Source organism: Microcaecilia unicolor, chromosome 1 (genome assembly GCF_901765095.1).
Source record: "Microcaecilia unicolor chromosome 1, aMicUni1.1, whole genome shotgun sequence".
NCBI lineage: Eukaryota > Metazoa > Chordata > Amphibia > Gymnophiona > Siphonopidae > Microcaecilia > Microcaecilia unicolor.
In genome coordinates, this window is record NC_044031.1 from 667,603,118 (window position 1) to 667,891,475 (window position 288,358).

The following is a 288,358-nucleotide window of genomic DNA, read 5'->3' on the forward strand; positions in this document are numbered from 1 at the left end:
TTGAATCAAATATCTGCCTTTTTAATTCGACTAGTTCAGCCTTTTTTTTAATGAATAACTATGAGAGGTAAGGTCACTTATGGGTTGTATAAATAGTTTGTATCAGCTGCATATTTTATTATTAATGCACCCTGATTATTTGTCCTAAGTGCCACAGGTACACATTTTTGATTGTACTAGCACTTCCTTCATATTTTGTTGCTCATTTAGCTGTGGCTGTCAGTCATAGGCACACCAGTCCCTGAGGTTTTAATGGGATGATTGTGGTTCAGGGCTTGCTGCCAGAAAAAGAAGCAGATGGTGGTAGAGATACAGCCTGTCATTTTCTATTTATACCAATTATCCCCCCCCCCCTTTCAAATTCCCTCAGTTTTACAATGCTATTGTTCCTTTTTAACCAAATTTCTCCTCTTTTCCAAGAGTGTCAGCAGTAGGTAGAATCTGACATAGCTGATAAGTAGCATAGGCAAACAGATGAAGATAGCAACCAAGAACATTTAAATATATCCACTGTTTATGTATGTATGTGCTCTGGACATTTGCCAGAAAGGGTTAGATTTAAAGAGTAAGGTAGAAGTCCCACTTGCACAAATTTTCTTTTGGACAATATTTTTACCTACAAGAAATTAAATCCTTGGACAAGAACTGCATGATTTCAAAATCATACAAGCCCACTTACAAGCTGTCCCTGCATTTTTTTGGTCTTATTCTTAAATCTGGTGCTAAATGTTCTATTGTAAATATTGCATGAATGGTAGCCACATTACTATAGTACATAAATAGAATAATGAATGAGAATCAGAAATGTATGTATTAGGAAGAAGGTTTAGGGGGATGGGAACTGTCTTGAGCCAGAAAGTTGATTGTATTTGTTAAAATGTTAATAAAAACTCAATTAAAAAAAAAAGGATTTAGCTCAATCCAAAACAGGGGAAGGCAGTTCTCAGTATGTATGAGAGGTATCCCATGAAGCCATTTGTTCCAGCACACAAGTGATTTTGCAAAAGAGATGCTGTGGAAATCAGCCAGTCTCAAATATCTACTTTCTGGGTTCCATTTTCATACCTGAAGCCAAACAGATGCTTATTCAAATGGCCAAGCTTCACACTTACTGCAGTCATTTGCATGCAAATTTCCTGAAACATGTACATTCTCTCTTACTATTCAACTGTCCGCAAACAATAATAGAATAGCACAGTAAGCAAAAGAAAGAGAAAAAGGAATGCAAGCATGGCTGAGATAAATGCATAATGCAGCTAATTGCTCCAGTTCTTGTTTTTTCCCTGTTGGAATCTAAAGCTCTTCCTGTCTCTCACTTGTGTTAAGGTGTCTTTTGCGATGGCACAATCAGCATTTTTGTCATGGCTGGAAAAGTGTTACTATATCTTACAGGTACCAATGGCATATAGGGATGTGGCAATGTGAACAATTAAAAAAAAACAAACTAGGCCAAGGAAAAAGACAACGAGGCACAAGGGAGACATCTTTCAAAGGTGGACGTGACAATTGGTAGATGGGTAAATGAACAGATAGGCAACTAATCCCCTTAGAATTATTATGGATGAGTGTAATTGAAATGCACAGAAATAATAATCAGATTTTGGTTCTGTTTCTTTGAGTCATGCATTGTAAGACTGGGGGTTGCAGTCACTTCAAACACTCTGGTAATGCATGGATGCAGTGGCATCATAAAGAAAGTTTGGGGGGATAGAATCACTGGGATCAGCTTCACGACTGAGTTTTCACTGTTAACACTATTAGCCTATTTCTGAATGTGAGACACATAGATAATATGCTATTTTGTGTGTAAATTGCAGACTTTCCATGGGCACATTGAAATCTTGTGTAAATAACTGATTTAAGAAAGCCACATGTAGAGATCCACACCATGCACGGGTTTCAAGGGGCATAATTTGGAAGGGTCTAAAGTCTACACATGTGTTGCCTATTTTACAAAGGGAATAGACATGTATGTGGAAAAATATCCATGTCAAGTTTTACACCAGCTCAAAGACATGCATAGGTTTTTAAAAAGTGCTTATTTCAGCTTTACACGAGTGATTAAGGGAGTCATCTTCCTTAATCCCATGTACTCTTTGTCCACCTTGAAAATTAAGCCAAGTGAAAATTTCAGTCTTACCTTAATTGGCAGCACTTACAGAGGTACCTTTTGCAAAATGGGGCAGCTACACATGGAAGCAGTGCCACTTCCACATCTCTATGTGGAAGCTTCCGGGTTCGTGCCATTCACTGTTTCAAAAAATCTCTATGTTGGCAGATATTTGGCTGAAATGATACTGGAAATGAGCATGTCCCGACCTGGATATCTCAGGCCTGATCCATCTCTGCATTCCATGCAAAATGGCAGGCTAAGCGGTCCTCTTACCAAGTTGCGGTAACAAATTTTTACTATATGGGTAAAATGGTCACTTTTCCCATTTTCCCTATTAATGGCCAGGTGCTAATTTTCCCATTAGCTGTAGCCATTAGTGTGTGAACCCCACTGCAACCTATCTTGTAGACAATAAGGCTCATGTGCTAATCATGTGTTAATTGGTTAGTGCACGGTAATGGAGCTGTTGTTAACCAATTAGGGCAGAACACACCTACTCTCCATCCCTAGATCCGCCCCCAGTGCTTTAAAAAATAAGATCTATTTTTAATGTATGGGAAGCGTGTGCTGAGCACAAAATTAGTGGGGAATGCCTGAGCACACGCTGCGGTAAGATTGTATTAGTGCTTACCGCAGCTTGGTAAAAGGACCCCTAAGTGTCTTTTTATGCCTAATGGATATCCATTATTGATGCAATCTCTCTCTCTCATTCTCTTTTTCTCTCTCTCTTTTCTGGTGCCATTGCATTTGCTCTCTCCCAGCACCATTTTCAAAATGTCAGTCATGCTATTCATGTATCTTACTGAACTTAGCATGATATACAGCATCAATGGCTTTTCTAGCATGACAAGATTAGATAAACTAAGAAAGGATGGCACTCCCTATTGACAATGGCAGCCATAGTAGCACAGTAAATACTGTTGCATGCGCGAGTGTAAAATATTGATACAGGATCTGCTAAATGTTCTTAAACAAGGAACTTCAGCATAGAGAGTTGCACAGGACAGAAATTTCATCTATCCACCCATCCCCACAAGTAATCTCCTCCATTTCCGCCCGTCCCCTGTACTAAAATAACCCGACTTGTGGTAAAATAAGCCAGCTTAACAGTAGCCATATTGATAACTTGCCCTCTTAGTGCTTATGGGCAATTCATTGCTATCAACCATATCCATTAATTTTTTTAGTGCTATTATAATTGCCTTGGCACAAGGAAAGGATAGGTAGGCTGGCCTGGAACTACCCTTCTGGGGGAACCTCGCAGGACCTGCATCCATCCCCATAGGAGGCTGATGGACCTGGAGGAGATTCCTGCTAACTCCGTTCCCATGCAGCTCTCTACTTCTGTAGCAGTACAGCTCAATTGACAATTTAACATGATATGCACACAGTTTTCAGTGACACATCATATCAAACTAAGTTAACTAGAAGTCATTGTTCTCATAGGAAACAATTACTTCTGGTGTACTGAATCACGTTTATATACCACAGCAGCTCTGTCCTGTTACAAAATATTGTGACAAGCTTGCCATTAGCACACATCTCTACAACAATTTGTAGGTGGAAACCTGATGCAACTTTAAAAGGATGTTCTTTTCAGCACAGTGTTCTTACAAAATCAATTATGTCCATCAGAACTAACAAGCCAGGATAGTGTAAATATGATCTTATGTGTGACTTTTCCTAAGACATGAGTTCATATACCTCAGGGCTGCACAAGTTCCATCCCTGAGGGCCTCAATCACATCAGGATTTCTGGATATCCTTAATGAATGTATATGAGATAGATATATAAGTAATGGATTAACTATTCATGTACATCTTCTCACACATTTTCATCCCTTCTTGGATGCTGATTCAGGGCGTTATACTTCTGTTTCTTGTCTGTTCATTAGGTAAATGAACAGGAAAATCCTATTTGTGGCCCTTAAGGACTGACCTTGTGCACCTCTGATATGCATGGACCTTACTATATATATTGCCCTTTGCAACACTGTCTGGTAGCCCTACAGCTCAAGAATGTGCTGAGCCATTGATAAGGGAGTTTGAAGATGCCTATTTATTTACTGCACATGCAAAAGATAGGCAACAGCAATGCATACATCACCTGAATGTTCTACCAGCATGCCCTAATCTTTCTCTGGGGGGATCATCTTTAAGAATAAGAAGGGAAATTCAGTCCCCTTTCAGTCCTTGGTTTATCTGTTAGCCTTCTTGATTGATAGAACCATAGTTTTCCAGTAAATGTTACAATCATTTTTGTTTTGTGTTGACAGGATATGACTGGTCTTTTTGACCAAAAAACACACAAAAGAAGAAAAAGAAGCAATACATCCTACAGAGAAACACAATGCTAAGCAGCCTCACATGGAACTGATATCTAGCTTCTGAAGTGGAGCCAAATGGTTTGCAAATTTCCAATACTTCAAAAATAACTGGGTTACTACAGTCTTGCAAACACTAATGAATCATTTGGGCACCAAATTTTCATTGGAAAAAAGCTACAGCCCACATCTACAGTGCAGAGGGCAGTAGCATCTCTTCCTGTTGGGGATGGTGGGCATCCAAATTCATTCATCTATGGAAACTGCACGTGGAGAAATTCCTTTTTGAGAATACCTCCTCCAGTTTAAACAAAAATGCTTTCTCTTGCATACATCAAGCATGGCACAGATTTCAAAGGCCTGAGATGTCTTGTAAACCAACCTTTGACTCAGATTTGAAGGAGAAGGTACTTTCTTGAAGGAGGTGAAGTATTTACACAACACAATACAATACAATATAATAACTTATATACTGCAAAATGTCAGAACAAGTTGTTCAATGTGGTTTACAATAAGACCAACCAAGCAGATTCCTGGGAAATACATTACAGTAGTTAAACCAAGTAAGATAAAATTAAGTTAAAAACAAGATTTATAACACTACTCATATAGAATTTCTCTTCCCACCTTCTGCTTCCTTTGAGCGATTCAACGGTTTGCTGGTTTCCTACTTCAAACACTAATAAAGTATCATTCTGTCAATGTACTTCCAAGGTCCATTTCGTAACCCAATTTTTGAGATATTTTTATTATTCCTGCACATTTTGCACATTCCTTATTTTTTTAAAAGAAAAGATTGCTGCCCTAATCTTGAGAGAAGTTGGGAATTAGTGGGACAGTGAAGTGGAAGGAGGGAGTGAAACGTTAAGATGAGGAGCTCTCCCCACGTGAGAAGGGCTCCATGGAGGCACAGCAAGTCTAAGGGAGGATGGTATGGCCAGCACAGCTCTGCCCAGGTTCCCAGGCTTGTGAAGAATGTCCACCCGGGGCTCACAGGACAGGGAGCCAACTGACATCCCCAGCAACAACAACGAGAGAGAGCGCATCAGGAATCAGATGAAAATGGTGATTGGACAGCTGGAAGGCATTCTGCAGGAGCTGAAGCAAGTAGCCAAGGAACTCAGAGAGGTGAGAAAAACAAATAGGAGTCAGTCTTTGCTGAGCTTAAGCATATGCCTTTCTCGTAACTTGGGTTGATTTGGTAAATTTAACTAGGAAAAGATTTTAAAAATGAAAGTGCAATTTTATGCACCATTTTTAAATGGGTACGGTACATAAAACTGAATTAAAACAAGATGAACTGGTATGAACTGGTATGTTTTAAGAAACATGTTTGGCCATTGCCCTGAGTACTAATGAATATTTGATATTACAGTCAAACTGTTAGAGAAAATATTTCCCTTCTGAAGATGACTCTCTTATGCAGACTGGTCTGGTGTCATTACACACAGTTGAAATAATGTATATTCTCCTGAGATTTGCTCAGATATCTAATTTCTCTCATTAAATTTCCACACTAGTGACCTTAAAAATGTATAATATTTATCTGATTTCTTTAGTCATACATAAAAGATTTGTATCTGATTGTACCAAGGGGATTTTTCCCCAAAGTATCGGTATCATAGATTTTGTTGTCAAATGACCCATGAAGCAATACTTGAAACTATAGAGGGCATCTATCTAAGCCATCTCTGGTAATATGCATGAGCTACAATCTCAACACTGTCATTCTTTGTTACTTAAAAATCACTTCTCCATTTCAACAATATCCCTCTAATATAGAGACGATGATTATAAGTGGGGTTACTATCCCTGTTTTAATTTCTCCAGTGGAGAAGGGGAAGACTTCAAAGTTACTATAACTAATAAAAACAAACAACACCATTTCACTATTTCACATGAGGGGTATTTTTGCCAATTTATCTACTTAAAACAAAGCATGACTTCAGAATGGTGACATGGTGAAACTGGTAAGAGGGACTTTGGAGTAACTTAGTTTGAGGTTGGAGATGTGGTGAATAGAGGTGATTGAATTAGCAGGCTGAACATGGAGAGCATCATGGCCAAGGCTGAATGTTTTCTGGAAGTGCTGGAAGGGGTAGCAGGAGGAACATGTAAGACACTATGGACTGAAGGTTAAAGGAAACTGGTGAAAGAGAATGGAAGGAAACTGGAAGGAGCCATTAGGTCTCTGATTTTAGGAAACTTATGAAGACAAATGAAAAGGAGGTGATAGCTCAAGTTTGGCCATTTTTGGAGAATTATGATTTGTTGGTTTTAGAACTGGCTGTGGAATAGAATTATTGCTAGTTGCTATTATGAACTTGGTGTATGGTTATTTAGATAAAAATGAACTGATACTGCTAAATCTTTCTTCATATTTTGATTTGATGAACACTAATATTCCCTCTAAGCTGAGCAGAAGTTCTTTAAACAGGTTTCTGCCAGTGGAGGGTGGTGTTTCAATATTGTGTTTTCAATCACTAGGGACAGGCAGGTCCCCATTTCCTGCAGAGATTACCTGTTGTTCCTCACTATTAAAAATGTGGTAGTGAAACAGCATCCCCCCACTGGCAGGGCTATTTGTGGAGGACTCCAGCTCAACTTAGAGAGAACATTAGTAGATATTTCCCTTTTATTTATTATTTATTGTATTTATTTTTATGTATATATTGTCTCCCTAACACAACTCTAAGCAATTTACAATGAGGATGATTTTCAGACTGCGGGAGTTAGACCAACCACCACTACTACTACTTATCATTTCTATAGCGCTACCAGACGTACGCAGCGGTCAGTGCTGAGCCCAGATATTCAATGCCAGGCCATTTCCGGTGACTGGTGTTGAATATCTGGTTTATTTTTGGCCAGTGTCAAGAAAACTGACTAAGTTGATATTGAAATTTAGCCAGTTATCTTGAGACCAGCCAAATATGGCCACTAAACTCACTTTAAAAATTGGTGGACAGCCGGTTATATCATTCAATATAAATGGCTAGCTGCTAACCAGGGAAATTCAGCAGCAGATAGCTGTTTATGCCTTGCTAAATATCAGAAGATAGGCGATTAAGCGCTATTTAACTGGTCAGCAGCTGTTTTGGCCAGCTGAATAGCGCTGAATATCAGGGAGATTATCTTCATCTCCCAGCCCCTTAAAACCCTCATAATTATAACCTTCACTTCACTTGTTAGCAATAAATGCCTATCTCTCCAACTTTCCACCATCATATACCCCACCATCACAATCACATAAAGCATTTCAAAAGCCTGAGAGATCTTCTATTATCTAACTAATCACCTCCTCCATTTCTCCTTTATTCCTAACCTGATATGGTACTACAGCCTGTTTAAACAGCCAGGTTTTTACCAGCTGGAAGAATTATATGTATTTCATCAGAGAAGGCATTCTAAGTCCCAAAACTGAAAATTCCTTCTCTCGTGTTCTTTTCAAACATACCTCTGCCATTACTGGAATCACCAATAATTCCCTGACTTCCAACTGTTCAAGTAGCACATACTTCTTTATTGATCAAGTACATTAGTCAAAACCCATGGAGCAATCACTAGTAATTTAAAACGGGTATGAAAGGCCATACAGAGCCAATGAAGAACAGGTGACACAAGAGCTCTTCCTTATAGCCCTCTTACAATCATTTCTAACATATTTTGTAAACTTTGTAGGCACCTTAAAGATCTCTGTATAAGACCCACATGTATAGAATTACAATAATCAAGTTTTGTTAGTACCATAGCTTGATTTACTGTCTCCAAATCCTGATATCACACATAAGGTTCCAACTACCTCAAAATTTGCAATTCATGCACACTGCCTGACTTACTGCTAAGATCTGGAAACTCAGTCTTAGCATAGAGTCATTCCAAATCCCGAAACCCTTCACTTCACTAATCCAAAGGATCTACTTTCCCTGCAACTTAACCATCTTGTGTCTTCCTAGCTCCTTTCTTCCAATCCATGTCACCTCTGTTTTCAATATATTCACTTTCAATCTGTTGTTCGGCACATCTAGTAAAGTATTAAACTGGATTGCTTCTTTTTTAAAGGACTAGAAATGTCAGGTGGTATTTGAGAGTAAAGAAGTAGAATGCACAAGGTTCTCCACTGTCATCCTTGCAAATTAATATATTTTTTCAACCCATAGGGCATATTGTTTGTACATTTGTCATTTTGCGTTTTGTGTATGCAGATGACAAACAGTTGTTTGTGCAGGGTTTGTGCCATAAAATGTATGAGAAAAGACTGGAGGACTTGAATTTGCTTTTGCTACAGAAAAAGAGAGAGAGGGGTGATATGATAGACATTTAAGTACTTGAAAGGTGTTAATATTCAAACAAACCTCTTCCAGAAACATAGGCATGTAGATCTAGAGGACATGAATGAAGGTTACAAGGAGGTAGACTTAGGAGTAACATTAGGAAATACTTTTTTCAGAGAGAGGATAGTAGACACTTGGCACTCCCTTCCAGGAGAGGTGGTAGAGTCAAAAATGGTGAGCAAATTAAAAAATAAATTGGATAGACACAGGGGATGCCTAATCACAATATGGCTGTTGAAGTGATGTCTGGAGCAAAGAGTAATGGGAACTGAGGGTGCCTCCCAACTGTAGCACCCAAGGTCTCAAAAGCAAAAATTATCTTCATCTGTTCTGACTGGCCCTAGATACATCCAGGTACATACATATTTTATAGAACATAAACAGATCTTCCTTGTGCTTAAAAAACAATTTAAGCAATCAGTCTCTGCCTGAGTCCAAAGCCTGGAATGCTCATTGTACCCTGATGTATGAATTCCACCCCCCCTCGTCAAGCCAGGAGGTGCCAGAGGATATAGCTCAGAGAGTCAAAGAGTAGAACCAAGAAGCATCACTCAGATTGGACTCCATTGTAGTGAATAACCTGCCAGTTTTGGTGGCCTCTCTAGATGGTTCCAGCAGCGGAGCAAGTGGTATGAGCAGGGAGGTGATAACTGCAAGTCTGGGGCAGAGCTTAGGGATGGAGTCAGCAACCCTGGAGTTGATCTTCTTAGTCCGATCTTCTAGTACTTCAGTACCAAAAGGGAAAGTTTCTGACCCAATGATTAAACCAGCAATGGTTATACTTGATTTCTTCTGGTCAGCATTAGTGTGACTAGATGCTTCAGTGGTCAAAACTCTGGAAGAACTTGCTGGAATATCAAACAAATTGGAAATGGATAAGGTAGATCAAGAGGAGAAAACTGGTTTGATATCTGGGAGAGTTGAAAAATTGAAGTAAACCTTGGAACATCAAGGTACTATGATTAATACGTTTGCACAGGATAGATTGTCTTCATATCAGAGACTGGAATTGATAAAGAATAAATAAAATCTTTGAATTTGAGATTTGTAAACTTTCCCCAGGTGCCTTTTGAAATACCTAGAGACACCTTGAAGATGTATTTTGTAGATTTTGTGAAGATGTCTCCTAAATTACATCCTTTTTTTTGTGAAATGTTATTTTTTTGTTAGTTAAATCAAGGCAACGAGTTAATAGATCTGACATTTCCAGTGATTGTCTCAATGTATCAGCCATCTTAGAAAGATCAGTGGAAGAAACAAATAGGGCTACAGTGTTAGTAGCCTTTGTATGTGAGAAAGATAAAGAGAGACCGGATGATTTGTTTAAACCATTTAACCAGCCAAGAATGGTTCCTGGCCAGTTAAACAATACATGACTGGCTATCCAGAAATATTCAGTGGAAGATAGTTGGCTATCTCCCATTGAATATTGCCAGTTAGCACTTAGTTATATCGTGCAATATAATCGGCTATCCACCAATATTCAGCACATTGCCAACTAAGTTTGATGGTCAAATTAGTCCACCAAAACAGCTGGAATATCTTTGGCCAGTTTAAACTTAACTGGCCAGTGTTGAATATTAGCTTGGCCGATTAAATTTAAACCAGCCAAAATATACCTGGATATTCAATGCCAATCACTGGAAACAGAATGGCACTGAATATCCAGACTCAATGCTGATTGCAGAAGGCAACCTGGCTACTTCCCAAAGTCTGAATATTGGCCCCAGAATATTTACTATGCATTGTCATTATCATACTGCTTTATTTCTTGGTCAGAAATTGTGGGTATTTCCTGATCTGTATAAAGTGACACAAGAAAGAAGAAGAAAGAAATTTCTTTCTGCCGTCCAGGAAGCATGTAATCTTGGGATGCAGGTGTTTATTAGGTTTCCTTGTAAATATAGTGTGCCTTGTTTAAACCTGCACAATTTCAAAGTTTCCTTGATAATAAGAAAAGATCTAGTTTTGCTGGGACAGGGCCGGGGGTATCCTAGAAAGTCAGCAAAGTGGTTTTTCAGAAAGAGTTGTTTGTATCTTGGACTTTAAATGTAAAGGGGAGAGTTAGGCCTTTTCTTTACTCTTTATGTTTGTTTAATTTCTCCTCATTTTTTTTATTGGATCTCCTCAAGATTTCAGTTTTGTAATGGTATCCTGAGTTAATTATTTTTGGGTTAACCTTTTGATTGATAATATTGCTTGGATACCTACTGCTACTCAAATTGTTGATTTGATATAATATTGAAAACTTTTCACAAAAACAAAAAACAAAACATGGGTTATTTTACTCTTAATCATTGCATAAATAGTGCTAAAATAGTATGAGTTAGTGATAAAATAGCCCATCTTAATGTTAGCCCGTATTGAAAACTTCCCCCATGAATGTCTAAATATGAGTATTGTACTAAATGACATCCAGTGGAATAGTTCATAATGTGCAGAAACAAAATGCCTTTGCTTTGTGTCACTGGACTGAACCAAGGTTAGGTCAAAGCCATTGATTGACAATTATGTTATTCCAGTAAAAGAGTCTCTTAAATATCAAGAAATGTTATGTTATGTCACACAACTACTACTACTACTACTATTTAGCATTTCTATAGCGCTACAAGGCATACGCAGCGCTGCACAAACATAGAAGAAAGACAGTCCCTTCTCAAAGAGCTTACAATCTAATAGACAAAAAATAAATAAAGTAAGCAAATCAAATCAATTAATGTGAACGGGAAGGAAGAGAGGAGGGTATTCCACAAATACCTGTACAGTTCTATGCAGATTACAGTGTTCAAAATGAGACCTGATAAACCAACAATCCAGGAATTACAATCTCAATACACGGCACAATCTAATTTATTAGTGATACATATTTGTTAAATAACAATGTTTTTAAAGCCTTTCTAAATACTAAATAATTTTTAAGCACATGAATCTGAAAAGGCAATGTGTTCCATATTAAAACTACTTGATAATGAAGTGAAGAATTAAACATTTTCCACAATTTAATCTGTTTTACTGATGGAAAGCATAATAACATCTGGTTACAAGTCATATAAAGAGGGCCATTATAAAGAAATGTAATCCAATCATGTAGGTAAAATGGAGCTTCACCATTCATAATTTTAAAAATAACGGTGCAAAGTTTAAATTGTATCCTGGCCTCTACAGGGAGCCAATGCAACGTCGTAAGATATGGAGTGACCGACTCAAACTTACGAACTGAATATATCAGCAGTGCCACTGTGGTCTGTATGAATGGCACCCTGATTAAGACTATGATTAGTAGATTATGGGGCCCTTTTACTGAAGCTTAGCATGCACTAAGTGCCACATGGCCCACAGGTATAAAATAGGACATACAGGATTTAGCATATGCTAATGTCCATTGGCGCTTGCTAAGCTTTAGTAAAAGGGCCCCTATATTACGTAAAATGGTATAAACAATTTATGGAAGGTTGAGCCCTATCTATAATTATGCAGGCTATAGTGTCAGAGTTTGGATTTCTACAATGCTCTGCATGTGATTTTGCTAGCTAAATGTTAGCAGCAACTGCAGATAGTCTAGTACAGATTTAACAGGTGTTGGGAAGATCTATTTGTGACCAAACTTCACTAGTTGGCAGTAAAAGACAGAGTTAACCTTAAATAGCTTAGGCTGACATTTAAAGCTATGAACTTTTAGAAGCCAAAGTTTCTGCCACAGCATTTACAACAGGGCATTAGACGTAGAGAAGTACACTTCTTCCATGGTTTTTATTAGCTGTACCATCCTTGTGAACGATACAAAAGGTGATATGGAGACCTAGAGCCTCCTCGGTAGCAGCACCTAAGCTTTGGAACAAGCTACAATAGAAATTACAGGTAAAGGTAAATCTCTCTTTTTCATAGCAGCTAAAAACCCTGTTCTATCCTTGGTAATTATGATTATGAAGCATTATGTACCTTAAGTTACTACGGGCATAACTGAGGATAATTGTGGAGAATGGTAAGCTTGGAATAGTCTCAATGAGCCTCTTCTGTGATTGTGTTTTGTTTGAGCGTGTGGGTCATGCTTACCTTAGGAGTTCCTTATCAGCTGGTATGAGTGTTGTTATATTTTTAGGCTATCAGATACTAGTGCTGCTCTCACCATATGAACAAAGTTCAATGTTCTTTTATCCATCCTGGAAAATGGTTGAGGCGCAAATCTTCATAGATCAACCCACATTCACCTAACATTTATATCAGAATTCCTACTACTTCTTTTAACATTTTTCTTAAAAGTTCATATCTAGCACTTATCTTTCTCAACGGCACCACTTTATTCACAGGAGAACCTCTGCCAACATGGCCAAGTTTTGTTTTCTTCCTCAGGGAAGAGATTCCAGCTACAGAACACACATGCTCCTGCATAAGTTTGAACAAAATGGCCGCCAGTGCCTGCTAGATTCTGTTAATGCTGTGATACAAAGTTTTTAAAACTAAGTGGAAAAGACTATGGAGATTAGTTAATAAAATTTGCTTTTTATATTTTTATTTTGCCTATCACTAACCTACAATTCCTCCTTTAAACCCCAATCTTTAAGTTCCCAAAGCACAAAGCAAAATAGTGTTCACTTACCAGAGAAATGTCCTCTTCTCTCGGAACTTCTCAGAAAGAAAATTCAGTGGGACCATTCCTCTTTATATAGTTTTGAATGTAAGGGGCCTTTTTTAAACAGGCTCTTTGAAGCTGACCCAGAAACTTATACAAGTATTCTACTTCCCCACACCTTAATTAACACTTAATTGAGGTCGCTGAATGTGCTACCTCTCCAGCAGCCAAGGAACAGAAAATAACTGCATTTTAGAACAAGAGTTTTTGGCTGTTTAGTTTCTACCTGTAGAAAAGGTTTCAGTTTAAAACTATGGGAAAATGCCTATTTCTAGAGAAAATTTCAGTTTAAAACTATGGGGAAAGGGTTTGTACACCATGGTAACTAGTTAATGATGCTTGCTTTTCTCTCTCTCTCTCTCTTTTTATTCCCCCCTCCCTAATACTAAACTAGGTCCTGCTTGCTTTCCCCCTCTATCTCTCTCTCTTTTTATTCCCCCTTAATATTAAACTAGATCCTGCAGTGTCTGCTAGATTCTATCTGTTAATGCTGTGGTACAAAGTTTTTTAAACTAAGTGGAAAAGACTATGGAGATTAGTTGATAAAATTTGCTTTTTATATTTTTATTTTGCCTATCACTAACCTAGAATTCCTCCTTTAAACCCCAATCTTTAAGTTCCCAAAGCATAAAGCAAAATAGTGTTCACTTACCAGAGAAATGTCCTCTTCTCTCGGAACATCTCAAAAATGTAAATATCTGTAGCTTTCTTAAAAGTTTTCTCTATAGATATTTCAATAAGTATAATTAATTAATAAATAGATTAATGAGAACCAATTAACCAAGCCAATATGCCCATTTTTTTTACCATCTTGCATGCTTATCTGTCTTCTTTGCAGAACTGCTCTAGTTACTGATATATCCTAGCTGACAGATGTACAAACTTGAGTACCTGCAGGATTTCTCTTCTTATCTAAGCCAGACTTAGAGAGTAGATATTCAGCTGGCAGCAGTAAGCATTTTTTAAACTGCCGGTGTTATTCCTGGATATTCAATGCTGGGCTATATCCAGACACCAGTACTGTATATCCGGGTTTATGTGATTGGATATCTCATGCAGTTAAATTCAATATTCAGCATTTAACAATCTGAGAAATACCTCATAAAGATAGGATTGAGTTTAATGCGGTCTGATTTGGCTGCTTAAGTTAGGCAGTTAATTGCTGAATATCAGCACTTAACCGCATAAGTGCTGACTCTGCCCATGGACTGTCCACATAATAGCCACCTTTCAGTTTAGTGGTCTATGGTGATATTCAGTAGTATTAACCAATTAAATGTCACTGAATATTAGTGCAGAGCCCCACACAGGCAATTTAAGCAGCCAGAAGCCTCTCATAGCCACCTATATTGCTTTGAATATCAACCCCCATAGTCTGCTGTCTCTGGCTGTCTCATTTCAAGTAGATAAGCATATTTCCAGCTGAATGAAGTACTAAGTTTAAAGCAATACTAATGCTTTTTATTATAAAGCAATACATTTTTTGCTGATTTGCAATTCATGTAAGAACCTCCTTTCCCAAGAGCAATGCTTTTGAGTTATTCCTACTCTAAGAATTGCCCAGAAAGCGTATATAAGGGCTCATGCTTTTACTGCTGCTAGTGTTCAGTTCTGAAATGTATTGAATTCTCATCTTAAATGCAGTCATGACTTGAGTTTTCATAAGAAAGTGAAAGCAGCTTTAGTTGAGCAGGCATCTAGGTTACAATTTTGAGATATGGGAGGCTGCAGGAGTTATTTTTGTTAGAGCTAGTAAATCTTCTAGTTTTAGGTTTTCAATCTGAAATATTTATTTTAATGTGTTTATTTGACTGTCATTGTTTATTTACTATGTTATTTTAAGATGTCTACACTCATTGTAGTCCACCTAGATCTTTTTTTTTTGTACAAAATAATTAAGCTTACATATAGCCAACACCTGGGCCCCCAATTCTTCCAAATATATTTTTACTCCACTTCCATATCCCTTTTCTTCCTGAATGCAAGTCCCTTGGAATGCAGAGCACCATGCACCATGGAATACCAGGCCAATAGGAAATAAGGTATTACTCTCCTGCTTGTTATGCATAAAATATCTTTTAGAGGTTCTGAAAAGTGGAATGGTAGGTCTGGGAAGACGAGGTTGCTTGTTTTTTATATGGTTATTGATAGAGGGAGGGTCAAGGGATTGGGTGGTGAGGCATCATTTGTTTTAGAATGCTTGGGAAAATACTCATATGTTGTATTGGCTGGATTGGAGGGTGGTGTTCAAGCAGGGACCTGTCCATGGTCCTTAGAGCACAGAGGCAGGATACTGTTCATGGTGATTAAAGCACACAGAGATGCTGTCCATGGTCCTTACAGCACAGTATCCTACATATTAATGTTAGCACTAAACATATTAATGTTGAATATTTGAAAGCACTTATGTGGCCAGCATTGCCCTGGGCTACATCACTGATCATTTTAGTTTCATCAGAATGAAACTCAGTCCGTTGATATCCATTCTCCAACACTATTGCTCAACTAGTTTCTGACTCAATAACTGCTTTCCATAAAGGCTTGCTGTACATCTAGCTTCTGTCTCACATGGTTGATTTAGGACTTGCCTGGTTTACCTCTGTAGCCTCAGAGGTCATAAACAAGCGAAGTTTATTAGTGGTGATTAGTGATTTAAGTACAGAGAAAAAGGAAATGTGGCCAACAACTGCACCAAATAAAGGAAAGAAAATCAGTATAAGCATGTACTTATTTTACTGGGACACAAGGGATGCACCTAGCAGACAGTTTCCCTCAATTCAACACTGGGTATTCACAAAGGCAAAGTACAGAGGCACCTAGGTCACAGTTAGGGCTGCTATTTATGCTTTCCTACTTGCCCAGTTAGCTATGAGTGCACTGGCACTGAATATGGTTGGTGCCTGCATACCTCAAGCACTTCCCTGACTCTGACACTGCTAGTTTCACTTTCTGCCATTAGAGGCAATATTTAATAGCACTTGCCAGTTAAGTGTCACTGAATATCAGTGGATGATCAACTTAGAATGGTTCAAGCAGGCAGAAGCCCCAGGACCTGAAAAATACCTACCGTACCTGAATGTTCACCACTTCAATAGCCTTCAGGCTTGCAGATATCTTATATATTTAGGCCAGTTATTGGATTGCCTGGCTCATATTCCCACCTTTTTGTTTACATTTGACGCTTCGTGGGATCTATTGAGTTCTCCACGCTCGTGGATTCTCTTTAGACTTATATAATTAGGTACAGTAGGTACTTTTATGTTTCTAGAAAGCTCAGGATTATTTAAAAAAAAGTTATATATTTAAAACCATTTTATCTCACAATATCTGGCAATTCTAGCCAGGAATTGAACCTTGGTGCCTTGGAACACATTCCATTGCACTAACCACCAGGTTGGCCCTCTGACCTGCTTGCTGTTTCCTCCGAATGGCCATAATACCTGCAACTGATAGTCTGGCTTTTCTTTTCAGTTTCATTTTCGTGAGGCAGCAACCAATGGGGGATTAAGGAACTGTCATGCCTCAACCACTCTAGTGGTCAGCTGCTCAATTAGAGCAATGTTTTGTAACTTGGATGTGACTAAAACAGGTATAGATAAAAGCATCCTTCTTTTTAGAAGTGGAAGTTTCCTCCCATTCAAAAATCGCTGTTGGATGTTTTACTTTTGGGCCCTCCCTAGTCCTGCCCACAACACGCCCCTTGCTATTTGAACAAATTGCAGTGTGAAACGTCCAAATTCTGACTTTACAAAATCAGGATTTGGATGTTTTAAGCAGATAGTCTTTTTTTTGGGGGGGGGGGGGCATTTTAAGACATCTGCCTGCTTTGAAAATTTGCACCTTAATAACATATTTATAGCCTGAACTTTTCAGACAAGTCTGGACAAAACACATTACAGCATTAAACTATAACAATTTAAGCTTAATAACATTAAAAGAAAAATAATATTAATAGTTGTAATTATCATAATATACAAATTCAAACAATAAAATGTCATATGTCCCTCTGCCTCTCAGCACAATCTGCATACTCTAGTTCGTATCTCAGGAGGGCTTTGCTGGATCAAGTCCTAAATTTATAATTTATAGGTAGAAAGAAGGAAGTTTAATCTCAGTGGGGATCCAGGAACCTGAAAGTTAATTGAAGGATTGCCAGGCTGAACAATCGCCTAAGGCAGCTAATATCCTTGCACCGGCCCTCCCTGCATCCCTTTGGAAAGTAGACTAAAAAGTGAAAATGAGCAAAAACTGTGTTCATGCAATTGAGTTTCCACAGAATGCTGGAGAACTAAGAAGGTAAAATCTCATAAAACAAATGTAGCATTGCATAATGTTTATATACCTCCTACCTTGAAGTAAATTTTAGAATAGAAGTGGAATATGAAATTTGCAAATGCTTGCAAAAATATAACACAAAATCATGAATAGGATGCTTATGGAGCAATTTTCAAAAAGGCCATATATTTGTAAAGTGTGGGGGTGTTTTTTTACCTATAGACATTACATCAGTTTTCAAAAGAGAATTTTTTTTTTTGTAAACTGTATCGGGTAAAGTATACACACAAATGTGCACCTGCTATTTATACAAGTACTTTTCCACTATAAACTTGCCAGTATAGTTTTGGAAAACAGGATATAAAAGGATATAAATAGGAATCAGTACAGAGGACCCGCTTGTTCTATCTACATAGCTTGTGTTTGCATGTTTTGTGTTATATGGACAGCCTGTGACCCGTGCAGTCCTAATAACTCAGCTATTTGCAAGGGTCATGCAATCTTTACTCATCTAGACTGAATGCTGCATGTGACTCTGCGCCTCTTGTTCCATTTTCTTAGTTCTATCTGTCCTTCCCTTATCCTTTTTGGTCCTGTCTGTTTGTCCTGATTTAGATTGTAAGCTCTTTTGAGCAGGGACTGTCTTTCTTGTTCATGTTCAATTGTAAAGCACTGCGTACGACTGGTAGTGCTATAGAAGTGATTTATAGTAGTAGTAGTTCTCTTGCCTCTAGCTCAGGATGAAACTTTTTACCTTATTGGTCATCTGTGGTAAACTCCAGTTCATTTTGGGTAATCCATTGTTCCCATCCCTCTGGGTCAGTGGTCTCAGTTTTAGACATAGAAATTGCAAGCTGGCTTACTGTTTTCTTTTCCCTCTGCCCCTATAAGCAGCATTGCCTTTCTACTCTCTGAGGGATCCTTTTTCTGAGCCATGGTAAAAAGTGGCCTGCGATAGTGTACGTACAACTTTTTGGAGCGTGCCTGGTAGTTTTTACTGCATCTGGGGAAAAGGGCTTTTTTTTCAATGAGCATGGAAAAGGGCCTGTGGTAGAATCGAAACCTGTGCGTGCCTTTTTATGGCCTGAGCCCTTAACGCCACCCATTGATCTAGTGATAAGGACTCATGTGCTATACACAAGGTGACTGGCCGGGTCATGTCAACTGCCAATTAATGCCGGAAACGCCACGTGTGGCAGGAAATTTAAATATAATTTGTCCCGGTGATATGGGTGCATGCCAAATCTGAAATTACCACAAGGGGGTGCAGTAGCCTAGCGGTAGTCTCATTTTGGCACATGCTACACACGCATAGAGCCTACCGTGTCTTTGTAAAAGGGCCCCTATATGACTGAAATATCTACAGAAACACTCACCAAGACCCAGAATCAGTATAGCACTCTTGAGTTCAACTATTTACAGTACGATCCTTGTTTGTTTATTGTTAATAAATACTATTAGAAATTAAGCAAGCCAGTCTTCTCATATCAATATTGTTTGAGTTTAACTTGCTATCCAGTACTACAGCCAATATATATTTTAGGGGAAATACATAATGAATAAAATAATCTGTAGTCATTGTAATAAATCATATGACAATCCTGGGGGAATTCTGCACAACTGTACAATGCAAAATTTACACAGAATTCCCCACTCCTGCAGGATGTGCAAAATTCTGCACTTGCAGTTCTGCCCATTCTCTTTCCCTGCTCTGCTGAGCTCATGCGGCAACAAGAGGATGAAGTGAATTTATTTATTTATTTATTTAGGCTTGATATGCCACCTTTGCTAACAAGCAATTCAAAGTGGTGCACAAGTAAGCAGAGTAAAGAAAGGAACTACAATGGTGGATAGGAAAGAGCAGTTGAAGCCATGCATACTAGCAACATGTGGAGACACATCATCATAACAATGGGGGTGGGGAGAGAGAAGGATAGGGGAAGGGAGAAGGGTTAAGGATCAAGATAGGGGCCACTCAGGCAGCAAGAGACAAAACTGCACCTAACTAGATGGAGTTGGAAATGCTTGTTGGAAAAGCCAGGTCTTGACCATGGACTTAAAGATTTCCAAAGAAAGTTCAGAACAAATAGTGAGGGGCAAGGAGTTCCATAGGGCTGGAGTGGCAAAGAAGAAAGCTTGATACCTGGTAGATTCAAGAGATGCATGTTTTGGACCAGGTAGAATAAATCGTTCAAGGATCGAAGGGTGTGACAAGGTGACTAAGGGATTATGAGATGATGTTTAATGTGAGCAAGTGCAAGGTGATGCATGTGGGAAAAAATAACCCGAATTATAGCTATGTCATGCAAGGTTCCACGTTAGGAGTTATGGACCAAGAAAGGGATCTGGGTGTTGTCGTTGATAATACACTGAAACCTTCTGCTCAGTGTGCTGCTGCGGCTAGGAAAGTGAATAGAATGTTGGGTATTATTAGGAAAGGTATAGAAAACAGGTGTGAGGATGTTATAATGCCGTTGTATTGCTCCATGGTGCGACCGCACCTTGAGTATTGTGTCCAATTCTGGTCGCCGCATCTCAAGAAAGATATAGTGGAATTGGAAAAGGTGCAGCGAAGGGCGCCCAAAATGATAGCGGGGATGGGATGACTTCCCTATGAAGAAAGACTAAGGAGGCTAGGGCTTTTCAGTTTGGAGAAGAGACGGCTGAGGGGAGACATAATAGAGGTATATAAAATAATGAGTGGAGTGGAACGGGTGGATGTGAAGCATCTGTTCACGCTTTCCAAAAATACTAGGACTAGGAGGCATGCGATGAAACTACAGTGCAGTACATTTAAAACAAATAGGAGAACATTTTTCTTCACCCAAGGCGTAATTAAACTCTGGAATTTGTTGCTGGAGAGCGTGGTGAAGGCGGTTAGCTTGGCAGAGTTTTAAAAAGGGTTTGGACAGTTTCCTAAAGGACAAGTCCATAAACCACTACTAAATGGACTTGGGAAAAATCCACAATTTTGGGAATAACATATATAGAATGTTTGTGCATTTGGGAAGCTTGCCAGGTGCCCTTGACCTGGATTGGCCGCTGTCAGGTACAGGATGCTGGGCTCGATGGGCCTTTGCTCTTTTCCCAGTATGGCATTACTTATGTACTTATATAAGTAAGGTGGGAGACCAGTCCTGAATGCCTTAAAGGTAATCATAAGCAATTTAAAGAGAATGCCTTGTTGAATCAGGAACCAGTGATGAGACCTTAATAATGGGAAAATGTGATCAATTCAGCGAGCATGGCGGAAGAGTATCAAAGCAGTGTTTTGAAGAGATTGTAATTTTTTTAACAAGTGAGTGACTGCAACCAAGGTAGAGGATGTTAGAGTAGTCAAGTCTAGCAGTGAGTAAAGAAAGAATAAGAGCATGGAAGGAGTCTTGGTCAAAGCATCATCAGATTGATCGAAGCTGTCTAAGAAGTAAACTGCTTGCACATTGGGTCACTTCCTTCTCCTGTACCAGCTTAGATCTGACTCTGCTTATTGCCAGTTTATGTCCTGTTGTAAGTAGATATGCCTAACTTTTGATGTATCAATGTGGCTTTGCACTAATGTTCAATCATGGCTTAGGCACACCCTTAAGCCATTATAGAATTGGCAGTAAGTACGCCCCCTTATGACATCTAAAATGAGGTGGCAATTGCCATCTAAGTTTGTACCCAAGGCCATGGACGGTTAATCGACCTGCCCCCAAATCACAAAGAATGCCAGTGGAATTTGAGTCCTGGCTCTCCTGATTCTTAGCCTAATACTCTAACCTATGAAACCAGGGTTCAAATCCAAATTCTCCCAGTTCTACTTCTTGTACCCTTAGACAAGCCACTTCACCCTCTATTGTCTCAGATACAAATGTAGGAACTAATTTACTAAGCTTTATTCCCATTAGTCACAGAATGGGGAAAGAAGCCTTAATAAATCAGGCTGTATCTGTGGTTCATGAAATACGTATGGATCTGAATCTCAGCTTGGGTTTCAAAAAGCGAGTAGTTCAATCCAAACCATGGATCCTATCAATGTTAAAGCCTTTATGTTTTATTCAGAATTTCATTGAAGTAAACGCCTCTTCTTATTTTAATTACATTGTGTCTGAACAGTCAGATTTTTCACAGTATTGTAATAAAGAATTAGAAAAACTCATTACACATGCTGATACAGATGAGTAATAAATGGTGAAATGTAATTTAGATGGCAAAAACAGTTTTTCAGCTGAATTTAAGGTAGTATCACTGTATTATTAATGTGGTTTTTTTTGTTTTGCCTTAGAGTTTAAGAGCTTGCTGTGAAAATGAGGGCAGCATTATAAGGAAAAATGTCTTGCCCATCAATATTGTTAGTGCATTTGAGCTGTTTCCATCAAGGTGTTTAGAAAGATTAAATATATATAATACAAATGACTAGCTGTGAATAAAAATGCTGTAATTCCATTGGGGATTTTAGTGACATTAGAAACCACAAGACTACCAAGAAATATATATCTCATTAATCTTTCAAGAACTGCAATACTGGGTCAGCTCAAAGGTCCACAAGCCCAGTGTACTGTCTCTGATAGTGGCCAGACTTGATTACAAGTGCCCAGCAAGATCCCAAAAGGAGTCACTATGACTCAAGTACTTATTTAGCTATCTTTTAACTGACTTGATGATATATTGGGGGGGGGGGGGGGGGGGGGGAAGCAAGAAAGCAGTGTAGCCTGCTAATAGGATGAATGAAACAGGGAAATTTGATTTCAGTTCCCAAGACTGATTTCTGTTCCTTGGGCAGGTCAAAGCTAGAGATGATGCAGTGGACTTTTAGAGTGTCTCAGCCATGAATAGCAATACCTAGTGGCTGGGCTCAGGATGGAGATATATTGGCTCCTATCAGTGCAGGCAACCTCTGAGTAGATCCGTATAAAGAAGTGGGGGGTGCTCACAGGCATCTTGGGATTGCTTCAAACAAATCAGCAGATATTTTACCACCGGCACTGTACTTTGCTAAAGAGCATCACTGCAATCTATTATTGCCCTCTTAATAGGCTTCGAATGATCACCAGCTTTCAGTAAAGCTACAGTGAATATTATTTTGCACTGGCTGCTTTGTATGTAATCGTGATCATGTATTAACAACTCACAATCAGTTCATTGGCAGCTCACACATTCTGCAGATCTACGTCTACCAAATCAGCTGAAAATGAATGGACCTTTTCCAAGTTACTATCACTTAGAGGGAATGGAGGAGTAGCCTAATAGTTAGAGCATGGATGGGAAAATGAAAAAACCTAAGTTCAAATCCCACAGTAGCTCCTTGTGACTTTGAGTAAGTCACTTAGAGGCATATTTTCAAAGCACTTAGCCTTCCAAAGTTCCATAGGTTTCTATGGAACTTTGGAAGGCTAAGTGCTTTGAAAATATGCCTCTTAGGGACCCTTTTAATAAAGTTTAGCCCATGTAAATGCTAAATGATGCATTGTGCTATTTTATACCTATGTGTGTGATGTCTGTTAGTACACGCTAGGCTTTAGTAAAAGGGCCCTTTAACCCTCTATGCTATGGGAGAAGGCAACTGCAAACAGGTCCTGTGCTGGGTCCCTCACTGTGGAATCACCAGGAATCAGATTTGACTGAAGGGCATATCCAGATCTGGATCAGCTGGGGGTGGCTCCTGGCTTGCCAGTTCTTAGCCGGGGTGTTAGAGGCTATAGCAGCTTCACTTTGAAGGTACATAGGTTAGCCCTTTCCCTGCCTTACCCATGCCCCCGTGGATGTGGACATATTAGCTTGCTTTTCCCTGTCCTTTCCCACTCAGTGGATGCAGGCACATTGGTTCACCTTTCCCTGCCTTTCCCACTCATCTGAGCCTCCGGAGTTCTTATTACCACTGCTTTCCTCACAGCGTTAAAAAAAAAAAAAATGGAACAGAGGTTTTCCTTTGATTCTTCTATGGGACCGGAGCTGTGATACTCGGTCCATTGAGGTAAGAGTGTTTTCTAACTCCTCCGGGGTGGGCCCGCGATAGGGGCGTTTCTGGCACAAAACCGCCATTTTGAATTTTCCCGCCATTTTCGGCAATGGCTGCAGAGAATGTAAAGCGCTGTTCCCAGTGTAGCAAGCGCAAATCAGCAGCGGGGCTCTGTAAATCATGCTGTACAGGTGTAAGAGCCGGCCTGAGCATGGCGAGCGATGATTCTTCCCGCTCAGAGCTGGCAGCGGACGCCATTTTGAATTCTCCGCATGGCACGGCCTCCGGAGAGACGGAGAGCCCTGAGCCCAGGGGAACCTCGAATTGAGGCTATTCAGGGAGCGGCTAGCCCCGGACGGGATCTGGGTGCCCAGGGTGAGTTTTTCTCCCCTGATTTTGTGTTATTATTGCATAAAGCATACATGCTGAAAAGAGCTCTCTCTCAAGGGTCGTCTGAGGCCCCTTCTATTGTCACAAGGAGCTGCCTGTGCCGGGAATCAAACTCAGTTCCTCAGGACCAAAGTCCACCACCCTAACCACTAGGCCACTGATGCCCTTTATGATATTGTCAGAGCTTCGGCTAAACAAATGGCAGTAGCAGTGGTGGCGCGCCGTCTTATTTGGCTACGACATTGGGCAGCGGACATGGCCTCTAAGCAAAGGTTGGTGAAGTTGCCCTTTCAAGGCCTTCTGCTATTTGGTGAGGAGTTGGAAAAAAACATTATTAAAGGCCTGGGAGATCCTAAATCCCAGCGCTTGCCCGAAGATAGGCCGAGGCCTTCCTCCAAGGGCCAGGCGGTCCACTCCTCTCATAGACTTCGCTTCCGTGAAGCTAGAAGGTACCACCCGGGGCGTTCTGCTGGGTTCACTTCTCGTGCCCGTTTTTCAGCAGAGGAACTACTACTACTACTACTTATCATTTCTATAGCGCTACAAGACATAAGCAGCGCTCCTTTCGCTCGGACAAGCATTCCGCAGCCACTGGCTCTAGGTCTGGAGTTCAGGGGCGACCCTCTCAATGATGGTGCGCCGGCCTCCTCCTCGCTTCCTGTCATTGGAGGACGTCTTTCCCTCTTTGCCGAGGAGTGGGCCAATATTTCCTCAGATCAGTGGGCTCTGGACCTGATCAGAGAGGGCTACAGAATAGAATTCAACGCCCCAGTAAGAGACGTGTTTGTGGAGTCCCGATGCGGTTCTGCCGCCAAACGGGCGGCGGTAAAGGAGACTTTGCAAGGTCTGATTCAGTTAGGGGCCGTGTCCCCGGTACCTCCCGCTGAACACGGCTACGGCCGATACTCCATCTACTTTGTGGTGCCGCGAAAAGGTGGGTCTTTTCGCCCTATTCTGGACTTAAAAGAATTAAACAAGTCCCTGAGAGTGCGGAATTTCCACATGGAAACCCTGCACATACCAATTTGGCCCCCGCACCAGACGTTTCTGAGGTTTGCGGTGTTGGGAAAACATTTCCAGTTCCGGGCCTTGCCTTTTGGCCTCGCCACAGCTCACCGAACATTTTCGAAGGTAATGGTGGTAGTAGCTGCTTTGCTCAGGCGAGAAGGTATCAGGGTTCACCCGTACCTAGACGACTGGCTCATCAGAGCAGACTCTGTAACAGAGAGCTATCAAGCTACAGCCAGAGTGGTCTCAGTACTTCAATCTCTAGGCTGGGTCGTCAATATGGCCAAAAGTCACCTGACCCCCTCACAATCTCTAGAATATTTGGGGGCCAGGTTCGACACAGACTCGGGCTATGTATACCTACCCGAGCTAAGGCTGTGCAAGCTTCAGAATCAGGTCCGTCTGCTCCTGAGGATGCCCCGCCCGTGAGCTTGGGACATTGTCCAGCTGCTGGGATCGATGACAGCCACATTGGAAGTGGTGCCCTGGGTGAGAGCGCACCTGAGACCTCTACAGTATTCCCTACTTCAAAGATGGTCTCCAGTTTCTCAGGATTATCAATGCAGACTTTCTTGGCTCCCTGCGGCCCGACTCAGCATGGAGTGGTGGCTCTCAGACAGCATGCTGCGGCGAGGAATGCCGCTGGTGCTCCCCAATTGGTGTCTAGTAGTGACAGATGCCAGCCTGAAGGGCTGGGGCGCACATTGCAAGGGGAAGCATGCCCAGGGTCTATGGACACCCGAGGAGTCGGAGTGGTCCATCAACCGCCTGGAGTTGAAAGCGGTGTTTCAGACGCTTCTGGACTTTTGAGTGACCTTGGAAGGATTGGCTGTCAGAGTGATGTCGGACAACACGACAGCAGTGGCCTACATAAATCGACAAGGCGGCACTCAGTGCAGAGCACTGGCCGCACAGGCCGAACAGATTTGCCACTGGGCCGAGCTGCATCTTCAGTTTCTGTCGGCAGCTCACATTGCAGGTCAGAGCAACGTGCAAGCCGATTATCTAAGCAGGCATCAGATCGATCCAACAGAATGGGAACTAGCAGACGAAGTATTCCTGCAGATATGTGCCAAATGGGGCAAGCCCGTGATGGATCTTATGGCAACAAGTTCAAATGCCAAAGTCCCGTGCTTCTTCAGCAGACGGAGAGATCCTCGCTCGGCAGGGTTGGATGCCTTGACTCAGCCCTGGCCTCTGGGCCTACTATATGTGTTCACTCCGTGGCCCTTGATAGGGCGCGTGCTCCTGCGGATTCAGCTGCACCCAGGAGAAGTGGTCCTCATTGCCCCGGATCGGCCCAGGAGGCCTTGGTATGTGGACCTCCGACAGATGCTAGTGGAGGCTCCCCTTCCTTTACCTCTGGTACCGAACCTGTTGTCACAGGGCCCGGTAGCCATGGAGGACGCCTGCCGCTTTGGTCTTATGGCATGGCGATTGAGAGGGCGCAATTGAGGGACAAAGGCTATTCAATGTTGCGTTCTCGAGGGCCTTGGCATTCTGTCAGGTCCTTGAGACAGGACTGGAGTTCGTGAGCCCTTGGGCCACTGCCGCAGAGCGGCAGCGGCAGGCAAGACCACCTCGGGACTGGAAACACAGAATAGAAGTACTGGAACTCTGGACTGGAGTAGTACAAGGCAGGCAGCTAGAACAGACGAAACAGGAACAGCTTCACCTGCACTTAGCCACCGTTCCTCCGGAGTTGAGCTCCGAAGTGCAGGTGGCCGGCAGGACTTGCAGGATAAGGCAGGAACTGAAGATCCAGAGGACCCACCCTGGGTCTGGGATACACAAGGGCGACAGGGCACGGAACTAGACTCAGACAGGGTGCTGCTGCACAGCCACTAGCAAGACCCAGAAGACAGACCAAGGAACACAAGGCGTCCAGAAGCTAGCAGGAGCAAGGACTAGGGCATCAACACACTAGGCAGAACGGGGATCTGGGAATACCCACAGGGTAAACCCTCTAGCTAGGTGGAGACAGGATACAGGAATAATCACCCAGGAAAACACACTAGCCAGACAGATACAGGATACAGGATATACACTCAGGATATACAAGCAGGGTAGGCACACAGGCAAGGCAAGGCAGGACTTAGGGTAAAGAGAGCAAACCAGGAAGAACAGGCCAGGGGTCCTGGGCTGGCAGCAGAGCAAACAGAGTAACCAGGAATAACAGGCCAAGGGTCTTTGGGGCAGACAGGAGAACAGGCAGAGTAAACCAGGACAAAGGCTTCACCCCAACCCAGGGTAAGCCAGGGACAGAGGCTTCACCCCAACACAGGGTAAGCCAGGAACAGAGGCTTTACCCCAAACCCAGGGTAAGCCAGGAAGGACCCGCAGTCCACAGACAGAGGCTTCACCCCAACTCAGGGTAAGCCAGGAAGGACCGCAGTCCACAGACAGACAGTGGCAGGGAAGGCCCCCCACGGAAGGACAACAGAGACACAGACACAGAAAGAAACTGGGCTGGAACCCAGAGAGAGGCTAAGCAGTAGTGCAGCAGATACTTACTAACCTGACCTGGCCTAAGAGCATAACACTTATGCAAAGGCCCTGACTGCAAGCAGAGCATTTCCTTATGAAGGCTCTCACTGATGAGTCACCAGCAGTAGGGCAGAAGCAGGAAGTACACAGATCCCAAAGAGAGGCTTGACACACATAGGAAGTGAGCCCACAGGAAAGACAAGCAGGAGCCATCTTGGAAGCTGGCACAGAGCCGGTGGCAGCCATCTTAGATGCTGGCTCCCTAGAGAGGCATAGCCCACACAGGTGAAGTCTAGTGAAGCAATCAGCCCAGAGACTACAGACAAGACAAACACAAACACAGACAGAAGCCAGCAGAGCTGCTGACCCCCAGAAAGAAGGTAAGGCTGAGGGTGGTCACGGCCACAAACGTGACATTCAAACACAGTCATTTCCACTCTCCTGCAGGCCCGCAAGCATTCCACTTCCGTGATTTATGCCAGGATTTGGCGCCAGTTTGAGTCTTGGTGTGCTTCAAAAGCGATCACACCCATGCGGGCTTCTGTCTCGCCGATTCTGGACGTTTTGCAGGATGGTGTACAAATAGGCTTGGCCTATAATTCCCTGCGGGTGCAAGTGGCAGTGTCGGCCTCCCTTTGTGGTAAGGTTGAAGGCATGTCTTTAGCTGCTCATCCAGATGTGGCACGGTTTCTTAGTGGGGTGCTTCGGCTCCGGCCTTCCGTGCAAGCACCCTGTCCAGCTTGGAACCTGGGGCTAGTTTTGAAGGCCCTGCAGGCTTCTCCTTTTCAGCCACTTCGGCGAGCATCGGAGAAAGATTTGACACTAAAGGCCGTTTTTCTTATGGCCATTACTTCGGCAAGACGTGTGTCAGAGCTCCAGGTGCTGTCCTGTAGAGACCCATTTCTGCAATTCTCAGAGTCCGGGGTCACGGTTCAGACCATGCCTTCCTTCATGCCTAAGGTGGTTTCAGCATTTCACCTAAACCAGCCTATTTTCTTGCCCTCCTTTGATAAGGAGGAGTTTCCAGAATCTTTTCGGTAGTTGCACCTGTTGGATGTGCGCAGGACTCTGCTGCAGTATCTGCAAGTTACTATCTCTTTCAGGATCTATGATCATCTGTTTGTTTTGCTATCAGGTCCTCGCAGAGAGTCTCCAGTGTCTAAAGCCACTATTGCCCGCTGGTGCAAAGAAACTATCTTTTCAGCTTATCTGCTTGCCGGCCGGTCTCCGCCTGTAGCCTTTAAGGCGCATTCTACCAGAGCGATTTCTTCCTCTTGGGCTGAAACTGGAGCACTCTCTCGTCAAGTGATATGCAGTGCAGCAACATGGGCTTCTAAGCTCTCTTTTGCCCGACATTACAGGCTGGATGTGGCTGCTAGGAGGGATGCGCATTTTGGAGCACAAGTGCTAGCGCGTGGTGTGACCTGTTCCCACCCTATATAGGGATTGCTTTCTTACATCCCATACGTAATGGCTTCATCTGCTTGATGACAAGGAAGGGAAAATTAGGTTCTTACCTTGGTAATTTTCTTTCCTTTAGTCATAGCAGATGAAGCCATGAGCCCTCCCTGTATGATTGTCTGTATGCTGTGAATCTGTTTCAGGTTCTGTTCTTGTTTCCTGAAGTTTCTTCCTTGGGAGAAAGTTAGAAAACAGTCTTCAGGATTCATGTTCACTTATAGGAGGATGAGTCCATTCCCTCCAGTTTATGTTTTGGAGGATGAGTTTATTCCCTCCAGGAGGTTACGCGTATCCCCTCCAGTTATACAATAAGGAGGACGAGTTTATTCCCTCCAGGAGGATGTGTTAATTCCCTCCTTTTGAGTTGATGCCCTTGTTAAGGGGCCATCGTTCGCTGTGAGGAAAGTTCATGTTATTCCCATTGCGGTTTGCCATACTGCTTTGGAAGCTTCAAATACTGAAGAGGCAGTGGAGCTAGCTGGCCATGAGGCACTGTGAAAAGTTGAGTGCTCTCTATCTCCCCCTGCTGGTTGATGGACACAACCCATACGTAATGGCTTCATCTGCTATGAATAAAGGAAAGAAAGGTAAGAACCTAATTTTCCCATATTGTTTCCTTCAAAAGGTGGCATATATACAAACAGACCTTGTGATGAATGAAGGGCCCTTGAAGAAATACATTGTACCAAACAATCAGAGAAATAGTGGACACATTAAGTGTAAGGCTAAGATCTTAAATTAGATTCAGAATGAAATAAGCAACTAATACAACTCCTCTCTGCATCCGAGAAACATGATTCCAGCCCCATAATATATGGGCAGCCGTGTTCTGGACAAGTTGCAGCCAGCTGAGCTTTACAGAGTAGTTAGTGATATGCACAGGCAAAAAAATGTTTGGTTTGTTTTCTGGACTTGTCTGACTTTTTCCTGCTTTTTGGATGTTTTTTTTTTTTTTTTTGCAGTTTATATCAGAAATGTGTCCTGAAAGAAAAATGTTAATACACACTAGAATGTTGTAACGTGTGCAAATCAATTGTACACATGTTAATTTGTAGGTTAACATGTTAAATCGATTTTGCAAGCACTACATTTTTAAAGTCATGCTAATGAGCAGAATGGACAGATAACAAATGTGCATCCCTAGTGCACAGTGTTACAGTAATCTATACTAGAGTCTATCATGGCTTGTATAACTGTATAGGAGTGTCTCTGCTCTAAGTATAGGTGTGGGGTACAAGCAATGCATAGCTGGTGAAATCAGAATATTGACTATTTATTTCTACAGAGCAAAACCAAGGAGGACTCACTTCACACGACACTGGGACACAAGCAAGAAACAACAAAGTAGACAATGGGTGGCAGAAGATTCTTTATTCAAAACCCAAACAATTTTGAATAAAAAATCTTCTGCCACCAATCATCCACTTCACTGTTTCTTGCTATTTATTTCTGCACCATTAATTCCTGAGCAACGTTCACACCGAACTGAGTTTGGACAGAATATCATTTCATCAAGATAAAGCTGAGGAAGCAAGTCATACATCCAGGGCTTTCTTACCCAAATAATTTTTGTCTTTTGGTGCATTTTCACTAGTAGCTTGCTAACAGCGGCCAAACACTATTGCAGTCTCCTCAGATTTGCCTCTTTTCCCTTCTCTGACCATAGCAATTTTGGATGTCAGGGGTAGGGGGAGAGCAGAATCGCTGGGTGGCTGAAGGGGGGGGGGAAGGGGAGAGAGCAGAATCGCTGCATGGCTCGAGGGGGGCAGGGGATACAGGAGAATCGCAGGGTGGCTGGAGGGGGGCAAGGGACACAGGACAATCGCTGGGTGGCTGGAGGGGGGCAGGGGAGAGAGCAGAATCGCTGGGTGGCTGGAGGGAAGGCCAGGAGAATAGCTGGGTGGCTGGAGGGGGGGCAGGGGAGACAAGAATTGCTGGGTGGCTGGAGGGGGGCCAGGGGAGAGAGCAGAATTGCTGGGTGGCTGAAGGGGGGCAGGGGAGAAAGGACAATCACACACACTCTCTCTCACACAGACACACTCGCACCCAGTCTCACTCTGTCACACACACACACTCATACGGTGCTGCCAACCAAGCAGAGGGGGGGGGGAGAGGCAGGGAGTCCTGAGACCACAGGGGGGGAGGAGGAGTGTGTCCTCAGACCACAGGAGGGGGAGGGGGTCCTCAGAACTCAGAGGGAGGAGGGGATCCTGAGACCAGAGGGCGGGGAGGGGATCCTGACAGCAGAGGGGAGGGAAGGGGTCCTGAGACCACAGAAGGAGGGGGAGGTATCTCTGTCACACACACACACTGTCTCTCTCTCTCTCTCTCTCACACACACATACTCTCACAGTCAGTGTCTTTCTCTCTCTCACACAGTCTCTCACACTGTGTCTCACACTGTATCACATTCACTATGTGTCACACACTCGGTCTCATACACTCTCTCGGGCTCACAGAGAGTCTGTGTATCGCACACATACTCTCTCACACTGTCTCACACACACTTTCTCTCTCACACACACACTCTCACACACACAGTGTTTCTGTGTGAAACACACTCTCTCTCACAGTCACTGTGTCTCACATACGCACTCGCACACACTCTCATTCTCACACACACACTCTCATTCTCACACACACACTCACACCCAGACTCACTCTTTCTCTGTCACACATACGCACTCGCACATTCACTCTCTCTCTCTCTCTCACACAATCACTCTCACACATACTCTCTCAAACATACACACTCCCAGGAAAACCATGCTAGTGCCCATTTCATTTGTGTCAGAAACGGGCATTATTTACTAGTACAAAATATTACAATAATCAAAATGGGCTAAAGCAATAGCTTGGGCCAGAATAGTGAACTGCATGCTATCAAAATAATGATGAATTCTTTTTAACTGTTGAAGTATGAAAAATATAACCTATGTAATATGATTGATTTGAGGTTCAAAAGAGAGGGTGGTATCAAGAATGAACCCAAGAATCTTAGATGCTAGTTTTACCTTTAAGAATAGATCTTTAGAGACAACAAATGAATCTGGAACAGAATTAAGATTCCAGTCCAACCAGAGAAGTTTAGTCTTGTCAGCATTCAATTTGAAGCCGTGGATAGAACTATAATATTTAATTTTAGAAATACAAGAAGCAACCTTGGAGAGAAAGCACTCAATTCGTCACTGACGGGATCAATAATAGCATATCATTTGCATATGAATAATATTTCATACCCAACGATGAAAAACCAAAATCCATCTGTGCCATATAGATGTAAACAATAAATAAAATAGACCAACGGAGACCCTTGTGGAACTCCACAGAGTGGACACCAGGACTCCAAGAGCACTTTTTCAATTTTAACCTTATAATGTCTGTTACCCCAAAACTAAGCCATTACAAAGTGCTGTTTGAGATGCTGATGGAATTCAATTTAAAGATGAAAATATCATGATCCACTGTGTCGAATGCAGCAGTGAGATCAAATTGAAGTTAGATAATTACTATTCCTTAGCTAAAAAGGACCTAGCATCTGAGGCAAGTGCCAGCAAGGCCAATTCCATACTGTGGAAAGATCAAAACCCAAATTGCAGTGAACTTAAGACATCCATGTTTGTCTAGATAAGAAGTCAATTGGGAAGCAACAATAGTCTCTGAAAGTTTAGATAAAAGAGGAATACTGGCCAACGGTCTACAATTAGCAGGTCAAGTGGAATCTAGATTATTTGTTAAGAATAGGAGTAAGAATAATCCTACCCAACCTGGAAGGATAATGACTCTGTTGTAATAGAGTTCACTAAAGATGTGAGCCAGTCAGTAATTAAAGGTGGTAAAGATTTCATAAGGTAAGAGTGCAGCTGCCCAATAAAAGGATACAGCAGAGAGTTTGGGCAAAAATTGCTTAATTTCATCTTTGCTAACCAATGGAAAAAGTATTCCAAAATGTATCAGCAGAAATAACTGGGTCAGTCACAGAAACAGAGATAGAAAGATCAACAGCTGTTGGAGATCAGACAGCTATTGAAAAGCAGTGTGGACAGTACTGAATCTAGGGTCTGATTTTACTATCTTCCTCATGTATCTACTAGATTTAATTACTAAGAAAAGAATCATTGCATCATAGTATCTCTGAGAACCTGTAGGTGATCTCAAGTAATGTCATGGTCCACAGATCAAAGGCCACCAAATGATGGAGAACAACCATGGAATTGCAGACCCTGTCCACGTTCTTTCTGCAATCATGCATCTGGAACAATAGTGCTTCCACTGTGCTGTGACCACTGTGAAACTCAGGTTAATTGTTATCTAAATAGTGCACATCATCAAACTTTGGGTCGATTGTGACTTCACAGTATCATTGAACACTTTCTCAACTGGTTAATGTCTGTCCAGTACATCAGGATCAAGATGTGTGTGTTTGTGTGTGTGTGTGTGTGTGTGTGTGGTTTCTTTTCAGTAAGGTACAAATTAATGTCTCCTAGAGGCCATTAGGGAACAGGCTTTCCAAAAGGAACTATAAAAAATATTCCACAAGGTCACAAGCTTCACTGTATTGCATTCCTTTAACTGCCAAATGGGCAGTAGTTTGGCTCATATATCATATGACCAATTCCCAATTAAATGAAGGAGTATGCAGAATCCCTACCAGTGCTCTCTGTATTAAATCAAGATTCTTCTGGATTTATTCCAGATTTTTTTGTCTACAGTAATCTGTAAATTCCTTACATATGGGAAAAGAAGAACAGGAACTTGCAGTGGTAACTTATTTTTGACACAATCTTAAATAGGGTCTGCCGTTGATTTTCTGCCTGGACTATCCAAAACACTAACTCCTTTCTGCTTCTCGAATCTGTAATTTATAGGTCCCAAGATTTTAATGATATGAAGACTAATCTGCCTAAGAGAAGGATTTCCTCTGTTTTCTCTTCAGTTGCCCCTCTCTCTCTCTCTTCAAAGGTCTTTCCTCTTTCCCTATGTCTTGATTAGTCAACAGCATGGAACTCCTATTGTCAGACAATGGGCCCGATGCAAAAACTTACTGGGTCAGCAATGTGCATTTTTGACCGGTTCCATCCGGTTTTGCAATCACGGTATTCAATGAGAAATACACAAAGGGGATCTGCGGGCTCTTTTCCATCCATGATAGCTCATTGCACGTAGCTGACTACTATGTAAATATGCTTTCCGAGGGATGCACAGCTATTGGCGAGGAATGCACAGAAAGTAACACTTACCATGTATGCGGTAATTTTAATGGGAGGTCAGCAGGTCTTTTGCAGTTACTGGCAGGTAATCCAGCTTGCCCAGGCTGGCCAGGGTCAACTCCAGCTGCCCCCCGGGTCCTCTGCTGCTCCTGTCCACTTCACCCTTCTGCCTCCCTCATGGCTTCCTCTTCTCAAGGGCTGGAGGTAGCTTTGTGCGTGTATGAAAGCCATGTGTGGAAAAAAAGCTACATAGGGCTTTCATACACACACAATAAATGATGCAAGAAACAGTTGTGGGCACACCTCTGAAAAATCTCCTGCAAAGTCTCACAGGTGAAAGCGCTTTCATCCTGAAGACATTGTTGAGTGTGCACAAAGCTCACAGCATTGTTTCTCATGGTAAATCTGAAGGGGTGCCTGAAACTCTAATTCCAATTTCAATTTATCACCTTTCTATAGCATACAACTCATTTTTGAGCCCACAGAATCATTTCTGTAATCTCCTAAAGTTGCAAAAGCACAAATCCCAGTAATCCCGATTTGTTTACACAGCAGCTTTCCTTCAGCAAACCTTCTGCTTTGGCTGTTCAGGGCATGTGCAGAGAAGCTATGCTTACCGATTGACTGTTATGTGCATTCCCTGGCGCTTTCCCTACCGAGCTGCATGGTAAAAGTCAGTGCAGCTCATATGTATGCGACTTGTTTTGAGACTCGCTCACTATATTTTTACCAAGGTGAAAATTGCGAGTGGTTCTTTCCACGGACTTTTGTGCATCAGGACCTATGGGGTATCTCTGCTAAAGGGCATTAAGCTTTAATGCACATTAAAGCATTTTGCAATAAGTAACCTTTTAGTGCACACTAAGCTCACATTATCTATATTTTTGTATTTATTTTTTGGAAGCAGTGTGTCAAGGGTGGAGAATGGGCATGCATGTGGCATTCAGCTGGTGTATCAACATTTGCGTGCAATCTATAATGTAGGAGCCTTTACTGCCTCCTCAGTAAGTGCTCTGGCATCAATTTTTTCAAGTTATGTATGCTAATGTGAACAATAGTGCATGTCCTGAAAAGGAAATACCTGAAAATGCCCTATTTCTTGGGCATGCTGATAATAGGCTTAGCGTGTGATAAAGTCCTGCGTTAGCATGCACTAAGCTCAATTCCTGGTGCCCTTTTTCAGTAGACATACTCTTAAATCTGTACAGGTAGAAATTGATTAATGATGTCAGGTGCTTCCTTTCCCAGACAATGGTGGGTATGAAGTTAGCAGAAATTTGAATAGTTCCCTAAGGAATGCATTGATAGATGATAAGGAACTGCATTATCACTCAATCTATAAAATATGTTTGATGCTATTGAACGGTACAGGACTTAAATGGAGAGACTATTTGACCTGGTTCTGATCCAGGTATGCATTGTCATTACAGGAGAATGTTATCATAGCAAAGTTGCATGTGCAGAGAGGTTAAAATGGGAAATAAAAAAAAGCTTGATCAGCCCATCTTCTTTGCTAACCCCAGCGGATAATACACCAAGCGCAGCAGATTCTACAGCTGTGCCTTGTACACAATGTTCCACCCTCCTCCCTAGAGAGGATGAGATCTTCAAAGTATCTCTTATACCTGCAAAAGTCACTTTGTGAAAAATACAAGACCTTTAGTGAGGTCTCTATCTGTACTTGTTCCAGGGCAGAGATACATAACTCATGTCTTCAAGAATTGTAAACTGGTCTAATTTTCAAGGCAGCCAAGATATACAAGCTATACTGGACGGGAGGAGTAGACTAAAGGCTAGAGCAGCAGGCTGAGAGACAGGAAAATTAAGATTCAAATCCTGCTCCTTGTACCTTTGAGAAAGTCACTTGACCCTTCATTACCTCTGGTACAAACTTAGACAGTGTTCTGGGGACAAGGAAATACTTAACGGTATGTGAATGCAACTTACTTTGAATTACTATTGAAAAGGCATGAGCTACATCCAAATATCTAGCTAGATTCCATTATTATTCATTGTAAGTCATACATTTTCACACTATTTGCAACCACTGAACTGTGTATCTGTAACCCACCATCTAGTATGCCTCTGTTTGCTTTGAATGCCATTTTAGAAAGGACGTCCAGCTCAGAATGTGGACTTCCAAGTTGACACATCACAAATGGATGTTCATTTCTCATGTATTTTAGAACAGGATCTGCCAACATACATGAAAAATGGATGTCTGTGTAATAGTGATGTCCAGCGTGAACATCCATTTTATAAACAGAAATATCCAAATTATGAACAGAACAGGGCAAAACTAGGGACATTGATTCTATTGTGGCAGCATTGTGGCCACATAGGCAGCCATGTAGAATGGAGGAGCAGACTAGTTGTTAAAGCAGTGGGCGGAGAACCAAGGAACCCTGGTACAAATCCTGCTTCAGTCTTTATGATTTTTTTTTTTAATTGTGAGTTCTCAAGAGAAGTAAAAAATAAGTACTGCTTCAGGGATTGGAATTTGATATACTTTCTGTGTTAAAATCAAAGTGGTTTACATATAAGCACTTTCTCTGTCCCTACTGGGTTCACAACCTAAGCTTTTGTATCTGGGACAATTGAGGGTTAAGTGACTTGCCCAGGTTCACAAGCGGCCCGATGCTCAGAACTGCCACAGTGTGCCAGCAGCGCAGAAATCATATTGCTGGATCAGCACCGAAAATTAGCTCACCAGTGCTCAATGGAAATGGTATGCAAATTTTATGCATGCAGTTAAAGTGAAAGCAAGGAGGGGGGGGGGGGGGGGATGTGCTTGGCACATGCACAGGAGAGTTTTGTGATAAGCCCAACTCCTGGGCGCATGCATCACACAAACCTGAACATGAAGCATACATTGGCGTCTGTTTCCTGTACCTTTAAATATAAGCTTTTCTTTTTCTTTTTTACTTGGAAGGCTTATATTTAAATGCAGGAAACAGGCACCAATCTGTGCTTTCACTTTTGGGTTTGCTCAGACTCACACACATTTGTTTCTCACTACTGGCAGTAATTGCAGCTGCACTATTGCCGATTGGGACAGCTAGTGCATAGTAATAACCTGCATGCTAGAAGAGGCCACTCCCCTTTCTGTCCTTAACACCCTTTTTGCTGCATTAAGCAATTATCATGGCATATTTACCATGCAGTATATCTTACCATACAGTAAATGTAAGCGATGGTTGGCGCTAACCTTTACTGCGTGTTAAAACCTGCACTAGCTGCTTAACATAGCTAGTAAATTACAGTAAAATGCCCTAACTCTTAATATAAATTGCAGTAAAATGCCACATTTTACTGCAGATTGCTAATCCCCCTTAGTTTTTAGTCTATGATCTTGCCCTCCTTGATTATCCCTTTTCCCCTCGATCATCTAAGATCTAATTGACTCCCTCACAAGCTTTTTGCTTCAAATATACTAAAAAATATATTTTATTATGAATTTTTCTTCCACCACAATTTTTTTCCCAAATTCTCTTTTTGCATTTAACCTGCCAGTGCTTTTCATTTAGATCCATTTTCCATTTTTTGAAAAAAAAACATAAACACTTTGCAAAATTATGTTTTTTTTTCCAGCTGTCTTTCAAGGACATATATATTTTCAGGATTTCCTTCCCACCTTCCTTATTGAGTGCTACTCACTCTCTCCTTTTAATTACAAATGATTTAATACCAACTCACTCTGAAAAGGAATAAGGAACTATATTTTGCCGTAGAGAGGATGAAAAGTTACTTAATCACCATATTCTGCTCTCAGTCTCCTAAATGTTCTAAACTGTACATGTCTTTTTCCTTTATCTCTGTTTTCTGAGGGAAGGTAGTGGAAGCATTGCCTTCCCTACTCCTACAGATACCCATTAAAGCGTTATCATCTTTAGTACAGTAGGTCATTGTCATGCCTAGATATTCCTGTGATTTCACAAATGTGACATTGGGCTTCCCTTCCAATGTGAATTAAATTTACAGCTGCTAGACTGTGCTATCACTAGAGGAAAGAAGCAAATAGATGACTAATGTATTTGCTTACTAGGTTTTCTGTCTCACAGCCATGAACACATATGCACAAAGATCCCTACGAGTAACAATGCATACTTTTTTCATTCAGTTTGGTCTCACAGTTTCTTTTGCATCTGTAGAGCTATTTTTGGAAAAGGAGCAAGAAATAGTTATAGGTCCTTTACACAACTCTTCTAGAACTAACTATAATTCAGGTGTAGATCTTTCCAGGCTGAATTATTTCAACCCACAGGTGGGCAGTAGGCCTTGGAATTCCCTCAGTGGAGCCTCTCTCTGAAGCTGGTTCCCCCCTACCTTTGCTGTGACTTGATGGAGGGGTGTTTTTACTGAGCTGTAGTAGAAAGTGGCCGTAACATGTCCTTACACAAGTTTTTCCCACATTTTAAGGCCATTTTTACCACAGCCAGAAAAGGGCTGATATTCCATTTTCCCTATTAATGGCCATGCGCTAATGTTGCCATTAGTATGCAGCAACCACACCTCGAATATTGTGTTCAATTCTGGTTGCCACATCTCAAAAAAGATATAGTGGAATTAGAAAAGGTGCAGAAAAGGGCAACAAAAATGATAAAGGGGATGGGATGACTTCCCTATGAGGAAAGGCTAAAGTGGCTAGGGCTCTTCAGCTTGGAGAAAAGGCGGCTGAGGGGAGATATAATAGAGGTCTATAAAATAATGAGTTGGAGTTCAACGTATAGTCGTGAAGCGTCTGTTTACGCTTTCCAAAAATACTAGGACTAGGAGGCATGCAATGAACCTACAAAGTAGTAAATTTAAAACAAATTGTAGAAAATGTTTCTCCACTCAATGTGTAATTAAACGCTGGAATTCGTTGCCAGAGAATGTGGTAAAGGCAGTTAGCTTAGCAGAGTTTAAAAAAGTTTTGGACATCTTCCTAAAGGAAAAGTCCATAGACCATTATTAAATTGGACTTGAGGAAAATCCACTATTTCTGGGGATAAAGTTAAACAGTATAAAATATATTGTACTTTTTGGGGATCTTGCCAAGTATTTGTGACCTGGATTGGCTACGATTGGAAACAGGATGCTGGGCTTGATGGACCTTTGGTCTGTCCCAGTATGGCAATACTTATGTATGTACTTATCAGCACCTAATTTGTAGGCAATAATGATGCTAATCCTTTACTAACCAATCAGCTCAGAAATGCCTACTCTCCACCCCCAGACACAACCCCTTCGTGGAAAAAAAATATCTTGTGCTCAGAGTACGCTGATTTCAAACTTACCACAGGATGCCTGTGCATGTCCCACAGTAAGCCATTTTAAGCTGTGGTAAGTGTGTACTAATGCTTACTGCAGCTTACTAACAGGAACCCCAACGATTCCGTCCAGAGTGAAACCTTGGATTGCTCACTACAAAAAACAAAACAAAAAAACTTATTTTGCTTGACTCTCTCTTTTTTTTTTCACCATATCTTTTATTTCTAAAACAAACATCAAAAGTCACTAGACCCCTTCTTGCTCTCCAAAGGCTTTTCAAAATATGAAATACTGAGCATTTTTAATTTTTCCTGAGTGCTGCTGATTCATGTGTAATTTGATGGAGTCATAGCTATAGGAATTCTAGACTAAGTCCTTGTAAAGTCTGTGAGATGCACTCAGATTTTAAAGTGGCACTTATGTAACAGGAGTGGAATGAAAAGTATGGGCTGATTCTTTCATTTGTCAATATTTGAAAGTGTTAGTGAAGGAAAGCACCAACCTGGTTTAATTTCAATGTACAGTAACTGCATGAATAAACAAACCTTGATTTTCTTTTTCATCAGGAAACAAAGCCAGTATTACTTGAAAGTCCTACAGATCTATTGACAGCCTGAGGTTCTCATTTTCAGTGGAAGTTCCTTGCTTTGACTCACACAGCTCACTGCCCCCTTGAAGATCTGCCAAAATGAGAAACTCTTTGTCGTTAGCACTCAGTTATAGGCATGCAAACACGCACACACATCAATGCAGCATGTACTATGCATCCCTTGCAAATCCTACATGTGACAGTGTCTTTCTAGATGAGATGTGTCATTCACCTGTCCAATCTCAGGTAGTTCATTGCTTTCCTAAATGTACCTGCACAATTACACCTGCCCGAAGACGGACATGACTTTTCCACCTCAGCTCTGCCCAACCTTTTACTCCAGGGATGCTTACATATATAGGAGGTAGCTCTCTATAGATCGCCTAAAGTTAGGCAGAAGGATGATGTACACTAACTGCACATTTTATAATGCCTGTTGCATGCACAATTGCCATTATTGAATACTAGTATAAGTCCACAGTTAAGTGACTAATTTTAGGTGCAAGCATCTTTGCCAGTTTATTGGCTGCTGCAAATATAAGCACCTAAATGTAGGCAGTTAGGTGCATAACACTATTTTATAACATGTGTGCACAAGTGCTAGGCACACCTTGACCCATCCATGCCCCTCCCAGGTCCACATCCCCCTTGTAGTTGTGCACCATGGATTTTGTGAATCCCAACTAAACACAGTTGCACTTATAACTGATAATTAGTGGCAATTAACACCAATTATAACCAATAACTGGTTGTTAATGCCAATTAGTGGCTAATTATCATATTAAGTTATGCACATAATGCTGAACACCAGCAATGACTACATAAGGTGAAGGAGGTGCCCTCACCCCATCTGATTCCCTCATGCATCCCTCAATTCTGATACCCCTCCTTCCCTCCCTCCCACAATGAGAGCCCCCAACCAAGCCCCCACACCTCACTTCCCATAGGCCTTCCAGGCTTACCTTTTCTATCTAAGGTGGTCTAGGGGGTGCTATACACAGCAGTGATGCCCACTTGCTCCTGCCTGTCACAGCTCTGGCCTCAAAATGGCCACTGGGACCCTTAGCAACAGTCTCACAAAACTTGCAAGTACTTTGAGACTGCTGCTAGAGGCCAGGGAAGAAATTTTGAGGCTGAAGCCATGATGAGCAGAGTGAATGGCCATTGCTTCTGTCACTGAATCTTCTATATCACCATTTTTTAAATGTTATTTGTTACATTTGTATCCCACATTTTCCCACCTTTTGCAGGTTCAATGTGGCTTACATATAACCGTTAACGACGTTACCGATTATACATGGTATGAATGAATACAAAGTGATATTGTAGTAGAATGAGGTAAATGTATGGTAGGTACAGTTGTGGGAACTTAGAGAGGAAAAGGGGGAAGAAGAGTCAGGTAATGGATAGAAAAGGTAGGCCCTGAGGGGCCTATGGGGTGGGGAGGTGGGGTCTTGGTCAAGGACTCCCATTGGTTTCAGGGGGGAAAGAGAGAGGGGGATGGGGATCAGGGAGGAGGAAGGAGCACCAGACACCTAGATAACGCTACCTGGAAGTTAACTGGGCACTAGCCAATATTAAGTCCAGTGCCTGGTTAGCTCGGCTGTCCTAATTTTAGCTGATTACTTAATCAATTAGCAGTCTGAATATCACTGGTAACCATTTAAGAACTGGCTTCTCTCAGGATTTGCCCAGAGACCCCCCCCCCCCCCCCCACTGACTGGACACTGCAGGGACGGTTTGTGCTGATATTCAGTGGCACTGTCCAGTTAAGTGCTGCTGAATACCAGTGGTCAGGCAGGCACAAGTGATTTAAAAAGGCAGGAGGTTCTCCTGACCAGCTAAACTGCTTTAAATATTGACCCCTTTATTTTTTATTTTTTTTGTCTGGGTTGGAAATAGTGTAAACTCTGCAAAAGAGCATGCAGTCTTTCCAACACCGCCCAGGAAATGAAAAATAATATGTACATGGGAATCCAAACACCCCTACCAGGCACTGACAATCAAACAGCTTTGACAATGAGAGATAAAATATAAACTAGCTGGAGACTTAGAGCTAATTGTATTGAAAGGCTAACAAATCCCATAATGCATTGTAAGTGAGGAGCCAGGGCAGGTCAAATCTAGCTGACCCTCGTGACATGACAGCACCGATTGCTTTTCCTTGCACTGAATATGATGGCATTCAGAATGATATGTTGCTCTGTATGAGCGAGATATGGTCAGCTCTTTAGCTCAGTGTCAGAGGAAAAGCTTGACTCAGCACTTCACTGACACATTGAAACAACCTTAGGAAAGCTGATGCATAATTCAGCGTCTGTGCTATTGAATATATGCTTTCGTATTTCTTCATGTCTCATTTATAACCAAACAGATTTATACTAAATGACCTGTTAGTAGAAGTAATATAATTGTCCTTGTATTAAAAATGTGTATCCAAGTGCATATGTATTATTGGGTAAATTAAGGTGTAGGAGGGTTGTACAACTTATCTAAGCCCCTGTGTGACAGGTATAGCCTGTGCTCTGTCACGAAAGCATAGTAGATGAGAGCTACAGAACCCTGTTTGTCTGTGTAAGAAAAGGAAATACAAGAAATGGTGCTTCCTTTTTTTCAGAAAAAGGAGAGACAACAATACCCATAAAGCCCTGGGGCTAGAGCAGAGACTCCCGGAGCTCAAGGAAGGAGAGGGCAATCTAGGAAGGTTCTAGCCCAAGCTAGAAGGACAAATGGGAGGTTTGCACCTGAAAGATGGGGGTAAGGAAGCCTGCAACACAGAAGGAGTTGTGATCTTATTAAGAAGAGCATAGAGGGAAGAGTCACCACCTCAGGGAGAAATGAAGCCAGAATCCTAATTTGTGAAGAATGAAGGAAGCCCACGGATAGGTGGGGGATCTAATGAGAGGGGAGGGGTTTATACCCTAAAGACCTTTAAAAGGTGGGCCAGAAAGCAGTGACGGCAGAAGGAGATGGGGGGAGGGAAGAAGGAAATGGGGGAAGGAGAAGAGTGGAAGAACCCACAGCTCTGTTACCCAAGGAGAATCTATGGCCTGAGATGCTCCCATGTAGAAAGCTCATTTTCATATTTTCCTTTTGAATGAAAAGCAGCTGGGAATGGAAGATAGAACTTTAAAACTGTGGCAAGTATGGCCCTATCCAAGGGGAGGTGGTGTTTAGGCTGACTGTTCCTAGGCATGGTTGAAAGAAGCCAGCCTTTTTGTATTTTTTAAAGTAAGATTGAGCAGAAAAAACCCCAGACCTTGTTAAAAGGGGAAAATTGTAGTCTGTGAAGGAGACTGAAGTTAATTTGCATAAAAGGCTGAGAGGTCTGTGAGAGAGAGACTGAAAGCTAATTTGTATTCCCAAGGACATCAGAACCAACTTTTCAAAATGATTGGGGGTACTACACTCAATGAAAATTACTTCTCCCTGTACACAGTCAAGGAGTTTGTTCAATATTGGGGGGTGCTCAAGCACCTACAGAGCTAGCTCCTATGCTCATAGTACTCTAACAAGATGTCTGTTTCTTCTTCCTCCTCTACAAGATTAAGGCATCACAGAAGATTCAGAATAATAAAGGTGTTCTTATAGCTCAAAGTAGTAAGACTGCTCAGCTTGTTGGACCAACAGTTTACTTGGTGGGGGTAATTCTCCCTGAATGTGTTGGAGGCTGAAGAAATAGATACTGTTGCTGGAAAAGGTGCAGATGTGGATTTTCTCTGAACCCCTTTTATTAAAGACAAGTCCTGAGTTGCATATCCTGAAGAGCTGTTGATCAGTGTTTTCCCCACAAGCCAGTGGAGGTAAATATTCCACTCTCAGCTCAGAAGGGCTGGTGATGATGGACTTCTCACACATGCCACGGGGATGCAATACTAAGAACTATGCAAAAATCTAGGGGCCCAATATCGTTTTGCTGACTGCTGCTGGTGTTAAATCTGGAAGGTCAATGTTGGGCCATATCCAAACACTGACATTGAATTTCTGGGTTTGCGGAGGTGGCTAATACATAGCTGGTTAAGTGCGATATTTAACACAACCAGCTATGGGTTACCATATCAAAATAGGAGTGACTTTTATTTGGCCCTATTCATTCAGCTAACCTGATCGGTTAAGTTCTGAATATCAACACTTAACCAGCCAAGTGCTGACTCTGTCCCCAGAAAGTCCCCAAAATAGATGTTTTTGAGTTTGGTGCTAACCGGTGTGTGGTGCTGTTAAAATGACAGGTTAGCCCCTAACAGGTGATTTAACCATACAGGAGCTGCTTCTGGCCTGTTAAACCACATTGAATATCGACCCCTAAGTGTTCTAAACTTTATTCCAATCACTTGCAGGTCTAAATTCAAGGGGTTTTTTTACCAACCTGGGCAGATCAAAATATTGCCTGCTCCCCTTTATCTCCGGCATCTTCCCTCACAATTCTTCTTACTGCTACTACTGCTCAAGTAGTGCAATAGCCATGGGGAAGGGCCCTGGAGACCTGGGCCCCCCACCTTTGGGCTCAGGCCCCCTCCAAACATACAGCTCCTGTTAAATGGCTGGAGGGGATGCCAAAGCTCTGCAAGCCAAAGAAATTTGCTGCTGAGCTGCTCCCCTCCATATTGCAGCAGCACAAGGAAGAGGTTTGGCTGGTGGGGCTTCGGCATCCCTGCCAGGAAAGGTATTATTTTTGGCGTGCCAGGGAGAAGGGAAGGGAGGGGAAATGCATTGCGCCCCCCCCCCCAGTCCACCTCTGCCCCCCTCCCAAATCAGAGGGCTGGCTAGCAGCAGAGAAAGCAGGACTAAGGGGAAAAGGTATCAACGTGGGCTATTGTTAAGATGAGTTATTTTAATACAGGTCATGCTATTTTAGCAGAGGGTCCCATTTGAGTCCCCTTAGTCTCTAAGTGCAGGGACTGCAAACCAGTGTACATGTTTGCAGTCTCTGTGGCTTCCTTTTCACTCCTTTCACAGATTTGCCATTTGCACAGAAAATCACCAGAGGAAGAGCAAGAAGCCCTCCATTGGGATTTTAAACACACATTATCCTCTATAAATCCCTTTGGTCAGGGAGAGAATGCTGCTTCCCCTACAACCAGCATTCCAGTGCAGGGCTGCCTGATGCAGTGATGTCCTCATATAAGAACTCCTGGGTAAGTAGAGAGACATGGTGAGGAAGTAAAGTATGGTGAGAGAGAGGGCACACTGGGAAAGAGAGGTGGAGATGCAAGGTTGACTGAGGGCAGAGAGATTTTTCCATACTAAGCTGACCTTATCATAATGTAAGCCTTAATCTGTACATCATGCATCTTTACTAGTAGGGTCAACATTTAGGGTATGCAATTTGTAGGACGTCACCAGAGTACCATGTATTGAGACAGCATTGCTGACCCATTTGCAGCTTCCTCTGTGCTCTGTCCCACTCTCTTCCTCAGGCATGAGTCTTCCAACTCTTATTGCCTGCTGCCTTCTATGCAATTCCCTCCTGTAACAGGGGCTGATATTTAGTGGGCATAACCAGTTCAAGTTAACCATGTAACTTTATCGGCTTAACTTTAACCTTGCCAGGATATCTCAAAAGCCAGTTACAGTAAGTCATCAGATTTGAATTTGCTTGGTTAAAGTTAACCGGTGCCAGTTATCCAGTTAACCTTACCCAGTTATTTGCCCCAACCAGATGTGAATGCACTATTTTCAACCAAATAGCCCTGAATATCGATGATATCTAGTTAAATCATGTTCACACCCCCAGCACGTCTTTTGGTGCCTTCCTGTTACCCAGTTTACATCATGCTATAAGTTAACCCATCTGCAGGCCTGAATTTTGAAAATGTATAACTTTTTTTGATTAACTTCTAAAGTTAACTGGACAATGCATTGGAATATCAGCCCCACTGATGAGGCAGCTGGACCTGATAGCACCAACAGTAGGGGTATAAATTCTGTCCAGACAGCTCCCACTGAAACTGTGATTTTTGCCACTCTTAACATGTATTTTGGGCCCTGCAGTAGAAGGTATTCGTCAGTGCTTCTCCAGCTGCAAGGCAGATTGAATGATTTAATTTAAAGAAAGATGGTGGGAGGTAACATGGCAACACTGTTAAAGTGTGGTATAGAAACTGTGTAATAAATAATAAATACTCTGCCCTCATAGAAACTTAGGGGTCCTTTTACAAAGGCAAGCTGAAAAATGGTTTGCAGTAGCATAGGCGTGGGCTTTGGGTGCACACCAATCCATTTTTTAGCATGCCTGTAAAAAAAGGCCTATCTTTTTTTTGCCGAAAATGGACATGCGGCAAAATCAAAATTGCTATGCGTCCATTTTGGGTCTGAGACCTTACTGCCAGCCATTGACCTAGCGGTAAAGAATCTGGGCGGTAATGACCTATGCACGTCAAATGCCACTTGGCACGCGTCCATTAAGCACACCAGAAACGAAAAAATATTTTTCAGACACATGCAGCGGACGTGCACCAAAATTGAAATTACCGCAAGGGCAATGCGGTAACTGGGAGGTAACTCCAATCTGGCACATGTTTGGCGTGTGTAGGTGCCTACGTGGCTTAGTAAAAGGGCCCCTTAACTCTTTTATGCCCATAGGTCCCTGGATTCTGTATAGGTCTCCCAAAGTTGGGTGCACAATTTTGGGTGCAGAACACAGATCACCGCGTAAATGCTAAAAACATATCTGGTAAAATCCACTGTTGATGATGGAAGAAACCAGTCTAATTTCTAATATATCACACATTCATGATCTTACTGTTTCCATTACTTGTTGCCCAAATTTTTCTCAAATATATTGTCTGTAACCAATCTAGCAATCGTACAACTAATACCTTTGTTTTAATGTAAGCCATGTAGAATCTGAACCAGTTTTGGGATAATGTGGGATATAAATGTCATAAATAAATGAACTAATTGGCTAAATAGGTGATAACAATTGATTAGTGCTCTTAATAGGTGCTAATTGGAAGCCATTAGTGGTAACGCACAAATCAGTCCTATGCCCCTATTCTACAAACTGTGCATCCAACTTGTGTGCAATTCTAAAGGGGACATGGCCAGGGGAGAGGCAAGGGTGAATCAGGGGAGTTCTCAGGATTTTAGTTGCTCAGTTATATAATACTTGCATTTCGTGGCTGACAGTACTTGGACACAAGCATATATTTATTCAACGCACAGTTCTAGGCAGCATAAGTGCTCACACCCAAAATCAGGCATGAAATTGCATACTAAGATAGCATTCTATCAAAACAGTTCTATGCAGAGCTGCCTGTTTAGAATTCGCACTTAGCGAGCATCATCCCGGTGTCTAGCTTTGGGTGACCTTTACTGAACTGCCCCCAATATTTTTTAAAATTGGTTGCCATATAGTAAAGTCAGTTGTCATAAGGCCATATAGACATGAAAGGGTAAGTTTTGGGGAAAAGGGGGGCTCTATTCAAAATTTTGCTTGGGGGTCTTTCATTTGAATTTACACCCTTGCACAAAAGTAATGGTCATACAGCATTTTTCAAGGACTCCCATGGGGGGGGGGGGGGGGGGGGGGGGGGGGGAGGGGAATGGGACTTGATATACTGTCTTTCTGAGGTTTTTGCAACTACATTCAAAGTGGTTTACATATATTCAGGTACTTATTTTGTACCAGAGGCAATGGAGGGTTAAGTGACTTGCCCAGAGTCACAAGGAGCTGCAGTGGGAATTGAACTCAGTTCCCCAGGATCAAAGTCCACTGCACTAATCATTAGGCTACTAGGTATAAGTAGTATGCCTGCTTATTTTTTCATGGGGAGTGGTGAGTGGGTGGGCATAGGGTAAGAAAGTCATGCTGGCAGCAGAGGAAGGGGGACCACTTCAGCATTAGCATCCTCAAAATTTGGGAGGACAATGTTCACCCCAAATTATGCCTATGTGGCTACTAACCAGTAGATGACTTACACCTGGACTCTGAGGTATATTTGCTGGCACACTTGCAAATGGGGCTAGAGCTGATGAAATTCACCACTGCCATCTCAGATGTTCTGAGTTACATAAAGGTTGCAAATGGGGTCATAGTAGCTGTGCCTGGATTAGGTGCCACCAAGCAGCACATCCAGAAAAGCAACTCCAGAAGGAAGGCATCACTGTTACTGTAGCAGTTGGCTCAGTTTCCAGGATCCACCTTCCCTGCCCTGATGGTTCCCACCCCTCCCCCTCCAATGGGCTATAAGGAACAACTGTGAGCACTGGGCAGATGTCCTACAGAAGCTAAGGATAACATAGAGGTTTGAAGCAGACCAGTGCCATCAAAGGAACAGCAGAACATACATGATTTAGATCCCTTTCATGCACAGGTGCTCTGAAGAACTTGTGCCAGGTCATTAGGGTTACTTAAGATGTATTGTTGGAGCACTGAATCACCCTTCATACCTCCTGGGGACATGCACAGTACCTGTAAAAAATTCAGATCTCTTAGTAGTAAAATATTGGTGAAAATGTCTTTCTCTCTCATTGATGCACTGAAGAAAAGGAACTTTATAGGAGGGGAAAATTGCAGATATGAGACTGACAAGATGCCTTACAAAATCTTATTGGAAAAATATTCTTCCTTTGTACAGTAAATGGAAAGTGACTTTTGTGTTACCTAACCAAAAATCAAAGATTTCCAACCAAGTACTTAGACCACGGTGATACCATTAGGCTAATGAATGTTAAAAGATGTGAGCTTTTCAGACATCTGAAATCCCCTCCTCAGGCAATGTTGCATTCCCTACAAAAGTAATTCCTGTTTAAAAAACATTCTATTAAAGTCCTTTCCTAATTACCATGAAAGTAATAGCAGTTTTAGGACCATTTTATTTAATGTGTCAATATTTTCCTATCCACGGAATTAACTTCTTTTGACTGCACTTTAACTTTGCTTTAAAAATCATTTTCATTTGATCCCAGGAATGTTCTTACAGAACCTTGTGCTGCCCTCAGTTACAGGGTCATTCACTGCAGCATTAGCTGATTTCTATGTTGTATACCAAGGTGAATATATTTCATTCAAGAGCAGATGATAAGGAAAGAGGACAGAGAGATCTTGTATTTTGCCTTTCTGAGCTGACTTGATTCAACTTCTTTCTGCATGTTCACCATAGATCAGAGCACCAGGGCCGCTGAGAAACTGAGCTGGGCCCGGGGCAGGGCCACTGCTGCCCCCCCCCCCCCCCCAGAACATTGCATAGCCAGATTTCAGATGGGGGGGGGGGGTCAGAGCCCAAAGTGTGTGTGTGAGTGGGAGGGCACATTTTGCCCCACCTCCCTGCCCCCTGCCACAACTCCACTTTGGCTGGTGGGGGTCCCCAAGACCCGCCAGCAGAGGCGTTCCTCCAGCGCTGTTCTCCACTGCATTGCCTGCTCTGCAGCTGCTTCCCCTCACGTCGTGCATGCTCAATTTCATCAAAGCCGAGCATGCGCGATGTGAGGGGAAGCAGGAAGGGCAAGCAATACAGTGGAGAACAGCACTGGAGGAAGGCTTCTGCTGGCGGGGCTTGGGGACCCCAACCAGCCAAACCAGGGCTCCATTTTAGAATCCTGTGTCTGCTCCTCTTTGGCCTCTAAGGGGAGCCCGGTGTTAAGCAAATCACTCGTGTCCCGACAGAAGCAGGAGAGAGACAGACCCAAGCACCAGGCCTCCCCTTGGAGGCTAGGCCCACGGGAATCTTGCCCCCCCACCCCACTTGGCAGCCCTGCAGAGCACATATTGCCTACTACACGCAGCGTGATCTGCGTAACACGTTGTGGACAAGTCGATGATGAAGATGATGCCCCCAGAAGACAGAGGTCAAGCTATGAGCATATTGCTATAAAAATAAGGGGTGCAGAGTTGAGGCTTCTTTTCCCTCTGAAAATCTCTCCTTGGTTGTGTAAGATAATAGAGAGGTAAAAGTCTAATATTGTCTGTGATAAACCACCATAAGTTAAAAGAGGATTGTTATCTATAGCATAAAGTTGAACACACAGGGCAATTCTATAACCTGGCACCTAGAGGTATATGCCACTTACACACATCAAAAGCACCATTAATTGACAGTTAGGTGCTGCTAGGGATGGCATTTTGAAGATGGCGTCAGGCAAGGCGGAGCAATTTGGGATGGGATTGCTCATGCCCAATCACCTCTGAACCAAGGAATCTCTTGGTAGATCCTTTAAGGGGGTGGAGAACTTGGATCTGGGGTGGGGCTTGGATCAGTGGGCTGGGGCATGGATTGAGGGGTTTGTGAGCTTGAATAATGGGGGTACGGGGAAGGTCTGATGGCCTTGTCAAATGCTGCCCGGGAGCATCAGGCTTCAGCTTTGAGGCCTGAAGCTCCTGTGCCATTAGAATAATATTTTGCCTTTTACTGCACCTTGATAATGTGCCCCCTACGTGTTTTATGCGTGTCCCGTCTAGGACCAGCATAAGAGCCAATGGGCAGCATATGGCCGGATAGCTACAGATATTCAATGCTGGTGTCCATACACGGCCCAGCATTGACTATTTATTTCTAAACTAGCCACTGATGATCTGCATTAAAAAAAAAAAAACACTGTTCACTGCCGCTTGAATATAAGGGGGGTCCAGAATGCCAACCTTTATGCAACATATATATAGCCATCTCTAGGTCTAGGAGCAACACTTCTGCGTGTACTTAGCAAGATATACAGGTGTGCACTGATTCTTAACAGTGCACATGTACAGAAAGTTACTGTCACTTTGCAACAGGTGTAATTCTGAGAGCTTTTGAGAGAATAACTTTATAAAGACACATGCATGCATTTTTTTTGTCACATTTGTACCCCGCGCTTTCCCACTCATGGCAGGCTCAATGCGGCTTACATGGGGCAATGGAGGGTTAAGTGACTTGCCCAGAGTCACAAGGAATTGAACTCAGTTCCTCAGCACCAAAGTCCACCACCCTAACCACTAGGCCACTCCTCCACTCCATACAATTGGCATAGCCTGTATACCTCTGTGCCTCTCCAGCCTAGTTGCCCCATTATAAAATTATCCTCCTGATCATAGTCAGAGCTATAGGAAGCTTAGACACGGTGAATACAGAACTGATCACAGATATATACTTTATGGCACGGAAGTGTTTACAGTATGCAGTGGTAATCGGATTTTTCTCGGCAGCATTGGCAGCACTGGGGTTTTATGGTCCTCTGCTCAGGGAGAGCGGAGTTTTTCTCTTTTCACACAAGCTGCACAAACTTATCTTTCCTTATAATAACCTCATCAGGGACATCTCATTCCATAGCTTTAGCCCATCGATTCTGCTTTTATTTGTGAAATGAGTTTCTTGTCACAAGCCCCCGTGCTCTTTAATGGAGCAGAAATAAGGAAAGCCCTGAGACCTCTAAATCACAGACAAGCCCCGAGGCCACCAGGCAATGTATAATGAAAACAACTCTGGGACACTGCAGGACTAACCTTGGATTATATATAGTACAATGTTCCTCTGATATAAGCTATTTTTTGTGCCCTGGGCTGTCAATTATCTTGAAAACAGCAGGAGATATTCGGAGTTTCTCCTTTTTATATATGTAAGAACCTCCTCTTCAGGTAGCTAAGCCAGTTACAGAGGGATGTTATCAAAGAAAGTAAATGTTTCATTGTTATTTCTATATCACTGATAGTAACACAGGTTCTTTTGATGGAAGGGGGTGGGAGATATAATTTAGAATTCCCAGGTCCTGTGTTCTAAATGATTATATCTGAAGCAACAATTTGATTTTGCAAAACCATAGGGATATAATTGTGCAATATTGCTCCTTGGTTTTCCTTCAGCTTCTTCTGTTGCTCTGCCTCCTCCACCACAAAGGTAAGAAAATGCCCAGCGTGTAGCTCAACACAGCTATACTCAAATGAAGATAGCGCGATTAAACAAGAAACATGTGCATTCTACACACAGTAAACCAGAAACTAAAATTGTCAGGCATTTTTAGGTTAAACTAAGTAGTCACTGTGATGAGTGTGCAAAAGGAATTAAGACAATTCTGAGACTTATTAGCCAGTCTTGGTTTTTAACTCGCATCCCCAAACCTTGGTATTTATAGTCGATGATTCTTCCCATTGAAATCGGTGCTGCAGGGTCTCATAAAACAGTAGGACGGGACGACCAAAAATCCAGAACTGGCTATACATTGCCTTCTGCTCAGTGTGCTGCTGTGGCTAGGAAAGCGAATAGAATGTTGGGTATTATTAGCAAAGGTATGGAAAACAGGTGTGAGGATGTTATAATGCCGTTGTATCGCTCCATGGTGCGACCGCACCTTGAGTATTGTGTTCAATTCTGGTCGCCGCATCTCAAGAAAGATATAGTAGAATTGGAAAAGGTGCAGCGAAGGGTGACTAAAATGATAGCGGGGATGGGACGACTTCCCTATGAAGAAAGACTAAGGAGGCTTGGGCTATTCAGCTTGGAGAAGAGACGGCTGAGGGGAGACATGATAGAGGTATATAAAATAATGAGTGGAGTGGAACAGGTGGATGTGAAGTGTCTGTTCGCGCTTTCCAAAAATACTAGGACTAGGGGGCATGCGATTAAACTACAGTGTAGTAAATTTAAAACAAATCGGAGAAAATTTTTCTTCACCCAACGTGTAATTAAACTCTGGAATTCATTGCCGGAAAATGTGGTGAAAGCGGTTAGCTTAGCAGAGTTTAAAAAGGGGTTGGACGGTTTCCTAAAGGACAAGACCATAAACCACTACTAAACGGACTTGGAAAAATCCAAAATCCCAGGAATAACATGTATAGAATGTTTGTACGTTTGGGAAGCTTGCCAGGTGCCCTTGGCCTGGATTGGCCGCTGTCGTGGACAAGATGCTGGGCTCGATGGACCCTTGGTCTTTTCCCAGTATGGCATTACTTATGTACTTATGTACTTATGAGTGGAGGAGTAGCCTAGTGGTTAGTGCAGTGGACTTTGATCTTGGGGAGTTGAGTTCAATTCCCACTGCAGCTCCTTGTGACTCTGGGCAAGTCACTTAACCCTCCATTGCCCCTGGTACAAAATAAGTACCTGAATATATGTAAACCGCTTTGAATGTAGTTGCAAAAACCTCAGGAAGGCAGTATATCAAGTCCCATTTCCCTTTATACAATAGACAGAATCCCCCAAATTCTATAATGGTCACCTAAATAGACGTGACAACATTTAGTCAGGATCCTGAGATGCGTGCAAGACTTAATTGGTTAATGAGCCAATTAATGGCAATAATTGGGCACCAGCAATCAATTATTGATGCTAATTGGCACTAATTAGGATTTGTATGTGCATCTGGCTTTGCACTATTCTATAACACTGGGTGCTCAAATGCGGAAGTGAGCAGCTGAAGTGGGGGTGGGGCATGGATGGGTTAGGGGCCTTCTGAAAATCTGTGCAGTGTTATTGAATACCCAGGATGTGTTCCCAGATTGGGTGCTAGATATTACACCTAGTTTTAGCAGGTGTAATTCCTGGCACCCAAATTTGGGCGTGGGCTCAACCCAGAACAACCTTTATAGAATAGCACTGAGTGCTGATATTTTCTGGCGCTTATTTTTGAAGACCATTTACTAAATTCAGTGCTACATGTGCGCCTCTGTGTCTCTCCAGTCTAGATGCCCTTCAGTTCTGCATTCTAAGTAAAAGTCTGCAATGCAGGGGTGTAGCCACCTGACAATTTTGACACCCTTATGGCTGGTGGGGATCTCCAAGCCCTGCCAGATGTCCTTCGGCAGCTAGAACAAGTGATTTTCCTACCTGCTTGGAATGCCCCCCCCCCCCCCCCGAGGGAGGTGGTGGAGATGAAAACGGTAACGGAATTCAAAAATGCGTGGGATAAACATAAAGGAATCCTGTTCAGAAGAAATGGCTTCTCAGAAGCTTAGCAGAAATTGGGTGGCAGCACCGGTGGTTAGGAGGTGGGCTAGTGGTTGGGAGGCGGGGCTAGTGGTAGGCAGACTTCTACGGTCTGTGCCCCGAAAATGGCAGATACATATCAAGGTCAGGTATACAAATAAAGTAGCATATATGAGTTTATCTTGTTGAGCAGACTCGATGGACCGTACAGATCTTTTTCTGCCGTCACCTACTATGTTACTATCAGGCTTATTGTCGAAAGAGGACGCCCATTTTTTGACACAAATTGCAAGATGGGCGTCCTTCTTACAGGGTCGCCCAAATCGGTATAATGGAAAGCCAATTTTGGGTGTCCCCAACTGCTTTCTGTCACTGGGATGACCAAAGTTCCCAGGGGCGTGTCAGATGCGTAGCGAAGGCGGGACTTCGGCGTACCTAACACATGGGCGTCCTTGACCCATAATGGAAAAAAAGGTGTCCCTGACGAACACTTGGACGACTTTACCTGGTCCTTTTTCTCTTACGACCAAGCCACAAAAAGGTGCCCGAACTGACCAGATGACCACCGGAGGGAATCGAGGATGACCTCTCCTTACTCCCCCAGTGGTCACTAACCCCCTCCCACCCTCAAAAACATTTTTTAAATATTTTTTGCCAGCCTCTATGCCAGCCTGAAATATCATACCCAGCTCCATGACAGCAGTATCCAGGTTCGTGGAGCAGTTTTAGTGGGTGCAGTGCACTTCAGGCAGGCAGACCGAGGGTCATCCCCCCCTACCTGTTACACTTGTGGTGGTAAATGTGAGCCCTTCAAAACCCACCAGAAACCCACTGTACCCACATCTATGTGCCCCCCTTCACCCATAAGAGCTATGGTAGTGGTGTACAGTTGTGGGGAGTGGGTTTTGGGGGCTCAGCACACAAGTAAGCGAACTATGTACCTGGGAGCTTTTTCTGAAGTCCACTGCAGTGCCCCCTAGGGTGTCCGGTTGGTGTCCTGGCATGTCAGGGGGACCAGTGCACTACGAATGCTGGCTCCTCCCATGACCAAAGGGCTTGCATTTGGTCGTTTCTGAGATGGGCATCCTTAGTTTCCATTATCGCCAAAAATCAGAAACGACCCAGTCTTAGGACAACCATCTCTAGGGACGACCTAAATTTCAAGATTTGGGCGTCCCTGACCATATTATCGAAACAAAAGATGGACGCCCATCTTGTTTCAATAATATGGGTTTCCCCGCCCCTTTGCCGGGACGTCCTGCGAGGGCGACTTCAGGAAAACTTGGGCACCCCTTTCGATTATGCCCTTCCACATTATGCTTCAGTTGGTGGCACTTTTCACCCATTGCCACAGCACCAAACCTTCCCCCACCTCGTGCGCATGCATGGTTTCTGGGCATGCATGAAAACCAAACCTGTGCAGGAGGGGAGAGGTCAGCATGGCAGCAATGTACCTTTCCTACCAGCTGTAGCAGGTAGGAAAATCACTTGTTCTGGCAGTCGAAGGACATCTTCAGCTGGTGGGGCTTGGGGATCAGCTCAGGTATTTATATTATTCTTTGTGGGGCAAAAAATGTGCAGGGGGGAATTGTATGCCCACCCAGTTTGGGCTCAGGCCCACCCAGAATACTATGTATGGCTATGCTACTGCTGCAATGAGAGCATTTTGTTGATTCAGTTTTTATTCCTGCTAAATTTCAGGCCATGGGAAATGCTATTTTCCCTTTCCAGTTAACAAATTAAACCCAGTGCTTTCCAAACTTTTAGCCAATATGCCCCCATTTTAGCATTTAAAAATTCACTTGTCTCCCCTCCCCCAAATTATAACAACAACCTCAGCAGATCTCCTCTTCCCTCCTCTCTCTCAATTTCCACCTCCCCAATTATCTGAAGCTTGAAGATAGTGATGGCTTCCTGGAGTTCTTGCAATTCCCCTTCCCCCATGGATCACAGCAAGGCTTTCCCTTAAGATCTGACTGCTATTTCTGCAAGCATCTTGACCCAATTGTGGTTTTATGGATCTCTATTTCTGACTGCATAGTTTTTTTTAGTATTTTGTAGACTCCTGATGCAGGCTTCCTTGCCAAAACACAGCTGTCAAGCAGGGCCGCCGAGAGACTGGGCCAGGCCCGGGGCAAGGCTGCCCCTGCCGCCCTCGCCTCCTTGCCCCCCCCCCCCCCCGAGATCACCGCCGCCACCGCTCCCCCTCCACCCCCCCGAGGTCACCACCGCTCCCCCCCCCCGAGATCGTCGCAGCCACTGCTCCCCTTCCCCCACAAGGTCACTGCCGCCGCTCCCCCTCCACCCCCCCCGAGGTTGCCACCACTCCCCCCTCCGTCCGCCACCGGGCCAAGCCCCCTGCATTGAAATCGCAGTCTCACCTCCGTGAAAGCAGTGCTGCAGGCAGCAGAATGCCTCCCTTCGGCCCTCCTTCCCTCCTTGTGTCCCGCCCTCGCTGAAGTTACGTCAGATGAAGGCGGAACACAGGGAGGGAAGGAGGGCCAAAGGGAGGCGTTCTGCTGCCTGCAGCCCTGCTTTCACGGAGGTGAGACTGCGATTTCAATGCAGGGGGCAGACGGTCGATGACGGAGGGCGAGTGGGACTGTGGCGCCGGGCCCCCCCTGGAGGCCCGGGCCCGGGGAATTTTGTCCCCCCTGCCCCCCCTCTCGGCGGCTATGCTGTCAAGTCACATTTATATACTGGCTTTCTGTGTGAATGCTGCAATTTATACATAAGTAGACTTCCTTTTATATATTGGACTCTATTATTATTATTTGTAACGCTTATACCCCGCACTTTCCCACTCATTAGCAGGTTCAATGCGGCTTACATAGTACAACATGTTAGCAAAATAATATAGAATGGATGTAGCTGTAATATAGTAAATAAAGAGGTGGTCGTTTAGATATGGATAGGTAAGATGGGCAAGGAAGGAGGATGGTAGAGGTAGGGGAATGAGAGGAGGGTGTGTATTGGGATTAGCGTATTGTTTATTTATTTGGACTTCACTCTTTTCTTTGCCCTCATTGTCATTGTTGTTTGTTTTTGTGTTTGGCAACTCTTGTGTGCCAGTGTACACTCACAAACTCCAGTGCTCTTTATGAGTTTCCAGACTCATAAGATGCTCACACAAAAGGAGGTGGTTCACTGACTTGCAGTCCCATTGTCAGTTCTGTGCATAGATCGCAATGGAAACCAGAGAGAGATTTTTTTTTTTTTTTTTTGGGGGGGGGGGGGGGGAGAGAGAAAAGCTCTTGTTTCAGTGACCCATATTTTAATGATGTCACTCAATTTTTGGGGACCATTCCAAAGTTTGGTAACTGCTCAACCAAATATTGGCTTCAGAGAGACATCAACAACTCACAGTTTCCTTCCACTCTTCTGAAAGCAGGGATTTTTGTTGGGTTGCCAACCAGCTGATATGTGGCCCGATTGCCTAGTTTTATGTAGTGGAGTAGAGAAGAGAGGGTTCCAAGTACAGTAAGAAACCAAAGCTAAACAAAAAGCACAAGTGGACCTTCAGGAACAGGGACCTGATACAGGCCATGTTTCGGCGACCAAGCACCTGCATCAGGGGTCTAATAAAAATACACAGATAAAAACGAAGTAAACACACAATGATAAAATGTAAAAATATATGTAAAATTACATGTAATAACATAATTAAGATGAAAATATAATGATATAATAGAACAACATAAACATCTAATACATTCCCAAATGACCTAAAATAAAAGTCACAGCAACAGTAATAAAAATAGATGCAAGAAAAAAACAAATAAATATTATACAGCTTAGACCATAGATTGCTAAAAGAATGCCATTACCAAAATGTTATTATAAGTGCTTCTCTGCTTACCACAATTAAATTAAATGTCCATATATGTATAGATAAAAAAAGATCTCTTCAATATAAAAAGCTAAAAATGGGATAAGAGGAAATATGTATAATACCTACGCTAAGCTGCAGATCTCGTCTAATAAAATCTAAGCCGTGGAGCTTGTCTGATAGAATCTCTTGCTGAATTTACCCACGGGGCCTGTATGATCAAATCTATTGCTACTTTAAGTGAAAAACATACCAGAAAAATATGGTTTAAAAAATATGTTGAAATAGTGACTTGCATGTAAAATGTGACAGGGGTCTTACCACAGTTATAGCAATCCTATTTAACATCAGGAAATAAAAACACTATAAAAAATGAGAAAACTGTTAAGTAAAACTAAAACGAGTTTCAGGATTTTACCACAATTATAGCAATGTCGCTTTACATCAGGAAATAAAAGCATTATAAAAATGAAAAAGAAAACAACAACCCTATTAAGTGAAACCAAAATCAAAATCCACGTTATTCTGACTTCCTCATAGGAATAAAAATTGTAAATTACCTTGTGTAGAAAATAAGAACTACAGTTCTGCAACAAGAGATCCGTTAGACAAATTTCTGCCAAAACCAAAGAAACAATGCATGTGCAGTAAAGCAAAGTTATACTGAATATGACATCAGAACATGATGCAGCTCCTCCAGTCGTGTAACAATGAATGTAACAGAGTGTGCATAATGAATAGATACTAATGATATGTGAATAGTGACGTTACTCCATGTTGAAAGTAAAACCTTGTCATTTTAAAACAATACTTAAGCAGAAACCAAACTATCTAAAATAATATGTCCATTAATCTGATGGAAGTGGGAAGAAAGGGAAAGGCAAAAGGTAAAAACATATATGGTGGAGAATGCTCATAATAATCCTTAAGGTGGCAGTATTGGTAAAATATACTTAAAGGCGCAGCATGCACTAAAAGATAAAGATACAGATTTAGCAACACAGTGTGCGGTATAGAGTTAAAATATACAGCATTTTCAAACCTAATACACAATGATTGTAGATTAACACAGCTTTATTGACATATAGCATATATCAGGCTTAATTCTATGAATATGCAAATATTCCAACATATATAATGCATAACTCGGGAATGAAAAAAACACAGCTTACACCTCAACCCTTAGGACTGTTTTTAATGGTCCTAAAAGGTAGATGCACTAAGCACAAAAACATCTGGCAAATAGCCATTTTCAAAACAGAATATCAGACATTTTTCCGGTTTGAAAATGGCCATGTTCACTACTGGATTTTTAAAATTGGATTTAGATGTAATATAGAAAATGCCCCTCCACATATAAGATCTTTATTTTATAACAAAAATTTTGATTCATTTAGGGTGTCTGAAAAATACCAAGCCTTTCCATTTATCCACAGAGTAGGACATCACATACTGCTCTCCCAAACAAGGCCAGTGTTAGTCATGATGGGAGGACAGAAATTTGGAAGGGGCCACAACTTCCAGCAGGCTGTGCTATCTTTAGTTTGAAGTGGGCATTAGTGGGGCCCAAGGCAGTTGTCCTACTTGTACCCCACTAATGCCAGCCCTGCTACCAGGTCTCAGTTGACCTCTTCAGGGTTAATAAATGACAGGGTGATTCCAGAACTGTCAGGTTACCCAGTTTCAGAATGAAGATTTTAGGCCAGTCCTGGATTTCTGACAATCCCATTGTAATACATATTAGTTCACAGCATGCTCATTATAATGGATGGGGTCAGGAGATATGTATGTAGGTATGTAGGTATATGTATGGATTTATTTAATAATTTGTATTCTACCTAATTCCTAGGTGCATTCCAACCACATATACATAAATATCAAAGGTAAACAGTAATCAAAATAAATTGACATCAAACATACATAAATCAAATTAAAATAAAATCATCAAACATGAAATCCAATTTAAATAAAACTTAACAAGGGAAAGGTCATGTAAATATAAAAAACCACCCAAACTCACTAAGCATATGGCAAGCTATGTGCACAAATGCTCATAGTCTAAGTAAAAAGGAGATGTGGTTCAACTATTCCCATGAATGGGATGTGATCGTACCAGGCTATAATCTTTTTAGGAAGGACAGAGAGAGCCAAAGAGGTGGAGGAGTGGCTCTGTATGTGAGAGAGAATATCAGAGCGGCTGAAATGCGGGGAACCTAGGGAAAAGAAGAAGCTTTATGGATCGTCTTGGAAAGAGAAGACAGAACCTGTATCCACATGGGGGTTATCTATAGACCTCCTGCACAAACTGAGAAGTTAGACAAGGATCTGATAGAAGATATTCAAAAGATTGGTGTGAAAGGGGAGGTGCTACAGTTGGGAGATTTCAATTTGTCTGACGTGGATTGGAACACCCCATCTGCGGAATCGGAAAGACGTATGGAGATTGAAGATGCCTGTCAAAGTGGCTTGCTCAGACAAATGGTGACAGAACCCACGAGGGAAGGGTCAATGCTGAATCTAGTGCTCACTAATGGAGGTAGTGTTTCCAATATCCGGGTGGGTGCCCACCTATGTAAGTGCAGATGCACAAAACTCAAAGTACTGGATTTCAGACGTACTGATTTTGATAAAATGGAGGAATCCCTGAAGAAGGAGCTGTTGGTGTGGGAAGGCATAGGAGATGTGGAAAAACAGTGGTCCAAGCTAAAGGCTGCTATAAATATGCCAACTGATCTTTTTGTGAGGAAAGTAAACAAAAACAAGAGAAGCAGGAAGCCCGTTCCAGCCAATCCTGTTTGAGAATCCTGAATCCTGTTCTAGCCAAGGCTGTTCGAGAATCCTGAATCCTGTTTGAGAATCCTGAATCCTGTTCCTGCCAAGCCTGCTCTAGAATCCTGAATCCTGTTTGAGAATCCTAAATCCTGTTCCAGTCAAGCCTGTTTGAGAATCCTGAATCCTGTTCCAGCCAAGCCTGTTTGAGAATCCTGAATCCTGTTTGAGAATCCTGAAACCTGTTCCAGCCAAGCCTGTTCGAGAATCCTGAATCCTGTTTGAGAATCCTAAATCCTGTTCCAGCCAAGCCTGTTTGAGAATCCTGTTTGAGAATCCTGAATCCTGTTCCAGCCAAGGCTGTTCGAGAATCCTGAATCCTGTTTGAGAATCCTGAATCCTGTTCCTGCCTTGTGTATTGTCTTGCATCTGTTATTCTGTTGCCTAGCTCCTGCCCTGTCTTGCCTGTCTAGTTGTGCTTTGTCTTGTCTTTTGGTCTAGTCCTGTCCAGATCTAGTTCTTGCCTTGTCCTTTTCTGTACTCAGTTTTAATCTACTTCCGTGTGTTGCCTTGTCTTGCATTTCTGGGTCCCAGTCCCAGTTTTAATCCAGTTCCAAGTTTTGCATTGCCCTGTCTGGGTTCCAGTTCTGGCCCTTCGCCTTCTTTTCCTTGCCTCATCTGGATCTGGTTCTTGTGTTGTCCATTGTGTTGAGTCTGTTAGTTTATCTAGTCCAGTCTGTTCTGATTCCTGCCTGTGCCAGCCCCAGTGATTTGGCTGCCAAAGCTCCAGCTTTGGTCCAATGGCTCACCATTCCTGACAGTTGTGACATCCGGAGACGGGAAGGCGGTAGAACTAGAGGACATGAATTGAGGTTGAAGGGGGGCAGACTCAGGACTAATGTCAGGAAGTATTTTTTCACGGAGAGGGTGATGGATATGTGGAATGCCCTCCCGCGGGAGGTGGTGGAGATGAAAATGGTAATGGAATTCAAACATGCGTGGGATAAACACAAAGGAATCCTGTTTAGAAGGAATGGTTCCGTGGAATCTTAGAAGAGATTGGGTGGCGACACCGGTAATTGGGAAACAAAACGGGAGCTGGGCAGACTTCTACAGTCTATGCCCTGATCGTGACTGAATAGGGATGGGCTGGAGTGTAAATTTTAAGGGGCTTCGATGTTAGCTTCAGAACTTAGTACAAGAACAGTACTGGGAAGACTTCTACAGTCTGTGCCCTGAGAAAGGCAAGGACAACTCAAACTCAGGTATACATAAGTGAGTTTGATTCCCACTTCAGGCACAGGCAGCTCCTTGTGACTCTGGGCAAGTCAATTAACCCTCTATTGCCCCATGCAAGCCGCATTGAGCCTGCCATGAGTGGGAAAGCGCGGGGTACAAATGTAACAAAAATAAAAAATATATAAATATAAAGTATCACATACTATGTAAAATGAGTTTATCTTGTTGGGCAGACTGGATGGACCATACAGGTCTTTATCTGCTGTCATTTACTATGTTACTATGTAATATAAAGTTGACATTAAAAAATCATCCATAAATTTTGATGGTAGTTTGATGCCTCATTGAGGTGTAAGTTCAAAATGAGGACTGGCCAAAAAATCTCCCTCCTGGAAATGGGTAACTTGGCAGCTCTGCTGAACTCATTCTCTGCTGTCATTCCATCGTTGGCTGTTGCTGAAACTGCTGAGTGTACTAGTGTTGCCACTTGATTCCATGTCAAAAGGAACAAACTAATCCAGTCCTGGTTTTACCCTATTCACATGCATGGACTTATTGTTTTAATTTATTGGAAAACTCAAAAGCACTAGGGACAGGTTGCAGGTGCTTCTTTCTCACTGCAGTCAGCAGTACAGGAGCTGGCCAGGGGGAAAATATCTGTTTTCTCTTGGGTTTCGTTATGGAGTGTCAGAGTGAGGAAGGACAATGCTACTGTTGCTGCTGCTACTGGTCACCTTCCACCCCACCTCCTCTGTGATCCAGCATCTCCCTTCCTGCTGCAACTCAACTTGACTAGAATGAGACAGTGATAGCAGTAATACATGGAATGTGTACAGCCTGTGGCAGAACCTCTTCTGAGTCTGAGATGTTGAATTCTCTTCCGTGTCCAGCTCCCTCTGACATACACTTCTGTTGGAAGGCAGAACACAACCCTAGTCAGGTTTGGGGTCCTCTCTGGCCTGGGAGCATAGGGCAATTCCCCTGGTTGCCTCCCCTCACCTCTAGCACCAGCCTTGACATCTACTGACTTTGCATTTTGCACAGTACAGGGAGAAATTCATCTTTTTATTTCTTTGATATTGCAGTATAAAATCTATTTTACTCTTTTGGGATCCTGCCAGGTACTTGTGACCTGGATTGGCCACTGTTGGAAACAAGATACTGAGCTTGACGTATCTATTTTCATTTTGTTGTCACTTAGGGATAAATATTCAGCTGCTGGTGGTCAGCATTTTTTGGCCAGCACCGGCATTATGCCCAGATACTCAATGTCAGGCAATATCCAGACACCAGCATTGAATATCCGGGTTTGTGCAGTGGGCTATCCCTTTTCCAGTTAAGTTTATATGTAAGAATTTGACTTGTTCTGTTTTCCTAAGAAGTGGACTCACTGCAGTGTTTGCAATGCTGCCTTTGCTAGGTAGGGTCATTATTGTGTAAGTTCTAGAATTTAGTACTGCAATGGTAGATTTGCTGTAGGTCTGGAATGCCTTTTTTTTTTTTGTAGGGTTTTGTATTATTTCACAATATTCCCAAAACTAAGAGGATTTATGTTGTTGTTATTGGGATGACAATAGAATCAACATTTTTTTATATAGTATGTTCTGTGGGGAAATGTTCTAGCTCTGTTCTGCATTTAGGCGTCTGTAATGTATTGTATTCAACTTTATAAATTTACAAATTTACATTGTGGTATTCAAAGGACTTGCTCCAACATCTCCTGACTATCTTTCAAATTTGCTGATTCCTGAGAACTCCACACAAACTTTACTTTCTTCTCAACAGGCCTTGCCATCTCTTATACCTCTATCATCTTCAAGGTTGGATATCACATGTCATGCTGCTGACAGCTATATTGGTTCTCATTTATGGAATGCACCTCCATTGGACATCAGGCTTGAACCATCCTTCTAAAGGCAACTTAAAACCTGGTTCTTTTAGAATACCTACCATGATACTAAATGCATCCCCACATCATTGCCCCTGTACTCTTGATTTACACCAAATGACCTGCCCTCTTCTTCTGTTTCCCTATGTTCTTCCTGTGTTTCGCTTTCGGAAGTGTCATCAGGGGTCACCACCTACAACATTACAATCAAACAACAAAACCCCATAACCATTACATTCTCATACATTACATACCACAAATAGCTCAAACTATACAACCCCCCACACCTTACCGGTCACTCTGGATCGCCTGGGATACCACGCACACCATACAAGATGGTGGGGTTCCGAAACGGACTAATGCCAACACATGCACATGGGGTGCCTCGAGATATCACTCCTTATATACGTCGCTTGCTAAACTCTGACCCACTCAATTTCCCTGTTGAGCCCCATTGGGGCCACCGTATCCCAATTGAAAATCATGCGCTACATGCATGCGATAGTGAAACACAGGCTGTGTAGGGTCTGATGATCCAAACACATGCAGTGAATTGTGATTACTATCTAAAGGAAGATGAAACTTAAATAGTCTCGGGATAGGACACTAAGCAACTACGGTAGAGAATTACACTGATGTGAATACATTTGTTGTGGACACCGGTGGAGGATTAGCAGAGTTGAGGAATTGTTACAACCAGGAAGGATGGTATCACTACATGAGAATGCATGATCACCACAGTAACGATTGACATACCAACAAAGGTGTATGTGATTAAATTTTCGGGACAGTTTGATCTAAGGACTTGGTTCATAGATATGTTAACTCTGTTATAAGAAGTATTCAGCTTGCCGATGTCTTGATAGGTCCTGATTAGAGATGTGTGACCCCCCTTGTTCTTGTAATGGGTGCCATGTAACAGTTTAACAGTTCAAATTGAGGGGATATTTATTTGTTATAATATATACGGGTATTTGTGGATTGCATGCATGTGATGCTGGGGGAGAATGAGATGTGGTGTGTATGAATGAGTGAGTTTATGGGTATAAGGGAATTTTTGTCAAAGAATCATTTATAACAAATCAGAGACTGAGCAATAGTCAGAGATTTTGTAGTGTAAATCTCTGTAAATAATACATAAATGCATTGATAAACACACATTTATAGGAGAGAAGTCTGGGATTTTGTAGAGGCAGAATAAATGTTAGGATTTAGCATTGTACAAGGGATCATTTGTGTATTGGGGAACTGAGGAAGGAACTGTAGTTCAGTATGGACTTGTTCCCCTTCATAATGATGTAGCCTGCTGTCTGTCTGTATTATTTAGTTTGTAAGTTCGTTGAGCAGGGACTGTCTCTTTGTGTCAGGTGTTCAGTGCTGCGTGCGTCTGGTAGTGCTATACAAATGCTAATAATCTCTCTAAATAAAACGCACCTCCAACATTCTAATGAAGCCTCAAGTTTCCCAACATTCTAAATGTGTCATGGTGTAGATCACTTTTTCTCCATGAGTGTCTGTCCCGCCCTCGCGTCAAAACGTGACACCTTGGGATCTCCTGCTTCTTTTCCAAAACACCTTGACAGAGGGGGTTCCCCTGCCGCACACTCTCATTCTTTCTCTCACACACACACTCTCATACAGACAGCCTAAAACTATGTCACACACACACACACTCGCACATTCACTCCGTCTCTCTCTCTCACACAGTCACTCCCACACATACTCTCTCAAACATACACACTCCGCTGAAAACCTTGCTAGCGCCCATTTCATTGGTCTCAGAAACGGGCCTTTTTTACTAGTAATAATAATAATAATAATTAAAGCCTGCACTGCTGCTGTCACTGCAGTTGTTTTTAGGTGGGGCATGGTCAGCATAAGTTGACAGATTTTCCTCTATCAAAAAAGTTAGCAACCCTATGCATGCAAGAGGATAAAACAGGACTGGATTAGCTTCTTCCTTATGACATGGCATCAAGTGGCAACCCTAGTAACATTAGAGGCTTCTTTTGTTGTTTATGTTTTGTTTCATTATTATTATTTTTTTTTCCAATTTGTCTTGTTTTGATTGTTGAGACTCCTCTGTTTAGATGGAGGGACTACACCCTGAATCAACAGTCATGACACTAGGAGGCAGATGCACTAAAGCTAAATGAGCGTTTAATGACCCTCCAACGAGGAAAATTTGATCCGTTGCATGCATCAAAGGGCTTTTACTGAGGAAGCCAGCAGCTAACGAAAACGGAATGGAGATGAGCAATTAGTGTGAAAACCCCATTGAAACGACATGCACTAACCTTTTCCGATTGCCTTTACGCAGGAAAAAGGCAGGAAATCTAACGAGAGGTCTGGACCTCTCGTTAGGACAGCTCTGTGCCAGGAAAAATCATTAAGTGAAAAAATAAACAAACTTTGAGCCAATCCCAGCGCATTAGCAGAGCTAAAAGCGCTGTGATTGGTCCAAAGGACGTCAGAAAACACATAAAAAAATAAAAATAAAAAAAGGATCGGGAGGGGGCAAGGGCGCTTATCAGGAGCGTCCTGTACGGACGGCCTTGCCCCCCCCCCCCCCGCTGCTCCCCACTTTCCGCCGCTCCCCCCCTCCCCCCGAAAAAGCAAAATGCAGAAGGAGGCGGGGCCTGGGCCAGGGAAGAAGAGACGTCATGGAGACTCTACAACCAACACAATAGATCTTCCTGCCCGTGCAGCGCTTCTGAAAGAGGTGAGAGGCGCTGCTCGGGTCGTTAATAGGGAGGGGGGTCTCGGTGGAGGGGGGGAGCGGCGTAGTCGACCTCAGGGGGGGCAGCGGGGGCGGGGCACGGGGCGAAAGAATGACGGGAGGCGGAGTTAGCTCTGCAGAACACAGGAACAGGAAGGGAGGGGGACCGGGGCAGCCAGCTAGCATTTTGCTTTTTCGGGGGGGGGGGGGGGGGAGCGGCGGAAAGTGGGGAACAGCGGGGGGGGGGGGCAAGGCCGTCCATACAGGACGCTCCTGATGAGCGCCCTTGCCCCCTCCCGATCCTTTGTTTTTGGATTTTGCTGACCGGGTAGCCACGTGTATGTGTTGTGGCTTTTTTTTTTGCTTGTTTTTACGTTTGCAGCATGCGCAGAGCAGCCAGCAAAACGCTTGGCTGCTCTGCGCATGATTTAGGGGCCGATTACCGATGTGTATTGTGATTCTTTGATACATTGTACGTTTGAATACCGATCTGAGCATGTGTGACTTTTTTTTTTGGTGCATTCTTCGTTTTTTAAAAATTGTTAGGGACGAGTTCAAAATGGCTGCCGAGAGGGAAAGACGTACTTTTCTAGCTCCTGAGGAACTTACTTTTTGAACTTGGGAAAAACTTTAGTTTCTCCCTAAAATTACCTCATAATGCCGAAAAGAAGGGGGAAAGCCGCGGCTATCGCCCCCCAACGACTTGGAACCCCGATTCGAAGCAATACGATCGAACCGTTCCTTTTGCGGGCCCAAACCGCTAGTACGCCGACGGGCGGCTCGCTGTTGTCTCCCGCAGCAGTTGAAGATCTGCGAGAGACACATGAGCTGGAAGTTTCTTTGAGCCCGGACGCCCGAACACCTCCTCCTCCTCCTATGTTCCGCGAGCAATCTCCTTTGATGGCGGCGCTACCGAATCGAACTCCGGAAGGAGATGTAGTAGTAGGAGCGCCGGGGACGATTAAAGATCAGGAGAAAGCTGTGCTGAACGGAACACCAACGGAAGAGAGTTTCTTCTCAAACCGACCAGAAAACGTACAGACGGAGGTAGGAGCCTTTTCATTTGATTTAACACAAATTAAACCCCCTGAAGTGACTCTTGAATCCCTTTGGAAACTTATTATGGATTTGGGCAAAGCTCTAGTACCCCAAATGCAGATGGTTAAGCAAGATGTTGAAAAGTTGGAAGAAAAAGTACAATCTTTAAATTCACAGGTGGGACAACAAGCTAAAGATATTCAATTACTACAGGAAGTGCAAAATGTAGTTATTAAGGATTTGAGTAATTTAAGACGAAAAGCAGAAATAATGGAAAATTTTTCTAGAAGCAATAATCTTCGCTTTTTAAATTTTCCTTATTTAAATACTATGGCTCCTAAAGAGATGTTAAAATTATACTTTAAAGAAATTCTTCAAATAAAAGAAGAGGATATCCCCCCTTTGGCACAAGTATTTTATATTCCATCAAAAAATTTACAACAATTAGATAATCAACCTTTGGATGTATCAGCTATATTAGAACTTTCGGACATTGAACAAGTAATACCTGCTACTTTGATAGTAACGGTAGTTTTATCTCCGGATAAAGCTTGGATACTAAGACTATTCTATAAAAATTCAGCAAAACTTTTCAAAGGCTTAAAGATCAGCATCTTTCCGGATGTATCAAGGGAAACACAGCTACGCCGGAAGAAATTTCTACAGAAGAAAGGAGAAGTGCTTACTTTGGGGGCATCTTTTTTCCTCAAATTCCCTTGCAAATGTTTAGTCACCTACCAAACCGAGAAATTTACGTTTTTTGATCCTGTTCAACTTGAGAATTTCATAACATCTAGAAGGACAGTCGGAATTAATTTTCCTACTAGTATCAATGTTCAATAGTATTATAAATAGCGGTTAGAGTCGTCTTTTCACTCTTTTTCTTATGATAATTGCTTGTTTATTTTAATTCATTAATATCCATTTTGAACTCCCTTAATGTGGACTTGTATTGATTAGAGGAATAATTATGGTGAAAATAATTTTTCTTGAAAAATTTGTAACCTCTAAAATCATTTTTCTTTTAACAAGTTTTATGCTTGTAAAATGTGAAACTTATAAATAAAAGAAATAAAAAAATAAAAATTGTTAGGGACTTTAACGATTTTCATTTTTTTACGTTTGGTTGCTGCATCTGCCTCTAGCTGCGGAAGCCTAAGAGAACATTGGGACCGATATTCAAAAAGGTTTAACAGCGCAAGAGTGTTTTGCCCAGTTAAACCCCACTGAGCTGGCCATCTGGCAATATGCAGTTACACTTAAGTGGTTAGTGCCACTGAATATTGCCTGTGACTGCCTAAGTGTTATGATATGAATGATTGAAATATGTAGCATGATGTTTTGCTTTAAACACTCATTGAGATCAGCTAGCCTGGCTTTCATTTCCCCCTCCCTTTCCCTGGGAAACTTCTGATAGCAAGACTATCTATTCAATTACAAACACTTAATAAAGACAAAAAGGTACTGGCTTCAAAGAGATATAAACTTCTTCTCCCCCTCCCACTTAAAGGACTGATCTGAAGATCCTGGCTGAGTGTGAATCAACATAATAAAAACTCAAAGAGGGACAGCAGACACAGAGTCTGAAACTCAGAATGAAGCCATAAACCATTTGCCACAGAGGACTCACCCCCTTCAGACATGACTTCAGCACATGTGAAGACAAAGGGCTGATGGCATGTGGCCATGTTTCTCTGCAGACTACATTACCCAAGATCCAATGCACCCACTATGTTTCTCTGCTAACTAACATTATAAAAAGCCTGAAAACAGCCCAGCTCGCTACTCTTGGGAATCTGCTGCTTCTCTCTGCTGAACTCCACACACACATCCAGACGAGATTTCTCTCCAGGCTCCAGCAACCAACTTTAAAGAAAAGACTTCTACAGCAGAGAGGATTTTCCCCTGCATCACTTCAACCAGCTACCAACTTCTATCAAAGACTGTTGTAAGTTAACTTATAACCTGATTTAAAGCTGTTACCTTGCTTTATTTTAAGCACAAATTTTCTGTAAAAATCCTTAAGACTACCTCTTGCTTACTTTGATTATATTAACCGTATTATAAATAAACCCCTTTTTGAAGCTAAATGTATGGTCTTTATGTTCTGGGCATGTGCTTTTAAAACTTGCAGTGCAGGTTAATGTAAGGTCGTTTTTAAAATTTAGTGCCATGCTTTGAGCACAAGTTCCTAAATCTTATGCATTGCAGGTTAATGTGATTCAACAAACTATAATATTCAATTCATCTTTATTCTTGCAATTGTGAATCTTATTACTGTAACAGGTAATTGGTGGAGAATTAACCAAACTATATCCTAAAACGTATAAATACAGCGCATGTTCTTAAAATATGAATATTAGTGAATGCTCTGAGCAATTTCCCCAAATTAGATATTAATTCCTGTAACATAAGCACTGTTCATTTAGTACCAGACCAGTCCAATGGTGCAGCTTAGACTGAGCCAGAATGCAACCAGTTAGTGGCAATATTCAGTCCATGGATAAAGTTAGGAGAACAATAAAGCCATTCTAATTTTATTTGCAAAGCTAACTGAGTAACAGTTTGAATATCGACAGTTGTCTGGTTAACTTCTGGATGACCCCACACAGGGGCAGCCCGACCATTAGGCCACCTGAGGCGGGGGCTTCAGGTGAAACTCTTTCGGGCTTGGCATTTCCCCCCTTCCTACCTTCACCTTGTTCCCTGATTTTACCTTCTTTTTATGTTTTTTTTAAAGCTGGCGGTGGCAGCGATTCCCATATGCTGCCCTGTCACCAACACCTGCCTCTTCCCTTTACTGTGGCCACCTCTTTTATGTAATTTCCTGTTTCCACAGAGGCAGCTGCAGTAGAGAAGAGGCCTGTACCAGTGGCAGGACAGTGTATGGGAATCATTGCAACTGCCAGCTTTTTAAAAACTTAAAAAGAAAGAAAAATCGAGGAACAGGGTGGAGGAAGGAAGGGAGGAGATGCCAGAACTTGGTCCGGGGGGAGGGGGTGGCATCTCAGCCCTGCCTCAGGCAGCATTTTGTCTTGGGCCGCCCCTGACCCCAAATGACCCATTATTGAATGTACAGGATCAATTCAGCCCACAGCTATCAATGGCTTAACAATTGCTAACCAATATGGGCTGAATATCTACTTCAATGTCATGTTTTATTTGTAAGTGAATCCCTTGATCTGCCTTAATAATAATAGTTTTTCTCCCTTCTGAGAGTACTGGAAATTATCATATCAGAGGTATGAGTAAAAGGAAAGTGGTTTCAAAGTGAGCAATGGGTGCATTCTCATTGGAGACTTGTTTGAGAACTAAGAACTAGGAACACAGGGGATTTAAGTCAGTTGGAAGTTGTGTAAGTGAGAGGAAATGGAGCATAACAATAAAAATAAGAACATAAGAATAGCCATACTGGGTCAGACCAATGGTCCATCTAGCCCAGTATCCTGTTTCCAACAGAGGCCAAGCCAGGTCACAAGTACTTGGCAGAAACCTTCAGCTCCCATTTCCTGGATCATGGAAGACATGAGCAACTTCACTCTTCTTTTCAGATGAGGCATCCTCCTTCCTGATCCTAACTCTTTATTTCTGGCTCCCTGTGCCCTGGGGGGGGGGGGGGGGGGGGGGGGGGGGGGGGGGGGGGGGGGGGGGGGGAGGGGGGGTTAAACTAGATTTTGGTTTAAGCCAGTTGATTCCTCACGTTCCTCTTTCAGCTAGATTTTGGCTTGTACCAATTGACTCCTCACTCTCCTCCCCTTGGCCTTTGATAGTGGAAGACCAAAATCCTCACTCTGCCCCTGGTGGACAGCCCACTTCCAGCACCTCTTACATCTTTGGGATTATTGGGTGGAATGTTTTTTGCTCCTCCCTATACTCATTTTTTATACTTCCCTCCAAATTTGGAGAACATACACTGCCAAGGTCTACAGGATTAACATACCGCCTTTGAGTGGCATTACTCTGGAGCAGGGAGCCAGAACGTTCCTCCTATTACTGCAGGAGGGGTGAAGGACAAGAGAGAAAGAAAAGTTGGACCTGGGAGGGAGGGCATAGAGAGAGGGAGAGATGCTGCACAGAGGAGAGAGAGGGATGAGGAAGAAATCTTGGACATGGTGATGTAGTGGAGGGGGAGAGATGCTGCATGGGGAGGATAAAGATGTTAGATGGGATGCAAGAGAGAGAGAGAGATGGTGAACAATAGGAGAGAGGCAAGAGGAAAAAGATAGGGAATGAAGTTGACATAAAGGTGGAAGAGAGGGAAGGAGAGATGCTGTACAGGAAGGGGAAGAAGGAGGGAGATGTTGAATACAGGGGTAGAAGGGAGTGAGGGAGAGATGCTGGACTATGGGTGAGAGGGAAGAGAGAGGGAGAAATGCTGGACCATGGACAAGGAGGAAAGAGGAAAGGAGAAGGGGACAGGAAGATTCTGGGAAGAGGTAGAAGGTGGGAAAGGAGAAAGAGAGAGTAGATGCTGGGCTGGGGAAAAAGAGGGAGAAGATGCTGGGCTACAAGGGTGGAGGGAGGGAGACATTGGGAATGGTGGAACCATGTGGGAGAGGCCAAGAAGGGTGACAAGGAAATGAATGAGGAGGATAGTGATTACAGGGTGTAGGTTGAAGATGGAAGGGAATGGAAGGCTGGGGAAGAAGTGAGATGGGGAATAGGAGAGATAATGGGTGAAAGAAGGAGATGGGAATCTGATAGGTATCTGAAAAGTTTTTTTAAAAAGGAAATGAGTTAGAAAGAGGGTGAAATTTGAGTGGACAGAGAGCAAAAACAAATGGGAGGAAAGAGTTAAAATGGAAAGATTAATATGTCAGAGGCAGGTGTAGTGAGAGAATGGAACGAGAGAGGAAAAAAGACAAATGGTCAGCAGTTGATTGAAGGAAAATTAGCAGAAAGACAGGACAGTGGAAAAGAGAAACTAGAACCAACATGGAAAAAATAAAATGACCAGACAACAAAGGTAGATAAGGTATTTTATTTTAATTTATTAATTGAAATATGCTAGCCTGGGAAATATGCATAGCAGATATGTTATTACTGTGTTCAGTAGAAAAGGAAATACATTTCTATTTTATTTCTCCACAGTACATTCCAAGGTTCTAATTTGTGATCCCTTGTCCTGTATTTGGTTAGGGTCTATTGGTGTGATTGTAATGGCAGGTGGGGAGAAAAAAGGCAGGGAGGAGAGGAAATAGAGGAGGGCCTTCTTTATTTTCTGCCCTGAACCCTAACATGTCTAACACCAGTCCTGACCCTTGCTGTAGCTAGTGGGGATCCCCAAGCCTCGTCAGCTGAGGACCTCCTCCAAAGGCAGCCAAAACTCCCTTCTACTAAGCTTGGCAGATGGCACAAACATCCTTGAGCCACTGAAGCATGCGTTGGGTGCCATCATTGGTGGATAAAGGAGTTGCTGCTGCTGCCTGCCAAACTTGGTAAAAGCGAGTTCTGGCCATCTTTGGAGGAAGCCTTCAGCTGACAGAGCTTGGGGATCCTCATGAGGTAAAATATTTACATTTTGAGTTGGAAGGTGTCGGGTAGGGGTAGAGAATGGGGGGAGGAAGGGGGTGGGAGCAGAGAGAAAATTTTGTGTTCACCTGCTTTGGGCTCAGGTCCACCCGAAATTGGCTGACTAGCCACACCTCTGGAGCCCACAAACTTCTTATGTGTCCCTGTATGGAATGCCTTCCCCCTTTCTTTTTGGCTAGAAAGATCCTTTGCAAAATTTAAGGCTGGCCTAAAAACATTCTTTTAGCTGCCTTTGTTCAATAAGCCATGTCTCTCCCGTTCGCTGCCTGTTTAGGAGGCTCTAGGGTGCAGAGCAGGCACGCAGATGTCGACTCTGGCTGTCCCCTGCCCCGAAACAGGAAGTTGACAGAGGGGGCAGGAGAACGTCAGAGCCAATAGCCAAACACCTGCTCCACGCATCCCCCCTGCTGCCGGCTTCCGGGGCAGACTGCTCCCATGACCCCACCCTAGGTATGCTAGAGGTGTGTATGCACTAACCCAGAACTTACCGTAGCAGGCTTGAGTGTGCCCTGTGGTAAGCCCTTTTAAGCTGCGGTCAGCATGCAGTAGTACTGAAGCTTAGTAAAAGAACCCCTAGGGATGGGCACCGAGAAAATGTCTGTATTATTTCACTTGGATTTTTTTTCCAATGATTGTTGTTAATAGTGCACCCTCTTCTTACAGAGTGCATGCTATGTACAGGTACAAATTAAAGTGGAAATAAAACAAATGGGAGTGATACTTGATTCTGCTCTGACTATGGAAATGCAAATCAATAATTAAGTTAAAAAATGTTTCTTTAAAATGAAAATGTTTTGAAGGCGTAGAAAATATTTAGAAACTAAGCAGTTTCAAATGATTATTCAAACAGTGGTGATTATTACGGTATTAGATTATTGTAATGCTGTATTTCTTGGTTTACTGGGCAAACAATTGAATAAATTACAAGCTGAAAAAAAATGCAGCTGCTAAGTTGATCCTTGGTGGGAACAATCATGATCATGTATATCCATATTTGATTCAGTTACACTGGTTACCCTTAAACGAAAGAACTGAATGTAAAATTTTAACATTTGTTTTTTAAGATTACTACTACTACTACTACTACTACTTCTACTACTATTTAGCATTTCTATAGCGCTACAAAGCATACGCAGCACTGCACAAACCTAGAAGAAAGACAGTCCCTGCTCAAAGAGCTTACAATCTAGTAGACAAAAAATAAAGTAAGCAAATCAATTAATGTGTAGAGGAAAGAGGAAAGAGGAGAGGAGGGTAGGTGGAGGCGAGTGGATACAAGTGGTTACGAGTCAAAAGCAATGTTAAAGAGGTGGGCTTTCAATCTAGATTTAAAGATGGTCAAGGATGGGGCAAGACATAGGGGCTTAGGAAGTCTATTCCAGGCATAGGGCACAGCAAGACAGAAGGAGCGAAGTCTGGAGTTGGCAGTAGCGGAGAAGGGAACAGATAAGAAGGATTTATCCAGGGAATGGAGTGCACGGAAAGGGATGTAGGGAAGGACGAGTGTGGAGAGATACTGGGGAGCAGCAGATTGAGTACATTTATAGGTTAGTAGAAGAAGTTTGAACAGGATAGGGAGCCAGTGAAGCGACTTGAGGAGAGGGATAGTATGAGTAAAGCAACCTGGCGGAAGACGAGACGGGCAGCAGAGTTTTGAACTGACTGGAGAGGGGAGAGGTGACTAAGTGGGAGGCCAGCAAGAAGCAGATTGCAGTAGTCCAAACGAGAGGTGACAAGGGTGTGGATGAGGGTTTTGGTAGAGTGCTCGGAAAGAAAGGGGCTGATTTTACGGATGTTGTAAAGAAAGAAACGACAGGTCTTGGCAATCTGCTGGATATGAGCAGAGAAGGAGAGAGAAGAGTCAAAGATAACCCCAAGGTTTTGAGCTGAGGAGACAGGGAGAATGAGAGAGCCATCAACAGAAATAGAAAACGGGGGGAGCGGGGAGGTGGGTTTGGGGGGGGAAAATGAGAAGCTCGGTTTTGGTCATATTTAATTTCAGGTGGCATTGAGACATCCAGACAGCAATGTCAGACAAGCACGCTGAAACTTTGGTTTGGATGCAAGGTGAGATATCAGAGGTAGAAAGGTAGATTTGGGAGTCATGAACATAGATATGGTAGGAAAAGCCATGGGATGAGATTAATGAACCAAGGGAAGAAGTGTAGATAGAAAAGAGGAGGGGACCAAGAACAGAACCCTGAGGTACGCCGACAGGCAGAGGGATAGAAGTAGAAGAGGATCCACCAGAGTGACCACTAAAGGTGCGGAGGGTGAGGTAGGAAGAGAACCAGGAAAGGACAGAGCCCTGGAATCCAAGTGAGGACAGGGTATCGAGAAGTATGCTGTGATCGACAGTGTCAAAAGCAGCGGAAAGATCAAGAAGAATGAGGATGGAATATTGACCTCTGGATTTAGCCAGTAATAGGTCATTGGAGACTTTAGTAAGCGCAGTTTCGATTGAGTGGAGAGGGCGAAAACCAGATTGTAGTGGGTCAAGAACAGCATGTGAGGAGAGAAAATCAAGGCAGCGGCGGTGAACAGCACGCTCAAGTAATTTGGAGAGAAAGGGAAGGAGGGAGATAGGTCGGTAATTAGAGGGACAAGTAGGGTCGAGTGAAGGCTTCTTAAGGAGAGGTGTGACCACAGCATGTTTAAAGGCAGCAGGGACAGTCACAGTGGAAAGTGAGAGGTTGAGAATGTGACAGATAAAAGGAATAAGAGCAGGAAAGATGGCATTAAGAAGGTGGGTGGGAATGGGATCAGAGGAACATGTGTTACATTTTGAGGAAGAAAGGAGAAGTGTAGTTTCCTCGATAGTAACTTCAGAAAAGGAGGAAAGGGAATGAGGGGAAGGAGAGAGAGGGGAACGGACTAGTGGAAGGAGAGGTGGCGAGGTAAAGAATGCAAGGTTTATCTTTTGAACCTTGTTGTGAAAGAATTCAGCAAGGGTCTGGGGAGATAATGAAGGGGGAGTTGGGGGAGGGGGCACCTTGAGCAGAGAGTTCAATGTGGTGAAGAGAAGTCGAGGATTAGAGCCAAGAGAGTTGGTCAGTTGGATATAATAATCCTGTTTGGCAGTAAAAGAGCAGATTGGAAGGAGGTCAGCATGAACTTAAAGTGTAAGAAATCAGCAAGGGCCCGAGATTTCCGCCAGAGGCGTTCAGCGGAGTGGGTACAGGAATGTAGGTAGCGGATATTAGAAGTCAGCCAAGTTGGGGTTTTGTACGCCTTATAGGGCGGGTCATCAAAAGTGCAAGAGTGTCTAAGGCAGATGATAGAATATTGTTGTAAGAAGAAACAGCCTCGTTGACAGATGTGGATGGTGCCACAGTCGAGAGGAGGTTTGAAACATGGGAGGATAGAGATGAAGGGTCAATACCATGAAGATTCCTAGATAAATTAGATAAGATAGGACAAGACTGGGAGGGAGGAGATTTAAGTGTGAAAGTTATAAGATGGTGTTCAGAGAGGGGAAAATCAGAGGCAAGGAAACTAGAGGGTGAACAGTTGGAAGAGAAGATAAGATCAAGACAGTGACCATTTTGATGAGTGGGGCAGGTGGAGCATAGTTGGAGATTAAAGGAGGATGTTAAAGCGAGTAACTTGGAAATATAAGAGTTAGAAGGATCATTAGCAGGAATATTAAAGTCACCAAGGATAAGAGAGGGGGAGGAAGGATCATGGAAGAATGCAAGCCAGGCATCAAAGTCACTGAGAAAGGATGAAAGGGACTTATCAGGGGGACCACTATTCGAAGAGGCAGAGGAGAGAAAAGGCAGATAGAGTGGACTTCAAAGGAGGAAAAACAGTGAGATTGAGGTGGAAGAAGAGGTTGAAATCTGGAGGAGGGAGAGAGAAGTAATCCAACACCGCCCCCACGGCCAGCAGGGCGAGGAGTATGTGAAAAAAGATAACCGCCATGGCAGAGGGCTGCGACTGAAGCAGAGTCATCAGGGCAGAGCCAGGTTTCTGTTATGACGAGCAGATGGAGGTGACGTGAGATAAAGAGGTCATGAACATATGGGAGTTTGTTGCAGATAAAGCGGGCATTCCAAAGGGCGCAAGAGAAGGGCAGAGAAGAGGAGGGGAGTAGAGCAATAGTGATGAGGTTAGAGAGGTCATGGTGAGATCTGTAGAGTTGGGATAATAGTTGGTGAGGAGGGCCAGGATTGGGATTGATGTCACCAGCTGAGAGTAAGAGAAGGAGTAAAAGAGAGCGGAGGAGAGTAGGAGAGGTGTGGCCATGAAGGTGTCGAAGGCAAGAGGTATTTAGGTGGAATGGGGAAGGCAAAATGGAAGGTAGAAAGAGATGAAGATTAAAAGCTAAGAGGGAGGAAGAGGGTAGGAGAGAAGGTGAGGTGATTAAGTTGATGGATGGGCAGTGAGTTCCTGTAGTGGAGAGAAGTAGGGGGTGAGGGAAAAGATTAGGAAGGGACATGACAAGGAAGAGAATGTGTATAGGGGCCATAGCATGATTCAGAATTAGGTATAATTGGGTGAGGTCAGTAGTGACTGGGAGAAAATAGATGTAAAGAAAAAATTGCGCCTAACGGCACGCGGCACCAAGAGCAGAGGCCCTGAGTGGATCGGAGTGGACCTGGGAGTCACCCCAGAGAAGGCTGTAAAGGATATGCAGATGAGCTGCAAGTCCTCCACAGCACCTGAAAGGCAGCCGGTGGTAGAGCTGGGCACCTCTCAGCTGAGGAAGGCTTACCAGGGGTTAGGCCAAAGCCAGCATTCCTTCCCCTGAGGGTCGCCTGATCCTTTCAGGCTTATTTTCGAAAGAGAAGGACGCCTATCTTTCGACACAAATCGGAAGATGGGCGTCTTTCTCACAGGGTCGCCCAAATTAGCATAATCAAAAGCCGATTTTGGACATCCCCAACTGCTTTCCGTTGCGGGGACGACCAAAGTTCACCGGGGGCGTGTCGGAGGCGTAACGAAGGTGGGACTTCGACGTGCCTAACACATGGGTGTCCTCGACCCATAATGGAAAAAAAAAGGGCGTCCCTGATGAGCATTTGGACGACTAACCTGGTCCTGTTTTTCTTATGAACAAGCCACAAAAAGGTGCCCAAACTGACCAGATGACCACCGGAGATAATTGGAGATGACTTCCCCTTACTCCCCCAGTGGTCCCTAACCCCCTCCCATCCTCAAAAAATATATTTCAAAATATTGATTGCCAGCCTCAAATGTCATACTCAGGTCCATCACAGCAGTATGCTTGTCCCTGGAGCAGTTTTAGTAGGTGCAGTGCACTTCAGGCAGGCGGACCCAGGCCCATCTCCCCTACCTGTTACACTTGTGGTGGTAAATGTGAGCCCTCCAAAACCCACCACAAACCCACTTTACCCACATCTAGGTGCCCCTCCTTCACCCATAAGGGCTATGGTAGTTGTGTACAGTGGTGGTGGTGGTGGTGGGGGGGGGTTGGTGGGCTCAGCACACAAGGTAAGGGAGCTATGTTCCTGGGAGCAATTTCTGAAGTCCACTGCAGTGCCCCCTAGGGTGCCCGGTTGGTGTCCTGGCATGTCAGGGAGACCAGTGCACTACGAATGCTGGCTCCTTCCATGACCAAAGGGCTTGCATTTTGTCGTTTCTGAGATGGGCGTCCTTAGTTTCCATTATCACCGAAAATCAGAAACGACCAAGTCTAGGGATTACTATCTCTAAGGACGAGCTAAATGTCAACATTTGGGCATCCCCGACCGCATTATCGAAACGAAAGATGGACATCCATCTTGTTTCGAAAATACGGGTTTACCCGCCCCTCCACCGGGACGTTTTGCGAGGACGTTCCCTTCGATTATGCCCCTCTTTATGGGTTATGTCCAGTTTACCTTAAAGATTTACGCTCCTGTTTACTAAGCTGCACTAGCGGCTGTCCTGGCGCTAATGCCGACAGAGCCCATTCAAAGTGAATGAGCTGTGCCGGCATTAGTGCCGGGTCAGCCGCTAGCATGGCTTAATAAACAGACCCCTTTGTCACCGTCTACACCCCAAACAGATACCTTTGATCTATTCGAGAACTGAAATAGTGAGATCGTCAAAAATTCTCTAAAGTTGAGTGAACAAAGAATATTAATTGGTAAGGGTGCTGAACTCTGGAATTTATTTCCTATGGATAAGTCACCAGCTGTGTAGAATTTTAATGGCATTTAAAAACATAGGAGTCAATATTCAGCCAGTGGCACTCAGCATTTTGCTGACTGCTGCCAGTGTTATGCCTGAAAATTCAATACCAGGCCATGTCCAGGCTCCGGCATTGACTTTTCAGATTTTCAAAGCTGGCTAATGCATAACCAGTTAAATGCAATATTTAGCACTGCATAAACATTGGACTGACTAATTTTTATGTGGTCCTATTTATGTGGTTACCCTGACCAGTTAAGTGCTCATCCTGCCCCCAAAATAGCTGGTTTCAAGATAGGTGCTAACCAGGCATATCAGCGATACTACTGAAAGTGACTGGTTAGCCCTGAACAAGTGATTTAACTGGCCAGAAGCTGTTTCTGGCCAGTTAAATCACTTTGAAAATTGACCTGCCAGCTTTTTGTGAAATATTTAACTGAGGAATTATGATGAGGATTATTGGTTTTGGACTAAATTTGGGGGAATTTAGCAATTTTTTTATTGCAATGTTGTATAGAAGGGGATCTTATTTTCTCATATTGTATTATGATTTAAAATTGATATTAATATTGTTCTTCTTTTCAGCAGTTTTTCCCTTATTTTTTGCATTTTTATGTAGTTAATGCTATATAGTTGGAGGCAACGTTCTTAATTGGTTTAGAGGCTTCTTGACCACAAGATCATATCAAGTTATAGCTAACTCGAATACATCAACCCCATGAATACCTGAATGTGGAGTCCCTCAAGGATCTCCCCTCTCGCCGACCCTTTTCAACCCAATGATGACACCCTTGGCCAGGCTACTATCCAATCAAAACCTCAATCCACACATATACACAGATGACGTCACGATCTACATCCCATTCAAACATGATTTAAAGAAAATCGCCAACGACATCAGCCAAAGCTTCCAAATCATGCATTCATGGGCGGATGCATTTCAGTTGAAACTTAATGCCGAAAAAACACAATGTCTCATACTTACTTCACAACACAACACAAGCAAATTCACCACCTTAACCATACCAAACTTCTCCCTTCCCGTTTCAGACACCCTGAAAATTCTTGGAGTTACTATTGATCGAAATCTTACACTTGAAAGTCATGTGAAGAATACAACTAAGAAGATGTTCCATTCAATATGGAAACTTAAAGAGTAAGACCTTTCTTCCCAAGGATCATCTTTCGCAATCTGATACAGTCAATGGTGCTGAGTCACCTAGATTATTGCAATGCACTCTACACTGGTTGTAAAGAACAAATTATCAAGAAACTTCAAACAGCTCAGAACACTGCAGCCAGACTCATATTTGGAAAAACAAAATACGAAAGTGCAAAACCCCTAAGAGAAAAATTACACTGGCTTCCACTTAAAGAACGTATCGCGTTCAAGGTATGCACTCTGGTTCATAAAATCATTCACGGAGATGCCCCGACCTACATGCTAGACCTGGTTCACGTGCCACTCAAGAACGCTAAAAGATCATCCCGCACATTCCTTAATCTTCACTTCCCTAGCTTTAAAGGTCTAAAATACAGACTAACACATGCATCCAGCTTTTCCTACATATGTCCGCAATTGTGGAATGCATTACTGCTTAACCTAAAAACAATTTATGAACTAATTAACTTTCGTAAATCTCTGAAGATCTATCTCTTCAACAAGGCATACCACAATGATCAAGAAATGTAAATGTAACACATCATCACTTTACCTGATATTCTGAACTGTTTTCTTCCTATATCTGTTTGCTTAACTCCACTATGCCATCCATAATCTCTATGCAACACCAATTGTTATCCTCTACTCTGGAATGGGAAATGCCATAACGGAGCATTGTAAGCCACATTGAGCCTGCAAATAGGTGGGAAAATGTGGGATACAAATGCAACAAATAAATATAGAAAAGGAGACATTCTATTCTATTATCAGGATGTTGTTTCCCTGCTTTTTATACTTATGATCTGCTTAGACCTTAAGGTATAGTGTCATATAAATGCTTACAATAAATTAAATTAAGCATGTGCACATGGTATGCACTTTTTCTGATACGGTGTGCATGCACAATGGTTCGTACATACACCCTAGGGGTAAAGAAAGTGCACGTTGTATACATTCTTTGAAAGCTTTAAAAAGAGAATGCACCATTACTGGCGGATGACATTTGTTTCAAACGACAGCCCATCTCTATTATTTAACAATTTTATGCAATAAAGCCTCTTTACTAATAGAATGAAAAACGAAGGCAGATAAAGACCTCATGGCCTATCCAGTCTGCTCCATCCATGCCATCTACTCTCCCTTTCATTCCCTTACAGATCCTATGTACTTGTCCCAATCTTTTCTTGAATTCAGATACCGTTTTCGTCTCTACCACCTCTACTAGGTATTTGCTCAGATTATTTCTGAGTCTATCCCCTTTCACCTTCATCCCATGCCCCCTCACTCCAGAGCTTCCTTTCAATTTGCATGCATTAATGGCACTAGTACCCGTAACCTGATAGTTCACTTCTGTAAAGGTAGCCCTTGGTCTGCTGTTTGTAACAGCATTGGTGAGTCTATGAAAGTTTTCAAAATGCTGTGTCTGACTTAAAAACCAACACAAAAACAGAACACCAAAGTCCCACAAAGAAACTGCACAATGAACAGGAAAGTGGGAAGTGAAAGAAGGCTCAGCAAACAAATGGAATCAGACCTCAGATGTTGGTGTATCTCCATTAGACTTTTTCTTGCTACCAGGCCTTTTGTCAAAGTATTATCAAGTGGTGGCTGTTAAACTGGTTATACAGTGCACCCGGACTTTATGCACAGACTTTTTCAAGACCTACATATATTGTTTGTTGTGGTTGTTCAGTTCAACTCGCAGGATTTATATCAACAGACTCCTGAAACAGGAACCCTGCGGCCGAAACACGTAGTCATTTATACTACAGCTGCACATGAACTGTTTTTCTATGTAATAAAAGTTTTTGTTGATCCCTTTTGTTTGCTGACCCTTCTTCCACTTCCCACTTTCTTGTTCACTGTGTCTGACTTAAGGCCTTGAAGAGGTAGAAGGCTTTCTTACATTCAAAGAATCCATACAACGTTTTCCTGAAGAATGAAGGTGAATGAAACCAGAACCAGCAAATCCCCTGCAGGGGCTACATATTATTATTTTTGTGGTTTGGTTTGTGTTTGGTGCATACTAAAACAAAACAAAAAAAAAAACATAACATTTTCAAAAATGGCTGCGCTCCCCCTGGGCTTTACCACCATTTTATTTCCCCAGGCCCCTAGACCCTCCCCCCGTCACATTTTCTCCCCTTCGTTGATCTGCAGAGGATGTATCAGCAATCCTGTTGCTCCTCCCCTTCCTGTGCTGTACTACAAATTGCTGTTGACTGAACCAAGGCCAGGATCATTTTGAGACTGTACTTCAAAATAGCACACACAAAAAACATGGAAAATGGTAAAAATAAACAATGAAACAAAACAAAAGTAACTCCTCCTCCCCCCCCCCAAGGAAATGAAATAATCCCCATCTCATCTTCCCACACCAATACATACACTTACATTTTATCACATAACTATAGTGAGTCACTTGTGATAGCTAATCAAAATATAATGACATCAATATTCAAAGTGATTTAACTGGTTAGAAATGGCTCCTGGCCAGTACATTTGCCTGTTTGGGGCTAACCGCTATTTTCAGTGGCACTTAACCAATTTATGTTGATGAAAATAACCAGTAGGCACTCAATTAAAAATCAGCTATTTTGGGGACATTCAAAGGGTGGAGTTGGCACGTGGCTGGTAAATGCCACTGAAAATAACTGCTTAGTACCAAAATTAAAAAAAAAACGGCTGTTTGGGGGACATTCCAGGGTTGGAGTTGGCACTTGGCCAGTTAAGTACCAATATTCAGCATTTAACCAGTTAGTGCCACTGAAAATAATCAGTTAGCATCAAACTAAAAGAATGACTATTTTGGGGATATTCTTGGGGCAGAGTTGGCATTTGGCCGGTCAAGTGCCGATATTTACCTCTTAACCACCAGATTAATCACATAAATAGGATCTCATAAAAGGCACTCCTATTTTTATGCAGTACTACTTATCATTTCTATAGCGCTACTAGACATACGCAGTGCTGTACACTTGAACATGAAGAGACAGTCCCTGCTCAACGGAGCTTACAATCTAATTAGGACAGACAAAGAGGACAAACAAGAGATAAGGGAATATTAAAGTGAGGATGATAAAATAAGGGTTCTGAACAAATGAATAAGGGTTAGGAGTTAAAAGCTGCATCAAAAAGTTGGGCTTTTAGCTTTGATTTGAAGACTGCCAGAGATGGAGCTTGACGTACCGGCTCAGGAAGTCTATTCCAAGCATATGGTGCAGCAAGATAAAATGAACGAAGTCTGGAGTTAGCAGTGGAGGAGAAGGGTGCAGATAAGAGAGATTTATCCAGTGAACGGAGTTCCCGGGGAGGAATGTAGGGAGAGATGAGAATGGAGAGGTACTGAGGAGCTGCAGAGTGAATGCACTTATAGGTCAATAAGAAGAGTTTGAACTGTATGCGGAAATGGATAGGAAGCCAGTGAAGTGACTTGAGGAGAGGGCTAATATGAGCATAACGACAGTGGGCGAATATTAGTCGTGCAGCAGAATTTTGAACAGATTGAAGAGGAGAGAGATGGCTAAGTGGGAAGCAAGTTGCAATAGTCTAAGCGAGAGGTGATAAGAGCGAGGATGAGAGTTCTGGTAGTGTGCTCAGAAAGGAAAGGGCAAATTTTGATGATATTATAGAGAAAGAAACGACAGGTTTTAGCAGTCTGCTGAATATGTGAAGAGAAGGAGAGGGAGGAGTCGAAGATGACGAGCTGATGAGACAGGAAGGATGAGAGTGTCATCCACAGAAATAGATAATGGGGGAGTTGGAGAGGTTGGTTTAGGGGGAAAGATAAGAAGCTCAGTCTTGGTCATGTTTAGTTTCAGATGGCGCTGAGACATCCAGGCAGCAATGTCAGACAGGCAGGCTGATACTTTGTCCTGGATTTCGGCTGGGATTTCTGGTGTGGAGAGATAGATCTGGGAGTCATCAGCATAAAGATGATACTGAAAACCATGGGATGAGATCAGAGTACCAAGGGAAGAAGTATAGATGGAGAAAAGAAGAGATCCCCGGACAGTAATCCATAGCTATCACACTTAAACCAGCTATTCATTAGCCGGGTCCGAAAGCCCAGAAATTCAATGCCACTTTCCAGACATGGCCCAACATTGAATTCCCAGGTTTAACACTGGCTGAATATCACACCCTTTGAGACTGTACTCCAAAACAGTGTACACTCAAAGCATGCACAATGACAAAGCAATCTCTTACTTGAATATTCATTGTGGGTATTCTGAAAACCTGACTAGCTGGGGTGCCTCTAGGACCAGGTTTGGGATCTAGTCCATCCTGGGGCACACAGGTGCTTATAGTCTGCAAGGATACATTAGCGAAGGAGCTGGAAAAACAGAACTGAATCATAGTAATCTCAGAAAAACACTAAGTTTATGCAGGCAAAACCAATACCTTGTTTCTTCTTAACAAAACTGCCTGATTAGCTTTTTATGGTGCCAAAAGATAGAGGTGTCAGCGGCAGGCAATCAATGCTGTTCAGCTTGTGTAAGAAATGTTTATATGCTAGTGATGAATCAGTCCGCGGGGGTCTGTTACTGTTATTAGTTCTATGGTTTATTCCTATTCTCAGTAATGCTTGGCGCTGGTAACAAGGCCAGCCTTGCACATATCACTTTTGCAAGAGGTGTTCCGCTATGCAACTCCCCTCTGTGCAAAACAAAGGCAAAGAGGGGAGAAACTCAGCTGCAGACATGGTTTCCATGGAAATGGCAAGCTGTATTTGCAAGATCAAAGAGTCTTCCTCTGATCACAAGTTTGGAAAACAAAATACTGCTAAAAAAATGTGCATCAGATCTGTGCCTCTTCTCAAAGATTCATGATTGGGATTTATTTCCTGGCTTTGATGTGAATCAGAATGACTTTCGTGTTATTCCCAGGTATGGAAATCCCAAAGCTGACCTGAGCTTGCTGATTTCAAATCATAGGCTAATGTCAGGTCCAGGGAGAGAACACTGGCAGAACTTGCACGGCATAGAGGTAAATGTGGCATAGAAGTGGGAGCAGCAAGTCAGCACTGAGGTGCATTGCCATAGTTGTGTGTGTGGTGGGGTCACTGCTAGAATATGAAAGGGTGTCACCAGGCAGGTTTGAGGTATAATAGTATACAGGGTGAGGCAAAAAAAAAAAAAGTAACCCCCTAGAGATTTTTGCCATTTTCTCAGTAATCATTTGGAATTTCAATGAGAAATTTTACATACTTATTTAGTCATCATACTTACAACATTTAGGGCTCATTTTACTAAGGTGCACTAAAAAATGGCTGGCGGTAATGTAGGCATGGATTTTGAGTATGCGCCGATCCATTTTTCAGCACACCTGTAAAAAATCCCTTTTCTATTTTTGCCAAAAAATGGATGTGCAGCAAATGGATGTGCATCCATTTTGGGTCTGCGACCTTACTGCCAGCCATTGACCTAGTGGCAGGGCTTTTTTTGAGGGGGAACTTGAGGGTACTCAGTACCGGCACCTTTTCCATTGTCTGCTAAAATTGACCCATGGACCCCAAGTTTTAATGAAAGAGCTCAGACTCTACACACCAATTCAGTCTTGTCATAGATTCTGTGACTGGTTGCAGGGGGCCTGGCTATTATGGGGTGGGTCCCTCATTTAGCACACCACTCTTGAAGGGTGGCCTAGCATTTGAGTACCAGCACCTTTTTTGCTAGGAAAAATGCACTGCCTAGTGGTAAAGTCTCAAGCAGTAACCGGGTATTAATGACCTATGCACACCAAATGTCACTTGGCGCACGGCCAAAAACAGAAATTATTTTTCGGCCGCGTATATCAGACGCTTGTCAAAAATGAAATTATCACGAGTCATGCGGTAGTCGGGCAGTAACTCCATTTTGGTGGGCGTTGGGCACTTGTACAGCCTTACGCTGCTTAGTAAAAGGGCCCCTTAATTATCAAGCTATGTTAATGGCATTTTAGCGTTACTACTTAGTGATTTGTGCTTGTTAAAAATGTTTGAGCTAAAACACAGTAAAATAATGTCATTCAACAGATACAATTGACAATAGTGTCAGAATTTTGCAGTCACTGTGATTGTTCAGTGTTCACCCCCAGCTTTAACACAGGCCTTTCAGTCAATTTGGGAAGTTCTTAACAGCCTTGTCGTTCGGTCACTGTGGCAGGCTATCCCAGACCCTATGCAGCACATCCTTGAGTTGGGTGATTGTTTGCGGCTTTGGATGGAGCTTTTGATAGGCCTCCAACTTTGCTGCTCAGACAAAAGTCTACATCACTATAATGCCATTATCTGTAAATTTGTAGCTTTAAAAAAATAATAATGGTAGTTTTACAGGGCAAACATTTTTGAGTGTGCGAAAATCGCTTGGTGGTCATGCTAAAAAATCTGTAATATCAACATAGTTTAAGATAATTAAATGTTGTTTAATGTAATATATAAGTATGATGACTAAATAAGAATGTAAAATTTCTTGCTGAAATTCCAAGCGATTGCTGAGAAAATGGTAAAAAACTCTAGGTTGTTACTTTTTTTTGTCTCACCCTCTGTACTATTATACCCCAAACTTGCCTGGAGACACCCCTTCATATTCCAGTTGTATTTAAAGATAATCTCATGCTACTGGGCACATAAACACAGATGGTAACTACCAGGGGTGTGCTGGTACATTTTTAAAAACAGGCTCTTTCTCCGGATGTAGCCAGCTCTGCAGTTGGAAGGGCCAGGGTTGGCCAGGGGGGTGGGGGGAAGCGACACTTTCCTCTCTCTCCTCCCTCCCTTCATGCGGGCATGCTAGGCATACCTTTGCTGGCAGCCAATAAATGGACTGCCACCACTCCCTACGTCTTGCTCTGAGCAGCATGCTGGAACTTCTCTCACATGCTCGAGAAGTCCCAGCCTGCTGCCCAGAGATGGAAACAAGGAGCGGGGAGCAGCAGTAGTCTATTTACTTGGCTGGAAGGGCTCAGCATCCCCACCAGCAAAGTAAAAGATAATTCAGCAGGGGCCCAAGCCCACATTTTGGGAGCCAGTTGTTAAAGTAGCCATGGAGGGCCCTACTTTAACAACCGACTCCCAAAATTCTTAAAAACTTAACAACCGGCTCTTGCGATCCTGTGAGAGCCTGCTCCAGCACACCACTGGTAACTACAGAGTTGTAAAATTTCATGCTGAAATTCCAAGTGATTGTTGAGAAAACAGCAAAAAAATTTAGGTTACTTTTTTTGCCTCATTCTGTAGATATGGGAATAAGAAATATAATTCTGATGTCGTAGAAAAATATTGGGCTTCCTTGGCCAAGTGACATATTTGGGTCTCAGTACTGGAATAGAATAGAATAGTACAAGTGAAAGACTGTCACATTATGTACCTGTAAACAAACTACGAAAATAGTCTCACTCCTCAGTTTTGCACCTAGTCCTTGAGCACCATGTAACCAGTCAAGTTTTCAGGATACCCTAACAAATATGCATGACAGCATTTATTTTAAAATGTATAGCCTGCCTTTTCTCACAGCTCAAAGTAAGTTACAGCATAATGTACATAATCATATAAGTACATAAGTAATGCCACACTGGGAAAAGACCAAGGGTCCATCGAGCCCAGCATCCTATCCATGACAGTGGCCAATCCAGGCCAAGGGCACCTGGCGAGCTTCCCAAACGTACAAACATTCTATACATGTTATTCCTGGAATTGTGGATTTTTCCCCAAGTCCATTTAGTAGCGGTTTATGGACTTGTCCTTTAGGAAACCGTCTAACCCCTTTTTGAACTCTGCCAAGCAGTGGCGTAGGAAGGGGGGGGGGCGGTGGGGCGGTTACTTCCTGTTCCGGGGCAGAGAGAGCAAGGAACCAGCGAGGCGCCGACACCCTCCCAGCGGCGTGTTCTCGGCGGATTGGCCCACCCACCTGCCCCTCTACCGCCTTCCAGGTATGTTCCCGCGGGCGGGGGGGGTGTTGCGCTACGGAGGGGGGAGGGTGCGTCGTGCTGCACCCGGGGGGGGGTGCGCAGCGGCGACCCGCCCCGGGTGTCAGTTGCCCTCGCGACGCCACTGCTGCCAAGCTAACCGCCTTCACCACGTTCTCCGGCAATGAATTTCAGAGTTTAATTACATGTTGGGTGAAGAAAAATTTTCTCCGATTTGTTTTAAATTTGCTACACTATAGTTTCATCGCATGCCCTCTAGTCCTAGTATTTTTGGAAACCGTGAACAGACGCTTCACATCCACCTGTTCCACTCCACTCATTATTTTATATACCTCTATCATGTCTCCCCTCAGCCGTCTCTTCTCCAAGCTGAGAAGCCCTAGCCTCCTTAGTCTTTCTTCATAGGGAAGTCGTCCCATCCCCGCTATCATTTTAGTCGCCCTTCGCTGCACCTTTTCCAGTTCCACTATATCTTTCTTGAGATGCGGCGACCAGAATTGAACACAATACTCAAGGTGCGGTCGCACCATGGAGCGATATAACGGCATTATAATATCCTCACACCTGTTTTCCATACCTTTCCTAATAATACCCAACATTCTATTCGCTTTCCGAGCCGCAGCAGCGCACTGAGCAGAAGGTTTCAGTGTATTATCGACGATGACACCCAGATCCCTTTCTTGGTCCGTAACTCCTAATGTGGAACCTTGCATGATGTAGCTATAATTTGGGTTCTTTTTTCCCACATGCATCACCTTGCACTTGCTCACATTAAACGGCATCTGCCATCTAGCTGCCCAGTCTCCCAGTCTCGTAAGGTCCTTCTGTAATTTTTCACAATCCTGTCGCGAGTTAACGACTTTGAATAACTTTGTGTCAACAGCAAATTTAATTACCTCGCTAGTTACTCCCATCTCTAAATCATCAAACATATAAACGGCGAGTGACCGTACTCACTGCAAATGCGCAGTAGAGACTTCCCTCTCTGTCCCGCCCCCGCGTCAATACGTGATGACGGGGGGGGGGCGGGACAGAGAGGGAAACTGCGCGCCGACGTTGCTACAGCTCCCCCCCCCCCACTCGGAGTCGCCGCTGCCACCCCTCCACCCGGCCCGGGCCCTCTCTTCCCTTCTGAACTTACAGATCCATTCGCCGAACGCAGCAACGCACATCAGCTGAGCTGCAGTGAGCCCTTCCTTCTTTGCCTGTGGCCCCGCCCTCCTGTGACGTAACGTCAGCGAGGGCGGGACACACACACGCAGAGAAGGAAGGGGCAGCTCAGCTGATGTGCGTTGCTGCGTTCGGCGAATGGATCTGTAAGTTCAGAAGTGAAGAGAGGGCCCGGACCAGGTGGAGGGGTGGCGGCGGCGGCGACGACTTCGAGGGGGGGGGAGCGGTGGCGACTTCGCGGGGGGGAGGGGAGCGGTGGTGACTGCGGGGGGAGGAAAACCTCTATACCAGCCCGTTTTTACGGGCTCAACGGCTAGTTTTAAAATATATTAAAAAGCAGCGGTCCTAGCACAGACCCCTGAGGAACCTCACTAACTACCCTTCTCCATTGTGAATACTGCCCATTTAACCCCACTCTCTGTTTCCTATCCTTCAACCAGTTTTTAATCTACAATAGGACTTTTCCTTCTATCCCATGACCCTCCAATTTCCTCTGTAGCTTTTCATGAGGTACCTTGTCAAACACCTTTTGAAAATCCAGATACACAATATCAACCGGCTCCCCTTTGTCCACATGTTTGTTTACTCCTTCAAAGAATTGAAGTAAATTGGTCATGCAACATTTCCCCACACAAAAGCCGTCCTGACTCAGTCTCAGTAATCCATGTCCTTGGATATGGCCTTTAATTTTGTTTTTAATAATAGCCTCTACCATTTTCCCCAGCACCAACATCAGACTCACCGGTCTATAATTTCCCGGATCTCCCCTGGAACCTTTTTTAAAAATGGGTGTTGCATCTTAAGTTCTGCCTTGAGCAGTGCTAGAACTTGCAGTGGCTCTATCAGAATAAAGGGGGTTTGACCTTTCTTTCATCCCACAGATTCTAGAACAGTGGCTGTGTCTTCCTTCCTTCCTGACAGAGTAGGACGATACTTGCCTTACAGGGAAAAACTGAGCCGATATAAATACCCAGCTCAGTGGAACATTTCTCCTGAGTCCCTGGTCTATTCCTTACCATTAATGCAAGGAGACATAATCCCCCCAATGTTATATGTGGCACTCAAAATTGCACATGCAAATTTGGGCATTCCCAATTTGCATGCATAATTTAATTGGCTAATGAGCCAATTAGCACCAATAATTGGGCACTAATATTCAATTATCAGAACTAATTGGCAATAATTGTAACTTATGTGCACATCTTTCTAGTTGGTATTCTATAAAGATGCAAAATATTTAAATGCAGATCCTATAAGGGAGCATGGCCATTGGTGGGGCAAGGGTGGGTTAGGAGCATTCCTAGAATTTGCGTGCAGTGTTATAGAATTTGGGGGACCTGAGCCTAATTTAGATGTGAGGATTTACACCAGCTTTCAGTTGGCGTAAAAACTTGCACCCAAAGTTGGAAGCAGATTCCAGTGCTAAGCATAATTCTATAAATGATGCCTAGGTTTGAGCACTTTTTATAGAATAGCGCTCAGTGCTCATTTTTTTTCAGTGCCCAAATTTGAGCGTCATTTACTGAATTTAGCCCAATATGGCTTTCAATGTCCAGACTGCACCGTCTTCTTCCCTACTGAAAATAAAGATCTCTAACACCATCATTGACTCTGAAGGATCAGGAGTGGGAACTGGCCTCAGAGTCAGGAAAGTTGCTGGTTTGTGTCGAGGGAATACAGGTCCAGGAGAACTGACAACCACCACTGCCTGCTGTAGAACAGAAAGAACAAAGAATAAAGGAGAAAAGGTGCCACTAAAGGAGAAGATCGACTAAGGTAAAGCCTTCAAACAACACCTATGTGATGCAAGGTACCACAATAGGAGTCACCGCTCAGGAAAAAGATCTAGGTGTCATCATTGATAATATGTTGAAACCCTCTCCTCAATGTGCAGCAGCAGCTAAGAAAGCACATAGAATTTTAGGAATTAAGAGGAAAGGAATGGAAAACAAAACTGAGAATGTTATAATGCCTTTGTATCGCTCAATGGTGTGACTGCACCTTCAATACTGTGTGCAATTCTGGTCACGACATCTAAAAAAAGATAAAGTGGAATCAGGAAAAGTACAGAGAAGGGTGATGAAAATGATAAAAGGGATGGGACGACTTTCATATGAGGAAAGGCTAAAGTGGCTAGGGCTCTTCAACTTGGAGAAGAGACGGCTGAGGGGAGATATGAGAGAGGTCTATAAAATATTGAGTGGAGTGGAACAGGTAGATGTGAATCACTTGTTTACTCTTTCCACAAATACTAGGACTAGGGGCATGCAAAGAAGCTACTAAGTAGTAAATTTCAAATGAATCAGAGAAAATATTTCTTCACTCAATGAGTAATTCTCTGGAATTCGTTGCCAGAGAATGTGGTAAAAGCAGTTAGATTAGGAGGGTTTAAAATGGTTTGGATAATTTCTTAAAAGAAAGGTCCACTGCTTATTCTAGGATAAGCAGCATAAAATACAGTTCTGGGATCTTGCAAGGTAATTGTGACCTGGATTGGTAGCTCTTGAAAAAGGATAGTGGGCTTGATGGACCTTCGGTCTGTCCCAGTATGGCAATGCTTATGTTCTTATGTTCTCTCTGGGAGAGAAACAGCTTTATCTGAGAACATAAGAATAGCCATAATGGGTCAGACCAATGGATCTAGCCCAGTATCCTGCTTCCAGCAGTGGTCAATCTAGGTCACAAGTACCTGGCAGAAACCCAGTTAATAGCACAATTCCATGCTACCAAACCCAGAGCAAACAGTATCTTCCCCATGTCCATCTCAATAACAGACTATAGACTTTTCCTCCAGGAACTTGTGTAAACCTTTTTAAAGCCCAGATACGCTAACCGCCATTACCATCCTCCAGCAATGAGTTCCAGAGCTTAACTATTCTCTGAGTGAAAAAAAAAATCCTCCTATTTTATTTTAAAAGTATTTCCATGCAATCTTATTGAGTGTCCCCTGGTCTTTGTACTTTTTGAAAAATCAATTCACCTCCACCCACTGCACTATACCTAATAGTGAAGGATAGAAAATAACTTAAAAGACTGTAAGTGTTTCTGTTTACTGGTATCTACCTAAATAATTACTCTGAAGCAACTGAAGTCCAAGTTAAAGCAAACCCTTCACAGTTTAGAATATCACTCACTTAGGGGCCCTTTTACAAAGGTGTGCTGAAAAATGGCCTGCGGTAGTGTAGACGTGTGTTTGGGCGTGCGCAGAATCATTTTTCAGCGCAGCTGTAAAAAAAATGCCTTTTTAAAATTTTTGCCAAAAATGGACGTGCAGCAAAATGAAAATTGCCACGTGTCCATTTTGTCTGAGACCTTACTGCCAGCCATTGACCTGGCGGTAAAGTCTCATGCGGTAACCAGCCGGTAATGACCTACATGTGTCAAATGCCACTTGGCGTGCGCCCAATACACACGTCTGAAAATACATTTTTCAGACGAAAGCATCGGGCACGCGCCAACAATGAAATTACCACAAGAGCCATGCGGTAGCCGAGCAGTAACTCCATTTTGGCGTGTGTTGGGCATGCGTAGACACTTATGCGGCTGAATAAAAGGGCCCCTGTGTGGACTGCTTTATTTACTATGAGATGTGTGCTGAGAGTAAAGGTGGACTGACAGTGATCTGGGCCCCCAGGCAATAAGGATCATGGGCCCCTACCTACCTATCAAAAGGGATTAAACTAGATGGAGGCTAGGAGAGAGTAGTCTCCCCTACTGCTGTAGGCCCTCAGGCTCTGCTCTGTTGCCCCAATGGTCAGTCTGCCCCTGGATGAGAGTGTGGATTAAAGTGCCAGCCACTCTGCTAGCTCTGCTAGTCCCAGCCCTTACCCTAAACTAGTCTAGAAAAACTCTATATAGTAACCCATCTGATGCTCATTCAGGCAAACATGGGTTATCATAGTTATAAATGAACTAAAATAAATTCAATACAAAATAATAAAATACAATTTAATTATTATATTCTGCAATTAGCCAATAGTTTGGTTCAATGCAGGGGTACATAATTAAACAAAGACTAGTACAATACTAGGAAGAACATTTAAAAGTAAAATATTTCAGCAAATTAAACCTTCCCAAAACCTCATATAATCAGTTTCAAGTCTCACAGCCAAAGAGAGAGAGAGAGAGTTCCAGCTCAAAGCAGCTTGATAAGCGATGCTGGAGGAAAATATCTTCTTACGTCTTGAGTACTAAATTCCCCTGACTGCGCAAATTCTTTTCAATGTGGAGAAAGTTAAGTTCTGTTCACATAATACACAATCACACTTTAAAAACACAATTCATGTCATAGTTGTAAACAAACTAAAGCAAATCCATATAAAACATAAGCAAACAAAATCAAAAAAACAAACAAACAAAAAAAAAACCAATTCACTTCACAGTTACAACTGTACAAAAAAATCTGTGACCAACGGCTGGCTACTAATTCAAAATTGTGGCAAATGCTTGCTGGAAGAAATACGCTTTCAGTTGTTTATGGACTATGGATATATTTGTTATCATATGTAATGCAGCATCAGTATTAAAACAGGTCCTGCAACTGAAAACACCTGAGAGCGAGATTCCATTAGGTGGACTTGGCAGAAAGTAGGCAAATTCAATAAACAGTGGTCCTCAGATCTGCAGCAGCTCCATTTTACCCAGCCCAATGCATGTGTGTCAGCATGGGAGACTTAGAATGCAACTGTGAGGTAGCATTTTGTGATGGGGTTATGACATTGTCCTCTTATGAGTCAAACACAGTGAGGGTGACAAAGGAAAGAGCAGCAGACGAGGTCCAAACAAATGTCTTTATTGTAACATCCGAGACTTGACACAAGTTGTGCTTCAGCCTAAAAAGGCCTTCCTCAGGAGTCTTCTATTGGATGTATATTGAAATCTTGGCTAGTCTTAATGGAATATGCGTAATGTCTAATACCTTGCTGCTTTCTTCCAAACAAAAAAATGTGAACGCTCGGATTAGCTAAGAATCATCATTCATCCAATGGAAGAAGGCCTTTTTAGGCCGAAACATGACTCGTGTCGAGTCTCGGATGTTACAATAAAGACATTTGTTTGAACATCATCTGCTACTCTTTCCTTTGTCACCCTCACTGTGTTTGACTCATTTGCATGTTTGCAAGGGTTACTGTTCTTCTGTTTTTTTTTGCATTGTCCTCTTGAGCTGTACTACCATGATCAATTTCTTTCTCTTAGGATAACAAGGAACATGTGGCAAGAAAATCTATAGAAGTTAGAGGTGCAGATAGTACATGCAGTTGGCAAGGTAAATAGGTGAAAGACTAATGAGGACTTCTAGAGCAGAATTTCCTAAACTGTGGGTTGGGACTCCAAATGGGGTCACAAAACTTGTGTTTGGGTCATGACCTGGATGGCGTCTTCATAGGTGCATATTCCACATGAAAGCTACCCATCCTCACTATCAGTGGTTCCCCAATCAGTTTGGTCTCTGAATTTAGACATTTAGGCGTTATCCTGGATAAAGATCTGTCCTTCAACCAACAGGTTTCTGCACTGGTAAAATCATTTTTCAGTGTACATGCCTTCATAGATGAGAACTCTCATATGACCCTTCTCTACGATCTTTTTGTCTTAAAAATAGACTATTGCAATACAAATTATACTGGACTTCCACAATTCATTCTAAACTGCATTCAGTCTCTACCAAGTACAGCACTACGGATCATTTCTCATGCTTCAAAGTTTGACCATGTTACCCCTGTTATTCATCTGTTACTATTGGTTACCTGTTGAATACTCTATACGCTACAAGATCTTTGTTCTGACTCATAAGGTTCTAAGTTTAGGCATCCCCCTCCTATCTTGCCACTCTGTTCCATGTGCTCCACCTCAGTTACTTTGTTTATTGTCAGATCATCAATTACACATCTCTTCAATTTATCAAGCTAGACTGGACTCCACCAGACACTTTGGAATGCACTGCATTTAAAATCCATCTTGAAGATTCCATCTTAAAATTCAAAACTGCTCCAAAGACCCTTCGGGGATTGACTAGGGGGTCTAAGGATACTCGAAAGTATTAGATTCTCACTTCTGTGCGACTGTAGGAATGTATGCTTACTTGTTCCTTAACAAATTTTCTATGTGATTATGTTTTTATTCTCTATTCTGAACTCACTATCCTATAGAAAATGGTGTTCTTTTCCAAATCCTATTTCTGTATTATTATAAAGCACCTTGTTATATAACAAGGTAGGGAGGGCAGTATCTATATATATAAAACTCACCCTCAATGTTCTATTGTCGGATGACGTCACTGAAGCCAAGGTTCGTAAATTCGAAGCTCTGAAGCCAAGAAACTCACAGCCTCGGGGCCCCGCCCTCGCGTCAAACGTTATGACGTTGAAGGTGGAGGCGGAGCAATTCACTCACATCGACGACGGCCAGGGCGCCGCAATAGGCCACCCACTAACAACAAAGGTGCGTTGGGTGGGGGGCCACAGTCACACATCGACAGCGGCAACGGCGGCGCAATGCCGTCACTAACAAACAAAGTGCGTTCGGTGGGGGGGGGGGGGCACAGGAAAGCCTTGCTAGCGCCCGTTTCATTGGCTCCAGAAAAGGGCATTTTTTTACTAGTATTAAATAAAGATAAACCATGAACTGTAAACCATCATTCTTGAACCTTCAGGGAGGTCACACAATTTTATTTGGCTGTGGTCATAGGGCCACGGCCACAAAAGGACTGAGAAGCAATGCCCTAGAGTATCAGGCCATCTGCTTTATCCCCCTAACCCGTCTTTGCTCAGAATTTTAATTTTATTCCTAGGTTAGCAAAAACAAGCTAATTTTATAGTTGGCAGCCTGCATTTAAGTGCCACTTTTTTGTACATGGGTAATTGTACACTTTTGTGCACAAGTGGCAGCAAATCTTGTAAACACGATTCTGTAAGGGTAGCTGTAAATGACATAACATATTTACAAGGGGAGCATGGGTGGTGCTGCCACTTGCACACCCAACTTAAAGAATACAGTTAGGTGCCTGCATATCAGTGGTGTATTTATACAAGCAGTGTGTGTTGTGTACACTCCCCCCCCCCCCCCGTCTGTCCCAGCCCCCTCTGCCCATGCCTTAAAATCACCTCTGTTCCAGTTTTTGCCCAGGCAGTGGCAGTCATACCTGCTTATAATCGAAATAGAAAAACGCCTATATTGTGACCCAAATCGGGAGATAGACGTTTATCTCACAAAAACGAATAAAGCGGTATAATCGAAAGCCGAATTTGGACGTTTTCAACTGCATTCCATCGCGGATGCGGACAAAGTTGATGGGGGGGTGTCGAAGGCGTGGTGAAGGCGGAACTGGGGCGTGGTTATCGGGCGATCAGAGATGGGCGCCTTTCGCCGATAATGGGAAAAAATATGCGTTTTTAGCGAGAATCTAGGGCACTTTTCCTGGACCCTGTTTTTCCACGAATAAGGCCCCAAAAAGTGCCCTAAATGACCAGATGACCACTGGAGGGAATCGGGGATGACCTCCCCTGACTCCCCCAGTGGTCACAAACCCCCTCCCACCACAAAATATGCCGTTTCACAACTTTTTATTTTCACCCTCAAATGTCATACCCACCTCCCTGGCAGCAGTATGCAGGTCCCTGGAGCAGTTATTAGGGGGTGTAGTGGACTTCAGGCAGGTGGACCCAGGCCCATCCCCCCCCCACCTGTTACACTTGTGCTGGTAAATGGGAGCCCTCCAAACCGCCCCCCAAACCCACTGTACCCACATGTAGGTGCCCCCCTTCACCCCTTAGGGCTATAGTAATGGTGTAGACTTGTGGGCCGTGGGTTTTGAGGGGGATTTGGGGGGCTCAGCACACAAGGGAAGGGTGCTATGCACCTGGGAGCTCTTTTACCTTGTTTTTTTTTTTTTTTTGTAAAAGTGCCCCCTAGGGTGCCCGGTTGGTGTCCTGGCATGTGAGGGGGACCAGTGCACTACGAATCCTGGCCCCTCCCACGAATAAATGTCTTGGAGTTATTCGTTTTTGAGCTGGGCGCTTTCGGTTTCCATTATCACTGAAAAACAAAAACGCCCAGCTCAAAAAAAGATAAACGTCCATGTTTTTCGAAAATACGCTTCGGTCCGCCCCTTCACGGACCCGTTCTCGGAGATAAACGCCCATGGAGATAGACGTTTCCATTCGATTATGCCCCTTATAGACTCCCTGCGGCCTGCACCAGGACTTTCTCTCTGATTCATCCCACCCCTTCTGACGCAACTTCCTGTTTTGTGGAGGGTGGAACGGTTCAGAGAGAAAGTCCAGGTGCAGGCCACAGGGAGTCTATGAGTGCTGCTGCCAGGGCGAAGACTAGAGTGGGGGTAATTTTAAGATACTAGGAGGGTGCAGAAGATGCACCACCTGTTACAAATTCCAGGCTATTCCACTGTAGCACATACACCAGATCTATGGCTGGTGTTAACTGCAGGTGCCTAAATGTTATGCACATCAATGCTGGGTTATGCTTGTATTCTATAACAGAATACAGGCGCTAGTTACAGAATAGGCTTTCGCCATGTGGCACCAGGTTGCCTCAATGGAGGTACCTAGTTGTAGAATTGCCTCCCTTTCTGTACATCCTAATAGGAAAAAGCACTTGAATTTTAAAAATGAAATACAGTAGGGAAGCAGGAGCAGTAAGCAGAGATTCTCCAACTCTCCTGTCATACTGAATAAGATCCCCTATTGTTTTAAAGCTAATTGAACCATAATGAAGCTAAGCAGTGCACTGTTTTCAGAGAATATGCTGTGAGGGAGTTTGCAATTGGACCTGCAGTGATGTAACCTCAGAGCACAGCGTCAAACCTATTAATGTTATTATGGCCACAGCTGCAATCACCCTAGTAATAAAAGAGACACTGACTGTCAATAAAGAATTCAGAACCACTTTCCAGAACTTGGTCCAGCTGCAAACTGTGAAGAGCGGCTTTTCCATCCTGACTTTTTGAGAGGATAATAGGATATTAAATGTATATGGTGACATAATGAAATTGAAAATGCATACCTAGAACTGGTTCGACATCTCTGCATCCTGAATTGCACAGCCCTTCATATCTTGAGCTAAACAAGTTTAAAGAATGAGTGGCAGGTGTACATAGGCAACCCTGAAGGTGGGAAGGGGAGAAGGTTCCTCCCTAATGCCCCCTTCCCTCCATCAGTTCTTCCTCTCTTCTGGTGTCCTGCTTTACCTCACCACTGTCCTATAGAGCAGTGCTTCTGAACCCAGTCCTCAGGGAACACCCAGCCAATCAGATTTCCAAGAAATCCACAATGAATAATCATGAAAAGGATTTCCATACTCTGCTTCTTGGTGTGGAAATCTCTCTGATACATATTCATTGTGGATATCCTGAAAACCTGACTGGCTGGGTGTGCCTTGAGGACTGGGTTGAGAAGCACTGCTATAAAATAAGATTAGGGGCACTGTCAGCCCTCACATGGCATTGTGACACCTGAACCCATCCCTTTCAGCACTTCCTGTCACTACTCACTATGGAAACTCATGCAAGAGGCGAGGACTGGAGCCACAGACCTTGTCAGTGCACAAGGGCTGGCAGGCTCCTCGCTAAATTTTGTTTGTGCCTATGCTGCCCACTACAGGATGTGCATTGCAATGGCAGGTCCAGACACTGAGGTGGAGGCAACACTCCAACATGTTAAAATCAGTGGCGTAGCTACAGGTGGGCCTGGATGGGCCGGGGCCCACCCACTTAGGGCTCAGGCCCACCTAACAGTAGCACACATTTAGCCGTAGCTGGTGGGGATCCCAATCTCTGCCAGCTGAAAACTTCCCCCTGATGGTAATGAAAACGCTACTATCCATGTTACCAGTACCTGCACATGCTCATGCCTGCTGCAGATTGCCAAGGTGAAAAGAAGCGTTTTTCCACCAGCTGAGATGATTTGTTTGGTGGGGGGAGGGGGGGAGAGAACACTTAGTGCCCACCCACTTCTTGCCTAGGCCCACCCAAAATTTGTTGTCTGGCTACGCCCCTGGTTAAATTTTGGTCCAGAAGCAGTTACCTATTCCGAAATACTGTCCTGTGCAGCAGGCGAGTGCAGTGCTCGCGGGTGATGAGGTTCACTCAGTTTCCTTTAGGCAAAGGCCTGGGAACCTTCTGCGGGCTAACATTGCTTCCACTGTACAGTCAAACATTTTGTACTGCAAAATTGAAGACCAATAACTAGTGCTCATCATAGTAGCATGAGTGCAAGCATTTTTGGTTCCAGTGCCCTCTAGTATAAAGAAATGAGGCAATTCCAGAGGGCTGCACTTATTGAGATGGGCCTTTGAATAGTGCTTCAATTGCTAAGGTGCAGTATGCTGCTAGTAGGAACAGCAGTTGCATTTGCATTCTATGAGAATTCAATTCAAGCAGAACTTCAATACACACTGTATAAATGTACCAGGCTTATTAATGGAACTACTTAACTATTGGTAAGGTTATCAGAAATCCCTGATTTTCGAGGATTGTCCTTGATTTCAGACACCTGTTCCCAATTCCTCCCTGTTTGGCACCTTCTGTCCCTAATTTTAGTAATAGTTACAGAGGTGCTGTATTGTAATTTGCCATTGCCTCGCCTGCTTCCTCTTACATGGTCTAGCATCTCCCCGTTTTGCCACCAACTCCCTGAGGATAGTCCTCCCGTGCCCCACAACGTCCCTCTGTGGCTCTTGGCTTCTTCCCTCTGGTGTCAGCATTACAAAGTACTGCACCCACATTGTCGTTCTTTATTGTTCGTAGCTTTTTTATTTAATCTCACTTATATTTTCAAACATGCCAGCTTGTGCAGCATGCGGATGTACATAGAGGAAGTTTAAAAATGGAATAACTTTTCATAGGTAGAGTAGTAATTTATTATAAATTGTAATCAGTGTGTCATTTGGAGGGGCTGGTTATAGGGACACCCTAGCATGTGTTATATTTGTGCAGAGATTTATTTTTTCCACTAAAACAGACAACATGTTATGAGAATCAGGTGCTCAACATTCAGAATTTCTATCCATTTATTTATTTACTTATTTATGGCAGTTATATCCCACATTTAACATGAATTAGGTTGAAATGTACTTAATATTGTTTATTACTATTATTTAAAAGAAAGATATTAAATAATGAAGGCAGAGCTACCTTTACGCAGAAGTCCCGAGTCAGTCTAAATGTGTCAACATTGTCCAGTTCAGCACAATATTAGCAGCCAAGTTCATACAAAGTTAATTATATTCAGTGGAAAATAAATCTGTTGCCTCAGGCTGCTTGTTATATGAATATTCCATCATTGTTTCATATTGTTACCATATATTACATATCATGGGCATTTGTTTTCAGCTTTGATTGTTTTAATTTGTTTATCTAGACCTTAGTTTTGCTCTTTAAACCCAAAGGTGAATCCTAAGGGTGGTTGACCAATTAGGTATAAACTGGGTTGTTTCTGACTTTACTTGTTTTGAAGTTTTTTGGGTCCTGCTGATCTGTACATCTGCTGTCTGAAATTTTGGAAGATGGAAATAAGGAAATAAGAATTACATTTTGGATGTACACTGTAGAAGTTGTTGTTTACATTTGCAATCTGATGGATGCCTGTTCTGGTGTATGCATGTGATAATTGTTGAATAACAAAGTTGCAATGTCTATGTTCCATTATTACATTCCCTAACGACACCTCAATTGTTTCGCATAACTCTGCACAATGTAATCCATAACTATCTGTAACAAATTGTATTTCCAACATTCAACTCATATTGTAAGCCACACTGAACCCGCAAAAAGGTGGGAAAATGTGGGATACAAATGCAATAAATAAATAAATAAATAACTGCCTATGCTTATGGCTATGATTTCTGAACATGTGGCATCATTAAAGGACAGACTTTTAAAGCCCAGTTGGGTATATATGTTAATCTCAACTTTGTTAAATGTTTCAGACATATCCATCTATTTGCTCCCATGATATAACTGAATTCTATTATTCTGTCTCACTGTATTTTCAAATGTAAGCTACATTGAACCTGACTTTGCTTGGGATAATGTGTGATTTAAAAGTAAAAACAAAAAATCCTTTATCCTCCACCTTTTAAGACACTGCCTAACCGCTGGATAGTGATGGCACAAGGAAAGCAAGTTTGGTCCAATGAAAACTAACTCAAAAAAACCTGTTCCTTAGCTGGACCCTAGTATTACCATATTGAAAATGCGGCCATACTATGCCTCTGTTCCACTAATAAATTAAACGATTAACTGGCTTTCTTGAAAAGATTATATAAACTTTGGATGCATATCTAGGGACACAAACACGCACTTATTTATTCAATACCACAATTCCTCATGTACAGCCACAAAACAACATTTTAGGATGGATAGTGTTCACAATGAAAGTTTTAGTTTTGGCACAGTATAAGTCATCACAAGAACATAAGTACATAAGTATTGCCATATCGGGAAAGACCAAAGGTCCATCAAGCCCAGCATTCTGTTTCCAACAGTGGCCAATCCAGGTCACAAATACCTGGCAAGATCCCAAAAAAGTACAAAACATTTTATACTGCTTATCCCAGAAATAGTAGATTTTCCCCCAAGTCCATTTAATAACGGTCTATGGACTTTTCCTTTAGGAAGCCGTCCAAACCTTTTTTTAAACTCTGCTAAGCTAACCACCTTTACCACATTCTCTGGCAACGAATTCCAGAGTTTGTTTATTTATTTATTTGTTGCATTTGCATCCCACATTTTTCCACCTATTTGCAGACTCAATGTGGCTTACAATAATACATCATGACAAGTGCCAATCAAGAGTAGGTAAACAATTGGTTACCTAGAGAACAAGTATAACAAAATGGATATAATCAATTCAATAAAGCATACAGATGATCAAGTAATTAGTAAATCTTGTTAAAAAGGAAAGTCTTTAAAGATTTTCAAAAGTTAATAAGGTCGTGAATATTTTTCAGATCCAGTGGTAATGCGTTCCATAGCTGCGTGCCAATGTGCCAATATAAGAAAAACAAGACGCATGTAATAGTTTGTACTTTAGACCTTTGCAGCTAGGGAAGTGAAGTCCCAAGAATGTGTGTGCTCATCTTTTAGCATTCCTGGGTGGTAAATCAATAATTACACGTTGAGTGAAGAAACATTTTCTCCAATTCATTTTAAATTTACTACATTGTAGCTTCATCGCATGCCCCCTAGTCCTAGTATTTTTGGAAAGCGTAAACAGACGCTTCACATCTACCCGTTCAACTAAACTCATCATTTTATAGACCACTATCATATCTTCCCTCAGCCGCCTTTTCTCCAAGCTGAAGAGCCCTAGCCGCTTTAGCCTTTCCTCATAGGGAAGTCGTCCCATCTCCTTTATCCTTTTTGTCGCCCTTCTCTGCACCTTTTCTAATTCCACTATATCATTTTTGAGAACAAAATATAAGAAAACCAATGGACTGCTTTAGGGGCTTATAGCGCATCTAGTTGTGTTTAAATAAAAGAGATCTGCATGAAACAAAATATTTATTTTTATTTTGACTTATAAAACCACTTCCTCCTGAAACATGTTTAAAACAGAATAATCTATTTGTGTATCTAAAAGGTAAACTTCTACAAAATAGATGAAGGTGTGATTCCATGTGCCCCAATGAAATATATTCCAGCATCTTTATAACACCAGGCTTCCCAAGGCAGATTACAACAGCAGTTAAGAGGAACCCATCAGGAAATAGGATATCCTCACTGAAATTTGGCCATCTGTATTGTATACAGTGCATGTATTTAGATTTTAATGTAGAAAAATGAACACAAAATACAGTTTAAAATTGCTGTTTCTATCAGCTATGATACGTTTAAGCTGTTTTAGTGATATTCAATTGCTATTTCATGATATTTATATCTACATATGAGAAGCTCTCAAATAAATTAAAAAGATGTCCAATAAGTTTTTAAAAAATCTTTTTTTTCCTCCACCTTTTAAAGCACTGCCTATCCAATTGAAACAGCTTTAGACTTGTTACAGATGGACCAACAATAAAGAACGACAATGTGGTTGCAGGAACTCATAGGTTTGCTTGCTTTGTTTTGAGTGTACTACAGATGACGGCTGTGTGGGGGAGTGGACACCGAGATTAACCTAATTAGCTTCCTTGCTTACAGAGGACTAGATAGGCTCACTTCCACTCCTGTCTATTAAACCTCCTTAGCGGAGCCTCTTCCTCTCTGGCAGATCCCAACACCTCTGACATACACTTCTTGTTGCCATGTGGGTGGGACTTATCAGAGATGTAAATTTGCTTGTGAGGCTCTGCTTTGCAACACTATACTTCATAATGCTGACACAAAAGGGAGGTTTGAGGGATGGGGAAAGGGAAAAAATTATATAAATTAGATGTTGGACTGGATCGGAGAAGAGAGAGATATGCAACTGCTGGACTGGGTCAGGAAGTGGCTAGACTTGAAGGTTGGGGGGGGGGGAGAGAGAGAGGTGTAGATAACTAGGCTGGAAGGAAGAGAAGAGAAAGAGGTGGAGATGGATGTACTGAAAGGGGAAAAGAGAGAGAAAGAGCTCTACTCATTTAGTTAATTCTTATTTAAGCAAAGAGCTCCCTGATATACTTTGCCTGACAGAAACTTGGTTTTCATTGGGTGATAAGGTTTATCTTCACCTCTCTTGTCCTCCAGGCTATATTTCCTTTTTCAACATCATCCTGGTAGATGGGGCAGGCGGGGGCTTAGCTATCTTAATCTCTGCCTCCCCCCCCCCCCCAAAAAAAAGTGGAATTGTCTTGTGGTTCCTCTCCTGGTGTTCTGTGAGGATCAGAATCTAGCAATTGGACTCATTTATTTCTCTCTGTTATGTTAATTTCTTCTACATTGTCTAACTCAGAGATTGGGTCAGCTTCTTCTACAGATGAGGTGACTTTAAAAGCCGTTTTAGCTGTTGTGACTAGAATGGAGAATATGTTTCAAGGAAGTTTATCTCAACTATGTAGATTTTCAGAAGAAGCCTCAGTTAAAATCTTGAAGCATGAAAAGAAGATACTGGATGCTGAATCGCATCTTGTAAAAACCGAAACTCAGATAACTATGTTGCAGTCAGTGAGTGCATCTGCTGCAAAGGATAGTTTGGCCATTCAGTTGCAGATGGAAGCACTTGAAAATGTCTCCAGGGCTCGGAACTTGAGAATATTAAATATTCCTGTTACCCACTATCGAGCAACATTTAGACTATTTAAGATATATTTAAGGGATATATTGCAGTTCTCCCAGCCAGAGTCTATGGCTGTGGAGAATATTTATTATTTACCTAGGGGTACCAGAGCAATATATGAAGAGGGAGCTTGGATGCAATTAGCTCTCTTGATAGTTTAGATGTTTCTACATTTTTATAGTCTTCATAGGATCCAATTATAAAGAGAGCTACACTGATTGTAATTTTAAGTCTGAGGAGAAGAAGCTGACTGTAAGAATAGACAGTCAGAAAAATTTTGTGTCACGTCATTTCTTGGGTTGTTTATGGAAATGTTAATTTTGCTTGGTTTTATTTCTTTCTGGAACAAATGCCATCAAGAATGTGCAAACTTTGCACAAAGTGTATGTAAATCGGGAAAATAGAGCACCCTCTTTCCAAATAATGCATACTCTGTGCAAAAAGTGCACACTATTTCAGTGAACAAAAAACACAAAATGATGGATTTAGTAAATGGCAGCAAGAAAATATGAGTGCCCGGCGCTATTCTATGAAGGATGTTCTGGGATGAGTGACGAATTCCATGCCCAACTTTGGGTGTGAGGACTTGCACCAGCTGAAACCTGTTGTAAATCATGGCACGCAAGTCGGGTTCATATCCACAGTATTCTATCAAACTGCATGTAATTTTCTGGAATGTCCCTGACCTGCCCATTTCCCTCCCAGGACACGCCCTCTTTGCTGTTCCACATGAAAACACGTAGACACTATCATATAACTGGACACTTAAGTATATTTATGTGTTGATCTGCCATTTAAGTCCTGTTTCAGTGCCTTGCATCCGTTAGAACACATTTCTGCTCTAAAAGTTGGGTGCCTAACTTTAGGCATCATTTACAAAATTCCCCAGAAAATGTCATAGTTTTTCTGTGCATTTTTTTTGTTAACAACATGCAACAACATAGCATATGCTGTTGATATTTCCTATGCTATTGCAATTGACAGTCCATCCCTACTGGTTGTATTAAAGCCTTATTTTTACACAAAACAAATACAGATACTTTTTGGAGGACAGGCTTTTATGATGTTCCCTGATGTGACCAGACCTATGCAATTAAGAAGAAAAGTCATTTTAGAGCTGAAGCCCAGGTATTAGCTGTGGGGGTTTCTTTTTTCCGTAAATCTTCCAGTACATGTCTGGTCACTCAAGGTAACAATCATTATGTATTTTCAGATCCTACTCATCTTGAAGCTTTCGTTTTGGATAAACCTATTGTACAGAGTGTTCAAGATCAGGAAAGTGGTGCTTAAAGATTTCTTGCAGTTTGGGGATATTTAAGAGGGTTCTTATTATTAGTTATTTTATGCCTGGGCTCTATTTCTTTTATTGAATGTGATCTTTGGTTTCTCAGAATGCAGTGTTTGTTTCTCCTTAATATGAAAATAGTTCCCTTTTTTTGGTAAATATTTACATTTGCCTGATATGTTCTTATTGTAAGACAATGAAAAACTTCAATTAAAAAATAAAGATAAAAGAATAGCCATGCTGAGCCAGGCCAAGGTCCTTTGAGCCCAGCATCCTTTCTCCGACAGTGTCCAGTCTCAGTCACAAATACCAAGCAGATCCCAAAAAGCTGATCTATTTCTCAAGCTCATTTCCAGAGATGAACAATGGCTCTCATAAGTTGTCTGTTAATGTCACCTAGAGGCTGACCAAATTTCAGTTTTGGTGTTGGATTCAGCACTAAATCCAACCTGAAATCCAAGTTTAGGCTTTGGCTGAAAATGTTGGTGGGGCCAGGAGGAGCGTGGGATCCTGCTGAAGGGACAGAAAGGAGAGGAGTTCAACCACATCTTTTGCTGCTACTCGGAAGCTATGCAGGTTCCATCCAATATTCAGTGCCAGCACCAGCATAGTTAACTGGGCAGAGTTAGGACTGCTACTTATGTGGGTACCAGCATTAAATATTGCTGGCACCCACATAACATTTCAGAGGAAGCCTCAGTTAAAATCTTGGAGCATGAAAAGAAGATACTGGATGCTGAGTCGCATCTTGTAAAAACCGAAACTCAGATAACTGTGTTGCAATCAGTGAGTTCAAGCAAAGGATAGCTTGGCCATTCATTTGCAGATGGAAGCACGTGAGAATGTCTCCAGGGCTCGGAACTTGAGAATATTTTCCAGTTACCTACTATCGAGCAACCTTTGGACTATTTAAGATGTATTTAAGGGATACACTGCAGTTCTCCCAGCCAGAGTCTGTGGCTGTGGAGAATATTTATTACTTACCTAAGGATACCAAAGCAATAAATGAAGAGGGAGCTTGGATGCAATTAGCTCTCTTGATAGTTTAGATGTTTCTACATTTTTATAGTATTCATAGGATCCAATTATAAAGAGAGCTACACTAATTGTAATTTTCAATCTGAGGAGAAGAAGCTGGTATAGCCGTGAATTATGCTAATAACTTCTGGCTCCTCCCTGACTTCGCCACTGGAAGACCCTTCTCCTGCCCACTTTAAAAATGGTCAGTTAGTGCCGATATTCAGTTTTATTGACTGGTTAATTACCACTGAATATCAGCAGTTGGCCCAGTGTGTGTGATTTAAGCAGGCAGGAACCTCTCTTGCCTGCTTTAAACACTTTGAGGTCGATATTCAGACTATGGGAGGGATCTCGGCTAACTCCTGTGGTCGGCGGTCAGCCCAGATATTCAGTGCCTGGCCATTTTTGGTGACCAGCATTGATTATCCAGTTTATTTTTGGCTGGTGTAAACTTAACTGGCTAAGTTGCTATTCGGAGATAGCCAGTTAAGTTTAAACCGACCAAAGATATTCCAGCTATTTACACGGCCCAATGTGGTAACTTATAATAGCTAGCTGTGCGCTGAATATTCGGGGATAGTGGTTATATCATGCTACATAGCCAGTTATCTGCTAGCTGTTAACCGGGAATATTCAGTGGGGGATAGCCGGTTATTTCCCACTGAATATCAGCAAATAGCCGGTTAAGTGCCATTTAACCAGCCAGGTGCAGTTCCTGACCAGTTACATGGTTTTGAATATTGGGAAGGAGGTTGAATATTGGGCTATCAATGCATTTCCACAGCAATACAACATCACTTTGTTAGGTGTTGACTCTAATTCAGAACCCAGCATTTTGTTGCTGTAATTGAGATTATTTTTCCCTATGTGCATCATACACACTTGTCCACATTAAATTTCATCTGCCATTTAGATGCCCACTCTCCTAGTCTCTCAAGATCCTTCTGCAAATTCTCACAATCTTCTCTCATTTTAATGACTTAGAATACTTTGTGACATGCACAAACTTGATCATCTCATCACTCCTATCTCCAGATCATTTATGTGTATGTTACTACTACTATTACTACTACTATTTAACATTTCTAAAGCGCTACTAGGGTTACGCAGCGCTGTACAATTTAACATAGAAGGACAGTCCCTGCTCAAAGAGCTTACAATCTAAAGGACAAATGCACAGTCAGTCAAGTAGGGGCAGTCAAATTGTGGCAGTCTAGATTTCATGAAAAGTATAAAGGTTTGGTGCCGAAAGCAACATTGAAGAGGTGGGCTTTGAGCAAGGATTTGAAGATGGGTAGAGAGGGGGCTTGGTATAAGGGCTCAGGAAGTTTATTCCAAGCATAGGGTGAGGCGAGGCAGAATGGGCGGAGCCTGGAGTTGGCGATAGTGGAGAAGGGTACTGAGAGGAGGGATTTGTCCTGTGAGCGGAGGTTTCGGGCAGGAATGTAAGGGGAGATGAGGGTAGAGAGGTAATGAGGGGCTGCAGACTGAGTGCATTTGTAGGTAAGAAGGAGAAGCTTGAACTGTATGCGGTATCTGACCGGAAGTCAGTGAAGTGACCTGAGGAGAGGGGTGATATGAGTGTATCGGTTCAGGCAGAATATAAGACGTGCAGCAGAGTTCTGAATGGATTGAAGGGGGGATAGATGGTTAAGTGGGAGACCAGTGAGGAGTAGGTTGCAGTAGTCAAGGCGAGAGGTAATGAGAGTGTGGATGAAAGTTCGGGTGGTGTGCTCAGAGAGGAAAGGGTGAATTTTGCTGATGTTAAAGAGGAAGAAGCGACAGGTCTTGGCTGTCTGCTGGATATGCGCAGAGAAGTAGAGGGAGGAGTTGAAGATGACTCCGAGGTTGCGGGCAGATGAGACGGGGAGGATGAGGGTGTTATCAACTGAGATCGAGAGCGGAGAAAGAGGAGAAGTGGGTTTTGATGGAAAGACGATAAGCTCGGTCTTGGCCATGTTCAGTTTCAGGTGGCGGTTGGACATCCATGCAGAAATGTCAGATAAGCAGGCCGATACTTTGGCCTGGGTCTCCGCGGTGATGTCTGGTGTGGAGAGATACAGCTGGGTGTCATCAGCATAAAGATGATGTTAAACAGCAGACCCTTGGGGCACTCCAGTACTGACCTTTTTTCTGTTCAGATGCTGCCCATTTACACCTATTCACTCTTTCCTGTCCATAAAAGGGCATTATCTCCTACACCATGACTCAAATGTCTTCTAAAAATCAACTACACTATCTAATTCTAGTACTACTACTACTACTACTACTACAACTACTACCTATCATTTCTATATCGCTACTAGACGTACGCAGTGCTGTACACTGAACATGTAAGAGACAGTTCCTGCTTGACAAGAGCTTACAGTTTAATCAAGACAGACAAACAGGGGGCCAGAGCTCCCGCCTACCCAGGAGTGACATCAGGATCACCCAGGCTGCTTGCTGTCTCCTGCTCCTGCAGCCTCTGTGAACGTGGTGGCCAGAGCTCCTGCCCACCCATAAGTGATGTCAGGGTACAGGTTTCTTTAACTTTGTTCTCTAAGCGGTACATGCCACTCAGGCGTGCACTGAAGGCGCACACATAAGGAGCAGGTAGCGCTCCTTTGTACGCTCCTTCGTACGCACCCTGACGGAGCACCTGACCCGATTATGGCTTCTTTCTTCTTGACTTGGTTATCATACTGGCTAACCTCCTACATTTGGATTCTATTATCTATGATGTGCTCCTCCTATTCTATCCCAGTTCATTGGAAACATCAACCTTTATTACCATACTTCCCTCGTCCAAACCTTAGGTAAGAATTCCTCCCCCTTTCCTCACTGTCAATTGTCTATCTATATACCGTCTTGCTATACTCTACTCTTAACACTGATTATATTGTAAGCCACCTAGCTGGTATTCCTGATTGGCAGATTAGTAAATCTAAATAAAACTTGAAACTAGATGCTGACCATTTAGACCTATTTGCTCTTTCCTGTCTTTTAGCCAATTTGCAATCCATAAAAGGGCATTATCTCCTACACCATGACTCAAACACCTTCTACAAATCAAATACACTATCTAATACTAGTACTACTACTACTTATCATTTCTATAGCGCTGCTAGACATATGCAGTGCTGTACAATGAACATGTGAGAGACAGTCCCTGTTCGACAGAGCTTACAATCTAATCAAGACAGACAAACAGCACAAATGAGGGATAAGGGAATTATATAAGGTGGGAATGATAAACCAAACATAGGTATTGAACAAATGAATAGGGGTTAGGATTTAAAATCAGCCTCAAAAAGGTGGGCTTTTAGCCAAGATTTGAAGATGGTCAGAAATAGAGCTTGACATACTGACTCAGGAAGTCTATTCCAGGCATACGGTGCAGCAAGATTAAAGGAACAGAGTCTGGAGTTGGCAGTGGAGGAGAAAGGTACAGATTTACCTGATAAACAGAGTTCCTGGGGAAGAGTATAGGGAGAGATAAGATACTGAGGAGCTGCAGAGTGAATGCACTTGTAAGTAAATAAGAGGAGTTTGAACTGTAGGCAGAAACAGAGAATCAATACTTATATTCAGAATTATCTCATCAGTTCAATGTGGATCACATAATAAGATATTACAAATACCTGGGAATTATACAAATGACATTTTTCTTTATACATAAAAAATAATCAGTATCAATCATATATAGAGACTCCATAAAATGTTGTTCACTGAAGCAGACATCTCTTAAACAACCAAATTTTCAAAACTTTCCGAAACAAAAGGTAACTATTAAAATGTCTAAAATCCACAGGAAGATCATTCCACATTTTATTTACCATAAAGAAAAAAGAAGACTGAAACATCTCTTTATACCTAACTTCTTTGAATGATGGTAAATGTAGGACAAAGTAATCTCTTGGCCTAAAAAAACAGCACAATTATCAAGGAAAGCATGTATTGAGGAGCCATACAATGAAGTATCTTAAAACTCATAACACAGGCTTTAAAATAAATTCTGGCCTAAATAGACAACGAACGAGCCTTAATCAACAGTGGTGTTACTCTGTCAAACTTAACAGCAGTGTAGACCAGTTTGATTACTACATTTTGCAGTGTCTGCAACCTCTTAAAAAAATGTTTGTATAACCCACAAATAACAAGTTACAATAATCCAGTTGATTTAAGACTAATTCTTACACAATCACTTTGAATTGGATATGCTCGAAACAATGCCTAGTTCTTCTCAATCATCTCAACTGACTCTCTGTTATCCAGTCATTTGTTTACTCCTTCAAAAAAAAATCAATTTGGTAAGGCAATATGTATCTTTGCTGAACCCATGCACAGATCTGAAAATGCAATTCATTCACATCACTTTCCTCCCCTGACCTATGCCTGCACCCAAGAATGCCTCTTTTAAGTGCAGTTAAAGACCCTTGTATTACAGAGCATCACCTGAACTTTTAGCTCTGTTGAGGAAGAACAACTTCCAAACAACTAATTTACTAGTTCAAGTGGCTTTGAAAAAAGGCCACCAAATGTTGTCACCCTTTATTGAATAGAGTCCAAATAGTAACTTTGAAGTAGCTTGCTAATTTACTGGAATGATGCTGCCTGGGAACTGCCTCTTCTTATTGTGTATTCAATACATGAAAGTGCCTTTCTGACTGTGACTGAGTTACGTACTTCCTACGATATTGATTTGGGAGCAAGATTGTAAAGAAAAAAAACGTGAAAAGGTAGAAACATATTAAAAAAAGCTGATTTGCTAAAATAAAATATTGTTGGACCAATGAAGAACTGGACGATACAAGAGTAAAGCTATTTTTTGTTACTTTAGCTGCTATTACTGCGGTCTCATATTTAAAAATGAAGTTGAGAGATCATTAATGCTGTTTGATCCAATTAAGTGAAAACATCTTTTTTGACTGCTGGGCATTAATTCCTCCCCCCCCCCTTTTTTTGTCACCTTAGGACTAGACAGGTCAAGATTCACCCAGGACCTGGGTCCTACCTGTTGTCTCCTCCCAAGTAAAAAAAAAAAAAAAAATCCTGTCCCCTGAGTCTCAGAAGCAATTGTGGGCCTTCCCTCCCTGTGTCCCACCATCGTCTGACGTAACTTGCGCAAGGGCGGGACACAGGGAGGAAAGGCCCGAAGGGAGGCGACCTGCAGACTGCCGCTGCTGTGCTTTTTTCACACGGAGTGAGGTCGAGGTGATGCACTATGATTTGAATTCAGGGGGGCCCAGCCTGGTGGTGGACGGAGGGGGGCGGGTGGAGGGGGGACGGCGATGACGACCTCGGGGGTTGGGGGGGGGGGGGCGGCCTTGCCCCGGGCCTGGCCCAGTCTCTCTGCAGCCCTGCACCAAGGGATAGTGCAGTGAGCATGCAAATGCATGCTGATGATCTGATTCCCTATTCTTCTACAATGCTCAGTGGACAGCGTGACAAACAAGGACACTCTTGCCGCTGAAAACCCAATGCCAACTTGGAACTGGTGTTAGGGTATCTAGAGGAAGGAGAAGCAAGTTTACAACAGGGACACAACTTCTGAGCATCAGGGCAACAGCTCTGCACCACTGCCCTACCTCTTGTCCAGGAATACAACTATTTAAGGAATGATGGGTTGCTAACTCACAACTTGGAAAGAGAGTGCATAAGGCTGTTGGATTCAGCAGATATAAATACAAACCATTTTTCAAATGTGCATAGGCTGAAGACAGCTGTCCGAGTAGGCAAAGAATATAATATAAGAACATAAGCATTGCCATACTGGGACAATCTGAAGGTCCATCAAGCCCAGTATCCTGTTTCCAACAGTGGACAATCCAGATCACAAGTATCTGGCAAGATACCAAAACAGTAAAACAGATTTTATGCTGCTTATTGTAGAAATAAACAGTGGATTTTCCCAAGTCCATCTTAATAATACATGGAGGGGTATTTTTGAAAGAAATGTCTAAGTTGGAATTTGGATGTCTTTGTAAAACATCCAAATTCGGAGGCGGGGAAAAAGTAATTTTTGAAAAAAGATGGACGTCCATCTTTGTTTTCGAAAATACCATGGACGTCCTTGGATTTGGATGTCCTTGGATTTGGACATCTTTGATTTTCGGCGATTTTCGAACGCAAAGATGTCCAAGTCTAAAACGTCCAAAGTCAAGCCATTTAGATGTGGGAGGAGCCAGGATTTGTAGTACACTGGTCCCCCTGACATGCCAGGACAGCAATAGGGCACCCTAGGGGGCACTGCAGTGGACTTCATAAAATGCTCCCAGGTACATATTTCCCTTACCTTGTGTGTTGAGCCCCCCCAAAAACCACTATTCCCAACTGTACACCACTACCATAGCCCTTACAGGTAAAGGGGTCACCTATAAATGGGTACAGAGGGTTTCTGGTGGGATTTGGAGGGCTCGCTGTTTCCTCCACAAATGTAACAGGGAGGGAGGGTATGGGCCTGGGTCCACCTGTCTGAAGTGCACTGCACCTACTACTAAACTACTCCAGGGACCTGAATGCGCTGTCATGGACCAGAGTATGACATCTGAGGCTAGCATAGAGGCTGGCAAGTAATATTTTTAATGATGTTTTTTGAGGGTGGGAGGGGGTTAGTGACCACTGAGGGAGTAACGGAAGGTCATCCCCTATTCACTCCAGTGGTCAGCTGGTCATTTGGGGCACCTTTTTGTGCCTTATTCATAATAAAAACAGGTCCAGGTGAAAATGTCCAAGTTTTAGTCATGGACGTCTTTGCTTTTTTCTATTATGGCTCAAAGACGTCCAAGTCTTAGAAACGCCCAAGTCCCGCCTCAAACACACGTCCGATACGCCCCCTTGAGATTTGGACATCCTTGCGACGGACTTCTGACAAAGACATCCAAAATCGGGTTTCGATTATACCGATTTGGATGTCTCTGTGAGGACATCCAAGTGCCAATTTATGTCACTTTTTGGATGTCCATGTCTTTCGAAAATGAGCCTGATAGTAACATAGTAATATAGTAGATGATGGTCCATCCAGTCTGCCCAAAAAGATAAAGTCATAGCATAAGGTACAAAGTAACATTTCATATGCATACCTGATCTTGATTTGTTCTTGATCAGCCCCCCCATCGCACTCTAGCAAGGAGACCACTGCATGTAGGATGACAAACACTCAACAGCCATCTGTGTGGAGGGTGCTGCAGGTTCAGTCCCAGGGTGAAAGTGAGTAGCTGTCATTAAGTCGGCACCTCTTCTTCCTCCTTCCCTCCTCCCCTGCCCCCCCTCATGCTTAACACACAACTCTTGAGCATATGCGGCAGGCACCATCCTCCCAAAAAGTCCCTAATGCTCAATACTATAAGCATGCCTAAATTTGCATATCATTAGCGTTGAGCTTTAAGGAATTCCTTTGCTGCGCTGACCTGGCGTATTTTCCTGGCACTGTCTGGAACAGTGCTGGAGTTTTGAGCATCTGGGCACTGGTGTTTAGAGGCATCCTTCCCTCCCTTGCCCCCAGTCAACATGCTCTCCTTTCTTAAATAACGTACCTATATTTGTTTTGTTTCACAATACCCTTTCTTTTCTAAGTGACACACAGGGCTAAATGAGTGGATGCTGCATACAAAGGGAAGGAAAATTGAGGAAGGAGATGACAAAAGCAATTGAAGGCCTGCGGCAGAGCAGAAATTGGATTAGCTGAAGAAAATTCATTCAAAGAGTAGCAGAGAAGAGATGCCCTTTTTTTTTTTTTTACCTCTTTTTATATCAGTGGAAATGAGGGACCGGTAAAAAAAGGAAATTGTTTCTAATTCTACCTGTGGATAGTGAGGCTGGAAAGGCAGCACTATTTTTTTTTTTTTTTGTTACATTTGTACCCCACACTTTCCCACTCATGGCAGGCTCAATGCAGCTTACATGGGGCAATGGAGGATTAAGTGACTTGCCCAGAGTCACAAGGAGCTGCCTGTGCCTGAAGTGGGAATCGAACTCAGTTCCTCAGGACCAAAGTCCACCACCCTAACCACTAGGCCACTCCTCCACTATTGTCTCTGAAGTGGTTCCAGGTACAGTTTGGACCCTTAAATAACTTTCCCTTTATATGGATGCCAAGAATAATATCTTGGCATCTCATTCTAGCATATTCCATATTTCAGGTAGGACCTTATATAATAACACATTTAGCTACAGGATTCAAATGAGCTTCTGGCTCACCTGCATTACAAAGTAAATTTTCTAAGAAATTTTTCATAGGATTGGAGGCAATGTTCTTTTGTGGATAAGGAATTGGTTATTGGACAGAAAACAGAGGGTAGGTTTAAATGGCAATTTATCTTAATAGAAGAGGGTGAATAGTGGAGTGCCACAGCGATCTGTACTGGGACTGGTGCTATTTAACATATTTATTATAAATGATATGAAAATTGGAATGATGAGGTGATAAAATTTGCAGATGAAACAAAGCTATTCAAGGTTATTAAAACACATGTGGACTGGGAAAAATTGCAGGAAGACCTTAGAAAATTGGAAGACTGAACATCTAAATGGTAGATGAAATTTAATATGGACAAATGCAAAGTGATGCACATTGGGAAAAACAATCTAAATCATCCACCTTGAAGGTTGGTACCCAAGAAAAAAAAATCTAGGTGTCATTTAAGATAATATGCTGAACTCTTCTGCCCAGCAACCAGAAAAGCAAGCAGATTTGTCACGGAACCCAAATTGGTGAGCCCTTGGACTGCAGCCAGGCTGCAGCAGACTAGTTCTTTGGGGAGGTGCAGAGCAGAGGTGAACCAAGCACTGAATACAAACAGGATACCAGACATGACAAATAGAGCACACTCAAAGACAAGCAACAAGCAAGACAATACACAAGGCAGGAACAGGATTCTCAAACAGGATTCTCAAACAGGATTCTGGAACGGGCTTGGCTTGGCCGGAACAGGATTCTGAAACGGGCTTAGCTTGGCTGGAACAGGATTCTGAAATGGGCTTAGCTTGATTTGACTGGAACAGGATTCTGAAACAGGCTTAGCTTGACTTGACCGGAACAGGGACAGAACTAGCTCCAACACAGAGCAGGGGCAGAACCTGGTTGAAACATACAACAGGAACAGAACTTGGCTATGCCATATAAAACTCAAGAATAAGGGAAGCCACTCACTATGCCACTCAGCACTCAAGGGTAAGGGGAAGCCAACTATAGGAATACACTCTAAGCTGTACCAAACAGCACTCAGGGAAAAAGGGAAGCTACTCATAGGAACACTCTAGGTTATACCTTATAGCACTCAGGGAAAAGGGAAGCCACTCAAACGGATACTCTAGGCTGTACCATACAGCACACAGGGAAAGGGGAAGCCACTCAAAGAAATACTCTAGGCTGTACCATACAGCACTCAAGGGAAAAGGGAGCCAACTATAGGAACACACTCTAGGCTGAATCATTCAGCACTCATGGAAAGGAAAAGCCATTCAAAGGAATACTGTAGGCTGTACCATTCAGCACTCAGGGAAAGAGGAAGCCATTCAAAGGAATACTCTAGGCTGTACCATACAGCACTCAGGAAAAGGGGAAGCCATTCAAAAGAAATACACAAGGCTGTGCCACAGAATCAAATAACAGACACTAGAGACAAAGAGAACATCAAGCAAACAGGGAAAGCTGCCTTTACATACACAAGGAGCAAAGCTCACAAGAATCAGGAGACAAAAACAAAAGACAAAGAGTTAAAGCAGGCTAGAGGGAAAGGCTGCTTCTAAAACACAAATCAGCAAGAAGCAGGGCTTACACTGCAGTCAAAGGTTTAAAGCAAACAAAGGAAAAAACAACAAAGTTCTTACCAGAACTCAGCCAGGAAAGGAAGGGGAATGCAGGCAGAGACAGAGTATACCCAGCTGCATGGGAGCAAGCTAATCAGGGAAGCAGCTAGGCTGTGGAAGCAAAGAAAAGCAGCTGGGCTGGCAACAGCCAGCTCTCTGAACAGTGAAAGGTAACAAGGGAAAACACACAAGAAAACAAAACAGAACAGGACTTTGCTTGAGGAGCAAAGTTAACAGGCAAGTAATCCATACAGGTTTAAACCAGAACAACACACACAGAGAAACAGAAGAGGGCTTTGTTTGAGGACAAACCTAACAGGAAGGTAACCCATACAATTTCAAAGCAAAACCACTCACACAGGGCTCAGGGCTGTGCCCAAAGACACAGATTAACAAGAAGACCAGTTCCCTCGGAATCAAACAACCGTGCAACAAGAAAAAAAGGAAAATAGACCTGTTGCAAAGGCAACACAGGAAAGCTCCCTGGGTCCTTATAAAGGAGTAGGCTGATGATGTCACAAGTAGGAAATGAAGTAGAACCAGGGAGACCAAAACAAGGCTTGGCTTCAGGGACACCAAAGCGAGGCCTGGCTAACAGGAAGAACAAGAACAGGAAATGAAGCAGAAGCAGGGAGACCAAAGTGAGCCTTGGCTTACAAGAACAACAGGAAAAAAGGCAGACTGGAGAGGTCACAGAGCTAGATACAGAGAAACAGTAGGTCTGAACGTAAGGGCACGGTCACAACCGTGACAAGATTGCTATGAATTATTAGGAAAGATATGGTAAATAAGACTGAGAATACTATAATGCCTCTGTATCACTCCATGGTGCGACCTCACCTAGCGTTCAGTTCTGGTCACTGTATTAAAAAAAATGATATAGCGGAATTAGAAAAGGTTCAAAGAAGAGCGACCAAAATGAAAAGGGATGGAACTTCTCTCATATGAGGAAAGGTTAAAGAGGTTAGGGGCTCTTCAGCTTGGAAAAGAGATGGCTGAGGGGAGATATGATTGAGGTCTACAAAATCCTGAGTGGTATAGAACGAGTAGAAGTGAATCGATTTTTTTACTGTTTCAAAAAGTACAAAGACTAGGGGACACTCAAGGAAGTTACATTGAAATAGTTTTAAAACAAATAGGAGCAAGTTAAGCTCTGGAACCCATCGTTGGAGGATGTGGTAACAGTGGTTAGCGAATCTAGGTTTTAAAAAGGTTTGGACATTTGGAAGCTGCTGCTTACCCTGGGATTGGTAGCATAGAATGTTGCTGCTATTTGGGTTTCTGCCAGGTACTTGTGACATGGATTGACCACTGTAGAAAAGAGGATAATGGGCTAGATGTTCTTACGTTCTTATTTTTCCATGGGTAGAAACTTTGAATATTCCCATGTCTAAATTCTCTTTAAAGGTCAAGTCTTGCAGAGCAGTGATGGAAGATTTTAAAAAGCTATCATGGCTGGATTTCCCCGGTGAGCCAGAGGACTCTGAATTACCCAACATATGAGGTGGGGTATAAATGTTTAAAAGAGGTCTGAATATCAGCCGATGCCCTGTTAACCTCCGAGTGAACCCTGAGACCTGGATATTCAGTGTCAGGAACTGCACATGACCCAGCATTGAATATCTGGGCTCAATTTAACCCACAGCTATGAGTCGCCCAAACTGCTTACCACCGCAGACTGAATATCGGGTGGCTTTTTTTGCTTTGAGTATTTTCAGTAGCACGGGACACAAAATGAAATAAATTTTAAAAATGGTAGAGAACCAAAGAGAATAAAATTGGGTAGGTCAATTGGTGTTATCTGTCATCCTCTTGTAGAGCTCTCTATTATTCTGCACTGCGTGGCCTAAACCTCTAATGGCTCTACAAGAGTAGAGAATTGTGACCTTTTCGTGCCACTTACAAATTTCAGAATGTTTTATTTATTTTTATTTTATTTTATTTATTACATTTGTACCTCGTGCTTTCCCACACATGGCAGGCTCAATACGTCTTACATAGTAACAATATAAAGAATTACAAAGTCGTAAGAAGAATATACAATTTGTAGTAAATGTAATATTAATGGGGTTAACAGATAAGTAAATTGAACATAGGAGGAATTGGGTGCAGAAGGAAAAGAGCGTTAGGAGGTAGACGTAGGAAGATGGAAAGGAATAGATATGTGATAGCAATAAGGATAATGGGAAGCATGGTCAATGTATAACAATCGTCGGTAAGAATCATGTGGGCAGGCTTTAGTTAAGTTGAATCGTTAGGGTAAGCTTTCTTGAAGAGATGTGTCTTCAATGCTTTTCTGAAGGGCAAAAGGCCGTTGATTGTTCGGATGGATCTTGGTAGAGCGTTCCAAAGCTGGCTACCCAAAAAGGAAAAATTGGATGTGTAGGAGGATTTGTACTTAATACCTTTGCTGTTGGGAAGGTGTAGAATCTCTACACCAGTGACGTAATGGTGCAAGGAGAACTCACTTGGAGGGAAATTTGAATTGGAATAAATACTTCGGCACAAAGGTAGTTTTCTGGTTTTGGCTAAAGCATTCACTGTACCACAAGGCAATAGCAGGGATCTCTGGCCAATCCAGCCTTTGAAGCAGCACAGCGGGAAATAAATAGGGGCAGTTTAGGCCACTATAAACATGCTTGGAGTGTCAGGTACAACTCTAACCTCTTTATTGGTCAGACTAGGTGGAATGTACTGTTCTTTATCTACCATCATTTAGTATATTAACTACAGAACTGCTTAGGAGAACCTAAGAAGTTCCTCGACAGAATAAAGTTTCTGAATATCAAGAAGGAAATGGTACCACTGTTGCTGGATAGAGACAAAGAGGACACAGGAGAGGGCCCTTGGTGCCAAGACAACGTGAGCCAGGTTCTGCAGGAGTGCAGTGCCTTTGCTCAAATCGGAGTCCAGACTCCAGCTCCTTAAGGTGTTTGTGGGGAACAGAAGGAAAAAGGTGTTCTCCAAATATAAAGGAGAGCCCCAGAAGAATAGATGTGCTTGTTCTTGTACTATTTTTACACTCTGTTAATTAATTTAATGTTTCTTCTGTTATCCTGCCATTTGCAGTACAAAGTTTAAATGAATTCCTGGTTCAGAACACACCCTGGACTCGACATGTGGTTTGTGAATGGCTTCAAAGAAAGAGTCAACAATCTCCCAATTAACCTGGTCCTGTCCTAAGACCCAGAACCAGCTGAAGGAATTATGGTTCCCTAAGCCAACTTGTTTCAGTGCCCCCGATCCAGCATCCCCCCCCCCCCCCCAGTTCCAGTCTGATCCCTATTTCCCTCCCTGTCTTGGCTGCCAGCAACAGCATCATGAACAGCAGGCGGCTTTTGCTGCACCACTGAGTCTTCCCTCTGCCGCATCCTACCTCCTCTGATACAATTTTCTGTAGGCAGCACGTGGCAGAGGGAATATGCAGAGGCAGGCCGAAAACCATATGCTGTTCATACTGCTGATTTCGCTGGGGATTTTGGCACCCTTTCCACCTTATTTTTGAAAGAGAAAGACACCCATTTTTAGACCCAAATCGGGAGGTGGGCGTCTTTCGCCCGCGGGCGCCCAAATTGGTATAATCGAAAGCTGATTTTGGGCTTCTTCAACTGCAATCTGTCGCGGAAACGGCCAAAGTTGACGGGGGCGTGTCAGAGGCGTGGTAAAGGCGGGACTGGGGCGTGTTTATCGGCCGAGGAGAGATGGGCGTCCTCGGCTGATAATCGAAAAAAGAAAGGCGTTTTAGCGCAAATTTGGGTCTCTTTTTTGGACCCTTTTTTTCATGAACAAGTCCCAAAAAAGTGCCCTAAATGACCAGATGACCACCGGAGGGAATCGGGGATGACCACCCCTCACTCCCCCAGTGGTCACAAACTTCCTCCCACGAAAAAAAAACAACAACTTTAAAAACTTTTTTCCAGCCTCAAATGTCATACCCAGCTCCATCACAGCAGTATGCAAGTCCCTGGAGCAGTTGTTAGTGGGTGCAGTGGACTTCAGGCAGGCGGACCCAGGCCCATCCCCCCTACCTGTTACACTTGTGGTGGTAAATGGGAGCCCTCCAAACCGCCCCCAAAACCCACTGTACCCACATGTAGGTGCCCCCCTTCAGCCATAAGTGCATAAGTGCTATGGTAATGGTGTAGAGTTGTGGGGAGTGGGTTTTTTTTTTTGGGGGGGGGGATTTGGGAGGCTCAGCACCCAAGGGAAGGGAGCTATGGACTTCAGGGGTAGTTAACTTTTAATTGTTACAAGTGCCCCCTAGGGTGCCCGGTTGGTGTCCTAGCATGTGAGGGGGACCACTGCAGTACGAATCCTGGCCCCTCCCATGACCCAATGCCTTGGATTTCTTTTGTTTTTGAGCTGGGCGCCTTCGGTTTCCATTATCGCTTAAAAACGAAACCGCCCTGCTCAAATCCGCACAAATCCGATGCATTTGGCTAGCACAAACCGTATTAATGGAAAAAAGATGGACGCCCATTTTTTTTCAAAAATACGGTTTGTCCCGCCCCTTCACGTACCCGTTCTCGGAGATAGACGCCCATGGAGATGGGCGTTCGCGTTCGATTAAGGCCTTTCACATCACCTAGTGCCTTGAGCCAGTGTACCATGTAGAAGCCTTTGAAACATACCCCTCCAACACACTTCCCCTCCAATGGTTAAGCCAGCTCTGCTAAAACCCATGATCCTAGAGAGGTAAACTTGGAAAAACACACCATTGTCACCCTGAAGATGTACCACATCCCTACTTTCTTGCACACAAAAGATAAGAGACAGTAAGGAACCCCAGACCAATAACGTTTACACTCTACTATAGTGTTATTCAAACTCTGGGTGGGAGTTGTGATCCAGCACTGGATCTCAGCACACCAGTCATAGACTTGTTCCTGCTTCTGTCCCTGTTCTGGCTCTTCTGTGAAATTTGAATTGTGTTGCAGAATCTGGACTCCATACAGCTGTGAGGATGTTTGAGCCATTCTGAATCTGTATTCCTGTGTTGCTCTCATGGTAAATGATGTGCAGTGTGGGAGTGCAGGCACCATGCAACTCAAAATGACTGAGAGCCATGCAGAGCCAGCACAGAAGCAGCAGCAGCAGTATTCAAGATGGAGAGATGGTAAACAATGAGGGTTTGGGGGAGAGGGAAGCCTGTATGAGTAATGGCTCTGATAGGTAGTCTGTGTGAGTAATGAGACCTGGGTGAGTGGGAAGTGGGGACTGATAAGGGGTGTGGGTGAGTCATGAGAGCTGGGAAGGGTGGGAATGAACAGTGGAGGCAGGGTGAGTAAGCATTTGAGTCTGGGGGAGGGGAGCTGAGTGAATGAATCATGGGTGCTGGGGACGAAAATAAAGGCTATTAGGCGAAATAATTTTCTTGAGGCTCAGCAGAATTTTAAAAACAGGCTTTCCCTACCCTTCCCCAGTCTCCACCACTTGCTCTCTGGTCTTCCCCAGTCCCTACTGCTCACTCACAAGCCCTTTCTTCAGTCCAGAGAGTAAGCGGTGGAGACTGGGGAAGGGTGGGAAAAGCATGTTTTGAAAATTCTGCTGAGCCTCAAGAAAATTATTTCTCCTACTAGATCCCTAGAAATGAATTTAAAAACCACTGATCTTCTAAGTTACCATGTTTTAACATGCATCATCCAGCATAAGGACTCAACCATAACACAGGAAGCAGTGCATGAGGAACAGAGCAGCAGAAGAGAGCTGAATACATTATCGCCTGCCTTCGGATAGCTCAGCCCAGCATTATTATGCACTGCAATTAACTTTACAGCTGTTTTTTAATTAAAGAAATAAACTAGCAGCATGGGATCCAGTGTTCAGTAATGGGACGGTGCGTTGATTGTGTTTTCGTTCCTTGTTTATGCTTTCCAGCATATAGAATGAGGGAAGGAATTATGTAAAAGGGATCTGTGCCCACCCTTGATATACTGCATTTCATAAACTATCAAAGCAGTTTACAATACTATCGTAAATAAAAGCAACAGAAAATGAAACCGAAAACTGCACAAAAGAACTTCACAGAGCCCAGGACTACAATCAACCCTACTTAAACACCTCCTGGAAAAAAAATAGGTGTTAAGGCAGAGGTGGGCAAACACAGTCCTAGAGAGCCACAACCCAGTCAGGATTTCAAGATTTCCACAATAAATATGCATGGATCTATGTGCATGCAATGGAAGCAGTACATGTGTCTGCCTATGGAGCTCACTTATGACAAGCAACAAACCCCAATTCTTGTCCCCCAGCTGGGAGGTCAAAAGAGTAATCATAAAAGGCAAAATACCAACAACTGTAGTTAGTATATTCAGATGCCTCCAGGAGAGAGTTTGGGATCACACCTAATGCCAGGTTCATCCAAAACTGTCTCAGCTCCTTACGGCTCTCTGTTTCATTTTATTGGCATAAAGGATTAAGTCATGGTTCACAGGTCAGCAGATCATCATCACAAATCACAGGATAAAAACATAGATGCTTATTGGTTGAGATTATATTCAGCTTCTATCAGCATTCTGAAAGAGTTCAAGGGCAAAGGTTATTATTCCAGTAAAGATCATTAACATACTGGGAACACAGAGCTCTTGAGCAAAAAGCATATATATATATTTTTTTTTCGGCGTACATCTGCGTTCTCAAAATATGCGAGCTATAAGGGTACACCATTTTGGTTCCCCTGTTTTTTTCCTATCTTGCAACATCTGGACAGAACATTCATTGCTTAAGCAAGCTTAAATTGTCAACTCAGCACTGTCAGCAAACTGTAACTAGGTTAAATGTATCTGTTCTGCTCTTTATTTTCACATTTTAATGCTTAACACTTGATATTCCCTTCTGAGCTGGGTGAGGGGAATCCTATCATTTTCATATAGGTTCTGACTATCATCACATGCAGATCAATGGCATGCATATTCATTGTGAAAACCTTGAAAACTCAACTGGGTTGTGACCCTCGAGGACCATGGTTCTCCACCTCTATATTAAGGGAACCCTTGATCCTCTTCAAAAAAGATTCGAGGTGAATGGCTTTGGGAAGAGAGTTCCACAATAGTAGTACTAAAATATAAAAAGCTGAATTTTTGGTAGATTCCCTGAGCCTGGGATGGTGGTGGAGTCCTCAACAATTTATCATTATCAGAATGCAAGAAATGGGGAGGAATCAGTGGAATTAGAGAGTCAAAGAGGTGTGGGTAGTCCTGTCTTCGGAGCTTTAAAAGCAAGTACAGTAATTATAAATTGAATGCTATAACTCACTCATAACTAATTATATTTTTTTAAAAGTGATGTGATATCATTATACTAGGCAACATGCAAATGTCCTCTGACTTTATTTTGAACTATTTTTAGTCGTCTGCTGAGGAACTGCATTAAACAATGAGCTACAGTATTCAATCTGGCTCATGACTAAAGCATGAAAATTGATATAAATAGCATCCATATTTAATAGTGATCGTAGAAAAACAAACAATTCCTTGTAAGTATAGCTATATGCTCTTCAAATGGAAGTTCTGAATCAAGAATAACACCAAGGGTCTTAAGGACAGTAGTTAATGTAAATGAAGGGTCTAATAACATAGGGGACAGTAGAATAGCCAGGTTGAGGGTATGGGGAGAGTGGAGAGCAAACTGGCGCCGGTACGTATTTTAAACGTGACAGATCATGTGAAAAATAGGTGCTGGCACCAATGGAAGTTTGGGGGAGCAGCCAATCTCCTGGTGACACACCTAGCTACACCTCTGATAGAGGATATTGAGGGAATGGGAAATATTGTAGACATTTCATATTGTCTAAAAAATGAAAGCATAATCCTAATTCATGGGATAGGAGGCAATGTCATTTTGAGGTTTAGGAAATGGTCATTGGACAGAGAACAGAGTAGGGTTAAATGGTTATTTTTTTCTCAGTGGAGGAGTGGCGTGCCACAGGGATCTGTATTAGGATCAGTGTTATTTAACATATTTATAAATGATCTGGAAATTAGAAAGATAAGTGAGGTAATTAGATTTGTAGATGACACAAAACTATTCAAAGTTCTCAGAAGACATACGGACTGTGAAAAATTGCAGAAAGACCTTAGGAAACTGGAAGGCTGGGCATCCAAATAGCAGATGTAATTTATTGTGGACAAATGCAAAGTAATGCAAATTGGGAAGCAAAATCAAAATTATAGTTACCTGATGCTAGGGTCCAACTTAGGAGTCAGCACTCAAGAAAAAGATCTAGATGTCATTGCAGACAATAAACTGAAATCTTTTGCCCAGTGTGTGGCAGCAGCCAAAAAAGCAAACAGGATGCTAGGAATTATTAGGAAAGGGATGGTGAAAAAAATCAAGAATATCATAATGTCTTTATATCGCTGCATAGTGTGACCTCACCTCGAGTACTGTGTTCAATATTAGTCACTGTATATCAAAAAATATGTAGAAGAGTTAGAAAAGGTTCAAGAGGAGTGACTGGGTTTCTGCAATTCTGCCAGGTACTTGTGACCTGGATTGGCCACAGTTGGAAGCAGGATACTGGGCTAGATGGACCACTGGTCTAATCCAGTATGGCTATTTCTATGTTCTTAATGTCTTCAAATGGGTTATTTGTGCACATACCATGACAGTAATCAGGGCCAGTCTTAGCAATTGTGGGGCCCTGTACAGACCAGTTCAGTGCCCCCCCCCCCCCCAATCACACCTAGCCCCATCCCCACCTAGCCTCATCCCACTACCGGCGCTGACCCTCTAGCTGGCGCTTCTTCTTTAAAATGGCTGCTGAGACTTCCACCAGTCTCGCGAGGCCACTGGTGGAAGTCTCAGCAGCCGTTTTTAAAGAGCGAAGCGGCAACAAAGGGGTCAGCGCTAGCAGCAGGCAGGAAAGACTGTAGATCTTTCCTGCCCCAAAGACTCTACTAGAACACCAGGGTGGCTTCAGGTAGGTGCCAGGAGGGAACCCTGTGGCTCAGGGGAGGGGAGGCAAGGAGTCAGATCTCGGAAATGGTAGGGAGGGAGAGCCACGGGGCGCCCAGGAGGCGCCGGGCCCTGTGTGATCGCTCCTGTTGCCACTGCCTAAGACTAGTCCTGACAGTAATGAACCTCACTCTTAAGCCAGGGTATATGGAATTTGATCTCAGTTTCTTATATTTTTGCTCACCGTAATACCAGGGGTGTAGCTACGTGGGGTCACGGGGGCCTGGCCCCCTCAGATTTGGCCCTGGCCCCCCGCCGCCGATTACCCTTTCGACCCCCCCCTTCCTGCCGTCGCAGCCGTTGGGTACCTGTGCTGGCGGGGGTCCTCAACCTCCATCAGCTGAAGTCCTCTACAGCCAGTCTCCAGGCCGGCGCGTTGCTGCAGCTGATGTGGAAGCCTAGAATTCTGTTTCTGTTTGAGTTGTCCTGACGTCCTGCACGTTGAACGTGCAGAACATCAAGACGACTCACACAGAAGAGCCCTGACTCAGCAGTAAAATGATTGACGGCCAGATGCACTAAACTTAACGAGCCATTAATGAGCCATTAACGAGCAAGTAGTAAACCCTGGCATGCACTAAAGGCTTCTCCAAGCCATTTTCCGATGATGGTAGCAGCTAACAAAAACGGAATGCAGAGGAGCAAATTGTGTAGAAACTCTATTGTAATGAGATGCACTACTGTTTTCCGATTGCCTTAACGCTGGAAAATCTAACAAGAGGTCTGTACCTCTCGTTGGGGCTGCGCGGAATTGAAAAACTTCTATAAAAGTAACAAAAACAAATAGGGGAAAAAAAGTCCAAGTGCTCGTCAGGGACGTCCTTCACTCGAAACAACGCCCAAGTGCTCGTCAAAAAACAAACAAACAAAAAATAGCGCTCCGCTTCAAAAAAGACATCCCTTTTGGCCGTCATTCCCCGCACCCCCACCCCCCGCAATAATAAAAACGTCCTTGTTGGACGTGCTTCACTCAGCTGAGAGACCCGGAAGTCTCTAAGCCAATCACAGCATGTTTAGCTCAGCTAAACACTTTGTAATTGGCTCAGAGACTTCCGGGTCTCTCAGCTGGGTGAAGCACGTCCAAAAAGGACGTTTTTATTATTGCGGGGGAATGACAGCCAAAAAGGACGTCTTTATGGATGGGCATCCTCAACTGCCCTGCATCGAGGTGAAGTGCGGTGTGAACAAGGCGCTGCTCTACAACCACAAGTTGTGCCAGGGTGGCCAAAGTAAGCGCAGCATCCGGCACAAAGGTGAGCAGCAGCCGGGAGGGAGAGCAGCGCACGGCCTCTCAGCCAATCACAGCGCATTTAGCTGACACCAGTGACAGCTTTGCCTTCTTCTTGGATCCCGACTGGATCACACACGGAGGGAGGGAGAGAGCGAGCCAGGACACCAGGGGGCAGGAGGAAGGAGATAAAGAGACTGTCACAGACGGGGAGGGAGTGGCAGGAAACCATAGACGGTGCTGGGGGGCAGCTAAGCCCTTGTGCAGCGGGATCGGACGTGCTGCTAACTTTTTTTTTTGAGTGAAGGATCGGCATGCGCAGAGCAGCCAGCATAACGCTTGGCTGCTCTGCGCATACTCGACCGGCCGACTGGCCGACTGTTTACCGATGGAATAGAGAATGCAAGTGAGCTACAACGAGCAGCTCATTTGCATTCCCTTTCCTTAATGGATGCCTGTTCCTTACCGATTTGCTAAGGGAATCGGTAAGGGAAGGGTTCTAACAATTTTTAGTGCATCTAGCTGCCATTTTCCTTTTTTTTTTTTTTTGCATTTATGACCATGTGCTAATGTCATCATTAGCGCATGGCCATTAAAACAATTACTGCATTAACACTTACTGACACCTATTTTGTAGGCAGTGAGGGCTCATTTGGTAATCCTGGTGAAGCTGCGCTAACTGATTAACACAGAAACATCTACTTTCTAGCCCAGACACATCCTTTCCGTGCAAAAATGAAAAATATTTTTTTAGCACATGGGTAATGTGCACAGATTGAGAACTTACTGCAGGATGCTTGCGGGCATCCTGCAGGAAGCCCTTTTAAGCTGCAGTAATTGGTCTTGTATGTTTGAGCTCTCCTGTTTACTTAGTAGTTCTTTTCTGGTATATATTATATTTTCTTTTGTGCACCACTGTGATCTTGAACAAAGCCATGCTGTATAGTAAATTCAGGGTCCTTTTTACCAAGCTGCATCAAAAGGGGGCCTGCGCTGGCATTGGTGTGTGTTTTTCATGTGCACCAAGGCCCCCCCTTTTACCGCAGTGGGTAAAAGGAAAGTCTCTCTTTCCTGCAGGAAATGGCCATGCAGCAAGTAAAGCGTTTGCCACACGGCCATTTCAGGGGCGGGAGCCCTTACCACCACACATTGAGGTGGCAGTAAGGGCTCCCGCGCTAACCCGGTGGTAACCGGGCAGCGCATGGCACTGTCCGATTACCGTCGATACACTCCGTTGCTACAAAAATAATGTTATGTAAACATTACAAAAAGTAATGTTGGATATGATGGCGTGCTAGGGGTGGGAAGTACCGCCGGGCTGCTGCAGTAGCCAGGCAGTACTTCGTTTACTGAGTGGTAAGCCTGCATTGGGCTTACAGCTGCTTAGTAAAAATGGCCATCAGTAAGCTATAATCTATAAACTATGCCCCTTACATGTGTCCTTATAGAATAGCACTTATGCACCCTGCTGGCAGTATGTATACACTTATGTGCATAAGTGCAGGTATTTTGCACCTTTCCCTGTGTGAGAGGTACATAAATGCTAGCAGCCAGTTATAGTATCAGGGGTATGGGCATAGCATGAAAAGGGTAGTGACTGGGCATGAATGATGCCTTGCATTTAGCACATGGTACCTTACCATGCAAGGCCTTATCCACCCAAGGCCTTAACCCATTTATCTACGCCGTTGATGTTACACTATCCGCCTTATTTTCGAAAGAGAAAGATGCCCATATTTCGATTATACCGATTTGGGCGTCTTCAACTGCAATCTGTCGCGCAAATGGCCAAAGTTGACAGGGGCGTGTTGGAGGCATGGTGAAGGCGGGACTGGGGCGTGTTTATCGGCCGAGGAGAGATGGGTATCCTCGGCCGATAATAAAAAAAAGAAAGGCGTTTTTAGCGTGAATTTGGGTCACTTTTTTGGACCCTTTTTTTCATGAACAAGTCCCAAAAACGTGCCCTAAATGACCAAATGACCACCAGAGGGAATCGGGGATGACCACCCCTGACTCCTCCAGTGGTCACTAACCCCCTCCCACCAAAAAAAAAAACAACTTTAACAACTTTTATTCCAGCCTGTATGCCAGCCTCAAATGCCACCACAGCAGTATGCAGGTCCCTGGAACAGTTGTTAGTGGGTGCAGTGGACTTCAGCCTGGTGGACCCAGGCCCATCCCCCCTACCTGTTACACTTGTGGTGGTAAGTGGGAGCCCTCCAAACTGCCCCCAAAACCCACTGTACCCACATCTAGGTGCCCTCCTTCAGCCATAAGGGCTATGGTAATGGTGTAGAGTTGTGGGGAGTGGGTTTTGGGGAGGATTTGGGGGGTTCAGCACCCAAGGGAAGGGAGCTATGGACTTCAGAGGTATTTTACTTTTTTTTGTAATTGTTACAACTGCCCCCTAGGGTGCCCGGTTGGTGTCCTGGCATTTGATGGGGACCAGTGCACTATGAATCCTGGCTCCTCCCATGACCAAATGCCTTGGAGTTGTTCGTTTTTGAGCTGGGCGGCTTCGGTTTCCATTATCGCTGAAAAACGATACCGCCCAGCTCAAATCCGCACAAATCCGATGCATTTGGCTAGCACAAACCGTATTATCAGAAAAAAGATGGACGCCCATTTTTTTTGAAAATACGGTTTGTCAAGCCCCTTCACGTACCCATTATCAGAGATAGACGCCCATGGAGATGGGCGTTCGCGTTCGATTATGCCCCTCTATGCATCCCCTGCAAGCATGATCTGGCAGAAATCACCAATGAAATCAAGCTCAGCTTAAACATCATGAACTCATGGACAAATGCATTCCAACTAAAACTCAACACAGAAAAAACACACTGCCTCATCATCTCATCCCAATACAATACATACAAACAAACATTAACACCCCAAGATACACCCTCCCTATCTCAGACAGCCTGAAAATTCTCAGAGTAACAATTGACCAAAACCTCTCACTAGAGACCCAAGCAAAATCCACCATAAAAAATATTTTTCTCAATGTGGAAACTCAAACGCGTGCAACCATTCTTCCCGAGGGAAATATTTCGCAGCCTGATACAGTCAACGGTACTAAGCCATGCAGACTACTGCAATGGAATTTATGCGGGATGCAAAGAACAAATCATAAAGAAACTTCAAACCGCCCAAAACACAGCAGCTAGGCTCATAATTTGGAAAAATGCATTTTGACGCCAAACCACTACGAGAAAAACTGCACTGGCTTCCAATTAAAGAACGTATCGCTTTCAAAATCTGCACGACAGTTCATAAAATTATTTATGGCGAGGCACTGGGATACATGACAGACCTCATCGACCTGCCAACCAGAAACACTAGGAAATCAGCACGATCATACCTAAACCTCCACTACCCAAGCAGCAAAGGACTCAAGTACAAATCCACTTATGCATCCAGCTTTTCCTACTTAAGCGCAAAACTATGGAACGCACTACCAAAAGTAATAAAAACTACGCACCTAAACTTCCGGAAAGCACTAAAAACAGACTGTTCAGAAAAGCATATCCCACCGACCCAACATAAAAAAACCTGTATACCAGCGACATAATGAAACCAAAGACCGTAATGGACATATCCTAACTCTTCCTCTCCCTCTCTAATGTTGCCCCAATTGTATTTACCACACATGTACATCACTCTACCACAATATCACCTTGTAATTGTATTAGTTCATACCGGACTCGGCTAACGCCGTTTACGGTACTATGTAAGCCACATTGAGCCTGCAAATACAGTGGTGGAAATAAGTATTTGATCCCTTGCTGATTTTGTAAGTTTGCCCACTGACAAAGACATAAATTCATATACTTTCCACAATGTGATTTTCCGGATTTAATTTGTGATGTGCTATCTCTCACTGTTACCAATAACCTACCCTTCAATTATGGGCTGCTCATGTCTTTGTCAGTGGGCAAACTTACAAAATCAGCAAGGGATCAAATACTTATTTCCACCACTGTAGGTGGGAAAATGTGGGATACAATGTACCAAATAAATAAGTAATTTAATTTGGCATTTATAACCCACTTTACTGACATGTTCTAAGTGGTTTACATTTAACAGTATGTTATCAATAGATTAGCTAACATTAATTAGTAATAACTTACAATGGAACTGTTCAGCATGCAGTAAACAATATTGCATTGCATCTTATTAACTAGCTAGACAGGGTTGAACATAATTGTATATGTAAGATCATATTTAACATGAAACTTGATAGTCTTTGGAACTCATAGTCTATAATGTAGATCCTTCGCCACTTTTATCGTTATTTTTATTTTAAGTTTATGTTCTGTGTGAGTGTTCTGCTAGATTTAGCAGATGGTTTCGTGTTTCATCTTCCATGTTTTGTGTAGGTGTGGGGCTAGTTTTCCTGAGGCTGAGCCAAAGTGTTAACAGTTCCCATGGCAGATAAGCAGTAGAATCCACATTATCTGTAATGCACTTAAGGGGAATTCTCTAAATGGTGCCCAGAGATAGGTGCTGGGAAGATCTGAGCTAATCTACTATTCTGCAAAGGGTGCCAAGTTTTGCGTCCTTTCTTAGTATAGCAGTCCAGGAATTATACGTATATGCTTCATATCAGCTGGTAACTAATGGCAATTGGGTGTGTAAATCACCCTATTCTATAACATTACGCCTAATTTCTGTGGAAAAACAGTAAGGAAATAGAACAAAAGGAATAGGGTGAAAGGTGAGGGTAAAAACAAACAAAAAAAGTAGTCAGAAAACTCAATCACAATCGTTGACATTGAAAGCCTGCTTAAAAAGTCGTCTTAATAACTGTTTTAAATTTAGGAAGGGACACTTCAAAATGAATTTCTAGAGCTACAGCAACAACAACAACAACAACAACAACAACAACAACAACAAAAAACCACTCTGGTATGCTGGTTGTTAGCTATTCTGGGGTCAGGGGTGACTATTCATTGGTCATTGAAGGAGCAAAGCAAACCACAAGGGGGCTGTTTGAGAGACCTTAAGATGCCATTTGGTTTATAGACGTTTTTCAAACTTAGGGTATGTATGGAATGATGATTTGTTTTATTATCTAATTACAGTACACCACAATGAACCCTCTTAGAGAAATTACTGGTTTATAAATACTCTATTGATATTGAATAAGGTATAGCTAGAGAAGAAAGAAAGAATGGAAGACCTGGATGAAAAGCTTTAAAAGCAAGCAAAAGAACTTTATATTTCATAAGAAAAGGTACTGACAGACAATGATGTTTGTTAAGAAGGGGTGAAACAGAGTAATATTTTTTTGGCATGACAAAAATAGGCAAGAGCTTTTTCTCTAATCCACCACAGTGGTGTAATTCGCTGCCTGGGAGGAATAATATTTTACATGACTTTTTGATGAGTAGTTAAGGCTCATTTGTTTTCAACTGCTTTTTGGAAACAGACTGAAGGTTTTTGTTTCATGAGACTAGGTGATGGTTAAATAAATGTTTAAAAATAATGGGCTCGATATTCACCCAGCGGCAATAAGCGTTTTGCTGACTGCATTACCCTGGAAATGCATTGCCGGGCCATGTCCAGGATCCAGCATTGAATTTCCAGATATATGGAGCTCGTAAAAAAAATTGCTGGTTAAATGTGATATTCAGTCCGATATTCAGCACGTAACTGGTTATGGCTAATGGCATAAAGACAGGACTGACTTTTATGTGGTTCTATTTATGTAGTTAACATGGCTGGTTAAATGCTACATATCAGCACTTAACTGGTTAAGTGCTGACTTGCCCTCGAAAGCCCCTCAAATAACCAGTTTCACATTGAGTGCTAACTAGTGATTTTCAGTGACTCTAACCGTTTAAGTGCCACTGAAAAATAGTGGTTAGCACCGAACAGGTGATTTAACTGGCCAGAAGCCATTTCTGGCCAGTTAAATTGCATTGAATATCGAACTAATAATCATAATAACTAATTCTCACCAACCGGCTATGGGTTACCACATAAAAATAGGACAGACTCTTATGCTGTCCTACTTAGGTGATTACCTTGGCTGGTTAAGGGCTGACTCTAACTCTACCCTGAGATTACAGCAGTTTTTAATCTATTTATCCTTTGGGATCCTGCTAGATACTTGTGACCTGGATTGTCCACTGTTGGAAACAGGATACTAGGCTTGATGGACCTTCAGTCTGTCCCAGTATGGCGATGCTTATGTTCTTATGTTAACTAAGGATTTACGGAAAGTCCTTAAGGGGTTGTTGACAAAATCAATATAATAAGAAAAAAAGTTAAACAGTTTCAATGACTTAGGGATGGATCAAGGACTACTCAGTTGTGCTCAATTCCCTCTATGTTATCTATATAGCATTAACTCTACTTTCCATTCTCTATAATTTATACTGACACATCTTATCTTTGCTCTAGACACTGTATCTACAGAGCGTAATTGGTCCTTCCTCTGTAAGTAGCAATTACAGGTCCTGTGGAGAATGGATTTGCATTATTCCCCAGATTTTACAAAGGTTGCCCAAAGTTAGGCACAATCCCAAGATGTACGTATATCTTAATTAGTTAATGAACCAGTTTGTCAATAATTAGATGCTAAAAATAAATTATTGACCCTAAGTGGCACTAATTAGGATATGCACGCGCATCTGCCTGCACGCTAGTCTATAACCCCGGGTGACTAACCAGCTTATTTTCAAAGGAAATCGCCGGCCATCTTCCGACACAAATTGGGAGATGGTCGGCGATCTCCTGAACCTGGCCAAATCAGTATAATCAAAAGCCGATTTTGGCCGGTGCCAACTGCTTTCTGTTGTGGAGCCGGCCAAACTTCAAGGGGGCGTGTCGGTAGGGTAGCGAAGGCGGGATGGGGGTGGGATGGGGCGTGGTCACGAGATGGCTGGCTTTGCCTGATAATGGAAAAAAGAAAGCCGGCCTTGATGAGCATTTCGCTGGCTTCACTTGGTCCCTTTTCTTTCAGGACCAAGCTTCAAAAAGGTGCCCCCAACTGACCAAATGACCACCGGAGGGAATCGGGGATGACCTCCCCTTATTCCCCCAGTGATCACCAACCCCCTGCCACCCAAAAAAAAAACTTTTTTTGGCAGCCTCTATGCCAGCCTGAAATGTCATACCCAGCTCCCTGACAGCAGTATGCAGGTCCATGGAGCAGTTTTTTGTGGGTGCAGTGCAGCGCTGCGTACGCTTTGTAGCGCTATAGAAATGCTAAATAGTAGTAGTAGTAGTTCAGGCAGGTGGACCCAGGCCCATCCCCCCCTACCTGTTACACTTGTGGTGGTAAATGGGAGCCCTCCAAACCCCCCCAAACCCACTGTACCCACATGTAGGTGCCCCCCTTCACCCATAAGGGCTATGGTAATGGTGTAGAGTTGTGAGCAGTGGGTTTTGGGGGGGATTTGGGGGGATCAGCACACAAGGTAAGGGAGCTATGCACCTGGGAGCAATTTTTGAAGTCCACTGCAGTGCCCTCTAGGGTATCCGAAAGGTGTCCTGGATTGTAAGGGGACCAGTGCACTACAAATGCTGGCCCCTCCCACGACCATATGCCTTGGATTTGGCCGTATTTGAGTTGGCCGGCATCGGTTTCCATTATCGGCGAAAACCGATGCCGGCCATCTCAAACCCAGCCATCTCTGACATTTGGCCGACTCCAACCGTATTATCGAAACAAAAGGTGGCCGGCCATCTTTTTCAATAATACGGTTCGGGACTGCTCTTTGCGACGCCGGCCATATAGATGGCCACCCATATAGATGGCCAGCACCGTTCGATTATGCCCCTCCACATCTCATAGTGTGCAACAGGGGCGTATCTGGACTCTGGCGGTAGGGGGGGCCAGAGCCAGAGGGAGGGGGCACATTTTAGCCCCCCCGGCGCCACCAATCCCCCCCCGCCATTTCCGGACCCCCTCACCACTGCCAGACCCCCCCCTCGCCACCAATGACACTCTCTACCCCCTCCCGCTGCCGCCAAACTTCCCCCGCTGCTGTCACTTACCTTTGCTGGCGGGGGACCCCAACCCCCCGCCAGCCGAGGTCCTCTCTTCCATGCAAGTTGCAATGCTTCCTGTTCTTCTGAGTCTGACGTCCTGCACGTACAACGCGCAGGACGTCAGACTGAGTTCCAAATTCTGAGTCTGACGACATCAGACTCAGAAGAACAGGAAGCGTTGCAACTTGCATCCTGCACGGAAGAGAGGACTTCGGCTGGCGGGGGCTTGGGGTCCCCCGCCAGCAAAGATTGGTGACGGGTTGGTGACGGGCGGGCGGGAGGTGGAGAGGGTCGGTGGGAGGGGGGTCCAGGGCGAAATCTGCGGGGGCCCAGGTCCCTGTGGCCCCACGCAGATACGCCCCTGGTGTGCAACCCAAAGTGGGTATGGCCATAGGAAGGGCATGGTGGTCAGTGGCGTTTCTAAAATTGGGTGCAGTTGTATAGAATAGCGTCATTTATGCACCCAAATGCCATGAGTTTGGAGCTAGCATTACACCAGGTTTCAGCTGGCATAAATGTTAGCATCCATATTAGGGGGTGGGAATTGGCATTACGCGCTATTCTATAAAGGACCCTCAGCAAGGAGCACCCTTTATAGAATAGTTCTTGGCATCTTTTTTTTGGTGTGTGTGCCAGTTTTTGAGCACTATTTACTGATTCTAGCCCTATGGCTTTATAGGGGCAATGTTATAAAGGGTTTCTTATGTGTAAACTCTGTTTAATGTATGTAAAAGGCTTCTTTTAAAATTACCATATGGAGTGTGCATAATAAAAGGGAAGTGCATAGAAGTGACTGACATGAAGTGTTTAGGAGTGGAGTATTAGCAGAGTGCATGCAACATCACAAAGTATGCACAAAAATTATAAAATATGAAGCTACACATGTCTCCTGAGCTGTTGTTGTACATGTATGTGGACGCATTTTAGTCACAATTTTGACAGCTTCTGTGAAGCCATTTTATAAAGACATGTGGAGGGGCATTTTCAATATGGCATCTAAGTCAGACTTTGTACATTTTACAGTAAATGTGCCAAATATGACTAGGAAAATTCGTGGTTAGTGGCTATCCATTTATATCGTGTGATGTAACTGTCTATCTGTCAATTTTCAAGCCATTGCCAGTTAAGTTTGGCAGCTATATTTGGGCATGTGAACACCAGGCCTGTCTTTGGCCAGTTCAAACTTAACTGGCCAGCACTGAATATCCAGGTATTCAATACCAGTCACCGGAAATGGCCCAACATTGAATATCCAGACTAGCACTGACAGTGGGAGTTAGCCAGGCTAATTCCTGAATATCAGGCATCTGGTGTTACAGAATAGAGCGCAGGCAGACACTTATGCACATCCAAATTATTGCTAATGAACTTCAGTAATTGATCGTTAAAGCCAATTACTTGATAGTTAACGGCTCATCAACCTATTTAGTTGCATGTGCATCTTGGATCTGTGCTGAAATTTTGGCAATATATATAGAATCTGGGGGTTACATGCAATGCCAGATGGAGCGGGAGAATCAGTGCTATCAGGCACTGAATATATTGTGGCCTCTTACCAAAGAAAATGTAATAAATCAATCATTGCTGTGACAATGTCTCCCCCCACATCCGATCCCTGCCCCAACACCCATACAATCCAATCTCCCACCCACTAAACGTAAGAATCGGGCTAAAGTCCCAGTGCGTGCCCTATTCACATCTGTATTTGCACAAATGTTCCTGCAAAGTTATTTCTGGTTTGGAAAATGCAGGAATAATAAACTTGAGGAAAAAAAGTGTACCATTCTACCATTGTGCCAACAAGCAATCAATCTTTATTTCTTGAATTTCTTGTGTGCTTTTTTTCAACGCTTTAGTTCACATTAGTCTGATGCTTGCTTACAGATGAGCTCACACTGTTTTCCACAAGAGTGCACCAGAATATATTAACAAGAGCAGCTAAGCATTTGAGCATGGATAAGTCCGTACATGAAATGCCATGAAACCAGGATTGGCTTAGCCTGTTCCTTCTGACATGGATAACTAGTAGAAAACAAAAATGTTAATTGATTCATCATGAAAAAACATATTTATATGCTGAGAATCACAAGAAAGTCACAAGCACTTCTGAGACTGCTAAAGAATTGAAAACGTTAATAAGGAGCCTGGGGTATTCATTAGCACAGCAATAAAAAATTAGAGTTCAAGATTTTGCCCTTATACTGCTACCATATAATCACAACTACTTGTCTTTCAGGTCTCCAAAAAGTAGCAACGAAAAATGTTTGTAAATATTTATTTTCTGCACACTGTCCCTGATTATATAACATTGTGTGCCAATTTACACACACTGAATGTGAAATTGTGCACACATATTATGGAATACAAGCAGCTTTGGATGCAACTTAATTACTTAATTAATCCTTAATTGATGCTAAGGGACCATAATTGGCATTACGTGGAATTAATTGGCACTAATTGCCTTCAGTTTACACTTATGTACACAACTGTGGTGTGCTATAGAATTTAGGCACAAAATTAGTGCCTAAATTCTATAGCACACAATGCAAAGGAGGAATACATGTAGTGGGGCCTGGGTGGGGCATAGCCGGGTCCTGCATGTATGTACATAACTTATAGAATGCTATATAGGTTAAAATGAAACATGTAGGCCTGTGCATTTACAGACCAGGCATAAATACTGATATACACTTTTTTCCATAATGGCTTCTGGGCATCTAGATGCTGTTACAGAATAACTTGACTGCTGGCTGCATGCTCAGTAGTATTCTGTAACTTATATACATAAGGGGGTGTACACAGGGGGAGGAGTGGGGTATGGGCGTGTCCACCATTTACACACAGAACTTACAGAATACTATAAGTTATGTACTAAAGTGCTGCATTTATGGATGTGCTATTTGACATAAGCAGGTGTGCCTAAATGTAGACATATATCCCCCAATATTCAAAGCTATTTAACAGGCCAGACATGGCTGCTGACTGGTTAAATAGCATATCGGCGCCTGACTGCAGATATTCATTGGGAGATAACCAAGTCGTACCCAGTTAGGAGCAGATATTAAGCGCTTACCCAGCTATGTTCAACAGCATTTGACACACAAAGGTCATGACAGTTTATCGCGTGAGACTTTACAGCTAGGTCAATGGCTGGCGGTGAGGTCACAGACCCAAAATGGACATGCAGCAATTTTGATTTTGCCGCATGTCCATTTTTGGCAAAAAAATTTTTAAAAAGGCCTTTTTTATAGGCGCACTGAAAAATGGATCGTTGTGTGCCCAAAACCCATGCCTACATTACCACAAGCCATTTTTCAGCACACCTTAGTAAAAGGACTCCTAAGGTAGTTATAGAATATCACTCAGCACATAGCTATATCTCGTGTAACCATAACAATTACGCATGTAAACACTAGTATTCTGTAACTTATGCGCCCAATTGGCACCTATCTTTTGACGACCTGCTAAAGAATGAGGAGGATAGAGTACATACACACATTTAAGTAATCATTGGAGCAGGGATAAATTTTCATATTTAAATTTACATGCCAAGAAGTGCAGAGTGATGCACTTGGGGTGCAGAAAGCCAAAGGAGATGTACCAGATAGGAAGAGAGAGATTGATAAGCACAGTTCAGGAAAGGGACCTTGGGATGATGGTGTCTGAGGATCTCAAGGTGACAAAACAATGCAACAATTTGGTGACTATGGCCAGAAGGATGCTAGGCTTCATTGAGAGGGGTATAACCAGTAGAAGAAAGGAGGTGTTAATTCCACTGCACAGGTTGTTGGTGATGTCCCACTTGGAGTATTGTGTTCAGTTTTGGAGGCCATATCTTGCTAAGGACATAAAAAGACTTGAAGTGGTTCACAGAAAAAAAATGGTATGAGGGTTTGTGTCACAAGACATATGAGGAAATACTTGAGGAGTCAGGACCTGAACATATACACCCTAGAGGAAAGGAGAGACAGGGGTGATATGATACAGACATTCAAATATTTGAAAAGTATTAATTTACAAACAAACCTTTTCCAGAGACGGAAAGGTGGTAGAACTAGAGGACATGAATTGAGGTTGCAGGGAGGCCTACTCAGGAATAATGTCAGGAAGTACTTTTTCATAGAGAGGGTGATAGATTCCTGAAATGCTCTCCCACAGGAGGTGGTGGAGATGAAAACGGTGATGGAATTCAAAGATTCATAAACACAAAGTAATCCTGTATAAAAGGCATGGATCCAAACAAGCTTAGTGGTAGTTAGATGGCAACACCAGTAATTCAGAAGCAAAGCCAGTGCTGGGCAGAATTCTACGATCTGTGCCCTGATCGTGGCTGGACAGATTCAGCTTCAGTAATTGGATAAAAAGGCCAGTGCTGGGCAGACATCTATGGTCTGTGCTAACTCGTGCGGTTGGCACTGACCCCAAATATTCAATACCAGGCCATTCCTGCTGGCTGGTTAAGTTTGAACCAGCCAAAGATAGACCTGGTTTTCACATGGCCAAATATGGCCACCAGACTTGTGCTAAAAATTTGCCGATAGCCATGTCCCGCTGAAAATTCACAGATAGCCGGTTATGGGGCATTTAACTGGCCAGGTGCCAATCCTGGGTGGTTAAATGCTTATGAATATAGGACGGTATGAGTTTATCTTGTTGGGCAGCCTGGACCATACAGGTCTTTATCTGCCATCATCTACTATGTTACTATGTTATATGTTACTATTGGGACTGGATAAAAGAGGCACATTCTTGGATGTCCTGTTATACAGTCACTTCCGAAATATTGTATAAACGAAATATGTGGTTCCAGCACTTAGTAAACATAGCAGACAATAATACACTAATCTCAGGACACTGTCAGATATGAGACAGTGGTTTGGAAATACTGTTGGCAATTCCGTTTCCATGCGAGTATATGTGCAGACCCTCAAGAAACACAGAAATTGGAATTCTGACATCCAGGTCAGGATATGTGCAATTCTGGTAATATTTTGGGGGTGTAGTTATCAACATGACTACTGCTACGATATGTTATTTTACCACTAACTTCTGCTATTTTAGCACAGGTCCCATTTTACACAATGAGATCTAGTTACTGATAACTGGGGGTTAATAGTAAAATAACACATCTTAACTATAGGCCTCACTGATACCTCCTCCCCTTAAATAAAAATAGAAATGTCTCTAGAAATCAAAATCACTGCTACATGTAATAAAAGTGAATCAAGTATACAACAACCAATCCATTGTGACATCACTGATGAGGTTAGTTTTTAGACATTGGTGGAATGAGGCACTATAACATCACAATATCAGTCTGGTCACCACAGACTGAAACTCTTTACACTAAGGGGAAACGCTATCAATGTGGGCTACTGTAAGACATGCTATTTTACCACAGATCCCATTTTATGCAATGAGACCTAGTTACTAATAACTGGGGTTAACAGTAAAATAGCACGTCTTAACAGTAGCCCATGTTGATAACTCCCCCCCCCCCCCCCCCTTAGAAAAGGATCTGCTTACACAGAGCCTTTTCTAAAATCCATTCAGGAATGCATATATGTCAATGTCTAAAATATCAGCTGAGGCAACCTGGCAATGTACTTGTCTATGTGACAGCATTTACATGTATAATAGGGTATATCAGAACCTGGATGTGTAAGTGTGGATACTTAGATAAGTGTGTATGCCATTTTGGACACCTATTCGTCTAAATGCTCCCAACTAAGTACAGAGGCCACAATCATTCAGCACTACAGATTTGTTTTTTTGGGAGAGGGAGAAAATAAACCCAGATGAATTAAGGGGTTCCCCCTAATCTCTCTTGTAGAGCATAGCCCTTAGCAGGCACTTTTACAAAACCTGTACATACCCAGGAGCAGCTGGGTAAATCCCAACATTGATCCCTAAATTACAGTGACTCTAATCCATGTTCTCACCACCTGCTCCTATGACTGCTGAATAGGAGGAGGCCAAACCAATTAGGGAGGCCGGACACAACTGGGCTGTAGGCCAGCGGGAAGGAAAGGGTTAAGGAAAATAGGGAAAGGGGGGGCAGGACGGGACGGAGAGGGAAGACATAAAAGGGGTCAGCAGGTAAGGAAAGGTCCTATGACTGCGGAATTTGGAACTCACAATTTCTCAGTAATTCAGGAGAAATAGGAGGGAAAGGGAAATAGAGCAAAAAGGTCTAAAGCAGAGGTGTCAAGCCATAAGCCTGTAGGCCTGCGAACCAGCCAAATGTTTATGATATCCCTAATGAAAGATCAGACAATACATTGATAAGCATGGCCTCCATTACGTGCAAATACAACTCATACATACTCATGATTGATCCAAAGATCCAGCCTTGCAGTTTGATACCTCTGGCTAATCTGTTTTATTAAAAATAGAAAGAGAGGACCACAACCCCCTGGCTCTCCCCCAGTTGCAGCATCACTGGATAGGATATTAGCTGGTTTTCAATAACCTCCATTCTTACCAGTCTTTTGGATTATTTGCAAAATCATTATTAATCTAACATTCTTTTTTATTCATTGTCCCTAGACGTCCTTCTCAAACTGTTACCCATTCTTTTCCTATCTTTCTCTTTTTCTCCAATCTCTTTCTGTGTCTTGGAATATTTTTTCCCTTCTGTCTTTCTGTTTTTATAGAATATTTTAATATTTGTTTCTCTCCCTCGCTTTCCTTCTGAATGTTTACAGTTTGATAATCTGACTTAGGAAGTAAAAAAACAAGACAAAACAAAAACCTAATTTCTATGTAAATTGTGTACTCATTGCTTTAAGTGCCATGTAAGAATGCAAACATGAAAGAAGGAATGTCTATGAATATCCATTGTTAACTGGATTAAATTAAATTATGCTGTCAGCCGCAGTAAAGATTTAGACTAAACTGCTGGCAGTCCATTAGAATTTTAATATGCAATATACACGTCTGGGCTTCAAAACTTAATATCTGGTTTATGTGGAGCCAGCTGATGCATAGCTGGTTAAGTCGATATTCAGAACTTAGGTTAGCACATAAAGATAAGACTGTGATTTATTTGGTCCCATTTATGCGGTTACCCTGGCCAGTTAAGTGCTGAATATCAGCACTTAACTGTCCAACTGCTGACTCTGTCCCCAAAATAGCAGGTTTTCACTTAGGTGCTAACATCCTCTCACATCCTCCCTGTCTCCTCCGCTCCTAACCTTGGAGTCATCTTTGATTCCTCTCTCTTCTTCTCTGCACATATTCAACAGATCGCCAGAACCTGTCGTTTCTTTATCTACAACATTAGCAAAATCCGTCCCTTCCTTTCTGAATACGCTACCAGAACCCTTGTCTAAACCCTTGTCACCTCTCGTTCGGATTATTGCAATTTACTTCTCACTGGTCTTCCTCCCAGCCATCTCTCTCCTCTCCAGTCTGTCCAAAATTCTGCAGCTCGACTTATTTTCCGCCAAAATCACTATACCCACACTAGCCCACTACTCAAGTCACTTCACTGGCTCCCTGTCCGCTTCCGCATACAGTTCAAGCTTCTCTTACTGACCTTTAAATGCATCCATTCTGCAGCCCCCCATTACCTCTCCACTCTCATCTCTCCCTACATTCCTCCCCGTGAACTCCGCTCACTGGACAAATCTCTCTTGTTGTCCCCCTTCTCCTCCACTGCTAACTCCAGACTTCGTTCCTTTTCCCTCGCGGCACCTTATGCCTGGAATAAACTTCCCGAGCCTGTACGTCTAGCTCCATCTCTACCTGTTTTCAAATCTATGCTGTAAACCCACCTTTTCACCACTGCTTTTGGCTCCTAGCTACTACTCAATTGCCTCCCCTTGTTCCTTCTCACCCAGTACTTCCCCTCGCCCTTAATTGTCTTGTCTGTCTGTATTATTTTGAGATTGCAAGCTCTATTGAGCAGGGACTGTCTCTCTATGTCAGGTGCTCAGCGCTGCGTTCATCTGGTAGCGCTATACAAATCTTAATAATAATAATAATAACCACTAATTTTCAGTAGCGATAACCTGTTAAATGCCACTGAAAATTATAGGATAGCCCTGAATAAGTGATTTAACTGGTCAGCAACCAGTTAATTCTTTTTGAATATCAATCAGATATTGTATAATTTGCAGTGACTTCCAAATTTATAGTAGTAAACTATTTGTCCAAGCTATAACAACATAAAAAGAGACGGCTGATGGGAGATATGATAAAGATCTATAAAATACTACTCCCTCCTCCATCACTCAACAGGTACAAGGGGGCGGGGAAGGGGGCCGCTAAACCACCAGGTTGGGGGTTTGTGTTTGCAGCCCACTGGGCCACCAGGGCTTTTATTTGGGGTGTGACCCGAATCACTTGTTTACTCTTTCCAAAATTACTAGGACTAGGGGGCACATAATGAAGCTACTAAGTTGTATGTGTAAAACAAATAGGAGAAAATATTTCTTCACTCACAGACAGATGGTCAAAACCCCGTGCTGTTCCAAACAGTGCTCCAAAAATAGCACTGGAACAGCACGGGGCGTTATTAGACTTATGATCAGAGATATTGCATGCAAATTTAAGCGCGCAATTATCTCTGATCATGGGGTAGAAGTGCGGGAGAATTGTGCTTGAGCATGCGCTCAGCACAGTCCTCCCGCATTTGTTTGACAGGTCTGGGCTGTCAAAAGCCCAAACCTGTCAAACACAGGGGCTGGAGGGCCATGGGACCATCAGGCCCCAAGTACCCCTGCCCTGAGCAACGGGCGCTAGAGGTTCGCCAGACCTCCGGTCCCTCCGACGATCCCCCCCCCCCCAGGTTCAGGGAGGGCTGGAGATCCGGTGGGTCTCCAGCCCCCCCTAATTCCCCTCAACAAACAGTCCCTGGTGGCCTAGTGGGTGACCAACCAACCCCCCCCCCCCGCGACAGGGGAGCTGGAGGTCCATTGAATCGCCGGTCTCCCCCCCCGACGATCCCCCCCTAGTACCCCAGCTAAGGGTCCCTGGTGGTCCAGTCCCCCCCTACCCCCCTACCTTGTGAGTTGGAGGAAAGAGGGTAACCTGCCTCCCTCCTCTTCCTGCAATGCCGCAAAATGGCGGCGCCCAGTCCTGCCCAGTGTATCCTGGGATGCGCTGGACGGGGCTTTACACCATATAAGGGTGTATAGCCCCTCCCTGAACCTGGGGAGGGTCGTCGGGGGGACCGGAGCTCGGAGCTGGCGTAGGGTTTGCCGCGCCCAGCGACCCAATCTTTGGCGCGCTGGCCGCTGATCATTGGGGATGAATATGTTTAGCCCTGTTTAGCATGCATTTGCATGCTAGTTGCGTTCAGAGTCCTCGAGCGTGTTGTTTCACGCACTCGAGGGCTCTGATCATGGGACGGTAGCAAACGCCGGCGCTAGTATGGTGCTAACAGCCTCTAGCACCGACGTTTGCTTCTGATCATCCCCCTGTTAGCCAGTTAAGTGTCAATATTCAGCCCTTAACTGGCTAGGATAACCGCATAAAACATAGTCCTATCTTTATGCGGTTCATCATAGCCAGTCAAGTGGTATGTTTAGCTTCCTACATATGCCCAGATTTTCAATGCCGCTGCACAGATATCGCCCAGCATTGAATATCCAGGAATAAAGGCAGTGGTGATCAGCCTAATTTTAGGCTCCAGACTTACGCCTGCAGAAATCTGGTGCAAATGCTGGTGCCCAAGTTAGGTGTGCTGAGACAGTATTATATAACTACATATGCAAATTTTCAGAACATTTCTGATATGCCCATGGCCAGTTTCACACTAGTAGAGTTAAGCGCCATGCCTTATAGAATAGCGAGCAGCCAGATATGCATGCAGATTTTAATGGGTGCTCATTAACTGTAATAATTGGCTGTTTGCATCCAATTATTGATCATTAAGGGCTCATTACTCAATTAAATCATGTGTTCATCTTGGGCACGCAAATGTGGATGCCATATATAGAATCCAGGTTATACACAAGCACCCACTTGCATGTACTCCCACCAATTATTCAAGAAATAACTTCACTCAGATTAGTACAAAACAAGTGGACAGCAATTGAAGAAAATATTTTTTTCATATGTAGAAAAGAAGGGTGCTAAATTTCTGGTGCTTCTGGGAGGGTGGGATTGAGGGTTTTCTTCCTTCTGCAGCTTCCAGGTAAGACACAGAAAAATAGTCCTTCCTCACTGATGGGCAGCTGATCAAAATCCATGCACTGTTCCAAACAGCACTTAAAAATAGCACTGGAACAGAACGAAGCTTTACCATCCCTATGATCAGAGATAATTGCATGCAAATTTAAGCATGCTATTATCTCTGATCATAGGGCAAAAGTGCGGGAGGAATGTGCCTGTGCATGCGCTCAGGCACAATCCTCCCACACTTGTTTGACAGGTTCGGGCTGTCAAAAGCCCAGAAACATAGGGGCTGAAGGTCTGTGGGACCCCCCCCCCCCCACACACACACACACACACACACACTCCCCCTGCAATGCAATACCCTGGTGGCTTAGTGTTTCCTCGAACACCCCCACCCCAAGGTAGCGACACGAGGGCTGGAGATCCAGCAGACCTCCAGTCTCCTCGACCCCCCAAACACAAGTTCATGGGGGGGCTGGAGATCTGATAGATCTCCAGCCTCCCTTACCCCTTCACACCCCAAAATAAAAGCCCTGGTGGCCCAGGCCGCAAACACAAACCCCCCAACCTGGTGGTCTAGTCCCCATGTATCTGTTGAGTGACGGAGGAGGGAGTAGTATACTCCCTCCTCTTCCAGAGCTGCCTTGAAAATGGAGACGCCCAGCCCTGCTCAGTCCATCTTTCTAGCTCCTGTGAACTTGTGTTGGGGGGGGGGGGGGGGTCAGGGAACTAGAGATCTGCCAGACCTCCAGCCCCCATGTTGCTGGCTTGAGGTGGGAGGGTTCTATTGGGGGGAATGGGGGCCTGCTAGTATGCAAATGCATGCTGGACAGGGCTTACCATTCCTCCCCAATGGTCTTCAAAGCCTAATGCCAGCTCCAAGCTGGATTAGGGTTTACTGCAGGTAGCACGCCAATGTTTGGCGTGCTGCCCGCCGATCATTGGAGAGGAATAATAAAATACTTGTTTAGCATGCATTTGCATGCTACTTGCAGTCAGAGTCTGCAAGTGCTTTGTTTTGTGCACTCGGGGGCTCTGATCACGGGGTATTAGCACTAGTGGGCACTAGTGGGCACTAGTTTGGCACTAATAGCCTCTAGTACCCATATTTGTTTCTGATCATCTGCCCATGACAACACAGAATGCAGCAGGTAGCGCGTACAATTACAGGGGTCACCTGTTCAAGTCCAGAACACGCCACATGCATACACAGAATCCCATGATCGACAACAGACATGTATGGAGAAACACTCATGTGGGGCATCTCTTCTACCAGCAACAGCTGAACCTTTGTATCCTTAACTTCTGATGGTCTTCTACCAACAAAAGAAGTACCCCTGGCCTTTCCACCCTTGCTGAATTCTCTACTCCAAGTTCTGGACCATAATGCTCAGAAAAGCATCCAGTGAAAGAAGACACTCACCGGTGGACTGAGTCTAGCAAGCACAAAAAAAGTAGACAAATGATTTGGTAACACTCCACTGATACAAACTGGATCCATCAGTCTAATTCAGGGGTTCTCAACCCAGTCCTCGGGACACACCTGGCCAGTCAGGTTTTCAGGATACTTATAATGAATATGCATGAGACAGATTTACATGGAATTGAAGAAGCAGATTTTATCTCATGCATAATTGTGGGTATTCTGAACACCTGACTGGCTAAGTGTATCCCGAGGACTGGGTTGAGAACCTCTGATCTAATTTAATCTAATCGGGCATTTATTATCTATTCTAGCCCATTTGGGGTCTGAGGTGGTTTACAATAAACGTAAATCATAAAAATAACAGTACTTCACAAATATTTATCTTACTAATACAGAGACATTAGGTGTTAGATTAATCCCATATAAAAGTGCCACCTGCAGTGAGTTAAAAGGTTATTTTTAAGTATTTATGCAAATTAATATGGCAACTGAATTACTTTTTTTCCCAAACCTTTCTTTAGTAAATTAATTTAATCATAAACAATGTGATTTACTTCTATTAAGTTGAAATAAGATAAATCATTTACTGCTGCAGATCATTAAGAAAAATATTGGATTAGACCAGTGTGTTTCCCAAGTCCAGTCCTGGAGTATGCCTTGTCAGTCAGGTTTTCAGGCTATCCACAATGAATATACATGAACTTGATTTGCATACACTGCGTCCTTTATATGTAAATCCATTTCATGCATATTCACTGTGGACATCCTGAAAACATGACTGGGTAGGGGTACTCAAATACTGGACTAGACAATAGTTAGCAAAGAATGGGGAGGAAGTGAGAAAAAGATGGTGGTGATCGAGGACTTGGCAGGTAGTGTAGAATTGCACAGCCAAAGTGAGCAGTGAGTGAGTGGACATCACGTCAGGGCACCTTTGTAGTTCTCTCTGGCACAGTGCCAGGAGGTCTGAAACATAGAACCAAATATTCCTTTTTCATCAGCAGTTCTACAAAAGAGCTCTGCATTTATAGCAAATATGGAAAATGCAGATAGGTTTTGCACTGGATACAGAGAACACTTACAATTTTAAATGTCCCCGGACACTATTAACACAGTCTCTCCCCTGCTTTAAGTCATGGTGATGGCATCTTATCACCAAGGCTGCACTGCTGCCAGTTCTCTTTCAGACTGCTACTCCTGGCTATTCATTTTCTGAGCAGTTATTTAATCTACCACCACACAAAAGCCAGCAGTAGTTACACCTGTGTCCAAGGGCATGGAAGGGTGAATACATTTGTGCCCCGAACCCTCCCTCTAATACAGTAGGTCCCAAACCTGTCCTGGGGGAACCTCATTCAGTCAGGTTTTCAGGATATCCACAATGAATATTCATAAGAGAGATTTGCATACATTGTCTCCACTGTATGCGAATCTAACTCACAAATACTCATTGTGGATATCCTGAAAACCTGACTGACTGGGGTCTCCCCAGGATACAAATAGGCATTGTTTTAAGCTCACAGGGTATTAAAGAGCACATGTTCCCATATATCAAGACATGTTCTTTATTGGCAGGGGGAAAGGATCATGGATTTGATATACCGTCTTTCTGTGGTACAGCCAAAGCAGTTTATACTGCATATAGTATATGTAAACCACTTTGGTTGTACCACACAAAGGCAGTATATCAAATCTAGGACCTAACCCCATTATGGACTCAATTCTATAAACACAGTCCTTTGAATGGTACATCCCACTGTTCTCTCATCTCACAACTGAGTGTCCAAGGGACACTGATATAACTAGTAAGAGTCACTTTTATGGGACCCTTCAGCTTCATGTTAAAAACAAACAAGCACATGAAACTAGCTAATATGCATTAATTTCTATGCTTGAATTAAAAAAAAAAATCATTCCTCCCCAGCACTATCTGGGAGTAGAAAGAAAGGACGAATGATCTATCATGTTTTGCAATAGTCATTACATCAGCAAATGTTTACGAATAAACTCAGAGATTTGTATTATTTGATAGAACATTTATTATTGTGAAACTGAATATACTATTCACAGCCACAATACATTCTCTTCTGTAAGAAGATTAAGCTCAGCTAGAGAAAAACAGGTTTTGCATTTAAAGCTACAAGCCCCCTTTCTTTTCATCTGCTCCTCTAAGGGCTGCTAAATACTAAGCCAGCAATGGGTACTAGTTCTTTGTCATCTTTGGCATGTGTTCCCGCTGAATTTGCAAGGTGACACCTGTGCTGAATGGTCCCATCTGGTTTGGGTGGCTGAATATCCCATTTTCTATCTTATATAAAAATCCATTTGTAAAACCATTGAGTGGGTCTGAACATTCTTAGAGCATTCATTGCAGCAGGATAATAAGGAAACATTTGTAAGGGTCTAGCAGTGGAGATGTGAAAAACAAATTTGCAGTGAAAGTGAAAAAAAACAGTTAAAACCTAGGCATTTCAATGTTATGTAAAAATTAGCAAAATAACTATGAAGTCTTTTTGCTAAGTCACGCTAAAAAGGAGCTGGCGGTTGTTTTAGTGCATGGGTTTCCCCTGCACTCCAGCCACTTTTTAGCGTGGCTCAAAAATGGCTGAATTTGTATTTCTATTTACGCCATTAATGGCCACACGCTAATTCCCAAATTAGTGTGCGGCTATTGCTGCCTGAGCCCTTACTGCCTCCTATTTAGAACGTGGTAAGGGCTCATCCGCTACTCATGCGATAATCAGTCAGCGGGTAGAAGTGTGCCCACGTTGCCCGATTACCATCGGGGATGCCTACACCCCGCCCCCTATGCTAGAAAATAAAAATGATTTTCTAGCGTGTGAAATGGCGCACGGCAGAAGAACTACTGCTGGTGCCTGGGCACACCCAGAGGTAGTGCTGTTTGCTACCTATGAGGTAGCGCTACTGTGTCAGGATAAAAGGACCCCTATCTTTTTCTTGCTAAAAACTTTTCAAGCAAATGTGTAAAAAACAGGGGAGAAATTAGGAATTTAATTTAAAATAATTGAAAAATGCTGCAGAATTAGCAACAATTGTCAGAGACATTTCAGCTGAAAATAATTTAGTTTTGCAGGGTGATATGATGCAGACATTCAAATATTTGAAATGTATTAATCCACAAACAAACGTTTTCCAGAGATGGCAAGGTAATAGAAATAGAGAACATGAATTGAGGTTGAAGGGTCCCAATAAACTTATTTTGACGCTCTTACTTACTGTTTGTGCTGGTCACTTGGAACCCATTCACTTCCACCCTTGTGTGTTGTGCTTTGAGGATGAAGGGGACCAGACTCAGGAATAATGTCAGGAAGTATTTTTTCACAGAGAGGGTAGTAGATACCTGGAATATCCTCCAGTAGGAGGTGGTGGAGATGAAAACTGTAATGGAATTCAAAAGTGCATGGGATAAACACAAAGGAATCCTGTTTGGAAGGAATAGATCCATAGAAGGTTAGCGGAGACTGGGTGGCAATACTCATAATTGGGAAGAACCGCCAGTGCTGGGCAGACTTCTATGGTCTGTGCCCTGAAAATGGCAAGGACAAATCAAGGTCAAGTATACATATGAAGCATCACATACCGTGTGTAATGAGTTTATTTTGTTTGGCAGACTGGAGAATTCCTTTATTAAATGAAAGCGGAAAATCAAATTTCAATACATTACACTGTGCAGTTATAAAGCCAGCCCCTCTATACTTTTATACAAAAATGCAAATTTTACACAAAAAACCGTCCCCCCCAACCCCCCCCCAAACATTCAACTCAACTTCAAGCGTACATGCTTCCACCAAACCCCAAAGGTCTTTACCCCCACCTCCACCCGTTCCCATCGGGCCACTTCCTGGACAGCTCGGACAACGTCCCAGGAGACCTGCTCAGCAGACCTGCACTCCTGGCCCAGGGACACCCCGCAGCGAGCCATCCATAGGCAGTATCTGATGATAACTGAGATTAGAAAGGCGGTACCTGGCTCTAGCCGCCCCGTCTCCCCCTGCCTCCCATACACCCAGTCCGCATAGGTGTAGGACGTGAAGCTGGGGATGGCCAGCAAGGCAGCCACTCTCCGGCAAACCGCTATGGAGAATGGACACTCCTTCAGGAAGTGGTCCATGGTCTCCAGCCGGCCAGCACACTCCCCCCTCGGGCAGTCTCGGTCCTGCTGGTTCCTACACCGAAGGTTTGCCCTAACATACAACCTGCCATGTAGGGACAGCCAAGCAATGTCCCTGTACTTGTGTGGGATGCGTTTGGATGAAATAAACCGCAGGCCCTGCCTCAGCACGGGCTCCGGAGCATCCCTAAGAGCCAGGGGAGAGGAGAAGCGTTGGGAGCGAACCCGCTCCACCCAGATCTCCCTCTGTCCTGCCCTAACTTCCTCCCATGTAATGTCCCACAGCCGAACCAGCTTTACCAAAGATTTATAGTAGCCTACCCCCTCCGGGAACCCTTTCCGCAACCGTCCCACCCTACCTCCCCCCAACCAAGGACCCCAAAATCCCTCCCACCACTGGACAACACTGTGTACCCATCCTGGGGCATTCAGACCCCCCGCCCGCCCCAGGTTAAACTGGATGAAGAGGGAGGAGAATAGCAAGACTGGGTTTACCATTCCCACCCCCCCTTCCTCCCGCGACCGGTAAGTGAAATTACGTCGAACTGGGTTCATCCTGTTCCCCCACAGGAGTTGAAAGAACACGCTGTAAATTGCCGTGAAACAGCGTTCCGGCAGGAGACAGATGTAGCTCAGGAACAGGAACATGGGGACCACCTGGCTCTTCAGCAACCGGACCCGGTCCTCCATGGGCATCCGCCACCCCTTCCAGCGGTCCACCTTCTCCCTCGCCTCCGCTATCCTTTGTTCCCAATTTTCCCACCCGTAATCCCCTCCCCCAAAATACACTCCCAAAACCCTCATTTTCTCTATCCCATCCGGGAACCCTCCACCTAAATTAAACCGCCGTCCCTCTGGCCCCACCCACAAGCTGGTGCTCTTGCCCAGGTTTACCCGAGACCCCGAAGCCTGGGAGTATGCTGCAAGGGTCTCCTGCAGCCTCCTCCCCTCCCTGCGATCCGCCACCCAGACGGTGATATCGTCCGCATAGGCGATGACTCGCAACACATTCCCTTTGCCTACTTCCACTCCTCTGAGCCCGTCCTCCCCCCCCCTTCCAGCCTCCTCACCAGGGGATCAATGGCGAAAGCGTACAGCAGGGGGCTCAACGGGCACCCCTGCCGCACCCCCGCCGAGATCCCCACCTCCGCCCCCCTCCATCCATTCACCAGGGGAAAGAATCGCGCCCCCGCATACAATAACTGAAGTTGCGCGATCCATTCCCCCGGGAATCCATAGTGGTCTAGGACCTTCCATAAAAAACCCCACTGCACTCGGTCGAAAGCCTTGTCCTGGTCCAAGGCCACGACCAGCCTGCCCTCTCCCACCCGACTACGTTCCAGGCCCTCCCTCACCCAGGCCACTGCCTCTAGCACCCCCCTTCCCGGGACCCCACACCCCTGCGGGGCTGCCAGCACTTCCCCGGAGATCTTCCTCATGCGGGCAAGGAGCATGTGAGCGAAGATCTTCCGGTCGGTGTTCAGAAGTGCAATCGGCCGCCAATTTGCCACATCCTGGGGGTCCTTGCCTTTGCTAAGAAGGACCAAAGCTGATGCCCCCATCGACTCAGGCAAGGATCCCCCTGTTCGTGCCGCCTCCCAGATTGCCAACAAGACTGGCGCCAACTGATCCCTAAACTGCTGGTAGAACTCTGCCGGGAGTCCGTCTGGCCCCGGCGCTGTCCTGCGCCGCAAGGCCCCAATGGCCTCCTGTACCTCCCGCAGCGTCCACGGCCGCAGCAAGGCCCGAAGATGAGGCCCCCCCTTACCCACCCCTGGGGTTTCCTCAATGTACCTCGCCATGGCCTCCTCCCCCAACCGTTGGTCCAAAAAGGCCCGCCCAAAGTGGGTCCCCACCACCTGCAAGATACCTTCCCTAGACTGCTGGAGCGTCCCCCCCTCATCCCTTAACCCCTCTACCACCCTCCTCTCCCTTCTTTCCTTACAGCAGTCATAAGGGTTCGGGCTGAGCAGCTTCCCAAAGTCCCGCTCATAGACGAGGGAAGAGTACCGATTGTATTGTACCCATTCCACCTCCTGCTGCAAGGCCTCAATGTCCTCCCTCTTCCCTCCCCTGGAAATCAAATTGTCCCTTCGCTTCCTCAGAGCAGTTCCTAGCCGGGTGACCTCCCTCCCCTGCCTCCTCGCCTGACGGAGAAAGAACCCCCTGGTGCGGTGTTTCAAAACTTCCCACCAGTCCCCTAGGGAAGGGAAGACACCCTGAATGGATACCTGGTCTGCCAGAAACTCCAGATACTCCTGGTACAACACCCCCTCCCTCAACCATTTCTGATTTAAACGCCACAATCCTTTCCCCAATCCGTGAATCCCCCCTCCCCCCAGCTCGACCAGCACCATCTTGTGGTCTGAGAAATCAACCTCTACCACCCTTGGTGCCTTCCCACACGCCCCTCCCCGAACTAAAAACCGGTCGATTCTACTTCTACAAGTGCCCCGGGCAAAAGTGAAACCCTGCGTCCCACCACCAAACTCTATGTGCGCGTCCACCAATCCCGCTCCCTTCATGATCCCTGCTAGCCGTACCCCATCGTAACCTACTTGCGCCGCCCTCCTCCCCCTATCCTCCTTCCTCAGGACTGTGTTAAAATCCCCCCCCCAAACTAGCTGCCGTGAGGTGTAAAGGTACGGCCGAATTTTCCCAAACAGTGCTGCCCTTCCCCGTTTGCTTTGCGGCCCGTAGATGTTAATCACCCGCAAAGCCACCCCCCGCAATCTCACATCTAACACCAGACACCTCCCAATTCCCAGCTCCACCACCCTCTGGATCTCTACTTTAAATGTTTTGAAGAGGATGCCTATCCCCCCATACCGTTCCCCTGCCAGACCCCAAATAGAGGGCCCCCATCTCCAGGCCTGCTTTGCCCGCCGAACCTCCTCCAGCGTTCGCAGCCTGGTCTCCTGCAGAAGAAAACAGTCCACCGCCACGGCAGAGAGGCCATCGAACGCCAAGCATCTCGCCCTCTGGGAGGCGACACTAGCCACATTAAGTGTGGCGAATGTTAACAGCAGTCCAGCCATCATTGTGCCGTTCCATACCCCCCGCCCTCCTGGCTACCTTCCCTCTGCTCCATACTACCTCCAGGGATCCCTTCCCCTTCACCCTCCCCTTCCTCGTCCGCCCAGTCCCGGACCCCTAGCTCAAAAAGCCCCCCCCCTTTCCTTACTTTCTTCCTCCCCTTCTTCCTCTTTTCTTCGCCCACCTCCCTCCCTTCTTGGGAGTCGTCCACTGACCCTCCCCCCCCTGCCTCCTCTCCCGCCCCTTCTGCCCCTTCTTCGACCCCCTCCATCAATCCTGCCTCCAGCCCATCCTCCCTCTCCTCTCTTGCCTTCATCCCTGCCTCCTGTCCTACCCTCCTTTTCTCCCCCACCCTCCCTTCAGCCCCCCCCAATCTGCCCCCCACCTCCCCGACCTCCTCCACTACCATTTCCTCCTCTTCGTCCCTCAAAACCTTCTCCCTCTTCTTCTTCTTCCTTTTACCCGCTGTTCCCTTTCCAGCGTCTGCCATGCTTTCCAACCCATCTTGCCGGCTCATCCCATCCTCTCCTTCCTCTCCTGCCAGTTCGTCACCCCCTCCCTCATCTTCCAATCCCCTAAATCTGTTCTCTACTTCTATCCCCATTCCTGCCTCCCCTCCCCCTTCCTCCCGTACCCCCGTCACCTTCCGTTGTTTTTTTGACACCCGCGTCCAACCCTCATCTGCCCCGTCCTGCCGCTTCCGCCCTTCCCCCAACCCTTCCCCACCTCCCACTCCCTGTCCCTCCGCAGCTCCTTTCCCCCCCACCCCGGGAACCTGATCTCGCCCTACATTCACTCCCCCCCTCTCCCTCTGAACTGGACCGCCCCCTCCCATGTCCTCCTCTCCCCCGTTATGGGAGGCCCAAGGGCAAGCTCTGAATGCATGCCCCAGACCCCCACACAAATTACACCGGATAGATGCACAAGACTCCGTAGGATGCTCCTTAGACCCGCACTTCCCACACTGCCGTACTGGGCACGACATACTAAAATGTCTGAATGACCCGCACTTGTGACATTGCCGCGGCTGCCCCTTGTAAAAGCAGAGGATCCGATCCCTGCCAATGAACGCCGCGGAGGGAATGTGCTGGGTCACGTGTCCTGCCTGCTTCAGCCTAACCTGCGCACACCATCCTCCTGCCCACACCCTACTGGGGTCAGGGAGTTTGGACAAGGGGGTACGCAATTCTGCGTACCGCTGTAGCCAGAAGGCCAGGTCCGCCCCTGAAATGGATTCATTTCGGACCAGCAGGGTTACCTGCACCAGGTCAGGTCTGCTGATCGGTACGGCCCTAAAGTTTCTCCAATCCCCTTTCCCCCTTACCCCCTCGTATTTCTCCCAGAAGACCTCCATGCCTCGCTGGGTCAGAAAACTAACATCATACTCTGGGATATTCACCGGGTGGATACAGGCATAGAGGTCCTCTGGGAGAAATCCTAAACCCAAGACCAACTTCAGGGCCTCATCCCTACTTGGCATCCCCCCCTCCCCCACCCACCTTAACTGAATCACATTCCTCCTTTTGGGAACCTGGCCCCCCCACCCTCCCCCCATCCTTCCCCAATGCTTCCTGCCCCCCCATTCCCCCTGCGCCCGCCCCTCCCACCTACTACCGCCGCAAAGGATGGAGCACCCCCCCACCGTCCCCCTCCTCCATCTCCTGCACTGAGACCCCCCTGCTCCTGCTGCGCCGTACCCCCCCTCTCTCTCTTGCCTCCCCTCTCAGCCTCCCTCCCTTCTCTCCCTTCTGTCAGCAGACTTTGCACATCCCCTGCCTTCACAGTGTGCTTCTGTACCATTTCCCCTGCAGCAAAAAACCTGCCATTGTCCCCTTCAAAACGTTCGCTAGAGACAGTGAGAGCAGGTTCCCCTAAATACTTGTTCCCCTCCCAATGCCCCTGACCCCCTCCCCCGCCCACCGAGCCAACCCTCCCCTCCCGGCCCGAACACTCCCCCCTGGCTCGCACCCCTGCAGCCTGGCCAACTGCAAAGTCAAAGGTACCAGTCAAGTTTCCTTCTGGCGCACACTGCAAGGCAAACACCTCCCGCTCCTCCCCCCCTCCTTCCCCCCCGGAACCTGCTCTCTGTGCTGGGTCCCTCCTTGCAACGTGCTGCTCCAGCTTTCCCTGTGCGGGCCCGCTGTTTTCCTGGGAACTGGTCTCCCCTCTGGCGTCCTGCTTCGTTGGGACTTCCTGCTCTGCCGTTTTGCAAAGTAAGAGTGGCTTCCCGCACTCCAGCACCACTCGCTCTCCCAAACATGGGGAATCCTCCTGCGCTGTAGCATTCTCCTCTGCGGCCATCCCTGCTCCTCCAGCCCGATTGGCTGGCGCCTCCTGCTCCAATGTGCTGGGCGGGCATGGCATCCCGCCACCCGGCAGCGCAGTTCCTTGCCATTCTGAACCTTTATGTGGGGAACACTGTGTGGCCTCCTGTGCTTTCTCTATGGAAAACCACTCCTTGTCTTCACCTGCCTTTCTTCCTGCATTCTCCTTTAAGAGGCAGCTCCCTGCAGGAACATCTCCACTTTCAGTCCTTAGCCCTGCTGCAGGCTGATTGGCTGGAACATCCTGCTCCTCAGAGCTTTGTGGGTGAGGCCTCCCAGGCATTTTTTCCTTGCCGTCTGCTTTTACTACAGGCAATGGGAACAGGACAACCTCCTCTTCTCCAGGTAAGTTCTCTGTTTCAACTTCCACCACCACTTCTGTGGAAAAAGGTTTCTCTCCTGAAATTGCAGCCTCTGTTTCAACAATGTGAAAAGTCTTAGTGTTAAAGTTTTTTTCCTGTTCTGCTCTCCCACACTCAGGTGCTCTCAATGAGGCTTCCACAGCCCCACCTTCAGTCCTGCTTACTCCAGAAGCTGCCTGCAGAGGCCCTGACTGACTAGCAAGGTATTGCATGAATTTCAATGTATTTTGGGTGCTAGTTCCTGGCAGCTCCCCTGATGCTTCAATGTTCTGGGGTCCAAAGCCTGGGCTGATTCCTTCCTGCTCTGTTTGTTGCTTCCACTGTACCGAGGCTGACGGGGCCTGTCCCCCCGAGGCCATCCTGTCTCTGTTGATATAGAGTTCTCTCAGAGGATTTCCAGGGCCTTTCCTCAGGGCCCTCAGCAGCTGTTCTTTTCTCTGGAGAAGCCTAAGCAGCCTGGTTTCCTCTTTCATATAGGTTTTGCGATGCTCTGCTGGGGCCAGCTTGCTCAGGGCTTTTGCCATTTTGACTCGCTTCCCCAGGTCCACCACCTCCTTCTCCGTACTTTTAATTCTCTTCACCACTTTAATTATGCCACTGGCCGGGTCCTCTGGATCCTGGCAGTAGTCCACAAGCTCTTCCTCCTCTAGATCGTCACTATCCTCACTGCTTTCCTCCTCCACCTCCGGCAGGGCCTCTTGACAGATCTCCATTACCACTCTTTCCTTCTCAGACCAGCTCTTCTCTAGGGTCTCCGCCAGCTCTCTCTCCCCCTCACCTGCTGGACGTCGTGCGGCCGCGAGGGGGGTACCAGTCCGGCTTCCTCCCTTGGAGTCTGGCCCTCTTCTATCCACAGGGCTCCTTTCCCTCCTCCCTGCGGCACTGCAAGGGAGGAGACCGCTTTTCCTGACCCTCTGGTCCCTGAGCCCAAGAGGCCCCATGGCCTGGGCCTGTCCTGGGGAACGCTCCCCAGAGGCCCTCCACATCCTTGGGGAGGGAGTTAGGCCTCACTCTCCTCCCACTGGAAGTCTGCAGAGCTCTCTGAAACACCTCCTTCCACCTCAGCAGACTGGATGGACCGTGCATGTCTTTATCTGTGGTCATCTAGTATGATACTATATGTGTTACTATGTCACAAAAAGGCTTATTTTCGAAAGAGATCGCCGGCGATCTTCTGACACAAATTGGAAGATAGCCGGCGATCTCTCAAAAGCGGCCAAATCGATATAATCGAAACCCCCTTTTTTGACACCATTGCCGCTTTCCCGTCGCTGAGCCGGCGAAAGTTCAAGGGGGCGTGCCAGCGGTGTAGCGAAGGCGGGACATGTGCGGGCATGGGAGTGGCTACCAGATGGCCAGCTTCAGTGCATAATGGAAAAAACAAAAGCGGCGTTAATCAGTATTTCACCAGTTTTACATGGTCCTTTTATTTTCACGACCAAGCCTCAAAAAGGTGCCCCAACTCACCAGATGACCACCGGAGGAAATGGGGGATGACCTCCCTGTACTCCCCCAGTGGTCACCAACCCCTTCCCACACTAAAAAAATAAAAATAAAAAACTTTTTTGTCAGCCTGTATGCCAGCCTCAAATGTCATACCCAGCTCCCTGACAGCAGTATGCAGGTCCCTGGAACAGTTTTTGTTGGTTGCAGTGGACTTCAGGCAGGCGGACCCAGGCCCATCCCCCCCCCCCTACCTGTTACATTTGTGGTGGTAAGTGTTGAGCCCTCCAACCCCCCCCCCCAAACCCACTGTATCACATGTAGGTACCCCCTTCACCCATAATGGCTATGGTAGTGGTGTAAAGTTGTGGGGAGTGGGATTTGGGGGGGGTGGATTTGGGGGGCTCAGCACCCAAGGTAAGGGAGCTATGCACCTGGGAGCTATTTGTATATATATTTTTTAATTTTTATGTGCCCCCTAGGGTGCCCGGTTGGTGTCCTGGCATGTTAGGGGGACCAGTGCAGTACAAATGCTGGCTCCTCTCATGACCAGATGCCTTGGATTTCGCCGGGTTTGAGATCGCCGGCATTTTTTTCCATTATCGCTGAAAAACAAAACCGGCCATCTCAAACCCGGTGAACTCTGGCATTTGGCCGGGCCAATCTGTATTATCGAAAGAAAAGATGGCTGGCCATCTTTTTCGATAATACGGTTCGGCCAGCTGTTTGCGGCGCCGCCAAAATAGATCGCCGGCAATCTATTTCGCCGGCGCCGTTCGATTATTCCCCTCAAAGGCATCATCCCCTGGATTCTATAAATTGTGCCCAAATTTGGGTATCCCACATTGTGTGTATAAATAAATAAGGGGCCCTTTCACAAAGCTGCGAGAGGCTAACGCATGGATAGCACATATCAAATCAACACTACCACTGGGGTAGCTCATGAACCCGGTGGTAATTCCTGGTGGTAATTGGCAGCAGGACCATGTAGGCGTGCGCACGTGGGTAGCACATGAGCCCTTACCGCTAGGTCAGTGGCTGGCAGTAAGGACTCAGTAGGGACGTGATAGTTTTAATTTTTGCGCTTGCCTATTTCCTGGCCCATTAAGAAATGCTCTTTTTCCTAGCCGCGGTAAAAAGTGGCCCAGCACACACCAAAAAGATGTGCCCACACTACTGCAGGCCACTTTTTACCAAGGCTTTGTAAAAGGACCCCTAGGTTGTAAGGTGCGATGGGCCTAATGCTGGCCTACCACATGGTAAAAGGGCACTACTGCGGGACGCATTGAGGCATCCAAGGTAGTTTGGTCATCAGCGCATGCTACTCCAATGGTAATAAAATATTTTATAATATTATGCAGTGGGAGACATGTCTGGGGACAGAGAGAAAGCATGCTTGCTCTAATTGGGTAGAACAGGGACATTACCATGCGCTACCCGATTACTACAGGAACACTTACCAGCTCCTAAATAGGTGGTGGTAAAGGCTCCCAGTGGTAATGGCCATACGCTTATGGGGACAACAGCATGACAATTAAAAAAACCAAATGTGGCCATTTTACTGCCACGCAGTGGCCGCAGCATGCAGGAACCTTTTAGCACAACTTAGTTAAAGGATCCCTTAATAAGCTGTCAGCAATCAATAATTGGCTGCTAGCAATCAATTATTGACATTAATTAGCTCTAATTTGGTTTTGTGCGTGGATCTGGCAATGTGCAACTCTATAAAGATCCACGCCCAAATCCTCTCGTTTGCAACTGAAAAGGGGCATGGCTATGAGAAGTGCATGGGTGGCTCAGGGGTATTCCAATGAATTATGCGCAGTATTATAGAATTTGGTGGCGGCGTACCCAAGTTGTGTGCCAAGATTTATACCAGGTTTCAGTTGGGGTAAGTCCTCACATCCAAAACTGGGCACTGGAATATGCACTTAGGAGGAGATTCTATATATGGCACCTAAGAAATTGGCATGGAAATCAAAACTGACGTGAGCTTACTATATAAGCGGCATGGTATATAGAATATGCTTAGTTGATATCTCAGTGCCTAAATCTACGCGCCTCCATTTACAGTAACGAAAATGTGGGGTAAATCTCAGTACATAGATTTAGGCGCACTGGGCCATATTCTATATCCCTGCACGTAAATTTTGGAACGCCCATGAAACAGCTATTTCCCCACCCGTAACCAGACCACTTTTTGCCTGCGCTTGTTAGAAGTTAGACGCACTGCATTACAGAATGTGTGTAAATTCTAATTATTGCCAATTAGAGCTCATTAGTGTTTGTTAAAAGCTGTTATCAATGCTGATTAACTTGTTAAGCCAATTAGTTACACGTGTTGTTATAGAAAATGTTTGGATTTCAGCACAGAACGCTAGGTACGATATATAGAGTCCGGGGGTTAGTGATGTTCTATAAAGACTGCTCAGCCTGGTGTGCCCTTTGTAGAATAACACTGAGCGTGAATTTTTCCCGGTTCCTACTTTGAACATCATTTACTTAATTTGGCCCCATGTTAATACAGGTGTTAACACTCAGGTAATAATGCTATTTAACATATGGAATTTGCATATATTGGCATTAATGCTGGATTATTTAATGGTTATATTAACATGCATCCAAATGTATATAAATATGAGGTTAATTTTCAGCAGGACATTGAGTGCTACTGTGTATAAGGAGGGCTGCTGAATATACAGGTATTTGTAGAGGTTCAGCTACATGTATAGCATATCTGCCTCACTTGGTCGCTCATTTATACCTGTTTTTTGGGGCAGACAAGTGAGAGGTATTAACTATGGAGCTTATTTTAGAAGCTCACTATGCAGAACTGGCAAGTAACATTAACCCCCTGTTTACTAAAGCATAGCTTGAGTTATCTGCAGCAGGGTCCATTTTGGTCCTTTGGGCCCTGCTGCAGATAACTCGAGCTAAGATTTAATAAACAACCCCCTTAATTTGCTAAACCTAAAAAATATGAGGAGAAAAAAGGACTTCAGTGGTTCAGGTCTTGTCTGAAATGAAACTTGGACTAGTGACCCGCCTTACTTTATTGTGTACTTAATTGCACAATTTTTTAAATAAATATTTTTTAACTTTTTTCAATAGAGTACAATTATAATCAAATTCTCCCAGGTATCTTCTACAGCACGGCTGTTTCACCCAGCTTCATCAGGAGCATTTTTGTCATGCAGCACTTTCAGTACCCTAATTTATTTTTATTTATTTTTGTTACATTTGTACCAGTGGCGTAGCCAGAAGTCAATTTTTGGGTGGGCCAACAGGTTGGATGGGTGGGCACTAGACAGTGGTGTGCTGGTAAATGTTTAACAACAGGGATCTCTCCCCAGTCCACCTCTGCGCCCCCCCCCCCCCCCCCCCCCCCGTCCACCTGTGCACCTCCCCTCAAAATTGCAGAGCTGGCTATAGCCGGGGAGAGAGCCTGGGGGGTGGGGGAGGCAATGCATTACTCTTTCCAGGAAAAAAAACATTAAATGATCCCAGGTTCCAATCTCATTCATGTTTAATGTGGGATAAAATGCCATAAATAAGTAAATAAATAAATATAAACTTTTAATGTTGAGCACCTGATTCTCAAAGTGGACATGTTCCAATCATTATAATGAAAATAAAATGATTTTTTTTCTACCTTTGCTGTCTGGTGACTTTGTTTTTCTGATCATACTGGCCCAGTATCTGATTCTGCTGCTATCTGTCCTCTTTACTCCGTTTCCAGGGCTTCCTTTCCATTTATTTCTTTACTTTCCGCCTTTCTTCTTCATTTCTTACTCTGGGTCCTCCGCAGACTTGACTGTCCAGTGGATCCAGCTTCTGCCTATTTTCTTCATCCATGTGCAATTTTCTCCTCTCTTCCTTTTCCCTCATCTCATCTCCTTCCTCACTCTTCCCTCCCCTCCATCCATGTCCAGCATTCCTTCTCTCTCCCTTCCCTCTCCTCCATCCATATCCAGCAGCCTCCTCTCTCCTGCCCTCCCCTCCATCCACCCATGTCCAGCAACTCTCCTCTCCCCTCCATCCATCCCCAGCAATTCTCTTCTCTCCCCTGCCCCTATCCATCCATCCCCAGCAATTCTGTTCTTGCCCCTGTTCCCTCCATCCATCCCCAGCAATTCTCCTCTCTCCCCTGCCCCCCACTCCATCCATCCATCCCCAGCAATTCTCCTCTCTCCCCTGACCCCCACCTCCATCCATCCATCCATCGCCAGCAATTCTCCTCTCTCCCCTGACTCCCACCTCCATCCATCCATCCATCATCCCCAGCAATTCTCCTCTCACCCCTGACCCCACCTCCATCCATCCATCCATCCTCAGAAATTCTCCTCTCTCCCTTGCCCCCCACCTCCATCCATCATCCCCAGCAATTCTCCTCTCTCCCTTGCCCCCCCACCTCCATCCATCATCCCCAGCAACTCTCCTCTCTCCCCTGCCCCCCACCTCCATCCATCCATCTATCATCCCCAGCAATTCTCCTCTCTCCCCTGACCCCCACCTCCATCCCGTGACTCTCCTCTCTCCCATCCATGTGTCCAGCGATTCTCCTTCACCCCCATGCATCCTTCCCTCCCATTCCATCTGCCCGCCCTCTCTCTGATGGCAGTGCTTCCCAGACGCTGCCTACTGCCGCCACGATCTACCTCCGAGTCCTCCCTCTGTCTCACTCTCAACAGCAGCGGTAGCGATTCAATCACGCTGCCTCCTGCTTCTAACCCAGAAGCGTCTCCTCTGCAGAGGAGACAATTCTGGGTTAGAAGCAGGAGGCAGCGTGTTTGAATCGCTACCGCTGCTGTTGAGAGTGAGACAGAGGGAGGACTCGGAGGTAGATCATGGCGGCGGTAGGCAGCGTCTGGAAAGCGCTGCCGTCAGAGAGGAGGCAGTTGCAGGATCAGTGCTGCCTGCTCCCTCCGCTCCGCTGCTGGGTGGGCCTGAACCCAAACTGGGTAGGCCTAGGCCCATCAGGCCCACTCGTGGCTACGCCCCTGATTTGTACCCCACGCTTTCCCACTCATGGCAGGCTCAATGCGGCTTACATGGGTCAATGGAGGGTTAAGTGACTTGCCCAGAGTCACGAGGAGCTGCCTGTGCCTGAAGTGGGAATCAAACTCAGTTCCTCAGTACCAAAGTCCAGCACCCTAACCACTAGGCCACTCTTCCACTCTAGCATTTTTATCAAATTATGCAATATAATGGCTACTTGACTACAGGCTTAAGATTATAATATGAATCATAACATCAAAAGAATATAGATAGTTCTTGGTGGAATTTTCTTACCCCACATTCGGTCTAGAAAGTATGCACTTTCAAAATGGTGCCTAAATTTTAAAAGGATGCCTAAAGTCCTTGACCAATCAGGAGGGACTTTCCCCTATTGGTTCAAGGGAATTAAACACAGAAAAGATCCATGTGAGATCTGTTTTTAACCCTTGGATCTTCCAGTTTGCAGCCTTCACATCAATAAATCACAGCTTAAAAAATGACAACGGTCATCTTCAAAAAAGACTTTCCACTCAATGGTTATATTTAAACCCTGCAGTTGAAGAGTGTTTAATCTATTTGTCCAATGCTGTTCTTTTTGAATTAGCACAGTTTGGGTTTTCAGATGTGTACAAAGTGGCATAAACATCTAAATCCCAGTTTAACAAAACTTAGACATACATGTCTAAAACTCTAAACTGTGCATCTGGCAAGGGCCATGGTCTGGGAGCGGTTTGAGTTTATGGCAAGACTACACACGACCACTTACACTTCAGAAAAACACTTAAGACCCACCTGTTCAAAAAGGCATACCCTGACCCAACGTAAATGCCTAATCTCTGCGACACAACTACACTAAAGTTCATAATGGTCATCACACAACTCTCCCGTTGTACAATTCCTTCACGTAGTCCTACCACATGAACCTTATCCTACCACAACATCACCTTGTATTTGTTTACTCTGGAGTCTGTAAACAGCTCTCTGGCACTATGTAAGCCACATTGAGCCTACAAATAGGTGGGGAAATGTGGGATACAAATGTAACAAATAAATAAAATAAAAAATGTGTGTTCTCTTTCAGAAGGGGTGTGTACGTCTATGTTCAAATAGATCAACGTCAGGATTTCCACCTGCTAACTGGGATATCTAGGTTTCAGAAAAGTGCTCACATCGGGAATCACTCCGCTAGAGGGATTAGGAGAAGTTGACCACTTAGGGCTAGATTCAGTAAATGGTGCCTAATAAATCAGCGCCAAAAAAAGACCCAATTAAGTGTTATTCCATAAGCCGTGCCTAAAGTTTGGCATGGTTTATAGAATAGTACTTGAGCGTTATGGTCATGCGTAAATTTAGACATGACCATTTGAACCAAGGAAAATATACTGACCACACCCCCCCATTCTGCCCCAAAACATCCATGACCATCCCATTTTCATGCCCCCTTTTTTCAGGCCATGCATAAACTTTAGGTGCACACCCTGCACCTAATTTTATGCATGTAAAACCCAATTAAATTTAATTAGTGGCAATAATTGCTTTAAAAAAAAGCCTATTATTGGCACTAATTGGCTAGTTATTCAATTAAATTGTGTATGAAAATTGGGACCACACTTACATTTGCATGCACAATTTTTGGACAACCTTTATAGAATCAGGGGGTTAATCCCCCAGTGGCTGATACCCCCCCTCCAAAAAAAATAAAATTGGCAAAGGATCCTGGGCTATGTGACAGCTTCAGGAAAAAAAATCATGTATTTTTCTAAAAATGGCTGACACGTGTGTAATATTCACGCACATACAGATTTATCTTGCTATTTCAAAACCTGCATGTGTATGGGCTGGCACAAGTACATTTATGTGCCTTTCACCCCGTCGATATTTTAAACATTTATCGGGTTGAAAGCAATTTAACCAGACAGAAATGGGTTCTGGATGGCTAAATCACTTGTTTGGGGCTAACTGCTAATTATCAGTGACCCTTAATTGTTTAGTCCGGCTGAAAATAACTGGTTAGCGCCAAACTGAAAACCAGCTATTTTGGGAGCGTTCTAGGGTAGAACTGATATTCAGCACTAAACTTGCCAGGTTAACCACGTTAACAACGTAAATAATCTCTCCTAACTACACCCTTCTCCTCTACCGCTAACTCCAGACTCCTTTCCTTTTATCTTGCCACACCCTATGCCTGGAATAGACTTCCTGAGCCGCTACGTCAAGCTCCATCTCTGCCTGCCTTCAAATCCGGGCTTAAGGCCCACCTGTTTAATGCTGCTTTTGACTCCTAACTTTTTCACTTGTTCGTAACCTTTATCTTATCTTTCTCTTCAATAGCCCCTTATCTCTATGTGTCTGTCGGTCATAGTAACATAGTAGATGATGGCAGAAAAAGACCTGCACGGTCCATCCAGTCTGCCCAACAAGATAGCTCATATTTGCTGCTTTTTGTGTATACCCTACTTTGATTTGTACCTGTGCTCTTCAGGGCACAGACCGTATAAGTCTGCCCAGCACTATCCTCACCTCCCAACCACCAGCCCTGCCTCCCAACCACCGGCTCTGGCACAGACCACACAAGTCTGTCCAGCACTATCCCTGCCTCCCAACCACCAGTCCCGCTGCCCACCACCGGCTCTGGCACAGACCGTACAAGTCTGTCCAGCACTATCCCCGCCTCCCAACCACCAGCCCCGCCTCCCGATCTTGACTAAGCTCCTGAGGATCCATTCCTTCGGCACAGGATTCCTTTATGCTTATCCCACGCATGTTTGAATTCCGTTACCGTTTTCATTTCCACCACCTCCCGCGGGAGGGCATTCCAAGCATCCACCACTCTCTCCGTGAAAAAATACTTCCTGACATTTTTCTTGAGTTTGCCCCCCTTCAATCTCATTTCATGTCCTCTCGTTCTACCACCTTCCTATCTCCGGAAAAGGTTCGTTTGCGGATTAATACCTTTCAAATATTTGAACGTCTGTATCATACCACCCCTGTTTCTCCTTTCCTCCAGAGTATACATGTTTAGTTCAGCAAGTCTCTCCTCATATGTCTTGTAACGCAAATCCCATACCATTCTCGTAGCTTTTCTTTGCACCGCTTCAATTCTTTTTACATCCTTAACAAGATACGGCCTCCAAAACTGAACACAATACTCCAGGTGTGGCCTCACCAACGACTTATACAGGGGCATCAACACCCCCTTTCTTCTGCTGGTCACACCTCTCTCTATACAGCCTAACAACCTTCTAGCTACGGCCACCGCCTTGTCACACTGTTTCGTCACCTTCCTACCCTTGTCCCTTATTTGTCCTGTCTGTCTGTCCTGATTTAGATTTTAAGCTCTCTTGAGCAGGGACTGTCTCTTCTTCATGTTGATTTGTGAAGCGCTACGTCCAACTGGTAGCACTATAGAAATGATTTGTTGTAGTAGTAAATAAGACCGCATAAAAGTCAGTCATTGCTGCGTGCCAATCCAGAACTACCGTCGGGCTACCACTATACTGTAGGAGCCTGGTGATAGTTCGATTTGCACCAATGAAAATGTTGCATAAATCCTTATGCATAGATTTACGCAGACTGGGCTATGTTCTATAACAGCGTGTGTAAATTTGAGAACACCCATTGAGAAATGCCCATTTCCCTGCTCATTCCATGGTCATGGCCATGCCCCTTTTGAACTGCACGATTTAGAATTTAGGTGCAGTTCATTACAAAATACGCTTAGTGAGTTGTGTGTGTAAATTCTAATTATTACCAATTAGTGCTAATTATTGCTTGTTAAGTGCTGTTAACAATGCTGATTGGCTTGTTAAGCCAATTAAGTTACACGTGTTATTATGGAGTACACATATATTTCAGTGTGGCTCTCTAGGCATGCTATATAGAATATGGTGATTAGCGTGCTCTGCATGTAAATCCTAATTAGTGCCAATTATTTCTGGTAATTACTTGCTAACACCCAATTATCATTGCTGATTGGCTTGTTAACCAATTAAGTTCTACGTGCAAATCAGCTACTTAAGCTAATTTGCATGCAGAATTATAGTCACCATTTATAGAATCTGGGGGGTAATGCACTTAGCATTATGTGCTATTTCTGACCAATTTTTCAGTGTAGAAAAGCGTTATAATGGAAGCAAGGCATCAAAACAGCCCAAAAGTGGCAGATCGGCATGGCACTACACTTACGCGCTTAAGTGTTTCTGCATGGATCTGAAAAGGGGTTGTAATGATGGGAGGAAAATGGGCATTCCCTTAAAATGCACACAATGTTATAGAATTTGAGGGATCAATGCCCAACTTGGTTTCTGTTGGTGTAAATGATCGCGCCCAAAGTTGGGCATGGATTCTGGCACTATGCGCTATTCAATAAAGGGTACCCATCTTGGAGTGCCCTTTATAGAATATCAGTCTGTGCCGATTTTTCTGTGCCACATCCTGAATACAGCCCATAACACGCACAGATTGAGAGCCTGTGTAAAAATTAGTTGGTAGGACGTGCCCGCACATGTAACATGAGTTATATCAGTAAATCTTTCTAAGGTGCGCTAATCACTAATTGCCAAATTAACACATTTGTTTTAGGTTTTTGCAGGCATTATTACTTCTGCACCTTATAATTTTCATACAGAGCAACTTACATCTCACTTTAAGATTCATGTTAAAAACAGAAGACAGCCTACTGGGCCTGATATTCAAAGCACTTATGCTCCTAACTTGAGAATTATGCTCCTAAATTGGCCTCTTTTTTTTTTTCTCTGGTAGATTGCCGAAAGCCATCATTGTGCATGGACGCTTTTTGTATAACCTGCTGCTCAACTTGATGTGTTTTTAAGAGGATCGCTTTGGACTTTACTTTCTATCAAAGGGCAAACTATTTTGACCCCTGAGGCAGATGCTTTTCTGTGCCGAAACACAGCCCGTGTCAGGTCTTTAGCATTAAAGATCTCTTGAGGGCTCCTTTGTGCTTTTTTTGCTGTCTTGACTTGTATATTTTTGAACCCTCTCTTCTGCTGTTAGGTCATACTGTTCAGTATGGCATGGAGATTTCAGGGCTGTGAAGAAAGGAGAATTGTGCTGTGTATTGAAAGGAATAGTCCTTGATATATAATGGTGGTCAGAAATAGAGATGTATGAACTTAAAAAAATATATTTGTGAAATAGGTTGAAACACCTGCAGGAATGTTGTAGATTCATCTAATTAGTTCACATTAAAAAAAATCAATGCAGATTCCTCGAAAAGGTGAATGTGCACTGGAGTTCTGAACAGGCTTATTTAATTTGCAGGGCCTTCAGTGGTGCAATTCAATTATGTATGGAAAAGAGCAGCACCATTTCAAAGGCATTGCTTGAAGACACACTGGATGCCACCAATATTCACAGTATCTGGTTAAGCATGGTTTAAAGAAATACATATCCTAAAGTTAATTGCACAAAGATATCTGGTTAATTTTAGATTAATATTTAAAAAAAAAAAAAAACTCTGACAACTAGATCTCTTTTGAAATACAAGTTTATATTAAGTCTGGTGGGATTTCTCTGCGGTTTACTCACAAACCTGGGAAAACTCCAAACTTTCCATTGAGTTCAGCAGCCTCAAAGAGTCTGCACATCTCCATCTGTAAACAGGGTGAAGGAAATCAAAAGTATGTTACAAGTAACATAGTAGGTGACGGCAGAAAAAGACATGTACGGTCCATCCAGTCTACATAGTAACATAGTAGATGACGGCAGAAAAAGACCTGCACGGTCCATCCAGTCTGCCCAAGAAGATAAATTCATATGTGCTACTTTTTTTTATTTGTACTGTCCTCTTCAGTGCACAGACCGTATAAGTCTGGCCAGCCCTATGCCCGCCACCCAACCACCAACCCCGCCTCCCAACCACCAGCTCTGGCACAGACCGTATAAGTCTGCCCAGCACTATCCCTGCCACCCACCACCAGCTCTGGCACAGACCGTATAAGTCTGCCCACACTAGCCCCGCCTCCCAACCACCAGCTCTGCCACCCATTCTAGGCTAAGCTCCTGAGGATCCCTTTCTTCTGCACAGGATTCCTTTATTTTTATCCCACGCATGTTTGAATTACGTTACCGTTTTCATCTCCACCACCTCCCGCGGGAGGGCATTCTTCTTGAGTCTGACATTCTTCTTGAGTCTGCCCCCCTTCAATCTCATTTCATGCCCTCTCGTTCTACTGCCTTCCCATCTCCGGAAAAGGTTTGTTTGCGGATTAATACCTTTCAAATATTTGAACGTCTGTATCATATCACCCCTGTTCCTCCTTTCCTCCAGGGTATACATGCTCAGGTCCGCAAGTCTTTCCTCATACGTCTTGTAACGCAAATCCCATACCATCCTCGTAGCTTTTCTTTGCACCGCTTCAATTCTTTTTACATCTTTAGCAAGATACGGCCTCCAAAACTGAACACAATACTCCAGGTGGGGCCTCACCAACGACTTGTACAGGGGCATCAACACCTCTTTTCTTCTGCTGGTCACACCTCTCTCTATACAGCCTAGTAACCTTCTAGCTACGGCCACCGCCTTGTCACACTGTTTCATCGCCTTCAGATCCTCAGATACTATCACCCCAAGATCCCTCTCCCCATCCGTACCTAGCAGACTCTCACCGCCTAACACATACGCCTCTCTTGGATTTCTACTCCCTAAGTGCATCACTTTGCATTTCTTCACATTGAATTTTAATTGCCAAACCTTAGACCATTCTTCTAGCTTTTTCAGGTCCTTTTTCATGTTTTCCACTCCCTCCGGGGTGTCCACTGTGTTACAAATCTTAGTATCATCCGCAAATAGGCAAACTTTACCTTCTAACCCTTCGGCAATGTCACTCACAAATATATTGAACAGAATCGGCCCCAGCACCGATCCCTGAGGCACTCCACTACTCACCTTTCCCTCCTCCGAACGAACTCCATTCACCACCACCCTCTGGCGCCTGTCCGTCAACCAGTTCCTAATCCAGTTCACCACTTTGGGTCTTATCTTCAGCCCATCCAGTTTATTTAAGAGCCTCCTGTGGGGAACCATGTCAAAAGCCTTGCTGAAATCTAAGTAGATTACGTCTATAGCACATCCACGGTTCAATTCTCCGGTCACCCAATCAAAGAATTCAATGAGATTCATTTGGCACGATTTCCCTTTGGTAAAACCATGTTGTCTCGGATCTTGCAACTCATTTTCTTCCAGGAAATTCACTGCCCAACAAGATAAACTCATATGTGCTACTTTATATGTATACCTGACCTTGATTTCTATCTGTCATTTTCAGGGCACAGACCATAGAAGTCTGCCCAGCACTAGCCCCACCTCCCAACCACTAGCCCCACCTCCTAACCACCGGTGCTGCCACCCAATCTCTGCTAAGCTTCTGAGGAGCCATTTCTTCTGAACAGGATTCCTTTATGTTTATCCCACGCATTTTTGAATTCTGTTACCGTTTTCATCTCCACCATGACCCACTCTATCTGACCTCTGACTGTTTGTGCCCTACAGGAGACAGGTCCAACACACCTTCAGGTTTCTAGAGTTTGGGTTTTGGATGAGTCCTCCAATACCTGGAATCAGGGTTCTGGTGTGCCTTACAAAGTGTAGATGACTAGTATCAAAAAGACAGTGACTCCATGAGTCATGTGATAAACCCACTTGCCAAGAACATTCAGAGTTCAACAACAATCAACTTTACTTATGTAAACCCGTATACTGTAGTAGACACAGTAGCAGGTAATGGTACTTAGTTAAAAACAGAGTGAAGCTAAATTGCAACTGCATGGGCGGCACTAAAGATAAGTGTTCATCAAATGTGATGTGATTAAAGTTATGAGGAGGTTTTTTTAGCCTATGAAGATTCCATCCTGGTTTAACAGACACAAGTATGTACTGAAACGGGAATACAGAGGCTTTTTTCCTCCTCACATAAGATGAATAGCAACTGTTAAATGATTGAGCCACTTTGGTTGGTAAAACTTAGTTAAAAACAAACAATAAGGTTAAACACTAAGCAGACATTAACAAAAAATGTTCAAAATACTTTCAAACACAAGAACCTTGTTTTGTAGTGCTTTTAAAGGCCAAATTCCCCAACAACAAATATCAGACATCCAAAAGGGGTGAACTGCAAGGGACCCCCCCCCCCCCCCCCCGCAAGGAAAACACTTTGTAGGATGTGCACACTGTCCAGTTGGTGGCTACAGTGAGATTTTTGGAAATTTTAACTCTTATGTTGTTCCTTGAGTGCACTGATGCTGAATTAATCTTTATATAGGGGGCATAATCTCTCAACCACATGGTCTTAGTGTGCTATGATGGCATCAACTTTCTCAAAGCCCTAAATGAACTGTGTCCCTTTCTGGGTTGACTGGTCCCAAACTCAGCACTGAATGACATTTGTAAAAGTTGCCTCTGGTTAGTGGTGGGTATTTATTATTTTTTTTTTTATTTAGAAGTTCCTCTATGTTCATTCTGACTTCCAGGCAAGGTTAGGCTCAAATCTGAACCCAGAAGAGCCTTTTGTCTGCAAGTGCAGGTAGATATCTTTCCTTTCTGTTGAACTCTATGGCAGTTAAACTTTATTTTCTGTTTTGGAAATCTTGTCTTGCTTGAGTCTCTGGAAATCAAGGGCTCCTGCTGTGATTTGTAAAAGCCCAGCTTCCTATCTCCAATGTCTTCTTTGACTTCCTCTCAACACCCATCTGACACACTCCAGTTGCATCATCAGCATCCCAGAGTGCTAACAGCCCCTGGAAATCAATCCTATTACTGCTGGTAGAGACAAAGTGAGTTCAACAGATCCACTGGCATGTTCTGCATAAATCCAATCCAGGTTTTCTTAATAAGAACAAAACCTAGATTGAATTTACTACCTACAGACTATGCTTGAGGTCTTCTGTTTCTGATTTTATTTATTTATTGCACTTGTATCCCACATTTTCCCACCTATTTGCAGGCTCAATGTGGCTTACAAAGACCTGTTATGGCATCACCATTTCAGGGTACAAAAGATACAGTTGGTGTTACAAAGATATCGAGGTTAACAAGTTGATCTAATCAGCAATTATGGAGATAAAACAATCAGAATATGAGAGGACGTAGTGATGTATTGTGGATTAGTTATGGCTTCTCGTGGTAGACTTTGTTGAAGAAATAAGTTTTCAATGATTTGCGAAAGTTAGTTATTACGTTAATCGTTTTCAAGTGAGTTGGTAGTGCATTCCACAACTGTGTGCTCATGTAGGAAAAGCTGGACGCATGTGTTAGTCTGTATTTTAATCCTTTGCAATTGGGGAAATGTAGATTAAGAAAGGTGCGGGAAGATCTTTCAGCATTTCTGGGTGGAAGGTCCACGAGGTCAAGCATGTATTTTACACACCATACAGGGAAAGAGAACTCTAGAACTTGGTAAGATTAATATTCAGTTCTTTGTAAGCTCATGGGGACTGGATATGTGGTTCCCATAACACATATTCATGCATTACTAAACAGCTAGTTAAACATCTAAAGTAAGACTCACTTTTCTTCATTCCCAGCTGTTTATTGCAAATAAGTAAAATGAATAACTTACTGCATGCAGATAGCTGAAAAACACAAATTCTACCCAGGCAGGATGAGCCCTGGCTGATAATCAACTGACTGAAAGACTGTCAGGCTGAAGGGATTGATGTTGAGTGACTGGAGAGAAGGATTCTGAATAATTGCAGAGGAGGAAGTTAAACTTTAGTGGGAAAAGGTTGTTTGATAACTTTGATAGATGCAATGATCGCTGAAAGAAGGATGTTGAGGATTGAAAGGATGATGTTGGGTCTTGGGCAAAAAAAAAAAAAGAAAATGCTGCTTTCATCAGAGGGGAGAAAGGGACAGAGGCTTAGGACAGCTTGCTCTTGAGCCCAAGATGGAGGATTCTGCTCTGAAGGGAGAGGTGCAGATAATACCTTCACAACTAGGAGCTGAGAAAAAGACCAGTAGGGTCAAAACATGTACTTTGGGCTGAAGCCTAAACCTGGCTGATTTCTCAATGATTGCAGGAAATGGGTCACATGCAAGGGATGACCTATAAAAATAGATGGGACAATATTCAAAGTGATTTAACATGCAAGAAATGGCTGGTTAATTCACTTGTTCTGGGCTAACTAGTCATTTTCTGTAGACATAACCGGTTAGCATCTAAAGCAAAACTGGCTATTTTGAGGACATTCTGGGGGTGAAGTCATCACTTGGCCAGTTAAGAGCCAATATTCTGCACTTGATCAGCCAGGGTCACTGCATAAATAGGACCTCATAAAAGTCAGTCCTATAGCTGGTTGTCCTGAATATCACTTAACTATATTTCAGGTGGCAACGTAAACCTGGAAGTTCAATCCTGGAGCCTGAACATGGCCCAGCATTGAATTTCCAGGTATAACACTGGCAGAGGTGAGCAAAACTCTGAGAGCCATCTGCTGAATATGCACCCCAGAACTTACAATTGCTACCAGGAAGTTATTGCTAGCTTGAATGACATAATACAAATACAACGGGGGCAAGAAGACACTCACAACTGTGGGGGCAGAAGACTGATACTTCTTTTTATTTTATTGTTTATTATAGATATCAAAATACTACTACTACTACTACTATAAATCATTTCTATAGCACTACCAGTCGTACGCAGCGCTTCACAATTGAAGAACATGAAGAAAAGACAGTCCCTGCTCAAAAGAGCTTGCAATCTAAATCAGGACAGACAGACAGGACCAATAAGGATAAGGGTAGGACAGACAGAAGGAAGGACACATAGGGAAAGGCAGTGGCGTAAGAAGGGGGGGGCGGTCCGCCCTGGGTGCACGCCACTGGGGGGGGGGGGGTGTTGGCTCCGCTGGATCCCTGCTCTCTCTGCCCCGGAACAGGTTACTTTCTCTTCTGGGGCAGAGAGAGCAGGGAACCAGTGGAGCCGACGCAGCTCCCAGCGATGTGCGCTCAGGGGGGTGAGTGCATGCGCCGAGGTAGGGTGCGCCGTGCTGCACCTGGGGGGGTGCGCAGTGGCGAACCACCCCGGGTGTCAGCCACCCTCGCTACGGCACTGGGGAAAGAGACTATTGAAGAGAGGAAGACAAGATAAAGGTTACGAGCAAGTGACAAGTTAGGAGTCAAAAGCAGCATCAAACAGGTAGGCCTTTAGCCCAGATTTGAAGGCAGCCAGGGATGGAGCTAGATGTAATGGCTCAGGAAGCCTATTCCAATACTTTACTATTACAAAATTGAAGGAAATTCACTTAGAAATTTCCATATTCATTCCTACCAAGCAAAGAAACAGGAATAGCAAAGGAAAATGAGAAAAATAAATGAAAAAGAAAAAGAAAGCTGGGTTTAACCCACACCAATTGGGGAAAGGAAAGACATTTTAAGAAAGATATTACAATCTGGGAATTACAAGAGGATCTTATGAGACTGGAAGACTGGGCATTTAAATGGCAGATGACATTTGATGTGAGCAAGTGCAAAGTGATGCATATGGGAAAAAGGAACCCAAACTATAGCTACTTAATGCAAGGTTCCACATTAGGAATCAACGACCAAGAAAGGGATCTCGGCATCGTTGTTGATGATACGTTGAAATCCTCTGCTCAGTGTGCTGCAGTGGCTAAGAAAGCAAATAGCATGTTAGGTATTATTAGGAAAGGCATGGAAAGCAAAAATGAGGACATTATAATGTCTTTGCATTGCTCCATGGTGCAACCACACCTCGAATATTGTGTTCAATTTTGGTCACCGCATCTCAAAAAAGATATAGTGGAATTAGAAAAGGTACAGAGAAGGGCGATGAAAATGATAAAGGGGATGGGACGACTTCCTTATGAGGAAAGGCTGAAGCATCTAGGACTCTTCAGCTTGGAGAAGAGATGGCTGAAGGGAGATATGATATAGGTCTATAAAATAATGAGTGGAGTGGAATGGGTAGACGTGAATCACTTGTTTACTCTTTCCAAAAATACTAGGACTAGGGGGCATGCAATGAAGCTATAAAGTAGTAAATTTAATATGAATCAGAGAAAATGTTTCTTCACTCTATGTGTAATTAAACTCTGGAATTTGTTGCCAGAGAATGTGGTAAAGGTGGTTAGCTTAGCAGGGTTTAAAAAGGGTCTGGACAGCTTTCTAAAGGAAAAGTCCATAGACCATTATTAAATTGACTTGGGGAAAATCCACTGCTTATTTCTGGGATAAGTTGATGTAGCATAAAATGTATTGAGTTTTCTGGGATCTTGCCAGGTGTTTGTGACCTGGATTGGCCACTGTTGGAAACAGAATGCTGGTCTTGATGGACCTTTGGTATGTCCCAGTGTGACAATATTTATGTACTTATTGATACTGTATAGTACCTACTATTGCTGTAAAAACATCAGTTGCAATTTTTCCCACAAACACTTCCTCCACCAGACAAGTCAGAACTTAACTATTCAAGAAACAATTAAGGAAAAGCAGTTGTACTCCCTTTACTAATCAAAAAGCTTTTAAGTTGGAATGAGTCAAAAAATACAAAACAACCCTCCTTAAAGGTTACCAAACATTTACAAGGAAATTTTAGGTTGTGCCAACATTGTTTTTTCTAACTGAAGATATGTCCTACTCCTTAACTGCGGGGGTTCAGCATGTCAGAGAACATGTGAAGACAAGTGAAACCAAATGGATCCATTTATGATCTGTAGTATTGAGTTGTTTTGAGGAATGATGCAATTTGAACTGGCATCATTAGGCATATTCTGCCTGCTTTGTTTGGAGGATGGGGAGGCAAAGGGAAGGAGCTCATATTTGTAGTAGCAGAGGGGAAGGAACTTCTAGTAGCCTAGTTGATAAAGGTGAGCCAGTTGATGTGGAGGGGCATAATCGAATGCAAACGCCTATCTCCATGGGCGTTTATCTCCGAGAACGTGTCCGTGAAGGGGCGGGCCGAACCATATTTTTGAAAAAATGGACGTTTTTGAGCTGGGCGTTTGTTTTTTTTAGCGATAATGGAAACTAAAAACGCCCAGCTCAAAAACGTCCTAATCCGAGCCATTTGGTCGTGGGAGGGGCCAGGATTGGTAGTACACTGGCCCCCCTGATATGCCAGGACACCAACTGGGCATCCTAGGTCAGTGCGGTGGACTTCAGAAAAAGCTCCCACATGCATAGCTCCCTTAACACGGGTGCTGAGCTCCCAGCCCCCCTCCCCCAAAACCCACTACCCACAAATGTACAACACTACCATAGCTCTTAGGGGTGAAGGGGGCACCTACATGTGGGTACAGTGGGTTTTGGAGGCCTCCCATTTACCAGCACAATTGTTACAGATGGGGGGGATGGGCCTGGGTCCACCTGGCTGAAGTGCACTGCAGTACCCACTAAAAGTGCTCCGGGGACCTGCATACATGCAGGCCTCTAGGACTTGTTGCTGCTGTATAACATTGGCACACCAGTTGACACCTGAAGACTAATCTCTCCGAAAACGTCCTTTATTGGAATAAGCACGTTTACTCACAGTTAACTGCAGAGGTTGTGCCCCACTGGCAACGAGTCTCCCTGGTACTGAGATTAGCAGTAGGTCAGAGCTGGCAGAATGCTGTACAATGCCCTCTTTCAGCCACATTCAAGGTAAGAACTAAGTTGTCTAACGTGGCTAACACAGGAAAGGGAACTAAAACTGGCTTACAAAAATGGCCACTACCGCATGGACTACAACAGGAAACACAACAGGGCACACTCTGACCCAGTAGGCAGGGGGAAAAGCACCATGGGAGAAGAGCCTACCAACTACCAACATCGTGAGACTGTAACACAAGCTAATGAAATCACGGAGCCCAATACCCTACACCCACCACAATGCAATGCTGATGTGACCCTGTAGTGCACCCGAGAGCCACATCTGACCCAGGGAAAGGCTGTGAGAGGATGGAACACATTCTGCTGTCATGGAGGTGGGTACGGCATTTAAAGCTGGCATACAGGCTGGGAAAAAAGTTTTTAAAGTGGGTTTTTTTTTGGTGGGAGGGAGTTAGTGACCACTGGGGGAGTCCAGGGACGTCATCCCCAATTCCCTCCAGTGGTCATCTGGGCACTTGGGGCACTTTTTTGGGACTTGTTCGTGAAAAAAAAGGGTAAAAAAAAGTGACCCAAAATTGCGGTAAAAAGGCCTTTTTTTTTATTATCAGCTACAGACGCCCATCTCTCCTCGGCTGATAACCACGCCCCAGTCCCGCCTCCGACACGCCTCCAACACGCCCCTGTCAACTTTATTCGTTTCCACGACGGAGTGCAGTTGGAAACGCCCAAAATCAGCTTTCGATTATACCGATTTGGGCGCCTTTGCGAGAAAAACGCCCATCTCCCGATTTGGGTCGAAATATAGGTGTTTTTCTCTTTCGATTATAAGCTGGATAGTGTATCTAGATTTTCAGAAAGCTTTTGACAAAGTCCCTCATGAGAGACTCCTGACAAAATTAAAAAGTCATGGGATAGGAGGCAATGTTCTGTTGTGGATTTGGAACTGGTTAATAGGTTAAATTTGCAGGTAGTACAAAACTATTCCAAACTCTTTAAACACATGCAAACGTGCATGCATGCATGCATGGAGAATTGCAGGAAGGCCTTAGGAAATTGGAACACTGGGTATCCAAATGGCAGATGAAATTTAATGTGGACAAATGCAAAGTGATGCACATTGGAAAGAATAATCCAAATCATAGTTACCTGATGCTAGGCTCCACCTTAGGAGTTAGCATTCAAGGAAAAGATCTAGGTGTCATTGTAGACAATAATCTGAAATCTTCTGCCCAGTGTGTGGTGTTGGTCAAAGAAAGCAAACAGGGTGCTAGGAAATATTAGGAAAGGGATGGAAAATAAGATGAAGAATATTATAATGCTTCTGTATTGCTCTATTGTGCGACCTTACCTTGAGTATTGCATGCAATTCTGGTTGCCGTATCTCAAAAAAGATGTAGTGGAATTAGAAAAGGTTGATTAAAATGATAAAAGAGATGGAACTCTTCTCATATGAGGAAAGGCTAAAGAGGTTAGGGCTCTTCAGCTTGGAAATGAGAAGGCTGGGGGAGGGGAATACAAAATCATAAGTGGAGTAGAATGGGTAAAAGTAAATCTATTTTTTACTCTTTCAAAAAGTACTGACTAGAGGACACTCAAAAGTTACATGATAATACCTTAAAAAATGAAAAAGAAGACATATTTATTTCACAGAACAAATAGTTAAGCTCTGGAACTTGTTTCCAGAGGATGTGGTTATAGCGGTTAGCATATCTGGTTTTAAAAAAGGTTTAGACAAGTTCCTAGCGGAAAAGTCTATAGTCTGCTATTGGGGGAAGGAACTGCTTGCCCTGGGATTGATAGCATGGAATGTTACTACTGTTTGGGATTCTGTCAGGTACTTTTGACCTGGATTGGTCACTTTTGGAAACAGGATATGTGGATAGATGGACCACAGGTGTGACCCAGTATTGCTATTCTTATGTTCTTATGTTTTTAGAGCACCAGGCTGATAACTGTGGAATCCCAGTTTATATCTTTCTGCTGCTCCTTGTAATCTTGGGCAAGTCACTTAACCTTCCATTACGTCTAGTGCAAAACAAGGATTGTATGCCCTCCAAGAACAGAGAAATACCTAGTGTACATGAATGTATGCTGTAATAGGACTGGCTGTAACATTTGAGGCTGTCATACAGGCTGGTATGTACTGTTTCTTTTCCATCTTTGGGGGTAGGAGGGGATCAGTGATCACTGGGGGGTTAAGGGGAGGTCATTCCTTTATTCCTCCAGTGGTCATCTGGTCATTTAGGGTGCTTTTTTTAGTCATTATTAAACAGGTCTAGCTCAAGACGTCTTAGTTTTAGACCTGGATGTTTTTGTTTTGTTCCATTGTGGCTGAAAAACATCCAGGTCTTAGGAATGCTCAAACTTCACCATTACCCCCCCCCCCCCCCCCCCCCCAAACACGCTCCCAACATGTCTCCTTGAGATTTGGACGCACTGCAGATGAACAAGATAAAAAAACAGCTGTAAAATAGGTTTTGAAAATACCGATTTAAAAGTTTTAGAGAGATAAAGGTCCAAATGCTGCTTTATGCCACTTTTTTGATGTTTTTCTCTTTTGCAAATGAGCCTCATTGTGTTGTGGAACTTCCTTTTAGTGAGTCCCTCATATGCTGTTTTATTTTTTTTTTTCACCAATACAATCTTGCTATCTTTTGCATCCTTCAACAGAATATCCTCTTTAACTTCTGTGTAGATTTACAACTGCCTTTTCAGTTTAAATATTATAGCTGACCATTGTCCCCACTGAGTCATATTGGACTAGCCCATAAGTTTTAAAGCCATGTGAAAATATATTGATTCAAGTGTGTCAAACGGTTTGTAGCAATGAAGAGAACAAGACCAGGTTTTATGAGATAATATATGTTTGAAGAACCAGCTGTAAGAAAATAGAGTTTTGAATATTTTGGAATCTGTGGAAGAATATACGATAGGAAAATACGATCACCACCAATGCTTTTATGCTTCCATTTGGGAGCCATTAGGTGATCTTAGGAAAGTCACTTAACCCTCCGTTGCCTCAGGTACTAACTTAAGGGCCCTTTTACAGAGCCATTAGGTTTATAGTAGGGAGTAGGAATGGGCATTCATTTGCAATAATATTGTATTGTATAGTGCATCCCATATAGGGGGTGGAGGAGTTGCCTACTGGTTAGAGCACCAGTCTTGACATCCAGAGGTGGCCAGCCCAAATCCCACAACTGCCCCCTGTGATCATGAGCAAGTCACCTAACCCTTCGTTGCCTCAGGTACAAACTAAGGGACCCTTTTACAGAACAGCAGCAAGCCCAACACAGGCTTACCACTCCAGGACCACCACCAGTCAAACATAGCCGCTGGCAGCAGACCCACCCCAAGCACACACCACCTCTAGAGGAAAAATGGCCTGCACAGCAATAATGCAGCCGCAACCAGGCATCGCCACACGCTGCCCAGCTACCACTGGGTTAGCACAGGAGCCCTTATCTCATGGTCATGTGTGTCTGGGGGCTTTTTTACTCACTGCATTAAAAAGGACCCTGGGTGCATGGTGAAAACAGCCCCCCCCCCCCCTGCCACTAGTGCAGGTCCCTTTTTTTCCCACAACTTGGTAAAAGTATCCCTTAGATTGTGAGCCCTCCTGGGACAGAGAATCACCCAGTGTACCTGAATGTAACTCACCTTGAGCTTCTACTGAAAAAGGTATGAGAAAAATAAATAAATACAAATATTACACCATTAGCCCTTAAGATGCAAGCCCTCAAGATCACAAATAAAGAAAACTTCACATAAAAGGGAATTAACAACTGCTTCCTTAATTACCTTGAAACTAAATAAATTTATAATTGTTGATCTAAAATGTTAAAAAACCCTGTTTACTAAGCAGGGCCAGTCTTAGCAATTGCGGGGCCCTGTGCAGACCAGTTCAGTGGGCCCCCTGCCCATACCCGCCTGCCCTCTTCCCAGTGGTGTGCTGGTAAATTTTTAACAACAGGCTCTCACCCCGGTCCACCTCGGCGCCCCCCCGTCCACCACTGCGCCCCCCCCCCCCACACCTCTGCGCCCCCCTCCAAAAAAAATTGCAGAGCTGGCTATACCCGGGGGGGGGGGGGGCGGTGGCCAACACATTACTCTCTCCAGGAAAAAAAAATTAAATGATCCCAGGTTCCAATCTAATTCATGTTTAATATGGGATAAAATGCCATAAATGAGTAAATAAACATAAACTTTTAACGTTCAGCACCTGATTCTCAAAGTGGACATATTCCAAACACTATAATGAAAATAAAATTATTTTTTTTCTACCTTTGTTGTCTGGTGACTTTGTTTCTCTGATCATGCTGGTCCAGTATCTGATTCTGCTGCTCTCTATCTGTTCCCTTGACTCCGTTTCCAGGGCTTCCTTTCCATTTATTTCTTTTCTTTCCTCCTTTCTTCTTCATTTCTGGTCCTCCGCATACTTGACTGTACAGTGGATCCAGCTTCTGCCTATTTTCTCCATCCATGTGCAGTTTCTCTCCTCACTTCCTTTTCCCTCATCTAATCTCCTTCCTCTATCTTCCCTCCATGTCCAGCATTTCTTCTCTCTCCCTTCCCTCCCCTCCATCCATGTCCAGAATTTCTCTTGCTCTCCCCGCCATCCATGTCCTGAAACTCTCCTCTCTCCCCTGCCCCTCTCTATCCATCCATACCCAGCAATTCTCTTCTCTCCCCTGCCCCCTCTGCCCATCCATGCCCAGCAATTCTCTCCCATGCCCATCCATGCCCAGCAATTCTCTCCCCTGCCCCCCTCTGCCCAACCATGCCCGGCAGTTCTCCTCCCTCCTCTGCCCTCCCACTCCCATCCAGGTCTAGCAATGTCCTTTGCCCCCCACCCTCCCCAGCAATTCTCCTCCCTCCCGCTCCCATCCATGTGTAGCGATGTCCTTCGCCCCCCCATCCTCCCCTGCTGCTCCCATCCGTTAGTTTCAAATACCTGCCTTGAAGCGTCGCATTATCTAAGGCCTGCCTGCTGCCCGTCTCCAGCTGCCTTCCCTGCTTGCTTCTCAGGAGTTTGGTTCTTCGCACCCTTAGTCCCGCCACGGGAAAAGGAAATGACGTCAGAATGACGTCAGAAGGCGGGACTAAGGGCGCGAACCGAACATGGGTAGGACATAAGTGGAACTCCTACTTACACAGAGTGGAGTGGAGGAGTGGCCTAGTGGTTAGGGTGGTGGACTTTGGTCCTGGGGAACTAAGGAACTGAGTTCAATTCCCACCTCAGGCAGCTCCTTGTGACTCTGGGCAAGTCACTTAACCCTCCATTGCCCCATGTAAGCCGTATTGAGCCTGCCATGAGTGGGAAAGCACGGGGTACAAATGTAACACACATTAGTTACAGAATACTGTAAGTTACTCACATCCCTGTCGCTTTTAGTTGTTTACATTTACACCAGCTTAATGGCTGACATATGTGAGCACATCTTAATGTTAGGTGCATCGATACCAGGTTACGTTAGTACAGTACTCAATAACAGAACCAAGGTGCCTAGATTGCTTTATAGAACAGTATCCTTCCGCACATCATTGGGGTCCCTAAATGAAGGTGCCCAGTTATAGAATTGCCCTCAATATGTGAGAGAAAAGTTCTGGGAGATCTAGAGTCCTGTGTATGCTTCAAGAAAAGAAATACAAGTGAAATGAGATGTTCTGAAGGACATTCTGCAAAAGAGGAGAAAGCTGCACATTCATGCTCTCTTATTAAGCATATAATTTAAGTGGCAGAAAGCAGCACGGTTCTCAGCGGGTGAAATAGATGCCCTTGTCAGGCATACTGTACAGAGCATAGTTGAAGGTGAAGAGCTGTGGCAGAAGGAATATGATTAAGTATGAAATTGCGAGGTGAAAAGTGTCTTCCTGCTAAGAGGTACAGTCTGCACCAGTCAAGGTTAGAAACACTGCAAGATGGGAAAAGCCTATTTCCTGCATCAGATGGGGACTGGGTAACAATATCCTGGGGACCAACTGCAGATGTACAGGAATCGCAGATGGAAGCAGAACTCATTCATTCAGATGGGAATAAAGCAGGGAGAATTCAGTACTAATTTTCTGAAAAGAAAGGAGGAGAAATGAATTGCAAAATTTTCATTTTTGTTGTTGTTAATTTTTGTTATTATTCTAAATTGATTTGAATATTTTGCATGCCAAGAAACAAAGTATTAAAGCACTTTACGGTATTTATTTATTGGGATTTATTACCTGCCTTTATGAAGAGATTCACTCAAAGCAGTATACAGCAGGTACAGTTTAACATACAATGTACATTTCTTATAGCAGCATAACAATAGTAAAATGACAAAATATAAACATAAATACAATCAATGAGGTACACTTGGAAATGGCAATTTGAAACCTAGTAATAGGACTAACATAAAACAGTATCAGAAATATACACAATTAACAGCACTGTAGAACAAACATATAACAGAAATATGATAAACTAGTAAAAAAAGCCCCGTTTCTGATGCAAATGAAACGGAGGCTAGCAAGGTTTTCTTCTGTGTGCATGTGGGAGTGTGTGTGTCCCTGCCCTCTGCCCTCTCTCCCTTCCCCTGTGCTGTCTGTCCTCTGTCCCCTCCCCCCTCGGAGTCGAGTCCTTCAGTGTTAAGTTTCCTGCTGTGCTGTGTTTGTGTTACAGAGAGAGCGAGGGCGGGGCAGACACTCATGGGGAAACCGGATATCTCTCCCCCTTCACACTTCCAGCTGGAGGCTTCATTTAGAACGTTGGTGGTGCCTTTTATATATAGAGATATCAGTACAATACAAATAGTACAATAGTAGACAGCATGGACGAGCATTCAAATAACGTAGATATAATCTGATGTCAGCATGCTAGCAATGGAACACTGTGGTGTCCTTTTGCAAAGCTGCAGAAAAAGTGGCCATAGTGTGCCCTTACATGGGTCTTTCCTGCTCGCTAAGGCTACGTTTTACCATGGCCAAAGTTCTGTTTTTCCAACTCAAAACTGTGCTCAATTATTTTTATACTCATAGTGCATCCACAGTGAATTTAAAAGCTTTTTTGGGAGGAAAAGACCTCAGAAGCCCTCGGTGCTCAGTGCAAAAGCACAGACAATTCTAGCACTCGTTGGACAGCTTGCCTAATCACAGGTCAGAAAAACCTCCATATTTCTATTATCTTGCATGAATTTTACTGAAATTTTTCAAATGTTTAAATTAATTTTGCATTTAAAATACAACCTAAGACTTCTCATTTCAGGCACATAACATCCAACACTTAGCTTAATACAGCGCTCCCAACAGGGACCCATTTCACCCTCTGGAGCTTTCAAGGGAACCGCACCGCTTCCTTCTTGTGTCTGTGTGTCATCTGAAAAACAAAATACATTGTGTATTCACAAAAGTAAAAAATTATGGCCAGAACCTGGCGTGTATCGTACCTGTCATATTAGACTGGCATTATCTCGGCATTACAGTTTCAAAATGGCACCCGGAATTTACCAGGACGTGAATTCTGCAACAGCCAATCAAAATCAGCTACAGCTCATTAAAGCAATTTAAAGAAACGTTATTAAGACAAAAAGACACAAAAAGAAAAAAGAAAAAGACAAGTGACATTTCACAAAAATACTTTCCATTCAAAAGAGGTGTTTAAACCCGTTGGTTCAATAACTTGTAACCAATGAATCCACCATTGTTCTTTCTGTGTTAATAACCGTTCCAAATTGCCACCCCACAAAGAAGACTGTACTTGCTCCAAAACGAAACACCGCAATTCTCTAAAAACATGTCCAGCTTTCATACAATGTGATACTAATGGAGCTCCTGTTATTTTGTTTTGTAATACAGGACTTATGCTCGAACATCCCGATATGAAACATGCCTTGTGGTCTTCCCCACATAAAGTTTATTACAGGGACATCTTACCACATAAACTACATTACTTGTCTCACAAGAAGTAGTAGATGTCAAAAAATTTTTTTGAATCAATATGATTAATGAATTCTGTACATTCTAAAGTGATATTACAGGTGTTACAATGCCCACACTTAAAATGTCCTTTCATTTCAGATGGTCCAATATCTATAGAAGGTAAATTCGCTAGACATACCGTATTTTTCGGACTATAAGACGCACCGGACCATAAGACGCACCTAGATTTTAGAGGAGGGAAATAGGAAAAAAAAAATTTCGGACTATAAGAAGCACTTTTTCCCTCCTCAAAAGCCTAGGTGTGTTTTATGGTCTGGTGCGTCTTGTCCGAATGCAGGGCCCCTGAGCTCTCCGTTTTCCAGGGCCCCCCCTCCGTCCCTCCCGCCCTCCGTTTTCCAAGGTCCCCCCTCCCTCAGTTTTGCAAGGTTCCCCCCTCCCTCGGTTTTGCAAGGTCCCCCTCCCTCTCTCCCTCCCTCGCTCCATTTTGCAAGTTCCCCCCTCGCTCCCTCCAAATTTTAAAAGTTTTACCTGGTCGTGGTTGGGGCAGCAAAAAGCATGCATGCTGGGCGTGTCAGTCTTCTCTGCTCTGGTCTCTCTGATGTCTCTCTCTGCTCTGGTCCCACCCCTTGAGGGAGGGACCAGAGCTGAGAGAGACGTCAGAACGGAAGACTGATGTGCCCAGCGTGCATCTTTTTGCTGTTGCTGCCGCAACCACGACCGGGTAAAACTTTTAAAATTTGGAGGGAGCGAGGGGGGACCTTGCAAAATGGAGCGAGGGAGGGAGGGAGGGAGGGAGGGGGGACCTTGCAAAACGAAGCGAGGGAGCGAGGGAGGGACCTTGCAAAACGGAATTACGGTGCTTTTAAAACTACATTCGGACTATAAGACGCACCCCCCATTTTCCTCCCAAATTTGGGGGGGGGGGGAAGTGCATCTTATAGTCCGAAAAATACGGTAATAAATCTTTTAAATTATGCCCCCTTGAAAGGCTATCCATAACCGGTGTTTTTGGAGCAAGGGGTGTGTTTGATAATATCCCAGTCCGTTAAAAATTATTAAACGGAACTGGGATATTATGCAAACATACCCATAGTTCAAAAAACACTGGTTACGGATAGCCTTTTCAATGCGGCTGTGCTAACCAATCAGCATAGACATGCTCCTTCTCCACCACAAGGATATGCTCCCTTGGCTAAAAAATAAAATTTATTTATTTTTTAGCGCATGGGTAGCGCGTGTACATCAAGATTTTAACTCTGAGATGCTTCAATGCACCCTGTGGTAAACCCTGTTAAGCTACAATAAGCACATGTTAGTGCTTACCACAGCTTGGAAAAAGGACCCCTTAACATTGACACATTAGAACATTTGAATAACACATACGATGCTAATGCTGTTCCACAATACAATGAGATATATAGATGGGAACAAGTACAATGCAAAAAAGCTTAATAATTACAATGAAATAGAATAAAATCACTATCCCCAGATTCTATATATTGTGCCAAGATTTCTGCTCTTAACAAGCAATTATTGACACTAATTGGCATTAATTAGAATTTGCATGCAGAACTGTCTAGGCATAGTCTATAATATGCTGCACGTAAATTCTAAGTTGCATGGTTGAAAAGGGGGCAGGTCATGGGCGCTTCTAGAATCTAGGCGTATTGTTATAGAATACACCTGGTCCTCACCTAATTTAGGTTTTACTTGACATGACTGCCCACAATTAAATTTAGTCACATGGTCCAGCGCTCTGTTTATCCTATAAACCACATAGAAATGTATGCTTATTCTATAAAGCACACCTAAATTAAGGCATATTTTACGGAGTGCACTTAGGCAAATTTCATTTCAGAGCTGAATTTTTAGGTGTGATATATAGACTCTAGTTCTATATCTATATATCTATATCTATCTATTTATATATATGGTAATAATAAAAGTATTCTCTGCACGTAAATCGTGTTTACACAGTCTTATTTCTCTTTTAATTATTTAATCTTTTAGACTTCAGATTTCACCGGTGTGTTTATTACATATCGTAAACTACACCTCACCGCTGTGTTTAAATATAAACTGCGGGAATCCTCATTAGTCTTAAATGTTCTTAATTTTTTACTTCTTTTTTTATTTATATGTTTGATAACCCTTAAACATAGCACTTATCTTGTTTTCCGGTTTTTATATATATATATATATATATATATATATATATATATAGAAAGGGGATGGGATGACTTCCTTATGAGGAAAGGATAAAGTGGGTAGGGCTTTTCAGATTGGAGAAGAGATGGCTGAGCAGAGATATGATAGAGGTCTATAAAATACTGAGTGGAGTGGAACAGGTAAAGGTGAATCACTTGCTTACTGTTTCCAAAAATACTAGGACTAGGCAGCATGCAATGAAGCTACTAAGTAGTACATTTAAATCAAACTGAAGAAGCAATTTCTTCACTCAACATGCAATTAAACTCTGAAATTCATTGCCAGAGAATGTGGTAAAAACAGTTAGCATATCAGGGTTTTAAAAAGGTTTGGATACTTGAGAAATCCACTGCTTATTTCTAGGATAAGCAGCATAAAATCTGTTTTACTGTTGTGGGATCTTGCCAGGTACTTGTGACCTGGATTGACCATTGTTGGAAACAGGATACTGGGTTTGATGGACCTTTGGTCTGTCCTAGTATGGCAATGCTTATGTTCATATGAGAGAGAGAGAGATATAGATAGGTTAGGTATAACATAGATAAAAGATAAAATACAAACAAATTTAAGCTATCTACTGCTTTCAGTCCACCGTCATATCAATCAATACCAAAAGTTTGCTTAAAATGCTTTATGAAAGGCCAAATACTTAGAAATTCTTTGCAAATCACTAGGCAGTGCATTCTACACAGAGTCCTATTTTACAAATCCCTCTTTCTCGTTTTTAGCTTAACAGCACTCAATGATTGTAGTTGAAACAATGATTTTTGTGACGATCACAAAATTTGTTGAGGAATATATTCCTCCAGTTTCTCAGGAAACTTTCATATGAACAGCCTTATCTAACAGATAAAACAATTTAAAAGAAATTCATACTTTGACTGATAACCATTTTGAAAATGATAGAAAATAACATAGGAGAAGCCATCGATCCCTATCACGGAAGTGGAAGTTCTTGCAATGTGCTATGACACATGCTATGACTTGTAGAGTTAGTGGAAAAAGCCTGTCCATTCTGTGGGATGCAATGTGGGAAACAAAAGAGCTAACTATTAGTCTTCTTAAGAATATTTTTATAAACTTTATCTCCACGTTTGTGAATAGGAGTGGACAAGTGCTTTGACTTTTCAAGGCACCTAGGAGTTGATGCAGAAAGCTACCATGGGCAGAAGTGTGCAGTTAAGCAGGCATTTGTGCTCACATTCCCAGAGTCCTGATATAGAAAGGGATTTAGCGAATACATTAGCTTGTGCAGGTGATATCAGTATATAGCATATTAAAATGCTAACCTATTAGCTATTCTGACCCAATGCAGAAAATACAGAGCCGATGTTAATCTAAGCCCAGCATGAGAAATTTACTGCCAGGTCTGAGATGGCATAGAAGTGTTAGCATCAGAACAGATAAGAGCCCCTCCCTTGGACACCCCAGAACCCTGATCCCTTCCCCACCCCGAAATTACCTCCCCCAATCCACCAACCCCTGATTGCTCCTGATTTACTACCCCCCCCCCCCAAAAAAAATTTAGAAAAAATAGCCCTAGCATCTAGTAGAATCCTCCACCCCTTATACCCCTCAATTCCCCCCAAAATATCCCTGGTGCATAGCAGCACCTACCTAATCCCTCCAAACTAATAGTCCTAGAGGCCAATTTCAGACCAGCTAACTCCCTTGGTCTGAATTGAGATATGAGATTCAATGCTGGGCCATTTACAGTGACTGGCATTGAATATCTGGTTTATCTTTGGGCAGTCAGAATTAAACCGGCCAAGCTGATACTCAGCCCTGGCCAGTTAAATTTAGACCAGCCAAAGATATTCTAGGGTTGCAAGCAGCCAAGTATGGCCGATTTTAAAAATCGGCAGCCAGCCATGTACTACTGAATATCAGTGGATGGCTGGTTTTCCAGCATTTGCAGATCAAATGCCACTGAATATCAGAGGGCTAGTGTCTAGAAGTACTCTTTACCCCCCCCCCCCCCCAAACCATCTCTTCCCCCAAAATAGCTTCTGGTGTCTAGTGGCACACTCTCCACCCCACAACTGACAAACCAATAGCCCTAGTGTCTAGCAGCATCTCCCACCCTCAAAGCCTCTCAAAAATAGCATTGGTCTCTATCTATGAGCTCCTGGGTCCCCCAAACTCCTTCCCTCCCAACATATCTCGAAGAAGCAGGAATGAGGACCCTCTAAGAACACGGATGAATTCTTTGGGTGCAGGCACATCTTTGGTCAGCTGCTACTGTTGGTGACATCACTGACAGGCTTTCCAGCTCCCCACTTCATTGCCAGCTCAGTTATGGAATGTGGCTGCAGAGTGCATGGCCAAAGGGGTGTGACCAAAGGTGCAGGTCCTGTGCTTTCGGAGTAACTGAGCAGCGAAGAGGAGGACACTCTGTTTTTTCTGTTCCCCTGTTTTCCCGATGGGAAACAAAAAGGAGGTAAATAAAGCTAAACAAAACCAATTGTGGTCAAAGGCCCGATGGATCATAGTTTGCATCTGGTGGCAGGTTTAACTCATTAGCAACAGTGAGTACCATCTCTCCTGAAGCTTCTCTATCATCAGGTGAGCGAACCCCATCCCTCCAACCTGCTGAACTGAGGGAGTTGACTGTTTTTTTTAGTTCAAGAAGTAACCGATTCTTTCATTGGGGGTAAATACCAGAGCAGGAACTTCTTCCAATTCTACTTTATTTTTGAATAACTTGATATTTGTTCTTGCTCCAATTAAGCTGTATGTAGATACTGCTGATCCTCAAGCTATATTGAAAGACTTTGTTTCTTCTATTGCCTCTACTGAAAGTTCTATGAAAGATGTATGGTCTGTTGTCTTGAGGTTAGATAAGACTCTACAGAGTAATTTGCTACAAATTTCTAAATGTATTGAGGACTCTTCTGCAAAAACGTTGGATCATGAAAACAGGATACCAAGGAGCCCTTTTAATAAGCCACAGTACAGTAAAAAGTGGCTTACGGTAGTGTGGGAGCATGTTTTGGGTGCCTGCTGGCCATTTTATATCATGCCTGTGATAAAAGAGCTTTGTTTAATGGGCCGGGAAATGGGCATGCATTGAAATTAAAACTAGCACATGCCTATTTACGGCACCCATTGACTTAGCAGTAGGGCATATATACCACCCACACAGTAACCATGCAGCACGCACCAACCGATGGGAACGCCTTCATGGTAAAAAAATAGAAAATTATTTTCTACTGCGTGATTTGGCATGCACCAAACTCAGAATTACCAAAAGGCACATGCACTAGCCCTCCAGTAGTACCGATTTGGTGCATGCTACGTGCACATTAGCCCTCCTGCATTTTAGTAAAAGGGCCTCTTAATGAGGAGCAACATTTGGATAAAATAGATTCTCAAGTTGTTACTTTACAATCAGCAATTACTTCTATCACCAAGGACAGTTTATCTTTACATCTTCAAACAGAGGCAGTTGACAATATGTCTAGGGCTGAAAATCTTAACACTTTCCTGCTATGCATTATTTATCTCCTCTTGAGTTGTTTACAATTTATTTTATCAATGTTTTGCAAATTGATCCTGAATCAATACTAATAGTGAATATTTACTATTTACCAATTGGTAAGGGTGTTGTAAATTAAGAGGGTGAAATGGAGTTACTTAATTTTCCTGACAGTTTAAATGCGACTAATTTTTTGAAGTCTTCTTAAGATATAATTACTAGGAGATCTACACTTTTGGTTGTTTTTCAGTCAGAGGAACAGAAAATTATGGTTTTAAAAGCTTATTAAAAAAAATACCTGTTTTTGCCAATCAATAATAATGTTTCCAGATGTTGCAGAATCTACACCATTGAGAAGGAAGGCCTATCTTCAACTGAAGTCCAAAGTTCTAGCAGTTGGGTCAACTTTTTCTTGAAGTTCCCCTGTAAACGTGCCTCTAATTCTTATATTTTCCTTGAACCTATTTATCTAGAGAAATTTTTGGAAGATAAGTCTTTGATTAAATCATATAATGTGGTAGTTAGTTAAGGAAGTGGGAATATTTTCATTTAGGGTTCTAATTTAGATTAGTGTCTGCACTTTTGGTGTGTAAATATTTCACTCTTCCTATTTGTTTTAATGGTTCTCCTTGAAGTGGGCTATTGTACTTTAAGACTTTTTGGTGTTAGATGTGTATATCTTTTCCTTTTCTTGTTTTGTATTTTTCTTTGATATAGAGATCTTAAATGCAAAATAATAAAAATAATTAAAAAAGCAGGAGTGATGCCCACTTGTTCTTGCCTCTCCACTACCTGACCCTTGGAATGCATCACATGGGGTCAGTCTGCCAAATAAGAATTATCCCCTTATTATGTAATTACCATCCAGAGTCCATTATTTGACAGACTAGATCTGCACTGTACATCCCAGGATACATCACATGGAGTCAGACACTGCCATTTTCCAAAATGGTGGCACGGATGCAGGAGCAACTGGGTGTTATTGCTGCCTTTCCACATTTTGAAATGCAAGAGGTGGGTCTGGGGGATTCAGGGAGAGAAGGAGGTTTGGTGTTTTTAATGTCAGGGGCAAGAGATTTGAGTTGAAAGGACAAGGGGGGTGATCATGGCTCCCAGGGAATTTTTTTAATGGTGGGAGTGGGGGGCAGGTCAGGTGGTTGGATCAGAGGGTGGCCTCTAGACAATCAGGGAAAAATGGTGTTGGGAGGGAGGATGCAGACCTGACTTTTTAATTTAAATGTCACACTTCCTGTCAGCGTATGAGCCAATCACTACTCATGCACTGATTGGAAGGCGGACATTTTTGCCATGATCTGGGAATTACTACCACAGTTTTAATCTAATATAATCTGGACATTTATATTTATATTCCACTTATAAAGGCTCAAGGCGGATCCCAAAACTAAGGAATAGGTAAACAAATCCCAATCAGAAAAAATCTAATTCAGCCAACAAAGCCATTAAATATTGGTTAAACAAAAGAGTTTTTATTGCCTTTCTAGTGCTATAATAAAAAGTGATCTCTCTTATCTTCTTGGGTAATTTGTTCCAAAGCTCAGGGCCTTGGTCAATTATAGTTCTATTTATAGTAGTCATCTTGCGGCATTTCAGCACAGAAGGCACTGCCAATCTAATCTCCTGCAACGAATGAAGACGTCTAGAAGCAGAGTACATAGAAACCACATCAGAAAGATAATCTGGTACATGGCTGTATAAAATTTTAAACACAAACAATAATCATTTGAAATGAATTCTAGCTTATACCAGAAGCCAATGAAATTTAATTAGGCAAGGAGTTGCACGATTAGTGGATCTGCCATCAAGAATAAGTTCAGCAGTCGAGTTCTGAACATGATGCAGATGACGAATTTGAGCATTAGGCAAACCCAAGAAGACTGTGTTGCGATAGTCCATTTGGCTAATGATGGCAGCCTGCAATATTGTTCTGGATTGAGACAACTCCAAAAATGGTTTTAATCTACGAAGGAGCTTTAACTTAAAGAAGACTTACCGAATAACTTCATTTATTTGCAGCCCCATGCTCAAATTGGAGTCTAAGGTCACCCAGAGGATTACTCACTGATCACTGCATCACCATAGTCTGGTATATTTTTGAGAGAATTTCACTGTAGAAGCCGCTTGCTCAGCCATCAGCACATGGCTGTACCACAAGGCTTTCTTCATCAGCCTCCTAATCTTAGAGAGGGCAATTTACAAATAGCTGACATAATTGAACTTTCAGAGGGTAATTTTATAATGGGGCATCTACTGGCCCCCTATAACATACCAGCAAGTGTGGCATCTAAATCCCAATTTTAGAAAGCTGGGATATACAATGAGGGCCCAATGTTCAGCCAACAGCGGGCAGCACTTTTGCTGTCCGCTGGTGTTAAACCCAGATATTCAATATCAGACCATTTCCAGTGACCAGCATTGAATATCCAGGATTTTTTAAACCACTTAAAAGTTAACCGGTTAAGCCCACATTCAGCGTTAACAACTGATTAACTTTTTAACGGTTAAAGAAAGGTCTGCTACTTATGCGGTCTATTTTACTGCTGAACATAGCTGGTTAAGAGCTGAATATTCACATCTACCTGGCTACTTGGAGGGGCATAATCGAATGGGGCTGGCCATCTCTAAGGCTGGCCCCGGAAAGCAGCATACCCGACCGTATTATCGAAAGAAGACGGCCGGCTATCTTTCATTTCGATAATACGGTCGGGGCCAGCCAAATCTCAACATTTGGGCCGGCGTTAGAGATCGCCGCCATTGGTTTTTGCCGATAATGGAAACTAATGGCGGCCATCTCAAACCCGGCCAAATCCAATGCATTTGTTCGTGGGAGGAGCCAGCATTTATAGTGCAGTGGCCCTCCTCACATGCCAGGACACCAACCGGGCACCCTAGGGGGCACTGTAGTGGACTTCACAAATTGCTCCCAGGTGCATAGCTCCCTTACCTTGGGTGCTGAGCCCCCCCCCAAACCCCCAAACCCACAACTGTACAACACTACCATAGCCCTTATGGGTGAAGGGGGCACCTACATGTGGGTACAGTGGGTTTTGGATGGGTTTTGGAGGGCTCCCATTTACCACCACAAGTGTAACAGGTAGGGGGAATGGGCCTGGGTCCGCCTGCCTAAGGTCCACTGCAGCACCCACTAAAACTGTTCCAGGGACCTGCATACTGCTGTCTTGAAGCTGGGTATGACATTTGAGGCTGGCATAGAGGCTGGCACAAAAATGTTTTAATTTTTTTTTTTTGGGGGGGTGGGAGGGGGTTGGTGACCACGGGGGGAGTAAGGGGAGGTGATCCCTGATTCCCTTCAGTGGTCATCTGGTCAGTTGGGGCACTTTTTTGAGGATTGGTCCTAAAAATAAACGGATCAAGTGAAGCTGGCCAAGTGCTCATCAGAGCCGGCCCTCTTTTTTCCATTATTGGCCGAAGCCGGCCATCTCATAACCACGCCCCCGTCCCGCCTTCCGTACCCTGCCAAAACACCCCCTTTAACTTTGGCTGGCTCTGCGATGGAAAGCAGTTGAAGCCGGCCAAAATCGGCTTCGGATTATACCGATTTGGCCGGCTTTCTCCTAAAGCTGGCCATCTCCCGATTCGTGTCGGAAGATGGCTGACCTTCTCGTTCGAAAATAAGCAGGATAGTCAGTTAGCGGCTATTTAGCAGGAGATAACCAGTTATTTCCTGCTGAACAGCCGCGATTAGGTGCCAATATACTATTTAACTGGTCAAAGACCGTGTCTAGCCAGTTAAATAGCTTTGAATATCAGGAGATACATGTTCAGATTTTCAATATTTATTTATTTGTTTGTTTGTTACATTTGTATCCCACATTTTCCCACCTATTTGCAGGCTCAATGTGGCTTACATAGTACCGGAGAGGTGTTTGCCGACACCGGTGTGAACAAATAGAAAGTGATATTGTGGTAGGTAAAGTTTGTGTGGCACAGCCACATTAGAGAATCGTACAGCGGGAGAGTTGTGTGATGTCGATTACGTACTTTAGTTGTGTTGTGTATCTAGCAATGGGGAATGGTCTGGGTGAATTTTGAGTGGGACTAGGGTGGGGCAAACTCACACAGTATTTTAGAAGAGGCTCTATATCAGCAGACCTAAAATATTAACCAAACTTTACACATCCTGGCCTGGACATCTTAATTCCAGTTTGTACGTCCCTTCCAAACTCTACCTTTAAGAGGCCCTTTTACTAAGCTGTGTTAAGCAGCTAATGTGGGTTTTACCCCATGGCAGACGTTAGCAGGGGATAGATGTGCACTTTATATTCACTTAGGGGTCCTTTTGCTAAGCTGTGCTAAAAAGTGGCCAGTGCTGCTGTCAATGCGTGGGTTTCCCATACACTGGGGCCAATTTTAGCATGACCACAAACTATTTTCTCCATTAGCGGATGGCCATTACTGCTGGGAGCCCTTATTTAGGAGATGGTAAGGACTCCCATGCTACTTCACCAATGTGCCCACATTACCTGATTAGCACAAGCAAGCTTGCTCTCTGCCACCAGAAATGCCTTCCGTGGCAAAAAAAAAAAAAAAATATATATATATATATATATGTTTTTACTGTGGGAGTAGCGCGCACTGATGACCAAACTACAGCAGGACACTTCAGCGCATCCCGCAGTAGTACCCTTTTACCACGCGGTAGTCCTGCATTAGGCCTACCGCACCTTAGTAAAAGGGTCCCTTACCATAGGATTATTTTTTTTTTGTTTAACTTGAGAGACTAAGTTGAGATTTCATATGCTTTGGGACATGGTGATTGACTAATTTGGAGTTAAAATTTAGGCTGAATAAGTCACATATGATGTAAAATCTATTCCCAAGATTTTTGAAATGATTATATAGTTTTGGCTTGGACCTTCTTTACCTGTCTGGGTTATATTATTTGTTGAATAGCTTCTGTGCTATTACACATTCAGTGCTGTAAAAATCCTGCCTTAGCTGCTTGATATGAGAGAGGGCAGGAGCTGGGAATGACATGGGCAGGCGGAGGAGTGACCAATTGTGACAGCTAACACAGAAGTTGGTACCATGTGCTAGTTGTCATGACTGCTGATAGTGCAGCTGCAGTTACCGCTACCTCAAAAGAAGGTAGTAAGTACTACTGGCAGTCCATTAAAACAGTTGCAGTAACCATAGGTGGCACAATGGTGTTTCCCCCCTCGCCCACATGTCCATGCCTTCCTCCAACAGCCTGACACCCCTCACTCTTCTGGTCCTCCCCAAATTAGATCCCCTACCCTCCCCCCTTATGACAACATTATTTTATTTATTTAATGATTATATTTCTAGTCCACACTATCTACAATTCTGAGTGGAGTACAAAAAAAACACACGTAATCATCTACATAAAATAGAAACAAAACAATATAAGACTATAAGCCTCACATCCAGAAACAAACTCACATACAAGCAGTAAATTTAGTACCAAAGACCAACAGTCCAAATCAATGACAATTATTCTATGGAAATACTACATGCTCACTGGAACAGCATAGTCTTTAGAACCTTTTTGAAATCATTCACCCTCACCTCTAAAGGAAATCCACAGCCTCGGTCCTACAGTCATTTGAAATGATGGGAAACATCTAATGTATTACGAGATGCAGATCTCAATGACCTAGATGGTTGATGCAAATGTAAACTAGATGCAATCACAGGAGAAATTTTATTCGCCATCAAATCTCAGCCCCAATCCCTGATAAACTCCGCCTCCAAAGGGAAGGGAGGGGGAGTAGAGGGGCCATTTTGCCGCAGTCGCTGAAAGCACACACTGCCTTGTGCTCCTTCGCAGCCTCCATGCGTGTACTGTCAACTCCGAGCTCCGCTGGCTCAGTCATTCTCGGCCAATTTTCTTTTTGAATAGGGCAGGGCAACCTCTTTGTTCTTAGTGTGCATCTCATATGTGAATTTGGGCTTAAGCACTACAGAGGAGACATGCGTCCTCAATACAGCCTAGTGGGCATGTGCTTCCTCATATTTGTTAGCTGGGCCACGTCCATTTCCTCCAACAGGATTCCCTTACCAGGAGTGGTCTCTCCTACTAACCCTCCCCCAACCCAGGACCCCTTGATAGACCTACCTGGGTGTTGGCAGTGGTGATTCACTGTTCCTGATCAGAAGTGATCCCCCTCAGCTCCAACCCAGGACTGCACCAGAATCCAAAATGGCACTGATGAACCCTAGCAGTAGTCTTGCAGTAGTACCAATAAAGGGCATTCTTCCATATAAAGTACTGTCATCCCAGGCATGTAACACAGTGCCCATGTAAGCCCTGTGCAGTAAATGCAGAGGAGATGTAAGGCACACCCCCTGCATTTACTGCACGAGCTTTGCACATACTGTATGTCAATTTTTGCTGTTAATGTGCTGTAAGTGCAAAACTTGCCACACTTCAGTAAAAGAGACCCTATATTACATTAATCTAAAGAGGGTAAGAAGGGCAAATTTTGACATCTCTGGTCTTATTGTCAGCCTCGAGTCTACTGTGATCCCCCAAATAAGAGACTTTTTTTTGTATCATATTTTACATGCCCCTAATTTGGATGATTCAGGTGAAATGCAATTACAATCAAGTAAAGTTATCATTGCTTCATTCCAGTCTTAGTGCACCAATTAGCAACTTGGGTAAAGCTCTTTATAACTTTAGAAGAAGATGAAATACCCTCCTCCAGAATAATTGGGCTAAACAACAAAATGTCATTAGAACCAAAAATTTAATATCCAAGAATCTGAATAACTTACAAAGAAGGCTCAGAATAATAATCATAATAATACCTAATTTTTATATATTGTCTGGTACCAAGAGATCTGGATGGTTCACATGAAGGCAATTAGCCTAGAATTTATTAATAACTGTTGAAAACAGAAATATCAACAACTTAAAACAAACTTTCTGAATAACCTAGTTTTTAATTTTTTATGAAAAAACCTGTAATGTGCTTCCAGCCTGAATTCAACAGGAAAGGAATTTCACAGTCGTGCTGCTACAGCCATAACTATGAAGATTAATCCTCAAACTACAAGGATTTTTTTGCTAGAATTTTTTGTCTATCACAATTACCTTATGTGCCTTTAGGCATCTGTAGGGAAAGGAAGCTGACCCAGATGCTTAGGCAGGTCGGGCACATAAATGGGCCACAGCCCGGCACATCTAACAAAGGAGGCATGGGGAGGAGAGGCAGGGGGGGAAGTAGAAGGGCTCGCAGATAGGGATTTGGCAGGTCAGATCAGGGATAAGCAAGGGGAGGTGGTACAAGGAGGGGAGAGATAGAGGAGACAGGGATTAAGTGGGTAGGTCATAGAGGCAGGAGGAGGGAATGGCTGCTGGAGGTAGTAAGAAGAACATTAGCCATAGGGTGGTTGCCATTTTGTCTGCGGCTTCAGCAGCTCAGGAAGTGGCTAAATCAATAGCACTAACCTTATCATTTCATACAGTGTGCATGGAGGCAGCCCCCTTTCCCCTGCCTGTCAGTTTTGGCTGCAGGCTTTGGCACCCCAGCCTAGTTGAGCAATCGGCGGTGCTTCCCCATTGCGTGCTCATCTCTGCTATTGGTCGCTCACGATGATGGGTGCAGCTACATACAGTAAGTCAGTTTACATATCCGCCTCCAGCCTTTAGTTTTTTCCTGGCTGAAAGACATTGGGCACGCACACTTGATCCCCAGTTTTGCTGTTCATCATGAATCAGCCTGGGGATCTCGGCCTGCTTGGTAATTTTTTAAGACCAGTGTCTTCAGTACCAGTTTGGGTGCAGTGAGGTGTCGCTGGCTTCCTGTGTGCTTCTGCCTGGGACATGCCCTCTAGCATGAGGGGCCTGTGTGGTCCAGTTGGGGCCCGGAGTGTGGGAGTAGCATGAGGCCTCCTGGTGAGGGGGGGGAGTAGAGGGGCCATTTTGCCGCAGTCACTGCAAGCACACACTGCCTTGTGCTCCTTTGCAGCCTCCATGCGCGTACTGTCAACTCCGAGCTCCACTGGCTCAGTCATTCTCAGCCAATTTTCTTTTTGAATAGGGCAGGGCAACCTCTTTGTTCTTAGTGTGCATCCCATATGTGAATTTGGGCTTAAGCACTACAGAGGAGACATGCGTCCTCAATACAGCCTAGTGGGCATGTGCTTCCTCATATTTGATAGCTGGACCACGTCCATTTCCTCCAACAGGATTCCCTTACCAGTAGTGGTCTCTCCTACTGTGGGATCATCTTTTACACAAAGGCCCATCCTTGCTTCCTACTGCATTGCTGAAGGCAGTAACCTTCACTGGGGGTATTTCCCAAGTAGCTCCAATAGCCATGGTAGGAGAGTTTGGAGCCACACTCCTTCACTGTTCCCTCCTCAACCCTGTGTGCATCTTGCCAACTTGATGTCCTTTGCAGGAGCTGTCATAGGTCGTATTCAGAACTGGAATGGCCACCCTTTTTTCTTGGGGTGAACCTCTTGGTGGTGGCATGAGTGGCAGCCTTAGTAACTTGGCCATCTTGGTTGTGGCATCCAGGCGGCCATATGGAAAGTGGCAGCCATTTAAGTTGGCCATCTTGTGGGTGGCATGTAGGCGGCTATATGGAGTCTGTCTTCGGACATATTGAATGTGTAATATTTGCCCCATTCTATGTAGATTTGGTGTGCATGTCTTCTTCTACCTTTGTATGGCTGGGTGTGCTTTCAGCTGCCAATACAGATCAGGTGATACATTGACCTGTAAGGCCGTGAGTACTGTGTGGTGATTTACATAACACTAGAAGACTTTTGTCTGCGTGTAAGTGATTGCGGTGCATGGCATAACTGTTTCTTTGAACAGGTTTATCTGCAAAAATAGAGATAGCCGTACACACACATATAAGAACTAATCTCAGTGTATGTTTGCAGAGAGGCCTTTGCAGAAGCACACCAAAGCAAAGCATATGAGCACTGCAGGTCAGTCAAAAGGATTTTTTCCTCCCAGAAATTGGTCCAGCCTGGTACATGCCTGAGAGATCTTCTTATCACATGTTACAGCAGCAGGGCAGAGTTGTAAGAATCACTGGAGTGTTGATTTGTTAAAAAATAAATTCTCCTTTTATCCTGTGTCAACAGACTAAGGGATTCATGGATTATGTTTCATCAATCTATCCAGCTTATTCGCCAGCCCTGCATATGCTACAGCAAGGTTTGGACAAGTTACATGAAGGAATGTCTACTGATGCGGAGGTAGTCGCTGCTGGTCTAAGATTCTTATGACCATTGTGGGTGAGGCCAGAGGGCACTGCTTCATAACAGTATACTCCAGCTTAGGGACAATCCCTTGTGCCTAATACAGCGAAATTCATTCATGACAGAGTACTCCCATATTTTTGCCAAAAACATTAGGTGCTGGGAACACATCTCCTTCTAATGCTTTTTCCTTAGCTTTCTTATACAGATATGCCTCCGATGAATGAAAGCAGAGCCACCCAGGTGCTTCAAGACAGTGGCCTAGACCATAGGAGCCAACTTTTCAAAATTATTAGGGGTGCTAAGCCCAATGGAAATCCCTCCCTGGACACATACAAGGAATTTTTCCAATATTGGGGGTGCTCAAGCACCCACAGCACCCACAGAGTCGGCTCCAATGACCTAGACATAGGAATCACTGCCCGATCTGCCTTCCAGAGGTTGCAAGCAATGGAAACTTCAAGTGGATCTTCCTAGTTGGTGCATATACGCGCTGACAATCATGGCCTGGGCAATTCTGGTGATGCAGGCATTACTAGCAAGAAGCAGATGGAAGCAGTACAGGCATTACTACACCGGTTACAGCCCTGTCTGCTCTCTGAGTAGCAGCTACTAGAAGCTAGAGGTCAAACACTTTCCAGTCAGTAATTTCATCAGAACAGCATTAGTTCACATATAACCCATTCTCCAATGCTGATGGTATGGGATACATATTGAGGCCTTTCAGGGGAGCCTGACAGCAATTATGGGGTTAAGCTGTTTGTTTGCACTCACATAAGGAGACAAGGGTGCTGGACATCCATACTGAGTTAAAATGGCATGAGATAAAGTTGTTGATGGCATTCTCTGCTGGGCGAGTTCATCCCTATCTGTAGAGTGTGTGCCATAGGCAAGACATGGATGGTAGTGGGCAGCGCAGAACCTTCTCGAGCTTGACATGTCTGGTGTATCACATTTACATTGGATTATAAAGTTTTAGGCACTTCATTACTGGCTCTTTCAGTGTAAAAGCACATCATGCCTATCTACTGCAATAACAAGCCCTTTTTCCTCCCCCGGTTAAAAAGTTTGCTTTATTCCTTCAAAAAAAAAATCCATGGTAGGGGAATGCAATTACTTACATCAGCATTGTAGTCTTCATAGCAAAACGTTTTTCTCTCGGTATTCATCATACTGTCTACTTGGATAGGTGGGAATAACAAAGAAAGTTGTGATGAAATTCCACAAGAGACTGCCATCAATGAGAACTCTGCAAGTTGGCAGTCATGGCAGAGGAGTTCATGGTCATAGTAGAGCTCAGCAGCAACAGACCAGAGAAGATTGTTCCATAAGAATGCAAGTCTCTGATATGATTACAGTACGCTCTGGATACCAATCTCAATCGATCGCTCCATCAGCTACTATGAAATGCTGCTCTGCTAATATTGTCCTTGAAAGGTTTGGTCCATGTAATTTGTCTTTGAACGTGACTTCAATAAACGCTCATAGTAAAGCACACAAATGAAGTAGATGAGATAATGGCTTAGAAGTTTAACAAAAAACATCCAGCTTGCATCATGAGGTTTGAGCCTACTTGCGCCAATCAAATTTGGGCATTGATAGGACTCATGATTTTGTGAGGGATTGACCATGGTTATCTTGATTCAGTAAAGGCCTCTGGAACTTTCAGTAAGATCGCCCCATATTTATTTTATTTTCAGCACTTGATATGCTGCAAGTAATTAGCTGTTAGTATTAAGGCAGTAGTTAGAATCTTGTTAAACCTTTCCATTTGCAACTTACCTGCTTCATTGACAATTTAAGTTGTTTATGAAGAATAAAAGATGCACATATGTAAGATGTTCTTTAATTTTTTGCAATCCATACTTATAATCATATTTATTTTTCCGCACAGTGCTAGAAACCAGCTTTGTTGACTGCTTGTATAATTTGGCTTCTGAATAGCTTTCAAATGATATTTTACATGGGACCAATAATTAATAAATCCACAAAAATATGGAGTGTAGTGGTAACCCCCCCCCCCCCCCCCACCCCCAGTAGTGCATGTTACAAAAAAAGCTTGGTAGTTTGGGGGGTAAACAGTAGAGGACAAAGCAGATCCTTGAGGAAGTAGAACTGAATCAAAAGCAGTCCCAATATCAATAAGTATTAGTAAATATTGGGCACAGATCATTTTGAGATCTTTCAAAGTTTCGTTCATCAGAAAATAAGCAGCATCTCAGGGCTGTGGTTTTTATGAAAGCCATACTGTCCTTGATTTAAAATACTCTGTTGCAGAATGAAATTGTCCAACTGACTCCTAATGACCTATTCTATTACCTTACTCAAAAAATGGTAAGCTTGATATAAGTGGTAATTAGAACATCCTGACACAATCCCTTCTGATTTTTTTTTTCTTAAGGGATGAACCGATGCTCATTTAAGAATGTGAGGCATCACACCTTCTTTCTGAGACTGAAACAATTTCATTAAGTAAATTGGATACGGAGCAATGAATTAATTTAACAGTAGGTGTGGTTATTCCATCTAATGACCATGATGCTAATGACATCTTTTGAACTAACTCAATAATCATCTCAGGTTTAGTAGACTGAAACTCCTTTCATAAAACATCAAATTCATCAAGAGAGTTGCCAAATTACCCCATTCCAGAGGTGAGACTTTATGGCAAGTCCTGGTTTTGATGTCAAAAAAAGAGGAAAACTGATCCACAAAACATTAGCATAACCATAACATATTGGTTGCAACATATTAATCCTAAGAAGTTATTAGGATATTGAGAGTGCTTAACCAAGAATCACTGAGGTCTTTTTCTCCATTATTTTAAAAGCAGTAATGAGTCGCTGTGGGGGTCTTTTACATTTTTAGCGTATGCTAAATGCTAGAGACGCCCATAGGAATATATGGGCATCTCTAGTGTTTAGCTCACGCTTAATGTTAGCAAACGCTATCGCGCCTTTGTAAAAGGACTCCTACATTTTTACAGTGTGAGTTTTACAGTCCTGGTTGTGAATGTATGTCCCAGATTTAGGGGCTGTTATTTTCAATTATTATCGCAACATTTACGATTTCTGGTTTTGTCATTTCACTGTTGCTGTTTTTCTTGTTTTAAATTGCAAACCTCATAGATGTATGGTATATCAAGCTTTAATAACCTTGAAACTTATTTTCCACAGATAAATGATCCATTTTATTTTTTTTTTAAATTTGTGAACTCACAGTAGGAATCATCAGTCAGATGTCTTTGTCAAATTACAATTTATAATTTTGGGGGGTCTCAAAAATGCAAAATGTATTTGTAAAGTATATTTCCCTTTTCTTCATTTAATGGGTTTATATGTTCGTTCATGGTCTCTAAAGAAACGTCTTTTTAAATGACTGATTAAGTGCCACTGTTGCTCAGAGTATAAGAGATTTTAACTGGTTTAGATCCTGGAAAATCCAAGGAACATAGCTGGACTTTTTTCATCTCCTCTTGTATTTATCTCACTAAATTTAACTGCCTTATCTTCATTCCAAATGCTCAGTAATGCTTTAATATCATTGTTTATTGGAATACTAATGCCCTGATCCCATTCTGTCTTAAAAGCACTGTGGTTGAATACTAATTGTGTCTTTTGATGGAATAACTGAGTTTTAATCTGACCAATTTCAAGTTTTAATCTGACCAGTTTCTAACTACAATGAAAACAAAGCAAGATGGTAATCCATCCAGACAATTGACAGGTTAGTTATCATATTATGATGGACGTCAGTAGCTATTTGAAATGTTAGAAATAATAAATCAATAGTGTGGGCTTTTTTATGTGTCTTGGATCTAATTAATTGGGTGTAGACACATTAGCTATAAACTCAGTCATTAAACTCAACAAAGAAATTTTATCAACATGAATGTTAAAGCCACCCATGATAATCATGTGAGATAAATCATAACCTAATGCAACGTCATTCTATGAAATGATTATCATCAGCTGTGACAGCATGGGGAGGAATATAAACAGAGCAGAGCATATTCTCATGATTCTGAATCAGAATACCCTAAAAAACATTCTCTCCCTAATTCTACATAATGCACCTCAAGTTAGGCACCAATCTGGCGTCTAACATTTCGCACTGAAATGAATGTTAAGCACCAAAATGGAGATAAATGGAAGTTATGTGCATAATTGCACTAAGGTAATGTTTTATAAGGTGATGCCTAAGTATTTCAGTGCATAACTGCAAGGGGGCAGGTCGCGGGCAGCTCATACATGTGCAAAACTTAAGAGAATATAGCATGTTACATGTGCAAGTACCAATGTCTGGCCACTAACATTTACACCTGCTCTTACATGTATAAGTGATAGCAAACCAAGAAGTAGGGGTGGGCCAAGAAGTCTTCACAGCCAGGGATCAGTACAGACAACTTTTATTTAGCACCACACTAGTGTATGACCCGATACAGGGTCGTGTTTCAAATGTACAACCGCCTGCCTCACGGGTCTGACACTTGCTGTAGAAAATCACAAAATATGGGTGAGAAATGGTACAATTGATGATCAATAAGCCGCACAAGTGCAATGGTAGTTAGTCGGATGCCAACAAGCCTGCCAAAAAAACCCACACAGTGATAGCGCCTGAACTTTGGCACACAAATACTGACTTACACTCTATGCAATAACGGAATCTGAGCTCCCATTCTTACCCCCCCCCCCCAATATTCAGCGCTATTTAACTGGCCAGAACGGCTACTGATCGGTTAACGAGCACTTAACCAACTACCTACTGATATTCAGCAGTGGTAGATAGCTATCACCCATTGAATATCCCCAGTTAGCAGCTTGCGGTAGTGTAGGAATGGGTTTTGGGTGTGCGCTGATCCATTTATTAGTGCGCCTGTAAAAAAGAACTTTTTTCCGAAAATGGATGTGCGGCAAAATATAAATTGCCGCGCTTTCATTTTGGCTCTGAGATCTTACTGCCAGCCATAGACCTAGCGGTAAAGAATCTGGGCAGTAATGACCTACATGCTTCAAATGCCACATGGCGTGTGTCCGTTACGCACGGCAAAAAAAAATTTTCAGACACACGTAGCAGACGCACACCAAAATTGAAATTACCACAAGAGCCACACGGTAACTGGGCTGTAACTCTAATTTGGAGCATGTTTGGCATGCGTAGGTGCCTACACGGCTTAGTAAAAAGGGCCCTATATCACCTGATATAACCGGCTATCTGTCTATTTGTAAAGCTGGTTTAGCAACCATATTTGGCCAGTTTAAAGATAACTGGCTAAGTCTGAATATCAATGTAGCCAGTTTTCTTTAAACCAGCCAAAAATAAACTGGATAATCAATGCCAGTCATCAAAAATGGCCCAGCATTGAATATCCAGGATTAGCGCCAACTGCGGAAGTTAGCCAATCTAACTGTTTGTCGCAGTTAGGCACATCAACATACAACAGCCATTGACCTGTCATAAGTGAGTATGCCTACATTTTGGCATGCCAAAGTTGCTTCTTTACACCAAGATATAGAATTGCCCCCTTAGGTTGTAAGCCATCTGAGGACAAGGAAATACCTAATGTACCTGAATGTAGCTGATCTTGAGCTACTACTGATAAACATGTGATCTAAATTCAAATCCAAATAAATCCAACTAAAGAGTTTATAAAATTACCCTCCAGAAGACCAGAATTTGCACAGCAGTATCCTCTACAATGCCTTCAGTTTCAAATGGCGAGCCAGAAAGACAGATAGAAATGTGGAGTCTCAATGTGTGGATAATATAACAATATAAGAACGCGTGTGATTAAAGTTATTATCAAATGGGGAATCTACTGGACTTGGAGAGGGAGAGGTGATGCTTGACTGGGGGAAGGCAGTGGAGAAGGAGAAGGAGAGGGAGAGGGGAGGGGGAGAGAGAGAGAGAAAGAAAGAAAGAAAGAAAGAAAGAAAGAAAGAAAGAAAGAAAGAAAGAAAGAAAGAAAGAAAGAAAGAAAGAAAGAAAGAAAGAAAGAAAGAAGGGATCAGGGGAAGGGGGAGGGGCACTGAACTCAGGAAGGGAGAGATGCAGACTGCAGGGGGAGAGCAAGGAAGAGAGAGGGAGGGATATTAGCCATAGGGTGGGGGTATGGGTGGAAAATAATTGAGGGAAAGAGTCACAAAGAAGAGATCCTAGTCATGAAGAGAGCACAGAGATGCTGGATAGAGAGAGGATGGGGACACACAGAGCAGCAATATTGATCACAGGGGAGGGATGGGGACCCAGAAAGCAGTGGCTAAATATGGGTGGGGGGAGGAAAGGGACAATGACATAGAGGGTAGATGCTGGACAGGACAGCTAGGGATGCAGAGGGAAATGAATGGTAGACATGGATAGATGATACTGTATGTCAAATGGACAGGAGACCCTGCAAAAATAGGAAAAAAAAACAAAGAAAAGTTGAAGAGAGGCACTGGGACCAAAATGAATGGAAAAATAAAATACTCAACAATGGTAGAAAAAAGTATTTTATTCTGAATTTATTAATCGGAATATGTCAGTCATTGGAAATGCCAAACTCTGATATCTGGTATTTCAGTTTCTATTTCTCTAGTATTGCTGTACATGCTGAGACTGACTTCTTGAGGTTTTCAGTTCAGTTGCCTTCATATCTCTATTACTAATCTGTGGCCACTTACTTTATATTTGTTGAGCATCTGTGTCTTGCAAGGGTGACCTGGTGTGGTCTTCTGCTGGCATGTAGTTTCTGTGTAGAGAATTTGTAGCAGTCCCATTGGTTCTGTTTTCTCACTAACTTGTGTATTAGTGTTTTAGACCTGGTGTAATATTTATAGTGCTATTTTTTTTCATGTATAAGGTTGTTGCTCTTTGATTCCTGGAAGTTAGTGCGGTTATGGTGTGATAAGGTTCCAAATCTTTTTTTGCACAAGTTTGTGCATAGCGTTTTGCAGTGGAGGGATTGTGTGTTGACCTTACTGAGGGTTCTGCAGGCTCTTTTCCTGTCATGGTAGCATCTAACGAGAATTGTATGCAAATTTATTTTAATGAGATAATTACTATTCAAATGTTCATTCCGAGTGATGAACAACCATTTTCCTAGTGATGCACAGAAAAGATTGCCTACCTTTAGGATGGAATTTTTATGGGTGGTCAGGAGCTGTCAGTACTGCAGTTTCCTTCCCATTACCGCTGAAATTCTACCCTTGACTGCAGCTACCTGGATGGCTGAGGAGAGCTGTGGCATCTCTAGAGCCCACCCCCTGCACACACACAGCCCTTCACTTTCTCCTTCGCCTCACTTTCCCTTGCCTTGCTTCCCTTCCTGCTTGCATGCACAGTCGACACCAGCTCCCTGGTTGTACTGCTACCGAGGGGCAGATCGGACAGGTCTAGCTGCACACCCAGGACAGCGAGTGCTGCTTACACCAGAGGAGACAGCTGTGGTGGTGGTGATGCTTGTATGCATATATGAAAGACGTCTATAGCATGTGCAGAGCAGATGTGCACACAGAAGAAACAAAATCCTCGCAGTCTAGGAAACACTCAGGAAACAGCGAAGTTGACTCAAATAATAAACAGACGATGCTTCAGAGGGTCTGAGAATTTATTGTACAACAACCAAGACTCGACACAACTGTGTTTCGGCCAATATTGCTGTTCAGAGTTGAGAAGTGATTATGAGTAAGTGTGATTGTTTTGGCGCACAGTGCGCCCTGCTTAGATTTTTCATTGGCGATAGACATTGCTCAAATAAGATGATACAGTCAAATTTCTTTGAGAATTTACAAACAACCCAAGGAGCCTCCTGAGGCAGGCCTTATTGGCCAAAACACAACTGTGTCGAGTCTTGATTGTTATACAATAAACTCTCTTTGAAGCATCTTCTATTTATTTTTTGAGTCATCGCTGTTTTCCTGAGTTCATGTGCAGAGCATCCATGCTTAGCGATTGGTTGTTCTGCGCATGCTTGGGTGACCAATTGACTTCCTCCCTGCTGAACTGCTCACTGTTTTTGTGATCAGCTCATTTGTATCCTGCTTCTTTTGAGCATCACTCGCTATTTCCAACTTGGTCATTTTTACCGAGGTGAAAATAGCGATCGTTGCTTTACCAGGACTTTGGTGCATCTGCCTCTGAGTCTTGGTTTTTATGCCAGTTGCAGTGAGCTATATTTGTTATTTATGTTGCCTAGTTAGTTAACTGTTTAACAATAACATTTTCATTTCAAAATCTCGGTTTAAATTTGTTCGACTTAGGGGGTACTTGGCTGGAAGAACTTGGGAAACACTGCACTAAATGATGTGAACCAAAAAGGAGAGGCACAGTGCAGCACACACTCCATAAACCAAAAAAGGAAATGTGCACTAATAGAAAGGACAAAAAAAAAAACAGCTTTGTCAAGTAGTTGAGAATTTTGGATTGATTAAGGTGGAATGTGGTATCGATTTCACAGAGACTAAGAATATTCTGGTGAGGCAACATTTTATACAAACTGCAGGCATATATTCATAAGAAGTATTGACTGACTTATTTTATCATTTTAAAACATTTTTTAATTCCTGATGCAGGGCATGTCCGGTTTTCTTTGATCACAGTTTATTCATTTTTTCTAGTTCAGTCTTTTTAATTATTATATGTAAGATATAACAAACCAAAAGAAAATACCAATCAGTTCCAAACAGAAGGTTATAAACAGATCAACATATAAAAGATGTATACAAGTAAATTTGTTTTAATAAAAGCTTTAAATATATAATTGATTTTTTTATCTGAAATTTTTTTTATTTGGTGCACAATTCCTTTTTTGTGTAATGGGTGTATTCAATAGATCTTAGAGATAGAGGTAGTTCTGTGGAACTTAACAATGACAGTTGTGGTCCCTATTTGTGACATCCTACTATTTGTGTGGGTGAAATCGATGTGCCAGTGCAGAAGGAGATAAGGTTACTGGGTGTAATTTTAGATGCTCATTGTGAAAAAACAGTGTGTTCTAAGCCTGTAACCTGTATTGAAATATTTCCTGAAGTGTATTTCTTCTAGTGGTCAGCAGGTGGTGCATATTTTATGTTAAAGCTGCTATAGAAAAGTGAATACTCCCTCTGTAGATTCATTCAGAGAGGAAGGGCTCTACAGTACTGTGAGCAGTATATGTTTGAAACTTGTTGTTCTGGGCTCTGATTGGAGCTCAATTTCATTTGGAGTGTACTGGCTTTTGGCCCAGTCTTAGCCAGAGAAAAGAGAGAGAGACAGATCTCTTTGCTGAGGCCCTGTGATCAGTTATATTTGATAATCTGTGAGCAGCATATTTCCTGATCTCCCCAGGTACTTTTTAGAAAGTAAACAAATGTTTAGATAGTGTTATAATTGACCCATATTTCAGTTACTTGTTATTGTTTGCTGATTGCACTTTTTCTGTTCATTGTTAAATATTTAAAAAAATAACAATTTTCAGTTTATTGCCTCTGTTTCTCTAGACTGATAAAGAATCCTGGTGGTTTGTGTGTTGGGTCTGTGCGTGCTTTCTGGGAACTGTGGGACCACTGGGAGGGTGTCCTCCAGTAACCTAGAATACTCTGGGAATAATTTGAGAGCGGGAGACTCGCCCAGAGGCAGTTGGGACCCAGTCACTGGGAGGAGGCTGCTAGTGTAAAGCACAAGTGGCAGATGCAGGTCGACCTGAGCTATGCTGGGGATAGATCCTCTAAGTGACCCCAGGGTAAACCCAGGCGGGTGGCTACGAGTTTTGTGACAGACCTTTAGTCCTTCTTTTTTTGTGGCAGTGGTGAGATTGTCAGGCTTAGTGTGTGGCATGAGGGTCACCATCCACTGGGTGGTTCAGAGTTTTTATCTGTAACATCCAGACACAGAGCATAGTGAACAAGTACAGCAGCAACAGGGTCCCTTCCAGTTCACTTTTTTTGGTAGCATTAGGAGATTAGCAGTGTGCTGATGGTGACTGGCAATGGCCAGCACACACCGGAGATGTCTGATCTAACACAAGAGCAACCGGATGGCCTCAGCAAGGAGGAGATGCAGGACCAGCCTGCACAGAGTTCTCCTGGGGGGAGACCAGACTCCTTGTGGACAATGGCCTATGCATTGGTAGTGGATACAAACAGAGCAGATCAATCAGTACTATGTGTCAGAGGTGTTAACTGGAAAAGCACTTGATTAACATGACCATACGATGTTCCTCTTTTGAGTGCAACCTTGTATTGGAGGAAGTTAACTGGCTGTTTTTTTGCCATGCTGTTTTTTGTCTTGCATCGATTGAAAGCCCCTGATGCAGCCCTTGTGGGTGAAACACAGTCTGTGTCAAGCGATTACTTTATAATAAAGGTTTGAACAATATTACTGATTGATCTGCTCTGTTTGTATCCATGTTGGATTTTGCGGATCGTCTGTCTTCTTGTTTTTTTTTGACCATGCATTGGTAGTGTCAGATGCCATACCAGCTGAAATCCAGCAGATCTGCATGATACAGTAACAGCAGCTAGACCAGCTATGGCAAGAGGAACAGGACCAGGAAGCGCAACAGTGGTGAGAGGAATTCCAGCAGCAGCGTGAAGAGCATGAGCGAGAATTCCAACTACAGAAAATGAAGTTGGAGATTTAAATGGCTCACATCCAAAGCTCCAGCCCAACCCCCACACCAAGACCAGAAGCAGGGTCCACAGCTCGGATTGGGCCCAACTTGTTTTCGCAGTTTGATGATACCCAAGGTGGCATTGATGGATATCTAACTGCTTTTGAAAAAATTTGCTACTCAGTGAGATTCCTCAGAAAGACTGGGTGCACTATCAGGGAGGCAAACTCACAGGTAGAGCACTTCAGGCACCAGCAGAGACCCTTCCAGATAAGGATACTGATATAGGACAGAGGCATGCTTTTCAAGAAGCACAGCACTCTGATCCTGACCTGGAAGCCCTGAGGTAGAGGGGCTGGTCAACCAACCAGTGAGAATTGTAAAGATCATATACTATTGAAAGTGGGCTTGTTGTACAGAGAGACTGATCCTGTTGATCCTAATAGGCCCTGGACAGCAGGCAAGTGGCTTATAGTTCCCAGGGCATACAAAGAACAACTCCTACAGATTGCACATGATATTCCACTAGCAGGACATCAGGGAGTGACACATACACACACTAGATTGACACAGAACTTCTATTGGCCCAGAGTATCTCGAGCCGTAGCTTACTATTGTTGAACCTGTGATGCGTGCCAAAGAGTGGGTAAGACTCAAGATCACCCCCGAGCGCCCCTGAAACCTTTACCCATTATCAGAGAGCCCTTTAAGAGAATAGCTGTGGATATAGTGGGGCCTCTAGCTGTCCCTAGCCGGACTGGGAAAAGATATATACTGGCAGTGGTGGACTTTGCTATCAAATATCCTGAAGAGATAACATTATCCTCCATAGAATCAGAGAAAATTCCCATTGCCCTGCTAGAAATATTTTCCCGGGAAGGATATCCATGAGAAATACTTTCAGACCAAGGGACACAGTTTATGTCTGAGCTGATCCAGAATCTGTGGGCACACTGTGGAGTGAAATCCGAACGCTTTGACACTGTCAATCACAATTTACTTCTTGCCACACTGTCCTCATTTGGGTTCCAGGACTCTGTCCTCTCCTGGTTCTCCTCTTATCTCTCCCACCGTACCTTCAGAGTACACTCTCATGGTTCTTCCTCCACCCCCATCCCGCTCTCTGTTGGAGTTCCTCAGGGATCTGTCCTTGGACCCCTTCTTTTTTCAATCTACACCTCTTCCCTGGGCTCTCTGATCTCATCTCATGGTTTCCAATATCATCTTTATGCTGACGACACCCAGCTTTACCTCTCCACACCAGACATCACTGCCGAAACCCAGGCCAAAGTATCGGCTTGCTTATCCGACATTGCTGCATGGATGTCCAACCGCCACCTGAAACTGAACATGGCCATGACCAAGCTTATTGTCTTCCACCCAAACCCACTTCCCCTCTCCCTCCACTCTCTATCTCAGATGATAACACTCTCATCGTCCCCGTCTCATCTGCCCGCAACCTTGGAGTCATCTTCGACTCCTCCCACTTCTTCTCTGCGCATATCCAGCAGATAGCCAAGACCTGTTGCTTCTTCCTCTATAACATTAGCAAAATTCGCCCTTTCCTCTCTGAGCATACCACCCAAACTCTCGTCCACTCTCTCATTACCTCTCGCCTTGACTACTGCAACCTACTCCTCACTGGCCTCCCACTTAGCCATCTATTCCCCCTTCAGTCCGTTCAGAACTCGGCTGCACGTCTTATCTTCCGCCTGGACCGATATACTCATATCACCCCTCTCCTCAAGTCACTTCACTGGCTTCCGATCAGGTACCGCATACAGTTCAAGCTTCTCCTACTAACCTACAAATGCACTCGATCTACAGCCCCTCCTTACCTCTCTACCCTCATCTCCCCTTACGTTCCTACCCGTAACCTCCGCTCTCAAGACAAATCCCTCCTCTCAGTACCCTTCTCCACCACCGCTAACTCCAGGCTCTGCCCTTTCTGCCTCGCCTCACCCCATGCTTGGAATAAACTCCCTGAGCCCATACGCCAGGCCCCCTCCCTGCCCATCTTCAAATCCTTGCTCAAAGCCCACCTCTTCAATGTCGCCTTCGGCACCTAACCACTACACCTCTGCCCCAACTTGACATTTTGTCCTTTAGATTGTAAGCTCCTTCGAGCAGCGACTGTCCTTCTTTTTTAAACTGTACAGCGCTGCGTAACCTTAGTAGCTCTCTAGAAATGTTAAGTAGTAGTAGTAGTAGTAGTAGTGAAATCCGAACGTGCCACCCATATCGCCCTGAAACTAATGGGTTGGTGGAGAGATTTAATGGGACATTAAAGCATATGTTAAAGACTTTTTGTGGAATCAGGAGACCGTGATTAGGAAAAACACTTACCCTACGTACTGTTTGCATAAAGAGAAGTACCTCAGGAGTCCACTGGGTTCTCCCCATTTGAGCTGCTTTATGGCCAGAGAGTGAGAAGGCCCCTTGACCTAATAAGAGAATATTAGGAGGGGAAAGTTAACACCTCTGACACCCCTGTAATTGAACATGTATACAATAGAAAAGGGGAGAGACAGAGGAAATATCATACAGATGCTTAAATGCCCAAAAGGTAATGTACAAATGAACCTTTTCCAAAAGAAAGAAACATGCAGAATTAAGGGTTATGATAATTCCCCAAGGAGGTGGACTAAGGAACAACCCCAGGGAAGATTTTTTTTTTTTCGTGCAATGGGTATTTGATACAAGAAATGAATTCCTGAATAAAGAAGCCGAGGCAAAAATGGTAATAGAATTCAGAGGTGTGAGATAAACACAAAAGATCTCTTAATGGCAAGAGAATGGAAACCAAGTAATGAGATACGCTGTATGGAACAATGATTTATTCCTTAAACAGCAGTAAAATGATTATACTGTGCTTCCAAAAAAGCACAGAGGTAATCTGTATAGAGTAGCAGTTGCAATTCTAAACAGAGCACTGAGGCACCCTGCATAGCAGGTCAGATTGGATGGACCATTTCAGTCATTACGTGCTATCAGTTACTAAACGTGGCATTATTCAGCCAGTGTTCCTTTAATCGATGGCCACTGCCAGCTAAATTTGACCTGGATATGCAGTGCCAGCCCCTATCCAGGAACTGTCGCAGCAAAAAAAAATGGCTTACCATGAGGCATGCTGAGGCGTCCCACGGTAATTTGGAGATGCGTGTAGATTATCCACTGGAGGCGAAGAGTGGGCGTGTTCTGCGCTAATCAGTTAGCATGTGCGCATTGCCTCATGCTAACCAAATAGCACAGGTTTAGTACATGAGTCCTTACTGCCTACAAAAGTGGTGATGGTAGGGTCTCATGCGCTAATGGCCACATACTAAAGGGAAAATTAGTGCACGTGACCATTAATACTAAAAATAGGAAAACCGAGACCATTTTACCCTGTGGTAAAAGTGACCTTAGGTAATAGGAATGACCCACGTACAGACATGCTAAGGCCACTTTTTACTGCTGTTTGGTAAAAGTGCCCCTAAATGTCCAGGCACAAGGTACCTAGATATTTACCCATTTCTCTTATAGCCTTTTTCCTATCCTAAGTTAACCAGATATTGGCAGCACCTGGGGAACTCCCAGCTTCACCCAGACTCTCCCCTCACACTACCCCAGCAATAACCACGTTGTGCCACAGCAATCTGCCTGGATTTTAAGTGACACTATCTGCTTTTGAGCTGCTGAAACTCCGGGTATGACCCCACCAGTGTAACTTAACCAGATAGCAGTTTCTCCTGCTCCTTTAAGTAGCACTGGATATTGAGCCTTAAATCACTATCACGTGGTCCTTTTACTAAAGCTTAGCACATGCTAACAGAATTAATGCACTTTAAATGCCAAGTGACTCATAGATATGAAATAGGATATACAGCATTAAAACCATTCTAATCCCATTAGTACACACTAAGCATTAGTAAAAGAACCCTTATGTTAGCCTAAGCTATACTTTTGCGCCCCCCTCCCCCCAATATTTAAAACTGGGCAGGAATAGCTGCAAGTTAAATGGCACTTAACCAGCTATCTGGCAATATTCAGCAGGAGATAGTCAGTTATCTCCCACTGAATATTGCCAGTTAGCGCATAGCGGATAACCAGTTATGTCACAGGATATAACCAGCTATCCACTAATATTCAGTGCATCACCAGCTAAGTTTGGCGGCCAAATTAGGCCACCAAAATAGCAGGCCTATCTTTGGCCAGTTTAAACTTAGCTGAATATCAGCTTGGCCAGTTAAATTTAAACCAGACAAAAAAAAAAACATCTCGATATTCAATGCTGATCACCAGAACCGGTCTGGCATTGAATATCCGGGCTGACCACCGACAATACCCTAGATTTTTTTATTTGGAGGCAGAATGTAATTATATAGCATGGGTATTTTAACTGTAAGATTTATGTCCCTGTATTATAAAGGTCAATGTCATTCACTAAGTTTGAGAGTCACTAACAGTGAGGGACTGCTCAGATCTTCGTGCGTCTAGTAGCGCTATAGAAATGATAAGAAGTAGTAGTACATAAGAATAGCCGTCCTGGGTCTGACCAATGGTCCATCTAGCCCAGTATCCTGCTTCCAACAGTGGCCAATCCAAGTCACAAGTACCTGATAGAATCCCAAATAGTAGCAACATTCCATGCTACCAAACTCAGGGCAAGCAGTGGCTTTCCCCATGTCCATCTCAATAACAGACTATGGACTTTTCCTCCAAGAACTTGTCCAAACTTTTTTAAACCCAGATAGGCTAACCACTGTTACCACATCCTCTGGCAGCGAGTTCCAGAACTTAACTATTCTTTGAGTGAAAAATTATTTCCCCCTATTTGTTTTAAAAGTATTTCATTGAGTGTCCCCTGATCTCTGTACTTTTTGAAAGAGTGAAAAACCGATTCACTTCTATCTGTTCTACACCACTCAGGGTTTTATAGACCTCAATCATATCCCCCCTCTGCCATCTCTTTTCCAAGCTGAAGAGCCCTAACTTCTTTAGCCTTTCCTCAAATGCATCTATTTTTGGGGTTCCTTGAGACAGCAACTTGAGAAGCATGGTCCGTTTTGGGACCCTGGAAGCTTTTGAAAAGATAGGTTGAATAGCTACAATGTTTGTTATGTAGTTTCAGGTTGAATTTCTCAACCTTTTGAAGTTAGTATGTATGAATGAGCCACATGACCTAAGTTCAAACTATGGTGAATGTTGAGATACACATGTGCAGTGATTAAAAAAAAAAATCTAAATGGTGACACAGTAGATCTTTTTGATCTGTTGTGGTACCATACATGTTGTATCAGCACACAAATTATTCTTTAGATTGATTTGTTAAATATTTGTTCTACACCAGCACTTACCAAACTGTGCACCGTGGCGAACTCACGGGGGGTGCCACGGGGGGAGTTGGGAGTTGATATTTCTTAAGGACATCATGCCACATGCAGACCCGCCACTGACAGAGATTGAAACAGCCCAAAGGTAATGTACTGCTTAGTCATGGGTGAGCCAGGGAAGTTCATTTACTTTTCTTTTGGTGATTGCTCACTCAAACTACTGCCGCCTCTGCTTCAAGGGGTCCACAGCAGCGATTCACACATGCTGTCTGCCTATCTTGGAATCGCTGCCGCTGTTGTGCTGCACTTACTTGAAAAGCACCAGATTTTGATGGGTTTGGATGTTATTTAGACTTCAAAATCCAAATAATATGCAGACCCATCAAAATCTTGTGGTTTTCAGGTAACTGCAGCACAACAGCGGTAGCGATTCCCACATGTTGCCTGCCATTTCCTGCCTCCGGGGTAGACAAACAGCATGTGTGAATCGCTGCTGTGGACCCCTTGAAGCAGAAAGCTTTCCTTGAGCTTGGTGGGGGGAGATGGAGAGGAGAAGAATTCTTGGACATAGAGGTGGAGGGGGAGGGAGAGATGCTGCATGGAGAGGAGAGAGGGGTAAGAGAGGGAGAAATGTTGGACATAGGGGTGGAGGGGAGAAGGGAGGGAGAGAACCTGCATGGAGACGGGTGAGAGAGGGAGAAATGTTGGACGTAGGGGTGAAGGGTGGAGGGGAGAGGGATGGAGGGAGGGAGGGAGAAATGCTTTATGGAGAGGGGAGAGGGGTGAGAGAGGGAGAGATACTGCATGAGATTTATGGTGTCCCAGAGAAATGTGTGGCTGGGGGGAGGTTGGTTGGGGGGGGGGGGTGACCTCAAAAGAAATGTCTGGCAGGGGGAGGGGAGACCTGAAAGCATGAAAGGAAATGTGTGGTAGGGAAGGGAAGAAATGTGTGGCAGGGAGGAGGGGCACCATGAAAAATTACTTGAACTAAGGACGTTGTGAACTGAAAAAGTTTGGGAACCAGTATTCTACACATTGTATTGCTATAACTGTACAATGTCTATGTAGTTAACAAAATCCATTGGAATAGTCAATTGTAACCAGAGTTCTTGTGGGGGAAAAGCATGTAATCCTCATTAGTATCAGTCTCTCCTCAAGTACAGTGACCGATTTACATTATTGTTTCTTTATTCATTAATTAATTGTTTTCTTAGATGCAGAATCCATGTATGCGGGCAGATTTCCACTCAACAGCTTTTGAATTTTCAAGGCTCTGAATTCAAAAAACATGCCTCACCTGGCGCCTTTCCACACTAATCCCATTGTCTCTTTCCTGGCATTGCATGCCCTGGCATGCAGCTCAGTTTGGCACAATCCGTGTTCTCCAAATGATATGCTTAAGTGGAGCCATAAAAGGCTAATTTCTCATCAGTCCGTTAAAACAGCTCAGCAAAGTGGAATGCTTTGGAGGAGTAAAAAAGAGGAGTGGAAAGGTGAGGCAGTAAATCTAAGCAGTTGCATGAATGCCCACCTTCACCCAATGAAAAGCACATTAAAATCTCATTACATAGATAATCTAGGTCAGTGGAAGAAAGCTGCTGAGCTGAGCAGTCTGCTTCTAAGAAGGGTTCCTGACCATTTTCTCATCTTAATAGTTTACAGTCTTATTGTAAGAAAGAAATTACAAAATAATTGGGGGGTTCACCAGACATTTCGATTTGTATTTAACTATTGGATGTTTTTTTGTAATTATTCAGTCAGAATAAACCCACTGAGAAAGAGTTTAAGAGGAAAATGAACAGAAAAAAAAATGTAGCATTGGAGCAGATTGGAATCAATGCAGCGATAGTTTAATAGTTTACAAAATTTCATATACCATTTTTCTCTTATAATCAAAGTGATTTACAATAAGAAGTTCCCTTGAAGGGAAAGTAAAGAACATAGCACAGAAAGTCTCATTGAATATATTAGCAGAACCAGCTTCCCACTGTAGCACTTGGCCAGGAGTAACCACTATGGCTGCTACCTGATACATCACTTACAATATAACTCACGGGGGTGGGGTGAAGACAGGGATTCTGGGGCTGCATTTTTTTTTTGGTCTCAGTACTGCTTCATTAGTGTAATATAAATTAGTGATTCCCAAACTGGGTTCCCCAAGCTCTTTCCAGGGATTTTGCAAATGAGAAAGTCAGTAGCATGCTTCAGTCACTACCACTGGCACTCCCGCACATGCTCAGTTCAGCAGCATGAACTAAGCACGCTCAAGAATTTTGATCGTAGTGGCTGAAGCATGCTGCCAACTTCCTCACTGCTCAGGCAGCACATGCATGGATCTCTTCTGCTAAACTAAATCAAAAGTAGGCCCCTCCAAAGCAGCACAAGGTAGAAGGGGAAAGGGGAGGAAGATACTGGATCGAGGGTGCACTGGGGGAGGGGTGGTCTGAGACAGAAAGGAAGATGCTGAATCCAGGGGTGGGGTGTTCAGAGGGAGAGGAAATTGGACTCAAGGGTGGAGGAGGGAGAGAGAGACCTAAGATGCTGGACTACAGGGTAGGGCAGGAGGGAAGATAAATTGGACTCAGGTGGGGGAGGGGGGAATTTCTCTTGTATGAAAAAAATATTTTAGAGATTCTGCTATAGTAAAATGTGTGAGATTCACTGATATAAAGAGATGTGGATGACCTCAAGGCTTCTCAAGTCTTACATCTTGTGTATCTAAGAAATCTTCCAGCTATACTGTGTATGAGAAGTACTACTAATACAGTACTTGTATACCACCTTACCAGATCCTACGAGACATAATCTAATTTGGCCCTCAAGACAAATATTTCTTAAATAGCCATGTTTTTAAAACCTTCCTGAACAAGGAGTAACTATTAAAGAGTCTGATACTTAAATATTCTTGACATGTTCTTGTCCCTGAGAAAGAAAATGAGGATTGAAAAAGTCTCTTAAGCCTAATTGCTTAACAGAAGGTAAGTGTAAGGTCATAAGGTCTCTCAATATTACAATACTATTATAGTTGTGACAAATCACTTACAACATGATATACTGAGAAGCCAAACCATATGGTATTTTAAGAATAATTGTACAAACTAAAATATATTCTCACCTGGACTAGCAGCCAGTGGGCTCTGATCAGTAGCGGTATTACCCTATTGAACTTCTTTGCTGAATAAACCAGTCATATTTCGCAAAGTTTGCAATGTTTTCAAAATGAAGGTAGTGCATCCTACAAAAAGCACATTACAATAGTCTGACTCAGTATTAGAGCCTGCACAATTAATTTAAATTGTACTTCTTCAGAACAATGTCTAATACTTCTTAATCTTCTAAAATAAAGAAAGATTTTCCTTGTTAGTAAGGAAAGATGTTTCTCAAAAGAAAGTCTAGAGTTACACCCAGAATTTTTATCTCTGTCTCTATAGGAAACGAAGAGCCATTAATAATTAAGCTCTGACAAAAAGCTGATTGAGTTAAAAGACAAAAAGAACTTTGTTTTATCTAGATTCAAAAGAACTTCATTTTATCTACATTCAACTTCCGCTTATGAGCCACTACACATTTCTCCACTATATTCACATAACTTTCAGCTTGAATATTAATATCAATCAAGTTGTCCTTTATAGGTAAAAACAGTGTGATGTGATATCTGCATATATAAAGGTTTTCTTACTGTGTTCTGACTGCCTTCATTCCCTCCAATCATCTGTGGTTTGAATCATCCAATACTCTGTCATTTTGCGAGATGTAGTGGCCTTGCACAGTTCAATATGCAAAATGACTGGAACAGGACCAGATAGCTGGTACACAGTTGGAGCTCCCCCATGTAGATTAGCAGGAACATTGTGGGCCTTATTCATTGCGAGAAGTATAATGTTCCATTTTATCTACAACTGTCAGGTTACCATCCTTAAGAGACTTAGGGGATCTTTTACTAAAGATTAGCTTGAGTTGTATGCAGCAGGGCCCATTTTATTCCTATGAGCCCTGCTACAGATAACTCAAGCTAATCTTTAGTAAAAGACCCCTTTAAGGAACTCAGAGGGTGTAGGAACTGTTTGGGGCTAACATGGGCTAGAAGGTGCCCAGGAGTCAGGAGCTGCATTTAGTCGACAGTAGTCTTACTGGCTAATCAGTTAGCTAGGAATGGTCTCAAATTAAATGCCTCTAAATCAGTTGCACTCCTGTTTCCCTGGTATGGCCCACCGATGTTACCACGTCTTCCCACAATTCAAGGTACACTAATGTCACTGAAGGTTACCACCGAAGTTAACATGTCTTCCCACAATTCAAGGCACACAAACATCACTGAAAGTATCACCAATGTTACCATATCTTCCCACAAGGCAAGAAACAGAAGCATCACTGAAAATATCACCGAAGTTAACATGTCTTCCTGCAATTCAAGGCATACAAACATCACTGAAAGTACCACTGATGTTTCCATGTCTTCCCACAATTCAAGGTACAAAGATATCACTTAAGGATTCATTTAAGATCCTTGGTGTCACATTCGATCCTTACTTAATTCCCCATCCCCGACAGATCCATGCTTGAAAAGGCAATTTTCTTCACTTTACGACAACTGCGTGTGACTTGCTCCCTATTTGATACTCAGTCATTTTGCTTACTTATTCCCTGGTTATATCACAACTAGATTATTGCAATTCCCTTTTGAAAGGTCTGCCACAATATCAATTAAAAGGATTCAACTAATACAAAACATTGCCTTAAAATGACTGCATAGCTGAAACGAAACATGATCGCATTGTCTTCTTGTTTATTAAAGAACATTGGCTCCCTATATCTTTCCACATTGTCTTTAAGATTCTTACTCCAGTATATCCAACTTTTTATACAGGTGTCCCTTCATTACTGTTTAGTTCACTGAGGGCCCCTTTTATGAAGCAGTGGCAAAAGGGGGCCTGTGCTAGTGTCAGTGTGTGTCTTTGACATGTGCCGAGGTCCCCTTTTACCGCAGCGGGTAAAAAGCAGGTCTTTGTTTCTTTCAGGAAATAGCTGTGCGGCAAGTGAAGCACTTGCCGCACAGCCATTTCAGGGGGAAGCACTTACTGCCACCCATTGAGGTAGCAGTAAGGGCTCCCACACTAACCCGGTGATAACTAGGCAGTGCGTGGCACTGTCCAATTACTGCCGGGTACACACCGGAGCTACAAAAATAAAAATAATCTTGTAGCGCCAGATATGACGCACACTGGAGGTTGGAACTACCCTTTTAGCGAGTGGTAAGCCTGCGTTGGGCTTAACGCCGCTTTGTAAAACGACCCATCATTCTTATGTTCCCTCTGATTCATTAAGATTGTCTCAGAAGAACTTAGGGCTAAATATTCAGCCAGTGACAATCTGTGTTTTTTTGCTTCCTCCGGCATTATATCTGTATATTTAATGCCAGCATTGATTATCTGGGAATGTGCAGCACTTAACCACATAAGTTAAACTGGACAAAGATAGGACTGTGTTTCATGCAGTCTTGTCCTGTTAACATATGCAGTTAAATGCTGAACATCACTCCACCCCCAGACCACCCACAAAATCACCAGCTTCGAGTTATGTAGCTACTGCTGACATTCAGCATAGAGGCTGACCAAAACTGCTTTTTTCATTCGTGGCAGAAACTGAAACTGCCACTAAAAATGTCTGAAAACTTTTGGCCGAAACTGCAACCAAAACTCATCACCTGGTTACAACTGAACTCAAAACTAAAAACTCAAGTTTGATTGTGTGAATGTGAACCAGTGAGGGCCGCTGGAGATTGTCAGAGCTTGTAGTCTGAATCTTTCTGCTAAATCCACAGTAGCCAAGCCAGAATATAATAATTTAAATAGTGAAAGATCTTATTTTACCTCCATGCAAAAGAGACTCCACACACACATGGACAATAACTAATGAAAATTGAAATTAAAAGCCACAGTGCTTTTACAGTGGCTGACTTTGTGCCACACTCAGAGTGACAACTGATGTCATAACTACACAGTGAAGCTAATTCCCAAGGAGTTTATCATCCCAAATTTACAAACTTAGGGTCCTTTTATCAAGCTGCAGTAAAAGGGGGCTTGTGCTGGTATCAGCGTGTGTTTTTAATGTGTGTTGAGGCCCCCTTTTACCACAGCAGGTAAAAGTCTCTCTTTTTTTTTAAAGAAAAGGCCGTGCGACAAGTGAACCACTTGCCACACACGTAAGGGCTCCCCTGCTAATCTGGTGGTAATTGGGCAGCATGTGGCACTGCCCAATTACCGCCGGGTAAACACCGGTGCTATAAAAGTAAAAATATTGTTGTAGCGCCAGAACTGGTGTGCACTGGGGGTGGGAACTACTGCCAGGCTGCTGCAGTAGCCTGATGGTAGTTCCAGATTAGTGAGCGGTAAACCCGCATTGGTCTTACTACCACTTCGTAAAAGACCTCCTATAATTCCTGCTAAAATTTTGGATCAAAAGTATTTATTTGGAACACTCTGTTTACCATATAGACTATTGTGCAAGATCACAACTGAATTATAAAGAAACAAGGTGTAGCCCCCACCACCACCACCACCACCACCACCACATTACCTTACAATCCCTGGTGGTCTAGTGGTGTTGTCAGGGCAGGAGCAATGTCCCAGTCATGGCAGCCATTTTGAGAGCACAGCCAGAATGGGCAGGAGTAACTGGGGTTTGCTTCTGCCTCTTACTACACCACTAGAGCACCAGGGATTGTAAACCCTCATCCACACCCTTGTCACCTCTCGTTTGGACTACCGCAACCTGCTTCTTGCTGGCCTCCCACTTAGTCACCTCTCCCCTCTCCAGTCGGTTCAAAACTCTGCTGCCCGTCTCGTCTTCCGCCAGGGTCACTTTACTCATACTACCCCTCTCCTCAAATCGCTTCACTGGCTCCCTATCCGTTTTCGCATCCTATTCAAACTTCTTCTACTAACCTATAAATGTACTCACTCTGCTGCTCCCCAGTATCTCTCCACACTCGTCCTTCCCTACACCCCTTCCCATGCACTCCGTTCCCTGGATAAATCCTTCTTATCTGTTCCCTTCTCCGCTACTGCCAACTCCAGACTTCATTCCTTCTGTCTTGCTGCGCCCTATGCCTGGAATAGACTTTCTGAGCCCCTATGTCTTGCTCCATCCTTGACCATCTTTAAATCTAGATTGAAAGCCCACCTCTTTAACATTACTTTTGACTCGTAACCACTTGTATCCACTCGCCTCCACCTACCCTCCTCTCCTCTTTCCTCTACACATTAATTGGTTTGCTTTATTTTGTGTCTATTAGATTGTAAGCTCTTTGAGCAGAGACTGTCTTTCTTCTATGTTTGTGCAGCGCTGCGTACGTTTTGTAGCGCTATAGAAATGCTAAATAGTAGTAGTAGTAGTAGTAAAAGGCACTTGGGGGGGGGGGGGGGGGTCTGGGAAGCTCCTGTTTAGGGGGAAGGGAAGGAGGGACAGAGGCAACCAAAATAAAGCACAAATTTTCAGCTTCCACTGAAAATACATGGTCATTTTCAGCAGATAATGAAAACATGGCCAAAAATAAACATTACCTTTTGGCCGAAACTGAAACCAGGCAGAACCAAAACCAAAATCAAAATTCAGTCAGCCTCTAATTCAGTGGCACTATCCGGTTAAATGCCACTGAATATTAGCAGAAAGCCCCACACAAGCAATTTAACCAGCCAGAACCTCTCCTGCCCAGTTAAAACTGCTTTGAATATCATCCCCTTAATGGTAATTCTGTCTCATTTTTAGGGTACACTCAATGAAATTACATGCTAATACTTTTAAATTGAATCAGGGGAAATATTTTTTTCACTCAACGAATAGTTAAGCTCTTGAAATCGTTGCCAGAGGATGTGGTAACAGCAGTTAGCGTATCTGGGTTTAAAAAACGTTTGGACAAATTCCTGGAGGAAAAATCCATAGTCTGTTATTGAGATAGACATGGGGAAAGCCACTGCTTGCCCTGGGATTGGTAGCATGGAATGTTGCTACTATTTAGGATTCTGCCAGGTACTTGTGTGTCCTGGATTGTCCACTGTTGTAAGCAAAATACTGGGTTAGATCGATTACTGGTCTGACCCAGTATGGCTATTCTTATGAGCTCTTTTGAATGCATTTGCATGTTTTGCAACTCATTATTATTTAACATGCATTGTAGTAAAATAATCCAATGTTAAGTCACATTACTGGCAAATTATGCATGTTATTGCCAATTACCTTGCATTAACTGGCAAGTACTGCGTATTGTTACCTTAACACAGCTTAGTAAATGCATCTTTTTAATATGACTAAAAGTGTCCATGTTACAAAGGTAGAAGCATATTTTTTATGCAGCTGAAAATCCACTTGTGTAAATCCAACCAGCATGTTCTTGTTACTTCTGTTTTCATCTACAATGATTTATCTTAAAAGGTACAGTGAGAATACTTCACAAAATAGGAAAGGAATTTACAATTTTGTGTATTCCAAGTTTCAGTCCCTCTTTTTTAAAGAGATTCAGAAACATGAGACTTAACCAGTTTCTGGACACGCCAGCACACTAGATGAGTAATCACCTTGTCCTGGTTTATGCTCATTCTGCCTAGGGCTTCTAACAATGCTTTCCTCTTCTATTTATTATTTAGGGACTTTATTACTAACATCACTGTAAAAAATGGTTTTAGTGCGTCTTAACATGGGACTTCCCCACACACTGAACCCATTTTACCTCAGCTGGAAAATAGGGCTTTTTCTTTTTTTTTTTAAAGTTTTTGTCAGTCCCACCCTAAATTTTCCATTACTCCCTGATTGTATAAAAGTCACCAAAAATTGTGCACACAACTTAAGACGTGTGCCCGATTTGCATATGTAATTTAATAGAATAATGAGCCAAAAAAAAAGATTATATTAGTATTCAACAACGGTTTCCATTGTATTTATATAAAAGTATAACGCTGAAACCAGGATGTTTTTGTTACCCCAGAATTGCTTTAGTAATTAAATTTTAAGTGCCAGGCCCTCGACCATTCTTCTAACGTTCAGAGATCCCTTCTCATCATTTCTACTCCCGCCAGGGTATCTACTCTATTGGCTATTTTCATGTCATCTGCAAAAAGGCACACCTTTCCTTCCAACCCTTCAGCAATATCTCCCACAAATATATTAAACAGAATAGACCCCAGCACCGACCCCTGAGGAACTCCACTGCTCACCTTCCTTTCCTCTGAGCGGATTCCATTTACCACCACTCTCTGCCACCTGTTGGTCAACCAGTTTCGTATCCAGTTCACCATTTTTGGTCCTAAGTTCAACCCTTTCAGCTTATTCATGAGTCTTCTGTGGGGGACCATAACAAAGGCTTTGCTGAAGTCCAAGTAGATTACATCTAGTGCATGTCCCTCATCCAGTTCTTTGGTCACTCAGTCAAAAAAACCTAGTCAATAAAAACATAAAGAGGAATATACAAAGAATAAAAAACAATGAAATGCTGCAGAAAAGTAATGTATGTATATTATGACAAAAAAGACCTAAAATCCATTTCTGAATTCAGTCCAGACGATGGGAAGGTTCCCATGAAAAAGATGGTTCTTTGCTCCTCTCTGAGGAGGTGTTTATCTATGCCACCTCCTCTCCAAAAATTTGGACTTTAAAGACAAAAACCTTCAGGTTGTCTATTGTATGATTAGTGGCATTCCAGTGTTTCACAAGAGGTGCACTTCACCTCTTGTGGAACACTGATCTTTATCTGCACATCAATGCCATCTACTCTCCTTATCACTCCCTTAGAGATTCTATGTACTTGTCCCAAGCTCTCTTGAATTCAGATTCTACTTTCATCTCTACCACTTCCACCAGGAGGCTGTTCCACAAATTCACCATCCTTTTCGTGACGAAGTATTTCCTCAGATTACTTCTGAGTCTATCCCCTTTCCTCTTCATCCTATGCCCCCTCATTCCAGAGCTTCCTTTCAAATTAAAAAGACTCACCTCCTGTATATTTATGCCACATAAGTATTTAAATGTCTCTCTCATATCACCCCTCTCTCGCCTTTCTTCCAAAGTAAACATATTGAGCTCTTAAAGACGGTCCCCATACACTTTATGCCGAAGATCACTGACCATTTTAGTAGCTGCCTTCTGGACTGACTCCATCCTGTTTACATCTTTTTGAAGATGTGTTCTCCACAATTGTATACAATATTCTAAGGGCACCTTTTACCAAGCTGCGGCAAAAGGGGCCTGCACTGGCATCAGCATGTATTTTTAATGCATGTCAAGGCCCCCTTTTACTGCAATGGGTAAAAGGTAGGTCTTTCTTTTTTTTCAGGAAATAGTTATGCGGCAAGTGAAGCACTTACCGCGTGACCATTTCAGGGGGAGCCCTTACCGTCACCCATTGAGGTGGCGGTAAGGGATCCCATGCTAACCTGGTTATTGCTGGGTACACACTGGCGCTAGCCTGGCAGTAGTTCAGGATCAGTGCGCTGTGAGAGTATTGCTGAACGCCAACCCTTTAGTAAAAGGACCCCTGTATGAATACACAAGAACTTTGTTCTTTATTCCAATTTCAATTTATTTTTTATAGGTTGTTTCATCCAATGCCTAAAGCAGCAGTTGCAATACCTAAAGCCCACTACATAACATTCCAGTGTTACAAAGCATAATAAAAATGCAAACAAGAATAGACCACTGTATTCAATTAAATTATACCACCATAGTAGAAATATATAATAATTAATCCCAATAACAAAACCATACAAACATACTTCAGTAAGGATAAAACCACATGGCAGAATAATTAATCAAAAGTTTAGTAATAGAAAACCAAAACTGTGAAGAAATGAAAAAAAATAATTTCTAGAAAATTCTAAGAGAAGCCTGATAAGGTAAAACTAACTGGTGCTCAAGGGCATCTGAAGCTCGATAGTAGAGGTTTGCAATCATTTTCAAGCAAAATAAAAAACACCATGTAACAGGCTTATTTCATTTCATTTCAAAGCAACACAAAAAATATTCACTGGGTTTAGGGCTATTTTTCCCCATTTCATTTTGTTTTTAGCAAGTGCAATTTGCAAATAATGGGTTCCTTTTATTAATGGTTACTGCATGATAACAGACATTAGCATGTGCTAACTTTCATGTGGCCCTTAGGTATAGAATGGAATGTGCAGCATTTAGGACAAGTTAATGTCCATTAGCATGCACTAACTAGGATACACTAAAAATGAAATGCAAAGAAAAGAAAAAAAACCATAAAGATGTAATTAAAACTAAAAAAAAGCTACCTTCTTAAATGAAACAAAATAAAAAATGGCTGCCTACTCAAGAAAGCACCAATTTATGTTTAATCCCAAAGTGCAGAGATACAAAAAGCTGAATAAGCAGTTTTGGGGGTGCATACAGGGATGGTCTAGTTTGTTCACTAAATCGCAATAACCTGCTTTCCTTAACAACAGAAAAACAAAAGCTAGAATCTTTAATGCAGTTACTGGACTGGAAGCCAGTGTAACTTCCAATGGAGGGGAGAGATTTGATCACTAACTTAGGCTGCAGAATTCTGTGCTAATTGCAGCTTTTTTTATGTTTAAGGGGTCTTTTTACTAAGCTGCGGTAAAAAGTTGCCTGAGGTAGTGTGGGTGTGTGTTTTTGGTGCGCACTGGACCATTTTTTACCACAGCTGGGAAAAAAGGCTAAAGCGGCTAGGGCTCTTCAGCTTGTAGAAAAGACAGCTGAGGGGAGATATGATAGAGGTCTATTAAATAATGAGTGGAGTGGAATGGGTAGACGTGAATCGCTTGTTTACTCTTTCCAAAATACTAGGATTAGGAGGCACACAATGAAGCTACAAAGTAGTAAATTTCTTCACTCAACGTGTAATTAAACAATGGAATTAGTTGCCAGAGAATGTAGTAAAAGCACTTAGCTTAGCGGGGCTTAAAAAAGATTTGGATGGCTTCCTAAAGGAAAGGTCCATAAATCATTATTAAAATGGACTTAGGGAAAATCAACTGTTTATTTCTAGCAAAAGCAGCATAAAATGTATTGTACCATTTTGGGATCTTGCCAGGTACTTGTAACCTGGTTTGGCCAACGTTTGAAACAGGATGCTGGGCTTGATGGACCTTCGGACCTTGATGGACCCGCCACCCACTGACGGATGGACCCGCCACCCACAGACCTAACGGTTTCTGGCGCCGCTACATTTCCTGCCCTGCTCTGTCTTCCCCTCATGTCCTGCACACTCCTTTTAGTGAAATTGAGCATGCTCAGTTTCACTAAAAGGAGCGTGCCGGATGTGAGGAGAAGACAGAACAGGGCAGGAAACATGGCGGCGCCGGAAACCGACGCTGGACAACGCTTCAGCTGATGGGGGTTGGGGACCCCCACCAGCAAAACCAGGGGCCCAGAGGGGTTGTTTCTGTTCATCCAGTTATAAATTACTGATAAATAGTGCTTTGCCTTTCTTAAAGCAGAACTTGGGTTAGCTCCAAGCAGGTCATATAGAAGCCATTTTATAAAGGAGCACCAAAAAATGGCCTGCGGTAGTGTGGGTGCATGTATTGGATGTGCACTGGACCATTTCTCCACTGTGTACGGACAAAAGGGTTTTTTTTTTTTTGGGGGGGGGGGGGGGCTGATGGGAAATGGATGTGTGGTAAAATGAAAACCAGCGTGCGTTTATTTCAGGCCTGAGCCCTTAATGCCACCCATTGACTTAGCGGTAAGGGCTCATGCATTACCCGCGCGATAACCATCTAGTGCTCACCAACTGCCGATTAAAGCTGGGAATGCCCCTGCGGTAGAAAATAGAAAATTATTTTCTACTGTGGGTTTGTGGAATGCACCAAACTCAAAATTATTGCCAGGTGCTCATGCTAGCTGGGTGGTAATGCCAATTTGACGTGTGCTGCACACACATAGGCCCTTACACACCTTTGTAAAAGGGCCCCATAATTATATGATATCTGTGTAGGCCACATAAGCCATGATTCTAGATCATTTTCCCTACTGGCATAAAGTCGATACTGAGGAGAACTGACAATTGAATCAGGCCGTGAAGTACTCCAGTTCCAGAGGCAAGATCCCCCGGGCTCAGTTTCTATAATCTCACTTGGATGAGACTTAGTTATTGCTTTACAAGTCTATCTCATGTAAACTAGTGATTAACACCTCGTGCCTGAGGATGGCAAAAACAAATGAGAGATTTTGACAATGCTGAATCTCCCTAGTCTAAAGTACAATGTTTCAACTCATCTACCCATGCGAACCAGTGGCGTAGCCACAGGTGGGCCAGGGCCCACCCACTTAGGGCACAGGCCCACCCAACATTAGCACACATTTAGCGGTAGCTGGTGGGGATCCCAAGCTCCACCAGCTGAAGACTTCCCCCTGATGTTATCAAAAATGCTACTCTCCATGATACCGGCATCTGCACATGCTCAGTTTTCAGCGCATGCATGGTGCAGACTGCCAAGTTAGAAAGAAGCATTTTTCTGCCAGCTGAGATATTCTTTTTTTTTGGGGGGGGGGGAGAACACTTGATGCCCATCCACTTCTTGCCTAGGCCCACCCAAAATCTGTTGTTTGGCTATGCCTCTGATGCCAATTGAAGTAGTTTGATTCCATGACTGCTTCAGGAAGCTGACTAATGGGGTCCTAGCTGGTTAGATACTAACCACTTTATGTTTAAAACCATTTAACCGTCCAGGAATGGCTCCTGGCTAGTTAAATGGCACTTAACCAGGTATCCGGCAATATTCAGTTATCTCCCGCTGAATATTGCCAGTTAGTGCTTAGTCCAGCTATCCGTTATTATTATGGTGGCCAAATTCAGCCACCGAAATAGCATGCCTATCTTTGGCCAGTTTCAACTTAATCAGCCAGTACCGAATATTGGCTTGGCCAGTTAAGTTGAAACTGGCCAAAAAAACACCCAGATATTAAATGCAAGCAATAACGAACACTAATTGGCAAAACTTAGAATTTACGTGCGTACATTAAACGTATTCTGTAATGTACTGCACTTAAATTCTAACGTGTGCAGGCAAAAAGGGACGTGGAAATGGATGTTTCATGGGCGTTCCAAAACCTACACGCATTGTTATAAAGAATGGGCCAGTGCACGTAAGTCTATATGCAGTGATTTACATCAGGTTTTCATTGGCATAAATGGATGCACGTAGATTTACGTGCATGAACTACACCTAAGCATATTCTAAATACTGCACGTAGATTTACACTCAGTATTTAAAATACGCTTAGGCATGATTGCCTGCCACACATTAATTTTAGGCGCCATATATAGAATTGGGCTGTTTAAGAAGGCATACCATAATGATCCATCCTAAATGTTAGACAACCAGACTTACACGAACTAGACAAAACTGAACTCTTTATACTAGACTGATAACCTTCGTTGTTACTACTGAAAGCTACGCAATATGCACTACCACGTTATTTCTCATGCCGGAAACGAACTTTCCATAGTTGATTATCTAACTTATTTTATAATTCACTCTATCATTCAGGAACTTCAATGCAATACCACTTTGTACACTACTTTACCATTTATGCGCCTCAATGCAATACAACTTGTAATTCTCTATCTGGAAATGGCGATCGCCATTACGGCATAATGTAAGCCACATTGAGCCTGCAAATTGGTGGGAAAATGTGGGATACAAATACAACAATTAAATAAGTGTGAGTTATGTATTTTTTTCTGAATTTTTTTGTTGCTGGGCAAGGAATGCGCGGGGAAGCATTAACAAGATAGTGTGTCCTTATTAGCGTGCACTTTCTGGTTAGTGCATAGTTAACATGGGAGCACTTTGCACCTCCTAAATAAGAGGCAGTAAGTACTCTTGCCTTAATATTTTTCAGGTAGCACACATTAATGCAAGCATTAGCACATGACGTGAAAACAAAAATATTGAAAAATGTCTACATCCTGGGATCGCTAGAAATGGACTTAGTTTAATGTATGCAACCGAACCTTGAGTATTGCGTTCAGTTCTGGTCATTGTATCTCAAAAACGATATAGCGGAATTAGAAAAGGTTCATAGAAGAGCGACCAGAATGATATAGGGGATGGAACTCCTCTCGCATGAGGAAAGGATAAAGAGGTTAGGGCTCTTCAGCTTGGTAAAGAGATGGATGAGGGGGGATATGATTGAGGTCTACAAAATCCTGAGTGGTGTAGAATGAATAGAAGTAAATCAATTTTTACTCATTCCAAAATTACAAAGACTATGGGGGGTCCTTTTACTAAGGTATGGAAAAAATGGCCTGTGTTAGTGTAGGCGTGTGTTTTGGATGCGCACAGGTCCATTTTCCAGCATGTCTGTAAAAAAAGACTTTTTGGGGGGAGGGGGCCAAAAATGGACATGTGGCAAAATAAAAAATTGGCATGTGACCGTTTTGGGCCTGAGATCTTACCGCCACTCATTGACTTAGCGGTAAGGCCTCACACGTTAACCGTGCAGTAATCGTCAGCACACATACACTGCCAATTTCTGCCTAGTGCCGTGGCTATCCTGGCTGCCCTATCTGCTTCTCTGTCTCTTCTCTCCCTCCCTCAACGTGACCCGGAGCACCGCCACAAATCGCGACACTTCCGGGTTCGCAGGGATGGTCAGCATCTCTACTGTTCACCGCAGCACTAGAGGGTGCCATGGCTCATCCTAATGCCGCCCATCCTACCTCTGTCTCCTTTGCTCTTTCTCTGCTCCTCCCAGCAATCCAGAGTGCCACCGCAAATTGCGGTTTGCGCCACTTCCAGGTTCACGGGGGTAGCTGGCCTGGCTCTCTGTCTTCGCCATGGCACCAGGGGGGTGCCACGGCTCATCCTGCTATCCTGCCTGCCAGCTCTGGGGGCCCTCTTCTGGCTCTCCCTGACTGCTGTCCACATGCCCCCCCGTCTGTGAGGTTGGGGGTGACAAGGTAAAGCTTTTTAAAATATATATATATTTACACTAGCATGTGGAAAAGTCCCATACTTGGACACGTTAAGTCCGTTTCTCAGTGCGCCTTAGTAGACATATCCCTAAGGGATCCTTTTACTAAGCCGCGGGAATAGGGCCCTGCAGTAGTGGCAAGGGCCGTTTTTCCCGTGTACTACAGCCCTTTTTACCGCAGCGGGTAAAAAGCCCCCCCCCCCCAAAAAAAATGGTCACGCAGCAAGATAACCGCGTGGCCATGTGGTGGGAAGCACTTTCTGCCATTCACTGAGGTGGCAGTAAGGGCTCACGCAGTAACCCAGCGGTAACCAGGCAGCGCACGCGGTGCCCGACAGCTGCCAGATTAGTGCCACGTTATATAAAAAAACATTTTTTTCTGATGCACCAGAAATAGTGCACGCTCGAGCCAGAACTACCACTGGTGGCTGTGTTGGGCCGGCGGTAGTCCCAAGTTAGCGTATGGTAAATCCATGCTGGGCTTACCGATGCTTTGTAAAAAGGGCCCCTAAATTTGTTGAGTCAATGGAGGATTGATTAGCTCGCCCAAGATCAAAAGCAGCAGCAATGGGATTTGAGCCCTAGCTTTTCTGATTCCCAGCCTACTGCACTAATCATTATGCTACTCCTCAATCTGGGGGGTCTTTTACTGAAGATTAGCACATGTTATCTGCTGCGGGGACCATAGGAATAAAATAGGTTATGTAGCAGACAACATGTGCTAACCTTTATTCAAAAACTAGTAAAAAAGGTCCAGCGACCTTCCTTTCCCCCTGCATCCACCCACGTCCAGCGACCCTCCTCTCCCCCTGCGCCCACTGCAGCCACCCATGTCCAGCGACCCTCCTCTCTCCCCTGTCCCCCCTCCTGCCACCCATGTCCAGCGACCCTTCTCTCTCCCTGCCCCCCCTGCAGCCACCCATGTCCAGCGACCCTCCTCTCTCCCCTGCCCCCCTCCAGGCCACCCATGTCCAGCGACCCTCCTCTCTGCCCCCCCTCCAGCCACCCATGTCCAGCGACCCTCCTCTGGACATGGATCAGCTGTGAGGCATGTTTTTTCCCCCCGGGTTCTGAAGTTGACATCATAATGGCTACGGTGATGTCAGCCTGATCTACGGAGCCTAGCAGACCAACTCGGAATGAGCCACGGTCCCAGGCAGCAAGTCAGAACGTTGGAGGTGAGACTTATTATATAGGACAAAAAACAAAAACAAAAAAAACTGTTTAGCTGGTTAATGATTGCTTCTTCCCCCCCCCCCCCCATTTAATATGTATAATTTATAAGAATGATCACAAGAAAACCTACTTGCACAGATAATCAGAAAATAAGGTGACAGTACATACCAGAATTATAAATACATTCAAGGAAAACAAAAATACTGAACCTTCTACCAAGACAGGGTAACTGAATTCCCCCCCCCCCCCCCCCCAATAAATAAATAAATAGATAGATAAAGGACATCTCAAAGAAAACAAGAAACAAGAAAAACAAGAAACAAAAAATAAGGGCCATATACCTTTTCCATGAAACCAAAAAACTTCAAAGAATTTCTGGTTATGAAGACAGCAGATCAGACTTTTGCTGTGGACACTGTAGTTATTTCATAGTGGGATTGCTGTATGATAATTAAATTAATCTAGTGATTGTTATCTCTACAATGTTTCCTAAAAGAAGCAGGTTAGAACTTGGTCTCTAATAGTAGAACCTTTTTGATCCAGTTACACTAGACCAATGGTTTCAAAACCTATTGCGGAGGCTCCCTAGCCAGTCAGGTTTTCAGGGTATCCACAATAAATATTCATGAGATAGATTTGCATGCTGTAGAGGCAGTGCATGCAAATCTATCTCATGAATATGTATTATAGATATTCTGAAATCCTGACTGGCTAGGGAGCCCCCAGGGCGGGTGTGGGAGACATTGCACTAGGCTCTATTGTTTGAAAATGCCAGTTCCTGAAATGGTCAACCACAAGTCTGCATTTTGTTACAGCATCTTTCTCAGCAGCGGGCCACTTGAAATCATAAACCAGTCTTTTAGATCTGTACCTTTACTCTGTTAATAGGACAGTACATACACTTCTCTAGCATTTTGCTTGCCAAATGATTATTTGCAGTCAAGGCTGGTGCAAGGGAATTAGATGCCTGAGGCAAACCGTCAGACCGAGGAGTCTAATTCCTTTGCATACACAACTAGCTTTTCAAAGTTGAAATGGTGCATTAATATGAATAAAAATCCGCACTTATTAGAACATGTTTGTTGTACATGAAAATTAAATGCGCTTTGTTTCTCTGTCTTCAGCTCACAGACTCTGGGTTCTTTGGTTTCTATTTCATTTTTTTGTCTGCATATTTGTTTCTACTTTGGAGCTTCTTTTTTTATTATTAGGTGATGGTCTGTGTTTTCATGCTGAGGGATTCTGTTAACTTAGGTGTGGTTTGGGCATATTCTATAGCAGTGTGCATTATTTTTAGGAACGCCCATGCCACACCCATGGCACTCCCATTGACACACACCCTTTTGAGATCCACACATTAGAATTTATGTGCACCACTTTACAGAATACGCTTAGGGAGCTGTGCACATAAATTCTAATTAGTGCCAATTAGTGTCGATAATTGCTTATTGTCCAATTATCCACACCGATTGGCTCATTAATCAATTAAGTTGCATGTGCAACTTGGCCACGTCGCCACATTTGTGTGCACGTTTAGTCACCATATATAGAATCTGGGCCTAAGTGTGGATTCTATCATGGCAGTTGCGTTATAGAATACTAGGCTAAGTCCGCATTTATGAGCCTAACTTTAGACACAACCACTTATGCCAGCCAAAAGGTTGACGTAAATGCTCTCGACTAACTGTAGGCATTTAAATGCATAAATACTATTATTCTGTAACCCTCGTGCATAGCTGACATGCCCCTGACCTGCCATACTTCTCCCAGGTCCAGGACCCCAGCAGCTGCGCATAATTGAATTTGCAACTACTAGAATAGCGACTAAAGTCAGTTACACACATGGAGTAAATTCTATAAATGGTGACTAAAAAGTTGGCACTGAAAAAACCCACTTAAGTGATATTCTATAAGCTGCGCCTAAAGTTTGCCTTGGCTTATAGAATAAACACTTAAGCAGAGAGTTGCATGTGAATTTAGGCTCGGCCATTTGCACCAATGAAAATGTGGTGCAAATGCCCACACCTAAGTTTACATGCAGGGGACCCTTATTCTGTAATTATGCGCATAATTCAAAACCATTCCCCCATTCTGCCCTGAAATGCCCATGACCCTCTCATTTGCATGCCCTCTTTTTTGGAAAGTATGTAAATTTTAGACATGGATCCTGCGCCTATATTTGCATGCGTTGGTCCCAATGAAATCTAATTAGTGCTAATAATTGATTGTTAAAAAGTCAATTATTGGCACTAATTGGCTTGTTATTCAATTAAATTGCCCATGCAAATTGGGAATGCACCTAAATTTGCACATGTAGTTTTTGGCAACCTTTACAGGATCAGGGGGGGGGATAACTGCTAATTGGTGCCAATTAGCACCAATTAGGGTCAATTATTGCCTATTATTGCTCATTAATACCAACTAACAGCTCATTATTAAATTAATTTACGCATACAACTGTCCTTCTACTAAAACTTGCATGTGCAACTTTGTGCGCTAAAGCATAAAGGGCCTTATTCTATAAAATTTATGCTCCTAATTTATGAGCATAATTTACACTCCTAAATTTATGCTCCTAAATTAAGAGCATAATCTATTTTAGAACATAGAGTATGCTCAAAATTAAGAAGCATAAATTTTTGAAGCATAAATTTAGGAGCATAACCTTTATAGAATAAGGCCCAAAGTTGGGCGCCCAAATTTACAGAATTAGGGCCGTATTTGCAGAAGTGTGCACCTACTTCCAACAATGCAAGCATTCTGTTACTTTACACGCACAAGACATGCATAAATGCAGATGCCCAGTTATAGAATTGCCTTGATGTGAGTAAAAAATACCAAAAATACCTACTGTACCTCAGTGGCATAGCAAAGGCGGGGTGGTGGGGGCAGTCTGCCCCGGGTGCACTCCGCTGGGGGGGTGTCGGCTCCGCAGGTTCCCTGCTCCTTCTGCCCCGGAACAGGTTACTTCCTGTTCCGGGGCAGAGGGAACAGGGAACCAGCTGAACCGACACCCCCCCAGCGCCGTGCACACGGCAGGCAAGAATGCACTCAGAGGGGGGGGGGGCTTGGGTGATGCGCTGAGGGGGGAGTGTCATGCTGCACCTGGGGGGTGGAGGTTCGCAGTGGCGAACCGCCCCAGGTGGCAGCTGCCCTCGCTACGCCACTGCTGTACCTAAATGTAATGTAAATAAAGAAAATCGCTTTTAAATGCCTGTAACAATAAACAAATAGACACTTAATGTAACTCAATGTTTAGCATTGTGGGGCAGACATTGTGGAATGCCCTCCCTTTGGCTCCGTGCTTACAGCCGTCATTCCCACTATTCAGAATTGCTCTAAAGAAATAATTCCTTCAAAGAACTTGTAATATGTAGTTTTGCCCATCCAGCCAGTGTTGACTGGTGGTTGTTGGTTGCTGGGGGCCTGGGGACACAGCAGGCAAAGGATCTTCATTTCTTTCACCATTCTATTAGATATTGCATTTCCTTTCACGACTATGTGATTTTATTGTTATTGTTTGCTGCTTTGATAATGCTACTGTAAGTGATCAATCAAATAAATTGAACCTTGAATCTTGATCTTTGATAGAGCAATATTCCCACTGCAGCTCCTTGTGACTCTGGGCAAGTCACTTAACCCTCCATTGCCCCTGGTACAAAATAAGTACCTGAATATATGTAAACCGCTTTGAATGTAGTTGGAAAAACCTCAGAAAGGTGGTATATCAAGTCCCATTTCCCCTTTCCCAATAGTGAAAATCAGCAGTTGTGTGGCTAATTGGTGCACATGAAAGATGATGACTCTTTTGAGTTTGTGTGACTACCAGGATCTATTCTTTTCCTGTCACTGTTCTTTGCTGAGCCCTCTCCCCCCCCCCCCCCCCCCCCCCCCCAAGGAAGCAGCAAGACTAGGCAACCACCTAGTCCACCTACAGCTTAAATCGGCCCTCTTTGCAGTATCAGTGAATTTTTCTTCAGTGCAAAAGTCTAATTTCAGTACTAATGAAATAATATTTCACTATAACCTAAAAATCTCTGTTAGTAGTGACATTCTCAGCAGGGTGTACACCAGTTCAGACATATAGATAAAAGCTGGCAGGAAGCTAGCTGAAAAGTAGAAGGAGGTAGGGAAAAGGTGATAAGATCAAGGGGATGGAGACTGATTGATGTTCTTTTCTCTTCCACAGGTGGTTGGTCAGATCGATAAACTGACCTCAGACTTTGATTTCGAACTGGAACCAGATGATTGGACAACAGCAACTGTGAGCAGTACATCTAGCAGCGAGAAAGGAGGTGGCTTATTTGACCTTGGCCATTTGGATTTCATGACCCCGGATATCCTCTCCGACAGCTGGGAATTCTGCTCTTTCTTGGAGGCCTCTACTCCATCAGACTCAGGTGATGGGTCAGACCAGCAAGGCCGGCAACCTGACTACAGGCTGATGAATGGAGGGGTCATCCCCAATGGACCTGGTGTGGAGACCCCTGACTCATCTAGTGAGGAAACCCTCAGCTCTGTTCCCAATCACAAACCACATCAAAGGACATCAGGTACCAGAGAACGGGTACGTTTCAGCGACAAAGTGCTCTACCATGCCTTGTGCTGCGATGATGATGAGGATGAGGACCAAGAGCATGAAGGCAACAGTGGCACAGGGGAGAACACTCCACAGGGCACCCATGAGAAACTCAATATTGCAGCACTCAAACTACCCATGGCTAGTTCCAAACTGCGACCAGCACCTACTTTCAAGCCGGTCCTGGCCACAAGTGGGGTGAACTATGTTAACCCCATACAGCAGCGAAAGCTCATGAGGAACAGCAGTACACAGACAGTATCTGATAAAAGCACCCAGACAGTGCTGCCCTATATCTCTGCCAAACAGAAAGTCAAAGACAAAAACTGAGGACCAAATACAATAACATTTTAAAAACTTCTACAGAGACAATATATTTAATGGCCCATTGGGCATACAGAAAGCATATATTTAAACAAATCAATAATTAAAAAAGAATGGTGATAATGTTTAACTACCTATCGTCACTTTGAGGCTCAGGGATTTTTTTTCTGTTTTATTGAATGGAAGATTTAAACATAAATAAAGTTGTGAAAGAAAATGAAATATGTGGATCTAGAAGACAACTTGAGGATATTTCCTAGAGGTCAGGTCATTGGAGAAGGATTTTTAGGTATTTCTTTTCCTGTTTGAGAATTATATAGTGAAATATTTATATTATTATCATTGGTCACTTTATAACAGTTAAGAATCACCTATTTGGGGTAGGAGAGAAAAATGGAGGTAGACGGTTTATATATATATGAAAAAACCCCACAATAAAATCAATAGGGACCTACCCTGAATCTAGAGTTTTATGAGCTTCTAGCATCTTTTATCCCTATAATTCTTAGGAAAAGTAGAATTAGACTATCAGCATTATAATGTCCTGGCAAAGGCATCTGGGAAAATATTTGCAGGCACCTCTTTTCAAGTGGGCATGATGATGATCTCCTTTGAAGACCCAGACCTCTTTTGTTATTCAGTGTGATACTCTTCTAGCATGTGACCCACTTGCCAAAAGTGTGGAGCCAGGGCCTCTAACATGTAAATCACAAAACAAATTCTATGGAAACCTACCAGCAGGGATCAGAACAGGGGTCAGAGCTGCCTGCAATATCTCTGAAGCCTTTGCTAGGCCAGCTTATTGGATAGTACTGTATGATGCTTACATAAGACTACAATCTCATAGGTGCCCCTTTACTAAAGTGCATTAAACACTAACGTGTACATAACATGGGAAAAAGGCCTACCGCAAAACACGTTAAAGCATTTTGAGGTAGTTTATGCCACATAGATATTTAAATGTCCCCTTTCTTGCCTTTCTTCCAAAGTATACATATTGAGATTTCTAAGGGGCCCTTTTACAAAGCAGCAGTAAGCCCAACGTGGGCTTACAAATCGCTATAAGCGAAATACCGCCGGGCTATCACAGCAACCCGGTGGTAGCTCCCTCCCCCAGTGCGTGCCATTTCTGGCGCTGCAAAAATATTTCAATTTTTGTAGTGCCAGTGTGTACCCAGCGGTAATTGGGCAGCACCACTTACCGCCACCTCAATGGGTGGCGATAAGTGCCCCCCCCCCAAAAAAAATGACCACGTGGCAAGTGATTTACTTGCCACATGGCCATTTCTTTAAAACAAAAGGACCTCCCTTTTACCCACTGCAGTACAAGGGGGCCTTGGCGTGTGTCAAAAACACACCGCAATTCCAGCGCAGGCCCCCTTTTGCCGCAGCTTTATAAAAGGACCCCTGTGTCTGTTCCCATACGCTTTATGATGAACATTAGTGCTCGACCTGAACAGAAAATGGAAAATTGCCTAAAATATTGCCATATTAGAAATAGGCTTAGTGAGTGGGGAAAGTCTCACATTCAGACATGCTAAGTCCACTTCCAAAACGCTGTTCAGCAAAGGGGGCCCATAATATGCAGTGAGAATCCGTAGTGGAAAATTGGGGCATTTTTTGTTTGTTTGTTTTAGACATTGTTTAATATTTAACAGATACAAATCAATTGTATGCACATTAATTAGTAGATTAACTTGGGAGTAAATCAATTTTGTATGCACTATATTTTTAAAGTACTAATGAAGCAAATGCATGCTAATCAGTGCACATCCCTTGTCTGGAGGCAGTGAATGTAATTCCTCATGATGTCTGCCATTTTATGGGCCTTTTTTTATCAAGCTGCGCTAGCGGCTCCCAATGCAGTAATGCAGACAAAGCCCATTCACTTTGAACGGGCTCCGTCGGCATAGCCGCGTGAGAACCACTAGCATGGCTTGATAAAAGAGGCCCTATATTTGCAAATCTATACTTCTCAATCATGATAGCCACTCATGTTTAGTTCTGGTTTGCATTTGAGGGTTGGCTCCAGGTTAGCATCACATAGGTCAAGGAAGTGTTAATTTTAAGCTCCCATTCCATTCCATTCTATACAAAGACATCTATAAAAGTCACCCCTCAAAAAAACAGAATAACAAGCCAATTAGTGCCAATAATTGGCTTTTTAACAAACAATTATAGATACTAAATTTTAAGCACAGCCCAATAAAGGGGACACAGAAATGGGAGGGCTATGGGCATTTTGGGGTGGATTGGGGGTGTGGTTTTGAGTTACGCATGTAATTGGGGCACCACAAGTAAATTTAGATGCATACGAGTAAATTTAGATGCATACATTTGCATCACATTTTCATTGGTGCAAACTGCGTTGCCTAAAATTTACACATGACTCCTCTGCTTAAGCGCTATTGTATAAACCACATCTAACTTGAAGCAGGGATTATAGAATAGCGTTTTTTCAGTGCCAATTTTGTAGGTGTCATATATAGAACCCCCCCCCCCCAAATGTTAGTCTTGTTTTCCACAGGGAAATTGGAGCTATTCTGGTTTCCTACACAAAATAAGATGAAACCAGAAGAGGTTTACCCTATCCCTGATGACCTGATTCCATTTGGATACTGCAAAGATGTTTTGATTCCATCTGGTTATTGCAAAGATGTTTTTGAAATAAGATTTTTTGACAATTAAGACTTCTGGGAGTTGTTATAGTCTCGCTTCTTTAGGGACCCTTTTACTAACCTGCATTAGGTGCTAATGCGTGCCTACCTCATGCCTAGCATGCGGTTAATGCAGCTTAAAATGGCATCCTGCAGTAAGTGCCAAATGTGCACACACTAAAAATTTATTTTTTGAAGGTGTGTGTCTGGAGATGGAGAGTAGGCGATCCTGCGCTAATCAGCGCAGCTATATTACCATGCACTAACAAGTTAACCAGGGCTGGTTTAACAATTGGGCCAAGTGAGGCCCTGACCCAGGGCACCGGCAATTAATGGCGCCAAAATACTCAGCCTCTGACCTCAGCTGGTCTACAGATTAAGCCTTTACTCCCCCTCCCCCCAGTCCAGTCTCTACCCTTCTTTCTTTCCCTTCACCTTGAGTACAGCACTGTTCCCTCACCTCTTTCACTCCCCTGCAGTCCTGTAAAGTTTTCTGTCATTGGTGGCGGCAGCAGCAACAGCATAACAGGCTGTCTTTGGCCAGCCTCTGGGTCTTTCCTCTACTGGGTCTTGCCTCCTTTGATGCAATTTCCTGTGGGCATGATGTGGCAATGGGAAAAACAAGAGGCTGGCCAAAGGCAGCCTGTCATGCTCCTGCTTCCACCAGTGACTGATGTAAACTTTACAGGACTATGGGGGAGTGAGAGAGGTGAGGGGGCAGTGTCAGACTTCTGGGGAGAGAGACAAAGGAGGGGGAGAAAGAGACTGGACTGAGGTGGGGGAGACATGCCAAACTTGTAGGGGATAGGCAGAAGGAGAGGCTCTGGAAGCAATATGATGGGGGGCACTATCAAAGAGAGTTAGCTCAGGGTGCCACTATCCCTTGAGCCAGTGCTGTAGTTAGCGCAGGAATAGCACATGAGCCCTTAATGCCTACAAAATGGGTGGTGGTAAGTGCATGGACACTAATTTTTTTTTTAATGGTCGCACACTAATTGCAACATTAGCACATGGCCACTAATACAAAAATTACAAAAAGGCCATTTTTTAAAATGCTATAAAAATGGCTTTAGGATAAAGCTGCACATGGGCATGCTAAGGCCACTCTTGCACCACAAGACCACAGTACCATCTTGGCAAGACCAGAGTTAGAGGGGTGCAAGCAGAGCAGTTGTTCTGGGCCCCCATGTTACAGCAAGCCCTAAAACGCCCTACATCTGGAGGAGATGCAGCCTGTTGGTAGGTTTGAGGGTCCCCTTCTAAAATTCTGCCCTGGGGCCCAGCATTTTTAACACTGGCAGTATCAGGAGGGCCAAGGCATCACAATTTTCCCTCTAAAACCTGGATTATATCAGGCATGGATAACGGCATACTGTCAGCAGGCCACCACCTTCAGGCCTTCCTGCAGGTATGAACTTGGCTGACTCTGGAAGGGCCCTTCCCTGGACACAGCACTCCCAGAAGCAGACTCCAAAAATATGCTTAAAACCGCTTTATTCCATCAGCAAGGCTAAGACATTTCCTCTTACAGACACAGTCCTTGGTTACAGCACATATCACCCCTTGTTCCTTCCCCCCGCCGGCCACAGTTTCTGGATACAGGTTAAGTAGAGAGGTGTGGTAGCCGTGTTAGTCCACTCTTAAAGGTTATCAATAGAAATCAAACAAAATAAAACATGGAAAATAAAATAAAATGATACCTTTTTTATTGAACATAACTTAATACATTTCTTGATTTGCTTTCGAAGGTTGCTCTTCTTCTAAGACCGTATAAGTCTGCCCAGCACTAACCCCGCCTCCCAAGCACCAGCCCCACCTCTGCCATCCAACCTCCGCTAAGCTCCTGAGGATCCATTCCTTCCAAACAGGATTCCTTTATGTTTATCCCACGCATGTTTGAATTCCGTTACCGTTTTCATCTCCACCACCTCCCGCGGGACGGCATTCCAAGCATCCACCACTCTCTCCGTGAAAAAATACTTCCTGACATTTTTTGAGTCTGCCCCCCTTCAATCTCATTTCATGTCCTCTAGTTCTACCGCCTTCCCATCTCCGGAAAAGGTTCAGATCCAAAATAGACACGTTGCAATTTTGATTTTGCCACACATCCATTTTCAGCAAAAAAAAGGCCTTTTTGACAGGCGTGCTAAAAAATGGATCGGTGCATGCCCCAAACCCATGCCTACACTACTGCAAGCCATTTTTCATGGCGCCTTAGTAAAAGGGCCCCTTAAAAATCCACTTCTGCTCCTGTTGTAACAAAATACGTCTTCTGTCTCCATCTCTACATAAGGGGTTGACCCTTGCACACAGATACCTACCTCCTAATTCTATAAAAGTCACCCAAAATTGTGCCCAATTTGCACATGCAATTTAATTGAATAATGAGCTAATTAGCACCAATTGGCTTTTTAACAAACAATTATTGGCACCAATTATATGTAATTAGAACTTATGTGTGTAAATTTAAGCACAGGCTCCACACCTAAATTTTACATGTGAGTACAAAAATGGGAGCAGAAATTGAAGGGTCATGGGTGGAATGAAGACATTCCTAGAATTTGGACACATTGTTGTATAATACAGGGAATATGCACTGAATTTAGGTGTGTATATTTGCACTATGTTTCAGTTGGTGCCAATGGCTACACCTATGTTAGGCACGATTCCTGGCCATAAGCGCTATTCTATAAGCAATGCCTAACCATGGCTTATAGAATAGTGCTTTTTACAGTGTCATATATAGAATTCACCCCCTAATGGTCAATTAATGGTGTGTAAGTGGCATGTACCTCCAGAGGCCAGCCTATAGAATTTCCCTGATGACCCAACCTAAATACAAATCTGTTTTCCAACTTTCTTTGAAAGACCTGGGATTTTTATTTATTTATTAATTGAGATTTATTATCTACCTTTAGGAAGAGATTCACCCAAGTTGGTGAACAACAGGTACGGTTTAACATAAACCTTACAATTTTGTTGAACAGGAAAACAAAAGTAAAAATGACTGTTAACAGCAAAACAATAGTAAAAATGAGCAAATATAAACATGAATACAATAAATGAGGTGAACGAGAGCAGCAAATGTTTTACACAACTCTTCCATCGACTGTTTTAACTTTGGTCAAGTCACTTTTGTCTATCTTTGCCTCTGTTAAACAAAACTAATGGCAGACCTTTTCTTCCCCTTTCTTTTTCAGAGATGGTTGTGCAATATCCGAGCACTAAAATGATTTGTGACACACCCCTCATGTATGGCATGATTTTGAAGTGCTTTGATTGTAGTGTGCACCTGTCTAGTACTCCCCAGGGGCGTAGCTAGGTGGGGCCACAGGCGCATGGGCCCCCACAGATTTAGCCCTAGCCTCCTCTACTTTCAACCCCCCCGCCACTTTTGACCCCCACATCCCGCCACCGTCGACCCTTCCCTGCCGCCGCTGCCAGGTACCTTTGCTGGCAGGGGTCCCCAACCCCCGCCAACCAAAGTCTTCTTCAGTGCAGGTCTCTGGTGCGTTCGCTGATCTGTTTCTGTGAGTCCTGACTGCTGACGTCCTGCAGGACGTCAGGAATCAGGAATCACAGAAACAGATCAGCGAACACGCCATAGAAGATTTTGGCTAGTGGGGGTTGGGGACCCCCCACCAGCAAAGATACTTGGCGGCGGCGGCTGGTTGATGGCGGGACGGGGGTCGAAAGTGGCGGGGGGGTCGGTGGTGGGCTAAACTGTGCCCCCCCCACCTCGAGCTCTGGAACCCTCTCCCGCCAAGGTCTGGCTACGCCCCTTGTACTCCCGTCTTATTCTCACACCAAAAGTATTATGCAGAGGGGATAAACCCTTAGTAGACAGCAATTCAACCCACATGAGTATTATTCAAAGATGCTATGTATGTAATATTAAAGACTTATCGATCCTTTCTTCAAATCTGAATAATTCTCATGCTGGTCAACGTTCAAAGAATCCATCTTTCTCTGGAACCAATGCAGCTTCTACAACACAGCCATGGATCCTGAAAAGCTGCCAGTTTAGCAAAGTGAATCTGACTCTTTTCTCCTGAGCATTTACCCTTTTACTTCTCCCTACCCAAAGTTCCCAAACAGAAGTTCATTCAAATGGCACACATTCAGACACCTCCTTCCCCTCTCGTTTGCTTCCAGGTACTGTCATGTACAATCCCTAAAATGTAATAGGTGAACAGTTAAAAATCTGGACTAAACTACTCTGATCTTAGTGGTTCTGAAGCGCCTGCTCATTCTTGTGTGCCTATGAATAAGTCCATATGTCCCATAGTCCAAGCCCTGAACACTCACCATTGGGAGCCATTCAAAACAAACACTGAAAGAAGCTGTGTTATGCTTGTAACCACTGTTCCATCTAAGCTGAGCAGGAGTCCTCGAACTGCATTGCTGCCAGTGGGGGATGGTGCTTCAATTTTGTGTTTTCAATTGCTAGGGGCAGGCAGGTTCCCTGGAATCCTGCAGAGCTTGCCTGTCCCTCACTATTGAAAATGTGATAGTGAAACAGCACCCCTACTGGCAGAACTATAAGTGGAGGAGTCCCACTCAGCTTAGAAGAAACAATGCTTGTAGCATATCTGGCTTAAGTGCCCTTTTACTAAGCCATGACAACATGTGGGCTTAGTACATCCTATTGCAAGATTTTCCTGTACACTATGGTCGTTTCTAGCGTAATAGTAAAATAGGCATTTTTCTATTTCGTTATTTGCAGGTAGTGTGTTAATATTGTCATTAACACTCTGCATCTGCAAATAATGCAGGGACACTTACCACTTCCTGTTTAGGAGGCACTAAGTATGTCCGCAATAACCAGTGAGCACCCACTAATGTGAGCTTGCTAGGTGGTTAGTGCTTCCATGCCCATTTCCTGCCCAAGGCACAACCCCTTCCACAAAGTAATTCAATTAATACATACAAGCAAGGGAATTACTACAAGATACTTTAATGTGACCTGCGGCAAGCTTTTTTTGGCAGGCTAAGCCCATGTTAGGGCTTATAATACCTTAGTAAAAGAATCTCTTCATTATTTGTGCTGTTTTTCTTTTCTTTTTACATAGTACCCAAGTGATCTGAAATCAAAAAAAACATTTATTTTGCAAGGTTTCTAGGCAGACTGGGCTCTTTTGTTGTTCATTTCTGCAGGTGCTGAAATGCAAATGAAAAAAAGCCTCTCCTAATTTATACTGCTGCCCTTGGCGAGAAACCAAAGATCATCACCAGCACAGAGTCTCCTTTAGGGATGATTCTTCCTGAGCAGAGCTGGTTACCGCAACTACTTCTTATAGTGCGTCACGGCATTGTTGACACTGGTCCGGCAGCATGGGGGGAGCTCGATGTGTCACCGTCCAGGCAGAAGCTCTGTGGAAGATAAATAACAGACTTCACTTTCCAGTGCTCTCAGTCTGGCACATCTCACATTCGCCAGCATTATAAATGCAGCGTTATCCTATTAGAAAAGCAAGGAAGAAATTGGCCATCTGTTCTATAGTACAGTGATAAAACGGCTGTCCTTACAGTAAGGGAATCCGAGGAAAATATTCTAGCCCAGAACACCTCTCATGAAATGGGAGGACTCAGATGTATCATAAGATAGATGAATTCACAGTTCAGCAATCTGTATCACAAAAACCAGCATGCAGTTTTATATAATTTTCTGTCCCTGGTCAGGAAAAGCTAAGCTGAAATGGAAACGAAATAGCAAAAGGGTGGGCACTGATAGGTCAGAGTGGGAGATCAGTAGCAACAGTTTGCATGTCTAAAATTACAGGGTCATGGACTTGATGTACTGTCTTTCTGTGGCACAACCAAAGCAGTTTACATCATGTATTATATGTGGGTACTTTCTCTGTCCCTAGTGGGCTCTAAGTGTTTATACCTGGGGCAGTGGAGAGTTAAGTGACTTGCCCAGAGTCACAAGGAGCCACAGTAAGACTCAAACACAGTTCAAACAAATCATAAAAATTACCACAATCTCATTTAGTCCACCCATCTATTCAGTGGAGTACCAAGGGTGGGACGGTGAAGGCAGTCCGCCCCAGGTGCACACTGCAGGAGGGGTGCAGGGAGCATTCGTGCGGCTGTCGGCTCCGCCGGTTCCCTTCTCCCTCTACTATTACTTCCTGTTCCGGGGCACAGGGAGCAGGGAATCAGCAGAGCCGAAAGCCGCACAGCTGCTCCCAGCACCCCAGCAGGTAAGAATAATGTACACTTGGGGGGGGAGGGCTTGGAGGTAATGCGCCGGGGGAGGGATGACACTGCACCCGGGGTGGGGGGGTGTCATGCTGAACCCAGGGGGGGGGGGTGAGCAGCAGCGATCCGCTCTGGGTGGCAGCCAACCAAGGAACACCACTGCGTCTATACTCCAAATTATTGATGATTCAAATTTGACTGTTGGAAGGAAAAACCCTCTGAGTCCACGTTGAGAGCTAAACAAGTATTTTCTCAAATTTCCAGGGAAAATAACTTACCTTCCTATATTGACAAATACATTCACAGTGGCAAAACACTTTGGGGGGGGGGGGGATTCTATATATGGTGTCTAAACATTTGGCACTGAAATCAGTGGCGACTAAGCATATTCTATAATCGGTGCCTACATTTATGTGCTGATTATAGAATATGCTTAGTTGATATCTCAGTACCTAAAACTATGTGCATCCATTTACACCACTGAAAATGTGGCATAAATCCCAGCGCATAGATTTATGCGTACTGGGCCATATTCTATAACTATGTGTGTAAATTTCAGAATGCCCACGAAACGCCCATAACACGTCCCCTTTTGCCTGTGTGCATTAGAAGTTCAAAGCACTTTGTTACAGAATACGCTTAGCGACTTGTGCGAGTAAATTCTAATCAGTGGCAATTAGTGCTATTTTATTGCTTGTTAAGTGCTGTTATCAGCGCTTATTAGCTTATTTAGGGATCCTTTTACTAAAGCGCGCTGAAAAATGGCCTGCGCTAGTGTAGCCGCGTGTTTTGGGCGTGCACAGATCCATTGTTCAGCGCTCCTGTAAAAAAGGCCATTTTTACATTTTTGCTGAAAATGGACGTGCAGCAAAATGAAAATTGGTGCGTATCCATTTTGGGTCTGAGACCTTACCGCCAAGCATTGACTACCCAGGTTTTTTTTTTTTTGGCCAACTTAACCAGCTAAGCAAATATTCAGCACTGGCCAGTTAAGTTAATAGAGGGCAAAAATAGAACTGCTACTTATGTGGTGCAATTTGCCCTCTAAACTTAACCGGTCAGCACTGAATATTGCCAGTTATCACATGATATAGCTGGTCAACTTTTTGGTGCTGACTGCCAATATTTAGTGTGAGATAACTGGTTATCTCGCACTGAATAATCATGGTTAGGTGCCAAAACGCTATTTTACCGGTCAGCATTCATTTCTGGCCGGTTAAATAGCTTTGAATATCGGAGGTTATTATTTATATAACTGCTCCATACTTATTTGAAAAAACTCTGATGTTTGAGCCGTAGTCAAAACTTTAAATGCCATAGCAAATGATCAAAAGGAAAATGGTCCCACTGACAGCGGCCAGCATTTCTCTGAAAGTCAAAACTGCATTTACCTCATGCTTAATGGCTCTCATACCCAATTTCCCCATTAGGCCATGCCTCCATGTCAGACTGCTGGCTGATGGGATGTAGATAGAAGGGCACTGTTTTCTCTCAGCCCCAGCAATATCTCTTGTGTCTTCAGGTATGACGTGGTTTACTGGCAATGTTCCACAAAATAAAAACAGGAGAAAGTAGAGGTTGGCCAAAAGATGAACCACTACAGCAGATGTTGCTCAATCATACTTTATTCAGAGCATCAGAAGAAGGAGTCCTTCTTCTGATGCTCTGAATAAAGTGTGATTAAGAAACATCTCTTGTGGTGGTTCGTCTTTTGGCCAGCCTCTACTTTCTCCTGTTTGTGCTGCTTTCTCATAGAGGTTCTTCCTGTTCACTGTGCCCACACAATCAAAACACATGGACGCCTATATTCAAAAACCAACTGTGTGGAAAGTTAACCAAATAATGTTGTGGTTGCCGTCACTTCAACATGATCACCTTCTTCAAATCCCCAGGTAAGTCACATTTGGGATAAGTAACCTATCCACTCTTCTCTAGACATGTCGCTGGCCTGAGACTCCCAGTCTGAGAAACCACTTTATACCAATTCCCGTCCAATTTCTTTCCCAGACAATAGGAGGATCAGACTCAAGGCACAGTTTCTTCATGACGTAAAAGACCTGACTGGCAATTAAAGGCTCATCCTTCACAAGGCCCCTTTTCCTTCACCATTCAACTTGCTTCCAGGAAGCAAAAGAGAAGCAAAAGACCTCTTTCCTCCAAAACATCTGCTTATCTCACCTAAGTGACCAATCACTCAACTTTTGGCACCTCATAGAGTGGAAGAGAAGGGATTTTGGATTTAGCATAAGCTTTTATCAGTTGTATCTCAAGGTGAGATACATACAAGTACAGTAAATATTTTTCTGTCCCAGAAGGCTTATAATCTGTGTGTGTGCCTAAATCAATGGAGGGTTAAATGACTTGCCCATGATTGCAAGAAGCAGCAGTGGGATTTGAAACAGTCTTCTCTGATTTTCAGCACCATTAGGCTACTTTACCATAAATTATATTGTTCTTACTTTACAGAAGTAAATGTCTCTCTTGCTGAAGTAAACGCATCTAATAAAACACCAGTATAAAGTACACTGACATCTTCTGCATATGACCCAGATCAAAATTTAGTAACTAGGTCACATACTAGTAAAAATGATTTTATAAAATTGGTAACACACTTAGGTGCCCTTTTCAAAGGCTTGATAGGCTCTACACACATGCAGCATGCGCCAAAATGAGATTACTGCCAGACTAGCACACCCTCCTGGCAGTAATTTTGGATTTGGCATGCGCCCATATCACCGGGACATATTATTTTTTTTAAGTTCCCACCGCACCGGCATTTCTGGCATTAATCGGCAATTGGTGTGCGCCCACCAGTCACAGTGCATGTAGCTCGTGAGCCCTTACCGCTAGATCAATGGGTAGTGTTAAGAGCTCAGGCCATAAATAGGCATGTGGTGGTTTCAATTTTACCGAAGGCCCTTTTCTCCAACCCATTGGAAAAAAAGCCCTTTTCCCCCAGACACAGTGAAAACTGTCACGATGCGTGCCAAAACACGCAACCACACTACCACAGGCCACTTTTTGCCGTGGCTTAGTAAAAGGACCTCTTAGTTTACTGGACAACTAGGGCTGTTTTCTTAATGCTTCTGTCATCCTCAAAACTCACTATAAAAGTGGGGTTGATGGTGGCACAGAATATTGGGGATTTAAAAAAATAGTCTCATTGTAGCTAAAATGAACACAGTGAAGGTGACACAAAGAATAGTCTGATGATATTCAAAAAACCTAAAAGGTTTTATTGATAAACATCCAGGACTCAACATGGGTGGTATATCGGCCTATCTGGCCTGCTTCAGGAATCTAGACGGTAAAAGGACATACAATTTAGCCAAAATGGCGCAATCAAGAATTTAAATAACATAAAAATAAAATCATAAATCTGATGTTAAAACATACAATGTAATCAAAATGACAAAACTAGAGGGACACAATAAGATTGAAATCTAAAAGACATATGTCTAATAATGACAAAAGCTGGACATACGAATTATACTGGGCATTCCATGTGTGGGAGATGCTCAGTATGCAGATGAAGTTTGGTTCTAGATAAATTTGTGCAATCAGTTGTTAAGGGATCCTTCTACCAAGCTGCAATAAAAGAACCCCTATGGTGGCTTCAGCACACAGATTTTCCACGCACTAAGGCCCCCTTTGACCACAGGCAATAAAAGTCATTGTTTTTTTTTAAAGGAAATTGGCATGTAGTAAGTGAACCCACTTGCCGCACGGCCATGTCCCAGGGGATCCCTTACCGCCAACCATTTCGGAGGTGGTAAGGGATCCCACGGTAACCCAGTGGTAACCAGGAAGCGTGTGGGGCTGCCCAATTACTGCCAGTGCTAAAAAAAATAAGCAACTCTTTTAAGTGCCCAACATGGCGCGTGGTGATAGGCAGGAACTAAGGCTGGGCTCCTGTGGTAGTGGTGAACTGGCACACAGCAAGCCCTCAGTAGGCTTGCCGTGCCTTTTTAAAAAGACCTCTAATCGAGTCTACTATCTCAAACATTCAACAAATTCAATTCAAACCAAGTTGTTTATAATGTGATCTGCCCTTGTCAGCTTTTGTACATGGGAAAAACGAAGAGAATGTTGAAAACAAGATTAATAGAGAACAGGAGCTATATCAATAGAAATATCCAATCAGCATCACTTGTTTCACATTGGTAGGAAGCAAACCATACAACAGATGATTTAAACATTTTGTAATTAAACAGGTCCAGACCAGATGGCAGGGGTGGGGGGAGACAGAGACAATTTATTGCTGCATGAAGAACAACGCTATATATTTAATCTCAGTAGTTCCGAATGGTTTAAATGCAGAACTCGACCTCACACCCTTTCTTTGAAAGTTATTATATACTAATAATCATTTAGGCGACATAGATATGAACATTTGAAGGAATAGTCCTATGGGCTAAATATATTAGGTATCTGCATTATGCACTAATTGCACTGCTGAATGCTTTTAGATAAAATATATGTTTCTGAATATTTTATGTTTCTGTTTTTTCAAAAGTCTGTGTAGGTTTTCAATATGAGGTAACCACATGACATACAAACATTGATCTTGTCAATCCAGGCTTATTTAGCCTGAATTATTTTATTTCGCCTGTTTAGCTTCAATGATAAACATTTTAGTTGATGTATGTGATTATTTGCATTTGTTTTCAGTAGGAATCAATTACACAGCATTTTAGCATTCATTTGTATTGGACACATATATATTGGTTTTATTATGTTTTTTTTGGTCCAGATTGACTTGAACTATTGTTTATCCGTTTATTATTTATTTCACATTTTTATTATTTCATATTAAACAATGTTATGTTATAGTTTATGTCATAAGTTATAATTTTATGTTATATTTTATGTTATATGTTATAATTTTATATTGCTATTCTAAATTATGAACTTGAAACTTCAATATACGTTTTGCTTATGAAGCAGCATTCAGAATTTGGATAACATTTTACATTTATAAATTAACCTAGGGCCACACACTGACTCATTTATTAGCAGAACAATGATTTACCTCTGTCCATTTTTATTACAATTTTTAGCTTTTTTAAAGTTCCTAGATACATAGATTTTTTTTGATTCACTATTTTTAAAGAGAATTATTATTAGCAAGATGCATGTTATGTGATCTCTGTCACCATTTTTTCTTCAGTAAAATCTTTGTGAGTGCATGATTTTTATTTTCTAGGTTCCACTAGCAGAGGTGGTCGATTCAGAGACCACTATGCATATTTTAAAGGAACAATTTTATGTTCTACGCTTTTTAGATTAAATCCCCATGTAGTTCACATATTTTAGTGATGGCACAGAAAGAGGAGTTTATGACTAGTTTAGAGTATTCACCATAAAGTGCAAATGGTCTATGTAATTCACCATTCAAAAATCAAATGTTTTCATGAAGACCTCAGCTGGGTTATTTCATGGAACAGTATACCTGTAGTCCAATGAAGTAAAACACTCATTGGTCTTCCTTTTATATATATATATATATATATATATATATATATATATATATATATATATATATATATATATATGTCCGACATGAATCATGTTTTGCTGAAACTCTATAAGATACTGCATTTTTACCTATAATCTTCTAGTATCTTATAGAGTTCAGAAGAAGATTATTATTTTGGGTTGAACCAATTGTCTTTACAGAGGGGGTGAATCCTCAAAACAGCTGTTTTAGCAAAACATGATTCATGTCGGACCAGCAGCACTCTAGCTGAGTCTTGGTTGGCTTCCTCTCTCTATACTGCTAGATCTCCCCTATAGATTCATCCGTCTGACTCCTTTATACCTGATTAGGTCAAACCAGCCTGGAAAGTCCTCTCTTTTGTACAAGGCCTAGCCAGCCATGAGAAGAGCTGGCTTCCTGCTGCCTCTTTGGAGCCTGGAATCCCAACGGACCCCATCAGCTATACTCCAATTAAAAGCACTGAGGCCCCCAACTATACACAGCTTTATATAGTTCTCTCCAAAACCCAGATAGGAATACTTACTGGAAGTGATGGACACACAAGTCCAGCTTTCATTACTTCACTGCAAACACACCTCAAAGATTTGAACAGGCTCCAGAACTTTCCACTTTTTTGAGAAGTGCTGAGTGAAATTTGGGGCCCTGCTACAACTGCTTTAGGGTTGTGCATTCGCCATGGTTATCATAAAGACCAAACTATTGGGCATTGCTTATGGTTTTCTGGTGATTTTCCATGATTACTTTACGATACCACATTTTTGCTGTTGGGATTCAACCTTCAAGTCAATGATTAGGTTTTATTTTTATATGGCTTTCCTCATGCTGTTCTTGGTTTTGTTTCAATGTCTAGTTCTTTTCAAATGGTTCCTTATTCGAGTGATTTCAGATTATGCTTTAAATACAGATGCCGTTTTATTATCACACTAGTGGAACCATGCCCATTTCCTCAACAATGAAACAAGCCCTAGGAAGGCTGTCATGTAAGCTCTTTTGTTCTCTCTCCCCTGCCCTCCCCTCCATGTCCAGCAATTCTTCCCTCCCCTCCATGTCCAGCGATTCTCCTCTTCCCTACCCTCCCATCCGTGTCCCGCGATTTTCTACTCTACTGTCCTCCCATCCCATCCATGTCCATCAATTCTCCTCTGCCCTGCCCTCCCCTTCCCGTCCTCCCCTCGATGTCCCGCAATTCTTTCCTCCCCTCGATTTGTACCTGAAAGTTCTCTGGCTGGCTGGTGCTGGCTTCCATCTCATTCGTAACATCCCTCCTGACGTCAGCTCACCTCCATCATTCCCTTCCCTCTCACTGTTCCACCCTCTGACGTCATTACGTCTTGACGCAAGGGCGTGACAATGAGGGGCAATGGAACGCTGGAAGCTGGCTGACGTCAGGAGATGTTACGAACCCAGGCAGCCAGGAAATGTTATGAACCCAGGCAGCCAGACATGGAATGTTGGAGATGCAAATTATTATATAGGATAGGTGACATTCCAGAATCTTGTTGTCCTAGACATGTGTCACCATTGCCATCTGAACAATCCAGGGATTTATCCTGTGTTAAATTATGATAAAATTGTGTTGCTCACCTTTGCCTAGTAATGCCACCTGCCTGACAATAAATGTTCTAGAAAGAATACAATCCGAGCTTTATATTCTGCTTTTACTGTGCAATAAATACTTTTAAAAAATAAAGTGTCATTGAAATCAGTAAAACAGAACGGGTAGAAGGTTGGAGTCACAAGGCAGATGCACTCACGAGCAAATCACTGGTCTCATTTTTAGTGCAGCGCCTTTCATCCCCAGAGGCTACCCTTAATGATTTCAGCACTGTGTGCTGTCTCTGTTGACCTGCTTGGTCCTAAAAATGTCATCAAGATATACTGAGCTATCCAAAAATAAGGGCACAGGTCTAACAGCTCCATGCAAAGCTTGGTGTAGGGAAGGGGCTCCAATTTTGTCAACCTAGCTGCAGGCGATCCTGAGATTTCAGTCTGGCCCTAGTTTCTGTTTACTAAAACAATAGAAGACCCCCAAGGCATTGAGACGGGAGCTGGAGAACCAGGATAGTGCTTCAATTTTGCTGATGAGAGAGAATTAGCTTGGCAGCAGGGAGAGGCACTCATGCTCTATGCTCATAGAAGTTGTTTCTCTTGTCCTACTTTTATCTCTTGCTTCTCTTTTTTTGTCCTTAATCTCTTTATCTCTTACTTGTTTATTTTTTTTCTTCTAGCAATTTGTAAACTGCTTACCAGCAGTGCATTAAGCGGTATATCATATCATTTTGTAAGTGAATAAATAAATACATAAAAATACTTCTTTCTCCCCATCTCCTTTTCTTCAGAATAACATTTCCTAAGGGTCCCTTGTTGCGCTAAAAAGTGACCTGTGCTAGTTTGGACACATGAAATTGGCATGTGCTGAGCCATTTTTTTTTTTTTTACTGTGGTGGGTAAAAAGGCCTTTTTTAATGGAGCAGTAAATGGCCGTAAACTAATATTAAAAGTAGCTTGTGGCTACTTACTGCCTGACCCCTTACTGCCACCTATTGGTGATAAGGGCTCACATGCTACTCATGCGATAGTCAGTGTGCGGCAATGTGGCCACGGTGCTGATCACCGCCAGGAATGCCCCTAGCAGTAGAAAATAGAAAATTATTTTCTACCAAAGGAAACAGTGCAGACCAACTATGGAATTACTGCCTGGCACCCATGCGACCCTGGTGATAGTGGCAATTTAGTGCACGCTACCTGCACGTTAGCCCTACCATAGCTTAGTAAAAGGGCCCCTATGTCATTTCAAACAAATGCACATCCCTAACATCTAATATAAATACAACCCACATATACAAATACCAGGGGCGTAGCCAGACTTCAGCAGGAGGGGGCTCCAGAGCCCGAGGTGAGGGGGCACATTTTACCCCCCCCCCCCCGGTGCCGCTGACCCCCTGCCATTTTTAACCCCCCCACCGTCATTTTTGACCCCCGACGCCACCACCACCACCTTTGACACCCCTCCCCCCCCCCCCCCCGCGGCACAAACCCTTTTGATCCCCTCTTTCCGCCGCTGCCATTGGGTACCTTTGCTGGCGGGGGTCCCCAACCACCGCCAGCCGAAGTCCTCTTCTCCGGCGCAGCCACATTCCTGATCTTCAAGGGCAGGCTTCTGTTTCTGTGAGTCTGACGTCCTGCACATATGTGCAGGACGTCAGACTCACAGAAACAGAAGCCTGCCCTTGCAGATCAGCAACGCGGCTGCACCAGAGAAGAGGACTTTGGCCCCTGCCAGCAAAGGTACCAGATGGTGACGGCGGCGGGGGGAGGGTTGGCAGTGGGAGGGGGTCGAAAGGGATGGCAGTGGGGGGGCAGGTCCAAATCTACGCGGGCCCAGGCCCCCGGGTCCCACGTAGCTACGCCCCTGACAAATACACACATACAAACACCTTGCATACATTCTCTTACAAACCACATCAGCTACTGAAAAATACAGAGCTCAGCATTACATTCTCTACAAACCTAATACATACATAAGCTCCCCACAAACTCCTGTGACTTTCTACTCACCAAAAATATTCTCACCCCCCAGATACCTCTTCCACTCCTACACTAGAAGGGGTCCTTTTACCAAACGGTGGTAAAAATGGCTGATTTTCCTTATTAATGGCTATGTGCTAAGTTTTCCATTGGTACATGGCTATTGGCACGAGCCCCTACGGCCACCCATTATGTAGGCAGTAAGGGAAAGGGAAATGGGACTTGATATACCGCTTTTCTGAGGTTTTTGCAACTACATTCAAAGCAGTTTACATATATTCAGGTACTTATGGGTTAGGTGACTTCCTCAGAGTCACAAGGAGCTGCAGTGGGAATTGAACTCAGTTCCTCAGGATCAAAGTCCACTGCACAAAACACTAGGTTACTCCTCCACTCCAGGGCTCACGAACTAAGCCCATCCTAATCATTTACCCCCTGTGTACTAAGCTGCGCTAGCAGCTACTGTGCGCTAATGCCGACACAGCCCATTCACTTTGAATAGGTTGTGTCGGCATTGCCCCGTGGCAGCCGCTAGCACAGCTTAGTAAACAGGAGGGTTAGTGTGTGACAATGTATTAACCAATTAGCGCAGAACACGCCCGCTCTCCACCCCCAGACCTGCCCCCAGTGCTGTTTTTTTTAGTGCATGGGTGGCATGCACTGATCCCTAAATTACCGTGGGATGTCTGAACGAACCCCATGGTAAGGCATTTTTTTGTTGTTGTTGTGGTAAACATGCGTTAGTGCTTACCGCAGCTTTTGAAAAAGGCCCCTAAAAGTTCTACATCACACAAATCTTGAAACACACACTTGCCCCACATGTGCCTACTCACCCATGCACAAACACATATCCCACACACAAACAACCTCAAACTCCCAACCTATATCCCCTCAGACAGCCATACACTCCGTCTCCCTCACCCACCACAACCCTCCTGCACCCATACATACTCCTACAGAATCTATGTTGGAAAGCCTTTCTGAAAGCATAAGAGTAGCCATATTGGGTCAGACCAATGGTTCATCTAGTCCAGTATCCTGTTTTCTAAACAATGGCCAAGCCAGGTCACAAGTACCTGGCAGAAACTCAAATCGTGGCAACACTCTATGGTAAAAATCCCAGGGCAAGCAGTTGCTTCCCATGTCTGTCTCAATAGCAGACTATGGACTTTTCCTCCAGGAATGTCCACACCTTTTTTAAACCCAGATACACTAACTGCTGTTACCACATCCTCCGGCAAAGACTTCTAGAGCTTAACTATTCATTGAGTGAAATAATATTTCCTCCAATTTGTTTTAAAAGTAACTTCCTTGAATGTCCTCTTGAAGTACCCCCTTGCCAGTCAGGTTTTCAGTTTTCAGGATATCCATAATGAATATGCATGAACTTGATTTGCCTAGACTGCCTTCATTATATGCAAATCTCTTTCATGCATATTGATTGTGGATATCCTGAAAACCTGACTGGCAAGGGGTTGCCTCACCCTATGCCTGGTACAATCTTCCTCAACCCCATACGCCAAGCCCCCTCCCTACCCATCTTCAAATCTCTGCTTAAAACTCACCTCTTCAATGCTGCTTTCGGCACCTAACCTTTCGAGAAATATAGTATGCCCTATCAGATTGACTCTACACTTATATTTTAGATTGTACACTTGTCTTTAGATTGTACGCCTGTCTTTTAGATTGTAAGCTCCTTGAGCAGGGACTGTCCTTCCATGTTAAATTGTACAGCGCTGCGTAACCCTAGTAGCGCTTTAGAAATGTTAAGTAGTAGTAGTAGTAGTACTCCAGGACCGGACTTGGGAAACATTGATTATTGTTCTAGTGTTCATATTTTTCAAATGCTGTTACTAACGTTGAAAATGTATAAATAAAACATTTTTAAAAATGGCTGTAGTGCATGGGAAAACCTGCATAAGAGCACACTAAAACCTATGGAACTTTGGAAGGCTAAGTGCTTTGAAAATATGCCTCTGGCTACTTTTTACTACAACTTAGTAAAAGGACCCCTTTATGTGGTTAGCGGACTGGTTAGCGGACTGAATATTGCCACTTACTGTCTACGCTAAGCTCACCTCTAACCTAGCTGGTTAGAGGATGGCTGGTTAGTGGGGATATTCAGTGGAACTAACCGGTTAAGTGCCACTAAATATCCAGTACTGCTTAGCTTAGCGGGGTTTAACCTACCTTCTGCCTGGTTAAACCTTTTTGAATATCTACCCCAATGTACCTAACTTGTGACTGCACCCATATTCCTCCCGGATTCCATCCCTGAACATGCCTCTTCCATGTGTGTCGTGCACTGTTCTCTCTAATCTGAGCAGGGAGTCTTCCACCTACAGTCCTGCCAGTGGGGGGGTGCTGTTTCACTATCATATTTTCAATAGCGAGGGATAGAGAAGATCTGCCTGTCATAGCTGCCGAGAGGGGGGGCAGGGGGGACAAAATTCCCTGGGCCCGGGCCTCCAAGGGGGGGCCCGGCGCCGCAGTCCCACCCACCCTCCATCATCGACCGTCAGCCACCGGGCCGGACCCCCTGCATTGAAATCACAGCACCTCTCACCTTCGTGTGAAAGCGCTGCAGACAGCAGGGCAGCAGATCGCCTCCCTTCGGGCCTCCTTCCCTCCCTGTGTCCCGCCCTCTTCTGACGTAACTTCCGCGAGGGCGGGACACAAGGAGGGAAGGAGGGCCGAAGGGAGGTGATCTGCTGCCCTGCTGTCTGCAGCGCTTTCACACGGAGGTGAGAGGCGCTGTGATTTCAATGCAGAGGGCCCGGCCCGGTGGCGGACGGAGGGAGGGTGGAGGGGGAGCAGCGGGGACAGCCTTGCCCCAGGTCCAGCCTAGTCTCTCGGCGGCCCTGCTGCCTGTCCCTAGGAATTGAAAACACAATATTGAAGCACCGCCCCCCACTGGCAGCAATGCAGCTGGATGATTCCCATTCAGCTTAGAGGGAACAGTGGTGTCATGTAAAACCACCTTCTTGGCACACACATACTTTTACTGGGGTAATTTGACAAAACCCTTGCCATGCATATAAAAAGGATTTCTTGTGCAAAATATCCTTTATAAAATATCCCCCTTAAGCAGTGGCGTTCCTAGGCTGGCTGACACCCGGGGCGGATCACCGATGCGCCCCCCCCCCCCCGGCAAAATTACACCCCCCCCTTGGGTGCATTTTTACCTGCTGGGGGGGTGCCGCGTGCCTGTCGGCTCCGAGTCTGCTCGTTCCCTGCTGCTCCCTCTGCCCCGGAACAGGAAGTAACCTGTTCCGCGCAGAGGGAGCAGCAAGGAGGGAATGAGCGGACTCGGCCAAGAGGTGCGCGGCACACCCCCCCCCCAGCAGCGTGCACCCAGAGTGGACCGCCCCCACCCCCACCCCCCTTGGTACGCCACTGCCCTTAAGGGTGAAGAGATCTGTTGAAAACCAATGATTCAGTTAGATCTAGCAGGACTTACTTCAGAGCTGGCCAATTTGCTGCCTTAAATGTTGAGTATGAGAACTTCCTAATTAAACTCCCACAGCAGTGCCTTCTAAGATTTGGCAATCCTTTTTCTCATTAGTAGAACATTTTTGAAATGTACTGTTTGCACACGGTCATTAAAGTCAATTGAAAGTTTAGACATTTTTTTCTCTGATTCTCAGTGGTAGAAAATTATCAAATTCCCTAATGTAAGAAGCTAAAATGAAAGATTGGGTTTGTAGTACAAGCTGAGTGCCCACGTGGTTGACTATCTGGCTCATTTTCTATTTTTATTTTTTAATACAAGCTAATCGTCTCCTGGTATTAGCCCACAGCATATGTGGTGATGTAATTCTGATTGACTTAAGAAAAACAGTACTACATCCCCATGCAAGCCCTGTGGGAAACCCAGGATTGGTACTAAAATGTGGTTCCAAGAACACTAGCTACCACTTAGGGTTGCCAACTGAGTCCAGAATCGTTCAACATGATTGATTCGGTCCTGACTTTACCCCCATCAGCTTGTAATTATGATTTCCCAACTGCAATCCCTCAAAGGAAAACACTTTCCAGTCTCTATAGGCAATAGAAATAAACTCAGGACTGGATCAACATTGTTAGTGAATCTGGATCCAGTTGTAGTCCTAAACAATACATACCACTACCAAGATCGTGTCATTCTGTAAAGCAGCAGACAGTAAATGCCAGAAGAGGAGTGGCCTAGTGGTTAGTGTGGTGGACTTTGGTCCTGGGGAACTGAGGAACTGAGCTCAATTCCCACTTCAGGCACAGGCAGCTCCTTGTGACTCTGGGCAAGTCACTTAACCCTCCATTGCCCCATGTAAGCCGCATTGAGCCTGCCATGAGTGGGAAAGCGTGGGGTACAAATGTAACAAAAAAATATATAATCGTCAATCTCCTATAATAAGAAAAAAACATCAAAATCTTTCTCTAGTGTTGCCAGTTGGCTGCAGATTTTCAGGATAGGTTGATCCAGTCCTGGTTTTACACTACTCTCAGCATGGACTGGTAATCTTGCTTTCCTTAAGGAACTGAGCCTGCCATGAGTGGGAAAGCTCGGGGTACAAATGTAACAAAACAAAAAAAAATCAAAAGAGACACCTGAGCCAAAAGTTCATGTAGGTAGTGGGGTAAAACCAGGACTGGATCAACCTGTCATGAATCTAGACTGAGTTCACAAACTTACACTGCTCCCTCACTCTCAGATTTAAACCTTTGTCCATTGAGCTGGGTTTTTCTTTCTTGCACATGGACTAATCTAGCCCCACCATCTCCCTGCCTGTGCTACAGAAAACGAAGAACTGTCAAGTTAGACATTTCCAGGAGAATGACTTTTTTGCCTGTCCTAGTTTTGAACTTACATCCTAAAGCAGTGTGGGAGTTGTAGTCCTTGATTCCTTTTGTTGAAATCAGTGCTGCAGATAACAACATGCATTTAGATCTCAGGGGCTCGTGCAGAAAGATAAACAGCAGAAGCAAAGCACTTAGCAAGACATTTATGTATTTATTTCCAGACACTTGATATACCGCTAGGGCCTACACATAGGCATAAAAGTGGTTTACGAAAGTATAAAATAACTGAAGGAGGGGGGTCAGGGCCTTGACTACTGCAACCTACTCCTCACTGGCCTCCCACTTTGCCATCTATCCCCCCTTCAGTCCGTTTAGAACTCTGCTGCACGTCTAATCTTCCGCCTAGACCGATATACTCATAGTCATATCACCCCTCTCCTCAAATCACTTCACTGGCTTCCAATCAGGTACCGCATACAGTTCAAGCTTCTCCTACTTACCTACAAATGCACTTGATCTGCAGACCCCCTTACCTCTCTACCCTCATCTCCCCTTACGTTCCTACCCGTAACCTCCGCTCTCAAGACAAATCCCTCTTTTCAGTACCCTTCTCCACCACCACCAACTCCAGGCTCCGCCCTTTCTGCCTCGCCTCACCCCCATGCTTGGAATAATCTCCCTGAGCCCATACGCCAGGCCCCCTCCCTGCCCATCTTCAAATTCTTGCTCAAAGCCCACCTCTTCAATGTCGCCTTCGGCACCTAACCACTATACCTCTATTCAAGAAATCTAGACTGCACCAAGTTGACATTTCGTCCTTTAGATTATAAGCTCCTTTGAGCAGGGACTGTCCTTTTTTGTTAAACTGTACAGTGCTGCGTAACCCTAGTAGCGCTCTAGAAATGTTAAGTAGTAGTAGTAGTAGCAGGGGGGGTTAAATTCTCCTAGCCCGGCCTCCAAGTGGGGCCCAGTGTTGGCAAACTTCTTCCGGGTCTGTCCTCTCCTGCTCCTGCGTGCAACCCAGGACCAGAATGATTGCATTAAAGTGATATCACATGATTGCAATTATCCTGCTCCCGACTCCCAGCACAAGCAGGAGAGGACAGACCAAGGATGTTGGATGAAAACAGGAGACAGGATGATGTCAAAAAGTTGAAGTATATTAGAACCTGGTGGAAAGCCAACAGTCATTCAAAAATGCATGGTTTGGAACAAGGTATCTTTCAAAGATATCACCAAAACAGGGAAGATAGAGCATCCCGATAGCGAGGTTACAAAAGAGACCATAGTAGATCAGGTTTCCTTAAATAAAAATCAGACAAAAGATTGCAAATTAACACTGTCAGGTATTGAGCAAGATGTAAATAGGAACAACAAACATAGTTTGAAATGTCTATATGTGAATTTATGTATTTATTTTTTTATTTATTGCATTTGTATCCCACATTTTCCCACCTCTTTGCAGGCTCAATGTGGCTTACAATATATCATGGATAGTGGAACTAAGAAGAGAATAGACATTTGGTGTTACAGAAGGATTTTGGGTTGCATGGTAATGGAATACATGATAGTAATATAACAGAAGGCATTATTAAACATTTCTGGATATATGTGGGGAGTTTCACATGTGTTGATTTTGTGGTATATCTTGTCAAAGAGATGGGTCTTCAGTAGTTTGCGGAAGTTGGTCAGTTCATAGATTGCTTTTAAGTTGCGTGGCAACGCGTTCCAGAATTGCGTGCTCATATAGGAAAAGGTTGATGCGTGCATTAATTTGTATTTTAGACCTTTAAAGTTGGGGAAATGAAGATTAAGGAATGTGCGAGATGATTTTGTAGCATTTCTGGGTGGTAGGTCTATCAGGTCTCACATGTAGGCTGGGGCATCGCCATGGATGATTTTGTGAACTAGGGTACATATTTTGAACGTGATGCGTTCTTTGAGTGGGAGCCAGTGTAGCTTCTCTCGTAGGGGTTTTGCACTTTTGTATTGTATTTATTTATTTATTTATGACATTTATATCCCACAATATTCCCACCCATGGGCAGGCTCAATGTGGCGTACAATAATTAATAAGCAAACAATAGTACAAAGTACAGTGGACAAGGTCACAGGAGAGAGAGAGAAATAACGAAGGAGGGAGAGGAAGAGATTTTCCGAATATGAGTCTGGCTGCCGTGTTCTGGGCTGTTTGGAGTTTTTTGAGTATTTGCTCTTTGCAGCCAGTGTAGAGTGAGTTGCAGTAGTCTAGATGACTGAGTACCAATGATTGTACCAGATTACGGAAGATGGTCCTTGGGAAGAATGGTCTTACTCTTTTTAATTTCCACATTGAGTGGAACATCTTTTTGGTTGTGTTTTTCGCGTGATTCTCAAGAGTTAGGTGCCGATCAATGGTAACTCCAAGAATGCCAGAAGCCTAAGAAATAAGATGGGAGAGTTAGAATATATTGCACTAACTGAAAAATCCTATATAATAATTCTCACCTCCAACGTTCTGTCTTGCTGCCTGGGACCGTGGCTCCTTCCGAGTTGGTCTGCTAGGCTCCGTAGATCAGGCTGACATCACCGTAGCCATTATGATGTCAACTTCAGAACCTGGGAAAAAAAAACATGCCTCACAGTTGATCCATGTCCAGAGGAGGGTTGCTGGACATGGGTGGCTGGAGGGGGGGCAGGGGAGAGAGGAGGGTCGCTGGACATGGGTGGCTGCAGGGGGGCAGGGGGTTGCTGGACATGGGTGGCTGGAGGGGGGCAGGGGAGAAAGGAGGGTCGCTGGACATGGGTGGCAGGAGGGGGGCAGGGGAGAGAGGAGGTTCGCTGGACATGGGTGGCTGCAATGGGTGCAGGGGGAGAGGAGGGTCACTAGACATGGGTGGCTGCAGGGGGAGCCGAGGAAAACCTTGCTAGCGCCCGTTTCATTTGTGTCAGAAACGGGTGTTTATTACTAGTTAGATATAATAGGCATCTCTGAGACCTGGTGGAAGGAGGATAACCAGTAGGACACTGTCATACCAGGATACAAATTATATCGTAGTGATAGGGTGGATCGAATTGGTGGAGGGGTAGAACTGTATGTTAAGGAGGGCCTTGAATCAAATAGATTGAAAATTCTGCAGGAAACAAAATACAGATTAGCACATATGAGTTATCTTGTTGGGCAGACTGGATGGACCGTGCAGGTCTTTTTCTGCCGTCATCTACTATGTTACTATGTTAGATTGGAATCCCTATGAATTGAAATTCCATGTGTAAAGGGGGAAAGGATAGTGATAGGGGTGTACTACCGTCCATCTGGCAAGGATGAACAAACAGATGTAGAAATGTTAGAAATTAGGGAGGATAACAAACTGGGCAACACAATAATAATGGGTGATTTCAATTACCACAATATTGACATCAGGGCATGCTAGGGAGGTAAAATTCCTTTATGACATTCAAGGACTGCTTCATGGAGCAGCTAGTACAGGAGCCAACAAGAGAAGGAAAAATTCTAGACATAGTCCTTAGTGGAGCGCATGATCTGGTGCAGGAGGTAATGGTGCTGGGGCCGCTTGATAACAGTGATCATAATATGATCAGATTTGATATCAGCTTTGGAGTAACATAGTAACATAGTAACATAGTAGATAACGGCAGAAAAAGACCTGCACGGTCCATCCAGTCTGCCCAACAAGATAAACTCACATGTGCTACTTTTTGTGTATACCTTACCTTGATTTGTACCTGTCCTTTTCAGGGCACAGACCGTATAAGTCTGCCCAGCACAATCCCCGCCTCCCAACCACCAGCCCCGCCTCCCACCACCGGTTCTGGCACAGACCGTATAAGTCTGCCCAGCACTATCCCCGCCTCCAAACCACCAGTCCCGCCTCCCACCACCGGCTCTGGCACAGACCGTATAAGTCTGCCCAGCACCATCTCCGTCTCCCGCCACCGGCTTTGCCACCCAATCTTGTCTAAGCTCTTTAGGATCCATTCCTTCTGAGCAGGATTCCTTTATGTTTATCCCACGCATGTTTGAATTCCGTTACCTTTTTCACTTCCACCACCTCCCGCGAGAGGGCATTCCATGCATCCACTACTCTCTCCGTGAAAAAATACACACAGTAAGTACACACAGGAAATCCAATATGTTATCATTTAACTTTCAAAAAGAAGACTATGATAAAATGAAAAGAACTATGAAAAAAACATAGAGGAGCAGCTGCAATGGTCAAATATTTACATCAGGCATGGATGCTGTTCAAAAATACCATCCTGGAAGCCTAGGACAAATATATGCAGTGTATTAACAAAGGAGGAAGGAAGACTAAACGACAGCTGACATGGTTAAAAAGTGAGGTGAAGGAAGCTATTAGAGCTAAAAGAACATCCTTCAGAACATGGAAGAAGGGTCCGACTGAAAACAATAAGAAACAGCATAAGGAATGGCAAATCAAAGGCAAAGCACTGATAAGGAAGGCAAAGAGGGACTTTAAAGAAAAGATTGCGTTGGAGACAAAAACACATAGTAAAATGTTTTTAGGTATATTAAAAGCAAGAAGCCGGCAAAAGAATTGGTTGGACAACTAGATGACCATGGGGTAAAAGGGGCACTCAGGGAAGACAAAGCCATAGCAGAGAGATTAAATTAATTTTTTGCTTTGGTCTTCACTGAGGAAGATACCGATGCCAGAAATGGTATTCAAAACTGACGAGTCAGAGAAAGTGAATGAAATCTCTATAAACCTGGAGGATGTAATGGTGCAATTTGACAAGTCATATATCTTTAAAATCAAGCATGGTACCGGAAGATTGGAGGGTGGCCAATGCAACACCAATTTTTTAAAAAGGTTCCAGAGGAAATCCGGGAAATTATAGACCAGTGAACCCAATGTGCCAGGCAAAATGGTAAAGACTATTATAAACACCGCACCTCGAATATTGTGTTCAATTCTGGTCACTGCATCTCAAAAAAGATATGGTGGACTTAGAAAAGGTACGGAGAAGGGCAACAAAAAATGATAAAGGGGATGGGATGAATTCCTTATTTGGAAAGGCTAAAATGGCTAGAACTTTTCAGCTTGGAGAAAAGACGGCCGAGAGGTGATATGATAGAACTCTACAAGATAATGAGAGGAGTAGAACGGACAGATGTGAAGCGTTTGTTTACACTTTCAAACAACAACAAAACCAGGGGACACAAGATGAAGCTAGAATATGGTAGATTTAAAACAAATAGGAGAGAGTTTTTCTTTACTCAGCGTATAGTTAGACTCTGGAACTCGTTGCCGGAGAATGTAGTGACAGCAGCTGGCCTTAGGGAATTTAAAGGGGGTTTGGACAGATTCCTGAGAGATAGGGTTGATTTTTGATGTGAACTAGATGGAAAGTCGTTCCAAAGTTTGGGTCCCAGGTAGCTCAAAGCAGAGTCGCAAGTACAGGATAGATGAACGAGAGAGGGATGTGGGAGGGTAGAGCGAAGACAGCAGAGAGAAGTGTAGGGAATAAGATTGTTAAGGTAGGCAGAAGCGGTCGGTAATCTGGATTTTATGGCCATGAGATGCAATGAATTATTTCACAAGAAGATAACACTAGGCAAATTTGCTCACAGGATACTAGTGCACAGCTTATTAAAATGAATGGTAATGAGGCTATTCATCTCCAAAGCAGAAAAGCATGCAGAAACTCTAAGGTGGACACAATGCTAGAACTTGGACACCAGGTCTGAGGAGGTGCAGGAGGGTTAGTTCATTCTTCTGCAGCCATACAGTCTGAGAGGTTTTAATATCAGTTTTTGATTTTTGCCTGCAACTTTTAAGACAGAATGGGAGATGACGGGTCTGCACACATCTGGGCAGAAAAAAATTTGTATCCGTGCATGCACTGGAATGTTGTTCTGTACATAAATATTGGCATTGTAAAAATGTTATGTGCAAGATTTTTTTGTACGGCTAATATTTATCCCAGAATAACACTCCAGTGCACTTGTACATGTGTGCTGATATTTTCATTTTGCTTGGACTAGCTGCCCTCAGCACAAAACCTTGTGTTCATGGGTCCAGTAGGCTTACCCTGATTAGCACACTAGGTGGCCCTTTTACTAAGCCGCATAAGCACCTATGTGCATCCAACGCACGCCAATTCCGAGTTACCGTCTGGCTACCACATGGACTTTGTGGTAATTGCATTTTTGGTGCACATCCGCTATGAGGGGCATAATCGAACGAAAACGTCTATCTCCATGGGCGTTTATCTCCAAGAACGGGTCCGTGAAGGGGCGGACCGAACCGTATTTTGGGAAAAAATAGACGTCCATGTTTTATTCGACAATTTGTGAGTTGGGCGTTTTTGTTTTTCAGCGATAATGGAAAATGAAAGCGCCCAGCTCAAAAACGAATAAATCCAAGGCATTTGTTCATGGGAGGGGCCAGGAGTCGTAGTGCACTGGTCCCCCTCACATGCCAGGACACCAACCGGGCACCCTAGGGGGCACTTTTACAAAAAAAAAAAAAAAAGGTAAAAGAGCTCCCAGGTGCATAGCACCCTTCCCTTGTGTGTTGAGCCCCCTAAATCCCCCTCAAAACCCACCACCCACAAGTCTACACTATTACTATAGCCCTAAGGGGTGAAGGGAGGCACCTACATGTGGGTACAGTGGGTTTGGGGGCGGTGTGGAGGGCTCCCATTTACCAGCACAAGTGTAACAGGTGGGGGGGGATGGGCCTGGGTCTACCTGCCTGACGTCCACTGCACCCCCTAATAACTGCTCCAGTGACCTGCATACTGCTGCCTGGGAGGTGGGTATGGCATTTGAGGGTGAACATAAAAAGTTGTGAAACGGCATATTTTTGTGGTGGGAGGGGGTTTGTGACCACTGGGGGAGTCAGGGGAGGTCATCCCCGACTCCCTCCAGTGGTCATCTGGTCATTTAGGGCACTTTTTGGGGCCCTATTCGTGGAAAAACAGGGTCCAGGAAAAGTGCCCTAAATTTTCGCTAAAAACGCATATTTGTTTTCCATTATCGGCGAAAGGCGCCTATCTCCGATCGGCCGATAACCACGCCCCAGTTCCGCCTTCACCACGCCTTTGACACGCCCCCATCAACTTTGTCCGCATCCGCGACGGAGTGCAGTTGAAAACGTCCAAATTCGGCTTTCGATTACACCGCTTTATTCGTTTTTGTGAGATAAACGTCTATCTCTCGATTTGGGTCGCAATATAGGCGTTTTTCTTTTTCAATTATAAGCTGGTAATGCGTGTCTGAAAAGTATTTTTTATTTTGTGGCGCACATCAGCTACGCGTGCCAAGTGACATTGTTTTGTTGTTACATTTGTACCCCGCGCTTTCCCACTCATGGCAGGCTCAATGCGGCTTACATATTATATACAGGTACTTATTTATACCTGGGGCAATAAGTGACTTGCCCAGAGTCACACGGAGCTGCCTGTGCCTGATTTTTGATGCACATAGTTCATTACCGCCTGGTTACCGCGTGAGTCTTTGCCGCTAGGTCCATGGCTGGCGGTAAGGCCTTTTTTACAGGTGCGCTGAAAAATGATTCTGCGTGCGCCCAAAACCCGTACCTACACTACCGCAGGCCATTTTTCAGCGCACCTTAGTAAAAGATCCTCTAGTTTTGTGAGCTTCAAATGTGCATATGATTAACTTACTGCATCAGCAGGAAAAAGTTTCTCATTATGTTCGGATTAGAAGCTGTCCACTCAGTCATCACGGCTCTAATGTGCGGCTTTCTGCATCGGCAGGTCTGGACTAAAATCTTCCTCCTGGGACTGGGTAACTTGATAGCTCAGAAAATGTTCTCTTACTATTGACAGCAGTTGTGGGAAGGAAGGTCTTTATCTTGACAACTATATTCTGTTAAAAAAAAACAACATAAAGATAGAACAAAATTGTGAAGTGTTTGGCTTAAGTATCATCTTCTTTCTTGAACTCTCTGATGTTGTAAATCAAATAGAAAATTAAGGGTGCAAAAACAGAAAAGGAAGCCCTAATGACAAGGTCAAGAGCAAGCTATCTAGGTCACAGGAGAATGTTACATACCTTGGAGGAAGGGCAACTATGACCTACAATTTAAAAGGTGCACTTTTTATTCTGTAATATTATATACTAAGGTGATGAATTACCATGCAATGAACTCACATTACAGAAGGTATTTGTTAATTTTGGTTTCCTGGTTAAATAGTTTATGATTTTAATTAAAAAAACTTTAAAAAAATTTTCACATTAAAACTATTCATAACAGTAATAGTTACTGATTATGGAGATAATTATCAGTCTAGAATTCCTCGCGCCGGTTGCAGCCTTCTATCAGTCATGCTGCAGCATTCTGAATTAGTTGGAGCTGATGCAAACTCTTTTTGGTTTGACCAGTGTACAGCGGATTATAATAGTCCAATCATGTATTGCACATAGCTAGGAATTAAAAAACAAAACTATAGTTATTGAAGACACAGGTCTTACCTACCAGAATAAATTTTGATCATATTTCTAGCACTCAAATCTTGTCATACCAAATCCTTTTTATGAAAAATGTATTGGTTTCAGCCTACTTTATTAACCATAATAATTTCTACCTATTATAGCATTCAGGCAAAGCTGAGCTAGCTGTGACCAGCTCTTTACCTGTATTGAGACCAGTCCCACTTCAACTGCAATCCTGATCATCGACAAGGTGGTTCAGATTCTGGTCTAGAATTACATTAGTATCTTGGGCCTGACATATTTTTAAGCACATCAAACTCTATGAGACTACAGGGCCTCTTGCACAGTCTTTGATATAAGGTTTTAAAGGACCTAATCTAAGGTTATATGTCAGGCCCACCTAATCAGAGGCAGCAGTGGCATAGCTAGGATTGAATGGGACCTGGGAAAAATTAAGATGGGCCCCTGTAACACCATTGGGCTAATTTTCAAAACAGAAAAAACATCTAAAAAGTGGCATAAAGCAGCATTTGAATGTTTTTCTCACAAAAACATCCAAATCAGTATTTTCAAAACCTATTTTTAGACGGTTTTCTATAAAGTCCATTAGAGGTACATCCAAATCTCAAGGGGGCGTGTGAAGGGTAGGACTTGGGCATTTTTCAGCCATAATAGAACAAAACAAAACCGTCCAGGACTAAAACTAAGATGTTTTGAGCTAGACCTTTTTTTATAACGAATAAGGCACAAAAAGGTGCCCTAAATAACCAGAAGACCACTGCAGAGAATCAGGGATTACCTTCCCTTATTCCCTCTGTGGTCGTTAACCCCCTCCCACCACCCAAAAAAGTGTGATTAAAACATTACTTGCCAACCTCTATGCCACCCTCAGATGTTATACTCAGGTCCATTAGAATAGCATGCAGGTCCCTGGAGTAGTCTAGTAGTGGTGCAGTGCACTGCAGACAGGTGGACCCAGGCTTCTACCTCCCCCTACCTGTTACACTTGTGGAGGAAACTGTGAGCCCTCCAAAACTCACTAGAAACCCACTGTACCCACATATTAGTGTCCCCTTCACCTGTAAGGGCTAAGGTAATGGTGTATAGTTGGGGGTAGTGGATTTTGGGTGGGTTTGGGGGGGGGGCTTAGCAGACAAGATAAGGGAGCAATAGTGAGATGTGTACCCGGAAGCATTTATTTGAAGTCCACTGCAGTGCCCCCGAGGGTGCCCTATTGCTTTCCTGGGATGCCAGGGGAATCAGTCTAGTAAAAATGCTGGCTCCTCCTACATCCTAATGGCTTGATTTTGTGCGTTTTGCACTTGGACATGTTTCGTAAAATGGACCAAGAAACAAAATGTCTAAATTACAAAACCTTGATATAAATAGTATTTTCGGAAAAAAAAGATAGACGTTTTTTCTTTTTTTGAAAATGAACTTCTTTGCTATTCAGATTTTGGATGTTTGGACGCCATATCGAAAATGCCCCTCCATATCTCCATAGTGAGGACTGGGTGTGTTGGGAGGAGGAGGAGGGAGGGGAGGGGAACCTTCAGAGATCCAGTAACCAAACCTTACAAAATATCCATTCCAGACCTATATAGAAAACCTGTCACAATAAGCAACACTAATGTCCAGGGTTCAAATAGCAAAAACCCTAACTTTAAAAAAAATGATACAAACTACTTATACTTTAGTTTTTGATATAGGTGATATATTAAATAAAACTGAACCTTGAACATTTAGCAGGCAGTCTCCTACCATACTGATATACTCCCAGCTTGAAAAACAGATAAGGCAAGACTGCTACAGATCCCTATGCTGAAAATATACACTAGCAGAATACAGACAGAGCCTTAAATACAGAATAAGCAACCACTAACTAGAAATGGGAACTATGGGAAGTCTGAATGCAATGCAACACTGGAGAAACAGGAATATATTTCCTTTGCACTGTGTAAAATATAAATTTATTAGGGTTGCACATTGCAAATTGATATATTCCAGTTATATAATTGAAAATAAGGGGTCATGGATTAGATATATCACTTTTCTGTGGTACTGCCAAAGTGATTTACATATATTATATGCAGATACCAAAATAAAATGTATTCCGCCTTTGTTGTCTGGGCAATGTGTTTTACTGGTCTGCTTAGTCCTGGTCTCTCCTTTCAGCTTTTCTTGTGTCATTTTCATCGAAGTTCATTCCAGGGTCTCATTTTTATTTCTTCTTTCTTCTTTTGTCTTCCTTTCCTCTCTACATCTGTCTCTTACATTGATCTTTCCCCTTAATAGTTTCCTCTATTTCTCTCTTCTGTGCATCTGCACTCAGCAGCTGGATTTTACCCCTCATTCTCCCTTTCTCTCACCATCTAGTCTTTAATTTTTCTTTCTTGACATCTCATCTACCTATGAGCTTTCCATCTTCCCCTCTCACCTCTCCACAGCCCCCATTTATCTTCCTCCAAGGCTCATTCCTTCACCAATCCCATTACCTGTCACTCAGCCTCCTTCTTCTGTCTCATACCTGCTACCCAGTTTTCTTATTCCCTTCTCAAATCTGTCTTTCATCTGTCCCTTCCTTTCCAGTGCCTCTCAACCCTTTTCTACATTCTCCAACACCTTTCTCTTCCCCTTTTTCTCCCTCCCTCTCTCCAGTCTTCTCCCTTCTCACCTCCACCTTCCACGCTTTTCCCTTCTTACCCCCTCTTCCTCTATTCTGATCTCTTCTCACCAGTTCCCTCCCTCTATCCTTCCATTCTAATTCCTTCCCTTTGGTCCACTCCACTCTCTCTCTCTCTCTCTCTCTCTCTTTTCCCTCTCTACCTGCACTTTCCTCTCCATCTCACCCTCTGCCATTGACCATCCCCAGACTCTAAAGCACAGGATACATCCTAAATCTGCTGATCAGTGCCCTGACACTTAAAATAATTGGCTCATTCCACATATCTCTTTCATAGAAAATAGCCCCCGGCATTTTGCTCCAGTCCTCCCCTCCCAACCACATGCAGTGAACAGTAGGGGAGGAGTTAAGATTAAACAGAGATCAGATGAAAGTTATTCTGCTCCCTAATTTAATTCCTCTCTTCCCATCTTCTAATGGAACTTAGGAATGTGCACAAGAAAAAGATTTTTGGTGAGTTTTCAGTTCATTTGCCCCTTTTCTCTATTTTTGGACTTTTTTTCAGTTTCATACATTTATTTTAATAAACATGTTTAACTTTTTAATATGTATTAATTGAGTTGCCATATTAATATAATGTTCTAGTACATATTGTGTTGTCATTGCAAGTAGTATACCATGCCATACTTTGGAAGAGTAAATCACCTACACCAGATGGCATACATCCAAGCGTACTCAAAGAATTCAAGCATGAAATTGCTGATCTGCTGTTAGTAATATGGAAACTGTTGTTAAAATCATCTGCTGTACCTGAAGATTGGAAGTTGTTAAAAAAAAATGTGCGGACTGTGAAATATTTCAGGAAGACCTTAGGAAACTAGAAGACTGGGCATCCATATGGCAGGTGAAATTTAATGTGGACAAATGCAAGGTAATGCACATTGGAAAGAATAATCCGAATCATAGTTACCTGATATTAGGGTCCACCTTATGGGGTCAGCACTCAAGAAAAAGCTCAAGGTGTTGTTGTAGATAATATGTTGAAATCTGTTCAGTGTGCAACAGCAGTCAGAACAGCAAACAGGATGCTAGGAATTATTAGGAAAGGGATGGTGAACAGGTCCAAAAATACTATAAAGTCTCTGTATTGCTCCATGGCGCAACCGCACCTTGAGTATTGCGTTCAGTTCTCATCGTCGTATCTCAAAAAAGATATGGCAGAATTAGAAAAGATTCACCAAAATGATAAAGGGGATGGCACTCCTCTCATATAATGAAAGGCTAAAGAGGTTAGGGGCTCTTCAGCTTGGAAAAGAGGTGGATGAGGGGAGATATGATTGAGGTCTACAAAATTCTGAATGGTGCAGAACCAAAAAAAGTAAATTGATTTTTTACTCATTCCAAAAGTACAATGACTAGGAGACACTCAAGGAAGTTACATGGAAATACTTTTAAAACAAATAGGAAGAAACATTTTTTCACTTAATAAATAGTTAAGCTCTGGAACTGTTTGCTGGAGGATGTGGTTACAGCAGTTAGCATATTTGGGTTTTAAAAAGGTTTGGACAAGTTCCTGCAAGAAAAGTCCATAGTCTGCTATTGAGACAGACATGGGGAAGCAACTGCTTGCCCTGGTATTTGTAGCATGGAATGTTGCTACTAATTGGGTTTCTGCCTTGGCCACTGTTGGAAACTGACCTGACTTGGCCACTGTTGGAAACTGGAAACTGGGCTAGATGGACCATTGGTCAGATCCAGTATGATTACTCTTATGTTCTTTTGACACTACTGGAAAATGGTGAGGGAGATGTGGACATAGGGAGTTATGCTGGAAAGGGAGGGAGATAGAGGCACAAGGGGGGTAATGCTGGAAAAGGAGGAAGATGGGGACATGGGGCATTATGCTAGAAAAGGAGGGAGTTGGGAGCATGGGGGACAGTGCTGGAATAGGAGGAAGACGTGGACCCGGGGGATTATGCTTTAAAGGGAAGGAGATGAGGATATGGGGGTACAGTGCTGGAATAGGGGGAAGATGGGGACCTGGGGGGGTATGCTTGAAAGGGAGGGACGATGGGGATACAAAGGGTAATGATGGAAAGGGAGAGATATAGGGGCATGAGGAGTGATGCTAGAAATGGGGGTGATGGGGATACTGGGGATAATGCTGAAAAGGAATGGAGATAGGGAAGGAAGGTAAAGGAGATCCACATCACATAGGAGGTAGGGAGAAAGATGTCACCAGACCACAGGGAGGGAAAAGAGGAACATGAAAGAGAAAGCTTGGATGAAGAAAGGGGAAGAGAAGCTGAACCTATGAGAAGAAAGGGAGAGATGCTGGGATGGGAGGAGATGACCAGAGGGAAAACAGAAAGATGAGATGGGTTAGAAGGAGAGTAGGAAAGATGTTGGAGCCAGAGAGAGAGAGAGATGTGGTACCATGGGAAGGGTCAGGGGGGGGAGAGAGAGGAAGTGCTGGCTAGGGGGTGGGGGAATACAGAAAAAAGGAAAGAGAGGAGGAAAAGAGAAACTGGACAAGGTAGGGATGATGACACAGAGGGCAGATACTGAACATGAGGAAACTAGGGACGTGGACACAGAGGGGAGGTGCTGGACATGTCAGATAAGAATACAGAGGGAATGATGGTAGACATGAAGAAAGAAGAAATGTCTAATGGACAGGAGATGTTGGAAAGCAGAAGATGGATGGAACTAGGAGAGAAGGAGGGCAGTTCAGAAGATGGATGGGATGAGGGTAGAAGGGGGACAGATCAGAAGATAACTAGGACTTGGTGATTGAATGAGAGCATATTGGGGAGCACAGTAGGAAATTATAAATAGGACAGATGGCATGGGAATTTTGAGGGATGCTCATTCTTGGCATTGGTAAGTATGAGTGGGGGTATGTTGATGTGTTGGGGAAATGAGTGAGTGTATGAAATTGATAAGAGAATAGTGGCAAAAAAAGGGGATGAAGTTTGGAGGAAGTTTGAGACATAATGTGAATGACATAGAAGACTGGAGAGGATGAGAGGGACTGAAAAGGGATGGGGGTACTGAAGATGGGTATGGGAGGAAGGGGATGGGTCTCTGAATGGATTGTGTGAGGGTGGAAATGGAGTTAAAGAGATGGTAGAAGAGGTAGTAGGGTATAGGGTAAAAGAAGAATGGCCTGGAGGCAAGGGAAGGAAGGAGAGACAGGGATGGAGGTGGAGATGGAGCTGGGGCTGGTGAGGGGATGAGAGACAGTGGAAGGTAGATGAGGGCTAAGGGAATGAGTATAGAGGAGGGGCATAGGAGACTAAAAAAGGAGATGGACTGAGGGGGCAATGGTAGGGAGATGGGGAAAGCCAGTAGGTAGATGAAAAGTGAAAAGGAGACTAAGGACTAGAAGGTGAGAGAAAGGGATCAAAAGCAGAGAAGAGAAAAGCGGGGGGGGGGGGGGGGAACATAAAACAAAAGATCAGTACCATGTAGATAAAGAAAGGAAGAAGACAAGAGAGAAGAAATGGAAAGGCTAACAGAAAAGAATTTAGACCACTGACACATGGAAAGTGAAAAAGAAACTGGGGCTAGCCTAAGGACCCTGTTTACTAAGGTGCCCTAGCATTTTTAGTGCGTGCACAAAATTAGCACATGCTAACTATGTAGGCGCCTATAGGAATATTGTGGGTGCCTACACAGTTAGCGTACGCTAAAAGCACTAACGTGCCTCTAGTGCGGCTTAGTAAACGGGGCCCTTAGTATAGAAATAAAATGTCCAGACAACAAAGGTAGAAAAGAAAACAATTATATTTAATACTTTTTAAGGACTGAAATGTGCATGCTTTGTGATTTTTTTTTTCTATTTTTATTTTGCAAAGTACAGGAGAAAATACATTTATGTTTCTCTGTTACTAGTATTGTACTGCTTATAGAGTCTGGCTTTCTTGGGCCAGGTGTGAAGGGAAGTTGTCTCCATTTCAGTTTGTCTGCTTGTTTTTTTTGTGGTTCCCTATTCTGTATCAGATAAATATCTGTCCACGTCCCCCAACTGAGGTGAAGGATTCTGCTAGCATGTAGTATCTGTGTAGGAATCTGTAACAGTCCAGCTTGTGTTCTACGGCCCAGTATAATATTTGTAGCACTATCTTTTCAGATATGGGTTAGGGCTGTTATGGTTTGGTAAGTTTGGTGTTCTAGGACTCAGTGTAATATTTATTGAGCACTGTTTTTTTCATGGTGAATTAGGGCTGTTACAGTGTGGTAGGTTTTCTATATAGGTTTTAAATGTCTTTTCACAGGGTTTTGTGTTATTTCACAGTTTCTGGCCCTATTTGAAAATAGGCTCTGGGTCAAGGCAGCTCTTGTCACCCAAATTAAAAATGCTTAGGATTAGTTTTCTCCACATCCTGTAGAGTCACCACACTCTAAACAAAAGCCCATCTGATTTAAACAAAGTATCTAGCAGTGTAAGGAATGTATATATACTGCTCCTGAGGTGATGGTCACAATCTGAATATTTTTAATTGCAGTTAAGAAGACAGGCTGCCTGCTCCAGCCAATCACAGGACCTCTGCTGGACCCCGCCTCCTGATGTAACTTCCTGTTTCCTCTTAGGCGGGATGCATGCAGCCTTTGTTAATCATTGCTGGTCACAGCTACCGCATCTGAGCAAAAACATCAGCCCGCTGCCTGGCTGACACGGACTGACACCTATTTTAGAAAAGTCTGTTCCCCTGACGTCAAAACCTGGCTATGCCTCTGGTTGGAGGGTGGAGGGATATAATAGCACTCATGATCAAGCTGGTAAGGGATAGCAGGAGAAGATACAGCATCACAAAAGATAGATAGAAAAGGGGCAAAGAGTACCCACATAAGAGAGAGGGAGAGAGAGACATCTGCAGGAGGAACAGTAAGAGTGAAGGCAAAATACAAGAGAAAGGAAAGGGAGTTTGAGGAGGGAGGGAGCAAAAGATAGTTAAAATTAGACTGTGAGCCCATTAGGGACAGTACTAGTACCTGTATAGAAAATTGTACTTGTTATCCACTGTATTCCTATATGAGGGCCTCAGAGGTATATCAAATGCAGTAAATACAAATAAAATAAAAAATAATTAAAGGGAGGGTGCTGGATAACAGGAAGGGATATTATCTAGGTAGAAGAGGAAAACATGATGCTTTCTGAAGAAATGAAGAGTTACAGAGACGCCATACTTTGTATTGTTTTTTGAATATTTTTACTGCTGAAATTGTCTATTGTTCATGTTTGATCTATTCTTACTGTACACCGCCTTGAGTGAATTCCTTCAAAAAGGCGGTAAATAAATCCTAATAAATAAATAAAATATAGGAAAAAAATCACAGGAGGAAGATATGGTACAGAGACTGCAGGATGAAAGGCTAGGGATGAGTAAGCAGAGGAATAAAGGGAAGGGGTGCAGGGGGAGAGTACAAGATGAAAGGCAGAGAAAGAAAGCTTGGGAAGATAGTACTGAAAGAAGATGAAAGAAACAGCAATAGAGAAAGCAGCTGGAAAGGGAAAAGCTGAGAAAGTATATAAAAATATGACATAGGGAGGAAAAGGGACAGGAGAGAGAACGGGGTAGGGGAACATTAAAGAAGTAGGGATAAGAAAAGAGACAAGACAAAGAGCAAACAGAGTAATGAAAAATACAATGTTGAATGGCAGAGAGAAAATTAAACAGGAAGAAAGAAATGCAAGACAGAAAAATAAAAAGGAATGAAGAAACCAAGTAAAAAAAAATGAAAGAGAAATAAAGACATTATTAGAGAGGAAGAAAAAAAGAAACATCCTAAACCAAAGACAGGAAAGGTCAGAAATAAATTTCATTGCTTGAAAAAGAATGCACTCTCCCAATGTGGGGTACAAATGTAACAAATAAATATCAAATAACTCCTTTCCACATACATCCCCAAGACATTAAAAAAAAAAAAAAAGATGTGCCATGCTGGGTCAGATCTCAGGTCAGTGCCTAGATTAAATCCATTCCTTGCTGTTCACTCCCAGAGCAAAAAGAGATTACTTTCCCAAGTCTATCAACAGTCGTTCATATAACTTTAAGGACATTCCCTCCCAAGAATTTATCTAGATTACTATAAACCCAGTTTTGCTAGATGCCTTGACTACATCCTCTGGCAGCAAATCCCATAGTATTATTTAGTGTTGAGTGAATAAATATTTTCCTTGATTTGTTGTAAATCTGCTACCTAACGGTTTCATGGAGTGTCTTCTAATCCACTCTAATCTAATCTCAAATCATTATTGACCATTTAATCCCTCAGGAGGTTCTTGGTGGTTTACAATATAAGAATCCAATATCTTAAATAAGAAATTACAAATCCTATATAATAATTCTCACCTCCAACAGGATGTGCTTGGGACCGTGCCTGCCGGAAGTGGGGATTTGCGTTCCAAGACGTATGAAGAGAGACTTGCTGACCTGAACATGTATACCCTGGAGGAAAGGAGGAACAGGGGTGATATGATATAGACGTTCAAATATTTGAAAGGTATTAATCCGTAAACGAATCTTTTCCGGAGATGGGAAGGCGGTAGAACGAGAGGACATGAAATGAGATTGAAGGGGGGCAGACTCAGGAAAGATGTCAGGAAGTATTTTTTCACGGAGAGGGTAGTGGACGCTTGGAATGCTCTCCAGTGGGAGGTGGTGGAGATGAAAACGGTAACGGAGTTCAAACATGCGTGGGATATGCATAAAGGAATCCTGTGCATAAGGAATGGATCCTCAGAAGCTTAGCTGAAATTGGGTGGCGGAGCAGGTGGGGGGAAGAGGGGTTGGTGGTTGAGAGGCTAGGATAGGGGAGGGCAGACTTATACGGTCTGTACCAGAGCCGATGATGGGAGGCGGGACTGGTGGTTGGGAGGCGGGAAATACTGCTGGGCAGACTTATACGGTCTGTGCCCTGAAAAGGACAGGTACAAATTGAAGGTAAGGTATACACATATGAGTTTGTCTTGGGCAGACTGGATGGACCATGCAGGTCTTTTCTGCCGTCATCTACTATGTTATGTTATGTCTGCTAGGCAGGCACGCACTGACCTCAGTGACATCAGTGACAGACAATTTGGCAAAGCAAAACAATCTGAGTGCTGGCCATTAGGACACAGGGTTGATAGGAGAGTTTTAAAAGACTGAAGGAACTGAAAGTGTTAAATGGGGGGAGGGGGAGTTCTGAACCACTGAAAGACATGAACATTTGGGAAAGGAAAACAATCTGAATGCTGGCCATTAGGACACAGGGTAGATAGGAGAGTTTTAAAAGACTGAAGGAAATGAAAGTGTTAAACTGGAGAAGGGGGGTGGGAGTTGTGAACGACTGAAAGACATGCAAATTTGGGACAGGAAAACAATCTCAATGCTGGCCGAAAGTGTTCGGGGGGGGGGGGGGGGGGGGGGGGAGCAAGTTCTGAATGAATGAAAGAAATGAAAATTTACGAGAGGAACACAATCTGAATGCCGGGCATTTGGACACAGGGTAGATAGGACACTTAAAAAAAAAAAATGAAGGACATGAAACTGTTACATCTTGGGGGAGGGGTGAGGAGGAAAGCGGTGGGGTATCCGGATACTGGGCGTTAGGGCCACGGGGGTACATAGACTTTTGAAAGCCTTAAGGAACCCAAAGTGTGGGAAGGAGGAGGAAAAGGAGGGGAGGGAACGGGGTGAGGGGCATTAGGAACAGGGGAGGGGGCCCTGCCACACACTCTCATTCTCACACACACACTGTCACACAGACAGTCTCCTCTGTCACACACCCGCACATTCACTCTGGCTCTCTCTCTCAAACATACACACTCCCAGGAAAACCTTGCTAGCGCCCGTTTCATTCGTTCCAGAAACGGGCCTTTTTTACTAGTTAAATATAATAAGAAAACATTAAAAATTTGAACAGTCATCTTATTTCAAATATTTTTGAAAAAGAAATGATTTTAAATGTAGGTGAATAACTAGTCTGCTCTGGGGGAGGGGGGAGTCACAATTTTATTTACAGTATATTACAATGGACTTATATTCTGTATCTTACCAAAAGGTTTAGTGTGAGTTACAATAAAGCAAATTTAAAGGAATAGTCATCCATGATAAAAATAAACATATAAATCATGACAGTGGGGTACTATGGGGCATATCTGGTGGTCCTGTGTAAAGGTACGGGCTTTCTGGAAAGCGATACAGTCTAGACTCCAGAGTTGGCTTTACAGACCTTTTAGGTGGTCACCTGAATATTTTCTCTTTCTGGGAAAACCTCCAGGTCTAGCTGCATCTCAGTCACTGCTTGTATGCCATGCTATGTCAGCGGCTCGAGTAACACTGGCTACCTATTGGAAGACCACACAAGTCCCTTCTTTGATAAAGTGGTTGAATAAGATGTGGTACATTTGTGAAATGGAACGACTGAGGGCTATACGCTGTAAAACTATATCTAAATGGGAGGTGGTTTGGGAGCCTTTTATTTCACATTGTTCCTTTTAAGCACAGTATTTAATGGAGGTGGGGGGTGTGGATTTTTTTTTATCACTGTATTTGTGCTTGGGGATTTTCAATTATAAATTAGTATAAAATATAGAAGTTGTATTGGGGGTATATGATACTTTACTGCTGTTTACTGTTTGCGTATGCTGTTGTGTTTTACTCTTTGTATTATATCTCATTGTTTAATAAAGACTTCTTTAATTTCAAAAAAACATATAAATCATAACAAATTTACAATAATACGTTCAAAAACTTCCTACATAAAAAAACCTTCAACAGTTTCCTAAATCTGAGGCAGGATGGTTCTAATTTTACCACTGACAGTAATAAATTCCAAAGTTTTGTGGCCTGATACAAAAATGTGTTTACTTATTTTAAAAAATTCTAGTACGCCTACAACTAGGCGGATCACAAATCAACATACATAATAAATAAAAGACAATAACCAGCACTAAATTATACAATATCCAAAATAAAACAGACAAAATCAGCCCCATGCATATTCAAACAAATATGTCTTCAGTCACTTACTGATTTGAACCCTACTACTACATAATCTCAAATAATAAAAATGAGGCAGAAAAATATCTCTTACATCATAAATTAGTCTCTGAAGGAGAGTGAAGGAGTTGGCCAGTTCTTGCTGAGGAACATCTCAGAGAAACAAAAGGAAAAAAGGAGCAAAGTAGCTAATTGGGAGCTAAGTCTTACAATATCCTAAATACTGTAGGGGGGGGGGGTTACAAAGCAGTGTTAGTATTTTTAGCTTGCGCTACAAATCAGCTGGCGTTAAACGCTGAAAAGCCTATAGGAATACAACCTACCAGCTGATTGTAAGCCACATTGAGCCTGCAAATTGGTGGGAAAATGTGGGATACAAATGCAATAAATAAATAAATAAATAAATAAAAGACACCCCCCCCCCCCCCCCCATAGTGCATAATTTAAAAAAGCAATGTGTTCAAACTGAGACACAGGCATTTTCTGAGCAACCTGTATACAAAAGGTTGTTGTAAATCAAGGTAATTTTACCATGTTAATCACTTTTAATTTCCAAAAAAAACCCTCTCTGGGTCAATTTATCTAGGTAATCATGGAGTCACAGCCACAAAAAGATTGATAATCATTGCCCTAGGGGTCTGGAAATCAGTGTCAGTGTGTGAGTGTTTTGGGTCTAGATGAACCTCCATCCTTATGCCCCCCTCTCGCACATATACAGTGGGGGAAATAAGTATTTGATCCCTTGCTGATTTTGTAAGTTTGCCCACTGACAAAGACATGAGCAGCCCATAATTGAAGGGTAGGTTATTGGTAACAGTGAGAGATAGCACATCACAAATTAAATCCGGAAAATCACATTGTGGAAAGTATATGAATTTATTTGCATTCTGCAGAGGGAAATAAGTATTTGATCCCCCACCAACCAGTAAGAGATCTGGCCCCTACAGACCAGGTAGATGCTCCAAATCAACTCGTTACCTGCATGACAGACAGCTGTCGGCAATGGTCACCTGTATGAAAGACACCTGTCCACAGACTCAGTGAATCAGTCAGACTCTAACCTCTACAAAATGGCCAAGAGCAAGGAGCTGTCTAAGGATGTCAGGGACAAGATCATACACCTGCACAAGGCTGGAATGGGCTACAAAACCATCAGTAAGACGCTGGGCGAGAAGGAGACAACTGTTGGTGCCATAGTAAGAAAATGGAAGAAGTACAAAATGACTGTCAATCGACAAAGATCTGGGGCTCCACGCAAAATCTCACCTCGTGGGGTATCCTTGATCATGAGGAAGGTTAGAAATCAGCCTACAACTACAAGGGGGGAACTTGTCAATGATCTCAAGGCAGCTGGGACCACTGTCACCACGAAAACCATTGGTAACACATTACGACATAACGGATTGCAATCCTGCAGTGCCCGCAAGGTCCCCCTGCTCCGGAAGGCACATGTGACGGCCCGTCTGAAGTTTGCCAGTGAACACCTGGATGATGCCGAGAGTGATTGGGAGAAGGTGCTGTGGTCAGATGAGACAAAAATTGAGCTCTTTGGCATGAACTCAACTCGCCGTGTTTGGAGGAAGAGAAATGCTGCCTATGACCCAAAGAACACCGTCCCCACTGTCAAGCATGGAGGTGGAAATGTTATGTTTTGGGGGTGTTTCTCTGCTAAGGGCACAGGACTACTTCACCGCATCAATGGGAGAATGGATGGGGCCATGTACCGTACAATTCTGAGTGACAACCTCCTTCCCTCCGCCAGGGCCTTAAAAATGGGTCGTGGCTGGGTCTTCCAGCACGACAATGACCCAAAACATACAGCCAAGGCAACAAAGGAGTGGCTCAGGAAGAAGCACATTAGGGTCATGGAGTGGCCTAGCCAGTCACCAGACCTTAATCCCATTGAAAACTTATGGAGGGAGCTGAAGCTGCGAGTTGCCAAGCGACAGGCCAGAACTCTTAATGATTTAGAGATGATCTGCAAAGAGGAGTGGACCAAAATTCCTCCTGACATGTGTGCAAACCTCATCATCAACTACAGAAGACGTCTGACCGCTGTGCTTGCCAACAAGGGTTTTGCCACCAAGTATTAGGTCTTGTTTGCCAGAGGGATTAAATACTTATTTCCCTCTGCAGAATGCAAATAAATTCATATACTTTCCACAATGTGATTTTCCGGATTTAATTTGTGATGTGCTATCTCTCACTGTTACCAATAACCTACCCTTCAATTATGGGCTGCTCGTGTCTTTGTCAGTGGGCAAACTTACAAAATCAGCAAGGGATCAAATACTTATTTCCCCCACTGTATACAATTAACTTTCAGCAATTAATATTGGGCATTAGTATGAATCCAGTATGGGGTCCTTTTATTAAGATGCACTAAAAAGTGGCCAGGCTTGCTGTCAGTGCATGGGCACTTAGCGTGGCAGTAAAATGGAAGTGATTGTGATTTTAAATCGCCAGGAGCTAATTGCCCCATTTGCACATGGTCATTACCACCAGGAGCACTCACCTATTTAGGAGGCAGTAAGAACTCCTGCACTACTCCTGTGATCATCGGGTAGTTCATAGTAATGCACCTGCTCTACCTGATTAGCGCAGGCACGCCTACTCTCTACCCCCAGACTCACCTCTCACTGCAGGCACACCTACTCTCCACCCCTAGACACACTTCCAGCTGCAGGCACACCTCCCACTGCAAGCATACCTACTCTCCACCACCACCCCAGACACGCCTCCCACTGCAGGCACACCTACTCTCCACCCCTAGACACATCTCCAGTTGCAGTCACACCTACTCTCCACCCCCCAGACACACCTCCCACTGCAAGCATACCTACTCTCCACCCATAGGCATACCTCCCACTGCAAGCATACCTACTCTCCACCCCTAGACACACCTCTAGCTGCAGGCACACCTACTCTCCACCCCTACACACATCTCCAGTTGCAGTCACACCTACTCTCCACCCCCCCAGATACGCCTCCCACTGCAAGCATACCTACTCTCCATCCCTAGACACACCTCCAGCTGCAGGTACACCTACTCTCCACCCCCAGACACGCCTTCCACTGCAAGCATACCTACTCTCCACCCCCAGACACGTCTTCCACTGCAGGCACAGCTACTCTCCACCCCCAGGCAGCAAAAAATAGTGCACACTGATGGCCACTACTGTGGGATGCCTCGGCGTATCCTACGAGAGTGTTCTTTTACCATGCAGTTGGCCTACCGCACCTTAGTAAAAGGGCTCCTAACCATAGGCGGTCGGTGGCCCAAATGTTTGGGGAGGCTAAAGGGGGCGGGGTTAGGGGTGGGGCCGGGGTGGAGCTTAAATCCATAATTGTCTGATAACACACAGAAAAAATAAATAAATAAAAATAAAAGTCACAATTAATACCTTTTATTAAATTTAGATATTAGCTATGTATCATGTCAAATAATAAAGTGGTTGCTCAAAGCACAATCGTTCAACTGCAAAACACTATGCACAACTTTGTGCAAAAACACACTCAGAACCTTACTGTACCATAAATATTACACTGGGCAGAACCTAATACACCAATATACCACCCATATGGAAAATGCAGACCGTCAACAATATGAAACAAGGGATCATAATATCACAATTCTCATGTAGAGCCACACAACACCCTAATTCATGTTTAATGTGGGATAAAATGCCATAAATAAGTAAATAAATATAAACTTTTAATGTTGAGCACCTGATTCTCAAAGTGGACATATTCCAAACTCTATAATGAAAATAAATTGATCTTTTCTACCTTTGTTGTCTGGTGACTTTGTTTTTCTGATCATGCTGGCCAAGTATCCGATTCTGCTGCTATCTGTCCTCTTAACTCCCTTTCCAGGGCTTCCTTTCCATTTATTTCTTTACTTTCCGCCTTTCTTCTTCATTTCTTGCCTTACATCCGTAAGTAAAAGCTGGGTCCTCTGCAAACTTGACTGTCCAGTGGATCCAGCTTCTGACTATTTTCTCCATTGATGTGCAGGTTTTCTCCCTTTTTCCTCGTCTCATCTCCTTCCTCTTTCTCTTCCCTCCCCTCCATCCATGTCCAGCATTTCTTCTCTCTCCCTTCCCCTCCATCCATGTGCATCTCCTTCCTCTGTCTTCCCTCCCCTCCACGTGATTCGTTCCGCAGAGTCCCGCCTTCTGACATCATTTCCTCAAGGGCAGGACTCTGCGGAACGAATTCACTTCGCGAAGGGAGGGAAGAATAGAGACGGGAAGCAGGAAGGGCTTTGAAATGACGCGGCCGATGCTGGGTCGGAGGTAAATTAAAGATGGCGCGGGGCAGATAGTAAGCAAGGGAAAGGGAGGGAAGGGGACACTCACGGCACCATTCGCCCGCCCAAACCCCCCCCCCCCCCCCCCCCCCGGACACCTAACCCTTTCCTGCTGCGGCTGGGGAGGCTTAGCCTCCCCAAGCCTCTTATACCGGGCGCCTATTCTCCTAACTAATTTATTTTACATGAAAAAGAACACAACTGGATATATTATAGGGGGATTCTAAATATGGCACCAAAAGTTAAGCACTACTTCCACGCCTAAATTTCGATGCAAAAATGTGTTCTAGTGGATGCAATGTGCCGAAATGGGGCAGAAATGGCAGATCCATGCAAAATCATGCTTATGCGTCCATTTATAGAATAGCGCATAAGGGGTCCTTTTACTAAGGTGCGCTGAAAAATGGCTTGCGCTGTTGTAGGCACGTATATTGGACGTCCACAGGTCCAGTTTTCAGCACGCCTGCAAAAAAGGCTTTTTTGGGGCTGAAAATGGATGTGTGGCAAAATGAAAATTGGCACGTGTCCATTTTGGGCCTGAGACCTTACCGCCACTCATTGACTGAGCGGTAAGGTCTCACGCGTTAACCGCACAGTAATCGTCAGCATGCATACACTGCCATTTACCGCCTGGTTAACGCTACACAGTAGAATAGAAAAAAATATTTTCTGCCGTACATATCGGACACACATAAAAAATGGAATTACCGCCCGGGACACACAGTAGCCGGGCGGTAGTTCCAAACTGATACACATTGGATGCGCATAGGCGCCTACACACCTTAGTAAAAGAGACCCTAAGTGTTTTCACGTGTCTCTGCAAAGAGGGTATGACCATGGGAGGAGCATGGGCAGGTCAGGGGTGTTCCCTTAAAATGTGCAATGTTCCATAGAATAGTGTGGATCCGTGCCCAACTTAAACGCCGGGATTTACTACCCCTGGTTTAATTGGTTTAACTCCTCGTGCCCAAATTTGAGCACAAATCCCAGTGCTAAGCACTATTCTTAACAGGCACCGATCCTGGAACACCTGTTATAGAATACCAATTAGCGTCAATCTTTTTTGGCACCAAACTTTGAACGTCATTTACTGAATCCAGCACTTAATGTCTTGTGAGGTAAAGCTATTACTTTCTTTCGACATATGTATTAGATTTACATGCAGTGCTGTGGTGACAATGAAAACAATGATTAAAAATGCTGCAAAAGCACTCAGCACCTATGAAGAAAATATGAAATGTCAAAATAGCACTAACTCCCAGGTCTTACACAGCACAGCAAATATTAAACCGGGACCTAGTCAATACACCTCCTACTGGGAAAATATAGCATGTCAGACTGTGACAGATCCCCCAACAGAAAACCCCCAAGAAGGCAGGCTGCACAAATAAAAACAGCAATGTTCTGAGCAAAATAGGTACAGAAGATGTACATTACAAAAGCTAAAATATTTCAATCACTAGATCTTAAAATAAAATGCTTTTTTTGTTCCTTTTTTCCTGATTGTTTTATTTTTCAGATCAGATTGGTCCGGGGCTTTTTTTGTTTTTCCCTTTTCAGTTTCTTCTCTCTCCCTATCTCCTTCCCTTCCTTCAAAATGTCTGTCTCTGACAATGATTCTTCTCTTTCACTGTTTTCTACCCATATATTTTAATCCTCTCCATTTCAATCTTCTTTTTTTTAACTTCTCACCTTCCATCTTCCACTCTCAGTTCTCCAGTTCTCTCACTCTTCCCTCTGCTTTTACTCCCCACTTTTCTGTTTTCATCATTCACTACTACTACTACCCACTTTTGATTTCCCCACTGCTACCCACTAGACTCTTTCCTCCACCACCCTGCATCTTCCTTCTACTGCCTCTTGGTTCCTTCCTTGTCAGTCATTGTCTCCCCTGTCTGCAGTCTCTTTCTTCTCCTTTCCTATTTACCCAGCCCACCTTTCACATTCTCCATTCTCACTCTCTCTCTCACTTCTTTCAAAGACCTATCCCCATCCTTTGTGTCTTACTCTTTCCACAGCCAACTGCTCCCTACCTCCTCCAAGTTCTTCATACCATTTCCATATCCCCCTCTTTATTCATTCAGTTTCATACCCCACAGCTCATCAAAAAACCCTTTCTCAATGTCCCCACTTTTCTCCCACCCAATTCCTGAATCTTTACTCTCGCATACCACTCAAGCCCTGAGTTCCCATACTGTCTCCAAAGGCCAGCAAATCTCAGTCTATATTCTTCTGTTCTCCTACTTTATCCCTGAATACTGACCTACCTCCAATCCCTTATCTCCCACCAACCCCATTTCCCCAGTATTAGTTCTTCTGTCTCCTTTGCTTCATTTCCCACCACCCATTCATCGTCCTCATTCCCCAGCATCTATGTCCTCTGCCTCTCCCTCTTTCCCAGCATTTGTTCCTGCCTCCTTGCCCCCTCATCCATTTCTTGTCTCTGTCCAGCCCCAGTCACCAGAATCTATTCCCCTTGCCTCTTTCCCTTCTCTGTATCTGGTTCTACCTCTCTTCTCCCTCCCCTTGTCTTTCCTTTCCTATCCTAGCATCTGCTCCATCCAGCTCCCCACTTTATCCAGCATTTGACCTCCTACTTACCTGCAGGCTAACTAAGCCAAGCATACTACTCCAACAATTGTATGCAGCCTTCAGACAATGTGAACACTTTCAAATCATGGAGTTGTAACTTCTTGATGCCAATCTTGCAAGATCAGCAACAGGATATCCCATCCCAAGTACTGAAAGTGATCATGCCTGGAGGCCACAAGTTTGACAGCTAGTGGAGCAGAGGAACTGTCTCCTGCTGCACTAGAAGCAGCACAACACGGAGCTCAGCTGCAAGGACCAGGGAGATAGAAGTCAGCGCCCCCCCCCCCCCCCCCAATGCTGCCACTCTAGGCAATTGTCTATTTTGCTTAGTAGTATGGCCAGCCCTGCTGGAAATTAATTCAGATGGGCAAAGATTACATGTTCATCTAGCGCTCCTTGTCAGAATCAGGACTGTACCATGCTAGGTTTAAACAAAGCTCGAAGGTCAGAATATGAAAGGAGGTTCCACATTACCACTTTCCAACCTAAATATTCTTAATTTTGTGATTCAGCTCCTCAGTCTCAAATACTTGAGAGTCAACCAAGCTGGAAATGACCAGGTTTTCTTCTTTCCCTTTCATATATCACAGAACTTGTTTATTCAAGCCAGTCTTCATTCTGTCTTTCTCATGATGAATATACATAAGTGCATAAGTATTGGAACAAACTGAAGGTCCATCAAGCCCAGCATCCTGTTCCCAGTAGTGGCCAATCCAGGTTAAAAGTACCTGGCAAGATCCCAAAACACTACAATATGTTTTATGCTGCTTATTCTAGAAATAAGCAGTGGATTTTCCCTAAGTCCATTTTAATAATGGTCTATGGAGTTTGCTTTTAGGAAGCTATCCAAACCTTTTTCAAACCCCGCTAGGCTAACTGCTTTTACTACATTCTCTGGCAACAAATTCCAGAGTTTAATTACACATTGAGTGAAGAAATATATTTTTCTGATTCATTTTAAATTTACTACTTTGTAGTTTCATTGTGTGCCCCCTAGCCCTAGTATTTTTGGAACAAGCGATTTACATCTACCCGTTTTACTCCACTCATTATTTTATAGACCTCTATCATATCTCCCCTCAGACATCTTTTCTTCAAGCTGAAGAGCCCTAGCTGCTTTAGCCTTTCCTCATAGGGAAGTCGTCCCATCCCTTTTATCATTTTCATTGCCCTTCTTTGTACCTTTTCTAATTCCACTATATCATTTTTGAGATGCGGTGACCAGAATTGCACACAATATTCAAGGTACTGTTGCATCTTGGAGCGATACAAAGGCATTATAACATCCTCATTTTTGCTTTCCATTCCTTTCCAAATAATACCTAATATTCTATTTGCTTTCTTAGCCACTGCTGCACACCGAGCAGAAGATTTCAAACGTATCATCAATGATGACGCCTAGATCCCTTTCCTGGTTGGTGACTCCTAATGTGGAACCTTGCATTACATAGCTATAGTTCGGGTTCCTCTTTCTCACTTTGCACTTGCTCACATTAAACATTATCTGCCATTTGGATGCCCAGTCTCCCAGTCTCTTAAGGTCCTCTTGTAATTTTTCACAATCCTCTTACAATTTTACAACTTTGAATAACTTTGTGTTATCAGCAAATTTAATTACTTCACTAGTTAATCCCATCTCTAGATCATTTATAAATATGTTAAAAAGCAGTGGTCCCAGCATAGATCCCTGGGGAACCCCACTATCTACCCTTTTTCTTTGAGAATACTGACCATTTAACCCTACTCTCTGTTTTCTGTCTTTTAACCAGTTTTTAATCCACAATAGGACACTACCTCCTATCCCATGACTTTCCAATTTCCTCTGGAATCTTTCATGAGGTACTTTGTCAA

General features: G+C 43.4%; 1 protein-coding gene and 1 long non-coding RNA gene across 2 annotated transcripts; one reads left to right on the forward strand and one right to left on the reverse strand.

Moving 5' to 3' along the window:
- The first annotated feature begins 5,412 nt into the window (after positions 1-5,412).
- INSYN1 (inhibitory synaptic factor 1) lies at positions 5,413-236,897 on the forward strand. Its single transcript, XM_030190356.1, has 2 exons — positions 5,413-5,565; positions 236,178-236,897. The coding sequence occupies exons 1-2, from the start codon at positions 5,413-5,415 to the stop codon at positions 236,895-236,897; spliced, it is 873 nt and encodes a 290-aa protein (XP_030046216.1).
- LOC115460594 lies at positions 72,243-91,129 on the reverse strand. The gene is made up of 3 exons (XR_003940524.1): positions 91,039-91,129; positions 72,954-72,963; positions 72,243-72,256 (listed from the first exon to the last, which is right to left on the reverse strand). It is a non-coding gene; the product is annotated as an uncharacterized LOC115460594 (long non-coding RNA).
- Positions 236,898-288,358: the final 51,461 nt, after the last annotated feature.

Coding starts and splice junctions, on each gene's coding strand:
- INSYN1 (XM_030190356.1), top strand. CDS start 5,413: ATGTCCACCCGGGGCTCACAGGACAGGGAGCCAACTGACATCCCCAGC. Junction 5,566..236,177: donor TAGCCAAGGAACTCAGAGAG/GTGAGAAAAACA, acceptor TCTCTTCCACAG/GTGGTTGGTCAGATCGATAA.